General features: G+C 42.7%; 4 protein-coding genes, 1 long non-coding RNA gene and 1 pseudogene across 5 annotated transcripts in view; 5 read left to right on the top strand and 1 right to left on the bottom strand.

The window, feature by feature from the left end:
* The window catches only part of IGF2R (insulin like growth factor 2 receptor), a 79,012-nt gene extending 1,924 nt beyond the window's left edge, over positions 1-77,088 (top strand). Inside the window, exons 2-48 of the mRNA XM_069955435.1 lie at positions 13,676-13,818; positions 15,600-15,715; positions 17,667-17,765; positions 21,062-21,194; positions 24,932-25,052; positions 25,646-25,745; positions 27,615-27,777; positions 30,062-30,230; positions 31,182-31,285; positions 35,442-35,603; positions 36,242-36,382; positions 36,487-36,630; positions 37,077-37,208; positions 38,490-38,637; positions 39,251-39,428; positions 39,989-40,104; positions 42,005-42,167; positions 43,954-44,130; positions 44,888-44,989; positions 45,105-45,206; positions 46,129-46,303; positions 46,702-46,872; positions 46,963-47,106; positions 47,992-48,173; positions 49,021-49,108; positions 49,242-49,451; positions 50,660-50,790; positions 52,271-52,368; positions 52,903-53,033; positions 53,673-53,869; positions 53,999-54,125; positions 54,904-55,026; positions 56,907-57,169; positions 57,870-58,079; positions 60,021-60,176; positions 60,401-60,562; positions 63,688-63,895; positions 64,071-64,217; positions 64,531-64,765; positions 64,852-64,985; positions 66,667-66,781; positions 67,611-67,748; positions 69,319-69,503; positions 71,883-72,069; positions 72,664-72,813; positions 73,403-73,472; positions 75,611-77,088. Coding sequence (XP_069811536.1) covers positions 13,676-13,818; positions 15,600-15,715; positions 17,667-17,765; positions 21,062-21,194; positions 24,932-25,052; positions 25,646-25,745; positions 27,615-27,777; positions 30,062-30,230; positions 31,182-31,285; positions 35,442-35,603; positions 36,242-36,382; positions 36,487-36,630; positions 37,077-37,208; positions 38,490-38,637; positions 39,251-39,428; positions 39,989-40,104; positions 42,005-42,167; positions 43,954-44,130; positions 44,888-44,989; positions 45,105-45,206; positions 46,129-46,303; positions 46,702-46,872; positions 46,963-47,106; positions 47,992-48,173; positions 49,021-49,108; positions 49,242-49,451; positions 50,660-50,790; positions 52,271-52,368; positions 52,903-53,033; positions 53,673-53,869; positions 53,999-54,125; positions 54,904-55,026; positions 56,907-57,169; positions 57,870-58,079; positions 60,021-60,176; positions 60,401-60,562; positions 63,688-63,895; positions 64,071-64,217; positions 64,531-64,765; positions 64,852-64,985; positions 66,667-66,781; positions 67,611-67,748; positions 69,319-69,503; positions 71,883-72,069; positions 72,664-72,813; positions 73,403-73,472; positions 75,611-75,997 — 7,237 coding nt within the window. The 3' untranslated portion in view covers positions 75,998-77,088. The remainder of the gene's footprint in view (positions 1-13,675; positions 13,819-15,599; positions 15,716-17,666; positions 17,766-21,061; positions 21,195-24,931; positions 25,053-25,645; positions 25,746-27,614; positions 27,778-30,061; positions 30,231-31,181; positions 31,286-35,441; positions 35,604-36,241; positions 36,383-36,486; positions 36,631-37,076; positions 37,209-38,489; positions 38,638-39,250; positions 39,429-39,988; positions 40,105-42,004; positions 42,168-43,953; positions 44,131-44,887; positions 44,990-45,104; positions 45,207-46,128; positions 46,304-46,701; positions 46,873-46,962; positions 47,107-47,991; positions 48,174-49,020; positions 49,109-49,241; positions 49,452-50,659; positions 50,791-52,270; positions 52,369-52,902; positions 53,034-53,672; positions 53,870-53,998; positions 54,126-54,903; positions 55,027-56,906; positions 57,170-57,869; positions 58,080-60,020; positions 60,177-60,400; positions 60,563-63,687; positions 63,896-64,070; positions 64,218-64,530; positions 64,766-64,851; positions 64,986-66,666; positions 66,782-67,610; positions 67,749-69,318; positions 69,504-71,882; positions 72,070-72,663; positions 72,814-73,402; positions 73,473-75,610) is intronic.
* Positions 77,089-85,057: 7,969 nt separating this feature from the next.
* On the top strand, positions 85,058-106,275 carry LOC138774247 (solute carrier family 22 member 2-like). Its single transcript, XM_069954957.1, has 12 exons — positions 85,058-85,465; positions 90,004-90,107; positions 91,503-91,657; positions 93,362-93,530; positions 93,977-94,091; positions 95,880-95,986; positions 97,162-97,376; positions 98,490-98,598; positions 102,618-102,730; positions 102,983-103,082; positions 103,947-104,010; positions 106,229-106,275. The coding sequence occupies exons 1-11, from the start codon at positions 85,058-85,060 to the stop codon at positions 104,002-104,004; spliced, it is 1,653 nt and encodes a 550-aa protein (XP_069811058.1). The 3' UTR covers positions 104,005-104,010; positions 106,229-106,275.
* Positions 106,276-107,551: 1,276 nt separating this feature from the next.
* On the bottom strand, positions 107,552-117,142 carry LOC138774224 (uncharacterized). Its single transcript, XR_011360273.1, has 5 exons — positions 116,994-117,142; positions 116,678-116,770; positions 115,970-116,174; positions 111,148-111,274; positions 107,552-108,243 (listed from the first exon to the last, which is right to left on the bottom strand). It is a non-coding gene; the product is annotated as an uncharacterized lncRNA (long non-coding RNA).
* On the top strand, positions 109,758-109,877 carry LOC138774618 (U2 spliceosomal RNA; annotated as a pseudogene).
* Positions 111,428-116,339, top strand: GJE1 (gap junction protein epsilon 1). The gene is made up of 3 exons (XM_069954918.1): positions 111,428-111,466; positions 112,175-112,357; positions 115,944-116,339. Exons 1-3 carry the CDS (start codon positions 111,428-111,430, stop codon positions 116,337-116,339), a joined length of 618 nt encoding a protein of 205 aa, XP_069811019.1.
* An 18,339-nt stretch (positions 117,143-135,481) lies between the features above and the next one.
* VTA1 (vesicle trafficking 1) lies at positions 135,482-250,855 on the top strand. The gene is made up of 8 exons (XM_069954917.1): positions 135,482-135,677; positions 175,405-175,499; positions 203,662-203,789; positions 208,549-208,624; positions 213,100-213,211; positions 225,554-225,718; positions 230,984-231,067; positions 248,595-250,855. Exons 1-8 carry the CDS (start codon positions 135,572-135,574, stop codon positions 248,738-248,740), a joined length of 912 nt encoding a protein of 303 aa, XP_069811018.1. The 5' UTR covers positions 135,482-135,571; the 3' UTR covers positions 248,741-250,855.
* Positions 250,856-271,204: the final 20,349 nt, after the last annotated feature.

Here is a 271,204-nt window from a genome sequence, read left to right as displayed (position 1 = left end):
CTCCCCGATCAGATGACTAGTTGCCGCCCCTCTCCCGGCCACGTGACATCTATACTCTGCTGCTGGGAACCTTATAAGCACAATCATGCTGATTGGTTCCCTTTAAGAGTTGTCTGATTTTAAGAAAACTATTTAAAAGCATCCCTTCTGCCTCTCTGGACGTCCTGCAGTGATGACATCATAGTTGCTGATTGGCTGCAGCATCCTTCCAGTGGTGACATCATCGGTGCATGCAGGAATGGAGGACAGGTTCCCTCCCAGTTTAGGGCAGAGACCATTCCGGCCTCCGTAGTAGTGTTGAGCGGATCTGTCAAACTGTTTAGCAACCTTCTCCGAACCTGAACACTCGGCATTTCATTCCCTGCGGCTGAAGAAGTTGGATGCAGACCTAAGGCTGCCAGAAAAACATGGATGGCGCCATAGGTCATAGGTTGTATCCATGTTTTCCAGGACTCGCTAGGACTGCATCCAACTTCTGCACAGACAATCAAATGACAAACCCCCCAAGTTTGGAGAACGTTGCTAAACAGTTTGACAGATCCGCTCAGCACTACTCCTTAGGCCTTGGGGCCCAGATGCACCTGCAGCCTCTATGGAGGGAATCACCGTTATTTGTGGTGAAGTCTTTCTCTGCAGAAGTCGTTGACTTAGGAAATGCAGCAATTTGGAGTCATTGGAACTTTTTTGCACAATCTCACTCCAGCCCCGACCTGGAAGCGGACTTATAGCTCAGCTATGTATTCTGATACCCTTAGCACTCATGATGTAAGACCGACAGAACAGCGTGAGTGTACACAAGTAGGCTTTCCAGTCATGCGGCTGCTTCACTACAGCTTCCAATCCACATCCGTGTTCCATGCAAATGCGGCCTAACGTACACAGACACACATTACTGACACACTCAGACACTGACACACAGCACTTAAAGGGGTACTCCAGCGGGGGGGCACTTTTGTGCTGGGACTGGGGATGAGGTGGCCAAGGGAAAAGACGTCCACTCACCTCCCCGGTCCCAGCCGCAGGTCCCGCATCGTGGCGCATCGTGGCGTTCCCGGCCGCTTCCGGGTGTCTGACGCGGGCCCGAGACGTGACATCTCAGGTCCGCTCAGCCAGTCAGTGACAGAGGCGGGATCTGAGCGGACTTGAAACGGATCTCGCCTCCTTCACTGAGTGGCTGAGCGGACCTGAGACGTCACGTCTCAGGCCCGCGTCAGACACCCGGAAGCGGCCGGGAACCGGGCACCGGAGCGCCGCGATGCGGGACCCACCACTGAAACCGAGGAGGTGAGTGGACGTCTTTTTCCTCGGCCACCTCTTTAAAGCTCAGACTTCTCCATCTTCCTCGCTGTAAGGCGTTAAGGTTGAGGACCTTCAGGTCATGTGATCAGGTCCTTCACCCTTTTCTCCCTCTGTTCAGGTCCTGCTGCATCTCCATTGTCTTCCAATCTTCAGCGCTCACCCTGCACTACAGTGAGTGGGCTGAAGATTAGAGCACTGGGCCCCTCTCCCTCTCTGGGCTCTAGAAGTGCCGGGGCCCTGGTAAGCCTTGCGCTGACACCGGCTCTGCACATGGCCATCGTAGCTGCTTATGATGGTGGGCGAGGCTCATTTGTAAGGAATCCTCCTGGATTTGAGTTGTTTGTGTGAAGCACAGGCCTCTGGGTATGTTATGGATTGTAACACTGCAGAGTAATGGTGCGTTTACACGGAACGATTATCGTTCGAATTTTCGCAATAACGACGATGGCATTTCAGAGATAATTGGCTTGTGTAAACACAGCGAATGATCAAGCGACCAGCGAAAAATCGTTCATTGTGATCCTTCAACACGTTCTTGAATCGACGTTGGTCGTTCGCTTAAAATTCTCAGATCGCTTCGTGTAAACAGTCAAGGATTCACCCTATGGGTGAGATGGGCTTAAGCGATCTTAAAAACGGTTGCACTAACGATTTTTCTAACTATTTGTTCGTCTAAACACTGATCGTTATAAAAACCAAATTGTTGCATCAAAATCGTTAAATGATCGATTGGGCGAATTATTGCTTCGTGTAAACGGACCATAAAGATGGAGGTGTATGTGTGTGGGAGCTTGTTAGCTGCTCTTCCATCACATGACACATATCTCTTTCTATAGAGCGATGTCAATGATGCCTTACAGCGGGGGGAGGGAACCCTGGCTCTCCAGCTGTTGCAAAACTACAACTCCTATCATGCCTGGACAGCCAAAGCTAAAGCTCCTACTGTCCAGGCATGATGGGAGTTGTAGTTTCGCAACAGCTGGAGGGCCAAGGTTCGCTACCCCTACCTTAGAGTAATGTTACACAGGATTTTGCAATCATTGGAGCGGGTAACGCAGACAGCCGTCGGGGGTCGGTTTCCTTATCTGCTCTCCACATCCGGTAATATGTCACATATCTTCCACCTATATCTCTTCTCACTTCTGGCTGTAACCGCCATGTACCTCTCAGTGCCGTCATCGCCGAATGTGTCTCATGTATTTCTCGTATATTAGTCAGTATAAGAAAAAGATTCTGACTAGTCCCTTGCTGCCCCTGGTATCACCATGGCGGTCTTCATGTTGGATACGGTATCTTCTCTATGGCTGGGTTCACACTACGTTTTTGCAATCAGTTTTTTTTTCATCCGTTTTTTTTTGCAAAAAACGGATGCAAGTGTGTGCATACGTTTTGATCCATTTTTCCATTGACTTCCATTAAAAAAAAGGATCTTTTTTTTTTTTTTTTTTTTTTTTTGCGGACACAAAAACGTGGTCGACCACATTTTTGTGTCCGCTAAAAAAAAGGATCCACACACATGCATCAGTTTTTTTCTATCTGTTTTTCTATCTGTTTCATGAGAAAACGTGGCGTGAACCCAGCCTATATTGTATAATCCAGTATGGTGACTATATGAGGCTCTGCTCCCACTCCCACCATGGCAGTTTCGGACCTATCCAGCGACGGACGCCAACGTTTCTCCATTACTACTAATCTGCTGGTTTCCGGCCTTCTCTGTGGTCACATGTCTGTTACTAAGCGGTAGGTTGTGCAGTATGATGTGGATGTAGTCTGCCCGCCTGTTGCTTCATGCCTGTACTGTCAGTAGTTACTGTGTAATACACGGCCAGCAGGGTCTGTGGTGACACGTCTCTTCCCTTTACGTAATAACAGAAATAGTTACATTCGCTCGCTGTTGTAGTCCTATTCCCCGCTCGGCCATAGTCTCTTTCATCTGTAAATGATGGCGAGTCAACTCCCAAAGATCAAAGCACTTAGAGTGTTTGAAGGGTAAATAAAAAGGGGCCCGGTACCAGCTATAAAGGGAACTTTCCGTCTGATTTATTAATCTGGGGTTTCTCCGCTTTTCATTTCATCTATTTAATATGATTTATTGGGCTGTGTTTTTTTTTTTTATACTGTGCAGTTTGTTCAACAACATTATCCGTACCGAGCGCTCAGGAACTGGTGCGGCATCCAACTTCTGACTGAAACTGCGAGGGTTTGGATATTGTTGCTGAACCTGAACGTATTGACAGCGCTGCCCAGCACTACTCCTCTAACCAATCAGAAGGGTGCCGGCACCCGCTCCAATAAGCTGTTCAGTGTAGCGCTACTGTCCAACATGTATCCTGCACAGGTCAGACACCCAGTCACTTATTCATGTGTACAGTATTTGAAGTTTGAGCTGTAGTTCACAGTGAGAAGAATGGCGTGTAGTTCTGTAGAAAATAATGGGAATTTTGCATTGTACGCGCTTTCTTTTGGACGTATTTTCATGTCTAATAAATGCGGATATATATATGAAGGAAAACTGTGGGATCAAGGCCTTAAAGGAGAAGTCCGGCAACATTTTTTATTGAAGCATTTTATTGCCCCCCCCCTTCCAAAAGTTATAAAAATCTTCAATATACACTTACGGGAAATGCTTATAAAGTACTTTTTTCCCTGCACTTACTACTGCATCAAGGCTTCACTTCCTGGATAACATGGTGATGTCACTTCCTGGATAACATGGTGATGTCACTTCCTGGATAACATGAGGATGTCACTTCCTGGATAACATGGTGATGTCACTTCCTGGATAATATGGTGATGTCACTTCCTGGATAACATGGTGATGTCACTTCCTGGATAACATGGTGATGTCACTTCCTGGATAACATGGTGATGTCACTTCCTGGATAACATGAGGATGTCACTTCCTGGATAACATGGTGATGTCACTTCCTGGATAATATGGTGACGTCACGCCCCGACTTCCAGAGCTGTGCGAGCTGTGGCTGCTGGAGAGGATGATGGCAGGGGGACACTGAGGGACAGAGGGCACTGGAGGGACACTGAGCATCCCTCTGCATCATCCTCTCCAGCAGCCACAGCCCGCACAGCTCTGGGAGTCAGGGCGTGACATCACCATGTTTATCCAGGAAGTGACATCACCATGTTTATCCAGGAAGTGACATCACCATGTTTATCCAGGAAGTGACATCACCATGTTATCCAGGAAGTGACATCACCATGTTATCCAGGAAGTGAAGCCTTGATGCAGTAGTAAGTGCAGGGAATAAAGCACTTTATAAGCATTTCCCATAAGTGTATATTGGGGATTTGTATAACTTTTGGGGAAGCAATACAATACTTTAATAAAAATTTTTGCTGGACTTCTCCTTTAAAGTGTCATGATGGGACAATTGTGGTGAACTTCTGGATTATCAGTGGTTCTTGCGTCCCACCATGACAGCTACATGAGTGAGGCTCCACCTGTGATGCACAGTGGACGTGTATAAAACACGATGCTGCTTTCTTATATTTTCCAGTTGTTACTCGGTATCCGTCATTCTGCGCTCCTGCAGCTGCTGAACTGTTCGGCCCGGTTCACACCTGTTGCTGGAAATTCTCCTAGACGCCTTAATGGGAAACCACAGTTTGTATGTGTGGTTTTTCTCTCAAGCTGTCACCCTCCCACTGGTGAACACGTCATTGTGAATAGCTGCAGTCACCATTATTATTCATGATCAGAAGAAACAGGGTAAAATAATCCTTAAGATTTACAGAAGTCCTGCCGGATTTCCATGTATTTCCTCACTTAGTTATTTAGCGTTAGGGCACCGTCACATGGCAGGATTTATCCACCAGAACCTGGAGCGGGTCCGAAATATACCAGAGATACCAACCTTCCTGTATATCCTCTATGTAGCTTTTACTACTTCTCAATCTGTGTGTGTGTGTGTGTGTGTGTGGGTATATATATATATACACACACACACACACACACTTTGTAAAAATTAATGTGCTGTAGTGGATTAAACAACAAGTAAAAAAACATACTTGCCTAGCTTTATGGCCCTATTCCACGGAACGATTATCGTTCGTTTTCGGACGATATCGACCGCTACGGACGATAATCGTTCCGTGGAATAGAGTGCAACGATCAGCCGACATCGTTCATGTCGGCTGATCGTTGCAGTCGCATGTTTTTCAACATGTTGAAAAACAAGCGACTGATATAGCAGCGATCTGCTGCCGTCGCTCCGTTGAATAGGAGCATCGTCAGCAGACGCTGCTATATCCTATGGGCTGCCCGGACGATCTAGCGATCCCCCGGGCAGCCCCCCCGCAGCTCCCCGCCGCCCCCTCCCGCACTCACCCGCTCGCTGCAGCCGCGTTGAATAGCGGCGGCAGCGAGCGGCGAACGAGGAGCAAACGAGCGCTGACAGCGCTCGTTTGCTCCTCCCAACGACCCGTGGAATAGGCCCATTAGTCCCCTGCTGCTTCTCTGTAGATCCTATCAGTCTGTAATCTTCTCGCCAGTGAATGGCTGAGCCAGCAGGTTCTGCTCCCAAGGGCCAGTCTTAAAAGCAGGAAGACAAGATCAGACAGAGACTGTAATGGATCAGGGCTAGGTAAGTACGAGTTTTCTTGTTCTTCCTTCTTTCGTTTTCCTCCTGTGCTGTGATTATAAGCTTTAGGCCTTTTTCCCTAGTTCCATGCACAGTCAGTAGCGGATTATAATAGGTCCATATCAGGCGGTAGCCCGGGGCCCAGAGCTCCTCCACCCAAAAATGTTTTACTTCCATTGGTGTATTGTCTCCTGGCTACAGTTCTGCCATGATTTACAAAAAATTGCTGCTTTTTTTTTACCAGTAATTTGCACAAATCAGGGCATCATGACATTATCTATTCTGGACTATATACACCATGCTAGTGCTGCCAGTGCTGCAAGGCTTGGTGAACAGCTCGGGGCCTATGGTAAAGTTAGTCCACCCCTGTGCACAAGCTGTAAATATCTTGCATCAGTATGATGCCGGGAGCCCCGGCTGTGTCAGTACGGTACCGCAAAGACTTACAGTAGCTTCACACACACCGGATCTTGTACGTGTGAATGCACCGTTAAACTGTATGGATAATCCGTTGTGTTGCACACCATCTGTATATACGGCCTGTGCACGGAGTATGAGAATAAGGCCTTATCCGGTAGCTTTTTTTGCAGTCTGTTGGACATAATAGTTCATCGCCAGGTATTGCTGCTAAACGTAGCTGCCATTTACTATACAAGATTCTTTCTTAGCTTTGGTATATTCTGAGCATGCTGCTTCTTTCTCATAGTCTCAGTATCTTTTTCCCATGGGTCCTCAGTACAGCGTCTTATGTAATTCATCACTCTTCTTATCTTCTGTTTGGTCTCTTTAAGGCTGAGACAAGGAAATTGTTAGTAAAAAAAAAAACAAAAAAAAAAACGTATGTACTAAAAAGTACTAGTCAGCTCTTTTTATCTCTTCAGAGAAAAGGGATGTAGTTCTCTTCTTTCATAGTGAGATTTCACTGACAACTGGTTCTATTTTAAAGGGGTTATCCAGGAAAAGCATGGCTGCTCTCCTGCAGAAACAGCACCTCTCCTGTCTTCAGTTTGGGTGTGGGTTTTGAAGCTCAGTTACATTGAATTGAATGGAGCTGTAGTGAATGGAAAGTTGCAGTACCACACTCAACCTGGGACAGGGGTGGCGCTGTTTTTGCAAGAAAGAAGCTGTGCTTTTTGTTGCCCCGGATAACCCCTTTAAAGGGGTACTCTGGAAGGGAAAAAAAGGAAGTGGTGTATTCTTTCCAGTGTGACACAGTGCTCTCTGCTGCCACCTCTGTCCATGTCAGGAACTGTCCAGAGCAGGAGAGGTTTTCTATGGGGATTTGCTGCTGCTCTGGACAGTTCCTGAGATGGGCAGAGGTGGCAGCAGAGAGCACTGTGTCAGACTGGAGAGAATACACCACTTCCTGCAGGACATACAGCAACTGATAAGTACTGAAAGACTTGAGATTTTTAAATAGAAGTAAGTTACAAATCTGTATAACTTTCTGAAACCAGTTGATTTAAATAAAAGAATAATATTTTTGGTGGAAACCCCTTTATTCTGAGTGTTATACTCCTCTAACATATAGTAGAGCAAGACATTTTTCTACAATATGGAAGCACAGATGGATAAATTTAAAGGGATTTTTCAGTGATAGTATTCACTCCCTGCAGTTTCCTACATGAACATTGGGGGCAGCAGAGATGCCTGTGTAGCCCCTTACTAATGCCACTCAACAGAAGTGGATACATAAAGAAAAAGTATCAATTGATTTGAATCAAGTTGTATTTAAAAGTAATATTTATTAAGGTAGTGCAGTTAATTTAATAAAGTAATGTAATGTAATTTTTTTTTTTTTAAATTACAATACATAGTGTTTTTTTTTTAATAATTTATTATATTAACCTATTGTGGCCCCTTTGTGAAAATCTTTGCTAATTTTTATAGCTGTTGCTGTGCACTGTCTGTAGCTGTATACGGGCAGCAGCCCAGCTGCATTGTCCGCTGTCTATCATCAGGTACAGCATGTGTTATAGCTCTTTAGGCAGGGGTCTAAGAGACCAGCGAGCTGCCAGTGACTACTGCCTGTATACAGCTGAGACCTCTTACACACATCCGTATTCTGCAGACACATTGTAGTCTATGGGCTGTGGATGCTCGGAGCTGATGTTTATAAATACTGGAAAATTTTAAGTGTCACTGTCATCTTTTTTTTTTCTTTTTTTTTTTCCAGAAATCAATAGTCCCGGCGATTTTAAGAAACTTTGTAATTGGGTTTATTAGGCAAATCTGCCATTATCTACATTCAACAAGACTTTCCCCAGCTCCCCCCCCCCCCTCCTGTCTCTCTCATTCACTGCTTATTATCAGAAAATCTCGACTCTTTTACATCAGTCAGGCTCAGTGTAACCTATGGAGAAGGGAGGAGGAGGGGGGGAGATTAGTAGGCAGCAGAGAAGAAAGGATTACACAGTGGGACCTGTGTGAAAGCCGGTACTCAGAGGTCAGAGAGGTCAGGGCTGATGGTCGAGGAGATAGCCCTGTGATGTAGCTGTAAATTTACTTTGTTGTCCCATTTTGGTGCCTTATCTCCCTCCACCCCTCCCCTCTCCATAGAGAACCATGAAAACAGGGGGGAGAGCTTAAAACTGCTTTTTCATGATAAAAATGCATTTTTTGGCTAATAAACCCAATTACAAAGTTTCTTAAAATCGCCTGTACTATTGATTTCTGCAAAAAAAAAAAAAATATTTGACCGACAGTGACATTGTCAGAAATATGATTATCAAAAGGTTTCCCTCACCTTTAAGTTGGCCCCGATAATGTTGCATATATTACAGCGCATGCGGCAGATGCTCTATAAATTGTGCTTGTATTGTCTTGTATGCCTGTAAGTTTTTATAGCCTTATTCTAGCTGCCGCTTTCCAGGCAGCCGGTGTATTGTTTGCGGTGGGTTGGGTTCTTCATGTGTCAATAACTACTTCCTTCTTGATCCCAGTTATTACGAGAGACTGGAAGGAAAACAAATTTGGTTGCACAGTAAGGCGGGAGAGAAAGTAGACTATATGGCTGAGCCGCAGCAGTAGTAATAGTATGACTGCTATCTGGGTTGTCCGTAGTAAATCCCGCAGATGTATTTTTGAAGAAGTTTACATCGCTGTTCTCTCTAAATTCATCCTTTAGTAGAAAACTATGAAGTAAATTTGTAATGAAAATATTGTGCAAAATAAAGTTCATGCAATAAATTTTAAAGTAAAGAGAATGAAAGGCACTCACCACTGTCATTTATTAATCTTTACCATCTAGGATACATTCCTTACTAGCAGACCACGAGGACGCCATCCACCTTACCTCACCATCCAGTGTCCTCGTGGTCCGCTAGCATGGAATGTATCCTGCCTGGTGAAGATTACTAAATTAAAGTGGTGAGTGCCTTTCAATTTTCTTTACTTCAAGACCTATAATTTCTAGGCCTATTTTTGAGCACGGACACCTTTTAGAAAAATTTTCTGAAGGGTGTCCATGCCCAGTAGGACCGTCCAGATTTCCTGATAAAAAGTCCGGCCAGATTTTCCTGACATGTGACGAGTCCCAGAAACTATCTTGTGTATTGCAAAAAAAAAGTGTTACTGCAGTTATAAAAAAACAAACAAAAAAAACAACTCTTTGAGAGACATACAGACAAAAATAGAAAAATGCAAGTGTCAGGACCGCATATACTCCCTCCAGCGTACATACGATAAAACCGGTTCTAAAAACTGAGGTTCTTAGCAAACCATTCAATCCAATGGAATGTACCTACTCTCCACGTTAAGGCGAACCCTATAAGCCGGACTCTTTCACCGACACAGAGCCGGGAGAGGAACGCGCCATGTGGGGACTTCCCCCACCTTGTTCCGGGTCTGAACACTCATGTCTGTCTAAAATTTCAGTTTTTTCTTTTTTCCTTTTTTATAAAGGCGGTGTTAAGTGTCGGGTTGTTATGTAGCCCCTTTAACACTCTTTGCAGCTTTTCATGCAGATTGCACAGTATAAAGGCAGATGCTACTTGCAGGCATGTTTTCTTGGGTAATACGCAGGTGTGGAGCCAGTAATATATGCGTTCACAGCCGCCGCGGCGGTCTTCCCTGTTGCTGTAATTATTTTCACAATATGCCGATGGTGCTAATTGGAGTCATTAGAGAAATATTGTACTTTTTTTTTTTTTTCTCAAGCTCTTCACCCTGTTTGCTTCTTTGTGTGTGTGTCTCTCCTTACTTGGCTGTAGATATTCGGTGTTAGATAAATTGACATTAGATCTCCTTGGTCAGATTCGTCGGTACACTGACTTGTTTATAATTTATTTTTTAAACTACCAACCTGGTTAATTTTTTTAGGAGAGTTGTGTGGCCCAGGTTTGCTAAAACATCTGTTCTTTTTTTTTTTTTTAACTGTTTTATCACAGGTAACCGTGCTTTCCAGTCTGTATGGCTTTGCAGAGAAGCGTTCATGCCATTGGTCAGTGCTTGTTTGCAGTGCTGTTTAGGCCATATAAAAGGGTCCTCGTCCCTCCCTGTACCTGTGCATTGGTGCAAACTTACTGAAATTTCAGATGCATTTTTCCTTCCCGCGATGGACATGCGACTTTTTTTTTTTTTTTTTTTACCGCACCACCGGTAACTGTGAGTTCAGATTTAGTTGCATTGTCAGTACAATAATAATAATAATTGCACAACCTTATATTAACACACTATAATAATTACACGAGCGCATATGCTACCCCATTTGGTATAATGGGTCTGATGGAAGAGATGACTACCTGGCAACCAGCAATGGGACATATACTTTGCCAGACACCTAGCTACATCCCTGCTAAAAAAAAAACAAACAATGATGAAACATTAACCCCCCCCCCCCCCCCCCCCCCCCCCCCCCCCAAAAAAAAAAAAAATAACTAAATTAGAAAAAATTCTAGAACCCTGTAAGGTAGCCATCACATGGCATAGCAAGTGCAATTCACCTCACAATTTACAGAACTCAAAGGATCTCCTTCTAACATTGTAGTGCCAGACACCACGGCATACCTTCAGACGTCTTGCGGAGCTCATGTCCTGACAGGTTAAAGGGGTTATCCGCTCTTGTCTCCAGTTTGGACGGGGTTTGCAGCTCAGTGCCATTGAAGTGAATGGAGCTTAAAAGGATATTCCAAGATAGGACCAACTTGTCCCCTATCTACAGAAACGTTTTGAAAGATAGTGTATGGTCAGTCTAATTTTAATTCTTGGTGCCGTTTCTGTTAAACCCTTTAAGTGGTCACTGTCATTCCAAGCACCTTAATTTGTTCCAGGCATGATGGGAATTGTAGTTTTACAACAGATGGAGGGCCGCAGGTTTGACACCTGTGCTTTTATAGCGTCAACACTGTTCCTGAAAGGTAAATCAGTGTTTATCTCTTACCACCTATAGACTTGTGTCCTTCCTATGTATACAGGGTTGCATTATCATCAGTGTCAGCATGTAACCCCTTCCTTGCTGTGATACTGCTACAGTTTTTCACTTCAGTTGTAGCAGTTTGCAGACCCAGTTTATAAATAACCTCCCGCTACTTGATATCATAGAGTCCATAGTAATGTAAGGGACCTTTTACACACACAGATTTTATTTTATTAAGCAAAAGAGTTTCCTTCTGTACTCAAAAAGCTGTTTTCAGACCCCCCCCCTCACTTCAGAAGAAGCAGGATTTCTGTGTCCATTATGCTCTATGGAGAGGGGGGGGGGGGGCGAGGGAGAGGAGAAATGAAGAATCTGCAGGAAATGAAACTCTTAGGGATGAGAGATAGATGTGACGTTACCGGCCGCCTATAGGATCCCTGCACTGGTGGCACCTATGGCTGCCGCCCATCTGTATGTGTTCCCATAGAGACCCCTGTAGAGCTGGTACTGGGACCTCCGCTGATCATACTACTCCTAACTGATTATTGTGATTGTGGTTTTTTATGTATTTTGTTATATGTAATTGCATAAAGGGAATGGTGCCAGGAGTCATATGACCGCTCAGACCTCAGACTGCTTTGTATTCCTTGCCTCATTGGCCGCCGCCGCAGCTCGGAGAGACGTGTGACATAGTTATTAAACTTGTTCTGCAACCTTTATGTTCACAGCCGGGTTGGGAGTTTCTTCTTGTAATCTGACTGATTCCTTGTTTCTCTCTGGAGATCCCAGCACATCACGTGCACAATATCTTGATTGCATTTTACATTGCCGGAGTACCCCTTTAAGCACTTGTTCCAAGGGTCCTTTCCTATATACTGTAATAAAACTCAGGTCATCATACTATAGTTGTGATAAAGTTTCCCCAGATCTCATAGACGCTGCCGGTCCTAATGCACTAACCTAGAAGCTTTGTACCCAGTGGTACAGTAGAGGCCCCCTTTATTTACAGTGCATAACAAATCTGTAACTGTTTCGGTCATTACTTGCACAATTACTTCCCTGTTTGCCGTCAGTTCTCAGAAAAGTAATTTGGCACGCCCAGAAATCATGTCTATAGTCTTGTGATGACATTTAATAAAGGGAGCTCCCGCACCATCTTTCAGCAGTATCTCCATTAACTTGTGTTACGCTCTCTGACCCAGCATTATGGGTAAATATGAGAGAACTTGGTGTAAGCTCGGGTCCAAACAAACACAGTCACTCAGCATTTACATCCCGCTACCTGGCGGAGATGAACCCTGGGGCTGCATCCATCTTCTCCAGGCAGTGGGATTCCAATGCAGAGCGCTCAGGTTCTTGCTGTAAGTTCGCTCATCTCTGATTATGTCTGCACATCTTGATGTTCGCTTGGGCTGCATGGCCTCCAAAATTTACCCCTTAGGTACTTCAAAAATTTCAGATTTTTTCCCCGTAATTTTTTACATTTGCATGACTTCATTCTTAACCCCTTAAAGAGACTCTGTCAGCAGGTTTATGGCGTCCTATCTCAGGGTAGCATACACTAGTGACTGAGAAGCTGAACAGGATGGTATATTACTTACATTGTTCTGTGCAGCTGATCCGGAGATCTCCTCCTGAATAACATGGACAATAAGTAGTCTTCTCCATTATGTGCATGAGCCCAGTAGTCCTGGATATTCATGAGAAGCAGAAAACTTTGCCCCCCAGCTGCTGATTGGCAGTTATCTATCCATACTGTGTATAGGCAGTTAACTGTCAATCAGCAGCTGGAGGGCAGGGGGAGGGGTGCGGCAAGAATCCTATTCTCCTGCATATTAGGAGAACGGCTGAACAGAATGATGTAAGAAATACACCGATCTGTTCAGCATTTCTGTCATTAGTTTATGCTGCCCTCATTTAAGACCGCATAAACTTAGTGACAGATTCCCTTTAAAAAAAAATTCAAATCAACTTGTGCCAGAAATTTGTAATTTACTTTTTTATTAAAAAAGCTCAAGTATTCCAGTGCTTATCAGCTGCTGTATGTCCTGCAGGAAGTGGTGTATCCTCTCCAGTCTGACACTGTTCTCTGCTGCCACCTCTGTCCATGTCATGAACTGTCCAGAGCAGCAGCAAATCCCCCTGCTCTCCAGACTAGAAAGGATACCACTTCCTGTAGGACATACAGCAGCTGATAAGTACTGGAAGACTAAAGATTTTTTAATAGAAGTAATTTACACATCTCTAGCACTTTCTGGCACCAATTGATCTGAAATAAGAAACAATTTGCTGAACTACCCCTTTAAGGGGTTAATGCTTAAATTAGGAATAACTGCATCTTCTGTCTTTTTTTTTTTTTTTTTTTTTTAATGCGTAAAATCTTACATTTTAAAGAATGCAAAAAATGTTTTTGTCTTTACAGGCAAACTTGGGAAGCGTTTGATGATGAGAAAAACGTGCACTACAAAATTAATGTCTGTGAAAACTTACAAGCGCAGGAATGTGGTGGAGCAGCGTGCGCCGTTTCTGGTCATGGCGTAAAGGAGAACGTTTATCATGTGTACGGTGAGTGGGAATCCTTGTCATCTCTATAGGGCGACAGTACCACACCTATGGTTTTATGTGCGATTACATTAATAATCTCATAAGATGTTATTCAGAGTCTGCAAATCCACCCGCAGCACCTGGGAGGGGAGATTAACTACAGAGCAGGGAAAAACATCATTATATCCTGCTGCTGCTGTCGCTGGTGGGGTTGGGGCAAGATGTTTTGTGAAAACGTGTCAGAATGGTTGCACAGTCCCTCTCCCTCTGAGTATTGCCTCATTGTGACCTCACAGAAGGGCTGCTGCCCCGGAATCTGGCTGTGGTAGTGTGCAAAAGAGCATGCACTAACTAAGAAGCCTAAGGCTGGGTTCACACACTACGTTTTTGCAATCTGTCTTTTTTTTTTTTTTCATTCGTTTTTTGCAAAATCGGATCAAGTTGTGTGCATACGTTTTTCCATTGACTTCCATTATAAAAAAAAAAACGGATCCGTTTTTTTTTTTTTAAACGGACACAAAAAGGAGGTTGACTACGTTTATGCATTTTTTCTAATGGAAGTCAATGGAAAAATGGATCCATCCGTCCTTTTCATTAATTTTTCATCCGTTTTTTGCAACAAAAAAAACGGATTGCAAAAACGTAGTGTGAACCCAGCCTAATAGACACTGAGGGGCACTGCTAGTGTTCACGATAATGCTGTGATGGTGGATTACTGACAGTATGATCAATACAGGGCTCAAAGAAAAGTCCGGGCAGACCTTTTTTTTTTTTTAAATCTTTTTTTCAACAGTGCCGGGGTGGATAAAAGAAATGACATGCTCTTACCTCCTTGGCTCCAGCACTGGTGACCTCATACCATTGACTTGATCCCTGGGTCCCCGGCCGCTACCCGGGTTGTGACCTGTTAGGTCCGCTCAGCCAGTGACTCTGCCTCAACCACTGACTGGCTGAGTGGACCGGACACATCACAACCCAGGTACCCACTCTAACCTATAACAAAATGCTTTTTCTTTATGTACCTTGATCCTACACAGCATGAGCTGCTATTTCCTTAGATGAATGTTACTGTTACCAGCAGATTATCCTCTCACCAGTAGTTGCTGCTTCATGATAGAGGACACTAAAGATGCCTAAAACATTAAAGGGGTAGTTTAGCAAAAAAAAAAAAAAATTCTTTCATGTCAACTGGTGCCAGAGAAGTGCCACCTCCCTGAGCCTGATTCATACCCCTTCCTGCTTATAGTCACATGACCCCTTATCCTCACAGTTGCACACCCCCTGAGCCCGATTCATGCCCCCTCATCCTCATATTCACACTGCTCTGACCCTGATTCATGCGCCCTCAACCACATAGTCGCACACCCCCTGAGCCCGATTCATGCCCCCTCATCCTCATATTCACACCTCTCTCACCCTGATTCATGCCCCTTTATCCTCATAGTCGCTCCATTCACACCACATCATAGTCAGAGTGGCCCAGATTTGACATATTGTAAATACAGAAAATACCAAGGTCACGGCCCCTCTTTAGGTGCAAAATCAAGTAAAAATGGTCTTCGTAAATTCTTGATAAATTCTTCGGGAAAGTTGTGAACATGTTTGAAATGCTAAAAACACAACAAACCTTTTTTATGAACACTATTTAGACACACTTGGATGGCATTATTATTTTTACTGCCCTGTATTCATCTGCACTCTTACAACTTTCTGCTTGTACTCATTCTACTAGTAGAAGTAATAATATAGTATAATGCTTAAAATGTGTTTTTGTTTTGATTTTTTTTTTTTTTTTTTTCCAGGAACTTCACCAGCTCAGTTTGGTGATAATGTGATTATATTTAATACTACGCAAAGTTGTCCAGGATCTGAGCATAAAATCCAAAGTGTCATCAGCTTGGTGTGCGGAAAGTCATTGGTCAGTGTTACTGTTTTTGCAGTTTTTCACTATGTGTTCAGTATGTTTGTAAGTCATTGATTTGGTTACTAACCGCTTCACTTCTATAGATGTTCCGCTCTGGCCGCCTATACAGTTCCCACACACGGTGTCTCCTATAACACTTGAGCACAGTATACCATGTTGACAAAGGACGTATATGACCGAAACGTCCAGTGATATGGTAGACCAAAACTTGTGGTAAATCCTTGCTACCTGTGTTGGAAATTGTTTAAAAAAATCTTTTAAGTGCATAAAATAAAAAAATAAAATCATAGAAATTGATGGCAATTGGTGTGCAGTTGATATTCCTGTATTCAGGGTGTGCTTAGACTCAAAAAAGCAATGTAGTAGGCAAAAGAAGAAGGCAGTCGGCTCTCACCCATAAGTTTGCTGCAATATGTGGCGTTTATTTCACAACTTTAATAGGGAGGGAGGTGAGGTTACACCTGGCCGGAAGAAGCACACTCAGTACGAAACAGCTGCCCCAGTTGTCAGGTTATCTCTGTAAAGGGGAACTATCAGCAGGATAGGTGAATCTAACCTGCTGATGTGTCCCTATTGCACAGGAGACATTGAGGAGGAAGGTATGTCTCTTACCTTCCACCTCGCCGCCGTTCTGGTGCGGTTAGGCGGTTAGTTAGACTACTAACTGCAGATAAGACACATGCCTTTCTCCTCTGTATCTCCTGTGCAATAGGGACTTATCAGCAGGTTAGACTTGTCTAACCTGCTTATAGTTCCCCTTTAAGTAACATTCTTTAAAATGTTTTTGTTTGGATTTCATAGAATTTTTAACCTATTTTGCTTTTTCTTTATTGAGCTTTATGACTAGTTAAAAAATAAAAAAAAACTAACAAAAACAGAGATCTTATCTATGTTCGCCTAGTGTGACCTGTAGCCTTTCCAAATCGTTTCTTGTGATGTCATTGAATGTTTGGTTTTCTCTTCAGTTGAGGTCAAGTAAGTGAAGGGAACAGTCAGTACTCCTTGCTCTTCGGAGCTCTTCAGGTAGTTATTTCAGACCATTGATGTGAAGCATTGCTACAACCTTCTTTCTTAAAGGAGTACTCAGCATTTTTTGTTAAATCAACTGGTGCCAGAGATTTTTAATTTACTTACTATTACAAAAATCTCCAGTCTTCCAGTACTTATCAGCTACTGTATGTCCTGCAGGAAGTGGTGGATTCTTTCCAGTCTGGAGAGCATAAGAGGTTTTCTATGGGGATTTGCTGCTGCTCTGGACAGTTCCTGACATGAACAGAGAAGGCAGCAAAGAGCACTGTGTCAGACTGGAGAGAATACACCACTTCCTGTGGGACATACAGCAGCTGATACTGGAAGACTTGAGATTATTTCAATAGAAATAAATTGCAATCCTCTGGCACTTCCTGACACCAGTTGATTTGAAAGAAATATTTTTTTGATGGAGTGCCCCTTTAATAAACTATTAGAGATTTACACTGACTGACCCTTTTCCTCGGTGCTACTTAGTACGACTTTGTATTCTATCAGCGTACATTGAAGGGATTTATATATCACTGGGGGTTGGTTAAAAAAAAAAAAAAAACGCAACCTGTACTCACCTCCCCAGGTCCATGCAGGTGGAGTGCCGACGCTCCCAGTCCTCAGTCCTCAACTACTTCCTGATGACAGAAATGTCCTTGCTGAGGACTGGGGGGCGGCAGCTGCAGGGGGAGCAGGAGAGGTGAGTTTTTTGGGATATGTATATAGAATATTTGAACCCATCCTGGGCAACCCAATTGACGGACGTTCCGCTGGGAAGTCAGGACTAAACATAGGGAGGTCTCGTCTTCTCATTTTCCACCAATGGGTATTGTAGGAAGGACAAGTGCACCAGGAAATGAGCCAAATGGCGTTCAGTTCTATGAAATTTACTTTTTAACTACTTTCATATTTTCTCAAACCACAGGGTACCCCGGAATTCATTAAATACGATGAATGTGTGCATTACTTTGAGTGGAGAACATTTACGGCTTGCAAGAAGAATAAATTTAAGCCTATTAAAGAGGTAAAGCGTCCTTTTTATTTATTTATTTTTTTTTTTTTGCTTAATTTCTTTTTTGCCTTTTTAAGTGTCACTGTCATTTAATTTTATTTATTTTTTTGCAGAAATCAATAGTACAGGCCATTTTAAGAAATTTTGTAATTGGGTTTATTAGCCAAAAAATGCATTTTTATCATGAAAAAGCAGTTGAAAGCTCTCCCCCATGTGTTCATGGTTCTCCTATGGAGAGGGGAGGGGTGGAGGGAGATGAGGCACCAAAACAGGACAACAAAGAGTTAATTTACAGCTACATCACCAGGCTATCTCCTCTGAGGTCAGCACTGACCTCTGAATACCGGCTTTCACACAGCTCCCACTGTGTAATCCTTTGTTCTCTGCTCTCTGCTGGCAACTAATCTCCCTCCTCCCCCTTCCCCTCCCCATAGGTTACACAGGTCACAATTGATGTAAACTAGTGGAGATTTCCTGATTATGAGCAGTGACTGAGAGAGAGATGAGGGGGGGGGGGGGACCTGGGGAAAGTCGTTTTGAATGCAGATAATGGCATATTTGCCTAATAAACCCAATTACAAAGTTTCTTAAAATAGCCTGGACTATTGATTTCTGCCAAGAAAACCCCCAAAACAGTGACCCTTTAATTTCTAGAAACTAGAAAGAGAGATTTATATTTTAACGACATCGGGAGAGAGAGACTGGATGAGGTATGAGGGAATAGGGTCACTTGGGAAGGTAGTAGGGCTCAAAGGGGAGAGGGGCTCAGGGACGTCATTCTGTGTTACTAGTTCAGAACCTGAGAGGGAAGAAGAGGAGATGCTGGGGGGGGGGGGTCTATGCTTTATGGGGACAAGGAGATAATTGTCATTGATAGGTGTCTGCACTTTCAGCAATGTCAATGTCACTGAGTTGTTTTGGGTTGTTTGAAAGAGAAAATGTGAAGGACGGAGTGGTGGGCTCTTGGCATGTGATTATAATGGGGGCATGTGCCAATAATACCGCTGTCTGCAGCATCATCCATCCATCCCCTCCCTTAGTTGAACTTCATGAACAGATGATGATTTTTATCAACCTTACAAACTATGAAACTGGGGTGGGGGGGGGGATGAAGTTTTGGGGGTCCTGCTTTGGCCATTACTGTATATTCTCTCATCTCTACATTCTTCCTTCCTTATGTATGTCAGCACAATGTTGGAAACACAAGAGAAAATTATGATTACGTTTTCTCTAATAGAACAGCACATATACATGAGTAATGGTTAATGATGTCTCTATATCATAGGGACCAGTGTACATTTCACCAGAACCTTAATATATTTGTTTGCATTAGGCTGGGTTCACACTAACGTTTTTGTTATTTGCTAACGGATCCGTTTATATTGAATGGATAAGAAAAAAAGCTGATGAGCAAACTGATTGCAAAATGTTCTTTTTTTTTTTTTTCATTTGCCGTTTGCATTTTGGCTTTAAAAAAACAGAAATTTGTCCATCAGTCAGCATCTGTTTTTTTATCAGTTTATTTTTTTGGGTTTCTCTCTTCTGCACATGCTCAGTGAAATAACTGATGAAAACTGTTAACTTGCAAACGGATGTAAATGGAAATACCTTCAGTTTAGATCCGTCCTCACTGACTATAATTTAAAAAAAAAACAAAAAAAAAAACAGAAGTGCACTTTCCGTTCGTGTTCCGTTTTTTCAAACGGAGGAAAAAAAGCTGCACGCAGGATTTTTCTTTCCGTTCACAAAAACTGAACCCTGACGGAATACATGCAAACAGAGCACAATAAAAATACATAGAAATGAATGGGGTGTTACACGGATACGTCAGATTTCATTTATGTTTAACCCCTTAGCGACCCATGACGTATCTGATACGTCATGGTGACGCTCGGGGTGTTCAGAGCGGGGTCCCGCCGGGACCGCGCTCTGAACGGCGCTGATCCCGGCTGACACGTGCAGCCGGGCAGTGCCTCTATTAGCCGGCGCGGGTCCCGTTGCCGCGCCGGCTAATTAAGCCTCTAAGTGCAGCTGTCAAACCTGACAGCTGCACTTAGAGGCTTCAGACCTCACGTCCCTGGTGTCTAGTGGGACCGATCTCCCCCCCCGCGATGCGATCGCGGGGGGGAGATCCGTTCTTCTGCCCGTGCCGGGCCTCAGCGTCGGAATGACGCTGATCCCGGCTCGGCAATAGATTGCTATGGCCTGCAGCAGGCCATAGTAATCTATGACCGATCTAATCGATCTTTGCTGTGTATATACACAGCATTGATCTCTATGAGAGATCAGTGCTGTCTATATACAAGTCCCCCAGGGGGGCTTCTAGTTACAGTAAAAAAAAAAAGTAAAAAAGTGTTTTTATTAATAAAAAAAATCCCCTCCCCTAATAAAAGTCCAAATCACCCCCCTTTTCCCATTTTATAAATATAAATTAATAAATAAATAAACATATTTAGTATCGCCGCGCGCGTAATCGCCCGAACTATTAATTAATCACATTCCTGATCTCGCACGGTAAACGGCGTCAGCACAAAAAAATTCCAAAGTGCAAAATTGCGCATTTTTGGTCGCATCAAATCCAGAAAAAATGTAATAAAAAACGATCAAAAAGTCGTATATGCGCAATCAAGGTACCGATAGAAAGAACACATCATGGCGCAAAAACTGACACCTCACACAGCCCCATAGACCAAAGGATAAAAGCGCTATAAGCCTTGGAATGGAGCGATTTTAAGGAACGTATATTTGTTAACAACGGTTTGAATTTTTTACAGGCCATCAGATACAATATAAGTTATACATGTTATATATCATAGTAATCGTAACGACTTGAGGAACATGCATAACAAGTCAGTTTTACCATAGGACGGACGGCGTAAATGCAAAACTCCCCGAAATCAAAACAAATTATTTTTTTTTTCAATTTGACAGCGCAAATGATTTTTTTCCGGTTTCGCAGCATATGTTATGGAAAAATAATGCCTGTCATTGCAAAGTACAATTGGTTTCGCAAAAAATAAGCGCTCATATACGTCTCTAGGTGAAAAAATGCAAGTGCTATGGACTTTTAAACTTAAAATTGAATAAGCAAAAGCGCAAAAACGAAAATAGGCTTTGACCTTAAGGGGTTAAAAACGGAACAGCTAAACGGAACTGTGGCGGAGAGAAAAACATCAGTGTGAACCCAGCCTTATATATTCTTGTTAACTTATTATCTGGATTGAAGCCCTAAGAGAAGTGCTATAATGTAGTAAGTAATGTATCTCTGTACCATCCCGGATAATACACTCTCTCTGTTCCCTTCTCAGGTGCCGTGTTATGTTTTTGACTCTGATTACAAGAAACATGACTTGAATCCCCTCATAAAGACGGCGGGGGGACACTTAGTCAATGACTGGGATCCCAACTCTGACTTGTACATCAATATTTGCCGAACTATTGGTATGTACTTATATTGTTGTTGTTGTTATTATTATTATTATTATTATTATTATTATTATTATTATTATTATTATTATGCTATTATATATTCCTTCAGCATCTATACACTCAGATGAATCCCTCCTATGCCCAGTCTGCTGCACAGGTAGTTTTCCATGTTTTAGTTGATCACCACCCGGATCCCCACTCAGACCAGGAAGCGGCCCGGGAACTGGAGTGGAGGACAGCGGACCCCAGCGCTACAAAAACATGGCCACTTCCTCAAAGAGACAGCACCGTTCTTGTCTCCAGTTTGGGTGCAGGGTTTAAAACTAAGATCCATTAACTTGAGTGGAACAGAATTTTAAATTGCACCTGAACTGAAGACAAGAGTGGTGCTGTCTCTGGAAGGAAGCGGCCATGTTTTTGTAGCGCTGGAGAACCCCTTTAACAGCTCAGTCAGAACTATCAATCCAATAGTATAGTAGAGTGTATTGCAGAGGTACATGACCCAAAAGTAGCCTCCTAGAGCCCTTGTATTAGGCAGAGAGGTAATTACCAACCTTTGCCCTTTCTTGGGGTAAGACCCTGGGGGAGATTTATCAAACAAGGTGTAAAGGTGGAATCTGATTGGTTGTTAGGGGCAACTGAGCCAGTTTTACTTTACTCCCTGTTTGATAAATCCCCCCCCCCAATGTCTAATCATCACCTCTCTCCCTGAGACATAACACTGGCCCGACTTTTGCTGCAACTTGACATTTCTATCTGAATGCGAGCGTTGTCTTAAGACGTTTGTTAGTCAGTATATTGAACACACACGCAGTCCCAGAGTTCAGTAAGGCTGAGTTCAAACTTTGTTTTTGCAATCCTTTTTTTTTTCTTTTTGCATAAAACGGATGAGAAAAACTGATGTATTTGTGTGCATCCGTTTTGATCATTTTTTCATTGACTTCCATTATAAAAAAAAAAAAAAAAAAAAAAAAAGATACGCTTTGTGTGAACCCAGCCTAACAAAACAGAATATTTTTGAGCATAACTGGCGGACCTGCAGAGAATCCATGCTGTCCTTAGAATAACGCGGCGTGTCCGTGCAGGTGTTACACTGGCTTGTCTACAATCCGGAGCCTCGGCACTGTTTGTAGATGGATAGTAAAGCTAATACACAGGCCCATTGTGCAATACACCCATAAACAACGACTGAACCAACAAATGAATAAGCCCTTAAGCCGCATAGGGATCTGTCATCTGGCCGTGCACCTTACGTAAACTTCAGAATCCTGATCTCGGGATCTGTCGTCTCCTTCAGCATTTGGCCTTGGATAAAAGATCATTTAATTGATACTTCTGCTCCAGTTATAAAACACGACCTTTTGTATCTTGTACAACGGACGAAATAAAATACTCTGATTTATTGGGGGGGGGGGGGGGGGTGTACAAATAATATAATATTTTCTGTCTCGTACATAACCTGCACATGCTGACTGCTCCGCTGTAGGACCTGTTTATAATGCATGATGTTCCTTCTGCTATATCAGGGTCGCCTTTATTACAGCTGATGTCTGGGAAACAGTCTTTCCATTAGTAGATGATATTTCGGTAGCCATAAGCACTAGAGAAGGCTTTTAGCTCAATGGTTTCACTTGGCAGAAAATCCTCTCTATAATGGAAGGAGAGATCATAGCTCCACGGGGGTTAATCAATACAGGGAGGTCGGGCTCCGGCTTATATTTCACTGCACTGATCCAGCACGGTGTGTGCCAGCTGCTAGTCCAGGGCACAGTCATAGGGATAAGAGTTGTATTCCTGCTAAAGAAGTTACAAAAGTCCCTTTATTTTGGGTCACATAATGTATGATAATGCATACAAGTAGTGTAGTACGTACCTATGCACTTATGTATCTACTAGTGTAGTACGTACCTATGCACTTATGTATCTACTAGTGTAATACGTACCTATGCACTTATGTATCTACTAGTGTAATATGTACTTATGCACTTATGCATCTACTAGTGTTGTACCTACCTATACACTTATGTATCTACTAGTGTAGTACGTACTTATGTATCTACTAGTGTAGTATGAACCTATGAACTTATGTATCTGCTAGTGTAGTACGTACTTATGTATCTACTAGTGTAAAACGTAGCAATGCACTTATGTATCTACTAGTGTACGTACCTATGCACTTATGTATCTACTAGTGTAGTATGTACCCATGGTCTTATGTGTCTACTAGTGTAGTACGTACCTATGAACTTATGTATCTGCTTGTGTAGTACGTACCTATGCACTTATGTATCTACTAGTGTTGTACATACATATGCACATTTGCACTTATGTATCTACTAGTGTAGTACGTACCTATGCACTTAAGAATCTACTTTTGTAGTATGTACCTATGTATCTACTAGTGTAATACGTACCTATGGTCTTATGTATCTACTAGTGTAGTACGTACCTATGGTCTTATGTATCTACTAGTGTAGTACGTACTTATGTATCTACTAGTGTAATACGTACCTATGCACTTATGAATCTACTTGTGTAGTACGTACCTATGCACTTATGTATCTAGCAGTGTAGTACATACTTATGCACTTATGTATCTACTAGTGTAATACGTACCTATGCACTTATGTATCTACTAGTGTAGTACGTACCTATGCACTTATGTATCTACTAGTGTAGTACGTACCTATGCACTTATGTATCTACTAGTGTAATACGTACCTATGCACTTATTTATCTACTAGTGTAGTACGTACTTATGCACTTATGTATCTACTAGTGTAGTACGTACCTATGCACTTATGTATCTACTAGTGTAGTACGTACCTATGCACTTATGTATCTACTAGTGTAGTACGTACTTATGCACTTATGTATCTACTAGTGTAGTACGTACTTATGCACTTATGTATCTACTAGTGTAGTACGTACCTATGCACTTATGTATCTACTAGTGTAGTACGTACCTATGCACTTATGTATCTACTAGTGTAGTACGTACCTATGCACTTATGTATCTACTAGTGTAGTACGTACCTATGCACTTATGTATCTACTAGTGTAATACGTACCTATGCACTTATGTATCTACTAGTGTAATACGTACCTATGCACTTATGTATCTACTAGTGTAATACGTACCTATGCACTTATGTATCTACTAGTGTACTTACCTATGCACTTATGTATCTACTAGTGTAGTACGTACCTATGCACTTATGTATCTACTAGTGTAGTACGTACCTATGCACTTATGTATCTACTAGTGTAGTACGTACCTATGCACTTATGTATCTACTAGTGTAGTACGTACCTATGCACTTATGTATCTACTAGTGTAGTACGTACCTATGCACTTATGTATCTACTAGTGTAGTACGTACCTATGCACTTATGTATCTACTAGTGTAGTACGTACCTATGCACTTATGTATCTACTAGTGTAGTACATACCTATGCCCCAAAGGCGACTATAGTGTAACCAGCACTGCAACATTACATCATAAAATTGGGGATGTCAGGAACACTGGGGTAAACAATAGGAGGGCAAATCTTCTGTGATGCCAAGGAACCTCGCAATGTTATTGGAAGGTATAACTAACTAAGTGTCCCTTTAATTTTCTGGCCTGTTTTCTTGTTGTTTTTTTAAACCGGTCTGACTGTCCGTCTCCTGCGAGGCTTCATATAACAGGTGATGGCAGACGTGTTACATGAGTCTGTGTGATCATTGTTATCCTTCTCCTGAACAGGCATCTCTACAGGGGCGACCTCCAGCTGTCCTCCAAGAAGCGCTGCCTGCCTGGTAAAGGATGGGAAGGGTTATGATGTCGGACAACCAAAAAATCCTCTTGCCTCCTATGAGAAAGACAGGTATATATGTTAATTTACTGATTTTTCTCATATAGTTTTGTCCTTGCTATAAAATTGTATCCAATTCCCCAATATAATTTTAATATTTAAAGGGGTAGTTCATCCAAATTTGTTTTCCAAACAAACTGGTGCCAGAAATTAGTAATTTACTTCTAATAAAAAAATCTCCAGTCTTCCAGTACTTATCAGCTGCTGTATGTCCTGCAGGAACTAATGTATTCTTTCCAGTCTGACATGGTGCTCTCTGCTGCCACCTCTGTCCATGTCAGGAACTGTCCAGAGCAGTAGCAAATCCCCATAAAAACTCTCCTGCTCTGGACAATGACAGAGGTGGCAGCAGAGAACAGTGTGTCAGATGGAAAGAATACACCACTTCCTGCAGGACATACAGCAGACATACAACTAGAAGTAAATTATAAATCTATAGTTTCTAAGTTTCTGAAACCAGTTGATTTGAAAGAAAAACATTTTCGCCGGAGTTCCCCTTAAACCTATAGTGGGAAAGTCAAGAGATGAATGTTAGTTTGTAGGCTCAGACAGCGATTACCTGTTTTTTTTTTCCCCTCATAGATTAATATGGCTTTTTTTTCTAGGCTGGTACTTCAGTATGAAACTGACAACAAACCCGACTTCTGTAATGGCCATTCACCCACGGTTAAAATAATCTTTACCTGTCCGTCAGCCGGCACAGAGGTCAGTCGATGCTTATGGAAAAAATTATTATAGAAATGTCACGAATCTTACTTACCATAGCTTTATTGTGCAAATTGTATAGCAGGGATAGGGAACCTTTGGCTCTGCAGCTGCTGCAAAACTACAATTCCCATCATGCTAAAGCTTTGGCTGTCCAGGCATGATGGGAGTTGTAGTTTTGCAACAGCTGGAGGGCCTGTTATAGCACCAGTGACCATTCTTATAGACTTTGTTGACAGTGTAGACGCCGGGTACTGATGATGGGTTGTAAACAAGGGAGGATCTAGGTCAGAGGAGACAGGCGGCAGCAGGAGAAATGGTATTGGCAGGACAAATATTAGTTTATTATGTTTTACTTGGATCTCATAGACAGCTTTAGGGTATGTTCACACTGAGTAAAACAGAATTCAGAATTCTGCCTGTCTCAGTGTTCCATAGCCCGTCTATGGGAGAATGTGCGCTCCTCCGCAGCCGCTGCTGTCCGCTCAAAGAAGTTACATGACACCACTCTGAGCGGCGGCAGCGGAGGAGCGCGCACCCTCTCATTCACTCACAGCGGGACACTGAGCATGGCGGGATTTGCTCAGTGTGAACATACCCTTAGGTCCCGCTCGACACTGCGACATGTCCTATTTTTTCACGGCGCGGATCACGACACTGATGGTATAAATAAGTTCATTGAATTTAATGGACCCTAAAATTGTCCATGGTTGCGGATCCGTGACCTCGGGCAATTTCACGGGACTTGTGAATAAGGCCTTAAAACAGACTATATAAGGAAGGTATATACACCAGTCAGCCATAACGCTAATGTGGATATATTGATTACCTTGTGATAGTGGCGCCTGGCAATGGGGGGGATATATCAGGCATCATCAAGTTGAAAGCAGGAAACACGGGGAAAGGCCCTATTACACGAAACCGTTTCGACCGTTTGGTTTGGTGTAATAGTGCATGTTAAGGCTATGTTCACACAACATACTATTTTTTTAAAAGAACGCCCGTTGTTTACCATTAAAACAACGGACGTTCTTTTTATACTGCAATGATATGCATTGAAGTCGATAGAACAGCCGCCGTTGTTTTGAGTGTTGTTTTAATGGCGTTGTTTTCTAAAATAGTACGTCGTGTGAACATAGCCTAAAAGACCATGAGCAGCCAACATGCACAAGGTCAGCTGATCGTGGATGTTGAAACAGCCCAATCATGTCAGTGATGGTCTGCTGTGCGTTGCTCTGTGTAAGAGGAGCGGCGGTAGCAGAATGCTGCTGACCTCAGTGGGCAGCTCCTTCGCTGCTCGCTGTGTGTGTAATAGCACAGGCAGCGAGCGGGGAAGCGAGCGCTGAGCTGATAGGTCGGCGCTTGCTACCCCCCTTATTAATACGGCGTTAATCTGCATAAATAAGAAACCTCTTATTCCTACCTCATCATGCGTCCTCCACTGAACACTCCCTCAGCCAATCACTGACTGAAATGACACAGCACCACGGCCACTGATTGGCTGAGCGGGCTGTCACTGCAGGGACAAGTCCATCTTGAAAGCGGCAGAGGGAGTGTTTGGTGCTGGAGCCGAATACACCACAGACTTCTGGTAGGGAAGGAATAAGATGTTTATTATGTTTTACAGAAGGGCAGCTTACAGCCGGGACCTCCTTTATGGTTCCTATACCAGGCAGGAAGATGAAACTAACCATACTGGCCATGCAGGTTACGTTGGGAACATGTTTGCTATGTAAAATTCCCCCCTGCATACAATGTATTCTGTGGACTGTGCTGCAGCTACTTTGAATGTCTTTTTCTATTACTTTACTGCCCTGTTTTTACCATAGTAATAAATAGTTCTATGTAATTAATTTCCCTTTCTTGTAGGTTTCTGACCCCAAACTAACAGCAAACAGCAATTGTCGCTATGAGGTGGAATGGGTTACCGAGAACGCCTGTCACACAGAGTACCTGGAAAGTGACAATTGTACCCTCATCAGCAAGGAGAGGGGGATTTCTATTGACTTGTCCCCACTCACCGAAAAACCAGGTCAGAATTCATTGTATTTTTGTCTGTGGGATGTATAGGGGGAAAAAAATAGCATCCAAACTTTGAACGGTTTGTCATGTTCCATAAGCTTTCATTGAGAAATTCTTGCAGTTTGTACTTTGTCTGCATCAGTGTGAGGGTTGGTAATAGATGTCTAAATAACATCAGCCTCCACCCCAGAAGATCAATGTGTGGTCTCAGATGATGCCGGAAGATCGGGTCACCGTGGTAATGTCCTGCATTCTGTGCACATGCCTTTTTAATTATCATAGGGCTTGTGCACAGATCTCTCCAGGAATGAGACACAGATACAGCAACCTGATCTTTCAGCATTGGCTACAACTGCATGCTGATCTGCAGCTAGAACCATCATTGCCCTGTTAAAGGAGAAGCCTGGCAAAAAATTTTATTAAAGTATTGTATTGCCCCCCAAAATCACCAATATACACTTATTACGGGAAAGGCTTATAAAGTGTTTTTTACCCTGCACTAACTACTGCATCAAGGCTTCACTTCCTGGATAACATGGTGATGTCACTTCCTGGATAACACGGTAATGTCACTTCCTGGATAACACGGTGATGTCACTTCCTGGATAACATGGTGATGTCACTTCCTGGATAACACGGTGATGTCACAACCCGACTTCCAGAGCTGTGCAGGCTGTGGCTGCTGGAGAGGATGATAGCAGGGGGACACTAAGGGACACAGCGCACTGGAGGACACTGAGCATCCCCCTGCTATCATCCTCTCCAGCAGCCACAGCCCGCACAGCTCTTGGAGTCGGGTCGTGACATTACCATGTAATCCAGGTAGTGACATCACCATGTAATCCAGGTAGTGACATCACCATGTAATCCAGGTAGTGACATCACCATGTAATCCAGGTAGTGACATCACCATGTAATCCAGGTAGTGACATCACCATGTTATCCAGGTAGTGACATCACCATGTAATCCAGGAAGTGACATCACCATGTAATCCAGGAAGTGAAGCCTTGATGCAGTACTAAGTGCAGGGAAAAAAGCACTTTATGAACATTACCCGTAATAAGTGTATATTGGGAATTTGTATAACTTTTGGGGGGCAATACAATACTTTAATAAAAATTTTCACCGGACTTCTTTAACTTTGCCTTTGCTGCCTTGTGCCTACAGTGCCTATGTGTGTTATCTGCACCCAGCCATCCCCCTGTGGATATGATAGACAAGGTCACCCTCCTCCATTGCTCCATTGTTCAGTTCTGATGCTCACCTGCCCATTGTAGGTGCTTCTGGTAGTGAACAGGGTTCGGCATTTTGACCTGTCTGCATTTAAGCGGTCCCATATGCAGCAAGCATTCAGTGCACTGTGTTCTGACTTCTTTCTGTCATAGCCAGCAGTAACTTTTTCAGTACTGTGTGATACACTATCTCTTCTGTGGCATTGAGCCTGACAGGCCAGCCTTTGCTTCCCTTGCACCTTAGTCAGCCTAGGATGCCCACGTTACTGTGACCAGTCGGTTGTCCTTCACTGGAACTAACCACTACTCACACCTGACCCACAAGATTTTGGAGATTCTCTTGCCAAGTCATCTAGACATGACAATGTAGCCCTTATGTAGTCATAGTTGCTCAGATTCTTAGGGGGCATTCACATGATCCCCGCAATCTGTCTCTCTCATTCACTGCTCATTTTCAGGAAATCTCGACTCTTTTACATCAGTCAAGCCCTGTCTGTTCTATGGAGAGGGGAGGGGAGAGGAGGGAGATTAGTTGGCAGCAGAGACCAGAGAACAAAGGATTACACAGAGGGAGCTGTGTGAAAGCCAGTATTCAGAGGTTAGAAAGGTCAGTGCTGACTTCAGAGGAGATAGCCCGGTGATGTAGCTGTAAATTAGCTCTTTGTTCTGTTTTGGTGCCTCATCTCCCTTCACCCCTCCCCTTTCCATAGAAAACTATGAAGACAGGGGGAAGAGCTTCAAACTGCTTTTCCATGATGAAAATGCATTTTCAGCTAATAAACCCAAATACAAAGTTTCTTAAAATCGCCCGTACTATTGATTTCTGCAAAGTAAAAATTAAACGACAGTGACACTTAAAACATTATGGAAGCTCTCGTCATCATAGTTAATCAGGATGCGTGGAGCTCCAAGATCCACAAGCCCTTCTCCCTTTTATTTTCAGTCACCATTACTAGATTGCAGCTTAAGACATTATTTTTGCCATACACAATTATTTGTATGCCGGGAACAGCTAGACGTTGACTGTCAAATTGTTTTCACATTTGGATTTTTTGTTTTAGGAAGCCCTTACCGTGTGGAAGATCCAAAGGGTGAATATACATATTACATCAATGTGTGCGGCAAAATAACAGAAGGGGGATGCACGGGTGATGCCGTTTCTTCTTGTCAAAACATAAAGGCAAATACACATTCTAAGTCTGCCGGCTCATACCTAAATCAGACCCTCAGGTACGTTACATATTACCTGTTGCTGAGCTTTAATACTTTTGTGTTCGTTCACACTTTCGTGTTTTCGACATGTGGTGGGAACCAACTCCATCAGGGGTTATACGGCTATGCAAAACAATAGCTATGTAGTGTCAAGTATTTAAAAAAAAAAAAACAATAAAGAAGCTATACTTGCCTCTCTGCACTCCCCCAGTGTTCTCTTACGAGTCTCCGATATCCCCCCGAGATGATCCCACCTCCACTTCTGAGACAGACTCGTCTCAGCCAATCACTGTTGCTAAAGCTGCTGATTGGCTGAGCGGGCCTGCTGCATCATATCCCAAAACATGGAAACAGCCACACAGTGGCCACCGGAGCGGCATAGTTCCAGTGTGAGCGCTGGAACCAGAGAGGTAAGTACGTGTTATCTTTTTTACGCATCTCTTTCCCAGGCATACAGCTTAGAGAGGTCTTGCCCGGATAACCTCTTTTAGCTGTCACAATGGCTCGGCCTATGTTCAAAGACTTTTAAAAGTTTTGTAATTGAAAAGCCTTTTGATTACCCTGGATGCTTGCTTTTTTTTCCTACAGCTACAGTGTTTAGTCCCATCGACAGTCACCAGTCTCTTCAGATCAGTCTAGTCTTCTTTGGGATCATTAACCCATAACTTTGGTACATCCTTCTTAAATGAACCCCCATCCTAGCTAGTCCCTTTGGATTCGTCTAACCTGCTGATGGTTCCACTTTAAAATCTTCAGATGAGAACATGGATTTTTACTACTTAAACTCTATTTCTTGTCAGGCTTATTGGAGGACACAGCTTGGTGGTGGCAGCGATACCCAAGGTTATAATATGTATCCCCAGTCTATGTGATGAAAATGAGGAGTTTTTGAATATTTTTTTCTTCTTCTTACAGTATGTCTGCAGCCAGTACTTTATTACAAAGTTTTCCTCTCCTTTTTCTTTATAGGTATTCTGATGGGGACATAACTCTGACATACACCGGGGGAGAGATGTGCAGCTCTGGTTTCCAGCGTATGACTGTTATAAATTTTATATGTAATGAGACTGCAGGTAAGAGGAGCCGCTGTCCTGTTGTCACTCTCATTTCATAAGGTTTTATAAGAACTTCATAAGGACATCATAACTAAATGCCTAGGTAGAAGTCAAGAGTCAACAGTATGCTACGTTGGCTATTTAAGGAGCCTATATACCTTATAGGCACCATCCTGTGGACGATCGTTCTGCCATAAGTTATTGAAGATGTACGGCCACCTTTACAAACATAGACGATTGACCAGCTCTGTCTAGTCTGCACTATATAATATGTCTATTATTTCCTTTATATTTTTGTCACCTCTGCTATCCCCTCCCTCCCACAGCCGCCCAGCTATGTCACCTCTGCTATCCCCTCCCTCCCACAGCTATGTCACCTCTGCTATCCCCTCCCACAGCTATGTCACCTCTGCTATCCCCTCCCTCCCACAGCTATGTCACCTCTGCTATCCCCTCCCTCCCACAGCTATGTCACCTCTGCTATCCTGTCCCTCCCACAGCCGCCCAGCTATGTCACCTCTGCTATCCCCTCCCACAGCTATGTCACCTCTGCTATCCCCTCCCTCCCACAGCTATGTCACCTCTGCTATCCCCTCCCTCCCACAGCTATGTCACCTCTGCTATCCCCTCCCTCCACAGCTATGTCACCTCTGCTATCCCCTCCCACAGCTATGTCACCTCTGCTATCCCCTCCCTCCCACAGCTATGTCACCTCTGCTATCCCCTCCCTCCACAGCTGTCACCTCTGCTATCCCCTCCCTCCCACAGCTATGTCACCTCTGCTATCCCCTCCCTCCCACAGCTATGTCACCTCTGCTATCCCCTCCCTCCACAGCTATGTCACCTCTGCTATCCCCTCCCTCCCACAGCTATGTCACCTCTGCTATCCCCTCCCACAGCTATGTCACCTCTGCTATCCCCTCCCTCCCACAGCTGTCACCTCTGCTATCCCCTCCCTCCCACAGCTATGTCACCTCTGCTATCCCCTCCCTCCCACAGCTGTCACCTCTGCTATCCCCTCCCTCCACAGCTATGTCACCTCTGCTATCCCCTCCTTCCACAGCTATGTCACCTCTGCTATCCCCTCCCTCCACAGCTATGTCACCGCTGCTATCCCCTCCCTCCACAGCTATGTCACCGCTGCTATCCCCTCCCTCCACAGCTATGTCACCTCTGCTATCCCCTCCCTCCACAGCTATGTCACCTCTGCTATCCCCTCCCTCCCACAGCTGTCACCTCTGCTATCCCCTCCCTCCCACAGCCGTCCAGCTATGTCACCTCTGCTATCCCCTCCCACAGCTATGTCACCTCTGCTATCCCCTCCCACAGCTATGTCACCTCTGCTATCCCCTTCCACAGCTATGTCACCTCTGCTATCCCCTCCCTCCCACAGCTATGTCACCTCTGCTATCCCCTCCCTCCACAGCTATGTCACCTCTGCTATCCCCTCCCTCCACAGCTATGTCACCTCTGCTATCCCCTCCCTCCACAGCTATGTCACCTCTGCTATCCCCTCCCTCCACAGCTATGTCACCTCTGCTATCCCCTCCCTCCCACAGCTGTCACCTCTGCTATCCCCTCCCTCCCACAGCTATGTCACCTCTGCTATCCCCTCCCTCCCACAGCTATGTCACCTCTGCTATCCCCTCCCTCCACAGCTATGTCACCGCTGCTATCCCCTCCCTCCACAGCTATGTCACCGCTGCTATCCCCTCCCTCCACAGCTATGTCACCGCTGCTATCCCCTCCCTCCACAGCTATGTCACCTCTGCTATCCCCTCCCTCCCACAGCTGTCACCTCTGCTATCCCCTCCCTCCCACAGCCGTCCAGCTATGTCACCTCTGCTATCCCCTCCCACAGCTATGTCACCTCTGCTATCCCCTCCCACAGCTATGTCACCTCTGCTATCCCCTTCCACAGCTATGTCACCTCTGCTATCCCCTCCCTCCCACAGCTATGTCACCTCTGCTATCCCCTCCCTCCACAGCTATGTCACCTCTGCTATCCCCTCCCTCCACAGCTATGTCACCTCTGCTATCCCCTCCCTCCCACAGCTATGTCACCTCTGCTATCCCCTCCCTCCCACAGCTATGTCACCTCTGCTATCCCCTCCCTCCCACAGCTATGTCACCTCTGCTATCCCCTCCCTCCCACAGCTATGTCACCTCTGCTATCCCCTCCCACAGCTATGTCACCTCTGCTATCCCCTCCCTCCACAGCTATGTCACCTCTGCTATCCCCTCCCTCCACAGCTATGTCACCTCTGCTATCCCCTCCCTCCACAGCTATGTCACCTCTGCTATCCCCTCCCTCCCACAGTTGTCACCTCTGCTATCCCCTCCCTCCACAGCTATGTCACCGCTGCTATCCCCTCCCTCCACAGCTATGTCACCGCTGCTATCCCCTCCCTCCCACAGCTATGTCACCTCTGCTATCCCCTCCCTCCACAGCTGTCACCTCTGCTATCCCCTCCCTCCCACAGCCGTCCAGCTATGTCACCTCTGCTATCCCCTCCCACAGCTATGTCACCTCTGCTATCCCCTCCCTCCACAGCTATGTCACCTCTGCTATCCCCTCCCTCCACAGCTATGTCACCTCTGCTATCCCCTCCCACAGCTATGTCACCTCTGCTATCCCCTCCCTCCACAGCTATGTCACCTCTGCTATCCCCTCCCTCCCACAGCTATGTCACCTCTGCTATCCCCTCCCTCCACAGCTATGTCACCTCTGCTATCCCCTCCCTCCCACAGCTATGTCACCTCTGCTATCCCCTCCCTCCACAGCTATGTCACCTCTGCTATCCCCTCCCTCCCACAGCTATGTCACCTCTGCTATCCCCTCCCACAGCTATGTCACCTCTGCTATCCCCTTCTACAGCTATGTCACCTCTGCTATCCCCTCCCACAGCTATGTCACCTCTGCTATCCCCTCCCTCCACAGCTATGTCACCTCTGCTATCCCCTCCCTCCACAGCTATGTCACCTCTGCTATCCCCTCCCACAGCTATGTCACCTCTGCTATCCCCTCCCTCCACAGCTATGTCACCTCTGCTAACCCCTCCCTCCCACAGCCGCCCAGCTATGTCACCTCTGCTATCCCTTCCCTCCACAGCTATGTCACCTCTGCTATCCCCTCCCTCCCACAGCTATGTCACCTCTGCTATCCCCTCCCTCCACAGCTATGTCACCTCTGCTATCCCCTCCCTCCCACAGCTATGTCACCTCTGCTATCCCCTCCCTCCCACAGCTATGTCACCTCTGCTATCCCCTCCCACAGCTATGTGACCTCTGCTATCCCCTCCCTCCCACAGCTATGTCACCTCTGCTATCCCCTCCCTCCCACAGCCGCCCAACTATGTCACCTCTGCTATCCCCTCCCTCCCACAGCTGTCACCTCTGCTATCCCCTCCCTCCACAGCTGTCACCTCTGCTATCCCCTCCCTCCACAGCTGTCACCTCTGCTATCCCCTCCCTCCCACAGCTGTCACCTCTGCTATCCCCTCCCTCCACAGCTATGTCACCTCTGCTATCCCTTCCCTCCACAGCTATGTCACCTCTGCTATCCCCTCCCTCCCACAGCTATGTCACCTCTGCTATCCCCTCCCACAGCTATGTCACCTCTGCTATCCCCTCCCTCCCACAGCTATGTCACCTCTGCTATCCCCTCCCTCCCACAGCTATGTCACCTCTGCTATCCCCTCCCTCCACAGCTATGTCACCTCTGCTATCCCCTCCCTCCTACAGCTATGTCACCTCTGCTATCCCCTCCCTCCACAGCTATGTCACCTCTGCTATCCCCTCCACAGCTATGTCACCTCTGCTATCCCCTCCCTCCCACAGCTATGTCAGCTCTGCTATCCCCTCCCTCCCACAGCTATGTCACCTCTGCTATCCCCTCCCTCCCGCAGCCGCCCAGCTATGTCACCTCTGCTATCCCCTCCCACAGCTATGTCACCTCTGCTATCCCCTCCCTCCTACAGCTATGTCACCTCTGCTATCCCCTCCTACAGCTATGTCACCTCTGCTATCCTCTCCTACAGCTATGTCACCTCTGCTATCCCCTCCCTCCCCACAGTCCCTTTTTCCAGTGCCTTTTTATATTTGATAAGATATATGTTTGTGGGGAACAATACCTCGGATATAACAATCTAAATTTATTGTGTTTTAATTGAAGTAAATGCTGGAAAGGGAGCGCCCGAATTTCAGAGTGAAGCCGACTGCACCTATTTCTTTTCTTGGCAAACCAAATATGCATGTGTGAAGAAGAAGGAAGACATGTGTTATGTGGAGTCCAAGGAGAAACAGTACAACTTGTTTAGTTTGATTCGCACTCCAGGTAAGAGAACAATTTTGTTTCTACTTTTCTTTATAGTCATCTGTCAAATCTTCTGCTTCTTCTGTTTATGAGATGAACTGCCCTTCAGTAGCACATAGGGTTGTATATGTATATACACATACAAAAACGTGTTTGTGTATGGTGATGTAGCAGAGCTGTGTATATGTATATACATTGCCAGGTTATCAGTATGTTTCTTATAGAAGCACTTCAATAATAATAATAATAATAATAGTAATAATAATAATGTTGTTATTGTTATTATTATTTATCAAGACTGGTGTAAATACACAGTGGATCTGAAATAAAGCACTGCACCCATGTACCCTGTTGGATTTACGCCTTGCCCCCTCCCTGCCTTGTCACGCTCACCTGCTTGCCCGTGTGATGCTATATATGATGCATCGTGGGGGTAATAGCAGACTTGAAAAGCTGAGGATGCAGTTTGAAGTTTCAAAGTCAAGATAATGGCTGATCAGATGTCACATGACTAGAGAATTAGAGGTCACATGATACAATAATGAAATGGATGCAGCAGAGCTGGGATGGAACAGATGACACTGTCAGATGAGTGATGTGAGTGTGTATTATACTGGCAGAAAAAAACACCTTTGTGAATTATTTATTATTTATTTCAGAATCCAGCACCGCTCAAAACTGGGAGGCCGTAAACCTGGACCCATCGGATAAGAGCCGCTTCTTTATCAATGTCTGCCACGATGTCCTGCAGACCGGAGATGCCAGTGTCTGTGATGACCATGCCGCCATTTGCGCAGTGGGTAAGGATACGTAGACGCCGTTACGGCTTTGCCGCTTTTGTCGCCTTGTTGGGGTTTTGTGTGTTTTTTTATTTTCTTGATTTATTTCTTTTTTTGTTTTTCAGGTCCTGGTGGCAAGAAGAACCTGGGAAAGTTTCTGACTCAACCAAAGTTTGTCAATGGGCACATTGTTCTTCAATACACAGATGGGTCAACGTGTGCAGAAAACAGACAGATTAACACCAACATCACGCTCATGTGCAGCCCTGGTAGGTGCCGTGTTGTAGGAACATTTCATGTATGGTTATTGTGTAAAAAGAATCCGAACCTGAACGTTTAGCATTTGATTACCGGTGGCTGAAGAAGTTGTATGCAGCCCTAAGGATTCCTGGAAACAAAGATACCTTCTTAGGAATCCCTAGGGTTGCATCCAGCATCTTCGGCCACTGGCGAGGTTCTCTCTATAGGTGTTTACTAGCTGATCAGTGGGGGCCGGACCCCTGGGACCCTCACCGATCCCCTTGTGTCTCTAATGAATAGAATAGCAGCATGCAAACTCAAGCAAGTGAGGGCCCTGCTTCTACATGTACTCAGGGTCATGGAACTTGTTATCAGTGGGGGGAGCACAGAAAAATAGTTCACAGCATTGTGTAACTACAAATACCTGGTTAGTGTTTGAGTCCACTGACAGTTATAGCATCACTGTTCTATCTAGGTAACCGTGAGAGTCCCCCGGTTCTGAAGAGTGCCGAGGACTGCAACTATGAATTTGAGTGGAATACTGCCGCTGCTTGCGTTGTATCCAGAACAGAAGGAGATGGATGCACAGTTGCCGATCCGGAGGCCGGTGAGTGTTATTTGACTGTTAATCTTGATGTGCATCACCTCTAGATTCCTGCATGTAAAAGCTTCTGGGAAATTAAAGGAGAAGTCCGGTGAAAATTTTTATTAAAGTATTGTATTGCACCTCAATAGTTATACAAATTACCAGGGAAACCTTTTTCCCTGCACTTACTACTGCATCAAGGCTTCACTTCCTGGACAACGTGGTGATCCACTTCCTGGACAACATGGTGATGTCACAACCCGACTCCCAGAGCTGTGCAGGCTGTGGCTGCTGGAGAGGATGATGGCAGGGGGACACTGAGGGACACTGGGGACTGGAGGGACATCCCCATGTTGTCCAGGAAGTGACATCCCCATGTTATCCAGGAAGTGCCATCACCATGTTATCCAGGAAGTGCCATCACCATGTTATCCAGGAAGTGACATCACCATGTTATCCAGGAAGTGACATCATCATGTTATCCAGGAAGTGACATCACCATGTTATCCAGGAAGTGACATCATCATGTTATCCAGGAAGTGACATCACCATGTTATCCAGGAAGTGAAGCCTTGATGCAGCAGTAAGTGCAGGGAAAAAAGCACTTTATCAGCATTTCCCGTAATAAGTGTTTATTGGGGATTTGTATAACTTTTGGGGGGCCAATACGATACAATACTTTCATAAAATTTTTTGCCGGACTTCTCCTTTTAAACAGAGCAGAGCCGAAGGACCTGCAGGTTCTTCAGTGAGGAGTGTGCACTAAGGATAGTGTAAGCAGGGACAATCTGTATTAAAATTTGTTTATGTGCCTGTATGTATGTAGCAGAGGTGTGTGTGTATTGTGATATAGTAGAGGTGTGTGTGTATTGTGATATAGCAGAGGTGTGTGTGTATTGTGATGTAGCAGAGGTGTGTGTGTATTGTGATGTAGCAGAGGTGTGTGTATGTATATTGATAACAGTAAAAAAAAAAGACAAGTCAGGCAGGTTGGACACAGGTTGTCCCCAGTGAACTGGGTGAATCTATGTCCCAAAACACTGGTGAATCTGCAGCAAACATGTTGCACGTCTACCTGGGATTCCATAAGCCATTATTCACATAGAAAAATCTATCCTGTAAACCCTCCTTATGAATGGGTATAAATGGAGGAGCACGGTTAATGAACTACAGCGACCTAAAAAGATGAATCTGGAGGCCGTAAGGGGAAACGCTTCTCTTCTCAGCGGATAGATAGCAGAACCGCCAATATGCTGATCTATAAAGAAATGATGACGTTTCTTTTTTTTTTTTTTTTTGCAGGTTTTTACTTTGATCTTTCACCACTGATAAATAACAGTAGAAGTTATGAGATTGATACCGATTCATACAACTTTTATATCAATGTTTGTGGCAATGTAACCAGTCAGCCATGTGATCCCAGTTCAGGAGCGTGTCAGGTGGCTAAAACGTAAGTAAACTGAAGTCGTTGAAATGGCGTAAATGACGTTCTCCGCAACTATAGCAAGGGATGGCCTGTCCTGTGCACCCCCACTCTCTGTTGGATAGGCACAGCTGTGTACTTGGTGTTGGCTTTGTCTGGGATTACAGGATAGACCATCGGTTTTGTTCTTTAAATGTATTACTGATACTTGTATTGCTTTAATTTAAAGGGGACCTTTCGTTTAAAAGAAACTTCTGACGTCATAGCGATATGTCAGCGGTTTGTATCGGTCAGGGTTCGGGTGATCCGCTGATGGTTAGAATGAAGGGGCTGCCACACGCTCTGCCCCTTCATCTCTGTCTCTTTGCTAAAGTATAACCCAATGGAATTATAATGGAACAATATGGATCTTTCTGTAGTCGATGTATCGGAAGTTCCCCAGGGCTCCATTATAATTCTGTCAGTGGGACGGAGATAGGGAGGCAGAGAGTGTGATGCTGCCTGCGTCTATCGATCAGCGGGGGGGTCTCAGCACCTGGACCCCGACCAATACAAACCTCTGACATGTCGCTGTGACCTCAGAAGTTGGTTTAAATGATGATTACCCTTTAAATACTCTTATTTCTATTGCTTTTCCCAGGAACAAGCAGAACTGGAATCTTGGCGTTGGTAATTCTAAGCTTTCCTACTATGATGGAATGATCCAGCTCAGCTACACTGGCGGGACCCCCTATAATGATGCAAATAAGACCCCTCGCTCAGCATTGATCACTTTCTTGTGTAATAGAAGTGTTGATGTTGGTCAGCCAGAATATCAGGTACGACCTGCCGATAAAAGGGGTGTGTAGTACAGGCCACCTGTACTAAACGTTTGTTAACCCCTTCACGTCGGTCCCGTGTGCTGTGTGATGCTGCCTCCTGGTTGGTGATGGAAGTGCAGTCTAGTTTTTTTCAACTTTTTCTATGGGTATAATGACAGGACGCTGTGATCACACAGATGCCCGCCATTAAGCCCTAAAATGACACTATCTATAGCGATCGCTGCGTTTAACGGAGTCGTTGACAGGAGAAGTTCCTGCCACTGACTGATCGGGACCCCTGCAGCGTGACTGTGGGGGTCATGATCACTTTTCCTGACAGGCAGGAGTATAATACTTACCTTTGTCCTGTTGGATCGGCAATCTTCTCATAGAGTCTGCTGATTATACCGGAAAGAATACACCACTTCCTGCAGGACATACAGCAGCTGATAAGTACTGAAAGACTTGAGATTTTTTTTATAGAAGTAAATTACAAATCTCTGGCTTTTTCAGGCATGAGTTGATTTGAAATAATTTTTTTTTTTTTTCAATACCCAAACTCTCTGTTTTCCTTTCAGAAAGAGGACAACTACACCTATAACTTCAAGTGGTACACTAAACATGCCTGCCCGGCTCTACCAGTGGAGTGCATTGTGGTAGACAAAAAAAATGATGAACAGTATGATCTCTCCAGGTAGGAGAACAAGAGGAATATGCCTGCTAACAGGAGAAGGAGGAATTTTTATTTTTATTATAAGATATATTTTACATGGTTTCTTATATTCACTTGTACTATTGATCTTTGCAAGATTTATAGGAGAGTCCCTGTACCATTTTACCCCTTCTTGGCTATTGACAGGCCCTCCTTACAACCTAATAATTAAAGGAGAAGTCCAGCAAAATGTTTTGTTAAAGTATTGTATTACCCCCCCAAAAGTTATGTGAATCACCAATATACACTTATTACGGGAAATGCACATAAAGTGCTTTTTTTCCCTGCACTTACTACTGCATCAAGGCTTCACTTCCTGGATAACATAGTGATGTCACTTCCTGGATAACATGGTGATTTCACTTCCTGGATAACACTGTGATGTCACTTCCTGGATAACACTGTGATGTCACTTCCTGGATAACATGGTGATGTCACTTCCTGGATAACATAGTGATGTCACTTCCTGGATAACATGGTGATGTCACTTCCTGGATAACATGGTGATGTCACTTCCTGGATAACATGGTGATGTCACTTCCTGGATAACATGGTGATGTCACGACCCGACTTCCAGAGCTGTGCGGGCTGTGGCTGCTGGAGAGGATGATGGCAGAGGGATGCTCAGTGCCCCTCATTGTCCCTCTGCCATCATCCTCTCCAGCAGCCACAGCCCGCACAGCTCTGGAAGTCGGGTTGTGACATCACCATGTTATCCAGGAAGTGAAGTATGATGCAGTAGGAAGTGCAGGGAATAAAAGCACTTTATAAGCATTTCCCGTAATAAGTGTAAATTGGTGATTTGTATAACTTTGGGGGGGGCAATACAATAGTCTAATAAAAAATTTTGACGGACTTCTCCTTTAATAGTAAAGGGATATTAGGCTAAAGGTCCCCATACACTGTCAGTGACTACCAGCTGCTTGTGCTCCACACACACAAGAACTTTCAGCACCGTCCTCTATGGGGAGGGCTAAGCCTCAGCGAGAGTGCTGCAGCTTATCTCTCCTGAAACAAAGGGGTCATCCGTGATTTTTTATTTTTTTTTTTATTGTATTTTTATTAGATATTTTTCATTTTCTACAATACAAACATAAGGAGAAAACTAATAGTCAGAAGGCAGAGGAAACAATACCCGTAATTCAATCCTGCATACAATTAAGTGCATTGTTAACTCGAAGGCACCATAAGATTTTTTTTTTTTTAAAGCAAAACGTGAATACAACCTCAAACATTGTGTGTTTAACGAACAGTAATAACAAAAATAAAATAAAGAAGAAAAGGGTGGGGAGACAAGACAACGGACCGTGGATACATAAGGGAATAGGACAACAGGTCCCACCCACTATGGCTGCCCGGCCCGTGGAACCCTAACACGAGCTGACTCTCTTTCCGCCCAGTATATGTCCCATAGAGACCAGACCTGTTTAAGATAGTCTAATCTGTTGTTGATCATAGCAGTCAGCTGTTCCATATTCCTAACGTCTAGAATACGTGTATACAGGTCATTCCTGGTGGGTACTACTAGTCTCTTCCAAAATCGGGCTACCAAGCATCTTGCTGCAGTGAGGATATGGAGCAGTAATTTCATGGTCTTACGACCTATTTTTACAGGGGGCACATTAAATCCGTGATTTATAATGAAATCTGTTTCACAGGGATATATTCACCAAATCTAAAAGCTTTAGAAAGAGGATAGTTCACCTTGCTGTTGTCGCTCGAGACACGTGTAAGAAGTAGTATCCATCGACGTTCCTGACCACCGCACTGCTATGGCACTTCTGTAGGAGGAAGAACCCAAGCCTCTTGTTTCTATGTAGTATATTGAGGGTTTTGTTATAACTCATTTCTCTTGATCTGTAACTGTTCCCTCGGTTTCTAGTTTATCTAGGGTACAAGGAGAACATTCCACAAACTGGTTCGCCATGGATCAAAGACAAGATCATCACAAGAAATACTATATTAATGTGTGTCGGTCACTGGTGCCAGTGAAGGGATGCGATCCATTTGCTGCTGTGTGCCAGATGGGCTATTCCAAAGTATCTGTAAGTATAGTCAAAGTCCCTCTGTTACTGTTATTGAAATTCCCAAGAATTGGGGAATCCTCAGGGCCCTATTACACGAACGATAATCAGCAGAATTGGCCCTGTCCGGCTGATTATCGCTCCGTGTAATAAACACAACGATCAGCTGATGACAACGATCATTGGCTGATTGTTGATATAGGTTTGGACCTATAATTGTCAGGCACCGACCACGTATCGCTGTGTAATAGCTGTGTGTGGCCGGCGGCTGACGATTTCCGAACTGTATACATTACCTATCCATGCTCCCCGGGTCCTGCACGCTCCAGCCTCAGAGCGGCCTGTCTCAGCTGACAGGCCGCTCAGCTGGGACCGCCGCGGCCAGTGATTGGCTGAGCGACCTGTCAGCTCAGACAGGCCGCTCTGAGGCTGGAGCGTGCAGGACCCCATCTAGCTGATCGGCGCTCGTTTACAGTAATTATCGGGCCCCTTTGGCCGTGTAATAACACCCTTAATTAAGTGGTTATTTTAAAACTAAAAGTAATTCTTTATCCACACAGTAAGGGACTACTTACTCAGAAGGGGTTCACTTAGACCCCTTCTGATCACAACAACAGAGAGAATGGATCGGTAGTATGCGTGCTTGACCACCACCGCTATTTACTCTCTGTGGTATTTCTGACCGTTGCATTGCACGGTACTTGGCAGTGGTCTGCGCTGCTGCTCCACTGAGGAAACAATTGACCACTGATCTTGTGGTTGGTTGGAGTGCCACCAGTCACAATTCCTCTGGTCATCTAGTGATACAGGATAACTTAACAATAGGGTAAGCTCTTTAATAGATGGCTTCCCTATTCCGGTGTTTTCAGTTAAAGAGGGTTTCCGGGCCAAATGTATAAATTTAAAGCAACACTTATTGCCCATAATCCCTTTGCATACCTTTTTTCCCTTATGGGATTCTCTGATACACTCAGTGTTTGGGCCCAGCTCGCAGTGCTCCTAGCGCTGGCATCATTGCCAGTTACAGACCCCCCCGGCAGGCACTGTGTATGCTCGGGACATGTTTGCAGACGTCTTTTCTGAAACTTTTTGTAAAATCAAGAACCTAGAACATGACATCACTGGAACTTGCGAAATCACAGAAAGAACAGAAAGGACAGAAAGACGAAATGCACAGTGCAATTTACAGAAGTGTTTTTGTAAGATGTTTTTGTAAATGATTAAAGAGACTCTGTCAGCTAGTTTATGGTGTGCTATTTAAGAGTAGCATAAACTAGTGACAGAGAAGCTGAACAGGATGATGTATCACTTACATTGTTCTGTGCAGCTGATCCAGAGATCTCCTCCTGAATAACATGGGCAATAATTAGTCCTCTCCATTATGTGCATGAGCCTAGTAGTCCTGGATATTCATGAGAAGCAGAAAACTCCGCCCACCAGCTGCTGATTGGCAGTTATCTTTCCATGATGTGTATAGGCAGTCACCTGTCAGTCAGCAGCTGGAGGCGGGGGGGAGGGGTGCAGCAAAAATCCTATTCTCCTGCATATTAGGAGAACGGCTGAGCAGAATGGTGTAAGTAATACACCGATCTGTTCAGCATTTCTGTCACTAGTTTACGCTGCCCTCATTTGTGACACATTGCCTGTAAGTGTCATATTTTTGTATTTGCACCTGCTTGAGTTAAACTCCATTTAGCCCAGAAAGTCCCTTAAATATCTGACTAACTTTAGGCAACTTGTATCTTTTTTTCCTTGCTTCAAAACATAGCATATTCTCTTCTTAGTCTACTGTGTCCTCTTAATGCAGGAGAAGCTTGATGAAACCGTGGCCATCAACAACCTGGGTGTGGCAAGCAAGAAACCTATTATAGAAAGCAGCGGGAAAATCCTCCTTGAATACACAAATGGGTCAGACTGTAGCGATCAAGGAAATCGGTCTTCATATTCATCACTTTTGCATCTTGTATGTCAGAAGGGAGCTCTGGTAAGTTTTCCAGTTATTACTCAACGTATATGTGTGTATATACAACTTTATATATATTCTCAGTATATTTTGGTGCACCATTTATGCTATTCTCCTGACCAACTTTAGATCAAGTGTGGTAAAGCACAGGTCCCCACTGGAGACATTATAGGTACACTAAAAGAGAACCTCCCATCATGGCAACTAGAGATGAGTGAACTTTTGAAAAGTTTGGTTCGACAGGTTCGCCAAACTTTTACGTAAAGTTTATTTAAGACCAGGTTCAGATGAAGCCGAACAACACTAAAACAGCTAAACTGTTTTAGTGTGGTTCAAAAATTTGCTCATCTATACTTACCTGTCCACACTCCCCCCGTGTCCTCTGCAGCCGCCAAAATGCTGTTCAGCCAATCACTGCCCACAACACTGTCCTATCTCAGCCAATCACTGCCCACAACACTGTCCCATCTCAGCCAATCACTGCCCACAACACTGTCCTATCTCAGCCAATCAGTGATTAGCTAAATAAGCTGGAGGCGGCTGGAGACCAGGGGAGCACAGACAGGTGAGAAAAACTTTTTTACATGTGCGGTAACAAACCACTTTTTGCAACAAATCTCTGCAAGTAGAGATGAGTAAATCAAGCTCCCTGAACAGCCATTTCCTATAGCTTATAGGGGAGCAGAGTAGGACCCTTTTATGCCGCCCATCTGACAGTCCTACACCGATACTTGATCAGCATGGCTACAATATATCTCCTTTGTTGAATATTTTCCAGTTTACCAGCCCTATATTAATTTCTGATGAAAACTGTGTAGCCACCTTCCTGTGGAATACGGAGGCCGCCTGCCCCATCATCAAAATCGTACACGGAAAAGATGTAAGTAAAAAAGCTTTTATTCTTTTTTTTTTTACCTTTTAATCTTGTAGGAAGGGTAAGAATGTGGTGGTAACCTGTAAATCACGCCCGGGTTACGGTATGTTTTTGCCCACAGAACTGCTTAATAGAAAATCCATACACTGGTTTTATATATAACTTTGAATCCTTGAAGAATGAGTCTGGTTACACGGCACAAGGCAACGGCAAGACGTACAAGGTAAGAGGGGCTCCGTACCCACCTACTTTGTTCTTTTCACTATATGACCCGAAACTCTAAGGTAGTTCCATCACATGACCCTAAAGGCCGTATCACACGGGGCGATGACTTGGTGTAAGTGAGCGCTGATCTGCTAGATCTGCTCTATTACAGAACCCACATACGGCCATTGTGGGCTATATGTTTAGTTAGCGATTTCCCTTGTAAAATAGTTATACTCCCCTCTTTGCGCTCCCTGAAGTCTTGCTAGCTTTGACCTGCTTTCCTCAGTGTCTCAAGCCAAACGCTGGCTGCAGCATTGTCCTGGTGATTGGCCGAGCGGCCTGTCACTTCAAACACTGCTGGGAGTGGGTGGAAGCTAGCAGGACATCAGGGAGCGCAGAGAGGTAAGTATAACTTTATTATTATTTTTCTTTTACACATTGGTCACACATCACTCTTACACGTAGTGGTGCACGGTCGGCGGCCGATGATTTTAGGTCAGGACCAATGATTATTGTCATGAGCTGATCGTTGTCTTTATTACACATAGCGATGATCTGCCGAATTGGCCTGACTTGGCTGATTATTGCTTCATGTAATAGGGCCCTAATGTAGTTCTGCACCTGTCACATGACCCTAATGTAGTGCTGCACAGTCATCACTGACACCACTACATGTAGTGCTGTTGTTCCCGTCAAATATGACTGAATCTTCCAATAAGAGTGTATGTAGCTTCTCATGCAGGTGTGAGTACAGCCCAAGATTGAAAATAAAATATTTTATACGCAGTGAGACGACATCCAAAATTTCATGGAAAAATCCACTGCGATTCCTACAACACTGAGGATTACAGCCACACTGGAAATACTTATCGCTTGATGTCGCCTACGGTTGCTCTTTATTTGATGCCTGACTTTTTCCTTCTCTCCCCTCCCAATAGCTGAACATCTGCGGGCCCGTTGGGGCTTGTGGTCTGATTGAAGGCGGCCAAGCTGCTGGTTGCGAAATTGAAAACCAGTTAATATCCAGACCGGTGAAAACAAGCCAGACCCTGGATCTCTCTTCAGAAGGAACCATTACACTCATTTACAGCGGAGCAAAGGATGACAAGACAGGTGAGAGAGACTACTGAGAGGCCGGCTTTCTCTAAAAAGTCTTAACAATGCCATTACAATAGGAGGACAGTCATGTCTGTGGCATACAACCTTTGTCTTCCATCAGTGCTCTCCTGTCTTCCAGTACTTATCCGCTGCTGTATGTCCTGCAGGAAGTGGTGTATTCTCTCCAGTCTGACACCATGCTCTCTGCTGCCACCTCTGTCCATATTAGCAACTGTCCAGAGCAGTAGCAAATCCCCATAGAAAACCTCTCCTGCTCTCCATATTGGAAAGAATATACCACCTTCTGCAGGGTGAACAATCCCTTTAAATTGTCTTTTTTCTTAAAAAGATGTTCTGTGATAGATCAAGGATACGTCACCATTTCTCATTCTTGTTTGATTTCTGCATTGCAGGATCTGGAGACAGCTTCACCATAAACTTTGTATGTAATGATGATCTGTATCCGGGTCAGCTTTCCTTCAAGAGAGAAGAGATCAATTCTGAAATCCATCTATACCACACTTTCTTTGATTTTGAGACGGCCATGGCTTGCTCCCCGGCCCCGGTGGACTGTCAGGTTACAGGTTAGAGGTGATCTGCTCATTGAGCTTTTGGGTGTTTTCTGATTTAAGGGCTTAATGTTCAGGAATTTTTTTTTCCTTCCGATTTTCTAGATTCCCAAGGTAATGAATATGATCTGAGTGACCTTAGTCGGGAGGATGAACCGTGGATTGCTGTGGACACCTCTGACCAAAAAGATAAGCGAACGTTTTATCTCAACGTCTGCAAACCTCTGCCGACTACTCACGGATGCTCAGGCAAGTCTAGGAGTTTTACTCTTTTCTATAACTCTTTAGGTTAAGTTCACACTGCTCTTTTTATCCGTTTTTGCTAAAAACAGATGCATTCGTGTGCATTGATCCGTTTTTTCCATTGACTTCCATTATAAAAAAAAAAGATCAAAATGCATCCGTTTTTTTAAGCGTACACAAAAAAAGGATGGCCGTTCATCTCCATGACCGCTGTGACTGTACTCAGACGATGTACTAGTACAATAGCTCAAAGATTTAAACAGTGATTTTTTTTTTTTAAGGAGTTTTCCCACTCAAACATAACTTTTGATACGTTGCTGCCCATGGTGACATTAACAATTCCTTCCATACTTGTTATTATCTATTCAGTCTCCTTCCCCCAGTTCTTAGCTGCTGCTTTCTGCTGAAGACACCAAAATCTGTGTGTGACCCTTTCCCTCTGTCTCCCCCTCCTCCCTTCTGAGACGGCTGATGTAAACAAGCCCCTGTCAGGCTGTATCTGCAACATTGTAGCTTTTTTTGTAATGCTGTGAGGGATAATCGAGGTGAGCTCGTTAGCAGTTTGACCTCAGAATAACCCTCCCGAAATTACAAATAAGCTACAAAGTTGCAGATAAAGTCTGCCAGGGACTTGTTTACATCAGTCTTCTCAGAAGGAAGGGGGGGGGGTGAGGGGGAGACAGAGAGAAAAGCTCACACACAGATTTTTATGTTTTCAGCAGAAAGCAGCAGCTAAGAACTGGGAGATGATAGATAATAACAATAATAGATAATAAGTATAGAATGAATTGTTAGTCTCACCATGGGCAGCAACATATGATAAGTTTTTTTTATATTGGATTTCCCCTTTAATTAGATTATTATATTTTTTATTTCTCATTTTGTGTATAGGGGGAGCAGTCGGATCCTGCATGAAAACCTCTGAGAATAAAAACCTGAACCTTGGCTACATCCAGATGAGTCCGCAGGCTTCTGATGATGGATCCCTCACTATAGTGTATATGAGTGGGGACAAGTGCTCAGATAAGAAGCATTACTCTACAAGGATTATCTTTCAGTGTGATCACAATGTGGTATGTATTGTTTTTTTTTGTTTTTTTTATTGTGCAATAATCTCAATGGCAGTTTTCCAATATAAGGTCATAGGTGGTGATGTAGACGCTAGATCCACTGTATATGGCACCTGCCAGTGGAGAAGCTCTCTGCTCTATGGGGCCAGGGACCATTTTTTAGTTTGTTTCAATCAGGGACGTGATGATTAGAGATTTGGACCAAGATGTGTTTATCTGCTGATCCAGCCTAGTGATAGCGCTGAAGCCTGAATCAGTGTCCCCTGGTTGCAGGCAGTGGCGGTTTATAATGTGGGTGGTATAGGCGGCAGCCTGAAGCTCTGGGGGGTCCCATTGCCACCCGAACCACCCACATCTGATCTCGCTGCAGCTGCATAACACGCAAATCTGGTGTCAGAAAGTTATACAGATTTGTAATTTACTTCTATTTAAAAATCTCAAGTCTTCCAGTACTTATCAGCTGCTGTATGTCCTACAGGAAGTGGTGTATTCTTTCCTCTCTGCTGCCACCTCTGTCCATGTCAGGAACTGTCCAGAGCAGGAGCAAATCCCCATAGAAAACCTCTGCTGCTCTGGACAGTTCCTGACATGGACAGAGGTGGCAGCAGAGAGCGCTGTGCAGTCAACCGACTGCATACTGCCAGAGTTCTAATGCGTTTTGCACTAAACCAAGCACCACAATGCTCGATAGAGTATCCTAGCTCAACACTAATCTTAATGTGGGGGGCGTTCTGGAAGCCACCCTCACCCCCAATCCAAATCTTGTGCTATTGATTCATCTGGTTGTAATATACAGGCATATAACTGTCGATCTTCTTTTTTTTTTTTTTTTTTTTTCTTTTCTTTACAGGGGTCTCCTATGTTCCAAGAGCAAGAGGGATGTGAATATGTCTTCTTATGGAGAACGTCAGAGGCTTGTCCGGTTGCTAGATCAGAAGGTGGGAAGAATTCATATAAGGGGGTTGGAGCATAATAAAATGTTTCTATATGTTAAATATTTTTTTGTTTGTTTGTTTTAGCTGTTATGTTTCGCTTACTTCCCATGTTATGTGACATTTTACTTCTATACAGGTGACAACTGCCAGGTTAAAGACCCAAAGTATAACTATGTCTATGACCTGCGGCCACTTGGAGAAAAGGTTGTAGAAGTGGCGGATAGTGAATATACATACCAGCTCAAGGTTTGTGGCGAAGTTCCTGGATCTAAATGTTCTGCCCAGGCACCAGCCGGATCAACCGTGTCGTCCTGTCAAGTGAAGGGTAATAACGGAATGTCAGCAGGTATGTTTCCACATATCACACACACTTCTATCAGTTATAAAATGTCACCTTTTAATGGGTAGCTCCATTGTAATTATATTGTTATATATTAAAGAGGTACTCCAACTGGTGCCAGAGAGTGCCACAGATTTTAAATTTAATTCTATTAAAAAATCTTAAATCTTCCAGTACTTTTCAGCTGAGCTGCTGTATGTCCTGCAGGAAGTGTTTTATTCCCTCCAGTCTGACACAGTGCTCTCTGCTGCCACCTCTGTCCATGTCAGGAACTGTCCAGAGCAGGAGAGGTTTTATATGGGGATAAACTGCTGCTCTGGAAAGTTCCTGCCATGGACAGAGGTGGCGGCAGAGAGCACTGGAATGAATATAGACTGGAAAGAATACATCACTTCCTGCAGGACATACAGCAGCTGGAAGACTGGAGATTTTTTTAATAGAAGTAGTTTACAATTATTCTAATTCTTTCTGGCATAAACTTATAATATTATGTGGACGTAGTGGTGACCATGTAAAGTAGAGATGAGCAACTATGAGGCTTAAAAATGTTTTTGTTTTTTATTTGTTCTACGATGGTCCTTGACTTCCAGACATTTGATTATCTGGGACCTGTTAGGTGTCATTGATGCTGGATAAAGGAGAAGTCTGTCTGATAATAAAATCCAGCAGCCATCGGGGGGGAAATTGATTACAAGTACTAACTTACCTCTCCCCGTGCCTGTGGTGTGTGGCGGCTGCGACGCGCATTTTCCCCCAAGTTGTGATGATGTCACGTCTTGGGGGCGGCGGCTGTCCTGGCTGATACACTGGCTGCTCAGCCAATCAGTGACTGGAGCGGCGTCCATCAGCCAGGTTGTGACTTGTCAGCTCCAGGAATCCCACGGCCGGCCGTGCCACTCACCACGGCCATTTACATGTATCGTAAATGGAACATGTTGATATGTTTGCTAGTGGTTCCATAGTTTAGCCTTAGGATATATGCCATAAAGGTCTTTGACCCCCAGATATCAGTAGAATGGCCGTCCTTGGCCCACACACTGAGCGGACTGCTTTATCAAGGCAAATACTGACTGTAGCTTTTCCCATTCGAGTTTATGGAAGTTACAGAAATCACCTCACCTGGCAGATCAGTGGGCCGGCGTCATTGCTCGTCATAAGCTGACATTACCTTTTGCGTCTATTCATTTACAGTGCATTGTTTTCATCATCATTAGGTTTGACCAATCAGAAGCTGGTATATGAAGACGGGATTATTATGATAAATTACACAGGAGGAGCGATCTGCCACAATAAATATCAACGCTCTACTCTTATAATATTCCAATGTGACAAGACGGAAGGAAAGGTTTGTGTGGTTCATCAGGCTTTGCTGTCTAGTGGAGGGACAGATAACGTGTAGACATCGGGATTAGATGCTTTATCTGGAGGCCAAGTCGTCACACTGAACACTTAGTCATGTTCCACAAACCATTGCCATACAGTTTTTGCAGGGTGCATTAACTTGCTATAGGAGGCCACTGACATTAGGGAATACTGTGACTACTTATGCAACAATGCAAGTAGTACATGTCAAAGTTACATCCACATGAATGCAGGTTTCCCAGCAGAACATTGGACAGAGCATCACACTATCTCTTGCTATTTCTTCTCCAGGTTGTGGACAGGCACCTGACCTTCATACTGTGCAAAAGAAAAAAAATAAACTTTCATTTTGATTCATCGGACTAAGCAACCATTCTCCATATAGCTCCGTGGTCCAGTCCAGTGTGTTGTTGCCTATTGTAGGCATGCCTGTGATTTTAAAGAGTCACTGAACCAGTCGTCTCGCCGTCACAATTTGGCCCATGTCTATGTCTCTGATCCTTACATTTGCCCATTTTTCTTGCGCCCATCACCTGACCTTAAGGGGCACTCCAGAGATCCCATAAAAAATAATATAATGCACAAAAAGCATATAGATGCACTCACCGATTCCCCACTGATTGTTTGACACCTTTCCCACCTACGCTGCTTCTAGCCCCAAATTCAAACTTTTACAAATCATCCCAGTTGTACAACAAGGCACCTTGCCAGCAAACTACATCTCCCAGCATGCATTGCATTTCAGAACTAACTGCTGGGTTCCCTCCCCTGTCTTGTAGTATCTGCCCACTGCTGGCTCAATCTGCTTTTGCTTTGCACAGTAAATACAGTATGTATCTATTCATCTGCATAGAGTAGAGATGAAACAACAGTGTCTCCTTTCCCCTATACTTCTCAGGAGAGACTGTTGTTTCCCCGCACCTTGGACAGTTGATCACATTTTGATGTCAGTGGTGGGTGGGGTTACAAATGAGGTGTTACAGCTTGCCTGGCAGCAGAAGAGATGGAGATCATGTGACCTCTGTCTCAGAAGGGAGGGGGAGGACAGAGGAGTGGAGACAGAGTGGAGCAGAAAGTGAGGATTTTCTGCAGCTTCAGGGAGTCAGGATGTGCTTCAGACAAACCGACCAATTCATGTAATAGAAACCTATTACACACAGGCTTAGATTATGGGTGAGGATTGAACAGGGTTGTATCTTTCTTAACCGGAGTTCCCTTTAACATCCTAGTATATCCTATCCCTTCACAGATGCCATTGTGGCGTGGTAGCCCTTGTGACTCATATTACCTGATCCGTGTATTTCCTCATGGTTGTGCCAGTGTAGCAGCAGAGCCCCTATATATCCTATTTGCTGTATTAGCTGGGTTGCAGGTGTAAGGTGTGGCTGCAGCATTCTTCACCACCTGCCGTCTATGGGACCGAAAAGTTCAGTTATCAAAGTTCATTTCTTTTTAAATTGCAGCCTGAATTTCTGAAAGAGACTCCGGACTGCATCTACAAGTTCCAGTGGCGTACACCTCTAGCCTGTCTGCCTTTTACTCCCATTGACTGTGCCTTCAAGTAAGGATATGTTGTTATCAGGGTGAACATGTTATCATGTGATGCTACTAATCGGTTTTAACCCTCCTCTTATATTTGAACTAATTAAATTACGTAGATCTCCCTGTTTAGCTGTTAGTAGTTCACCAACAAAATAATCAGCTGGTGCCAGATATTTGTAATTAGTTCTTATCAGCTGCTGTATGTCCTGCAGGAAGTAGTGTATTCTTTTCAGTCTGACACAGTGCTCTCTGCTGCCACCTCTGTCCATGTCAGGAACTGTCCAGAGCAGCAGCAAATCCCCACAGAAAACCTCTCCTGCTCTGGACAGTTCCTGACATGGACAGAGGTGGCAGCAGAGAGCACAGTGTCGGACTGGAGAGAATACACCACTTCCTGCAGGACATACAGCAGATGATATGAGAAGACAACATTTTTTTTTTATAGAAGTAATTTACAAATCTCTGGCACCAGCTGATTTGAAAGATTTTTTTTTTTGTGACACATTTTTTCATCACATTCCTTTTTGTTAGTGTTAGTGTTTTTTATTTTTAGGGACGCACTTGGAAGGTCATACGATCTGTCACAGCTGTCACATTATGATAAAAACTGGGAAGCCGATTCTTTGACTGATCCAAACATCAAGTACCGCATAAATGTGTGCAGACCTCTAGTGCCAGAAACTGGTAAGACTTCTTATTCTTATTTTTTTTCTCCAAAAAATATTACTGTCTTTTGCAGTAACCCTTGACATGCCCTGAGACACCTCTGAAGTTACTCATCGCACTGGATCTCTCCAACACTCAATGCAATCCTGAGATACAGCCAGGGGGGAGCACGTGGTAGTGTGCTCCACTCCCCGGCTAGCAGAGACATGTCTGAGCTGTACACTCTAATGGTGTGTTTACTTTGAAGCCAAAGCCAGAAATGGATTTGAAAAGTGGAGAAATCTCAGTCTTTCCTTTTTGACCTGTTCCCTGGTTATAGTCTGTTCCTGGCTTTGGCTTCAAAAATCTTTTCGATAAATCTCTCTGTGTAAACGCACCCGAATAAAGCAAACTCTAATGATTGACAACTGGGGAAAGAAATGCACCAAACCCCCCTGGCTGTGTATCAGAATCTCGGTGGGTCTAAGGAGTGAATCTCAGGACATGTCAAAATTTGCTGCAAAAGTGACATTAAAATTATTTGGTTTATATGTTGAATTATCTGTTGCATTTAAACGTTATTTGTAGATGGTTGCTTTTTAATGGTATATATGTATGTATACTTGTCCTGTTAGTTATCAATGTGATATGGCACTTAGTGTGATCTTTTGTTTGAAGGGCCAGCTTCATGCCCCCGAGGCTCTGCTGCCTGTTTGTTGGAAGGTAACAAGGCTACAAATCTGGGAGAACTTGTATCCAGTCCACGATGGGACAGTCCAGTGTCTGTGCTTCACTATGAAAATGGGGATCGTTGCCCTGATGGTATAAGAAATAGGTCAACAACAATAAGATTCATGTGTGACTTGAATAAAGTGGTAAGACAATTGGCGTAAAATAGATTTTAGCAAAATAAAAAATAAAATAATTTTATATATATATATATATATATATATATATATATATATATATATATATATATATACATACACTTTTCCATTATCCAGGTATCAGGACCTCAGTTAATCAGTAACTTACAGAACTGTGACTATAACTTCCTGTGGATCACAGCCTCCGCGTGTCCGCTGACAGTCAGCACGCACGATGAGTGCCGAGTGAAGAATCCAGCTACAGGTAGTGACATGTTCCGTTTGCAGTGTGTTTTTTAGTAATCGCTTAATATTCTAGAACTTTACCATTTTATAGACGGTGGCTACAGAATTTGTTTGTGGTAAATCGTAACTGTCACTTAAATGTCATTTTTCAGAAGCTCTTTAATAGGTTTTATTACGTAAAAGAGTTTCCTTCTGTACTCAAAGCTGTTTTCCTACCTCCCCCCTCACTTCAAAAGAAGCAGGATTTCTGTGTCCATTATGCTCTATGGAGAGGGGAGGGGTCGAGGGGGATGAGAGAGAACCGAGAGGAAAAAAGGCAGCCCTGCACAGCACCTCATCCTGCAGTCTTCTCTCACCAAGTTCCCAGATAAGCACTGATCTTTCTGACAAGTGAATCCAGCTTTTTATCTGCCCAGACAGTCTCCAAACTGCAGGGCTTTTTCTCTGCTCTCCTTGCTCACTCATCCCCATCGGCCCCTCCCCCCTCCATAAGTTATAATGGGAACTTGCTCCTCTGTAATGAAGAGAACTTTGCCTGATAATGTACAGATTAGTAGGAAGTAAGGGGCGGATTGGGAAATAGCTTTTTGAGTACAGAAAGAGGATTTTTGCCTAAAAAAAACTATTACAGAGTTTCTTAAAACCGTTTGTACTATTGTTTTCTGCTAAAAAGATGTATATGACAAATACACTTTAAATATTCACTGTGGTAAGAAATATGTACAATGACTTGTTGAATTACTGACAAAGTTCATACGATGATCAGATAAGTTAATATCATAACTGGACTTTTCCAGGCCATGAATTTGATCTGTTATCGTTGTCAAGCAAGGACGGTTATCTTATCGGGGATCGTGAAAGGTCAATACAATTAAACATCTGCAGTGATATTAAAAACAGTCCATGTGGAGCCGGAGTCGGTAAGTGCAGGTCCAGTTACTGTTACATCCATAGGAAATATGAATCTTCCAATCAGATTGGGCTCTATACAGGAGTCCTACCGCATATGTAAGTGGGCAAAGAGCCGACCATATGGCCCAATCCACAGAACTTGGCCTGTGTGGATGCTGGACGTGACCTCTTCTGGCTGCCAGTCAGCTGTTACAGCAGCCTGTTATAAATGCTCTTAGTTAAAGGGGGAACCTGACATCAGCTTCATAGTATCTGAACCACGAGTCATGGGAACGATCGCTGTGGTTTCTATGCCGGCTGCAAGTATTGAATGACAGATCTCTTCTATACCCAAACAGGGAGAGAACTATCAATCAAGGCTTGTGGTATGCAGGGACCGCCCCAATGACTTGTGGTTCATACAGCATAAGACTGTGTTCACACATTGTATTCTTTTTTGACAAGAATGGCCATTATTGCTGATTATAACAACTTCTTGTTCTTGTAAAAAAAAAAAAAAAATACACTGTGTTGAATCCTATGGGGAACAGCGGCCACTGTGCACACAATGTATTGCACAAAGGCAGCTGTTCCCCTATGGCTGTAGAAATATTTGACATGTCTATTATTTCTGGCCGGCAGACTGTGAACAAAGGCCGTTCACAGTCTGTTCAAACAGTGTATGTCAATGGTTAATTGAATTGCAGGCACACCAAAAGGTGCCCGCAATGCAAATAACCAATCAGTAACGTTCCTGAGGCCGATAGGGCAGTATCATGTGAAAATGCGGTCTGTGTTGCGCTGTAATACAACGGCCGTTTTATTACAGCACACAGCTGCACGCTTCTCCCTGCTGGCTATATCTAGTCATCAGCAAGACCCTAATCTAGCTAAACTCTTCACCTGTCTGTGTGACATGCTTTTTTTTTTTTTTTTCTTTTAATTGACAGTAATGCTGTAAGGAGAACTAGCAGCAGGTTAGAAGAAGCTTTCTTGCTGTTATGTTTAGTTTTCTTACTTTTATCCTCAGTGCCTTTTTCCAGCAATCCTATGTAATATTAAAGGGGTTATTCAGGCTTAAGAAAACATGGCCGCTTCCTACCAGAAACAGCACAGCTCTTGTCTCCTGTTTGGGGGTATTTTTCAGCTCAGTCCCATTGAAGTGAACAGAGCTTAATTGCAAACCGCTCTTGAACTGGAGACAAGAATGATGCTGTTTCTTAAAGAGGACCTGTCACCCCCGGTGACAGGCTCCTGACCCCCCATTAGAGCCCCCTATACTCACGTGATCCTGCCGGGTCCCGCTTCTGGAGATGGTCGGGTCACTAAGATATCAGCCGCTGCAGCCCGGCGCGCTCCTCAGATGAGTCCAACGCTCCAACGCTGATTTCTCCGTGACTCGACCATCTCCAGAAGCGGGATCACGTGAGTATAGGGGGCTCTAACGGGGGGTCCGGGAGCCTGTCACCCCGGCACTTTGGGTGACAGGTTCCCTTTAAAGGAGAAGTCCAGAGAAAATCATATAATTTCCCAGGGGGCAGGAGCAGGGAGGAACATAACAGGCAAGCTCTACTTACCTCTCCCCGTGCCTCCGCTTACCGCTCAGGGACTTCTGGATATCGTTCTAAAGGGACATCATGAACCCGGCTAATGGACAGCCTGCTCAGCCAGTCAGTGACATGGACAGGACACCGCTGCAGTCACTGATTGGCTGAGCGGGCTGTCCATCAGTGGAGTTCTCCTTTAAAGAAAGCGGCCATGTTTTTCTAATTCTTGATAACCCATTTAATGTGCGAATTAGGTGATTTAGTTTGAACCTTTATTTTTGTACTTTTGTCCAATAATAATTATTAGTCTTTAACGGATGACTAGTGAGGTTGTGCTACTAATGGTTTTGTGTGCCGGACAGGTGTGTGTGTATCAGAAGGTGCGAAACATATAAATGCAGGGAAATCGCAGAGGCAGATCACGTACGTGGACCAGGTGCTGCAACTAACGTATGAAGAAGGCGACCAGTGTGGAGCCAACCCCTTGAAGAAACATCGCAGTGTCTTTACCTTTGTATGTGGAGCCAATACAGCGGCCGGCAGTCTCCCCTCATTGATGTCCTTTGCTGAAGACACTTGTACGTGGCAGTTCTCCTGGAATACACCGCTAGTCTGTGAACAAGAGGTGTGTATGGTGATCCAGCTTATAGCGGGGGCGTCACGTATCATCGGGAAAGGGCTTGTCTTTATATAGAGGATTAAGATTTTTCTTTGTATAATTCAAGATTATGTAATTTTCCAAAACTTTTTTTTTATATTCAACTCTTATAGCAGCCTTCATTGTTTCATTCCATTGTTCCATTGGTTTTTCTTTCAAATCAACTGGTGCCAGAGATTTGTAATTTACTTTTATAAAAAAATCTAGTCTTCCAGTACTTATCAGTTGCTGTATGTCCTACAGGTAATGGTGTATTCTTTCCAGTCTGACACAGTGCTCTCTGCTGCCACCTCTGTCCATGTCAGGAACTGTCCAGAGCAGCAGCAAATCCCCATAGAAAAACATGTTAACTTTACTGTTGGCACTAAAGTCAGTGCTTATAGATTTTCTCTTTTGTAATATGTTCTTAAAAAACCTAATAAAAACATTGAACCAGAAAACCTCTCCTGCTCTGGACAGTTCCTGACATGGACAGAGGTGGCAGCAGAGAGCGCTGTGTCAGACTGGAGAGAATACACCACTTCCTGCAGGGCATACAGCAGCTGATAAAAAATAATCAACATGAATTACAAATCTCTGACACTTTATGGCACCAGTTGATTTGAAAGAAACCATTTTATTGGTTAACAACCCCTTTAAACAATTGTTTAATCTGTTTGTGGCACAGATCCAGTGCTCCGTTAGAAATGGCGCCTCCCTTATTGATCTGAGTCCGCTCATCAAGCGCATTGGTTACTATGAAGTCCTGCAAAGCACAGAGAAGGAAGGCTCTTCAGATTTCTACATCAACATTTGCCAGCCGTTAAATGATATAGTAGATGTGAAGTGTCCGCCAGGGGCGTCCTCCTGCAGAGTCTCCGCTGGTGGAGAGCCCATCGTAAGTTCACAATTTAATGGCAACTTGGACGTGGAAAAATTATTATGTATCTTGGAGGTTATCTCGGTTTGCACTAAATTTTGATCTTTGTATATCGTTCAATATGTATATAATGTGCTGTCAGTTTCCAGATCACAAGCAGTGTATACTTACCTTCTGCACTGCCTGTGATCCCGCTCTACCAGCTCTCCCGTCTTGTGTCTCCAGGCCCCGCCTCCTTCGACTGTCATTCTGGAGATATAGCAGCAGACAGAGGATGGGAGAGCCGAATTCTAGATCACATTGATATATATACGATACATGTTAAAGCCTGCTCTAAAGCCAGGATCAGGCTTTTTACAGCTCCTCAGTTCATGGCTGTCACTTTTACGCGGGCCAATTATTGGTCTAAAGAGCGTTTCTGGCAACACGTCTGCACAATCTGTCTGTGTAAAAGGCCCCCTATGTTTTTGGAACTATTTTGAGATATAAAATGTTTTCTAATGTCATGTCGATTCACGTGCAGTTTAGTAGTTTTTTGCCTTTTTTTGTTCATAATTTTTTCCAAGTCCCTAAATACTATGTTTGCAGCACACGTAGCCTAATAATGCACATAACCTAATACCGCAGTGCACATAGCCTGATACTGCAGCACACATAGCCTTATACCGCAGTGCACATAGCCTAATACTGCAGCACACATAGCCTTATACTGCAGTGCACATAGTCTAATACTGCAGCACACACAGCCTTATACTGCAGCACACATAGCCTGATACTGCAGCACACATAGCCTGATACTGCAGCACACATAGCCTGATACTGCAGCACACATAGCCTGATACTGCAGCACACATAGCCTGATACTGCAGCACACATAGCCTAATACCGCAGCACACATAGCCTAATACTGCAGCACACATAGCCTAATACCGCAGCGCACATAGTCTAATACCGCAGCGCACATAGTCTAATACCGCAGCACACATAGCCTAATACCGCAGCGCACCTAGCCTAATACCGCAGCGCACATAGCCTTATACCGCAGTGCACATAGCCTTATACCGCAGTGCACATAGCCTAATACCGCAGCACACATAGCCTAATACTGCAGTGCACCTAGCCTAATACCGCAGCGCACCTAGCCTTATACCGCAGCGCACCTAGCCTTATACCGCAGCGCACCTAACCTTATACCGCAGCGCACATAGCCTTATACCGCAGCGCACATAGCCTAAAACCGCAGCGCACATAGCCTAAAACCGCAGCGCACATAGCCTAAAACTGCAGCACACATAGCCTGATACCGCAGCACACATAGCCTAATACCGCAGCACACATAGCCTAATACCGCAGCACACATAGCCTAATACCGCAGCACACATAGCCTGATACCGCAGCACACATAGCCTGATACCGCAGCACACATAGCCTGATACTGCAGCACACATAGCCTGATACTGCAGCACACATAGCCTGATACTGCAGCACACATAGCCTAATACTGCAGCACACATAGCCTAATACTGCAGCACACATAGCCTAATACCGCAGCGCACATAGTCTAATACCGCAGCGCACATAGCCTTATACCGCAGCGCACATAGCCTTATACCGCAGCGCACATAGCCTAAAACCGCAGCGCACATAGCCTAATACCGCAGCGCACATAGCCTAATACCGCAGCGCACATAGCCTAATACCGCAGCGCACATAGCCTAATACCTCAGCGCACATAGCCTTATACCGCAGTGCACATAGCCTAATACTGCAGTGCGCCGCTGTATCTATACCAGACTCTGCAGAACAGCTAGCCATGTGAAGCAGCAAAGAGGTTGTTTTTGTAAAAGTTGCCTAATTTCTCCATTTTGGAAGCTTGAACATGTCGGCGGCCATTACATAGAAATAATTTTTCCTCTTCATTGGCCTCAATATGTTTTTACCTTTTCATATAAATCACAGGACATTGGCCGCCCATCAGGTGCTCCACAGATCGATCCAACTACACAAACTGTTATAATAAAAATGGAGAGCCGGACGCTGTGTGATACCGCAGACAAGGGGAAGGGAAACTACTCCACCACTATTGTCTTTCATTGCAACAAAGGCACCGACCTGGTAAGTCTGTCCTACGGTTTCTTCAGAAAGGAAGTGATTGGATCCATGTGGCAGAAGAGCAGTAGAAGGATGTATACTATTGCTATAACTAGGCTCATATACATATAGACAGTATGTGGTCCACCTCTAACTTTACCAACTCTGCTGTGTGGGACAAGCCCTTTAAGTTTCATTATTTTGTTCCATGATAAACTAATTTATTTTGATGTACGATTCATCCACAGGGAACACCGAAGTTTGCCCAGCTCTCTGAATGCAACTATTTGTTTGAATGGGACACCCCATTAGTGTGCCGGGATGAGGAGAGCGTCTCGGGGTGTTCACTGACTGATCAGCAACTACAATACACTTTTAACTTCTCCAGCCTCTCCAAAGAAACATACAATGTAAGAAAAAAATGGATGTAATACATGGGGGAGGGGGGGGAGGGGATCCTGCTTTGTATAGCGTTGTGTGTTAGCATTATGATCGCTGTGTTCAGCAGGCTTTTCCAGTGAGATGTGATTACGACCAGCCTAAAATGAAATGTTAAAGGGGTATTCCGCTCAAACATAACTTTTGATATGTTAATGCCCATAGTAAGACCAACAATCCCTTCCGTACTTGTTATTATCTATTCAGTCTCCTTCCCCCAGTTCTCAGCTGCTGTTTTCTGCTGAAGACACAAAAATCTGTGTGTGAGCTTTTCTCTCTGTCTCCCTTCTGAGACGGCTGTTGTAAACAACTCCCTGGCTGGCTGTATCTACAACATTTTTTATAATAATAATAATAATTATTATTATTTATAAAGCACCCTTAATTCCAGAGCAGGATACAATAGATAGGGGTAACAAGCAGGAACAGTACAAGATCAGGACACATTACATGAGGGAAGAGGACCCTGCCCGCGAGGGCTTACAATCCACTTTTCTTTCTAATGCTGGGAAGGATAATCATAGTGAGTTCATTTCAACTTTACTTCAGATTAACCCTCCCAGCATTACAAAGAAGCTACAAAGTTGCCACAGAGACTTGTTTACATCAGCCATCTCAGAAGGGAAGGGGAGGAGGGGGAGACAGAAAAGCTCACACAAAGATTTTTGTGTCTTCAGCAGAAAGCAGCAGCTGAGAACTGACGGAAGGACACTGAATAGATAATAACAAGTATGGAAGGAATTGTTAGTCTCACTATGGGCAGCAACATATGAAAAGTTATGTTTAGGTGGAATACCCCTTAACGACCGCGGGCGTATATTTACGCCCTGCCGTCGTTAAGGACGTTCAGAGCGGGGCCGCACGCTCTGAACCGCGGCGGTCCCGGGTGCCGCTTGTAGCCCGGGACCGCAGGTATTAGCGGGCACGGTCCGATCGTCGTGCCCGCTAATACAGTAATCAGATGCAGCTGTCAAAGTTGACAGCTGCATCCGATTACCGTATGCTGCAGAGATCTCAATGAGAGATCAATGCACTTACACAAAAAAGTGTTGTTATTAATAAAAAGCCCCCTCCCCTAATAAAAGTCAGAATCACCCCCCTTTTCCCAGGTTATAAATAAAAGTAAATAAATAAACATGTTTGCTATCGCCGCGTACGTAATCGCCCAAACTATTAATTAATCACATTCCTGATTTCGCACGGTAAATGGCGTCAGCGCAAAAAAATCCCTAAGTGCAAAATTGTGCATTTTTGGTCGCATCAAATCCAGAAAAATGATAATAAAAAGTGATCAAAAAGTCGTATATGCGCAATCAAGGTACCGATAGAAAGAACACATCATGGCGCAAAAAATGACACCTCACACAGCCCCATAGACCAAAGGATAAAAGCGCTATAAGCCTGGGAATGGAGCGATTTTAAGGAACGTATATTTGTAAACAATGGTTTTAATTTTTTACAGGCCATCAGATACAATATAAGTTATACATGTTATATATCGTTTTAATCGTAACGACTTGTGGAACATATACACTCACCGGCCACTTTATTAGGTACACCTGTCCAACTGCACGTTACCACTTAATTTCTAATCAGCCAATCACATGGCGGCAACTCAGTGCATTTAGGCATGTAGACATGGTCAAGACAATCTCCTGCAGTTCAAACCGAGCATCAGTATGGGGAAGAAAGGTGATTTGAGGGCCTTTGAACGTGGCATGGTTGTTGGTGCCAGAAGGGCTGGTCTGAGTATTTCAGAAACTGCTGATCTACTAGGATTTTCACGCACAACCATCTCTAGGGTTTACAGAGAATGGTCTGAAAAAGAAAAAACATCCAGTGAGCGGCAGTTCTGTGGGCGGAAATGCCTTGTTGATGCCAGAGGTCAGAGGAGAATGGGCAGACTGGTTCGAGCTGATAGAAAGACAACAGTGACTCAAATAGCCAACCGTTACAACCAAGGTAGGCAGAAGAGCCTCTCTGAACGCACAGTATGTCCAACTTTGAGGCAGATGGGCTACAGCAGCAGAAGACCACACCGGGTGCCACTCCGCTCAGCTAAGAACAGGAAACTGAGGCTACAATTTGCACAAGCTCATCGAAATTGGACAGAAGAAGATTGGAAAAACGTTGCCTGGTCTGATGAGTCTCGATTTCTGCTGCGACATTCGGATGGTAGGGTCAGAATTTGGCTTCAACAACATAAAAGCATGGATCCATCCTGCCTTGTATCAACGGTTCAGGCTGGTGGTGGTGGTGTCATGGTGTGGGGAATATTTTCTTGGCACTCTTTGGGCCCCTTGGTACCAATTGAGCATGGTTGCAACGCCACAGCCTACCTGAGTATTGTTGCTGACCATGTCCATCCCTTTATGACCACAATGGACCCAACATCTGATGGCTACTTTCAGCAGGATAATGCGCCATGTCATAAAGCTAGAATCATCTCAGACTGGTTTCTTGAACATGACAATGAGTTCACTGTACTCCAATGGCCTCCACAGTCACCAGATCTCAATCCAATAGAGCATCTTTGGGATGTGGTGGAACGGGAGATTGGCATCATGGATGTGCAGCCGACAAATCTGCGGCAACTGTGTGATGCCATCATGTCAATATGGACCAAAATCTCTGAGGAAGCTTCCAGCACCTTGTTGTATCTAGGCCACCAAGAATTGAGGCAGTTCTGAAGGCAAAAGGGGGTCCAACCCGTTACTAGCATGGTGTACCTAATAAAGTGGCCGGTGAGTGTATGACAAGTCAGTGTTACCCCAGGGCGAACGGCGTAAAAACACATATCCACTAAAAACACAAAATGTGTTGTTTTTTTTTCAATTTCACCACACATTGAATTTTTTCCTGCTTTTGCAGTGTATTTTATGCAAAAATTCAGCCTGTCATTGCAAAGTACAATTAGTGGCGCAAAAAATAAGGGCTCATGTGGGTTTCTAGGTGAAAAAATGCAACTGCTTTGGCCTTTTATGCACAAGGAGGAAAAATCGAAAACGCAAAAATCAAAATTGCCCCGGTCCTTAAGGGGTTAAGTATCTATCTATATGTATCTAAAATATATTATGAAATAAATTATTTTTTTTAGGTTCAGACACCTGGTTCAGAGTCTTTCTACATTGGAGTGTGCTCTCCAGCAGAGAGTGCGGCAGCTGGTAAATGCGGTGGGGCTGTGTGTCTTCAGTCTGGAAACACGCCCGTCTCTTTCGGCAATACAAATGCAATGAAGTTAGAATATCTTCACCAAGATGATATCATCAAACTCCAGTATGTTGGCGGAGACCCTTGCCCTCCAGGTAGGAAACCCCATTGTAATGTTCACTATTCTTGGTAATTTGTTTGTTTTGTTTACTATTCCTGGTAATTTTTATTGTTTTGTTTTTTTGTTGTTGTTGTTGTTTGCTATTCCTGTAATTTTTTGTTGTTGTTTGCTATTCTTGATCAACATTTCCCCCCCTTTTTTCATATTAGTGACTGAAAGTGGTGATCCCTGCCTGTTTCCATTTACCTATAAAGGTAAAACCTATAATGCGTGCACTACAGACGACAGACAGCGCTTGTGGTGCGCAACAGCTGCCGATCCTGAGAGATCTGGAAAATGGGGTTACTGTTCTTCAGGTTAGTTTCGCTTTCTGTTTGTCAGGTGGAACATCTACACTGTTCTACGTAGGGCTGGCATCACGTCATGTCTATGTAATTTATAGCAGGGATGGGAAACCTTCCACCCTCCAGCTGTTGCAAAACTACAATTCCCATCATGCCTGGACAGCCAAAGCTTTAGCTTTGGCTGTCCAGGCATGATGGGAATTGTAGTTTTGCAACAGCTGGAGGGCCAAAGGTTCCCTATCCCTGACAACGTGAAATAATGGAAGATTAAAAAAAAAAAAAAACGCCTTATCATCATTATTCTTGTTCCATTGCTTCCTTTCAGCCACTGACAACAGGCAGTCCACCATCTTGTTTACATGCGATGAAAATGCCGGAAATGGATCTCCTACTTATTTGAGTGACACCAAAGGATGTTCGGCCGCCTTTGAATGGAAAACGCAGCTAGCCTGTCTTCCAAGGAAATTGGACTGCAAGTTTATATTCAACCACCAGACGTATGACCTCAGAATGCTCTCCTCCATATCCGGACACTGGGATATTACAGACAAGGGTGATCGGTACGTGTATGATCGGTTATACATCGCTGCCCTCAGTGGATAGGATCCTAGTGGGCTTTTCTTACTATTGTCTGTGTTATTTATAGGTATTATCTGAACCTTTGCCAAAGAGTCCACAAAGGGCCCAGTGCCTGCTCGGAAACGGCAAGCGTGTGTCGGGAAAGTAATGGACGTGTCCAAGTTTTAGGGCAAGTTCATACACAGACTGTGACATTACAAGGTAACTGATTCATGGGGGACACAACACTGTGATAGTATGATGGACTCTGTGGGCTTCTCCTTCCTAGCAGGAGTAGTCTGTGACCTCTTCTGCTGGGACAGACAGAGCTTCATGTTGTGAATTCACCGCCAAATGTTTTAAAGTGTCACTGTCGTTAAAATTTCTTTTGCAGAAATCAATAGTCCAGGCGATTTTAAGAAACTTTGTAATTGGGTTTATTAGGCAAATATGCCATTATCTGCATTCAAAAAGACTTTCCCCAGGTCCGTCCCCCCCACTCCCTCCTCCTCTCTCATCCACTGCTCATTATCAGGTAATCTCTACTCTTTTTTACATCAGTCGAGCCCTGTGTAACCTATGGAGAGGGGAAGGGGGAGGAGGGAGATTAGTCGGCAGCAGAGAGCAAAGGATTATACAGCAGGGAGCCGCTGAAAGTCGGTATTCAGAGGTCAGAGAGGTCAGTACTGACTGTCAGAGGAGAAAGCCTGTGATGTAGCTGTAAATTAACTTTTTGTTGTCCTGTTTTGGTGCCTCATCTCCTTCTACCCCTCCCCATAGAGAACAATGAAGACAGGGGGGAGAGCTTCAAACTGCTTTTTCATGATAAAAAAGCATTTTTCGGCTAATAAACCCAATTACAAAGTTTCTCAAAATCGCCTGTACTATTGATTTGAAATTTTTTTTTAATGACAGTGACACTTAAAGAGTAGGGAGCCAAACCTTGTTATAAAGTCTGATAGGTCTGCCTTGGGGACCATACAAGTGAGCGATTACCAGATGGGAATGTATTCCCACAGAATCATGGATCTTGAAAAAGTGGACACATGACAGTAGTGTGAACAGAACCCAAATCTGGCAAAATAGCTCAAACATAGTAATTAAAGGTGAAGTCCCACATACGCTAAAATTGGCAGGGACAAGTAAACTAACCCCTCCTCGTAGTGCTGCCGACGGATCCTGTTCACAACAGCTGGGGTCCTGCAGCTTTGATAGCTGTAAAGTCACATCCCCGACTGAGAGATTGCCTGCTCAGTCACTGACTGGCTGAAGAGGTGATCGCTCAGCCGGACCATGACGTTGTTGCTGGAAGAGCCAGGTACGTGATGTTTCCAGCAGAAGATGACAGCTGGCTGCTGCGAATGGGACCCAGGAGCGACGCAGTGGAGGCTGGGAAAGGGTGAGTTTACTTGCCTGCTGATTTTAGTGTTCATGGGAGAAGTCCGGAGTCTGACCTTTTTTTTTTTTTTTTTTTTTTTTTGTGGCTGAACATAACATGCACCTACCTCCCTGGCTTCAGTGCTTGGGTCCGCTGTCCCTCAGGCACTTCCTGTTCTGAGCAGGGACCCCTGGTCGTGACCTGTCCGGCCCACTCAGCCAGTCAGCAGCCGGGGGACCGTGACTGGAGCGGAGGACAGCCAGCGGACCCCAGCGCTGGAGCCAGGGAGGTAGGTGCATGTTATGTTTAGCCAAAAAAAAAAAAAAGTACAACCCCGCACTTCTCCTTTAAGTAACTTTTTCCATGTAAACACATTCAGCTATACAAAATACTGATGTATATCTCTGATTTATACCATTAGCATGATGTGACGTTATATGGGTGGTCTTCAGCACAGGCCCTGTCAGTCAGTGAATGTGATGCTCTCTCATCATAAGCTTTATAACCCTTCTCTGCATCCACCAGATAAAACCATCTCGGTGACCTATACACATGGAGACCTGTGCAAAGATAAAGAGAGATTCTCCACTACTATATATCTGACCTGTAACGATATAACCAGCAAGCCTGTGTTACAGAAGTAAGTGCTACCTGGCAAGATGATTCTTCACATATAGAATTGTTTGACTACTTGTCCGCAGAGCCACTGGACATAGATCTCTCATCCTGCCCTTTATAAGGCCACAACTGGCCGAGCCGCATGTTGCATATTGTGTGTAGGTTGAGAAACCACCTCCTTCCTTTTATTAAAATTCTGACATTCAGCATGGCTGCTCCTCCTTTAAAGGGGTACTCAAGCAAAAATCTTTTTTCTTTCGAATCAACTGGTTTCAGAGTTATATACCTTTTGTAATTTACTTCTGTTTTTAAATCTCCAGTCTTCCAGTACTTATCAGCTGTTGTATGTCCTGCAGGAAGCGGTGTATTCTCTCCAGTCTGACACAGTGCTCTCTTCTGCCATCTCTGTCCTAGTCGGGAACTGTCCAGAGCAGCAGCAAATCCCTATAGAAAACCTCTCCTGCTCTGGACAGTTCCTATCACAGACAGAGAAGGCAGCAGAGAGCTCTGTGTCAGACTATAAAGAGTACAGCACTTCCTGCAGGACATACAGCAGCTGTACTGCTGAAGGAGATTTTTAAACAGAAGTAAATTACAAATCTGTATAACTTTCTCAAACCAGCTGGCTTGAAAGAAAAAGATTTTCGACGGAGTACCCCTTTAATTTCACAACCAGGCAACTGTCATTGTTGACATCTACTGCGTATAAGTAGCTTTATAGACAAGATAAATCATGACAGTATATGTGTGTGTATATGTATATATATATATATATATATATATATATATATATATAATATATATATAAATTATATAATGGCTGTTTACCAGTATCCTGTCTGTCATTTTAGGATTGAGTCTTGTCGCTATTACATTCATTGGGAAACCCGAGCAGCGTGCGCGGTCATTCCAAAGGAAGTCACCATGACTAATGGAATCATCAATCTAGAAAATGGAATAAACATTAACTTAACCAAGATCTACTTCAAGTAAGCGTGGTGTGTGATTACGTGGGCTTCATCCCGTTTACAACCGTCATCTCATGATTGACATCTGTCATTTGTGTCTATGTTTCCGGAGCTGTTATAGGCAACAAAATACAGTGATCTGCTATAGTAGATCTGTAGCTATAACATGTAATGGGGTGTAAAGTTATTGACTGGAGACGTATATACAGTAGATTCCCCATAATCAATATACCTCTACTGTCTCTAGAAACCTGTAGATATTCCTCTGTCTAGTGGGACCCTATATGTAAAATCCCTTTAAAGGGAACAAATCAGTATATAAAACACCTATAAAGCAAAGTAAATGTACTAATAGATCACCCAGCTCCCTAGCATATGCTTATAGCCTCTGTCCCTGCCTGCAATAATCTGCAAACTTACTTTAGTAAACCTCTCTCTCTGCCCATACCGTTTCCAGGCACTCACCTCTACACGTCTGGCCACGGACAGCCAGTCACTATTGCAAATGAGCCCCCTGACTAGTCATCTGGGCGTTGTCGTTCTTCCAAATAGGCACGGTCCCAGGCAGCGTCAGCGCTTTAACGTCCCTCTGAGTGTGACTAGTGACTACTTGGAGGAACAACAACACCCAAATGACTAGTTGGGGGCTCATTTACATACAGCGCGGGTCATTTGCGGATTATTGCAGGCAGGGACTGAACCTATAAGCATATGTTAGGGACGTGTGCTGGGTGATCCGTCAGCACCTAACTTTATATGCATTTTTTTTTTTTACTGATTGGTTCTTTTTAAGATGTTGAGAGCATATAATCGGAAATCATAACTCCGACTGTGATGCACTCATCAAGTCGGCTGCTTCACTTCCTGTCACTCCTCCCAGGATGCCAGGAAAAGCTGTATCCACGCCTGGGAAAATTCTCCCAGTTTCCCGAGATTGGATCCAGCTTTTCCCTGGCACCCGGGGTGGAGCATCTGGGAGCGGAGCAGCACTGACAGCCAGCCGACTTGATGAGCGGAGCAGCACTGACAGCCAGCCGACTTGATGAGCGGAGCAGCACTGACAGCCAGCCGACTTGATGAGCAGAGCGCTGATCCAACCAAGCTCTTTGCTTCGTTTAGATGAGCGACTTGCTTCTCTCTAATGCCAATAAATCTGGCAACTAGGCAAGCCTGGCCATGATCAGATCCCAAACAGAACCTGAATATGGGGCCAGTCCATAGCAGTCATGGTTTTCCCAACACCAATACAAATAAATGCAGCAGCGCCTGTCTGTCAGTCAGACGTGTAATGGTAAGTGCCCCGGCTCCAGCGCTGATGCTTACCGATGCTCCGGCCACCGTCTGGTTCCTGGTTAGCAAGAGGACCTGGGACGTATGCTTCCAGCCCGCTCAGCCAGTCACAGGCCGGGGGACCAGCACTGCAGCCGGGGCAGTAAGTAAATGTTTTTTTCATCCTCCCCAGCACTTTTGATTTTTTTTTTTTTTCAATCTGCCGAAATTGTCCTTTACTGCACATTTAAAAAAAATCGGACCCCATCACATGTAATATAGACGGCCTAAAACACACTTTTTTTTTTCTCCCCTTCCACAGACCATACACGGCGAGTGGTGATATAAGACCCAATGCTGATCAGTACGTCTATGAGATTCAGCTTTCTGGAAGAGAGAACTCGACCTATCAGACATGTAACAAGGCCAGTGTGTGCCAAGTCAAGACTAAAGGCGGCTTCACCAGAGCTGTGGGCTCAGCTGGGAAGGCCAAATACTACCTGGATGGTAAGAAGACGTTTGCTTTTATCTGATAAGTTAGAATCTCTCTGTTATTCTAGGATAGAAGCTGCATGGAGACGGCATGTGCAGCAGCAGCAGTTTTTGTTGTTTCTGTCTCCTTACATGTTCTATACACAGTGCTCTGTATACAGTGGAGAAAGCTGCAGCGCTACTGCCCTCTACTGGTCCTGTCATCATGTGACACCTCCCAAAGTCTAGTGGGACCCTGTACAGCTCTTACAGTATACCTACAAAGGCCCATTTACTTTAATGGAATGAATGTAGTGCACTGCTGACTACAGTCTGTTTTCCAGATGTATACTTCTATATTGCAGGATTGGGAAGCATGATCTGCTGCACTACCTAATCCTGCAGAATAAAAGTATACGATAGGGAAATGAACCTATTGTAGTCACTAGTAGGCTGTGATCAGAGGCGTAGCTTGGATTCAAGGGGCCCCTATGCACAACACATAGCACTGTGCATATATCTATCTATCTAGGCTCGATGATGTAGCCAAAAAATAAAATCTCTTGTGTGCCACAAGAGTGACTGGCAGGGCAGGGAGCCAACGGCTGCTTGCTCTGTCAGATCACTGTATTTATCTGTAATGGCCTATTAGGAGCCCTTATGGTTAAATACAGAGGTGCAGGGGCAGACTACCTTCTGCTTAACCCCTTATATACTGCAGTATGTAATTGACCCAAAGTTCACTTATATGCTGCAGCACAAAAAGGGGTTAAAAAGCAGAGAACAAAGAGCTCTCTGCTTCACTGCTCTTGAACTGATATCCCCTGACCTCTGCCTAATTTAGCAGCTGAGAACAGAGGTCAGGGGTTATCAGTGCAGTGAAGCAGAGATCTACTTGTTTTCTGCTTTTTAACCCTTGTTTGTGTTGCACATGTAAGGGTCACTTACACAATGGAGTACATAAGGGGTCAAGCAGAAGGATACAGTACGGCTTTTACCTCCCCCCCCCGGCCCCCCATAGCATCTGCCTGCCCTGCCTCTATGGTAGTTTCGCCACTGGCTGTGCCGGGGTGACAGGCTCCCGACCCCTCGTTACAGCCCCCTATACTCACCTGATCTTGCCGGGTCCCGCTTTTGGATCCGGTCGGGTCACGGAGATATCAGCTCCCGAAGCCCGGCGCGCTGACAGGAGAGTCCGATGTCCATAGAGAATGACGGAGCATCGGACTCCCCATTCATTCTCTATGAGCGTCGGACTCTCCTGTCAGCGCGCGCGCCGGGCTTCGGGAGCTGATATCTCCGGGACCCGACCGGAACCAAAAGCGGGACCCGGACGGATCAGGTGAGTATATGGGGCTGCAAGGGGGGTCGGGAGCCTGTCACCCCGGCACAGGGGTGACAGGTCCTCTTTAAAGAGGGTATTCTGCTCAAACATAACTTTTCATGTTTTAGCCCACTGTGAGACTAACAATTCCTTCCATTCTTGTTATTATCTATTCAGTCTCCTTCCCCCAGTTCTGAGCTGCTGCTTTCTACTGAAAACACAAATATCTCTGTGTAAGCTTTTCTCTCCACCCTCCCCTCCTCCACCCTCCCTTCTGAGGCGACAACTTTTTAACGCAGGGAGGATTAATCACATGCATTCATTGATTAACCCTCCCGGTATTACAAACAAATTGCAGATAAAGCCAGTCAAGGAGGGGTAGACAGAGAGAAAAGCTCACACAGATTTTTGTGTTTTCAGCAGAAAGCAGCAGCTGAGAACTGGGGGAAGGAGACTGAATAGATAATAACAAGTACAAAAGGAACTGTTAGTCTTACCATGGGCAGCAACGTATCATAAGTTATGTTTGAGTGGAGTACCCCTTTAATGCGCACAACCCTCGTTGAATCCAATGGGGGTCTCGGGCATTATGGCCTCACCGCTGATCCGGCAGCGGGTTGTCATGACACAGTGAAAAGGCTCAATGTGACATATATTAGTATACCTTCTTGACAGTATATACCTTCAGTTTAGGGCCTGAGCATGTTGAGAGCTTGGGAAGTATACTGTACACGTGCTCTATTATCTTCTAAAAGAGAAGACCGGCGTTTTAAAAAAAAAAAATCATCAGCTGGCAGGAGCAGGGGGGAACATAATATACAAACATTGCTTACCTCTCCCTGTGCCTGTGATGCACCACGGGGCAGGCTTCGGAACCTCCACCGGAAGCGATCCAGGGCTGCAAAGGCACAGGGAGAGGTGAGTACTAATTGTTTATTATGTTTTCCCCTGTGCCCTTTTTTTTTTTTTTTTTCTTTTTTTAAATAGCCGGACTTCTCCTTTAACTGCTACAACTAAGCAATCCATGGCTGAATTAGTTTCTGTATTCCTATATACTCTATATACTTTTTTTTTTTTTTTTTTTTTTGCAGATGATGATTTGGATGTAGTTTTCACCTCAAACTCAAGGTGCGGTAAAGACAAAACAAAGAACACCACCTCCTCCATATTGTTACGTTGCAGCCCGTCGCAGGGAGAGGGAGAGCCGGAATTCCTACATGAAACAGCTGACTGTCAGTATTTATTCTCCTGGCACACCTCAGCGGTTTGTCCTCTAGTGTAAGTAACTAGTTCTGCAGCAACTATTATTCGTAAGTGCCTTTGTCTGAAGAGTCTGTCATGTTAAAGGGGTACTCCGGTGAAAATCTATTTCTGTAAAATCAACTGGTTTCATAAAGTTATATAGATTTGTAATTTATTTCTATTTAAAAATCTCCAGTCTTCCAGTACTTATCAGTTGCTGTATGTCCAGCTGTTGCTGTATAGCAACTCCCCATAGAAAATCTTTCCTACTTTGGACAGTTCCTGACATGGACAGAGGTGGCAGCAGAGAGCACTGTGTCAGACTGGAAAGAAAACACCACTTCCTCCAAGACATACAGCAGCTGATAAATACTGGAAGACTGGAGATTTTTAAATAGAAGTAAATTACAGAGCTATATAACTTTTTGACACCAGTTGCTCTAAAAGTAAAAAATTTCCGTCAGAGTTCCCTTTTAATATTGTAGCTTCCCACTTGCTGCCTTCTCACTTTTTAAAAAAATAAAATGTAGATATTAAATGATATTCTACATTCATATATTTTGTACTTGTACAGGCACATTTATAGATTTCTTCTTAGATGACTTGTATATTGCCCTCTGTGTTTTACAGTCCGGAAAGCAGTCATGCTACATCCCACGATGATAGCCAGTATCAGGGCCTGTCCGGCAGGAGCCAAGCTGTGGGCGCCATTCTCAGCATTCTCCTAGTCATTCTTGTAGCCTGTTTAGTTGTACTATTGTTGTACAAGAAAGAGAGAAGGTAAGTTACCTCAATGTGATTGACTGCCAGGTGTAGAAGTGATAGAACTAATTTCTCAATGGCCGTTACTATGGCCGACAGTGATTGCTATTAGATATCGACTTCTTTTCTTGTGACCATTGTTTCAGACCTCTCCTTTGACAGCTCTGACTTCAGGGGCAGATACACTGTGTGTGCAGTCAGGGTAGCTGAATGATGTTTCACATTCATCTCAAGGGGAGAGTCTGTCTATTGTCTATGTCCATGAGTCTTGCTGTAAAGCATGTCACTTAATGCTGTTAAAAAACAGCCCAGGCAATATGGCCGCCCCCATAACAATGTACAAATAATGAAAATTAAAGTCAAAATAGAAACAGATTAGAATAAAAAGATCAAGTTTTAGTATGTGATTCTAATCAGTAAAAGAAGATTTAGGAGACACATTCTCTTTAAATGTATTTTGCTAGGTCTCCCTCCTACATAATGACTGGTAATTGTTAATCTGTCTCTGCTGATTCATGGTCGCTCATGTTTCTAACCGTCCCTGTGATTCAGTTTATAATTTGCTTAAATGATGAGTTTCATGCTGACGGCTTTATGTTTATTTTAGGGATACGGTTATGTACAAGCTAACCAACTGCTGCCGGAGAAGCTCCAGCGTGTCTTACAAGTACACCAAGGTAGTCACCGCTTCCAATGATATCTGGGGATGCAAAAAGTAACATGTCCCATCTGTTTGCCAAATGTTAGCGGACACAGCAAGTCTTCAGCCAGATTTTCCATTTGTTTTTTCAAATTTTATTGAGACAAAAAGAAAAGGTCCCCGATCCTTCAGTACAAGTAATCCAGGACAATATCCAGTATATAAGGAGACAGATTACAAAACTAGTATACTAGAACATAAGCAACCTACCCCAAGTAAGTAGGTGGGGAGGGTAAAAAAAAAAAAAGGTTTAACACAATAGTGAACATCAGAGCAGGAGCAGAGGGGACTATAACAGACTATCCCAACTCACCACTCCATGTGCCTCTTCAGCCCTTAATCGCCGCTCCAGGATCTCCTGCAAAGCCAACGTCACAACCTTGTCAATGGACTGCCCGCTCAGCCAGTCAGTGACTGGGGTGGGACACTGCTGTAACTGATTGGTTGAGCACGCAATCCATCAGCCAGGACGGGCAGTTTCCCCCGAGACACGCAAATGCCTTCTGGCAGGGGTCCCGTGCATCCCGGGCACAGGGAGAGGTAAGTAATGATTGGGTGTTATGTTCTCCCCTGCCTGCAGGACTTCCTTTTTTTTTTCTTAAAGGAGAAGTTATACAAATCACCAATATACACTTATTACATGAAATTCTTATAAAGTGCTTTTTTTCCCTGCACTTACTTCTGCATCAAGGCTTTACTTCCTGGATAACATGGTGATGTCTCTTCCTGGATAACATGGTGATGTCACTTCCTGGATAACATGGTGATGTCACTTCCTGGATAACATGGTGATGTCACTTCCTGGATAACATGGTGATGTCACTTCCTGGATAACATGGTGATGTCTCTTCCTGGATAACATGGTGGTGTCACTTCCTGGATAACATGGTGGTGTCACTTCCTGGATAACATGGTGATGTCACTTCCTGGATAACATGGTGATGTCACTTCCGGGATAACACGGTGATGTCACTTCCGGGATAACACGGTGATGTCACTTCCGGGATAACACGGTGATGTCACTTCCGGGATAACATGGTGATGTCACTTCCGGGATAACATGGCGATGTCACTTCCTGGATAACATGGCGATGTCACTTCCTGGATAACATGGCGATGTCACTTCCTGGATAACATGGTGATGTCACTTCCTGGATAACATGGTGATGTCACTTCCGACTCCCAGAGCTGTGCGGGCTGTGGCTGCTGAAGAGGATGATGGCAGGGGGATGCTCAGTGTCCCTCCAGTGCCCTGTGTTCCTCAGTGTCCCCCTGCCATCATCCTCTCCAGCAGCCACAGCCTGCACAGCTCTGGGAGTCGGAAGTGACATCACCATGTTATCCAGGAAGTGACATCACCATGTTATCCGGGAAGTGACATCACCATGTTATCCAGAAGTGACATCACCATGTTATCCAGGAAGTGACATCACCATGTTATCCAGGAAGTGACATCACCATGTTATCCAGAAGTGACATCACCATGTTATCCAGAAGTGACATCACCATGTTATCCAGAAGTGACATCACCATGTTATCCAGAAGTGACATCACCATGTTATCCAGAAGTGACATCACCATGTTATCCAGGAAGTGACATCACCATGTTATCCAGGAAGTGACATCACCATGTTATCCAGGAAGTGACATCACCAATATTTTAATAAAAATTTTCGCCAGACTTTTCCTTTAAATATAAAGGAATCTTTATTAGACTCACAAAATGTTAAAAACAGCTGTGTACCAATGTGTTGAAAAGAGAAGCACCATGATACATTGTCTCCCTAGCGCCTAGTAAAGACCAAAAAGTATGGCTACCCCTCACATAGATACCCCGTCACATAGACGGTAAATAGCAGTAACATGTGAAATATGTGCCAAAAGCCAAAGCTTAAAGGGGTGTTCTGGCAAAAATCCCCCTCCTCCAAATAAACTGGTCTCCGAAAGCTACACAGTTTCCTTTTAGAGGCCATTCCTGTTCCAGTTTTATTTAGCTTTTATTCCCATTTATTTAGGCGTCTCCATACTTTCTAACCCCGCTGTATCACTACAACCACACAGCCTATGTATTAACCTTTTTCATAGATTTTTAATTTGCCTCTTTACATTGTCCAGATCAATACAGAAGAAGAATTGGACAATGAAACAGAGTGGCTGATGGAAGAAGTGTCTGCAAACCACGGAAAACCACATCACGAAAACGGTCACGTTCGGAGCGTCAAAGCCGGAGCCTTCACGTCGCTGCACGTCGATGATCTGGACAGTGAAGACGAGGTCTTGACTGTCCCCGAAGTCCGAATACACTCTGCAAGAAACAAACAGAGGAATACAAACCGGTCTTTAGGCCACTATGCTACCGGCAGTGACGAGAACTTGATAGGTGTAGCTAACGGAGGACAAGAGCACGCCGGAAAATCCAGATCCGGTCAGCGTAAAAAAGAGGCCGAGTCTACAATAGCGTCTTTTCACGATGACAGCGATGAGGACTTGCTTAACGTCTAGTGCACCTCCGCGCTCTTCATCCCTCCTCCTAATTGTGCCTAAAATGAAATCTTTGAATGGACAACGCTACCGCAACCAAATATGCGTATACTTTTCTCTTTTTTTTTAACCTTTTTATAGGTTGAATTAAAATCAATACATGGGAAGACAGGGAATTTTTGTTTCTTTACCATTTGGTTTACAGAAATGATGGTGGAATGACGTGGAATTTCTGCACTGAAAACTTTGGGGAAGATTTACGTGCAGTATTTTGTTTTAGGAATCCCTGCACTAAATGGTAAATGGAATCGTCGGAACTTCCTTTCTTACTACTACTACGGGAGCTGGCATCTTCTTAGGTAAATTGCTCTTTGCCATCGATAAAAGTCAGAAGATACAAGCGATTTCTGTTCTGTCGGATCCTCTGTCTCTGGCAACACAATCCAAGTTTGATCTCTTATTTATTCACTTGAACTACAACTCAGGTTGACTGAATAAAGCATTAATACTATTCCTGCCGGCAGGGTCTCTCATCGATGAAGGGACAGATCAAGAAAATGCACTCCTCGTCGGTACGATTTGCAGGTACCATGGTGTTGAAGCCAGACTATGATTTCTCGTGTTAATAATCTTTTAGGTTTAAGTGGTAAATTTTGAAGGAGTATTTCTTCTATAAATATATGTACATATTTGCTGCTGTCCTGTGCATGGTGTCCAATGGAAATAATAAAGTATTACAGAGTGTCGAGAGAAAACAATCGTTAAACTTGAAGCAGAAATAGGAGAGCCGGATGCGGCGTGCGATAAGTTGTATTGAGGTAATCTGCTTAGGATTTGTTTTTCATGCCAGTTACTCAATCCCATCATATTTCTAAGCGGATACCCTACAGATGCCTTAGTCTGCATGGACGGACTTTAAAAGTGGTATCCAGTTTGGACATCTTTTTGTTGTGTTCCGTAGTGATCAGAGAATGTTCTGCGGCTGTGTTCCGTAGTGATCAGAGAATGTTCTGCGGCTGTGATCCCCGGTGATCAGAGAATGTTCTGCGGCTGTGATCCCCGGTGATCAGAGAATGTTCTGCGGCTGTGATCCCCGGTGATCAGAGAATGTTCTGCGGCTGTGATCCCCGGTGATCAGAGAATGTTCTGCGGCTGTGATCCCCGGTGATCAGAGAATGTTCTGCGGCTGTGATCCCCGGTGATCAGAGAAATGTTCTGCGGCTGTGATCCCCGGTGATCAGAGAATGTTCTGCGGCTGTGATCCCCGGTGATCAGAGAATGTTCTGCGGCTGTGATCCCCGGTGATCAGAGAATGTTCTGCGGCTGTGATCCCCGGTGATCAGAGAATGTTCTGCGGCTGTGATCCCCGGTGATCAGAGAATGTTCTGCGGCTGTGATCCCCGGTGATCAGAGAATGTTCTGCGGCTGTGATCCCCGGTTATCAGAGAATGTTCTGCGGCTGTGATCCCCGGTGATCAGCTGTATAGGCAATGTTCAGTATCTCTGTAGTGCCAACACAGAGGCAATAAGACATACACAGCGTGCAATGGAATCAATGCAGTTCATCCAGAAAGATGTCTTAAAAAAAAAAAAATTCTCCTTATGGATCAGGGTCCTGACCAGGGAACCAACCCCTCTCCCTAGCAATTCAATTCTCCCTAGGGTATCGGGAATTGGTTTTCTGAACTAAACCACTCCTATTCAGCAAATTGCAAAATGCCAAACCTCTAGATCAGGGATAGGGAACCTTGGCTCTCCAGCTATTGCAAAACTACAGCTCCCATCATGCCTGGACAGCCAAAGCTAAAGCTGGAGAGCCAAGGTTTCCTACCCCTGCTCTAGCTGCCCTTATATAAGTAACAACTGTAAATCCATAATGTTAACAACATCCAGTGTCCTTTTCAAAGACATTTTTCAACATATTGTGTTTTGTTTTTAACCTTTTGCAATTTTTTTTTTTTTTTTTTGCTTCTAGATTTGTGTAGCTTTTGCTCTGTTCAAATCTAAAAAGTAGCGTTCAGGGTATATATCATCATACTGGTACTCATTGGCATACTATGTCTCTGTTCAATCTATTTCCAAGCATATACTGTTGTTTTATAGAACTGCTCTTTGCAAAATAAAAAAATAAATAAAAGATAAAGCTATATGCTCGGTAATGGACCAAATGTAGTCACTATGTTCAGTACATTTACCTGAATAGACCTGGCACACTGCAGTATACGCCAGCCTTTCTCCACTGTTATGCTAATGTATACCTTAAAGAGGCACTGTCATTTATATATATATATATATATATATATATATATATATATATATATATATATATATATATATATTTTAAAAGAAAACAACAGGGGATGTGAATTGAAAGCAGTTTTGCAATATATTCTCGTATATACATATGACCACTAGGTGTCTCCCTTCACTGTGCATGTGTACAGCTGCTGCACTTACACAGTCAGTGGCAGAGAATCCTGGGGGTGCTTGCATTGTATGGTCAGCTCTCCTTTCAAACAGCACCAAAACCTCTGTAACCACACAGTGACATCATACATAACACAGAGCATTGTCTCCTGGTAAGCTGAAAAGCTGATAATAGAATTAGCAAAAGTTAATATTATAATTAACCTAAGGTAATTATTCTCAGCTGATATACAACCTGCATAATGGACGGGTGTCTCTCCTTGTGTGAGCGCACAAAGGACGGAAGCTTCCTGTGTTCGGTCTCTTTTTTGACCAGAGAAAAAACAAGATATCAGCACAAAGGGAGCATGGAGCCAAGTTTGGCCGTATATATAACATTGATTTAAACATAGAAAAAAATACAGTATATTACAAATCTTCTTGCGATCACAACCCCTGTTGTTGTCTTAAAAAAATAAAAAAGTTGCCACAGGTACGCTTTAAATGTACACTACTTTTTACATGTATGCGGATCCAAAGCCATGGAAGTTCATGGAAAATAATAATAATCTGCTGATCTGGCAATACATCTCTTCTTTTCCCCAGCCTTGAGTCATTTCTAATATGTAAAAGACACTGGTTGTATCGATATACATGTATACAAGCTCACCCTTCTGTACTATAAGCCTCAGTTATTTCTACCACCTGTATGATGAAAAGTAATCTTTAATTTAATTTACTATATATTTAATTACTAAAAGGGGTTTTCAGGCCAAAATAGTAAGATGAGCTATCCGCAGCTTTTCTCATCAGTCACTGATCGGAACAGGAGTTGTCTGTCAGCCGTTTGGCGCCCGCACTACACGGTGAACCCGGCCGGATGCAGTGTGTCTTTGTTCACCGAAATAATCACAAATTAGAGGGGGGGTGGGGCACTACAGGTGTATATAAGTGATATGCATAGAGTACAAAAAAGACGCACAGTCTGCTATGAATATGGCAAAAGGTGGTGACAGACTGTTTCACGCGTAACCGCGCTTCTACGGAGGTCTGTAGAATCGCGGTTATGCGCGAAACAGTCTGTCACCGCCTTGTTTGTTTCCTAGCACCTGCCTTGTCCGTGTCTACACTATGTTCAATCTTTTGATATGAAGAAATAAAGTTTATGAAGACTACTTCGGTGAGTGCACTCCATTCTTCTCTTGTTGGAACCGTGTCTTTGTTCACTGTGTAGTAGTGCGGTTGGCATATGGCTGATCGACGTGGATGCTGACACCCTGCCATTCAGTCTATATTGGCCAGAGAACACCTTTAAGTTATAACCATCTCTTCTTACTTCCATTCTCACTGAATGTAATCATTCCTGCTTATATATAGAAGAGGAAGCTCCAGTGCACATTATCCGCAGAAGTTTAAAGGCTCCTATTATACAGAGTGATTATGTGCCGAATCGGACAGATCTCTCCCCGTGTAATAGAGACAGTGATCAGCCAACATGCCAAAAAACATTGTCTGACAGCGACAAATCTCTAAGCAATAGAAGATGCGCAGTCGACTGATTAAAGCAAGGGCTGCATGAACATCACTAATGATGTCTGTGCAGTCCTGCACACATGCTTGTCAAGTCGTGTAATAGGCTCCATAAGTGAGCGCTGGGCTGTCTAATACGGCCTTTACTGTCAACAAGAGCTTCACTATTCACTGACACCAATCGGGTCTTGGAAACTAGGTTTGAAACACAAAGTATATTAGAATATATTGAATGACTTTGCATTGCACACAGTATGGTCTTTATATAAGTGTGACGTGGGCTAAAGAATTATTTATTACTAAGTTTGATCAGGAAAGGTACTGTGCGTAATAACACTGTAAAATGGGGGCAGATGCTGCTTGGAAGTCTAATTATATTCGGCAAAGGGTCAATGAGATAGAGAAAAGCAGCCGTCACCTAATAAGTAACCTGGACGTTACATTGCTGCCATAAGAGCCAACACTCCTTGTCTAACCCCGATTACAGGTACGTCATGTCTGTCTAATCTGCTGCCCACTTTTGTATCTTCTGATTTCTTTGGGTTGATTGGTACAATGGACTTTTTTCCATTTTTGATCCACTTGTAATATAAAAGTATTGAGCAAATGAAATAAACTTAATTTAAAGCAAAAATAATTGTTTTGTCATTTCTTCTGCATGATTCCATATTATATAGTTGTCTACCTGTCAGCTCATCGAAGCGCAGATATACTCTCTTCTAAAGCTATGTACGCACACAGTACTTCTGTCAGTCTTTTTTCAACCAAAACCAGGAGTGGGTTAAAAACAAAGAAACTGCGCAAATCTTTCCATTATAATTTTGCCCTGTCAGTCTTATTCCTGGTTTTGGTTGAAAAAAGACTGACGGAAATACTGTGTGTGAACATAGCCTGAAAGCAAATCTCTGTATCCACAATCTGCAGGTGATGCAGTTATTGTTCTAAAAAAAAAATAACTTTTATACTAGCAGTACCGTGTCAAAGTGGCGTGGCCTAGAGTGTCTGTGCCCAAGGCCTTCATCGGCTCTCTGTTCCTCCTCCCTGTCTTCCTTGTGATGAGGAACGCCTCCCGGCAGGATTCCTCCACCTTTTCCTGTCATTTCTGCGGCTCGATACAGCGCATGTGCGGGAATTAAAAATTTCAAAAGAGGGCGAATACCGCCTGGGGGCGTTCATAATGATAAGGGGCACGGAGGCTGCTAGTTTAAAAGTTGTTTTTTAGGCCAATAACTCCATCACCTGCCTAATGGACCCCAGGACAGATCTTGGATCTTGCAGCTATATGACAAAAGAAAGTCCTGCCTAAACGATATACAGTGCAACAAAACCATGTAGAAAACCGAAAATAATTGCACAATTATTTAGAAGTATAACAAAGTCCTTTATTTACATATACATAATTTACAAAAATTGATAACATTTCATGGGAAAAGACACAGATAACACAAGGCCAGAGGGGGAGAAAGATCTCAGTGTGGTAAATCAATATAAAATTAGAAATTATAAGTGCTGCAATATTATGTGTACCAATTGCAACACTACCATCTGGTGGTCACTGAAATTATAGCAGATGACAAGTATTTAACCTGCAATGCAGTTACAGCATAGATGTAGTATAATATGATATAGTATAATGGAGGAGAGACTGTTTGTAACCCCTCAGCGGCCAGCCAGGTAATGAATAGAGCACCACAAGTAAGGCCCTACAGATTTCAATTCCTATGCGACCACACAAAAGTGAAAAACAAACCAACACTGAGATCTTACCCTTGTCTGGCCCACCAGCCCGACGCATGTTTCGCTCACTTCATCAGGAGCTAATGAGGCTTAAATACTTGTCATCTGCTATAATTTCAGTGACCACCAGATGGTAGTGTTGCAATTGGTACACATAATATTGCAGCACTTATAATTTCTAATTTTATATTGATTTACCACACAGATCTTTCTCCCCCTCTGGCCTTGTGTTATTTGTGTCTTTTCCCATGAAATTCCCTAGTTTTTATCAATTTTTGTAAATTATGTATATGTAAATAAAGGACTTTGTTAAACTTCTAAATAATTGTGCAATTTTTTTCGGTTTTCTTAACGGTTTATAGTCTGTTTCTGGCTTTGGCTTTTAAATCTTTGGCAGATAATCTGTCAGATAATCTTCCTGTGTAAATGGACCCTTACTTTCAGGCCGATAATTGTTTCTTGTAATAGGACCTGTTAAAAGGCCATGATCAGCCGACATGCACGATGGTCAACATGTTGCAAAAACACGATTTGTGCAGTAGCGGTCTGCTCCACTTCACGCTATGTAATATGAGCGGCAGCAGACCGCCACTGACTTCAGTGGGCAGCCTGAGCCATCTAAGGATCATTCAGACTGCCCCACTTGCTCTCCGATCGCGGTCTGTGTAGGGGGAACAAGGGGAAGCGAACACTGACCTCACAGGTCGGCGCTCGCTTTGCCCATAATATTCCGCTGTTTATTACAGCCTTAAGACTGTTATGCTTGTCTTAGGATATATTTTATATTTATTAAAGGGCTATTCTGTTATCAGTATATTGTATTGAAATAAAAAACCAACCACCCCAAGATAAACAACTTCTAATATAATATAATCTCATAGTTTGTACTGGCTTCTGCATGTTTTTCCAGGAAGTTTCCTGCTGTCAGATTTATCAGGAGGTTTACACCTCTCGATAAATCCAGCATGGCGGAGGCTGCTGCACAGCTGGCAAAAAAAAATCGACCCTGGCTCAGAGCTCAGGCAGTTTTTGCGCAAAAAATTTGCACTGATTTCAAGAGTGCACTAGGTGCAAACTGATAAATGTGCCTCTAAGTGTTCTCCAATAGGAAATAACTGCATCTAGCGGGATAGTCTAACAACATCTGATTAATGTGTCCACTGTACAGTGAAGGCTTTACACGCCTGTTACTTCTGTTCCGGTTGGCACATGGGATATATGACGTCTAACATGCAGAAACATTAACTTAGTGAATAAAAGTTGAATGCAAGGATTATTTGCTCGGTTAGTTCTTGCATAATCACATATTTTGTCAGCTCTTTCTAGTTCAGGGAAAGTTGATATTAACTCTTAAATAGACCTGTGTGATACTGTCCTTAGATCGTTCCTCTAATGGTAATATTTAGGATAAGGGGGATACCAACTATATCCTGGAATAGGAGAAAGATTGATAGTCAGCTCATCTGTGGAAGAAGGTGCACAGGAGAATACCCAGATACGTACAATAGACACCGGCACTCACGTCTTGAGCCTGTGTGGCATAATGGCTTATATCACTAAGGGCATCACAGTCTCAGAACATGATGATTTATCATTTTCCATGCCCTAGTTGCATATATACTGTGGCTATATTATTCCTAAAATAAATTATATATATTCCTAGAATAAATCTTTGATTTTATTACAGGATAAATACATACTTTAGCAGAAACAGATTTCTTTATCAGCACATAGCAGCAGGATCAGAACTGGGGTAAGGAGACTGAATAGATAATAATAAGTATGGAATGAATAGTCAAAGAGGTTGTCCAGGGAAAATTAACTTGTCCCCTATCCACCGCATAAGAGAATGCGGGGGTCCGACCTCCGTAACCCCCTGTTGATCTCTGTATCAGGCCCCAACTTCTTTGTTATGACTAGCGACAAGTATGGCATGTCACCCATGGCTCTATTCATTCCTGTGGGGCTGCTGGAGAGAACTGAGTAAGCTCCTTTTCCGGCTTACTCATCTCTCTCCAGCTGCTCCATAGGAATGATAAGAGCCGTCGGTCATATCAAAGAAGCTGGGGACCCAATATGGTAATCGGTGGGGGACAAGTTAATTTTCCCTAGTGAAACCTCTTTATATTTCACTATGGGCAGCAGCATATGGAAAGTTATGTATGAGCAGAATATGCCTTTAAGGGGGACATTTGTATCCAATGTTCCCTCTAAGCTTCAGCCACAGCTGAGCGGAATGGCAAGAGAGCTGAGCAATGGTCAGGCAAGGTTGGGCAAATCAAAAACTTGACACAGGAACATCAGTACTATAGGCTCTCTACACCATATACATTACAGTGCAGTTATATCAAATGACTCACAGGGGGGCGTCTTCTCTGATCGGAGTTCTTCCCTTTTCATCTTCTCCATCTGTCCTGGGCCATTATGAGAACTTCTCCAAGCCACGAATCCACAGAATCTGCCAGAGAAACATATTAGTCGCCTCACTCTGGCACCATCCTCATCTCAAACTGCACATCTGTATTGGCCCCTTTGTGCACTCATTTAGTGGGTAGGCTGACTCTATGTGCCCCCCTTATAGTATATGGCCCCTCTGCCTCCTTATAGGTGGTCCCTCTGTGTGTTCCCTCTTATAGATGCCCCCTCTGTATTCCCTCTTATAGATGTCCCCTTGTATTGTCCCCCTTATAGATGGCCCCCTGTGTATTCTCCCTTATGTTGTCCCTCTTATGTTGTTCCCCTTATAGATGCCCCCCTTGTTTTCCCCCTTATAGATTGCAACCGTTATCCCCCTTATAGTTGCCCCCACCCGTGTTGTCCCTCTTATAAATGCCCCGTTATGTTGTCCCATGTATAGATGCCCCCCTCCCTGTGTTGTCCCCCTTATAGATGCCCCTTGTGTTCCCCCCCCCCCCCCCCCCCCCCGCCTATAGATGGCTGGGGCTGGTACTTCTGCCGGAAGTCCTGGCCGACGCATACTGAGCTTCCTATCTGTATCTGTGTCCAGAAGAGGACATAGATACAGTGTTCTTTGTGAGCCGCTGCCCAGAGACCTCGGGCTGATCGGGCGGCTGGGGGACAGTGAGCGGGCCTCCCTGTCAGCTGAACGGCCGCGTGCCACGCAGCTAAAAGGGAACGTTGTTTGTATCCAGTCCTTTGGCAAAATTCCTGAACTTAGTGACCCATAAATGCTAAAATAGTTTAACTTTGCAAAGTACCTCCTTGCTGGTTTAGCATGTAGTATAAAAAAAAAAAAAAGTGTGTGAAAGGCAAAGCAATAGATATAATAACACGTGTTAATGACAGATTTGCAGATACCAGACATTTTTTTAGAAACTTTTCCTTTAGTTCGCAGCTGGGAAGAGCGAGCTCCTGATCACTTCCAGTCCTCCTGCCATACACTCAAGCATGACGTCCTTCGATGATATTTTAGTGGACATAGGGCAGTTTGGTTTGTTCCAAAAGCAGCTGTTCTTCATCATGTGCTTAATTTCTGTGGTGTTTACCCCGATATATGTAGGAATTGTGTTCCTAGGCTTTGTACCTGATTTTAGGTGTAGTAATCCTGTGGTCGAAGAGCTGAGTGACAAATGTGGTTGGAGCCTTGAGGAGCAGATAAACTATACTGTTCCGTTGCTGGACGACTCCGCTCTGACCAGTCAGTGTATTCAATATGATGTTGACTGGAACAGGACATCTCTGAGCTGCATCGATCCATTAAGGAATCTTACAGAATCTCATTACAGCAACATCACCCTTACCAAATGCACAGATGGTTGGGTTTATGACACCGCTGGGTCATCCATAGTGACAGAGGTAAGTTACTTCTGTATTCTATTGTATCCTTTTAGTCTCAGGCTATGTTCACACAGTGTATTTTTTTAAAACCTGACCGGCAATATTCTAAACAATCCCCCTTCCCGTTTTTTTTTTCTCATTCTTATCCGCTCTGGATGTCTAAAATCCTCTACTCTGGGTTCACTCTGACCATGCTCAGCTCCCTCTTTCCCCCTCCCTTTGTAGTCACAGGACATGTGATGATTAAAGATGAGCGAACCGGGTTTGGGTTCGAGTCGATCCGAACCCGAACGTTCGGCATTTGATTAGCGGGGGCTGCTGAACTTGGATAAAGCTCTAAGGTTGTCTGGAAAACGTGGATGCAGCCGATGACTATATCCATGATTTCCAAAGCCTTAGGGCTTTATCCAACTTCAGCAGCCACCGCTAATCAAATGCCGAAAGTTCGGGTTCGGATCAACTCGAGCATGCTCCAGGTTTGCTCATCTCTAGTGATGATCTCTCTGGGGGCGGGGTTAGCTGTCAATTGACTTGGTAACCCGACCCCCATCATCTCCATGCACCTGTGCTGCTTCCATAGACTTACATGTGTCCCTGAGCCTAGGTTTCTGTAATATGAAAAATTATAGTTCTATCTCTGCTTGCTGTGAGTGAATGCAGGCATATGTACCTGTCTTTGTGTTACAGCTCTGTATAGTGTAGGTGTTATGTATGTTCTCAGAATCTGGATGGAACTAAAATGTTTTTATTCACAGTCAGCACACAGAGATCTAAACCTACAATACACCGGATGCCATTATGCAGCACATAGCTACACCATGCGCGCGTCAGCTCTGCTATAGCATCAGTTAGTATGGAATACATATTGGGGTGATGGGATGCTAAATCTGTGAAAAAACAGTCCTGTGTCTACTGTGCAGTAATAATGACAGCGGTGGGCAGGAAAGAAAGCTAAGGGGGCAAGTACACTAATGGACCAATCAGGGAGATGCATGATGGGGAATGTAGTTTCCTATCGTGCATATAGATTGACTTTTAGAAAAACTTGTAATTCAGGAATGGCAGCAACTAGAAAGACAGGAGACGTCTCAAAATACTCAAATTAAAATGGAGCCCTATGAAACTTCCGGAAGAGCAATTACCGGAAATTCAATAGGGCTCCATTATAATTCCATCGACTGCAACTTAAGCAGTGAGACAAAGATGAAGGGGCAGAGCACCTATGACATGTCAAGTTTGTTTAAATGATAGATCCCCTTTAAGGGAAATAAACTGTCCTTATTAATGACCTCATCATCATGCAATGTATCCATCTGCATAATATTTTCAGCTTCATTAACTTGCACAATCTCTATGAAATCGGAGCTTTGCGCAGCCTCTGATTTATCAGAAACCACCAATAGAAATTTCTATTAAAAAGGAAGATTTCCTAGATAGTTCCTGACTATTGTGGTGTTTGCACCTAGAATAAGAAACTTTTTGGAAGACTTCATTTCCTCAATTGCTGCTATGAATTATAATGGAGCCCTATGGAATTTTTTCGGTAATTGCTGTACCGGAAGTTCCATAGGGCTCCAATATAATTCTATCGGCGGGAGGTCCAATTACCCGGACTCTGACCGATACAAACCTCTGACATGTCACTATGACGTGTCAGAAATTTGTTTAAATGACAGGTACCCTTTAAACGGAACCTTTCATCACTATTTTGCTGCCTGAACCATGAGTCATTCATCAAAGAGATCCTAGGAAACTTTTACCGCCCCACCAGCCTGGATTGATATATCTCGCTTGTTTGGGTATAGGGAGAAATCTGTCAATCAAAGCCAGTGGGGCAGGGAGAAGCCACCAGGGATCCCCAACGATGGCTTGTGATTCGGGCAGTATGGAAGTAATGACAAAAAAAAATATTGAAAAAAAAATATTAGCTTATACCTTTTGCATGTAATTTCATATGATTTATAAAAATCTGCCAGTTCTAACAGCACTAACAGTTCAGAGCTGTGACTTTAGGGCTCTTACTGCTGTTGCTGAACTCCTGAGAGTTCCCTCCATGGTTCACAGCTATTTCTCATTTTCTCCATTCAGATGGCAGCAGGATTAGCACATACTCCTCTATGCTAGGATGTAGTGCTGGGAGAAAGTGCACTGATCAGGGTGACACTGCTGGGCTGATTTATACAGTACACTACTATAGATGGCATTTGGGGGGGGGGGGGTTAGCAGTCACTGATGCACCGGCTATGAAAGAAACAGCAGTAGCACAGCAAGAAAGGGGTTGCTGCTGATAAGTCTGCACACTAAATAAAAGGTGGGGGGGGGGGATTAGATACAGGAGGCAAGTCTGTGCACATACAGCAAAGGGGTTACATCTAGCACTGAAACTGCTGCTGATATGAGAGTGAAGCCTTGAATGGACACAATTGCAGGTACACAGTTTTTCTCTCTCACATACACTCTCCAGCACAAAGCACATGCTAAGCCCCGTCCTGCTTCATGTGCCTTGTCTTGCTTTGTTACAAGAAATAGAATTATTCAAACAGGCAGTGAACAGCAGATTGCAGAGAAGCGAGACACCTAGTAGCCAAGACTTTAGAGCTGTTTTTCTAGGAGTTACTGATGTACAACGTGTTTTGAGACATAAACATACCCCAAAAAATTATTTTTTGAGAGCTATAGTTTTATACAAATAAAAATATAAAAAAATAAACATAACGTAGTGTGCGGAATTGGCCGATTTATATGTCAGTCTGAATACAGCAATATGCAAGTGTACATAGCTTTTCTAATTATTTACTATTTTTTATAAGTAAAAACATTTTTTGCAAATAATTATGCTCTGTTGTGACTTATATTTTTTTTCACCTACAGGACTGTTTGGGGTATCATTTTTTTGTGCTATGATGTAAAAAATTTTTTAATCATATTTTTGAAGATGGAACATTTTGATACATTTTTTTAAAATATATAATGAAACAAAAAAATCAGCAATCCTGTCTTTTTTCTTCCTCTTTTTTTTTGTTTACACTGCTTTGTGGGACCAATATTGTTATATTTAATAGATCAGACAATTGCACATGCTATGATATATATTATGTTTATTTAGTTATTCAATCAATCATTTTTACATGTTTTAGTCTTATAATGGGAAAGGTGGTGATTAGAGATGAGCGAACCTCGAGCATCGAGTTCATCCGAACGTGAACTTTCGGCATTTGATTAGCAGTGGCTGCTGAAGTTGGATAAAGCCCTAAGGCTACTGTATGTAGAAAAAATGGATATAGTCATTGGCTGTATCCATGTTTTCCAGACAACCTTAGAGCTTTATCCAAGTTCAGCAGCCCCAGCTAATCAAATGCCGAACGTTCGGGTGGACTCGAGCATTCGAGACTCGAGGTTCGCTCATCTCTAGTGGTGATGTAAACTTTTATTTGGGGAGTGGCTTTGGCATATTTTTAAAAACATTTCAATTATTTCTTCTTTTTACACATTTTAAGTAATCCCAGGGGACTATTAACAGCAATCATTAGATTGCATATACTGTTCAATGCTATACCATTGCACAGTGGTATTACTCGTCCGGCAGTCAGACAAACCGATTGGGAACCTCGCAGTGTCCCAATCAGTAAGTGACAGGAGCAGCTCCTCTTACACATAAACACAGATATCGCAGTGTTTAGGGGTTAATGACTGCAGCAAGATGACTGCTGCCATAATTGATGGTGAGGTGGTCAGCAGCCGGTCCTCACCTGCTATGAAGCGAGCTCCGCTTCATAGCTCTGTAGCTTTAAATGGCGCACAGGTACGGCATAGGTCATTCAGGCACATGCGTCCATGGTGTACCGGTATGGCATAGGTAGTCTAGGGGTTAAACGGGTACTCTGTTATTATATAGAAAATAATAAAGAAGCTATACTTACTTCTCCATGCTTCCCCCGTGTCCTCCAGCACTCCTAAAGGGAACCTGTCATCCGAAACAGAACCCCCCCCCCGACTCTATCCCAATAGAACCCCAAAACTTTACCCCCTCCCACCGGTTCTGCAGGAGAAATCACCACCAGCTCAATATGCAGATAAAAAGAGAGAAGTCTGATGTCCGTAGGAAATCATTGGAGCAGTGATTTCATATGAACATGGGACTCACCTCTTCTCATTTGCATATTGAGTGGCCAGCGATTTCTCAGTGGCTGGACTGGCGGGGGGTGGGGGTGGGGGATCAGGTGGGTTCTGCCCCGGGTGCCAGGTTCCCTTTAAAGGATTTTTCCAGGATTAGAAAAAAACTGCAGCTTTTTGAGGCCACATTCACACGGAACACGGATGTGAAATGCCTGTAATGGAGTGCCCCCCGCACGGCAGCATCTCTGATGTGAGGCTAGGAGCGGGGGAACTGTATGAACCAGGTCAGCAACAGATGGGTATGTCAGGGACAGAATCTAGGTCCAATATTCAAATGTCAGAGCCGAGGTCTAAAGCCAGGAGGTAGCATCAGATGCCAGCGGAAAATCAGAAGTCAAGAAATGTTGAAATATCTCTTAGGGGCATTTCTTTTCTTCCAGTTCAACCTCGTATGTGAGGATGCCTGGAAGCTTGATCTGTTCCAGTCATTTGTGAACCTTGGATTCTTCCTCGGCTCTGTATTTATCGGATATATGTCTGACAGGTAATGTACTGGTTATTATATGTTCAACTGTGTAACCTCATTTCATTTTGTATTCTTAAGGGTAAATTCACACGGGCGGATCTGCAGCGGATTTAACACTGCAAATTCGCAGCTAAATCCGCAGCGGATCGATCCCCTGTGAATTCCAATGCAATTACATACTCGCAGCAGGATTGTCATCCCGCTGCCAGTATGTAAGTGCCTGCCGCATTAACCCCCGCCCCCCGGGATGATACATTACTGGCACCACAATCCGGCCGCGTCTGAGACTCCCGGCTCCTGGAGGTCCAACGTAGCCAGTCAGTGACTGTGGCGGGAGCCTCAGATGCCGCCAGATCGCGCTGCCGCTAATGTATCATCCCGGGCGGCGGGGGTTAATGCAGCCGGCACTTACATACTGGCAGCGGGATGACAATCCTGCTGCCAGTATGTAATTGCAATAAATAGAAAAGACCAGCAGATGGCAGTATACAAGCACACAGATAAATACGTAGATTTTTAAATTTTTATAATATCTAGGTTAGTGCAAAATATGTTTCAAGGCTCCCTATATATAGGCTAGTATAAATACTCTCACCGTCGTCCACACTGGGACAAATAGTACCGGCTAACTAACCTCACAGTACATTACATTCATGTGATCCTGAGCACTCACCCATTACTGCTGCTGTGTATCTGCCACCATATACCCCTCAACGACGTTTCGCGTTGGTTTGCTTCCTCAGGAGGCACCCTCCTGAGGAAGCAAACCAACGCGAAACGTCGTTGAGGGGTATATGGTGGCAGATACACAGCAGCAGTAATGGGTGAGTGCTCAGGATCACATGAATGTAATGTACTGTGAGGTTAGTTAGCCGGTACTATTTGTCCCAGTGTGGACGACGGTGAGAGTATTTATACTAGCCTATATATAGGGAGCCTTGAAACATATTTTGCACTAACCTAGATATTATAAAAATGTAAAAATCTACGTATTTATCTGTGTGCTTGTATACTGCCATCTGCTGGTCTTTTCTATTTATTGCAAATAGTTTTTTTGTATGTTATATTTTTATAATAAAGTATGTGGTTTTAAACTGTTAAACTAGCCTCAATATGGTTCTTGTTGTATAAAATAAATTATAGAGGTGTAGATGTTATAAGGTAAACTGGATATAACCTGTGTTGAGACAGGAATATTGTGATCATTTCTTTATCATCCAGGTGGAATTAGTGGTATAATTTCAGTATGTAATTGCATTGGAATTTACAGGGGATCGATCCGCTGCAAATTCGAAGCGTAAAATCCGCTGCGGATCCGCCCATGTGAATTTACCCTAAGAGAAAAGTGTACGCATTAATAAAAGGTGACATTGGTTACATTGTTTACTATACAAATATATATATTTTTTGTAGATTTGGTCGCAAACCGTGTCTTTTACTATCACTCTTCATCTCTGCTGTGTTTGGGGTCCTTGTGGCGTTTGCTCCATCATATCCCTGGCTTGTTACCTTTCGCTTCGTTCAGGGGTTAGTTAGCAAAGGTACATGGTTGTCAGCCTATGTTCTAGGTAAGCTGAAGAATTAAAGTCAGCATTAAAGTGTAATGAAAGTCACTGATTTACACACCCTTTGTCTTGTTCCTGTCAACCCCAGCAAAAAAATTAAAATAAATATAGCCACCAAAAAGCTATTTAGCCTAAAGCAACTCTGTACCCAACACCCCCCAAGCCGCTAGTACCATCCATTTGATGAGAGTAAATCCTTAGCAAAAAATGATCTTTCAAATCTGTAGCAGCCAGTCAAACTGGTGTGGCTGTGCCCCAGGTCTACAACACCTCTCCTTTCTTTCTCTTTATCATTAGAAACGCCCCCAGGCAGGATTTCTCATATTCATTACGTCCACAAGTGCAGTGTTTAGACAAACGATGATTAAAAATCCTGCCTGTGGGCATTCCTAATTATAAGGATGGTGGGGAGTAGGAAAGGAGAGGTGTTGTAGACCTGGGGCACAGCCACACCAGTTTGACTTGATGGTAAAGTTTCTTCACTTTCTGTGGGCCCCAGTGTGGACCATGTGCGATCTTAGCAGAGCTCAGTTCTTCTGTCTTCAACTACTGTCCTGTAAAGAAACTAGCCCCTCACACACAGTTACATATGGTTCAATAGGATCTAATTTAGTCTGAATTTTCTTCTCCACAGTTCCCATCAATATATTCTTTTATTTGTACATCATATACTTATTTTAGGAAATGAAAACTAAGCTGTCATTGGCCACGACCACACAATGTCTTTTTTGGCCCTGTGACAGATTTTTTTTTTTATGGCCGTCATTTTGAGGCCAAATAATGGATGTTGATTGGCTGTGAAATGATGGCCGTCCCCAAAAAATGGCTGTCAAATGGCCAAAAAAAATATTGTGTGATCGTGACCACTGGGTGCCATCTGAGACAAAAATCAGACAAATTTGCGTCTACTGTAAGCCTTCAAACCTGTGCTACTAAGACATGTTCACACACACAATCTTTCTGCAATAAAACACCTGTGAAACCGTCATTTTACTGCTCAGATAATGGACTTAAAACTAACTGTTGTTTCTTTTTATTAAGTTTAGTAGAACGGAATAGTAGAACGGCCGCTTGTGCACAAATCTATTAAATGTAAAGCTGTATGGTTTGTATGGTTGTAATATTAGGTTGCCCATTTTTACCTTTAACTCTCTAGTGACTTAGAACGATGGTCACTAAACCACTGCTTTCTTACGGCATCAGTCTGGTGCAGATCTCTCAGATCGTGACCACAGCAGATAAGAGATCTATGAGATACTGACACTCCATCAGCAGGCCAGTGACAAAATCGCTTGGGTGCTGATGGGATTCTGAGGCAGTTGGGGGCCTGCCATGTATGTACTGGAGACATGGCTGTATACATTGCCTACCAGCATAACCACCACAGTAACAATACAGTATGTATTAGAGATCAGAGAATCACTGCCGAAACTTTAATAAATTTACAACCCTCCACCATAAAAATGCCTAAATTCCCTTTAAGTTTATATATAAAGTGGTGCCTTGGATTACGAGCAAAATTCGTTCCGGGACCGTGCTTGTAATCCAAAGCAAATTTTCCGTAGTGTGCACATACCCTAAGAGGGTAAAGCTGAAAGTGTTTGTGTTTTATGTACTGTAACAGTAATTGCCTGTGTTAGTCCAGGGATGCTATTTCACATAATGATTCTATAACTTTAATAATAAATATTTTGTATTTTGTTTTAGTTGCAGAATTTGTTGGTTTGGACCACAGAAGGACAGTAGGGATTGTATACCAAATGGCGTTCACTGTTGGACTTCTAGCACTAGCAGGAGTGGCTTATGGCATTACTAACTGGAGATGGCTGCAACTAGCTGTTACTTTGCCAAACTTTGTGTTTTTAACTTATTACTGGTGAGTTCCTGTACTGATATTCCAGCCCTTTATTATATTTATGCACATTTATTATTCTTTTAATTTATTTTAATTCATGAGCAGATCAGTCAGTTTTCTGATTTGAATATTTGATAGGCCATACAGACCTGTATAAGAATATTTTTGATGATTATTTTCTTCTTAAATCACCTACACAGTAAATTGCATTGCCAGTCATTACTACTCTTGAGGGGTATACAGTCTTTACAAATTGATGGCCTATGCCCAGGATGGACCAATAAAGTGAATGTACCATCAGGTACCATTTTTTAAGGGAGGCTTCACAAGTACCATATTGCAGCGGATTTGATGGTGCGGATCCGCAGCAGATTTGATCTAAATAACTGAACACCGTCAGATCTGCCACAGATCTGCTGCCAATCTTGTTTGTGTGCACCCTAATAAATACATTTCTCCTGTCGTAGGTGTGTTCCAGAATCACCTCGATGGCTTATTTCCCAAAAACGTACGGCTGAAGCTCATGTAATTATCAAGCAAATTGCCAAGAGGAATAAGAAAGCAGTTCCACATGCTCTACAAGTAATTGTCACTGTCTATTCTGCTTATGGGAAGAAGCACAATATTATTGGCTAGCTTCATGTGTTTTTTGTGTAGTGTAACATTTTTATTTTCTTATTGTTGTCACGGCTGTTATCCGTGAATGATACTTACCTGTATTTCTAGTTAGTGCCTGATGCAGTCTGCTTCCATTACAGTAGAGGCTCATATTGCTGATATATATACACACACACACTTTATGCTTAAGACTTTGTTCACACAATTTATCTTTTTGTAAAAGTACAGCTGTTGTTGCAATCTATGGGACCGCGGCCAGAGCGTATACACATAGTATACGCTCCAGCCGTGATCCTTTGGGGCGCCGCAAACAACTGACATGTCAGTTTTCTGCGGCCGCTATTCAGTGAATAGCGGCCGTAAAAAACCATGTCAGTACACACTATGAAGCGAGCGACTGTGGCCGCAAGCTTCATAGTGTGCTGTGGGGAGTTCTGATGCAGGCGCGCACTGATGCGCCCGCGTCAGAACTCTGTGACGTGAAAGATCATCCGGCCGGTACTGCAGTACCGGCCAGGATAATTTTTTCAGAGACCGTACGTTCCTTGACCCGGTCGGTCTCTTACGCCATGTGAACATGGCCTTACACTGCATGATGGCTTGTTCGTTAGGATCTGCTGGCAGCTTGTTAGGCTGCTGGCATTGGAGTCCGTGCCACTCCGCTCCAGGTGCCAGGAAAAGCTGGAACGAGTCCTGGGAAACTGGGAGAGGTTTCACAGGACTGAATCCAGCTTTTACCGGCACTCAGAGGGGCACTGACTACTAAGCCAGCAGTCTGCTGTCCGAGCCTAACAAAGCGTTTCACTTCATTCCTACTATAAATTCACTCATCCCTAAAATAGAATATTACTAGGTCACCGCCACATATATACTAAGGCAATTGAGTTAGTAAAAAGGTAAAATTAGCTTTAAAGTGTACCTGTCATTTCAGGTGATTTTTCAGGATCCACTGTCCTGTGTATGTATATGAGGAACGGGACTATATTTAACCATTCTGTTACTAGTATATAGCATATTTGCTCCTGGTTACTACCCTGCAAACTCCCTTTTGCCAAATAAAATCTATTATAGACTATCTTATATTTGGCCAAAGCCAAAGGTGGTTTCAAATAGGATGGAAAATAGAAAGGGAGGACTTATACTTCTCTTTCCTGTTTGATTCTCTACTGGTTCTTAAAGCGAATGTACCACTGGAACATTGCGTTTTTGTTTTTTACATGAATAGACCGGCGACGGCAACATACTTTTTTGTTTGGGCTGTCCGGTTCCCACGCACAACACCGGTCTGTTACCGGTACCCGGTGAGCCGTACCCACAAACTCCATCCTTGTGTTTTAGCGTCGCTGTAGATTGAGGATCTGCAATGGCCCCCGTCAAAATAGAGTGGGCAGTCATTAAGGGGTTAAAATTGTGATGTAAATAGCCCCCTAAACAAAATTGCTAGCAAAGTACTCGACATAAAAAGTGCCAGCAACCTTCCTCCAATAAACATTAGTGTCAGTGTTTCACATAGACAAAGCCAGGGTGCCCCCAATGAAGAATAACATCAGAAGAGTCCCCCCTTGAGGTGTAGGGCCCCAGAGCAAACGCTAATATACATGTATAATATTTACAGAAGACACATTTAGACAAAAGTAATACAGCCTGTATCAGCCGAGAGAAAAGAGTTATGGCCTGTGCCAGAAAAAACACATACCTTGCATCTTCCCGCTTACAGATACTTTATTTTTGTATAAATTTTATGATGTTCAGAGTCTAATGGAAAAAGAAGAAACAGGTGATAAGAAAGTGCCGTCTTTTGCCGACCTTTTCAGAACTCCTCAGATCAGAAAATACACACTTATTCTTATGTACATCTGGTAAGTCTCCTTGTATTTATATAGTTCATTCATTATATCAGATGCCTAATGTACAGATATAGCAGAGCTCAGTTTGCTGAGGCTTCCGGACGATTTTAGTATTGTACAGAATGCAAACGTAGAAATCCAACATAAATATAAGTACCGTATTTTCCGACTTTTTAACCTTGAAAAATCTTTTCAGAAGTGGGGGGGCTCATAAATGGGTGCATCCCCACCGTTTGGGGGCCACTGTAAAAAAAAAAACAATTAACTCACCTGGGGCCCGTTCCCGGCCTCCGCGCGTCTTCTGTCCCATTCCCGGCGCAAGCAGTGTGACGTACACTTAGCGCGGCGAGCTCTCCCGAGCAGCCGAGCATCTCATCAGAGAAGTATTATATGACGGACGTTGTCTGCACGGACATCAAAATAATGATCGTGTCAATTATTCACGGACGTCTTTTGCAAACACCGGACGTTACTTTTTTAGTTGTTCACACACAGTTCTTCTGTTTTTTTTTTATGTCCTTTCAATGTTTTTACTATTAAAGAGACTCTGTCAGTAGGTTTATGGTGTCCTATCTCAGGGTAGCATAAACTAGTGACTGAGAAGCTGAGCAGGATGATATATCACTTACATTGTTCTGTGCAGCTGATCCAGAGATATCCCCCTGAATAACATGGACAATAAGTAGTCCTCTCCATTATGTGCATGAGCTCAGTAGTCCTGGATATTCATGAGAAGCAAAAAACTCCACCCACCAGCTGCTGATTGGCAGTTATCTATCCAAGCTGTGTATAGGCAGTCACCTGTCAATCAGCAGCTGGAGGGCAGGGGGAGGGGTGTGACAAGAATCCTATTCTCCTGCATATTAGGAGAACGGCAGATCAGAATAATGTAAGTAATACACCGATCTGTTCATCATTTCTGCCACTAGTTTATGCTGCCCTCATTTAAGGTGGCATAAACCTAGTGACAGATTCCCTTTAAATTCAATGAACTTTTTCATTAAAGACACACCCAAAGGGCAATGCACTGACGGTGGCCAAACAGCAAAATGATGGATGTCATTTTTCTTTCTCAAAAACAGACAATAAAAAAAGCTTAGTGTCAATACTAACTAGACTACCGAATAGACACATGCAAAAAAATGGCTAAGCTAGGAAATGTAATCTCTGTTCTTTTCTGTCTTCAGGTTTTCCTGTGCAGTTATTTACCAGGGACTGATAATGCACATGGGAAGTACCAGCAGTAATATTTATTTCGACTTTTTCATCTCTGCTCTGGTTGAATTTCCTTCAGCCCTTATAATAATTTTTACAGTGGAACGTATCGGCCGCAGATACCCATGGGCAGTGGCATGTATGATAACAGGACTGGCGTGTCTAGTTTCTGCTTTTATTCCTAAGGGTAAATTGTTGTCTGTTTAAAGTACAATTCAACTTATTATTACAAGTTATACTAAATATACCCACATCCAGTACTACCATCCTATTTTACAGTCCCTGAAGGAAAGAAAGATGCCGAAAGAAAAGCTTGCTGATTAGTCTCTGTGCAGCAAATAGTGATTGCTCTGTATCGATAGCGATGTGCGGCAGTTCTTGATCATATCAGGGGTTCGAGCTTAGGCAGCCCTGCAGTTCCTGACACAAATGGTGGAGACAGCAAAGGGGCCTATGTAGTAGTTGATTAGAGATGAGCAAACCTTGAGCATGCTTGGGTTTGTTCAAACCTGAGCGTGCAGCATTTGATTACCAGTGGCTGAAGAAGTGGATGCAGCACTAGGGAGTCCTGGAAAACATGGATACAGCCTATGGTCTGTGGCTGTATCCATGTCTCCCAGGCAGCCGTAAAGCGGCATCCAACTTTTTCAGCCACCAGTAATCAAAGGCTGCGCGCTTGAATTTGCTTGTCTCTATAGTGTGCTCAAGGTTCACTCATTTCTGTAGTTAAAATACAAACAAGAAAGTATACATTTATTCTAATAAAGTTCTATTACAAAGGAATATAATAATCAGTAATAATCAAAAGTAAGGATGAGCAAACCTCCAGCTCAGGCCGGATGATCTTCACTGACGCTTAATTTGGAAGCGGCCGCATCCGTGCGCGCCCGCATCCGAATTCCCCACTGCACACAATGGAGCGTGCAGCCAGAGCCGTGTGCTCCATTGTGTGAACTGACAGGGTTTTCTGTGGCCGCTATTCATTGAATAGCGGCCGCAGAAAACTTACATGTCAGTTTCTTGCAGCGCCGCTAGGGATCCTAGAAATTACGGCCTTCGTTACAACGGCCATGATTAGTGAGGTACTGACGTAGTGTGAACATAGTTATAGGTTGTACCTTTTTTTTTTAATTTTTTTTAAGAACTCTCTAGGGCTGCATCCAACTTCTTCAGCCTCAAGTAATCCAATGTCGCACACTCAGATTTAGACAAACCCAAGCGCGCTGGAGGTTTGCTCATCTCTACCATTTTTAACATCTTTAGCTTTGTGTAACATCTACCTTGTTTTTATCCCTTGTAGAATTCCCTGGGCTCCAGATAGCACTGGGATGCGTGAGCAGAATGGGTATCACACTTTCTTACGAGATGATTTGTTTGGTCAATGCTGAGCTGTACCCAACGTTTATCAGGTGTGGACTCATGATTTGAGTATGATGTAAAAATCCTAATAGGATATGAAAGGGGAAATCGGTAATGTAATCTAAAACATTTTAAGAACACTAAGATGTAAATAAAATATACTGTATATCAGGGGTGGGGAACCTCCGGCCCGCGGGCCGCATCCGGCCCCTGACACCTCCGCATGTGGCCCGCGGCTCCCGTGACATGCGCCGCTCTGGAGGAGAAGGAGCCGACACACACGGCATCCTCCTGTGTCTGTGACAGCTGCCAGGAGGATGCTGTGAGTGCCGGCTCCTTCCCCTCAGAGCGGTGCACATCTTCTGTCTCCTGCCCTCCTGTGACGTGCGCCGCGCTGGTGAGGCAGGAGCTGGCACAGACACAGGAAGATGTGTTGTATGCCGGCTCCTGCCTCACCAGCGCGGCGCAGAGCGGCGCACGTCTTCTGACTCCTGCAGGCCGCGCGCGATGAGGTCATTTCATCGCGCGCCGCCTGCAGGAGAAGACCGGCACAGAAGAGAGGAGGGAGAAGAGGACCTGGACAGCGTGGGAGCGGAGGAAAGGTGAGTGGGATGTTTATTTTTTTCATTTGGGGCAGACACTGGGGGTTAACTAGGCTACCAGGGATATGACTGGGGGGTAACTAGGCCACAAGGGACATGACTGGGGGGTTAACTAGGCCACCAGGGACATGACTGGGGGGTTAACTAGGCCACCAGGGACATGACTGGGGGGTTAACTAGGCTACCAGGGACATGACTGGGGGGTTAACTAGGCCACCAGGGACATGACTGGGGGGTTAACTAGGCTACCAGGGACATGACTGAGGGGTTAACTAGGCCACCAGGGACATGACTGAGGAGTTAACTAGGCTACCAGGGACATGACTGGGGGGGTTAACTAGGCCACCAGGGACATGACTGGGGGGTTAACTAGGCTACCAGGGACATGACTGAGGGGTTAACTAGGCCACCAGGGACATGACTGGGGGGTTAACTAGGCCACAAGGGACATGACTGGGGGGTTAACTAGGCCACCAGGGACATGACTGGGGGGTTAACTAGGCTACCAGGGACATGACTGGGGGGGTTAACTAGGCCACCAGGGACATGACTGGGGGGTTAACTAGGCTACCAGGGACATGACTGAGGGGTTAACTAGGCCACCAGGGACATGACTGAGGAGTTAACTAGGCCACCAGGGACATGACTGAGGAGTTAACTAGGCCACCAGGGACATGACTGGGGGGGTTAACTAGGCCACCAGGGACATGACTGGGGGGTTAACTAGGCTACCAGGGACATGACTGGGGGGTTAACTAGGCCACCAGGGACATGACTGAGGAGTTAACAAGGCCACCAGGGACATGACTGAGGAGTTAACTAGGCTACCAGGGACGTGACTGAGGGGTTAACTAGGCTACCAGGGACATGACTGAGGGGTTAACTAGGCCACCAGGGACATGACTGAGGAGTTAACTAGGCTACCAGGGGCATCACTAAGGATTCAAATCAGGTACAAGGGGCATCACAGAGGGTTAACTACAATAGCAGGGGCATAAGGGGAACAATACTTTGCCTTGTTCGGGTGCTGCAAACCCCCGCTACTAACTGCCGCGCACGGTATAACATTGAGTGCGGCCCTCGAATGATTTTATTAAGGCCCGACCGGCCCTCGACATGGAAAAGGTTCCCCACCCCTGCTGTATATTATAAAAAAAAATAGTATGACATTGTATAGTATAAAATACAGAAATGTTGCTGTACTGTGCAGGGCAGTCATTTCAATAATGTGAATCTGTTTTTAATTGGTAGCCGGAATAGGATTCAAAGTGCCTGTTCTCTCCGCTCCCCAGCTCCTCTAACTATACCTTATGGGACGGGCTACCCGCTGCATTTCCATGGCACTCGTCTCCAGCATGAGACCCAGGGCCATAGACTTTACATTATTATCCGTGTCTGTATCTAGTACTATGTGATCTTAACCTATTTAAACTTAGAACATCAACATGGACACTCATTAATTAAAGCGCTACAGGTAAATATACTGCTTAAAGAAGAACTCCAGGCAAAAAAAAAATCCATTTCAGGCGGGGGGGGGGGGGGTAATAAAGAATGTAAACTTACCCCTTCCTGTGCCGCTGCAGCACCACTCTCAATGCCAACTTGCATCATTTTCACGACCTGCGGGGAAGTACCCGGTCAAGCAAATTACTTGCTGCAGTGGTGTCCCGCCTCAGTCACTGATTGGCTGAGCGGTCATTCCTGAGCATAAGTTGTGATGTTTCAGTAGCGGGAGCCAGAGGAGGCTGGTGGCGGTTTGGGAACAGTGAGGCAGCACTGTGGGGGCACAGGGATAGGTAAGTATACATTCTTTATTATGGTCCTGCACTTCAAGTAATTGTTACCATTTATGGTCTAATGTTTATAAGAGCAGGGCAGTATAGGAATGATTACTGCAAGATAAATAAATAGTCCAACATTTTGGCTGTGCAGGGAGAGGGGAGGCAACTAGGTATTTGGGTGGGGAGTGTTATCGCACTAATAGCGATTTCTTCCTCTTTGTGCGGTATCCAAATTATATCAAATAATAGTATGAGCGCTCATACAGATTCACACAGACACCAATAGCAATTGGTATCAATGCAAAAGAATTCTGCTTTATTACACAAACAACAGTTCTTATACTAGTTATGACGTACAGGGAAAGGGTGGTTACATCATTTGGTTAATACTGGCACAATTGGTTATTTGCCTACTCGGGAGGGTCTTATGCTGATGAGTTCCTAAGTTATGTGACACCCCAGACCACTCGTTTCTCCCCTCCCAACTCTTAAGAGAACAAAGACACATTCAAGTATATATATAATGAATACCATATGGCAGTACGAGCTATACCTGAGTATACATATACATATAGATATTTTTCAGACTATATCTCTCACAGGAGTCACCAGTGACTAGCGCGCAGTGCGGGGATGACTGACAGGCAGAGGGACCTGTTAGTGGCCAATCATCCCCGCACTGCGTGCCGACAGGCAGAGAGCGGTGACTAGTCACGGGTGGCTCCCCGCCCAGATGACTTGTTGCCGCCCCTCAGCCTTGCGCAGTAGCATAAAAGTACTTTTTCTCCTTGCTAAAGCTACTGCTGAAACCGCGGATGGTAGCCGCACAGTAGATCTATACTATGATTCTGCAAACCATTTGGGGATTGGTTCCCCTCAACTATGAGAAATATGACATGTACATACACAAGTCTTTTTTTTGAGTTTAACAATTTTTAGAAGTAAAAATGTCACATAACAGTAGATAAATACAAAACTTTGGTATCTACAAGCTACCAGAACTCCTATATACAGGGGTATTCTGATGAAACAAAATAATTTTTTTAAGCAAATGTACCACCCGATACATCGCTTTGCACTTTTTACTTTAAGAGATTGGCACTGGCGCGGTCCTTATTTTTTTTATTTTTTTTTTAAGAACTGCAGCACAGTTCCCATGCACAGAGCTGGTCTATTCCGGAGCACCGGCCTGGGACTGAGAGCACCGGCCTGGGACGGCCACCCGTGTGATAACCTGCCCTCCCCTCTGTGATGCTGCTCCATTGATTGTAATGGAGCAGCATCACAGAGGGGAGGGGGTCAAGTCACAGTGCTCAGGAATAGACAGGCTCCGTGCGTGGGAACCGGGCACCGGTTCATTGAAAAAAGTAGGACCGCCGGTCTTTTAATCACAATCTCCATTGTAGTTCATCAGAAAGGTCTTAAGTGGGGTTGAGGTCAGGGCTTTGTAGGGGCAGACTGCAATATTAGGTGTTCGATTTTAAACATTGCAAATGCAATTGAATAAAATACCTTAATTCAGTGTATTCCAATACTTTTGTCCATAGTGCAGCTAATATGATGCCTTATTAGTTGAATATACAACCCAATAACTGTTAAATGACCATTACTGCTGTTTTCTAAATAGAACAACCTCTTTTTCTTTCTACAACCATTCTCACAATACATCTTATCTGTCATTTTCAGGAATCTTGGAGTAATGGTCTGCTCATCCATGTGTGATCTTGGAGGAACCATAACACCATTCATTGTTTACCGACTGACAAGTATTTGGAAAGAATTACCGCTTATAGTATTTGGTAAGTAAGAAACAGCTGAATGGGGTAATCCAGCGATAATCATCACTTTTAGCATCTTGTATGGGTGCTTGTATAGCCAACCATATAGCCACAGGCTGCAAGTACAATGATAGTCTCGGTTCACACATAGTATTTTGGTCATGGTAATTCCACAGAAAGAAACTATTCAAGAAAGATATTTCTCTTTTCGGCTGGTGTCAGTGGTTTTCCTACCAGAGTTTGTAGATTATCTGATCTTATTTTCATACTTAGCTATTATAGGAATAATTTCCGGGATACTTGTGCTGTTGCTACCTGAAACCAAAGGACGTGCACTTCCAGAAACCATTGAAGAAACAGAGAATTTGCATAGGTGAGTTAAGTGTAACAGTAAGGAGTAGTCATTTTCACTTAAAGCATGTATAAGTATCTTTTATACTTTGCCACAACACCCTTCATTTTACCATAAATTATACCGCGAAACAGGGAAAAAAAAACCTCTGAAATGAAAAAAAAACACAAAAAAGTGCAATTTCACAAATTTGTTGGATTTCATTTTAGGCCATTCACAGTGCAGTAAAAGGGACTTTACCTATATTTCTGAGAGAGAAAAAAATTTCAGTCTACTGAGCTGTATAAGGGCTCATTTTTCATGCCAAAATCTGCATCTTTTTATGTTTAAGGTATTCATCCTGCAGTTTTGATAACATTATAAGCTAATAGGGCGGACATTTCTACACATGCAAAAACCAACACTTTTGTTGTCCCCGTAAGGGACTTTCATACGCAATCACTCAATGGGTCATACAGATGAATGAAGATGTATGATCCAATAGACTGACACTCTATTGGTACTGCTTTGCTGTAGGCAGGCAGTTTCAGTCCCTGAGTCAGGCAGGGACAGGAGTGTAGCAGAAGCGTCAGGCTACAATGGATCATGTCCCCACAATGTGACAATTTGTCCAATCAAAATGGTTAAATATGGTTGACGGTGGCAATGGTTAAATAGCCAGCACGATGATTGCTGGTGTGGGCTACCAGTGGCGCCCCCCGCCAGGTACGATGCGGTTTCACGTCCCTCTCCATACTCCTTAACTAAAAAATGTTGTTGCTATGTTCCCTCCATCTTTCTCTGGAATACCCTTTTCAGGATTAGTCTGAATTGTTTTCTTCATACAGATTATTATTGTATATCCCTGACAATAAATACCCATACTCTTTTTCCTTTCTATTTCAGAAAAGACGAGTTAAAAAAATCAAACATTACATATCTGGAAGTAAAGTCTAAAGAATGATAGATGGTGAAGATGGACTTTTTTTTTTTTTTTTTTTTAACCAAAAATAATAATAAAAAAATAAATCAAAATGACCTTATCTTGGATCATGTAGATTTATTTAATCTTTTACTTTCAGAAAAGGGAAATGCTTTAATGAGCCATCCTAAGAAAGAGACAAGCGTACCGACACTAGTGTAATATCTTCAGCGCATTGGGGGTGTTCGCTTAAAGCAACTCTGTGCCCACAATCTGACCCTCCTAAACTGCTTGTACCTTCAGATAGCTACTTTTTTTTTTTTAACTCGTTTTTATTATGAGTTACATAATAAAATTTACATAAACAGAAGTCCACGCAGCAAATAAAATATATAAACAGAAACATAGAAAAATAAGCGGAGGAGTCCCGTCCATGTTTATAAGTCCAGGACAATGTCCCTTAAGGATAATCATAGAAACTCGTAGTAAACCTTGTATTAAACAATGGATTAACATATATCAGAAATGTAAGGAGTGAAGTGTTTCTCCACACACATAGGAGATATTATGTATTCGTAGGCAATTCGGATTCTGAAATAAGCGTCAGGGGGGAATGACACCAAGAATCCCAGACTTTTCCAAATTTGGTGGGACAACCTCTATGTTTGAAAACTAGACGTTCATATGACACTACCGTATTTACCATAGATATCCACATAGGGATTGTTCAGATAGCTGCTTTAAATCCAAGATCTTTCCTGTGGTCCGTTTAGCAGGTGATGCAGTTATTGTCCTAAAAAAACGAATTTTAAACTTGCGTCCTTGTGCCAAACGGCCATGGCCTACAGTGTCTATGCCCTAGGATTGCGACACCCCTCCGTCCCTCCTCCCTGCCCTCCTCATCAATAGGAATGCCCCTAGAACAATTTCTCCTATTCATCACCTGTGTGAACACTGCACATGAGCTGGATCTTTAAGGCACCTGTGCAGTGATCAGGTGATGAATAGGAAAAATCCTGCCCAGGGGCTTTCCTACTGATGAGCAGGGTGGGGAGGAGGGATGGAGAGGTGTTGCAATCCTAGGGCATAGACACTCTAGGCCACGCCCATTTGACACAGGGCTGCAAGTTTAAAAGTTGTTTTTTATGACAATAACTGCATCACCTGCCAAACAGACCCCAAGACAGTTCTTGGATTAAAAGCAGCTATCCGAAGGTACAAGTGGTTTTGGCGGGGGGGAAGATTGTGGGTACAGAGTCACTTTAAAGACAATTCCAACTAATAGCCCCTCTTGCCAACGCACTCATTTGCTTTAGTTGTGCTCTTGTATGTATAAGGCTATAATCACACAACGTACAAACAACGGCCGTTATTTGGCACTGAAAACAATGGCTGTTGTTTTAAATAAAAATTGCACTGAAGTCTATGGACAACAGTCGGAAATAATTGACATGAATTCATGTTGGACTTTTGTCACTACATCAAGGAGACATTTGCTCTTAAAGTGAACCTTTCATTCGCAATTGAAGTTCCAAACTGTGGTCAATGTTAGATAGCTGTTAGGTCAAGGGGATATATGGTACCTTTTGTATAATCAGTCTGTGCTTCCATAACCAAGAAAAATGCTTTTATTCTCTATTTCTAAGTGCGATAGAGGCTTTCCCAAGCTCCTGAAGTGCTAGGGGTTGGTAACACCTCCTCGCTCCCCTTTTCGTTGATCCCTACTTGGCAGTCAGCTTCTAGTTTCCACATCTTATCCCTTTGCTGATCGTACAAATCGTGTTCAGGTGTGAGATTTGGCATTGAAAGGGATGGGAGTCTAGCAAGTTCTAGAGACACAGACTGATAAATGATTGGGACCATGTTTCTCTTTCCCTGACATTGTCAGCTGTTTGCAATGTGATTTGCAGCTGACAAATTCACTTTAAGAATTTTTTTACAAGTTCAAATAATTTGTGGTATCAGAAAATATCGAGAAATATGATATCACATATCAATACGTATCAGACGTATATCAGACAAAGCAACAGTCTACATTGTGGGTTCTAGTCAGTAATGATCTCTGAAGCTTGTATAGGGCCATAAAATGGGAGGAGGTTGTTATTTATAGGGAACATTCAGCGACCTTTCAGAAACAAACCTGCCTGTTCTAGCAGCAGCTCAATTAGTTCATATGATGCAGAAAGTTGGAGGGGTTACTGTTTGTGCTGCTCTGCAATTCCCTGTGTTGAAGCCTGAAATTCTGTTCTGTGATCGTTTTTTGGAGGTGTGTTAAATATTTAGAGAGGAAACCCTTGGTAGATGATACAAGAGCACCTACTTTTGTTTTATACAACAAGTAAACAGCAGGATAACGACTGACTCTGGGAGATCAAGAGGTTAGTGTGATATTAGGTGATTTCTTATACTTTATTGACCTTTAATATATAAAATTTGCATTGGAATGGACAAAAAAATTATAATGTGTGTACTTTATACTTTACTTTTTGGACATATGTATGGATGATACCTTTGATGTCTAAAGTAAACATTTTTCTATAGTCTGTAAATTGGCTCTTCTATATTTTCCTGGGCTCGTATACTGTAAAAAAACAAAACTTCAGGCCTCCCATTAGCAAGTTTTTGTGTGAATATTTGTAGTACCTTGACCACCATATTTTAACATAGATTTAATATTAAAAATGTATCTAGTATACACACATGTAAAATGTATAACCATGAGCAAAGGCAATTTCTCAAGTCTATACCAAATAGAATATGAATATTTAAAAGCATAACTGTCATGTAAATGTCATTTTTCAAGTATCAATAGTATAAGTGATTTTAATATTAAACTCTGTAATAGGTTTTATTAAGCAAAGGAGTTTCCTTCTGTACTCAAAAAGCTGTTTTCCTACCTCCCCCACCACCACACACTTCAGAAGAAGCAGGATTTCTGTGTTCATTATGCTCTATGGAGAGAGGAGGTGTCGAGGGGGGATGAGTAAGCACAGAGAGGAGAAAAGAGCAAAACACTACATCCTGCAATTTTCTCTTGCCAAACTCCCAGTTAAACACTGACATTTCTGACATAGATATTTGTTGATTTTTCTTTTTCTTTAAATTAACCACTTCATTATTATTTATTCATAGTCATGATGCAGTGTTAGGCTGGGTCCACACTTTGTTTTTAGCATACGTTTAACAAATTAATTTTTTTAAATGGACAAAAAAAATATTTTCAGCAACGTTTTTGTGTCCGTCCAAATAAACGGATCCGTTTTGATCGTTTTTTTTAATAATGGAAGTCAATAGAAAAACAGATCAAAACGGATGCACACAAATGCATCCGTTTTTGCAATCCGTTTTTCATCCGTTTGAAAAAAAAAAACGAATGAAAAGAAAAAAACGGATTGCAAAAACGCCGTGTGAACCCAGCCTAACAAAAGAGGTTCTCACAATTTACATCAATCCCACAGTCAGCCAATATTCTGCACATACAACATACATATTTATTACAATACATTTAAAGGCAATACAGTGGTCAAAAAAACACAGGAATCACTGAACTCAAGGATATCAGAGAAAAAAAGTCTGTGGAGCCTCAGTTGCGAGTCTCAAAACACGGGAATAGCCAGACATCTCTAGCCTTTTGCCTCAGGGTGCCTCCAGATGGGGAGAGCACCACACCACCCTGATAGATAGCCCCTTAAGTCGCACTCCGTTGCCAGTATTTGGACATAAATAGGGAAACACAACAGGCCCTTTTGTTTCAAAGTGTAACTCAAGGTGCGAGTATTGCGACATGACAAAGGCTTGCCAAAGCAGGCATCCATCCACAGACAGCCGTTTCGGGGTATTTGCCCCTCGTCAGTGTTGAGCAGGATTCTGGCTAGTTGGGGCAACTACAAATCAACTAACAAAACACAGTAATCACTTAACTCAAGGGGATCAGTGAAAAAATTCCAATGAAGTACTCAATTCAATCAAGAGTCTCCACTAATGCCCCCAAAATTTAAATATGCAAAAAAAATATACCAATACAGTGATACCTCCGTTCTCAAACTGCTCGAAACTCAAAGAGTTCAGTTCTCAAACAGTATTTTCAAGGAAAGTTTGCTTTGGTTCTCAAACTCTTTCTTAGTTTTCACTTCTCAAGCAGATATACTAGTCCTGTTGCTAGCTTGATACTCTTCTACAACCCTGGCCAGTTCTCCACATGTAACAGCCCATGTCCTGGTACCTGCTCCATGCTCTTGTGATTCCACATATGGATGTGCCACCTTGAAGAAGCTGGACTACCTGTGCAATTTGAATAGCAAAATTATTGTCAATGGCCACCATCTGCAAAACTTTTATTTTCTTGGGGGTTGTCATTTTCATTTGCACCAAGTGGTGAAATTGATTCACAGTCACTTCTTAAAGGGGTTGGTTGTCTATCCAGGGCGCAGAATATGTCCCATCCCGCCCGCATGTTTTCATAACATCCAATGATGCCGTTTCTATAGACTTTAAGCTGGGCAACCATTTCTGGTGGGAGCGGTATGTAATTAGATGTTTTCAAAATGCTGACAGCGGCGCAGAGTGGGTAGCTCGGGAACCGGCAGCGGCGGCAGAGCGGGACAGGTAAGTATACATCACTGTCATGTCCCCTGCAACATCAGAAGCCTGACTAAGTAATAATTTTTCCTGGAAAACCCCTTTAAGACAGCATTTTCTAAAAGCCTGCGGCAGGAGCTGCCAAGGGACCCCAATTGGGCTCTGGGATCTCCAGGGTGTCCACGTCATGACCCAGCTAATGGACTGGCTGCTCAGCCAGTCAGTGACTGGGGCGGGATGCCATGCCAGTCAATGATTGGCTAAGCGGCCAGTCCATCAGCCAGGGGGTCCCGCGGCCGTTCCAGCTGCTCACTGCGGGCACTGGGTGAGGTAAGTGAGTAATTGAAATAAGCTTCCCCCCTACCCCTGCAGGCTGCCGGATTTTAGAAAACACCATACTTCTCCTTAAAGTTTTCTGAGTGTATTAGCTGCTATATTTACACATACTTTATATTGCATGCATTGGTGGTAGCTTTGAAATGGTGGGCATCTATGCCAAAGAATGTGGTATTACTGTTTTTTTCCCCTTATAGTTAAAGGAGAAGTCCAGCGAAAAATTTTTATTAAAGTATTATATTGCCCCCCAAAAGTTATAAAATCCCCAATACACACCTATTACGGGAAATACTTATAAAGGGCTTTTTTCCCTGCACTTACTACTACATCAAGGCTTCACTTCCTGGATAACATGGTGATGTCACTTCCTGGATAACATGGTGATGTCACTTCCTGGATAAAATGATGATGTCATGACCCGACTCCCTGAGCTATGCGGGCTGTGGCTGCTGGAGAGGATGATGGCAGGGGGACACTGAGGGACACAGGGCACTGGAGGGACACTGAGAATCCCTCTACCATCATCCTCTCCAGCAGCCACAGCCCGCACAGCTCTGGGAGTCGGGTTGTGACATCACCATGTTATCCAGGAAGTGACATCACCATGTTATCCAGGAAGTGACATCACCATGTTATCCAGGAAGTGAAGCCTTGATGCAGTAGTAAATGCAGGGAAAAAAGCACTTTATAAGCACTTCCTGACAGTGTTTGTTTTTTTTTTAAACTAGTAATATAATGTGTAAACAAGGAAATGTTACCAATAGACCTAAGGCCCTTACAACCATGACGACTACAACTTGATGGCTAAGGGATGACAAATGGAGCTCCCTCTCTTTGTTTCACTTGGTAGATTCTAGGGTCACTACAGAAGGTTTGTAAGAATCGCTTCTCAGCCTTTTGTCTAAGATTAAGTGTAGTATCTGTTCTTATCAGTTTAATGTTTAATATCCGATCCGATATTAAAGGGGTTATCCAGCGCTACAAAAACATGGCCACTTTTCCCCCTACTGTTTTCTCCAGTTCAGGTGTGGTTGGCAATTAAGCTCCATTTACTTCAATGAAACTGAGTTTCAAAACCCAACCCAAACTGGAGACAACAGTAGGGGAAAGGTGGCCATGTTTTTGTAGCGTTGGATTACCCCTTTAAATGGATTTTTAGAACAGGGAGATGGAAAAATAGCTTTTTCTGTCTTCTCCAGGCATTTCTCTGTCCTCTCCTGGTATTGCAGTGCTTCCAAAAAGAAGAAGATTGGTAAGAATCATCCTAGGGAAAGGCGCTATCCACATCTCCCATGCTTAGTAAAAATATTTTCCACTCAGTTTTACACAAAACTACATCAAAATCCATAGCCTAACAAATATACTGTATACTATTATATATTTTAACTAATATTAAATAATAAGTCTAGACAAATGCAATGGTGGTAAGAATTTGTCAACTGTGTGAACAACATCGTGTAAAGAGCTTTCAGCCCCAGAGTCACATGATGCTTTTCATGACTGTCATCAGACACATTGTACAGTTCACCTTTGTATTGGTGGATCTGCTATAGAGTCCATGGTTCTTTCCTATTCTGTGACTCGGGCATTAGCAGGGCACGACACAGGCAATCAGAGAATCGATCGCTAATGCTGGAATATTATGTGGCTTTTTGATATTATGCTGGTGACAATTATTCAGGCCGTACTGATGACTCTTTTACATGTACAAGTTACGGATTAGTGATGGCGGAGATATGGCTCTCTCTGGCTCTGTTACTCCAGATCGCACTGGGAATTCTAAGCAACAGGATGAAACCAACCCAAAACAGGGAATAAATGGGTCGTCCAAACAACACAACACCTGGACTGAGGTTGGTGAGTAACTTATACTTTACGGCCACTATATTGTTTTACAACTTACTGTTATTTCTTTATGCGTGCTAACTTGACAACATTTTAGATGAATATTTGGAGAAGTTTTATTATTTGGAATATCCACTTTGCAATAAAAAGCAAACTACCAAACAAGGGGTTTCTATGTTCTATACCTGACTACAACTCAAATGATTGTGTGTGTTCCTAATCGCGGCAACTCAACCTGGTATTGAATTACTTAGTCTAAAGTTACACACATCATATGATTTTATAATCTGAAGGTCTGGCTATCTTCTCCGAAAAAAGGCCCCAAATTGTAACTTTGTATTTTTTAAATTTGCTCTCTAGGAATATAGAGGACAGAGAGAAGCTCTGTCATTGTCAGAGATCGGCATATAACTGTTCTCCTCTTACCTTCTAATTGGTTTGAGGTTTCTGCTGACAGAGTTTGCTAGGCATCACAGAGCTGACCACGTGTACTATGCTTTGTTTTGCCCTTTTTTTTTTTTTTTTTGTCCTGAGAGAGTAAATTGATTGGGGCCTAGAGATAAAAGAGAAATGTGCAGTCACAAGAGTTTTGTACAGCAAGGGTCATGAGAGAGCAATAACAGTGAACTTGGTTACGGTGACAGCAAATTGGCAATGAGAGACATGAATAACTTCAGATTTACACCGAGATAACATTGTACAAGAGATGTCTTTAAATTATATCAAGAACTTCTATGAAGGATGTGTGAGTATTCAGTGATAGCATAGCACTCTGATGGAGGTAATAATGAATTTTTTGCGTGCTTTACTTTAGAAGTTGTTGCAGTCAACAGTACAGATGAAACTGCAATTCAACATTTATTTTAATGGTCTTTTTAACTTTACTTTTTAGTATAATTTATGAAATTTAGCCAATGATCTATGAATATTTGTGTCTAAGCCATGTATTGTGGTGAGTGTATGCGATTTGGAATTTTAGGTCTTTAACCAACAAGGTATTCGTTTTGTAGAAGGTAAAGCTTTCTGTGATGTTCCAAAGTCATTGTAACACAGCCTCCAGTTATTTATTTGCTAGGGTGTATCTGGAGATTTCTATCAACTGTATGTTGGACAACAATGGCTAAATCGGCTGCTCTGTTTTCCTACATTGCTGACTCTTCTTTGACATAATACAGTAAGCAATCGAGGCCTCCAGAGCCACGCTGGTTACAGGAGCATATGTGGGCTTTCTTTCTAGCACAATTTCTATGTTGAATCTAGTCTAAGCGTTTTGTATATGTCATTTTTACACAAAAAAAGAAAACCTGAAATAACATGTGATCAGTGAAGAATGTATGTAAGTTGGAATGATTTTTTTATTTATTTATTATTATTATTATTATTATATATTTTTTATTATTATTTCTTCAAGCTTATTTTTCAAAAATCAATAATAATAATATTATTTTTAAAGCTCAGACCTCCAACAGTGATTGGCCAGTTCCACACTCTTTTTTTCGGATCTGTGCGGATGTTTTTCCTTGGTGTCCTGGGTTTTGCCGTGTATGGAAATGAGGCCTTGCATTTCAGCTGCGATCCTGACAAGAGGGAAGTAAATCTTTTCTGCTACAACCAGTTTCGACCGATAACGCCACAGGTGAGGCAAGATGGTTGTTAAGTATGGGAAATAATAGCGATGTCAGTTATATTTTAGTTATATGTGTGTATATTGAATAAAAATTCACCCTTTCCTCTGTATCCTTCTAGCCTCTTTTATATGTCAACTAAAACATTTAGAAACAGCTATATATGATAGTACCTAATGAAATTAAGTAATTTTATGCTGTGTTCACACGGAGCGATAATTTGCCCAATCGAACGATTACCGATTTCGAAGCAACAATGTGTTTTTATAATGATCAGCATTTAGATGGAACAATATATATATTGGAAAATTCGTTATTGTGACCGTTTTAAGATTGCTTAAGCCTATCTCACACAAAGGGTAAATAGTTAAAGACTGTTTACACGAAGCGATCTGCGAATTTTTAGCGAACGACCAACAATGACTTGAGAACATGTTGAAAATTAAATTTCTCGCTTGTCACTGGATCGTTCGCTGTGTTTACACAAGCTGATTATCGCTCAAATGCAATAGTTATCACGAAAATTAGAATGCACCATTACAAATACCATTAACTTATAATATCAGTGATTTACACAGGAACTTTTGGAAGAATGTTTTCTTTACCCAAAAACCTGTATTCTTTTTGGTCCATAATTACATTTAGCAAAGTACTTGTTTCTTTTTGGCACTATTAATCTCCATCAATGTTTCTGTTATATTTGATATTAAGGATGGATTTCTTATCCTCTTGACTTTAAAGACACCAGAGCCCCTATAAAAACCAAAAGCACCCCATTGTAAACCACAATCGGTCATATCTCTGTAATGAACTGAAGCTGTGATACTAGTTTGAACTGTGTTACTAGGAAAAGGAGCACATGGTGGCACATTGCACTCAGAAGTGTTCATTCTCCCTCTGTACCAGTGTGTCAATCATCCTTTACATGTTTATTTCATTATTTTTTTGGCTATGTATTGTAACCATTTATAACGTATGGCACATTGGAATGAATAATAATAATATGGAGTTGTATTAACTTATACATGACCTGTAATTCGCGTTATAGGTGACCATGACCTTATTGGCGTTATAGGTGCTTGAAGCCTGCTCATATTTGGCTTAGTGTTACTTTATGATATATATAAATCCAAGGGTTCTTTAAAAGAGATGAGCGAACCGGGTTCGGGTTCAAGTCGATCCGAACCCGAACGTTCGGTATTTGATTAGCGGGGGCTCCTGAACTTGGATAAAGCTCTAAGGTTGTCTGGAAAACATGGATACAGCCGATGACTATATCCATGTTTTCCACATAGCCTTAGGGCTTTATCCAACTTCAGCAGCCACCGCTATACAAATGCCGAAAGTTCGGGTTCGGATCGACTCAAGCATGCTCCAGGTTCGCTCATCTCTATTCTTTAACATGGTCTGATTAGCGGCAACAAGTGTTTTTAGGAACGCTCATTCAGCCATTAATCGCCCAGTGTAAAAGTGACAGTGATCGGCTAAGCAGGAAAGCACCCGCATTTTTGAAAGGCGGTAAAATTTAACGTCATCGGCTGCATCTCTCTGTGTAGATAGTGGACGTGCAGCAGATAGCAATGAAGGATAATAGTTGAAAGATACAGCCTCCTGATGCAATTAAAAGTGGCTTGTATAGGGGATGCAAATGAGCACTGATGTTGTTGATCGATGGCCGAAGATTGTGTAATGTAAGGGAGCCCATACTTTATTAGTTGATTAAACCTGACAATTTTGTTGGTGCTAGCTGACTAATGTATTCGGGGAGTATCCTGTTGGGAAAAGAATGTTAAATTTTCCTAACAAGAAATATTGTATATTTGTGCACAAATTATGATAATGGTCACTTCTCCAGACATCACATTTCAGAGGTTAAATGCCTGAACTAATTATGGCTCCACCCAGTTACAATATCCCCCCACCAAAAAAACAAAACAAAAAAAAAACGTATAAGAATCTGACAATAAAATGATCACAGTATGATTTCCTACAATAAAAGCACTGTGAGAACAAGTCGCATGAAGTCAATTGAACAACATAGGTTTTTACTCAAGCAGCAGTGATAATTTTAATGCTGCATGCTGGACCTATTGTACATTTGTACTGACCTACATGTATATGGGTTCCGACAATAGTAAACTTTACAAAAGTGAAAAGGCATGAACGAAAATTGATCTGACTGAAGGAGCAGTTTAACACTGTTGTGAGGTGAACGTGGATAGTTCCCTTTTATGCACCCAGACAACTGTGATCTGATGCGGCCTGAACTCTGCAAGACCTCTAAAGGCATCCTGTGGTATCTGGTCACAAGACTAACATCAGATCTGACCCTCCCAATAGGATCCAATGTATTGACCTCAGAAAGCAGCACATATACACTTATCCTCTTTTTAAACCAGTGGTAGTTGTTTTGAGAACCAGTACAACAGTGCCACCATCAGGGCACTACAAGGAGTAACTGTGTGTGAAGCCTGACGCTTGCTGGTAAATAATTTAAAATGACCAGTTTAGCCCGAGTAGCAACATAAATGTCATTTGCCATAAAAAAAAAACTTTGTCCCTTACGACCATAGACAAGTTAAAGTTACATTCCATGTCTTATACCTGCATATTAATATTTCTTAATGGGACATTTATGGTAAGATTATACATGTGGTCATCTAAACTCCTCAATTAAACCAACATATATTAACTTGCATTAAAGCGAATGTACTAGCACATATGCTGGTAGACATTTTTCATACCTTCCACCACGCTGATTTAAGCTCCTGGTGTTTGTCTAGAAATCCACCGTCCCATTCTGTAGTTATAGACAGTTTTTGTTACATGTAGATGAGCATGTTTGGTGCACTGGGGATGGGCCTAACACTCCAAGGGCACTGAATTTTCCTCCCATTGAAGATTCTATCAATGTAAGATGCTTTGTCAATGGGAGAAGAATTTAGTGCGCCAGTGCACCAACCATGCTCATCTACATAACCAAAAATAACCATAACTACATATATAAATGTATACCGTATTTTCCGGCGTATTTCACACAACAAATTGGATCTAGTCTGGATAATGCAGTGTTTTGGGGTCCTCCCCTTTCTCAAGTTCTGAAAGGGGAGGACCCCGAAACGCTGCCTAAGCTGAGTAAGCCCAAAGAGAAAAGGCAGCCCTGCACAGCACATCATCCTGCAATCATCTCTCACCAAGCTCCTAGATAAGCACTGACCTTACTGACCTCTGAATCCAGCATTTTATGTGGCCAGACAGTCTCTAAACTGTACAGCTGCTTGTCTCCTCTCCCTGCTCACTCATCCCCTTGGCCCCTCCCCCTTAATAGGTTATAATGGACTTAGCAAACCCATCTTTACTTTGCTCCTCTGTTATGATGATGACTTTGCCTGATAATTCAGAGATAAGAAGTGAGGGGGAGGCTGGAAAACTGCTTTTTGAGTCCAGAAAAAGGCTTTTTTTTGCCTAATAAAACCTATTGTAGAGCTTCTTAAAATCACATGTATTCTTGATTTTTGCTAAAATAAATAAATGACAACTCTACTTTAAGTATTTACTATGTATGCAAATGTAAAAACTTTTCTTTTTTGTCTTCAGGTATTTTGGGCCCTACAGCTTGTTACCGTGTTAGTTCCAGGAGCAGTTTTCCATCTCTATGCAGCTTGTAAAAGTATCGATCAAGAAGATATTCTCCAGAAGCCTGTTTACACCGTTTTTTATATTATCTCCGTACTGTTAAGGATTACTTTGGAAGTAGTAGCCTTTTGGCTACAAAGTCATCTCTTTGGTTTTCAAGTAAATCCAATTTTCAAATGCGATGCTGGAAGCCTAGATAAAAAATATAATTTAACCAGATGCATGGTACCAGAACACTTTGAGAAAACAATCTTCTTAATTGCTATGTATACATTTACTGTAATTACAATGGTACTGTGTGTAGCTGAAATCTTTGAGATACTTTGTAGGCGTTTGGGATACTTAACCAATGAGTAACCTACAGTATCTGTATCTGACACCTATTGAGTTTTTGATGCTCAGATACGTAATCATGCCTAAAATGCAACAAAGCATGACATATCTGCAATTTTACTGCAGGGTTTTATGTGCGCTATATTATCCATAGCGACATTAACAACTTATATTTGACTGGAAATATATGTACATATTGAGCTAATATATATATATATATATATATATATATATATATATATACACATACATATATACTGTGTATTCATACACATGATGTGGCTGAAAGGGTGAAGGAAAAGTACCAATATTGATTTGCAAGGTTCATTTTTAGTTGATGATAAAGTAGTAGTAATACTTACATGACATGTAGAAAACAGGTTTATTGCTGTGATTGAAAAGAGTTCAATTTTCTTTTATTTATCAATAGGGGAGACTGGAAAAAACTGCTGCATCTTTTTGGAAAAAAAAGTTGCTCACAAAAACTATTCTCAGCAATAAAATGTCCTTTAATACATATTAAACTTGACGAATAAACCAAAGACTGTGCACATAAAGGGAATGTGTCATCAGAAAACGACCTAATGTTTAAATATTTTTATGTTAGAAATTTTTTTTTTCTACTTTTTCTATCTATATTATAAAATAATCCTAAAATCTTGCAGTTTTCATTCTCACCACTGGGGCTAAAACTAAGCTGAGACTTCCTGTTGTGTCTGTGGAGACAATAGCAGCTCCCTGTGGAATGACCTCTTCACAGGTCACAGAGCGCACTCTGTGTCTATTGTCGTCTATGTCCATGAGACTTGCTGTAAAGCATGTTACTAAATGCTGTGAAGAAAGAAAATAATATCAGATAATAATAATAACAACAACAACAATAACAGATTAAAATAAAATAACAAGTTTTAGCATCTGACTCTAATCAGTAAAAGAAAATCTAGGATACACATTCCCTTTAACATGTTTATGTACTTAAATGCACAGTGGACAGAAACAAATCTAGATGTTTTTCTCATTTTCCATTTCCAAGTATTATTTTCTTATCAGTTCAATTATATACTGAAACCCTGTTTAGTGGTACTCTAGCAAAAAAAAAATAATAATTCTTACAGATCAACTGGTGTAAGAAAGATATACAAATTTGTTATTTACTTCTATTTAAAGATCTCAAATCTTCCAGTACTTATCAGTTGCTGTATGTCCTGCAGGAAGTGGTGTATTCTTTCCAATCTGACACAGTGCTCTCCGCTGCCACCTCTGTCCATGTCAGGAACTGTCCAGAGCAGTAGAGGATTTGCTACTACTCTGGACAGTTCCTGACATGGACAGAGGTGGCAACAGAGAGCACTGTGTCAGACTGGAAAGAATAAACAACTTACTGTAGGGCATACAGCAGTTAATACTGGAAGACTGGAGATTTTTAAATAGAAGTAAATTACAAATATATATATAACTTTCTGAAACCAGTTGATTAAAAAAACATAACACCAGAGTACCCCTTTTAAAAGCAATAAGTCAGTGAAGTCAATTACATATTCTCTATAAAATATATGGGATCATAGCCTAAATACACTTCATTTTACCCTAATAAATCTAGCCAGGAATGTCTGAAACCATGATACTGGAATATTCAACATAAAATGCAACTTTTGCAGTGAATTATCATGCTGAATCTTTATGAGAGTCAAAAAGCCAAGCATTGTGATTTTGCAATCATGAATGACTGATCTTTTTTAGTTCAATAAGAATAATATGTTATGTTTTTCTATTTGTAATAGTCAACATTCAAATTGTATTGTTATTGAAATGCTGTGTTACACTTGTTTGTATCCCTGGTGTTTATATCAGCAAATGATTGAAAATGCTAAGCCTAATGCTTACGCTAAAATCACTTGCAGGAGACAACCATGAAAGTTAACGGCAGACATACGCTGAACCAGGCCTTTAATGGCTGCAGATTGCTTTCATAGACTTTAAACCCATAAAAAGTGATAGCAACAAGCAAAAATAAAAACAACAAAAAACAACAGTTTAACTTACCATCCACTAGAGACTTTGTTGAGTGTTGTAGTTACAAAGTCATTCTTGCCAAATGACGGATCTCATCAATAGAATACCGGACCAGAAAACAGATCAATTCAGCGATTTATCGAACATTTGTTATTTTAGCTAATAGTGTTAAGGCCTGTTCACACTACAGAATCTGCGCCACAATTCTGCTCCAAACCCCGCAGACTTGGCCTAAAATCTCGCCTGCTATGACTTTCAATTGGAGGTCTTGCGTGCCTCTCCGCTCAAAGAATTGACATGTTAATTCTTTAAGAGGAAGCATGCGGGGCCTTCCATTGAAAGAGATAGGTGGTATTCGGCACTAAATCCATAGGTGAGGGTTATGAGCGGAATTTCGTCGCCTATTTGGTAGTGTGAATGGGCCCTTAATGTCTAATTTGTATGGCTTCACAGATTAGTCAAACTGCAATCTGAAATCGCTAATTTATAGTCAGCTTTAGGCTTCGACCACACTTTTTTTTTGGGCAGTTTGACGGCTGTTTTGTTGGATGGCTGTCATTTCGCAGCCAGACAACGGTCATTTTAAAACAACGGTTGTCATTTCACCAATTGTTGTTTGTCCGCAAAATGACAGCCGGAAAAAAAAAAGCCAAAAAAAGACATTGGGCGGCCGTGGCCTAAGGAGGTTTTCCAGGATTTACTATTCACAGGTCGGCATGAGAACAGCAGGGGTTATCCGTGCAACAAAATGTGGTGTGCTTTTTTTTTTTTTTTTTTTTGGGCAGACCCAACCAGCAAAAATTCTACATCCTATATTTATCTGTGGAATCGCATTTAAATGCATTGTCATTTATTAATGCTGTGATAACAACAGAATATAACAAAAAGATTTCAACATGTTATTACAAGAACCACCACCAGCTTTCTTATGCCGTTTATGTGGTAGAGGTTAAAAAATGTCATTCCGTTACCAAAATGAACCCGATTGATTAGTTTGAGTTGATCACTTCTCGGCTATATTACTCTTGCCAACCAGCTTTCCGACAGATATCTTGCCTCTATGATTTACTGTTTTATGATGCTTCACATTTTATATGAATAGATTTCAATGTTTCGTTCTGTGACCTTCAGGACTCATCAACTATCCATCCAACTTGTTAAAAAAAAAAAAGAAAAAAGAAAGGGCATCTATTGTTTCAAGCTATTTTTTCTAATCAGCTGTTGTTTTAAGTTGTAACCTCAGGAACCGTCTTTATATGTAAATATTTCTTGTAATGTTAAATTACTTTGTTCTACATTTCTTGGGTATTTTTTTTATTTAAATGTTAAATATTGTATACAAAAATAAAAAACAAATATTTATAATTTTGAATATTTCTTTCGCAATGGAAGTACATCATATGCATTATTTGGGCACACAACATGGCTCAGAAGGGAAGAAGCACCATTTCACACCATTTAGCATAGCTTTTGCTCCATGGGCATTTTCAGTGCTTCTGTAGTATGGACACAATGCACCCCCCCTTCCTTTAAAGAAATCATCTAGGGTTGCAGTTAATCATTTAGACCTCACAGGTGTTTGAGGGAAGAATAAGCACGCCACAATGTGATATGCAGCTCCTCCAGGGTGATAGGGCTAATGCACAAAACTTGTTAGGCATGGGCCATATCCACAGCAAGCGGATCTTTTGATGTCAGCTAAGACTGCAAGCCAATTTGGGAAGGGAATCATTGTGAAATTGTGTGAGGGCTTGTTTTTTGTGGGTCAAGTTGTACATTTATTGATACCGTAAGAGAGGAGGCATTTCAGCTTGCAGAATATGAACAGCTTCGAAAAGCCTTTGTGCCAAAGAATAAAAGAAAATATTCTGGAAGCACATTCACCGACCAATCTACTGTGAAGAACTCATCAGATGGTTAACCCCTTAATGACATCGGGCGTAAGTATACGCCCCCGCAGGGTGGGCTTTAACGCAAACGGGCGTATACTTACGCCCGATCGCTGCTATATGCTGATCAATACAGATCAGCATATAGCAGCTAAATTCAGCTTTCCGGGTCATCGGTGACCCGGAAAGCAATGGCGATTGGTGCTGTCCGAGATAGCACCAATCGCCATTAGTGTCCTGGGAAAAGATGGCGCCGATGCCACCCCCACGATCGCCGTGATAGGCCGGCCAGTACCGGCCGGCCCATCATGGCGATCAAACTGTAAAAAAACAGTTTTGTCGGGTTCTGCACCCCTCAGCTAGGTAGCTGAGGGGTGCAGGACAGGTGTGTGTGGTGCAGGTGTACCATACTCACCTGATCTGGGCGTCCGGAGCGACGATCTGCGGTCCGCGCCGTCCTCGCGTCTTCTTCGGGTCACTTCCGGGTTCGGTCGTCCAGCGTCGGAAACGCTCGGGTCCTCGGGTTCGGCGGGCCTCGGCAATCTCCGGCAGCGTGGCTCTACTGCCCCCTAGCGGCTGATCAGTGAATATCATTCACTGATCAGTTGCTTTGGGTTAAAAAGATTTTTTTATTTTTTTTTCTCCAAATTTTTTTTATTTATTTTTTTTGCGCCCTAACGTCGCTGAGTGCTGATCAGCATCACCCGTAAGTGCTCCGCTGATCATCAACTCCTCCTTTTTGGCGTAGGGGCATTTTTTCCCCCCTATATCCTACCGCCACTGCCTGCTGATGAGTGCCGCACATAAGTGCGGCATTTATCAGCAGCTCCTTTCTTGGCGTAGGGATATTTTTTCTTACTGTCAAAATAACACGTAAAAAACACTACACTACACGGAATAAAGTTTTACACTGCACTACATTACACATTTGCATACCCCATATACCAATCCCCGTATAAAGATGGCCCCAGGGTGTTTTCGGCGTCAGAGGCATACGTTATTATTGCCTCCGACACCGAAGCAGCCAGTGAGGATGAATGGGGGGATCCTTCGTTCCTCCATTCATCCTCATCGTCCTCATCATCCAGTGACGTGTCTGGGGGTAGTGTAGCGTACGCTGCCCCCCAAGACACGTCTTTTCCGCCAGTTCCGTCCCAATAAGAGATCACGGTATGGCGTGAAATTCTACAAACTCTGTGAGAGTACCTCAGGGTAAACTTACAGATTTAGGGTACGTGCACACTGCGGAATGGCAAAGGATAACCCTTTGTGCATTCCGCAGCTGGCACCCACCGGCGGACTGATAGAGGCGCGCGTCTCCGCCCGTGTCATAGATTCCATTCTATGCACGGGCGGATTCCGTTGTCCGTCCAAAGAATGAACACGTTCATTCTTTGGACAGAGGGTTATCCTTCGCCATTCCGCAGTGTGCACGTACCCTTAGAGTGTATGATGGAAGGGACACCCGAATCCAGCCCCCAGATGTCCCCCCCCCCATCCTCGGAGTTAGTGGGAAGATAGTTTGGGAACTGATCTTCCCACTGCTGGATAAAGGTTACCACCCGTACGGGGATAACCTTTATACCAGCACCCCCTCTTCCGGTCCCTCGCTGCCCGAGCTACTGTAGCTTGCGGCACGATCCGAAAATATCAGAAGCAGTAATAGAGCCCTAATATTTAGCAGCCATGGAGCGGACCCAGCGCTTCTGGATATGAAGGACCCTGTATCGCACCAGGACAACATTTTCCAGGTGACGTCCCCCACACTGGAAAACAGGAGACCCCAGAAGAAGTGCAGAGTGTGGCGCAACAGGGGGATCAGGAAGGACACCATTTTCCAGTGTGACGCCTGTCTTGATCGCCCCGGCCTCTGCATACTGGATCGCTCCAAGGCGCACCACACGTCATTGGGGTTCTACATTATCTAAATTCTGTCCCTTATTCCTATTTCAGGGGTCACGTTGATCCAGGGATTATTCTGATTGCCATTATGGAGTGGGGAAGGAATTTTTCCCAGTGATGAGGCTATTGTCGTTTGCCTCACAAGGGTTTTTTTTTTGCCTTCCTCTGGATCAACACAGGTTGAATTTGATGGACACCTGTTATTTTCAACCTTATAAACTAATAATTGGCCTAATACCCCCAAATAAATTAGAATTGTCCCTTTTCCCCAGCTAAATAGGTATGGATGCCATTCCCATTAGAGGATGCCATGATGCAATTACAAAGCCTCTGTGAGGCCAGGACAGTAGAAACCCCCCACAAGTGACCCCATTCTGGAAACTACACCCCTTAAGGAATCTAACGAGGGGGGCAGCGGGGATATGGCCCCCTGGTGATGGGCACATTTGTGGCGTGAAAATGAAAAAATTGTATTTTTTTTATTTTCACGCCACATGTTCCACATATGTGCCCGTCACCAGTGGGGTCCATATCCTCACTGCACCCCTTGTTGGATTCCTTATGGGGTGTAGTTTCCAGAATGGGGTCACTTGTGGGGGGTTTCTACTGTCCTGGCAGCACAGGAGTTTTTTTAATTGCGACATGGCCTCCAGCCTCTAAATGGAGCTCTGTCCCTTTGGTGGCTTGCCCTGTGCCCACATGGCACATTATGCCCACATGTGGGGTATTTTCGTACTCGGGGGAAATTACCGTACACGTTTTGTGTTCACTTTCTTTTTTAACCCCTTGTGGAAAAGGAAAAAAATCAAGGCTAGACTAACATATAGTGTAAAAAATGTTTCATTTTTACACTAAGTCATTGATCTTGTCTTGTCTTTTCACAAGGGGTTAAAAGATAAAAAAAACACTAAATGTGTAGAGCAATTTCCCCTGAGTACGGAAATATCCCACATGTGGACATAAATCGCCATGCGGGTGCAGGGTAAGCCTCCAAAAGGAAGGAGCGCCATTTGGCTTTTTGAGGCTGGATTTGGCTGGAATGAATTTCGAGGGGCCATGTTGCATTTAAAAGGCCCCTGTGTTGCCAAGACAGTTGAACCCCCCACAAGTGACCCCATTATGGAAACTACACCCCTCAGGGAATGTAACAAGGGGTGTAGTGAGCATATGGACCCCACTGGTGACGGGCACAAATGTGGAACAATATGGCGTGAAAATGAAATATTACATTTTTTACACTATAATGTTGGTTTAGCCTTAAATTTTTCATTTTCACAAGGGGTTAAAAGAGAAAAAAACACACAATGTGTAGAGCAATTTCCCCCGAGTCCGTAAATACCCCACATGTGGACATAAAGCGCCATGTGGGCGCAGGGCAAGCCTCCGAAGGGAAAGAGCGCCATTTGGATTTTGGAGGTTGGATTTGGCCAGAATGGATGATGAACGCCATGTCGCATTTACAGAGCCATCGTGCTGCCAAGACAGTGGAAACCCCCCACAAGTGACCCCATTCTGGAAACTACACCCCTCAAGGAATCTAACAAGGAGTGCAATGAGGATATGGACCCCTTGATGACGGGCACATTTGTGCCGTGAAAGTGAAAAAATGAAAATTTTCACTTTCACTACACATTGTTCCACATTTGTGCCCGTCACCAGTGGGGTCCATATGCTCACTGCACCCCTTGTTAGATTCCTTGAGGGGTGTAGTTTCCAGAATGGGGTCACTTGTGGGGGGTTTCCAGTGTCTTGGCAGCACGAGGGGTCTGTAAATGCGACATGACCCTTGAAATCCATTCCAGTAAAATCCAGCTTGCAAAGGTCAATTGGCGCTCCTTCCCTTTGGAGGCTCGTCCTGCACCCGCTTGGCACTTTATGTCCACATGTGGGGTATTTCTGTACTTGGGAGAAACTGCGCTACACGTTTGGTGTTTTTTTTTTTTTCTTTTATCCCCTTGTAAAAATGAAAAATGAAGGCTAGAACAACATTTTAGTGTAAAATTTTTTTCCTTTTTTACACCACATTGTTCTGAAAATCTGTGAAGCACCTGTGGGGTCCAGATGCTCACCGCACCCCTTGTTACATTCCTTGAGGGGTGTAGTTTTCTAAATGGTGTCCCTTTAGGGGTGTTTTTTAGGTTTTGGCACCCCAGAGCCTCTGCCAACCTGAAGTGGTACGGTCAAAAATGACCAAATATAACGGAGGCGTTGAAATTCACTAGGTGCTCCCTTATATCTGAGGCTTGTGGTTGCGTCAAATAGCGCAATAGGGCCACATATGGGGTATTTCTATAAACTGCAGAAACGGGGCAATCAATATTGGGGTGCATTTCTCTGCTAATAGGTTTATCATTATGAAAGATATTGGATTACAATAAAATCTCTGCACAGAAAATAAAAATTTTCAAATTTCTTACACACTTAGCTTTTATTTCTGTGACTCCCCTAAAGGGTTAAAACACTTTCTGGATATGCTTTTGCAGAGTGTGGGGGGTGCAGTTTCTGAAATGGGGTGCTTTGTGGGGCTTTCTAACATACAGGCCCCTCAAATACACTTTAAACCTGAACAGGTCCCTAAAAATATCTGATTTTGAAATTTTACTGAAAATTTGGAAAATTGCTGCTAATGTTTTAAGCTTTCTATTGTCTAAAAAAAATGAAATATAGTTTAAAGGACAACTCCGGCGGGACCCCCCCCCCAAAAAAAAAACACAGACACACACAGACACAATACTCACCATCCCTCCGGTGACGAACTCCACTCCATTCGCCCGCCGTCCGCCTCACCGTCACCTGCGTCCGCCGTCCAGCGATGTCTCCTTCTTCCGGGTCCATGAGAGAGAAAAGGCTGCCAGCGCGCTTGCGCACCGGCAGCCTTTTCATTGGCTGGAGCGCATCACATGGCTTCCAGCAAGCTCAGCCAATCAGGGCTGAGCAAGCTGGAAGCCATGTGATGCGCTCCAGCCAATGAAAAGGCTGCTGGTGCGCATGTGCACCAGCAGCCTTTTCTCTCCCATTCACTCTCAATGAAGACGCCGAGGAGGAAGAAGACCCGGACCGCCCCCAGCTCTGACATCACCCGACACCAGAGAAGAGGACCGTGACGACCGTAATAGGTAATGTATATATTCTTTAACTTCCGGGGTGGGGGGTCGGAAAGTGGGGGAAGGGGGCCAGACCGGGTATTTAACCACATTACAAAGTTATATAACTTTGTAATGTGTGTTAAATAAGCCAAAAAAAAATTTCGCCGGAGTTGTCCTTTAATAAATGCCGCCACCATAAAGTAGACATGTTGCTAATGCTATTTAATATATAATTTATGTGGCATAACCATTTTCTGTATAAGCAGAAAGGTTTCAAAGTTGGAAAAATGCATTTTTTCACAATTTTTCACGTTATTTTGGTGTTTTTTATAAAGATTCGTTATGAGAATCGACTCCATTTTACCAGAAATGTAAAGTACCATATGTCACGAGAAAACAATCTCAGAATCGGCCGGATAGGTAAAAGCATCCCGAAGTTATTAATGAATAAAGTGACACTGGTCATATTCATAAAATTTGTCTCTGTCCTTAAGGCCATTTCAGGCTCTGTCCTTAAGGGGTTAAAGTTCATGAAAACAAGATTTCAACCATAACAAATACTGTCCAGAGCAGGAGAGGGGTTTTTTTGGGGGGGGGGATTTGCTACTGCTCTGGACAGTTCTGACATGGACAGAGCTGGCAGCAGAGAACACTGTGTCAGGCTGGAAAAAATGTATCACTTTCTGCAGAACATACAGCAGCTGATAAGTACTGGAATACTTGAGATTTTTAACCCCTAGACGACCCATGATGTACGAGCGCCTGTGCCTAAACAGCCCATATGGCATTAATTCCTAAAAAAAAATATGAAGTGAGCTCAGGAGTCGAGTTTGCTTCATAGCGAGTAAGGACGGCAGCTGGGCTCTCACATTCAATCTATCTATCGCCTATCTATAATTTATCTATCTCCTATCAGTCTGTCCATCTATGTACAATCTATCTCCTATCTATCTATAATATATCTCCTCTCTCTCATATCTATCTATCTCCTATATATATATAATCTATCTATAATAGATAGATAGCTATTGCAAACAATATAGGCAGCACTGTGGGTGCCTCCGCAGCGCTCCGGTGGTAGTACAAACGAAAAAATGTGGATTTATTCCATATAATGATGGCTTGAGACGTCAAAACGTCGTGTTCCAAATGGGTGTGGTTTTCCAAAGGGAGCATGGCTTTAAAGGGGGCGTGGCATAATTATCGTTCAATTTATTGTTACCGCGGCAATATGTAGGATTAACCGTGATATTAATTTAGGCCATTGTCGCCCAGCCCTACCTCAAAGTCAGGAACGTTTATACACATACCGGCCACTTTATTAGGTACACCATGCTAGTAACGGGTGGTCTTCTGCTACTGTAGCCCATCTGCCTCAAAGTTGGAGGTACTGTGCGTTCAGAGATGCTCTTCTGCCTACCCTGGTTGTAACGGTTGGCTATTTGAGTCACTGTTGCCTTTCTATCAGCTCGAACCAGTCTGCCCATTCTCCTCTGACCTCTGGCATCAACAAGGCATTTCCGCCCACAGAACTGCCGCTCACTGGATGTTTTTTCTTTTTCGGACCATTCTCTGTAAACCCTAGAGATGGTTGTGCGTGAAAATCCCAGTAGATCAGCAGTTTCTGAAATACTCAGACCAGCCCTTCTGGCACCAACAACCATGCCACGTTCAAAGGCCCTCAAATCACCTTTCTTCCCCATACTGATGCTCGGTTTGAACTGCAGGAGATTGTATTGACCATGTCTACATGCCTAAATGCACTGAGTTGCAGCCATGTGATTGGCTGATTAGAAATTAAGTGGTAACGAGCAGTTGGACAGGTGTACCTAATAAAGTGGCCGGTGAGTGTATATGTCCCTGCTGCATGGGGTGTGTGCAGCAGGAATGTATATAGCTGTATGGCTGACGTAAAGGGATTAATCAGTTATTTGCAAAATAATACGTTTTACTGTTAAATAGTAAAACAATAGAAAAGCTACAGTTTCTGACGCCCTCCTAAAATAAGACACTCCAAACTACCCTTCCAACTAGCCTAAAGTAAGGCATCCCCCCACTCTAAACTAGGGCACCCTTCGAAAGTAAGGCCGCCTTATGCCACCCGTGACTCACCTAATTTCCTTGTGGATCTTCACACCGCAGGCAACCTGGTCCATGGCCCCCACATGTCCCGCCGCTGCCGATGCGCTCCTGCAAGGATGTGAGTATTCCGGTGGGGGGGAGGGGAGAAGACATAGGAGAATTATTATAGTGTAAAGTGAAACTGGCTCAGTTGCCCCTAGCAACCAATCAGATTCCACTTTTCATTCCTCACAGATTGTTCGAAAAATGAAAGGTGGAATCTGATTGGTTGCTAGGGGCAACTGGCATATAAGGCACTGTCTTATTTACGCTATATACACATGCATATCATTGTATTCAGACTGATGTATAGAATAAAGATAACCTGTCAGTTTGACTATAAAGTGAAAAAAATTGCTACAGAAATAAATAATATTTTGGGTATTCAGCATTCATTTTATGGTAGATTGAAAGACGCCATTACAAAGTACATGTAACAAGCCCTTACACGGCCCTGTAGATGGAGAAATAAAAGCGCTAGAGCTCTTAGAAGGCGAGGAGGAAAAAACAAAAACGCAAAAATAAAAAATTGCCGCGGTTATTAAATAGAAGTGATTTATAAATCTTCAGAACTTTCTGACACCGGGTGATTTAGTAACTGCGCCATTCGGTGCTGTGAAAGTAATGGAAATGTGCGAAAATAGACCACATGTAGTCACCTGTGGACTATGCTCGCACTCAGTATGCCACGGTATATGTCAGCAACACATTTTGGGATGTATGTGAAAATCTTGAAGGAAACATATACTCAGGAGAACGGCCACGGGATTCAATAAGGGAAGAGAAGAGGAGACGCCGGACCCAGGTGAGTATAAGTGGGTTTGTATTTATGTTATATGGGAGGGGGAGAGCGCACGAGGGCCTATATACTACTGGGGGAGAGCGCACAGGGGGGCTATATACTACAGGGGAGAGCGCACAGGGGGGCTATATACTACTGGGGGTGAGCGCACAGGGGGGCTATATACTACTGGGGGTGAGCGCACAGGGGGGCTATATACTACTGGGGGAGAGCGCAAAGGGGGGCTATATACTACTGGGGGAGAGCACAGGGGGGCTATATACTACAGGGGGAGAGCGCACAGGGGGACTATATACTAGTGGGGGAGAACACAGGGGGGCTATATACTACTGGGGGGGCTATATACTACTGGGGGAGCGCACAGGGGGGCTATATACTACTGGGGGAGAGCGCACAGGGGGGCTATATACTACAGGGGAGAGCGCACAGGGGGGCTATATACTACTGGGGGAGAGCGCACAGGGGGGCTATATACTACTGGGGGAGAGCGCAAAGGGGGGCTATATACTACTGGGGGAGAGCACAGGGGGGCTATATACTACTGGGGGGGCTATATACTACTGGGGGAGAGCGCACAGGGGGGCTATATACTACAGGGGGAGAGTGCACAGGGGGGCTATATACTAGTGGGAGAGAACACAGGGGGGCTATATACTACTGGGGGAGCACACAGGGGGGGCTATATACTACTGGGGGAGCTATATACTACAGGGGGAGATCGCACAGGGGGGGCTATATACTACAGGGGAGAGCGCACAGGGGGGCTATATAATACTGGGGGAGAGTGCACAGGGGCTATATACTACAGGGGGAGAGCGCACAGGGGGGCTATATAATACTGGGGGAGAGCACACAGGGGGGCTATATACTACTGGGGGAGCGCACAGGGGGGCTATATAATACTGGGGGAGAGTGCACAGGGGCTTTATACTACTGGGGGAGTGCACAGGGGGGCTATATAATACTGGGGGAGAGTGCACAGGGGCTATATACTACTGGGGGAGCGCACAGGGGCTATATACTACAGGGGGAGAGCACAGGGGGCTATATACTACTGGGGGAGAGCACAGGGGGGCTATATAATACTGGGGGAGAGTGCACAGGGGCTATATACTACTGGGGGAGCGCACAGGGGCTATATACTACAGGGGGAGAGCGCACAGGGGGGCTATATAATACTGGGGGAGCACACAGGGGCTATATACTACAGGGGGAGAGCACACAGAGGCATCAATTCTGTATGTATGTGAAAAGTTAAAGGGGTTGTCCGGCGAAAAAAAATTATTCACAGAATAACACACATTACAAAGTTATACAACTTTGTAATGTATGTTATGTCTGTGAATGGCCCCCTTCCCCGTGTCCCACCACCCCCACCCGTGTACCCGGAAGTGTGGTGCGCTATACATTACCTGTCGCGTGCCGACCACGGTCTCCGATCGTCAGCAGTGACGTCTTCTTCGGGAGCTTGGCGGATCTTCCCGAGTGCCGGCCGCCCTCTGCAGCGTCATCCGAAGCTCAGCCGCGATTGGCTGAGCATAACTGTGCTCAGCCAATCGCGGCTGAGCAGCTGATGACGTGGCCGCGTCATCAGCCGCGATTGGCTGAGCACAGTTATGCTCAGCCAATCGCGGCTGAGCTTCGGATGACGCTGCAGAGGGCGGCCGGCACTCGGGAAGATCCGCCAAGCTCCCGAAGAAGACGTCACTGCTGACGATCGGAGACCGTGGACGACACGACATGCGGTGAGTATAATGCACCACACTTCCGGGTCTAGCGTGGGTGGGGGGAAACACGGGGAAGGGGGCCATTCACAGACATAACATACATTACAAAGTTGTATAACTTTGTAATGTGTGTTATTCTGTGAATAATTTTTTTTCGCCGGACAACCCCTTTAACCTCTTAAGGACCCATGACGTACCGGCACGTCATGGATCACTGTCACTTAAGGACCCATGACGTGCCGGTACGTCATCCCTTTAAACGGGCGCCGCGGCCGGCCGGGTCCCGATCGGGGGAGATAGCCTGCTATAATACATAGCAGGCCATCTCTCCCTGTCGGCATGGAGGGTTGTTAACCCCCCCCATGCCGACGATCGCCGCTATTGGCTGATAAGCCCATAGCGGCGATCGGAACCTTTCCGGGCCATCGGTGGCCCGATGACCCGGAAAAAAATGGCGGTCGGTGCTGTCCGAGGACGGCACCGACCGCCATTACTGTAAAAAGTAATGGTGGTCACGGTACCACCGTCCCGATCGCCGTGAACGGCCGGCCAGCCGGCCGGCCGTTCACGGCGATCAAAGTCCCCACAAGTAATAAATACCTGCTCCGGACCCCTCAGCTAGGTAGCTGAGGGGTCCGGAGCAGGTATTTGTACATTACTCACCTGTCCCGGGGTCCTGATCGGCGTGTTCCGGGTTCCCGGCGTCCACTTCCTCTTGTCGGGACTTCGGCTTCTTCCGTGAGTCCCGATCGTCTCTTTCCGGCTCCAGCGTCGTCTATTTTCGTATTTTTCCGGCTCCAGCGTCGTCTATTTTCGGATCTTGCGCTCTGCTGCCCCCTAGCGGCTGATAAGTGTAATACACGTATCAGCCACTACAGGGATGTTCAGAATGTAGTAAAAAAAAAAATTTTTTTCCCAATTTTTTTTTTTTCTATTTTCCGCACCCTATCGCCGCTGAGTGTTGATCAGCATCGCACGAAAGTGCGCTGCTAATCAGCAACTCCTCCTTTTTGGCGTAGGGTGTTTTTTTTTTATATCCTACTGCCACGGTCTGCTGATAAGTGCCGAACATAAGTGCGGCATTCATCAGCAACACCATTTTTGGCGTAGGTTTTTTTTTTGTATACTTACTGTAAAAAACACGTAAAAAAACACTACATTACACCACACTACATTGAATAAAGTTTTACACTACACCACTACATACCCCATATACCAATCCCCATATAAAGATGGCCCCCAGGGTGTTTTCGGTGTCGGACGCATACATTATTATTGCCTCCGACACCGAAACAGCCAGTGAGGATGAATTGGGGGGTCCTTTGTTCCTCCATTCATCCTCATCCTCCTCATCATCCAGTGACGTGTCTGGGAGTAGCGTAGCGTACGCTGCCCCCCAGACACGTCTTTTCCGCCAGTACCGTCCCAATAAGAGATGACGGTATGGCGTGAAATTCTACAAACTCTGTGACAGTACCTCAGGGTACACTTACAGATTTAGGGTACGTGCACACTGCGGAATGGCGAAGGATAACCCTTTGTGCATTCCGCAGCTGGCACCCGCCGGCGGACTGATGCAGGGGCGCGTCTCCGCCTGTGTCATAGACTCCATTCTATGCACAGGCGGATTCCATTATCCGTCATTCCATCAACACGTTGGACGCAGAGCGGAATCCGCCCGTGCATAGAATGGAGTCTACGACACGGACGGAGACGTGCGCCTGCATCAGTCCGCCGGCGGGTGCCAACTGCGGAATGCACAAAGGGTTATCCTTCGCGATTCCGCAGTGTGCACGTACCCTTAGAGTGTATGAAGGAAGGGACACTCGAATCCAGCCGCCAGATGCCCCCCCCCCCCATCCTCGGAACAAGTGGGAAGATCGTCCGGGAACTGATCATCCCACTGCTGGATAAAGGTCACCACCTGTACGGGGATAACCTTTATACCAGCACCCCCTCTTCTGGTCCCTCGCTGCCCGAGCTACTGTAGCTTGCGGCACGATCCGAACATATCAGAAGCAGTAATAGAGCCCTAATATTTAGCAGCCATGGAGCGGACCCAGCGCTTCTGGATATGAGGGACCCCGTATCGCACCAGGACAACATTTTCCAGGTGACGTCCCCCACACTGGAGAACAGGAGACCCCAGAAGAAGTGCAGAGTGTGGAGTAACAGGGGGATCAGGAAGGACACCATTTACCAGTGTGACACCTGTCCTGATCACCCCGGCCTCTGCATACTGGATCGCTCCAAGGCGTACCACACGTCATTGGGGTTCTACATTATCTAAATTCTGTCCCTTATTCCTATTTCAGGGGTCACGTTGATCCAGGGATTATTCTGATCGCCAATATGGAGTCGGGAAGGAATTTTTCCCCTGTGATGAGGCTACTGTCGTCTGCCTCACGAGGGGTTTTTGCCTTCCTCTGGATCAACACAGGTTGAATTTGATGGACACCTGTCATTTCCAACCTTATAAACTAATAATTGGCCTAATACCCCCAAAATAAATTAGAATTGTCCCTTTTCCCCAGCTAAATAGGTATGGCCGCCATTCCCATTAGAGGATACCATGATGCAATTACAAAGCCTCTGTGCGGCCAGGACAGTAGAAACCCCCCACAAGTGACCCCATTCTGGAAACTACACCCCATAAGGAATCTAACAAGTGGGGCAGCGGGTATATGGCCCCCTGGTGACGGCCACATTTGGGACGTGAAAATGAAAAAAATGGTATTTTTTATTTTCACGGCACATGTCCTACACATGTGCCCATCACTAGTGGGGTCCATATGCTCACTGCACCCCTTGTTAGATTCCTTATGGGGTGTAGTTTCCAGAATTGGGTCACTTGTCGGGGGTTTCTACTGTTCTGGCAGCACAGGAGCTTTGTAATTGCGACATGGCCTCCATCCCCCATTCCAGCCTCTAAATGGCGCTCTGTCCTTTTGGTGACTTGCCCTGTGCCCATATGACACATTATGCCCACATATGGGGTATTTTCGTACTCAGGGGAAACTACCCTACACGTTTTGTGTTCATTTTCTTTTTTAACCCCTTGTGGAAATGGAAAAAAATCAAGGCTAGACCAACATTTAGTGTAATTTTTTTTAAATTTTTACTCTAAATCATTGATCTTGTCTTGATTTTTTCATTTTCACAAGGGGTTAAAAGATAAAAAAAAACACAATGTGTAGAGCAATTTCCCCTGAGTACGGAAATACCCCACATGTGGACATAAAGCGCCATGCGGGTGCAGGGTAAGCCTCCAAAGGGAAGGTGCGCCATTTGGTTTTTGAAGGCTGGATTTGGATGGAATGGATTTCGAGGGGCCATGTTGCATTCAAAAGGCCCCTGTGTTGCCAAGACAGTTAAACCCCCCACAAGTGACCCTATTAAGGAAACTACACCCCTCAAGGAATGTAACAAGGGGTGTAGTCAGCATATGGACCCCACTGGTGACGGGCACAAATGTGGAACAATGTGGCGTGAAAATGAAATATTAAATTTTTTACACTATAATGTTGGTCTAGCCTTGAATTTATCATTTTCACAAGGGGTTAAAAGAGAAAAAAACACACAAAATGTGTAGAGCAATTTCCCCCGAGTCCGTAAATACCCCACATGTGGACATAAAGCGCCATGTGGGTGCAGGGCAAGCCTCCGAAGGGAAGGAGCGCCATTTGGATTTTAGAGGTTGGATTTGGCTAGAATGGATGATGAACGCCATGTCGCATTTACAGAGCCCTTGTGCTGCCAAAACACTGTAAACCCCCCACAAGTGACCCCATTCTGGAAACTGCACCCCTCAAGGAATCTAACAAGGGGTGCAGTGAGGATATGGACCCCTTGATGACGGGCACATTTGTGCCATGAAAGTGAAAAAATGAAAATTTTCACTTTCACGTCACATTTTTCCACATTTGTGCCCGTCACCAGTGGGGTCCATATGCTCACTGCACCCCTTGTTAGATTCCTTGAGGGGTGTAGTTTCCAGAATGGGGTCACTTGTGGGGGGTTTCCAGTGTCTTGGCAGCACGAGGGCTCTGTAAATGCGACATGGCCCTTGAAATCCATTCCAGTGAAATCCAGCTTCCAAAAGCCAATTGACGCTCCTTCCCTTTGGAGGCTCGTCCTGCGCCCGCTTGGCACTTTATGTCCACATGTGGGGTATTTCCGTACTCGGGAGAAACTGCGCTACATGTTTTGTGTTTTTTTTTTCCTTTTATCCCTTTGTGAAAATGAAAAATTGAAGGCTAGAACAACATTTTAGTGTAAAAAATACTTTAGTCTTTTTTCAAGCCATATTGTTTGGAAAATCTGTGAAGCACCTGTGGGGTCCAGATGCTCACCGCACCCCTTGTTACATTCCTTGAGGGGTGTAGTTTTCTAAATGGTGTCCCTTTAGGGGTGTTTTTTAGGTTTTGGCACCCCAGAGCCTCTGCCAACCTGAAGTGGTACAGTCAAAAATGACCAAAAATAACGGAGCCATTGAAATTCACTAGGCGCTCCCTTATATCTGAGGCTTGTGGTTGCGTCAAATAGCGCAATAGGGCCACATATGGGGTATTTCTATAAACTGCAGAAATGGGGCAATCAATATTGGGGTGCATTTCTCTGGTAATAGGTTTATAATTATGAAAAATATTGGATTACAATAAAATCTCTGCACAGAAAATTAAAATTTTCAAATTTCTTACACACTTAGCTTTTATTTCTGTGACTCCCCTAAAGGGTTAAAAAACTTTCTGGATGTGCTTTTGCAGAGTTTAGGGGGTGCAGTTTCTGAAATGGGGTGCTTCGTGAGGCTTTCTAACACACAGTCCCCTCAAATACACTTTAAACCTGAACAGTTCCCTAAAAATATCTGATTTTGAAATTTTACTGAAAATTTGGAAATTTGCTGCTAATGTTTTAAGCTTCCTATTGTCTAAAAAAAATGAAATATAGTTTAATAAATGCCGCCAACATAAAGTAGACATGTTGCTAATGCTATTTAATATATAATTTATGTGGTATAACCATTTTCTGTATAAGCAGAAAAGTTTTAAAGTTGGAAAAATGCATTTTTTCACAATTTTTCACGCTATTTTGGGTTTTTTCATAAAGATTCGTTATAAGTATCGACTCCAATTTACAAGAAATGTGAAGTACAATATGTCACGAGAAAACAATCTCAGAATCAGCCGGATAGGTAAAAGCATCCCAAAGTTATTAATGAATAAAGTGACACTGGTCAAATTCATAAAATTTGCTCCGGTCCTTAAGGCCATTTCAGGCTCTGTCCTTAAGGGGTTAACAAAACACGTTTACTGCTGCTGTTCATCCGGACCCTCACCAGACAATAAGCCCCGGTAAGTGGACCTTCACTAAAAATTGTTGAGTGCCCCTGGTATAGAATCTGTAGATGGATCACGTTTATACAGACACCAGTGAAAAGAATTGTTGGTGGCATCATATATCACATTCTACAGCGACAAAAACCGGCAGCTGTAAGGAAACAACCGGCAGAGGAGCGGTCCGTTCTCTGAGGTGAAGTCCGTGCCACCACTGCCTCATCGCCTCATGTGACAGACACTACGTGAGAAGCCTGAGCTTTGCCCGCCGCCTATTCCCGCCTCGTCACACAAGCTCCTCCCCCTGACAGGACGGAAGCGGAAGAACAGCTGTGTTATCGCCTCCTGTCACCGGATCAGCCGCCTATAGGTGGGGAGAGATGGCCGCTCCGATGTCCCCCATACCGCCCCAGTTCAAGTCCCTGCAGCATCACCTGAGGACAGCGCAGGAACATGACAAGAGGGACCCGGTGGTGGCTTATTACTGTGAGTTCCCTCATGTGGGGGAGGCTGCTGGGAAGTTGTTGTCACACACACTGGGAACCATTGGCAACATTGTGTGATAACTTTGTGTCTGTGCTGTGTCTGGTATAGTGAATGGGATCTAATCCATACAGAGCCTACAGGTGTAATGTGGGCTACAGGTGGCAGAGCCTACAGGTGTAATGTGGGCTACAGGTGGCAGAGCCTACAGAGGTGGGATACAGGCGGCAGAGCCTACAGAGGTGGGATACAGGCGGCAGAGCCTACAGAGGTGGGATACAGGCGGCAGAGCCTACAGAGGTGGGATACAGGCGGCAGAGCCTACAGAGGTGGGATACAGGCGGCAGAGCCTACAGGCGTGGGATACAGGCGGCAGAGCCTACAGGTGTGGGATACAGGCGGCAGAGCCTACAGAGGTGTGGGATACAGGCGGCAGAGCCTACAGGTGTAATGTGGGATACAAGCGGCGGAGCCTACAGGTGTAATGTGGGCTACAGGTGTCAGAGCCTACAGGTGTAATGTGGGATACAGGCGGCAGAGCCTACAGGTGTAATGTGGGATACAGGTGTCAGAGCCTACAGAGGTGGGATACAGGCGGCAGAGCCTACAGGTGTAATGTGGGATACAGGCGGCGGAGCCTACACAGGTGTAATGTGGGATACAGGCGGCGGAGCCTACACAGGTGTAATGTGGGATACAGGCGGCGGAGCCTACACAGGTGTGGGATACAGGCGGCGGAGCCTACACAGGTGTAGTGTGGGATACAGGCGGCGGAGCCTACACAGGTGTAATGTGGGATACAGGCGGCGGAGCCTACACAGGTGTAATGTGGGATACAGGCGGCGGAGCCTACACAGGTGTGGGATACAGGCGGCAGAGCCTACAGGTGTGCTATGGGTGATACAGGGAGAGCCTACAGGGTAGTGGGACAGAGATATAGGCAGGGTAATATTGCAGCTGTATCATTTCCATCGTTAGATACGGCAGGTAGTACATCAGGGTACAGTATTCACGCCATCTGCGCTGGTTTCATGACATGTAGGGCCTCTCTATGCACTGGAGGTGACTGGCAGAGAGACCCATTAGTGGCCTCTCTGCATGCTAACCATCCCTGCGCTCACAGATGACTAGTTGCCGCCTCTCTCCTGGCCTCGCACGGTGTAATCAAGCACCTTTTTCCCCTTTGTAAAGCTACTGCTTAAAGCAAACCTTTCACCCTGGCTGCCAGGGCAGAGCCCGCCCGGCCCCACAGTGGACCCCCATATACTTACCCCTTCCATGAAGTCCCGCTCCTGAACTCTGTCCCACCGCCAAGAATTTGCAGTCGGAAGCCCTGCGTGCGCCTTATGCTACCAATCGGAGAGAAGTCTGCCGTCCATAGAGAATGACTGCTCCAGTCATTTTTTAAGGACGCCGGACTCGTCTCTGGTAATCACCAGAAGCGAGACTTCATGGAAGGGGTTAGTATTAGAGATGAGCTAACCGGGTTCGAGTTCATCCGAACCTGAACGATCGGCATTTGATTAGCTGCTGAAGTTGAATAAAGCTCTAAGGTTGTCTGGAAAACATGGATACAGCCAATGACTATATCCATGATTTCCACATAGCCTTAGGGATTTATCCAACTTCAGCAGCCACCGCTAATCAAATGCCGAAAGTTCGGGTTCGGATGGACTCGAGCATGCTCCAGGTTCCCTCATCTCTAGTAAGTATATGGGGCTCCACCGGGGGTCGGGCGGGCTCTGCCCCAGCAGCCGGGGTGAAAGTTTCCTTTTAAGCTGTGGCTGGTATTCCCTGAGAGCTTCACAGTAGCTCTATACTGCTGATGGGAACCATATTGGCACAATCATGCTGATTGGTTCCCTTTAATGAAAAAACTTTATTTTTCTCTACAGTAATTTGAAGTCATGGGAGACTTCTGGGATAACTGCACTGATCTTTCATAGAGATTAGTGCAGTACATATGACTGCATTGATCTCTTAGATCAGCGCCAGTATAGAGCGCAGTGACCGCTCTTTACTGCAACACGGCGTGACCCCTCTCTATACCTTCTTACTGGCACCATGATGCAGCTGTACGTCGTGGTGCCGGAAGGTGTTAATGGGAGTTGTGTAAACAGTGTAGCATCACTAGCTGCTAGAGATGAATGAGCCTAAAGTATGCTCAGATTCGCCCAAACCCAGACACCCTGCATTTGAATACCAGTGGCTGAAGAAGTTGTATGCAACCCTAGGGATCACTGTAAAACACAAAAGTACAGCCATAGTAAGTTTTCTTGGCAGCCTTAGGCTGCATTCACATGTCTGCAATTTTGCGGACCTTACGGATGGTGAAGGACTGTCATAGAGAGTTTTAGGGTGTGTTCACACCTACAGGATCCACAGCAGATCTACAGCAGATCCACAGCAGTGCAGATTTGATGCTGTGTTCAGTTATTTAAATGAAATCTGCTGCAGATCCGCAGCAGAAAATCAGCTGCGGATCCTGTAGGTGTGAACGCACCCTAAACTGTTTGAATATCCATGGCTTTGTAATGACAAAGCCGCAGAGATAGAAACATTTTACCCGCTGCAAGCATGTCTAAATTTTACACCCTTTAATAAATCTGAGCCATAGTGTTGTCCACTGTGTCCTGTTCACTTTGAAATCCATTGGAAGCCGCCTGACTGCTCAGTCTCCAATCTCTCCTCTCTTGATATTTTATCTAAGCTATTTTATGACCATATCTAAGCTGACCTTTGTGCTGAAACTATAATGGGTGAAAATTAAACTAAAACCGCCATGTTTTTAAACAGTGTAAACTTAAATAGAAGCCTTAGGGTCCGTTTACACACGCAGATTACCTGACAGATTTTTGCAGCCAAGGCCAGGAATGGACTATAAACAGGGAACAGGTCATAAAGGAAAGACTGAGATTTCCCTTTTTTTCAAATCCATTTCTGGTTTTGGCTGCAAAAATCTTTCAGATATCTGTCACATAATCTGTGTGTGTTAACGAACCCTAAAAGTGACTCTGTACCCACAATCTGCCCCCCCCAAACCACTTGTACCTTCGGATAGCTGCTTTTAATCCAAGATCTGTCCTATGGTCCGTTTGGCAGGTGATGCAGTTATTGTCCTAAAAAAATACTTTTAAACTTTAAGCCCGTGCCAAACGGGAGTATCTGTGCCCTAACTTTGCACCACCCCTCCGTCTCCTCCCCGCCCTCTTCATCATTAGGAATGCCACTGAAACATTTTCTCCATGCTGAACATTACACAGGTCCTTAACGATCCAGCCCATGTGCCGGGCTGACACAGGTGGGGAATAGGAGGCAATCTGCCTGGAGCATTCCTAATAATGAGTAGGATGGGGAGGAGGGACGGAGGGGTGGTGCAAAGTTAGAGCACAGATACTCCCGTTTGGCACGGGGCTTCAAGTTTAAAAGTATTTTTTTAGGACAATAAGTGCATCACCTGCCAAACGGACCCCAGGACAGATCTTGGATTAAAAGCCGCTATCCGAAGGTACAAGTGGTTTGGGGGGGTCAGATTGTGGGTACAGAGTCGCTTTAAAGGGGTTGTTCAGCCAGGGCCTCTTTTTTTCAGAATGCCCTGGGATGGGATGGGTAAAAAAATAACATGCACTTACCTCTTTGTCGTCTTATATTCCGCCACAGGCCCACTTAGCCGTTCAGTGGCAGAGGCGTGGATCCGCTTTCCACCCAAAGAATTGACATGTTAATTCTTTGGGCGGATTCTGCTAGAGAAATCCTATAGAAGTCATTGGGGCTTTGCATTTTCGCATTCCGCTCGAATTCCGTGCTTATTCCGCCAGAGCTGAAGAAGAGGAAATTTCATGCAGGACAAAGAAACATATGGAGAGAACAAGGGGACAGTGCTGAGTTATCATGGCAGTAAGGGGTTATTGGGTAAGGCACTGTTTTCTCTGCTTAGGGAGCATTCACATGTTCTGTGCATGACTCGTAAATACAAATGATGTGCTACAGAACAGAGTTCGGAGCTCCTGGCATTATTTATCATTATGATGCTTGGAGCACTAAAAGAGTAAAAATTTGAGCACTACTTTACGGATACAGCCTCAGACTCAGTACAGTGGCGCAAAAATTTTAAGTGGATCTGTACCCATAGTCTGTCCCCTACAAACCACTTGTACCTTCGGATATCTGCTTTCAATCCAAGATCTGTCCTGGCGTCTGTTCGACAGGTGATGCAGTTTTTGTCCTAAAAAAACAACTTTTAAACTAGCAGCCCTGTGCCAAATTGCCGTGGCCTAGAGTACCCATGCCCTAGGACTGCGACGCCTAATAGTGAACAGGGCGGGGGCCGGAAGGAGAGGCATCGCAGGCCTAGGGCACAGACTCTCTAAGCCACACGAATTTGACACAGGGCTGCAAGTTTAAAAGTTGTTTTTTTAGGACAATAGCTGCATTACCTGCCGAACGGACTCCAGGACAGATCTTGGATTAAAAGCAGCTATCTGATGGTACAAGCGGTTTGGGGGGGAGGGGGGCTGGGACTAAGGGTACAGAGTCGCTTTAAATTGTTGTGGAGCTTTTAGCATCATAATGATACATGATCCTAGGAGCTCTGTGAGTCAGGTCTGTGGCACATCTTCCGTGCACGAACCATAATAACATAACTGGTGAATGCCCCCGTTAGGCTGTATCCCACCGTGTCAGTATGTTACATGGCTGCTAGGGGGCAGACGTGTCTCTGCAAACATTGTATTATCTCTATAAACCTCATTTTGCAACAAAAATTAATTAAAGACACAGTGATGAAGCTGTATAGCGTCGCTGTGCACCTGTATAGCACCGCGGTCACCACTTGAAGCAGTGCTAGGGACTAATACCTTTGTGATGCGGCATGTCATAGAACTAAATGGAGCTATTTATTGGTTTGCCAGATTTTTACCCCATCTGTTCAGAAACAAGGAGAGCAGGGGGGATATTTCAATGCGACCATTTACATCATAGGAGCATGAGGATGTGGTCAGAATATGGTGGTTATACGAATGGTATTTACAGATGTCAGGGGAAAAACTACAGTTGGCGGCTTGTGACCACATATTAGAAGAGAAGTCCGGGCATTTTTTTGTTTGTTTTTTTACATTATATATCAGAAGATAAATAATAAATAGTGGTCCAAACGCCACATGTACATGAATGGGTACCCATGAAAACTAGAGATCTTGGCACGTAAAATAAGACCCCAAGCAGCCCTGTAGGTTGAAAAATAAATGGAAAATAATGGAAATGCAAAAATGAAAATTGGCCTCGTATTATGGCCAAAATCCACTGTGCCCTTAAAGGGTTAAATGAGGGCAGCATAAACTAGTGACAGAAATGCTCAACAGCTCAATGTATGACATCGTTCTTTTCAGCGATTCTCCTGTTATGTAGGTGAATGGGCTTTGTGCCACAGCTATCTGCCTATACATGGTGTGTGTGTGTATATATATATATATATATATATATATATATATATATATATATATATATATATATATATACACACACACACACAAACACAGATAGACAACTCTACATCGCCCAGTGGGCAGAGGGGGTTGGTGCTCATGAATATCCAGGACTACTCAGCAAACACACACAATGGTGACGACTACTTACTGTGCCTGCTTTTTAGGAGGATATCTCCAAATCAGCTGCATAGAACAATATAAATGAAACATCATTCTGTTCAACATTCCTTCCGGCGGGGGGGGGGGGGGGCTCTGTTACAGGCATTCCACGTCCGTGTTCCGTGTGAATTCAGTTTTAGATCAGCCAGTATAGATCTGCTCTTTATGGATCCTTGTATTCTGGCTATCTGCACATAAGGCTCCTTGGGTGTCATACGGCTGCTACCTAATGTACTACCTGACACTCATCGTTCCTGATGCTAAATCAGACAGACGATCGTAAGTAGAGTCAACTTACATTTATTAAAAGCGAATATGCCCCCCCCCTCACCTCAACGAGAATAAGAAGCTGGTTGCCCTGAAGCATTGTGCTTTATAATTGCTTCCATGTTATACGTGTGCGCGTGTGACTTGATTTTATTAAAAAATAAAAAGATGTTTTATTCGGTGGTGGATAGTGTGATAGAGACAAGGGTTAGGGTTCCTTCTTTCTTCTGTAAGCGTGCCACTGCCCACCTCCCTATACACCAGTGCTGTATACTAGCGATGTACATACACAGTTACTGAGGCCTTGGTCTGTAGACTCACCACAATTGCTCTGCATAAATGACAGCACCAGGCTAGTATGGCACCTGTCATTCTGTCGGCATAGACACAGTCGCTGTGGATGCTCCCTTGGTTTGCAGATTCACTAGCGTTATTCACATCCATGACGGCTATGATGAATCCATCTTTGAATGGGTCCCATTATACACTCTCCATGTGCCAGACCCCACTTATGTGTAGTGTGTGCATAGTATATGTCTTTCATTGATTTGAGATATCACCCATACTCTATAATGTTATACAACTCCTGTATCGCTGCTTTGGGCTATCATCCATATCCTCCTGTTCGGCATGTGTTTCCTGTATATATTAGTCACCCGGGCATTATGTTGTGTTTTTCTTGATCCCAGTGGTGTGTAGCTTTGAATATGGTGACAAATAAAGATGTTAGCAGAATTGGTAGGGCAATGCTTTGTTAGTAGGGAGTGTCGTGCATACCACTATTGTTATATTATGGTGACACATGTGTCACAAGGGAGTGAGGTCAGCCGTCAGCCTGTATAGGGAGGCGTCATCATAGAAGCACAGTTTCTGTTGACTTCCCATACCTGTGACTACCTCGTCATATGGTAGTGTGACATACACTCACCGGCCACTTTATTAGGTACACCATGCTAGTAACGGGTGGTCATCTGCTGCTGTAGCCCATCTGCCTCAAAGTTGGACGTACTGTGCGTTCAGAGATGCTCTTCGGCCTACCTTGGTTGTAACGGTTGGCTATTTGAGTCACTGTTGCCTTTCTATCAGCTCGAACCAGTCTGCCCATTCTCCTCTGACCTCTGGCATCAACAAGGCATTTCCGCCCACAGAACTGCCGCTCACTGGATATTTTTTCTTTTTCGGACCATTCTCTGTAAACCCTAGAGATGGTTGTGCGTGAAAATCCCAGTAGATCAGCAGTTTCTGAAATACTCAGACCAGCCCTTCTGGCACCAACAACCATGCCACGTTCAAAGGCCTCACATCACCTTTCTTCCCCATACTGATGCTCGGTTTGAACTGCAGGAGATTGTCTTGACCATGTCTACATGCCTAAATGCACTGAGTTGCCGCCATGTGATTGGCTGATCAGAAATTAAGTGGTAACGTGCAGTTGGACAGGTGTACCTAATAAAGTGGCCGGTGAGTGTAGATCAATCACTTATCCATTGTATCCTGGGGGATCTGTGTATAATCATTATGATATATAGGAGCTCAGGGGCATTCACCACATCTGCAGAAATGGGAAAAGGAGAGCCACATATGTTATCTCTTGTTTGGATGGATTGATGTTTTTCTTTTTAATTCCCTAACAACACCTAATTGTTTCCCTAAAGCTGTTCAGATAGTGATTGTCATAATACATACTGGAAGAGTGCAGTACTATACTAATGGTGCGTTTACACAGGCAGATTTATCTGACAGATTTTTTAAGCCAAAGCCAGGAACAGACCATAAACAGGGGAAAGACTGGGATCTATACTCTTTTTAAATCCATTCCTGGTTTTGGCTTCCAAAATCTGTCAGATAAATCTCTCTGTGTAAACGCACCATTATGGTGCGTTTACACAGAGAGATTATCTGACAAATTATCTGCCAAAGATTTGAAGCCAAAGCCAGGAATGGATTTGAAAAGAGGAGAAATCTCAGGCTTTCCTTTATGACCTGATCTCTGTTTATAGTCTGTTCCTGGTTTTGGCTTCAAATCTTTGGCAGATAATCTTTCTGTGTAAACGCACCATTAGGGTCCTATTACACAGATAGATTTATCTAATAGATCATTGAAGCCAAAGCCAGGAACAGACCATAAACAAAGAAAAGGTCATTATGGAAAGACTCAGATTTCTCCTTTTTTCAAATCCATTCCTGGCATTGGTCTTAAAAATCTGTCGGATAGTCAGTGTGTGTAATAGGGCTTTAAAGGAGAAGTCCGGCACTGCAACATAATAACCACCACTACTCACCTGTCCTTGTGCCTTTCCAGCACCGGATCGCCATTACGGCACCCCTGCTGGGTCATCTTCTCAGCTGATGTCTTGACCCAGCTGATTGACAGCCCGCTCAGCCAGTCATTGACTGGGATGGGATGCTGCTCCAGTCACTGATTGGCTGATAGGGCTTTCCATCAGCGGGGTCAGCCATTTTCCGCCAAGTCATGACATCATCAGAACTTGGGAGGGTATGCTTTCCGGCGAGCGCCTGGGAGCTGGTGTGGCGGCACTTCATGGCCACAGGGAGAGGTAAGTAGCATTTTGTTATTATGTTCCCCCCCTTGCCCTGCCTGACCGTTTGTTAACATCGCCGGACTTTTCCTTTAAAGCAATTGTACCATCAGGTACATTCCCTTTGACATTACCGCTGAATAGAACGGCACTGGTGTGGAAAAAACGTTTTTGAACCGCGGACGTGTTTTTTGTGTATGGCGCCGCTCTATTTACAGGCACAGCGTCTGGGGTGAAGCACTGGAGGGGGGCCGTCCCGCCTCAGTGGGAGGAAACCCCCTCCCCTCTATGATGCGGCTCCATTGTTTCTAATGTAAAGTTAAAGTGAATGTACCTGATGGTACATTTGCTTTAAGGCTTCATTCACACGTTCAGCGATTTTTCAGGTCTCCATAAAGGTCCGCTGTTTTTAGTCCGTGAAATATGGTCTGTTAATGCATCCATAGTGCATCCGCATCCGTTAAAATCTTTAACTGCCAAGAAAAAAATTAAGTTTTTTTACGGATATCAAATATGACATCCTTAGCGTTCACAAAAAACTGGGATGCCCGTAGACTTCTATTGGTAATCTGTACCTCATTTAAAATCTGCACTAGGACATGACCTTTTTATTTTGCAGTGCGGATTGTGGATCTACAATAGAATGGAGTGTGTGAATATCCCAGTAGAAATCAATGGGCAATGAGTTGATCCGTGACTGTTCATCCGCAATCATGAACAACTTTGCGGGAAGTGTGAATAAGGCCTAATGCTTTACAAAATGGATATTTCCATCAGGACCGAAGCAAGCAGTCTGCAAAAAATTATGTCTATTTTGCATCCATAATCTGTATTTTTTTTGCAGATCTGCAAAGAAGGGGAAGGAGATAGTTAAAGAAGAGGGAATGATTTAAAATTATTATGGTACTCGTTTATATTTTTTATGAATTTGCAGACGTTATGGACGCTTCCATCCCATAGACTTCTATGGAAGAATCCGTACTGGTCCGTATTAGGGCATGTCAGTAATTTTTGCAGATTACGGATCCGTAAAACTACGGACAATGTGAAAGCCCAATTGAAATCAATGTACCCTAAATTAATCTGTACTGGTGGATTTAGACAAACGAAACGTGTGACTGTAGCCTTAAAAACAAATGGGGGGATATACAATATGATTATAATAGAACTGTAAGAAATTGGCTTATTCAAATGGGATTTACAAATAAAAAATCCAAGTAAAAGTGTGACATAAACCCAAGGGAATGAGGTTACAGTGGGTAACAGAGAAAGTGATTTTGTGACCAAGAGGATGATGGCCAAGATTTTTGTCTGTGGCTATAAATCATGTAAAGATAAAGCCTGAAGAAAGCTCTCATTTCTCCCACTCATATACAAAAAAAAAGGTTGTGTTGCAGGTGAAGGACCAGGGTTGATAGAATCATTGCCTCAATAGTCAATGCTGAAATGTCAGCTCAGCTGTGTCACTTCAGTAGTGTAGAGCTTTAAAGCGGAACTATCAACGAACCTGCTGATATCCCCCAGCAGCTCTTTATGTCATGTCCCCACTGATGTAAATGGTTTTCAATTTGGTCCCGCGGTTCCCCGAGTTTTTAGATAGAATAAGACATGCAAATTTGCCTCTTATGAGCATTTAGGGCGTTACGAGCACCCCCTTGATCCGCCGCTCCGCCCCACCCACTATGCATATTCATATATGTATAGTAGTGGGTCTTGTAATGGCACATGTGGATCGGGTATTCCTATAAGCATTCTATCCCCAGCCCAGCATGCCTGTCATCTGCCACCTCACCTCCAGGGATCTGTGCTGACGCAGAGGGGTCTGATGAGGCCTGTAATCCCGACCGAACATGGAAGCGTCTCCAGTTGCCATGATGATCGCAGGAGGCGCACGGGGACGCTTGAATGAGACTCTTCCGTGTTTGGTCGGGATTACAGGCCTCATCAGACTCCTGTGGTAGCACAGATCCCGGGAGGTAAGGTGGCAGATGACAGGCACGCTGGGCTGGGGATAGAATGCTTGTAGAGATACCCGATCCACACGCTGTTACAAGACCCACTACTATGCATATATGCATAGTGGGCAGAGCGGGCGGCCCAAGGGGGTGCTCGTAACGCCCTAAATGCTCCTAAGAGGCCAATTTGCATATCTTATTCTATCTAAAAACTTGGGAATCGTGGGACCAAAGGGAAAACCCATTTACAGCAGTGGGGACATGACGTAAAGAGCTGCTGGGGGATATCAGCAGGTTCGTTTACACGAAGCTGCTGATAGTTCCGCTTTAAAGGAGACCTTTCACCCTGACACCCGGGGCAGAGCTCGCCCAACCCCTTGGTTGAGCCCCAGATACTTACCCCCTTCTGCAAGTCCCACTCCAGAAGCCAGTCCCGCAGCGGAGAAATCGTCGCCCAATGGACTGCGTGCGCAATATGTAAATGACCTAAGATGAGTCCAACGTCCATAGAAATTCACTGGAGCAATTTTATAGTTTTAAAGTTAGATCCAGAATTGTTGCTATATAGCATATAATGTTCTATCCTATACCATAACGTTTCTCGGCTTCGCACAATTTTGGGCCTTTTTGGGGAACTCAGTCACCTGGTAAGACACACCGCACTCCTGCCACCGCTTGTAAACAAAGAGAACACGGCTGCCCACAATCAGAGTTCCCATACTGAGTATCACAAGGCTAGACGCTCTCTCCGCTCCGTTTTCAGATTGGTTTCTGTCCATGATATACAGTTAACTTACGGACCATATAGCACTGACTGAACTCGGATTTGTGAATCTGGCTTTACCGTATACCTACAGTGTCTAAGGCCACGCAATCTTCAGCTCCAGAGGGAAGAGGCAGGCCCCACTGGACAGTAACTGGACATTGGCATTTCTCAATTTTTTTTTTTAATGCATTTTATTATAACAAAAAGAAACAATAAAACATCAAGGCACTCAGCAATTCTTGGGTAGCCAAGAAACGCCGACTCAAACACGCAAAACAAACCAGAGATAGGTCAGAGTCCTACAAATCCATGTCGGATCAGTAGCCATGTCAATGAAATCAAGTCCCGTCTCATGCCCTGCAGACATCATGTAATGTGAGGGCACTTTTCTAATGAATGAGACTCATGCGTGGGCAACTGTACCACCCAGCATGGCCTGCGTCTCCCGTCCTGCATCCTTAAAGGGTTTAGGATATAGATATTTTTCAGTTTTATTGCAGTAGCTGTTTGTGCAGAGAGAAAATAGGAAAAAATGTAGTAGTTGTATTTGGCTTAATTTGGTTTTGTCGGTGACCGTCTTATCGACCAAATTGGTGACTACCTCAGTTGCTGCACTTCCTTGGCTCTTCTCTTGGGGGAAAAAAATAATTGTTTCAACTAAACCTAGCTGCTGCTCTTATTTCTGATTTATTATTCAAGTGTCCCCTGCTATACTATGTATGTACAGTAGATGGCAGCAGAGTACCGTGAAATAATCGAGCACTGTCGCTGCCATCTCAGGCTACGTTAGTAGAAATGTTGATGTGGAAAAACCACTGATGGCTATGGACAACCACGCGTTTTCATGCCTACCTGAATAATTCAGTGATCACAATGCTGTGGTTGTGTGTTCTTGACTGTAGCTTATATGAATTCATCTAATCTAATGCCTCGGAGCGTTTGTTTGTGTTTGTAGTATTTCCAGATGTTCAAATATCTATAAAAAGGCTAAAAAATACATTATTAGGAATTATATGTGTAATAATGAATACATCGTTGCAATCACTGTTGGCACTGAAGTACAGAGCAGATCTCTACAAACATGTATTTAAAGCAAATAGTCTGAAATGTGTGACTGATTATTGCTGTGTGCTATGTATAGTCTCCAGATCGATACATAATATACATCTGTCACAGGTTATTTCAGAGCTTTCATAGCACAACATGGACGTCTCTTGTAGTGAACAATTCTCGACTAGCAACCTGTCTTTTCCATTATCTTCTATTGTGGTGGGATGGCTCTATTGTTCGGATGTAATTGTCTGCTTTACGGAGCTCATTTCCATAAACCTAATTAGTACATGTGAATGGAGCTTGTTGTTTTCTCTGTATATAGTGCATTATGCCGTATGTATCTGTAAGGTCTCTGCTTGTCATTATAGAAAGGGAACCAGCATGTTTAAAAGGGTTGTTCACCAAAATGTCTTTTCTTTTCAATCAACTGGTGCCAGAAAGTGCCAGAGATTTTTAATTTACTTCTATTAAAACTATCTAAAATCTTCCAGTACTTTATCAGCTGCTGCATGTCTTGCAGGAAGTGGTGGATTCTTTCCAGTCTGGAAAGCAGGAGAGGTTTTCTATGGGGAGTTGCTGCTGCTCTGGACAGTTCCTGACATGGACAGAGGTGGCAGCAGAGAGCACTGTGTCAGACTGGAGAGAATACACCACTTCCTGCAGGACATACAGCAGCTGATTTTTTATAGAAATAAATTACAAATTTCTGGCACCAGTTGATTGGAAAGAACCCCTTTAAATTCATGATCACACAGGTGCATGGCTAGTTATCCGTCCTTGGACATTTGGTAGGTACTAACCAGTACTTACCAGGAATGCCAAACAAGTCCTGCCTTCTGGAAATGCTTTTACATAGTCCTCTAACAGTGACACATGGCCCTAGTCATAGTTCTCAGACCATATCGCCTTCTTCCAGCACATAAACTTTTATAACTTTTTTTTTTTTTTTGCATCTATGATTAATTTTCACGTCTTTCCCGCAAATTGCACTATTTTCCACATAGAGACCCACATGAACCCTTATTTTTTGCGTCACTAATTGTACTTTGCAATGACAGGCTGAATTTTTGCATAAAGTACACTGCGAAACCAGAAAAAAATTCAAAGTGTGGTGAAATTGAAAAAAAAACAAAACATTTCTTTTTTTTGAGGGGACTGTGTTTTTACGCCATTCGCCCTGGGGTAAAACTGAAGTCGTTACGATTAAAACGATATATAACATGTATAACTTTTCTTGTATCTGATGGCCTGTAAAAAATTCAAACCATTGTTAACAAATATACGTTCCTTAAACTCGCTCCATTCCCAGGCTTATAGCGCTTTTGTCCTTTGGTCTATGGGGCTGTGTGAGGTGTCATTTTTTGCGCCATGATGTGTTCTTTCTATCGGTACCTTGATTGCGTATATGCGACTTTTTGATCGCTTTTTATTACATTTTTTCTGAATTTGATACAACCAAAAATGCGCAATTTTGCACTTTGGGATTTTTTCGCGCTGACGCCGTTTACTGTGCGAGATCAGGAATGTGATTAATTAATAGTTTGGGCGATTACGCACGCGGCGATAGCAAACATGTTTATTTACTTTTATTCAAAACCTGGGAAAAGGGGGGTGATTCAAACTTTTATTAGGGAGGGGGCTTTTTATTAATAATACTTTTTTTTTTTTTTACACACGTATACTAGAAGCCCCCCTGGGGTTAGGTTTATTCCCCCTGGGTTTAGGGTTATCCCCCCTGGGGGACTTCTAGTATATACACTTTGATCTCTCATTGAGATCTTTGCTGTATACTGATACAGCAAAGATCAATGAGATCGGCACTCGTTTGCTTTCGGCTGCTGTAGCCGAAAACAAACGAGTGCCGAGCCGGGGTCGGCGCCTTCTTGGCGGACACCCCGGCCGGCTGCAGACACGGAGATCGCTGATCTCCCCCACTAGACACCAGGGAACGGCTGCCTCCGGTAATCGGAGGCAGCTGTCAACTTTGACAGCTGCCTCCGATTACTTGATTAGCGGGCACGGCGATCAGAGCGTGCCTGCTAATAAGCTGCGTTCCCAGGCTACATGCGGCACCCGGTCACCGCGCGGCCCCGCTCTGAACACCTCCTGGAGACATATGACGTACGGGTACGTCATATGTCCTTAAGAGGTTAAAGTAGAAGTCCAGAGAAAATTTTTATTAAAGTATTGTATTGCCTTCCAAAAGTTATACAAATCCCCAATATACACTTGCTTATAAAGTGCTTTTACTTCCCCCCTGCACTTCCTACTGCATCAAGGCTTCACCACCTGGATAACATGGTGATGTCATGACCCGACTCCCAGAGCTGTGCGGGCTGTGGCTGCTGGAGAGGATGATGGCAGGGGGATGCTCAGTGTCCCTCCAGTGCCCTGTGTCTGTCAGTGTCCCCCTGCCATCATCCTCTCCAGCAGCCACAGCCCACACAGCTCTGGGAGTTGGCATCACCATGTTATCCAGGAAGTGACATCACCATGTTATCCAGGAAGTGACATCACCGTGTTATCCAGGAAGTGAAGCCTTGATGTAGTAGTAAGTGCAGGGAAAAAAGCACTTTATACGCCTTTCCCATAATAAGTGTATATTGGTGATTTGTATAACTTTTGGGGGCAATACAATACTTTAAATTAAAATTTTTGCCGGACTTCTCCTTTAACATTAATCCCCCCTATTTCCAGCCGTCTAAACCAGGAGTGCATCTTATAGTTAGGGTGCGTCCTTATAAATAGTAAAATGTGGTATGTGTGCGTATGGTTGTAATATTCTCTTTGTGGGTTGTGTGATTTAGTTTCTTAATTGTAAGCGCTGAGCTTTGGACAGATTTTCTAAGTATCGGATGACTGGAGGGTTTTATCCTGTTTAGCGTGCTCACTTTCTGTGGACCTGGGGGAAATCTCCTTCGTATATTTAAGGTAGCAATAGCAGCTTTGTCTGCCTTGTAAAGTCTATCTGTTCTGCTGTAAAAGCAATGATTGTGTCATCAAAAGGGAGGACTGTAAAGAACTGTTTGCGCATAGGATTAAGAGATTATATGAAACCCCTGGGGCTTCTGTGTATTATACTGCAAAGCCGACCATTTCTTTTTTTTCTGCTCAGAAAATAATTATGGACACCATTAGCCTTGATGAGTTATAAGCTTCTTTTACATCTTAAAAATACTCAAAAGAACTCCATATGATGAATGGATGAGATTCCTTATGTCTTATAAAATACATTGTAGTATATATTATACGGTGGTGTACTGCCATATATGCTATGGTCCCACTGGGGAGCGGCGGGTCCGTCCCCAGTGCAAAGAGCCAGACCGGTGCACGGCAAAAGAACAGCGCTAAGCTGCGTTTAAAAAAAAAAAACTGCGCCCCTGGGATCCTGGCACTGGCACCGATCTGCTAATGTAAGAAAAAAGGCGATGTAACCGATTGTAAATTTGCTTTAAATAGCTGAACAAGCAATACAGTCATGGTTGTAGCGGTCTGGCCGCACTTTTGTTCTTGCCTTCTAAAGGCATGGGGATGGGCACCAATCTCAGTGGTGCTTATTTGTGTCCCCACACCAGGCGTTAAGGGACTCTAAAGCGACTTTGTACTCACAATCTGTTACCCCCAAACTTCTTGTACCTTCGGATAGCTGCTTTTAATCCAAGATCTGTCCTGGAGTCCGTTCGGCAGGTGATACAGTTATTGTCCTAAAAGACCACTTTTAAACTTGCAGTCCTTTGTCAAATTGGCGTGGCCTAGAGTGTCTGTGCCCTAGGTTTGCAACATCCCTCCTTCCCGCCCTCTTTACCATTAGGAATACCCCAGGCAGGTTTTCTCCTATTCATCACCTGTCTGAACACTGCACATGTGTTGGATCGTTAAGGCATCGGTGCAGTGTTCAGACAAGTGGTGATTAGGAGAAATCCTGCCCAGGGACATTTCTATGATGAACACTGAAACTGTAGGCCACACCAATATGACACAGAGCTGCAAGTTTAAAAGTAATTTTTTTAGGACAATAACTGCGTCACCTGCCGAACGGACCCCAGGACAGATCTTGGATTAAAAGCAGCTATCCGACAGTACAAGTGGTTTGGGGGGGGGGGGGGGATTGTGGGTACAGAGTCAATATAAACAGTTTAGACATAAATTATATCTACAGGAGGTAGGTGTTCTGAACATAAACCCCTTCACGTTACTGTGTCATAAAGTTGCATGTCAGAACAGATCTCTGACATATTTGACTACAGAACCTCCTGGCTCCTCACAGGTCCAGCTGACAGCCGCAAAGTCACGTACCTGGCTGAGCGATTGCCCACTCAGCCAATCAGAGCTTGGGGCGAGACACTACCCCAGTCACTGACTGGCTGAGCAGGCAATTGCTCAGCCCGACCGTGATGTGGCTGGAAGAGCTGGGTATCTGACTACCTGGATTCCAGCTGAAAATAACATCTGGTGGACGGGAGCGGTGCTACGGGGGCATGGGGATGGGTAGGTTTATTTGGTTCCTTCACCCCCTGCATGCCTTACTTTTTTATTTTCATGGGACTTTCCTTTAAACTATGTTCTCATTGATGTGCATGCGCAGGCTTCCACCCCAAGTAAGTACTCTCTCTTTCAAGGGGTTGGCCACGTTATGTTTTGTTTTTTTTCCGCCTGATTTACATACCATAACATACCCTAAGTTTGAAGACTAATGGTGCGTTTATACAGAAAGATTTATCTGACAGATTTTGGAAGGCAAAACCAGGAACAGACTATAAACAGAGATCAGGTCATAAAGGAAGGACTGAGATGTCGCCTCTTTCCAAATCCATTCCCGGCTTTGGCTTCCGAAATCTATCAGATAAATCTTTCTGTGTAAACGCACCATAATGTCCTCATATTAGAAACCTTTTCTGCAGGCCCACTCTACGTGTAACAATATTGATTTACCCCCCCCCCCCCCCCCCCCCCCCATGGCCCCCCTGGTCGCAGTCTGCATCCTGGTGGCATCTTCATGCTTGTAGAAGAGCAGGTGACGTACAAATCACTGCCCCTGCACTTCCTGCTTTAGCCCAGTGTACAGCTATAGAGGAGGCACAGTGATGTTTATGTTACTTGCTTCTCTACAGGCACATTTATTATCTGTTTTGGACACTTCAGACACACTTTTCTGTCTGGTCACTAAAGGGGCATGGCCTTGGTAAAAGGGTGTGGCCTAGGGTGCAAGACTATGTGGCAAAAAATTGTGTGACAACTTTCCTACTTGTCTACACTGCTCCTTAATCTTTTTTGACCGGAGTTGTCCTTTAAAGTGACTCTGTACCCACAATCTGCCCACTTCAAACTGCTTGTACCGTCAGATAGCTGCTTTTAATCCAAGATCTGTCCTGGAGTCCGTTTGGCAGGTCCGGTCCCGCGGCAATGTTCAAATCTTTTGCGCGCTCACGTCAGCCGCTGCTCTGACTGCTCTTCTGTCTCCTGCGATTGAACGTCAGAACAATGCTTTACAATGCATTCTCTGTGGAAGCGCGTGATTTCCGACGTTCAATCAAAGGAGACAGTAGAGGAGTCACAGCAGCGGATGACGTGAGTGGGACACCGATCACCTGCAGTGAGTATACAATAATTAATTTTTTGTGAAAGTTGGAAATTAGCTACAATGTAAAGGGTAGTGGCAATACCAGCATTTCACCACAACTTGATGATTTGTTAGCAAGCTGAACTGCAGTTTATAATCACCAAAGATTTCACCCCGTGCATTGAAAAGGGTAAATTCTGTGTTGAGAATCCACAGCTTTTCTGCACAAGAATGAATAATAATAATATATTTTATAATATTTATTTGTATAGCGCCAACAGATTCTGCAGTGTTTTTTGATTTTTATGCACACATGGTACAGAGGTTTCATTTACAAATTACAAAATTTAAGTAATTAGAATAAATAAAAATACAAAGGGGATACGAGACCTGCTCGCTAGAGCTTACAGACTTCAACTGAGGTCACACAGGAGACACAAGTGCTTTATATGCCCATGGTCGAGCCATTGTACATAGTCAGAAAGTGCTGGATGTACATAGTCAAAAAACCAATCACACACCAATGTCTGAGTACAGGTAAAACGTAAAAAGTGCATGGAACCGTTGGAGATTAGTAGAAGATAGAGTAGAAGGTGATTGGACAGCTGAAGGGGGAGAAGTTTAGCGAATGTTATAAGCCTGAAGAGACGAGTCTTTGGGGCACACTTAAAGGAAGCCTGTCACCCCGGCTTCTGGGGTGGAGCCCCTTATACTTACCCCTTCCTGCTCCAGTCTTTCTCTATGGGCGTTAGACTCGTCTCTGGTGAGTGATGCACGGCTTCCGACGGGGTTTTCTCAGCGGCGGGACCGGGATTTCGAGAGAGGGATACGTATAAGGGGCTTCACCGGGGCAGCCGGGGTAACAGGTCCCCTTTAATACTGTCAGTGATGGGTATGAGTCTAAGGTCTTTAGGTTGGGCATTCCAAAGAACTGGTGCAGCACAAGAGAAGTCTTGGAGGTGGGAGACATGAACCTACTCCTCCACATTTGAAAACCATTGGTATTATACTGTAAAGTGCTTGAGTTGTGTGTTGCTGAGTCTAAACTGCAAATCTGCCCTGTCTGTTTATGGTCTTTGGCTGTAAGTATGAATATTTACAATATACAGTGAAGCTGTAAATGTTGGCACCCTGAATTTTTTCCGGAAAACTAGTTTTGTGATACAAATGTTTACTATTTGAAAAAAATTAAGCCAATAAAAAATCGTTGGACGTCAGAAAAATGCCAGGCAAAAGTTGTGTGTGAACTCTGCCTTCCGGTTGTTGAGCCCAAGACCCAGAAGTGCTGCATCAGGAATCGCCTGACCCTCAGGGGCATGTATAAACATTGTCATTGGTTTTATAGAAAGCCAGATGAATTAACAATGTAAAGAATTAATTTATTTTAGTGGTTTTCTGTAGAATTGGATGAGCAGAAAACATCCTTGAATAAGAATCTTTAAATGGCATCTTTCAGTGTAGAGTGTAAGCCGGCTGCCTGTACGTGCAGGTATCGGTGGAGGAGAGGGACATTTACATCCTAACAATGAGATGTTTGTCTGTGCTCCTTGCATTAACTAGGACAATGACTTCACTGTTCAAAAGTTTTATTATAGTTGCTTTTCAGATTTTTTTTTTTTCTTTTGTTGCTACTTTTAAGAAATGTCCAATATCCACTAGTTCAGCATTTAGGTCTTAAATATATCTTTAGACTTTTTGTGTGGAAAGTGTAAAACTAGCATCCAAAACATTCAGTCATGGAAATATCGCCAACGAACCTTGAAGTTTTCTGCAGCTCTGGACAGAATCCAATCTTCCAATTAAACTGTTTGCACATAATGACGTCCTTGTACTTTCAGTAGGCAGAGTATGCGGGTTGGAATTCTTTGCAGAGGCATTTCTTTCTGCTTCCTGTGCTCCATTTTAGATTGTAATGTCTGTGGAAGAGTGGGATTAACTCTTAAACTTCTCATTATAACTTTTTAGGCCAAGTCAAAATATTCAGGTGCAGTATGGGTTCTTACCATGTCACACTGGTATGAAAGTAGCCGAGGTATAGGGAGTATGCTGACCATCCCTTCACATTTATGCCTTTACAATTTGCTTAAAGGAGTTATCAGCGCTACAAAAACATGGCCACTTTGTTTAAGAAGAGCCCGTGGAGCCTCATTGAAGAGTCTCAAAACACAGGACTAGCCAGATATCCCTCCGGGATCTTCTTTTGCATATTCATGTTTCCCAGGGGGCAATGCACCTAGGACTTCGCTGCATTGAGCGCTTTCACTAGCAGCCGGCAGTGTTGTCGTTTGGCTGGTTTCTCTTATCACTTTTTTTAAGAGACAGCACTGCTCTAGTCTCCAGTTCAGGTGTGGTTTGCAATTACACTGCATTGAAGTGATTCTGTACCCACAATCTGACCCCCCCCCCCCCTCGCAAACAGCTTGTACTGTCAGCTGCTTTTACTCCAAGATCTGTCCTGGGGTCTGTTTGGCAGGTGATGCAGTTATTGTCCTAAAAAAACAACTTTTAAACTTGCAGCCCTGTGTCAGATTGGCATATCTTACAGTACCCATGCCCTAGCCTTGTGAGGCCCCTCCGTCCTTCCTCTCCGCCCTCCTAATCAGTAAGAATGCCCCTGGGAAGGATTTTTCCTATTCATCACCTGTCTGAACACTGCACAGGTGCCTTAACGATCCAGCTCATGTGCAGTGTTCAGGTGATGAATAGGAGAAATTGTTCTAGGGGCATTCGTAATGATGAAGAGGACGGGGAGGAGGGACGGAGGGGCCTCGCAATCCTAGGGCATGGGCACTCTAGGCCACACCAATTTGACACAGGGCTTCATGTTGCAAGGGTGTCAGATATACACTGGTGTAAACTGCCCATAGCAACCAATCACAGCTCCTCTCTCATGTTACCAGAGCTGGTCTATGAGTTTACCCCAGTGTATATTTTACGTCTTTTAATAAATGTCCCCCTTAGTCTTTAGTTACTGGGGGGGAATAAAACATATTTCCCATTTTATTTCATGGTAGTTGAAGTCCCCAATAATAATGACCTGTTTGTTGTTGTTGTTGTTGTTCTATTTGGTGTCCTATACAAAATCTCCCCTATCCATATTTTATTTATTTATATATGTATTTATTTTCCTCTTTATATTTCTACTTTGTATTTTCCTTTCCCGCACATATATCTCCCTGTAGAGTGGGCTTTACAAAAAGGCAAACCACTCCTGAGGGATTTATTCTGACGTTTTGAGCCACAAAGGATTCTTTTCCCTGTAAGATAAGGAATAGTTACTATAGAACTGTGAACTATTCACGTAGGCAAAACATATGGAGACTTGTATAGCTATCAATTGAATTTGAAGGAAAATTTTGCTCTTTTAGTCAAGTTCTAATAGTGGAAAACTTTATTTAACGTATGTAGGTTGTATGTGGGTTATTTTTATTGCTTTATTGATTAATAAACCATTGAATTGAGAGGAGTGATAACATTTCACTGGTAGAAGGTTAAATGTGGCTGCTTGTTTACAATGTTTACAAGCAGGGCTGTGAAGTCAGAGTCGTGGAGTCGGAACTAGTTTTGGCTGGAGTCAGAAAAAATATACCGACTACAGCGTTAAAAAAAAAAAATCTTAGAACAATTAAAAATTGAGTTTTGATATGAATTTTATAAGTTTTGCTCATTAATATATATATATATATATATATATATATATATATATATATATATATATATATAATAATATATATATATATTATGAACAAAATTCTAATAGGACACTGGCCCTCTTAGATAAGGCTGGTCGAGGAAAAGTGGTAGGTCACTATTTGGCAGTTTGTTTCTGAGCTGGAAGAGTCCATTGTGTGGGGGGAGATCTGTGCTGGTCTCTTCCTGGATGCTGGATGACATATGAGCAGCAGTGTAATATGAAGATATCCTGTGTAATATAGAGGAGGAGGAGGAGAAGACATACGTAGTGTAGCAGTAACCTCAGTCCCCAGTGTGGTGTTTTTCTTTAGTGTTCTATGTCTGCAGCAGGCTGTGTGTGTGTGTGCTATGGCTGCAGCAGGCTGTGTGTGTGTGTGCGCACGCTATGGTGTTCCCCCACACCCACAGGGACTCCTCTATATCACTGTGTGTGACTTCTCTATATCACTATGTGTGACCCCTCTATATCACTGTGGCTGACATCCTATATTACAGGTATCTGGCATTGTTAGCAGTGTTTCTGTGTGTATGGTGAATATTTAGTTAGAAACATAGAAGATTGTTAGCAGGAAAAGACCACCTGCTCCATCTAGTCTAGTTGTGAGTAGTTCAGGACATAGAGACTGGAGACTGGCTGCATCCACTGCACACACAGGAGAAGCTGCTTTAATTATTTCCTTATTCCCTCAGAAGTCGCCCCAGGATCATGTAGAACAATAGGAAGAAGCTGCTGAGCCAGTATGATAAATAACTCCCCTGGTATATGACTGGCCATTTATGAAAGAGCAGGAGTCTGAGTCGGTCCTGATAAAATTCAGGAGTCTGAGTCTGAGTTGGAGTCGGAGCTGCGGCTTACCGACTCCACAGCCCTGTTTACAAGTGCACCCGTGCCTAGCAACATCCCTAATCACTCATTGCATTTCAGCATATCCATGTCTTCCCATTTTAATTATTTATGGATGTTCGCTGCTCTTTCTGCTAATAGTTCAATAGCTCAGTACAGAAGGTGCTGTCCATGGAGCCACCTTTACAGTCAGTTCTGTTAAGACTACTTCTCGCATTGTCCCAATTGGTGTGAGTCTCAGCCACTGATCCCCCATCTAGATATATTAAAACAACTCTGTGCCCACAATCTGCCCCTAAACTGCTTGTACAGTCAGAAAGCCGCTTTTAATCTAAAATCTGTCCTGGGGTCCAGGTGATGCAGTTATTGTCCTTAAAAACAGCTTTTAAACTTTTAAGCAGCCTTGTTTCAAATTGGCATGGCCTAGAGTACCTGTGCCCTAGGCTTGCACCGTCCCTCCTCCCCGCCCTCTTCACCATTAGGAATGCCCCAGGCAGGATTTCTCTTGTTCATCACTTGTCTGAAATCCTGCCTGGACTGCACGTTTAAACATTGTTTTTTTTTAGGACAACAACTGCATCACCTGCCGAGCGGACCCCAGGACAGATCTCGGATTAAAAGCAGCTATCTGATGGTATAAGCGGTTTTGGGGGGGGGGGGCAGATTGTGGGTACAGAGTCGCTTTAAGGCAGTTCTTAAACCATTATGTGATATTCACTAAAGAAAGGCTCCAAATGGCGCATATAAACCAACAAATGGGTATTCTGACATACAGAGTTGACTAGACCAAACCAGTATGGCATTGTATACCATGGGGAAGTAGGCCAAACATAGTCACAGTGCTATGTTAAAAAATAAAGAAGCCATACCTACCTGTTCATGCTCCCCCACAGCCCTACGGTGGTGTCCCCCGACTCAGTAATTGCCCGTTCATCCAATCACTGTTCTGTCCCACCACATCCAGTGATCGGTTGAGCGGGCCTGTCTCAAGACCAGGAAGCACCTGTACACCGGGTGACAGGAGAGTTGGAATGCAGACAGCAGTGATGGAGCCAGGATACAGGTAAGTGGATCTTATTGCTTTCGCCCACCCATGAAAAATCTGCATCTCGAGGACATAGTAGTGTTTTTAATGTGACGAATATCGAAGAGATAGGAATTCAGAAATAGATTTTGAGCATTAGCCTGGGTGGATAAAGTTATAATGAATCGGGATAACCTTCGTAACTCACTCCAGTTTACATGTTTATGAAGCAGAGATGTTTCTTAGGGAAGACAGCTCTACCGCACAGCTTGACGAGACAGGTAATGAGACCGTCCCAAAAGCTGGACAGATTTCCTAGTGACTTGAGCTGCCTCCCATTTTCCAGCTCTAATCCCTTAATAACAGCCTACACACTATAAGTATGGCATCTTTGGGATAATTGCACCGACTTGCAGTCCAGACGGCCCTCTCTCTGTAATTATCTGCTACTTGGAGCTTGGAGAGGACGAATGTTATATGACAACTGATGTACAGATGGGAGGTTTCTATCGTTAATATCTTATTTTCCCTAAACAACGCTGGAAAGATTGGAATCAGAGTTTGGGAAGATGCTGCTTTACTGTAATTTGTGGCTGTTGTTTTCTGACATGTCTGCAGCCAGCTTACAGTGTATAAAGATTCCTCCACAGAGAATATCGGAAACCTTCATCTATGTTGCAGAACTTTACAATCTGTTCTGAAGGGTTTCCATTAAAGATGAGCAAATTTACAATAGGAAGCGAATCCCTTTGTTCCTATCTGCATTCTGCTCATCAGGCTGCGGGCTTTAAAGTCTTCTCCGCTGCGTGTTGCTCCTCCCCAGGTGCAGATGGATCCAGTCCAAGGAAACTCCACAACATTTACCAGGACTGGATCCATCTTTTCCCAGCACCCGGAGAGGAGCTGCACGGAGCAGACTTCAAAGCTCGCAGCCTGATGAGCAGAATGCTGTAGGAACAATGCAATTTGATTCATTTTTTTTTTGTTTTTTTTTTTAAGTCAATGTTTTTTTTTGTTGCATAAAACAGATGAAAAAAAAATGGTTTTGCAAAAATGCAGTGTAAACACAGCCTAACATTGCAAATTGAGGAAAATGAAATGATGATCTGTGTCAGTGGCCATGCTTGTAACTTCACTGTGACCACTTCATATTATGACTCTCTTAGGGCCCTTTTACACAGGACAATTATAATGCGAAAAATTGTTATATTGTCCGAATTTAAACAATAATTGTTCTGTGTAATTGCAGGTATCGATTGAAAAATCGTTCATGAGTGGTTGATCGTTGATTTAGATCTGAACCTAAAATCATCGTCAATCGTTCGCTGTAATCCCACATTCGTTCGCTTAAGTTCCGCATTTTTTCACTAATTGTTCAGTGTAATTGCTCATTGTTCATTGTTTTGCTGGGATCAGATGGAGTAAACAATTGTAGTAACGATCGCAATAACGATCTTAGTAACGATCATAACTAACGACCATTGTTCTGTGTAATATGGTGAACGATTTCTGGTTAACAATAAACAATCTCGTTTGCGATCGTTTATCGTTAGTTGATAAAAGTCGCTTTGTGTAATAGGACCCTTAGAAAAGTTGGTTTATGGCTAGAGAGATCCTGTGCTCAGCCTAGAGGACCTTACTCTTTAGATTCTGTGAATGAGCAAATTTTCAACATTTTTTTTTTACATTTGGTGGACTGATAGGAAGGGGATTGATTTGTGTATAGGTTAGGACATGTAACCCGGTAGTTAGCCACCCCCCTAGTCATCTTACTGTAATGTACCCCTCCTGCTTCTGGGATCCCTTGTTATACTATATATATAGAGCGTTTTCAGCGATATCTTGTCGGTTCCTCTTTGGATGAGTATTTTTAGTACATACTATTCCTGTAAGCAGAATTGCTGGCAGACATTGAAACAAGAGTATTGATGAATTTACATGAAACCTACCAATACAGTGGTTTCTTTACCAGAAGGTTCAGTTTTCAGGAAATGTAAAATAAGAAACAAATGGCTATTGTTGTTGGCCTTTGGTTTTCCACAATATATTTAGTTTTTTAACCACAAATACATTGGCCTATGGTTCCATTACATCCTTTGGTGGCAGAAGGGGTTAGCGGCAATTCTCCGCTACAATCTTGCATTATCGGCAGTGGATTGTATTTGTTTTTAGAATTTCGTCTTGCATGTAGTGGTTATGAACCGGGGACTGTCCTTGTTTTCCTCCATAGAGATCCATGAGGACAAAGACAGACCTTAAAGCGTAACTGTCATTTCAGTGTCATTTTTCTGAAAACATTAAATATCAACAGTACAAGCGATTTTAAGAAACTCTGTAATTGGTTTTATGTACTAAAAGAGTTTCCTTCTGTAGTGAAAAAGCAATCTCCCAGCCTCCCCCCTCACATCAAATGAAGCAGGATTTCTGTCTCCATTATGTGGCTATAGAGAGGGGAGGGGCTGTTAGGAGTGAGTGAGCACGGAGCAGTCCTGCAAAGCACAACACCCTGCAATCTTCTCTCAGTAAGTCCATAGATAAGCACTGACCTTTCTGACCCCAGAATCCTGCGGTTTAGGTGCCCACAGAGTCTACCAACAGCTGACCTTCATGTCACCTCTTCCTGCTCCCTCATCTCCCTCAGCCCCTCCCCCCTTCATAGGCTTACAATGGAGAGAGCAGAACCCGTCTTCACTGGCTTCTCTGTAATGAAGACGTGTTTGCCTGATAATGCACAGATAAGAAGTCAGGGGGGGAGGCTGGGAGATTGCTTCTTGAGTACAGAAGGAGGCTTTTTTGGCTGATGAAACCTATTACAGAGTTTCTTAAAATCGCTTATACTACTGATTTCTGCAATAAAAAAACATGACAGTTACTCTTTAAGAAAGGCTTGCTTTGTGCAGCCCCACTGTGGCTCCTTGTGCATACACCCTAAGAGGTCAACTAATCGGCTTAAAGCATAATGAACGTTACTAATAGATGTTATTGGTTCCATTGTAGTGTACCGGCCAGGCTGTAAGTTAAATGCAAGTCTTTATTCTCCTCGGTGCCATACAGGATAGAAGAGAGATTACCAGACTCCAGACACCGTGCTCTATTCCCTCTAAGACTGAATCTTTCATCCTTATCTATGTTTATTGGATTATGCAGCTTAAATAAAATGCCGAAACATATTAATGCAATAATCTGCCTTGTCCCCTGTTGCTGACACAAATTGGCATCTTTCCACATTGTAATGTGATATCTGAACAAGAAGTGCAGTTTGTTTTCTCATGCATTGTTGCCTGAAACGAATAAGACCTTTCCAAGTATCATTATGTGCAAGATGAACACGTGATTGTTGCTGGCCTCATATAAATAAACCTGCGGCACTTTGTCTTTACGTTAATTTGGATTGACTATGTTTGCACATGTCTTTGCAGGCCAGAGAACGGCATCCTGTGAACTCTGTCTTGTGACTATCACTTTTACTTCTCTATTTAAAAGAGAAGTCCGGCAAAAATTTTTAATTAAAGTATTGTATTGCTCCCCAAAAGTTATACAAATTACAATATACACTTATTACGGGAAATGCTTATGAAGAGCTTTTTTTCCCTGCACTTACTACTGCATCAAGGCTTCACTTCCTGGATAACATGGTGATGTCACTTCCTGGATAAAATGGTGGTGTCACTTCCTGGATAACATGGTGATGTCACTTCCTGGATAAAATGGTGATGTCAAGACCAGACTCCCAGAGCTGTGCGGGCTGTGGCTGCTGGAGAGGATGATGGCAGGGGGACACTGAGGGACACAGGGCACTGGAGGGACACTGAGCATCCCCCTGCCATCATCCTCTCCAGCAACCACAGCCCGCACAGCTCTGGGAGTCAGGTCGTGACATCACCATGTTATCCAGGAAGTGACATCACCATGTTATCCAGGAAGTGACATCACCATGTTATCCAGGAACTTTTGGGAGGCAATACAATACTTTAATAGAAATTTTCGCCGGACTTCTTCTTTAAGTTTAGTGGGCTTGAAGTACCCTGCAAGTCCTTGTAGTACTGGCTTTATGGGATCCCTAAATAAATAATATGGATGCTAGCACTAGCTAGCATTGACAATTCAGGACAACTTCTACAGCTTATACAGTAAGGGCATATATATATATTATATACACACACACTGTATATGTATGTATATACACTCACCGGCCACTTTATTAGGTACACCATGCTAGTAACGGGTTGGACCCCCTTTTGCCTTCAGAACTGCCTCAATTCTTCGTGGCATAGATACAACAAGGTGCTGGAAGCTTCCTCAGAGATTTTGGTCCATATTGACATGATGGCATCACATAGTTGCCGCAGATTTGTCGGCTACATATCCATGATGCCAATCTCCCGTTCCACCACATCCCAAAGATGCTCTATTGGATTGAGATCTGGTGACTGTGGAGGCCATTTGAGTACAGTGAACTCATTGTCATGTTCAAGAAACCAGTCTGAGATGATTCTAGCTTTATGACATGGCGCATTATCCTGCTGAAAGTAGCCATCAGATGTTGGGTACATTGTGGTCATAAAGGGATGGACATGCCAAAAATAAAAGAAGGTTCCAACAGCACCTCGGAGATACTCCAAATTTGATCGCAGGTAGAAGAATAGGATGCACGCAGGAGGGCTCACAATCCTTGGTGTGAGCACTAGACTGTAGTAAGAAAGGATACCCACAGCATCCGATGCAAAATAAAGTGTGTTTATTCACACATCAGGGTACAGAAGTGCAACGTTTCGGCCAGTCCGGCCTTGTCATGCTTGACAAAGGCCGGATTGGCCGAAACGTTGCACTTCTGTACCCTGATGTGTGAATAAACACACTTTATTTTGCATCGGATGCTGTGGGTATCCTTTCTTACTAAAGGGATGGACATGGTCAGCAACAATACTCAGGTAGGCTGTGGCGTTGCAACGATGCTCAATTGGTACCAAGGGGCCCAAAGAGTGCCAAGAAAATATTCCCCACACCATGACACCACCACCACCAGCCTGAACCGTTGATACAAGGCTGGATGGATCCATGCTTTCATGTTGTTGACGCCAAATTCTGACCCTACCATCCGAATGTCGCAGCAGAAATCGAGACTCATCAGACCAGGCAACGTTTTTCCAATCATCTACTGTCCAATTTCGATGAGCTTGTGCAAATTGTAGCCTCAGTTTCCTGTTCTTAGCTGAAAGGAGTGGCACCCGGTGTGGTCTTCTGCTGCTGTAGCCCATCTGCCTCAAAGTTCGACGTACTGTGCGTTCAGAGATGCTCTTCTGCCTACCTTGGTTGTAACGGTTGGCTATTTGAGTCACTGTTGCCTTTCTATCAGCTCGAACCAGTCTGCCCATTCTCCTCTGACCTCTGGCATCAACAAGGCATTTCCGCCCACAGAACTGCCGCTCACTGGATGTTTTTCCTTTTTCGGACCATTCTCTGTAAACCCTAGAGATGGTTGTGCGTGAAAATCCCAGTAGATCAGCAGTTTCTGAAATACTCAGACCAGCCCGTCTGGCACCAACAACCATGCCACGTTCAAAGGCACTCAAATACCCTTTCTTCCCCATACTGATGCTCGGTTTCAACTGCAGGAGATTGTCTTGACCATGTCTACATGCCTAAATGCACTGAGTTGCCGCCATGTGATTGGCTGATTAGAAATTAAGTGGTAACGTGCAGTTGGACAGGTGTTACCTAAAAAAGTGGCCGGTGAGTGTATATATATATGTGTGTATGTATGTATGTATGTGTATATGTATATATATATATATATATATATATATATATATATATATATATATATATATGCAAAAAAGGGGTCCGTGGAGCCTCAGTTACGAGTCTCAAAACACGGGAATAGCCAGATATCCCTCTCTCCAGAGAAGGAAGCCCATTGCCAAGGGGTGCCTCCTAGTGGGGAGAGCACCAAACCACCCTGATACGTAGTCCCTCAGGTCCTCACTCTGTTGCGAGCTTTAGGACCTAAATAGGGAAACACCAGGGTGGCCCCTGTGAGTCAAAGTCTAACTCTGTGGCGAGTATAACGACATAAGACAAGGGTTACCAAGGCTAGGCATCCATCCACAGACTGCAGTTTCGGGGTATTTGCCCCTCGTCGGTGTGGAGCAGGATTCTGGCTACTGGGGCAATGATAAATAGACCAACAAAACACAACAATCACTGAACTCAGGGAGAACAGTGAAAAATTCCAATGGAGTACTCATTTACAAGTCTCCATTGATTGTCCCATACAAAATTTAAATATGCAAAAAAGGGGTCCGTGGAGCCTCAGTTACGAGTCTCAAAACACGGGAATAGCCAGATATCCCTCTCTCCAGAGAAGGAAGCCCATTGCCAAGGGGTGCCTCCTAGTGGGGAGAGCACCAAACCACCCTGATACGTAGTCCCTCAGGTCCTCACTCTGTTGCGAGCTTTAGGACCTAAATAGGGAAACACCAGGGTGGCCCCTGTGAGTCAAAGTCTAACTCTGTGGCGAGTATAACGACATAAGACAAGGGTTACCAAGGCTAGGCATCCATCCACAGACTGCAGTTTCGGGGTATTTGCCCCTCGTCAGTGTGGAGCAGGATTCTGGCTACTGGGGCAATGATAAATAGACCAACAAAACACAACAATCACTGAACTCAGGGAGCACAAGAAGAATTTTTCACTGTTCTCCCTGAGTTCAGTGATTGTTGTGAGTCTTAAATAAGCTTTAATATACCTAAATATTGCATTGGATAGGTAGGGAAAGATGTAGTGGTTAGGAAAGAGAAGGAAGGAAAAACGTCCCTAAACAGAGTTTTTTTGTTTTTTTTTTTTGCCTGGAGCTAAACTCATAGACTGACAGCTAGCTATGAAAGTTTATTGGAACTGAACCAAGTTTTGGCTTCTTGCTATGAAGAGTTGTCTTGTTTCATCTTTTTTATTACTATTCTGTTTCACCTTTCCCCAGATATAGTCTTAAAATATGCTGCTGTAATGCTGTCCGTGCTTGTAAAAGCCACTGTGGGAAATGGGTTTTATTGTCGGCTATTAAGAATCCTGATGTACTCCATGTGTGTTACTCACTGCTGGATGTGTAAGTTTACTCTGGTTACCAAGTGAGGTCATTGTTACTGACACCTTTGCTAATAGGTAACACTTTGTCTCATATGTACCCAGCAAAGGCTTCTCCGCTCCAACATTTTCCATCATAGATAATTAATGTGCATCATTGTAAGCGAAGGTTCAAAACATGTAAGGTTATATTCACACGCCTCAGATCTGTGCATCTATAGGGGGTCGTTTCTGCAGTGTAAACATGGATTCCTGCCGGCCTTGTTCAGATGAATGGAACAGTCGTAGAAGTTGTGGCTACACATCTGCTATGTGTGAATATGTCCTGAGAGAATCGGTCACTACAAGAAACCTGGCAGATATTAGGCCGACTCTTGGAACAGAGCTGTAGTAATAGGAGAAAATATGCAGATAATAGAAAAAGCTAAAAAAAAAATCCCACATTTTGAAAATTTAACTTTTATTAATATACAGTGATCCCTCAACTTACATTTAGTCAGATCCTCCACTCCAAACCCTGGGTATATTCAGGCGCAGATCCAAGATAGGCAAGATAAAAGTAGATAAGTAGACAAAAAGACTTTTTGTCTGTAATTAGAGACCATCTGTGCCATAGCTCCTCCTGAGCATGTGCACTCCTTTTTATGGACCTTAGAATATAGTTTGTGTAAGACACTTGAGAAAGAAGTCCGCACGACTTCGAAACGCGTTGTGTCGTTGTTTTAATAAATTTTTATAGTTCTATCTACTTTTATCTTGCCTTATCTTGCCTATCTTGGATCTGCGCCTGAATATACCCAGGGTTTGGAGTGGAGGATCTGACTATTTGTTTACCGGTTTGGTCTCTGGGAGTGGCTGCGGTCCACACACATGCGTTACTGAGTGTTGTGCCTTCCATATGCACAACCATTACAGGTGAGAGTCTCCAATTACTCGCCTGTTTTTTTTGCACATTTGCCATCAGACTTCACACTATGGAGCGCTGTCCACACTTCTCTTCTCAACTTACAATGACCTGAAGATACAATATTTTCAACATACAATGGTCCTTTCTGGACCATCGTAACTTGGGACCAAACTCAACATACAACATACAATGCTACAGACAGTCAGGTTCTGCAGGACATGTAAATAACTAGATGACCAACCAATAAAAGTGGCCATTTTACTGGTAAAACCCCAGTATTAGTGAGGTGCCTGCACTGGTTGGCTGTCTAGTAGGGATTCTCTCAGTACAGTGTGATACTACATGTCCTGTGCTGCTCCTTACCTGGGCCAGTTTTCCATAGAATTTTGGTCTCAACTTACAATAATTTCAACATGGCAGACGAACAACATATATAGACAAAGAGGGGCGCTAATATAGTGTAGCATAAACAATAACAGTGGGAATATTACTTGTAAGATGACCAAACTAACCTGGTGGTGTTGTGCAAATCATAGGCACAACATTAGTAGGCAGGCGTTTTTGTTGGGTTAGTCCTCTGCCTGGCCTCTGGTTCTCTGCTCCCGACACCCGTCCTGATGCCAAAGCACGAAAATGCAGTTTGGAATAGACCATTGGACCATACATACAGCCACGGCGCAGGACTCACTAAATAACTGCAAGAACCTCACAGGTGTCCATCTTGGCGTTTAGCATTGAGGAGGAGCTTGATAAAGGTGTCAGTCCAACACCGAAACGCGTCGCTCATTTTTAAGCCTAGTGTGAATAAACGCCCAAGATGGACACCTGTGAGGTCCTTGCAGTTATTTTGTGAGTCCTGCGCTGTGGCTGTATGTATGGTCCAATGGTCTATTCCAAAATAATTTCAACATACAATGGTCATCTTGGAACCAATTAATATCGATCACTGTATGTTAAAAATCCAACTTGGATATATGTAGAAAAATTGCGCTATACCCAACAGACAACAAAAAGTCCTATCCAGACACAATAGGTTCCTAAGGATGTTGGGAAAGTGCATGGCAAATTGTAGGATGAGGAGGCATTTGATAATATAAATCAAAGCATTTAACACCCCCAACACGTAACTCGAAACGTCAGTGATTCATTGCAAATCAGAAGAGTAGTAGGAAAGGTCCTTTTACACATACAGACAAATCGCTTAATCACTTGTTTATTGAAAGACAAGTGATGATCGTTAAAGGGGTAGTGCGGTGGTAAACAATTATTCACAGAATAACACACATTACAAAGTTATACAACTTTGTACTGTATGTTATGTCTGTGAATGGCCCCCTTCCCCGTGTCCCACCACCCCCACCCGTGTACCCGGAAGTTTGGTGCGCTATACATACCTGTCACGTGCCGACCCGTCTCCGATCTTCAGTCTGCGATGTCGTCTTCGGCCGAATCCCTCCATCCATCCTAACTGTGCTCAGCCAATCGCGGCTGAGCATCTGATGACGCTGAAGAGGGGGGCCGGCACTCAGGACGCTCGGAGGGATTCGGCCGGCCGTCCGAAGACGACATCGCTGACTAAAGATCGGAGACGAGTCGGCACGTGACAGGTATGTATAGCGCACCACACTTCCGGGTACACGGGTGGGGGTGGTTGGACACGGGGAAGGGGGCCATTCACAGACATCTTATACATTACAAAGTTGTATAACTTTGTAATGTGTGTTATTCTGTGAATAATTGTTTACCGCCGCACTACCCCTTTAATGCGATCGTAATTGGGTTTGTATATATTCTGTGAATATACATAATTACGTTCATTACGTTCATATCTATATACTGTGAAGGAGGAGCGTTTGCTGTGAAAGCCTTGAGAGCGATTAACAAGGATTTTGAGGTCCGCTTAAAAGATGCGATCGACAACATTTTACCAATTTTTGTTCGTAGTTTGATTGTTGCCACATTTACACCAGAAGATTATTACTTACATTTGAATCATTTAATGATTTTTTTTTACACAATAATCTGCCTGTGTAAAAGGCCCTCAATTCAGATAGTCAGCTCCAACAGTCACTTTGTCCATGCCACATTTCAGTCCTTAGTATCGGGCAGAAAACTCTGGATCAAAAGTTTCCCTTTGTCTTCTTCCCTCAGTCTCACCTTGATGGAGCACTTGCCCTAACCTCCTATACATCCATTTGGGCTGCTAACTTTGCTTATGGTCCTTTTACACAGAACAATTTATCGTTCGAATTTGCACGATAGCGATCAAATTTGAACGATAATCGTACGTGTAAACGCCGCAAACGATGAGCGAGAAATCGTTCATTTTAATCTTTCAACATGTTCTCAAATCATCGTTGATCGTTCGCAAAAAATTTGCAGATCTTGAGTGTAAACGATTTCCCCTATGTGTGAGATAGGCTTAAGCGATCGCAAAACGATTTTTCCGTACGATGTATTGTTCCGTCTAAACGCTGATCGTTATAAAAAAAAACATTGTTCATTCAAAATCGTTAATCGTGCGATCGGGCGAATTGTCGCTCCATGTAAAAGTACCATTAGTTCCCTGTTTGATACACTAATCACATTTGGGTTGGTAAATTAGGTGCTTAATATCGGACAGGTTTGCAGGGTTTTAGGGCAGGTTGTCTGCTTAGGGTGAGAATGAGGGAAGAGCTCATAGGGAAAGCTTTTGATCAAGAGTTTCCTGCCTGATATTGGGGATTAGAATGGGATATGGACAAAGTGATTGGTGGAGCTGATGACCTGAATTATGCTTCCTGCAACCCTATTGGTCTGCACTGAACCACTGATGATATGCGCTACGGTAAAGGCTTTGGTTTTTTATTATCAAACACCACCTCATCCTAAAATTTTGTCTCACACTTTACATGGCAAATCTAATATCGGGAACATATTGGGTCTGGACTCTTTTTTTCTTGTCTCTTGGGTATATTGCAATTTTATCTACAAATATATTTAAATTCGATTTTTAACGTATGTTGAAAGGTGGGACTTTTTTGGCTTTGCATATCTGATGCTGCCCCCCCCCCCCCTTCTTGAGTTGTACTTGTCAAGTTTTTTTTTTGCTTTATCAGGTAATTGAAACACAAATAAAAAGCCAAATGTTTGGAGCTTCTGTGGCTCTTATTGTGGCTTGCACAAGGTTGTAATATGTCCCGACGATATACCACCACTGTTGCCGGTGCGGTTCAAGGAGCATGGAAGGGACAAACAGCAATAGAGAAGAACAGGAAAGCCATTCTAAGGGCCCTATAACACAGGACGATTATGGTGCGAAAAATTGTTAATCGTTCAAATTTAAACGATAATCTTTCTGTGTAATTGCAGGCAACGATCGAAAAATTGTTAAGTTTGTCGTTGATCGTTAATTTAGATCTGAACCTAAAATAATCGTTAATCGTCCAAACGATAGTGTGTAACGACCATCGTTCTGTGTAATGTGGTGAACGATTTTAGGTTAACGATAAACAATCTCGTTTTCGGTCGTTAATCGTTAAAGATCGCTCTGTGTAATAGAACCCTAAGGGTGCGTTTACACAGAGAGATTTATCTGACAGATTTTGGTAGCCAAAGCCAGGAATGGATTTGAAAAGAGGAGGAATCTCAGTCTTTACTTTATGACCTGCTCCCTGTTTGTAGTTTGTTCCTGGCTTTGGCTTCAAAGATCTGTCAGATAAATCTGTCTGTAAACGCACCATTAGACACCACAATGTATTTAATGTGGATGGTTTGCCCTTTAAAACTACCAACATTAAAATTATGGGATGGAGGCAAACACCAATACGAATGTTATTGTGTCTTGGTTTTGCCCATGTACGAATCACTTCCTGTTATGGAAGGGCTGCCACAGTTTATTAATTTCCTACGTAGTTTATTTTATAAGGTTACAATTGATGCCTATTTTCAATTTTATAAACTAGGGATTAAAGTAACCTATTCTGGCAATGTTCTGGCACCAGCTATAGTGTTGTCTAGGTGCTATGAGTGCCCTCGGGCAAAATTCCACACATTATGAATCAAGCATCTTATGTACACTTCAAGATATAAATTATCGTCACAAACTAATTGTTTTCTCTGTGCCTGTCTAGTGCAGCTGGTAAGGTTCAAATTTCCCGAATTGTACGTTTCCTCATAGTTTTGGAAACATAGGGGGACATTATATTATTCATAGTGCTTTAGAATTTTCGCTTGAAGGGGTTTTCTGGGTAGGGAAAACAGATTCCATATCATTAAAAGTATGCATAAAACAATAAAGAAGCCATGCTTACCTCTTTACGTCCCTTCAGCGTCTTCCTACGGGTCTCTGGTTTCCTCCGGAGACTATCCCACCTCCATTTCTGACTCCTCTCGGCGGTGACAGCCCGCTCAGCCAATCACTGTCCATGGCGGGACATCGTTCCAAATTTCTTTTGGAACAAAATGTAAGAAACAGGCAAATTGTCTTAACTCTAGCAAGATGTTTAAAGGCAATCTCTCAAATGGTAACATAGTAACAGCTATAGGTAAGGAATAAGATCCACTTCACAGGTAAACCTTTATATATTTGCCCACAGGGAAGGGCCAGTCGTCTCAAAGTGCTTAGCATTTCCTTTCCTTTTGGGGAAGGGGGTTGTCGTCAGATTGTGGGTACATGACTTAGTATGTCTGGAATAGGGCTGATTTAGTAATTTAAAATTGGTTTGTATGTTTGTCTTCAAAGTGATTCTCAAGACTGCTTACTTTGGACATTAGATTAGCTGAAGATTTGTAGATGACATAGGGATTTATTCAATTTAACACTTATATTCAAGAAAACCTGTGAGGTACCAGAATGAGTTTTGCGTTTGCTTTCATCTAATACTCAACATATTTCCTGTACTTTATTGTGCAGTTATCCTTGCCTTTGGTAATGTACTGAGTAGTGGCTCTAGTTGTACAATAGTCTTCTTCCATTTATTACTGTGTAGACATCTGACAGCTTTGTAGGTTTAAAGTGTCACTGTTATAAATTTAGATGTAGATGTGATATATAATGTGACATATTTGCAATTTGCATTCATTTTTTTTTTATCATGTAAAACATGGCTCTTTATGTGATTTATTTAATTTAAACACAAAGTCCAGTGTTTCCCAGGTCATCAGCGTTCACAGAGAAGGCAGTCATGTCATCGATAGACACAAAGCCGTAACTCTCTGTACTGGCTGGGACTTCATGTGTTTAGTCTTTTTTTCAACCAGCACAAGACTTAAAACCTTCAGGAGACTGGACCTTGATACAGTAAGTATAGCTGTTATATAGCTGCCTTCAGGAGACTGGACCTTGATACAGTAAGTATAGCTGTTATATAGCTGCCTTCAGGAGACTGGACCTGGATACAGTAAGTATAGCTGTTATATAGTTGCCTTCAGGAGACTGGACCTGGATACAGTAAGTATAGCTGTTATATAGCTGCCTTCAGGAGACTGGACCTGGATACAGTAAGTATAGCTGTTATATAGCTGCCAATTTGTATAGGAAAGGAGTATCACTCAGTAGTGTGTAGAGGTGGAAAAGAGGTAAATCTAGTATAGATAATAATCCACCGGTTCCAAATGATGGAAATAAGGACAATATAGTCTTGAGTAATTAATTGCAAGTGCTTTTGTGCATCTTTTATTGCGTAACATTGATGAAAACAGACATATCCCGACGTTTCGGTGAATGCACCTTTCTCAAGGAGTCTGGAAGTGGATATCAACAGGGAGTGGAAGGAAGATGGGGCTGGTGAGGCAAGGCTGCGCCTGCATGAAGGAGCGGTTCCGGGCAGAATGTAGGCTTCCACACTCGTGTGTGATGAGGCACCGGACAGTCCAGCTGGGCGTAGATCTGCCGAAGGGCTGGTGATGTTGCGAGGCTATGTCGCGGGCTGATCAGCCCGCGACATAGCCTCGCAACATCACCAGCCCTTCGGCAGATCTACGCCCAGCTGGACTGTCCGGTGCCTCATCACACACGAGTGTGGAAGCCTACATTCTGCCCGGAACCGCTCCTTCATGCAGGCGCAGCCTTGCCTCACCAGCCCCATCTTCCTTCCACTCCCTGTTGATATCCACTTCCAGACTCCTTGAGAAAGGTGCATTCACCGAAACGTCGGGATATGTCTGTTTTCATCAATGTTACGCAATAAAAGATGCACAAAAGCACTTGCAATTAATTACTCAAGACTATATTGTCCTTATTTCCATCATTTGGAACCGGTGGATTATTATCTATACTTGTTATATAGCTGCCTTCAGGAGACTGGACCTGGATACAGTAAGCATAGCTGTTATATAGCTGCCTTCAGGAGACTGGACCTGGATACAGTAAGTATAGCTGTTATATAGCTGCCTTCAGGAAACTGGAAATGGATGCAGTAAATATAGCTGTTATATAGCTGCCTTCAGGAGACTGGACCTGGATACAGTAAGTATAGTTGTTATATAGCTGCCTTCAGGAGACTGGACCTGGATGCAGTAAATATAGCTGTTATATAGCTGCCTTCAGGAGACTGGACTTAGATATAGTAAGTATAGCTGCTATATAGCAGCCTTCTTGAGACTGGACCTGGATACAGTAAGTATAGCTGATATATAGCAGCCTTTAGGAGACTGGACCTGGATACAGTAAGTATAGCTGTTATATAGCAGCCTTCAGGAGACTGGACCTGGATACAGTAAATATAGCTGGTGTATAGCAGCCTTCAGACCTGGATACAGTAAGTATAGCTGTTTGTATAGCAGCCTTCAGGAGACTGGACCTGGATATAGTAAGTATAGCTGTTTGTATAGCAGCCTTCAGGAGACTGGACCTGGATATAGTAAGTATAGCTGTTATATAGCTGCCTTCAGGAGACTGGACCTGGATATAGTAAGTATAGCTGTTATATAGCAGCCTTCATGAGACTGGACATGGATATCTGGTAAGTATAGTTTTGTTTTACTACATGATAAGAAAAAAAAAAATGAATGTACATTCCAAACTTTAGATTTTGAAAGTTATAAAGACACTTTAAAATGGACAAAATGTACCATAACCAATGTCAGATTTCCTTTTTCTGTCTAGTAACTATGGGGAGGCCGGCTGACCTGATTATTTTGATTATGCGTCTTGCAGGGAAAGTGACTGTTTTCCTGCTGTTACTGTTGTTTTTGCTCTTTACCTTCCAGGTTATGACTAACGTTACCTCACTTTGACTTATTTATGAAGCTGCTTCCTCTCTGCTTCCTGACCGTTGCTTCTCTTTCATCTATATTATTTCCACAGTTGGTTTGGTTTCAGGGATCACATATGACTTATGGCCGTTTCCATTTACCCTAGCATTGAATTTTTTTTCAGATTCAAATTTATTTTTCTTTAATATTTTTGTCCAGTAATTTAAATTGTATTGAACATTTTATCGTCGTTTACACACGCACAAAGCAAATTGTTTCTGTGCATTGGAAGAAATCAGCATATCTGTTCATCCAGGTGTGTTTGGAACCATTTAACATGAAAGTATAGTTCACTTGTAGTTTCAAAAAGCTCTGCAATATAAGCATGACAACTGACTGCCGTGATATATCGAGTCTCTGCTGGTAGAATCACATCCTAAACACAGGTGATAAGTATCACCTGTGTTTAGGATGTGATTCTACCAGCTGAGCCTCGATATACAATATGTGTCTACACGCACAGACAGTGAGTGGGGAGCAGTGGGAGGGGCGATCCCTACTTATTTCGGGCTGTCCCATTGAAGTCAACAGCGGTCTTATGCTGCCCCTCCTGTTGACGTTTTTTTTTTACGTTTTTGGTGACGTTTTTCTGTCTATATTACAAAATAATCCTGATATCTTGCAGTCATCATTCTCACCACTGAGGCTAAATCTAAGCTGTGACTTCCTGTTGTGTCTGTGGTGATAAGAGGAGGCTGCTGTAAAGTGATCTGTATAGCATTGCAGTGTCATGTGACACCAGTAGATAGAGGAGACAATAGCAGCTCCCTGTGGAATGACCTCTTCACAGGTCACAGAGCGCGCTCAGAAATGTTTTACATTCATCTAAAGGGCACAGAGTCTATCTATTGAGGTCTGTGTCCATGAGTCTTGCTGTAAAGCATGTCACTTAATGCTGTTAAGAACAGCCCAGGCAAGATGGCCTCCCCCATAACCATGTACAAATGGTGAAATAAAAAAAAATTGTCAGAAACTTGGAGCATAACATATTATCATGCTTTAAGGAGCCATCAGTTGACTCCTAATGGCTTCTGAACAACTCCCTGTTGGGATACATGAGAGAAGAGGGGGCACCAAGTGAAGCACTCTGAAATGATCAGGTGAAAGAGAGATGAAACAATATATTAACAAATGGTTTCTTATCTTTCTGTTTGTAGGCCGGTTATATGCTATGCAAACTGGAATGAAAATTGACAGCAAGAGTCCAGAATGCCGTAAATTCCTGTCAAAACTTATGGATCAGTTAGAAACTGTAAGTAATATTATTTTGTTACTTGTATGCTTTACACTGATCTAGATATCATTATGTTTCACTGTTTCTTATGTTGTCTGGCATGAACTATGTTAATATTCATAACTATGTTAATTGTTTGCTGTGCCTTTTACATGGCACAAGCTATCGAGTCCTGGGCACTCGATAGCTTCACTGCACAGATATGTATAAATTGTAGTCTGGAAATGTGTATATTTCTGTGCTGGCAGTTTCCAGATCAGAAGCAGGAGTCTAGACTTGTCGCACAGTCCTCCGCCTGCTGGCAGTATCTTCAGGCCCCGCCTCTTCCAGGTATCAATCATTTCAGAGGAGGTGGCGGCCTAAAGATGCGAGCAGAGGACTGGAGAAGCAAGATGCCAGATCACAAACGGCACGGTAAGTATAGACTGCTTGTGATCTGGAAACTGACAGCACATATCCCAGACCCCGATAAATACATATCTGTGCTGTCAGTTTCCCCTTTATCGTTATCTGTCGCACAAACCCTGTTTATTCAGGAAGATGTGCGGCCGATAAAGAAAATTTTTTTTAAAGCAGGTTCCAAACAGGCAATCAGCCTATTTTTTGGGATTTCCCCTCATTCTCAGCTGATCGCTGTCACTTTTACAAGGGCCGATTATCAGCCACATAAGCAATTCTGGCAACGTTCCTGGCTGAATTGACTTGTGCAAAAGGTCCTTAAGAGCTGTTCACTCCAGGCCAGGAGGTTAATCACTGTAAGATCACAACTTGACACGTGCCACATTCAAACTAGAATGACTTTACATAGAAACACTATAAAAAAAATTTGTGTACTCCCCTGTAGGCCAACATTTTTCAGGACCGGACCATAGAATGCCTGATATAAAGGTGATGGATCTCAAAGGTCACTTCCAGAGTGAGAGAGAGGAAAGTGTGGAAATTTAAATTGATAAAAACATTCAACTCCGGGCAGGGGGATTTTTTTTTTTTTTTTTTAAAGTGTCGGGAGGGTCGCTTTAAGAAATACCCTGGTGTTACCTCCCTGTCTCCATCACTGGTGGTTGCATACCACTAATCCGGTCCCTGCCTTTTTCCTTAGGGTCCTATTCCAGAGAGCGATATTCGGCTGATTATCACTCTGTGAAATAGAGACAAAGATCGTAGGTTCAAACCTAAAATCATTAGGCACCGACAGCGTATCGCTGCGTGGAATATCGCTGCGTGGTGGGAAACCGACGATTTCACAAGCACCATGCTTTACCTAAGCATGTTGCAGGGCTTCTCCTGCGCTCCTCCTTCCTCCCGGTCCCGTGCGCAACAGCAGCTTTGGAGTTGCCTGTTTTAGCTGACAGACCGCTGAGCCAATCACTGGCCAGGACCGCTGAGCCAATCACTGGCCAGGACCGCCGCGGACAGTGATTGGCTGAGCGGTCTATCAGCTCAGACAGGCTGCACCGAAGCTGCTGCTGCGTGCGGGACCGGGAGGCAGAAGGAGCGCAGGAGAAGACCTGCAACATGCTAGGTAATGTATGGTGTTTAAACAAGGGCTGCAAGGACATCAGCAACAATGTCCCTGTAGCCCTCTCTAAACGAATATTGGGCCGTGGAATAGGCCCATTAGAGAGGGGCCCCAGGTTGTGACGCGTCAGGGCCGCTCATCCAGTCAGCGGCTGAGGTGGGACCTTCTGCCTGGAGTTGTCCTTTTAACACATGGACTAAACCTGGCAACTAGATTTATGACCCACTACGTGTATACACTCGGCAAACTGACCAGGAATCTTGGACTTTTATTGAGCTGGCATATGTATGTGATGTATTTACCCTCAACCCCCCACATTTAATCCCCCCCCCCCCCCCCCCCTTGTTTGTTGAATGTTGTGCTGTTTCTGTAAGACGTTGATTTGTAAACTTATCTGACAAAGGGATCTTTTGAATCCTGAAAGCTCACAATTAAAAAAAAAATATATTGGTCAACAAAGGTATCACCCATAAAAAGTATTTACCAACTTATCAGTATTATAAAAAAAAAACTTTTTTTAGTGTGCAAACGTGGTGATTATCCAAATAGCATGCGAACAGATCTACGTGCTTCACCTCCTATAACCCTTGTTCCTGTCTTACTACATATTGCTGTCTTGTCACCTGGTAATACCTTGTATTCAGGCCTAAGCGACACATGTATCGGTTACAGCTCATGGCTTCAGTATTTAGTTGTTACACCTCTCTGCAGGTCTCATTTCATGTCCATTGTTGAAACACTTCATATACCGAGATGCGTTGAAAAGGGCTCCTGTCATCAGGACATCAAAAGCAGGAGCGCTTGTTTTGTCTGTACTGAAAAGTGGTTTTAGCACTGTCCATCTGTACGTGTATCACGCTGCCAATAGATTATTCATAACATCATTCCATTGACTATTAAGCTCTATTTTAGGCTACATGACTGTTTTTCATGGTTATTGGGCAATGCAACGCAGTGAAATATGTTCATGGAATTTTTTTTATTTATTTATTTTTGTGATTTATTAAAATAATTTATAAAACTTTTCCTTTTGATATGCACTGTAAGTCAAAATTTAAGAGACCGCTCCAGGCTTTCCAGAAGATTCTTAGACATCGAGTCCAGATTTATCACAGTGGCTCATAATGCAATATACATTATTTATTTTTTCTTAACTTTTTCTTTACTAAATCTGTGTTTTAAAAACTTTTCCGGCAAAACTGTTCCATATGTCTAACGTTGATATAAAGAGGTATTCCACCGAAAATGTTTCTCTTTCAAATAAAGTGGTGTCAGAAAGTGCCAGAGATTTGTAATATACTTCTATAAAATCTCCAGTTTTCCCATACTTATCAGCTGCTGTATGTCCTGCAGGAAGTTATGTAGTGTTTCCAGTCTGGCACAGTGCTCTCTGCTGCCACCTCTGTCCATGTTAGGAACTGTCCAGAGCAGCAGCAAATCCCCATAGAAAACCTTTCCGACTCTCCTGACTGAAAAGAATACACCACTTCCTGCAGGACAAACAGCCGCTGATAAGCACTGGAAGACTGGAGATTTAAAAAAAAAAAAACTTACAAGTCTCCGGCACTATTTTTATGCTTGAAAAACAAAAAAATAAAGAGAGTATACTGCAATACGGCTTGTGATCCCAACCTCTGCTTACTCCTTAAGACACTACCTCTTTAACCCCTTAACGACATCTGGCGTATATTTACGCCCTGATGCCGGTAAGGACGTTCTGAACCGCGGCGGTCCCGGGTGCCGCTTGTAGCCCGGGACCGTAGGTATTAGCGGGCACGGTCCGATCGCCGTGCCCGCTAATACAGTAATCAGATGCAGCTGTCAAACATGACAGCTGCATCCGATTACCGGATTCAGCTGTTCCCTGGTGTCTAGTGGCGGAGATCGCTCCTCCGGGATGTTATCCCGGAGGAGCGATCTCCGTTTCTGAAGCTGGCCGGGGACCGCTCCAAGATGGCGCCGTTCCCGGCTCGGCACTCGTTTACTTCCGGCTGCAGAGAGATCAAAGCACTTATACTAGAAGTCCCCTAGGGGGAATAACCCTAACCCCAGGGGGAATAACCCTAACCCCAGGGGGGCTTCTAGTATAAGTGTAAAAGTAAAAAAAAAAGTGTTGTTATTAGTAAAAAGCCCCCTCCCCTAATAAAAGTCTGAATCACCCCCCTTTTCCCAGGTTATAAATAAAAGTAAATAAATAAATAAACATGTTTGCTATCGCCGCGTGCGTAATCGCCCGAACTATTAATTAATCACATTCCTGATCTCGCACGGTAAATGGCGTCAGCGCAAATAAATCCCAAAGTGCAAAATTGCGAATTTTTGGTCGCATCAAATCCAGAAAAATTGTAATAAAAAGCGATCAAAAAGTCGTATATTCACAATCAAGGTACCGATAGAAAGATCATATCATGGCGCAAAAAATGACACCTGACACAGCCCCATAGACCAAAGGATAAAAGCGCTATAAGCCTGGGAATGGAGCGATTTTAAGGAACGTATATTTGTTAACAATGGTTTAAATTTTTTACAGGCCATCAGATACAAAATAAGTTATACATGTTACATATCGTTTTAATCGTAACGACTTGAGGAACATATATAACAAGTCAGTTTTACCCCAGGGCGAATGGCGTAAAAACACATTTCCCTCAAATAAACAAAATGCGTTTTTTTTTTTCAATTTCACCACACTTTTAATTTTTTTCTGGTTTCGCAGTGTACTTTATGCAAAAATTCAGCCTGTCATTGCAAAGTACAATTATTGACACAAAAAATAAGGGCTCATGTGGGTTTCTAGGTGGAAAAATGCAAGTGCTATGGCCTTTTAAGCACAAGGAGGAAAAAACTAAAACGCAAAAATCTAAATTGGCTCTGTCCTTAAGGGGTTTAGCTGAAATTGTGTGCCAGAATGTTGTCCCACTGAGTCATATTTTGCGCCATCCCCCCTTTTCAGGTCATGTGTGTGGTCAACGTGTCATCATCGCTGCAGAATCCTGGTCCCGAAACACAGCTGCTGTATATGATATGTATGTAATGTGTGACAGAGCTCCAAGTGTTCCCTTTAATCATCCAGATGTAACTTGGGACATGCCCTCTTCTGTATAAACCACGCCCCTTTAGTTAGTATCTGGTTCAAAAATGGCGGAATAGTGCCACTCTTTCATCCAGACTTCTAGCGGAGACACATCAGTAAATCTGAGCCAATGTGCACATTTTTCTGTTCTGATAAGTGTTGTTTCCGTTATTACAGTGCTTGGCTCATTACATTCTGCATTATCCAATACATTTGTCGTCACCTAATGTGCCATGTAATTTAATAGATATTCCCTCATTTTTGGCTTTTGTAATTCCCTCAAGTTGATTTCAGGCTGGGTTCTTCTTGTGCCTTACAACCAGTGTAAGATTGCGTATTTTTGTTCCTTCGTGTTTTTCACAATGAGGTCAATGTCCTTTTCAGTGTTGTAGCCTATGTACGCAGACCCACCTATATTAATCCTGGTAGATGATTCTGCAGAGACAGGGTGGACGTAAAGTCCGTTAACAAGTATTGTAAAGGAGCCAGAAATTCATCACTCCTATTGATCGAGAGTTTCTCTTATTGGACGGGTTTCACGCACAGCTTTTTGAGGCAGTTTTTTAAATTTCATTTTAATTCAAAAGCCACAGGCTGTATCCATGTTTTCCAGGACTCCCTAGCGTGGCACCCAACTTTTTCAGACACATGTAATAAAATGGCAAGAGTTTGTAGAACTTGCAAAAGAGTTCTGTAGTCTCACTGCTCTTACAGTTAATGGTGTTCTCCACTTAAAGGACAAGTGCCATGAAAAACTTTTATTCAGTAATAAAAGCACATTGCAAAGTTATATAACTCTGCAATGTACTTCTATTACCGATTTGCAAGCATTACAGTTTTTTCATACACACTCACCCCCACCAGGAAGTATAAAGCCTTTGTAATTGCGTCTGTGGCGTCGTCACCATCTAGTCCGGGATCCGCCTTTTGGTGACGACGACGTCACCGTGCCGAATCCACCCCCTGTGCTGTCCTTCACCTCCTGTGGCCGGCCCCTTGCTCCACGTCACCCGATGACGTCACAGGCGCATTCCGATTTGCTGTTACAGAGAATGACCATGTGATCCCTTTTGTCCAATGGAAACTGCCCAGGCGAGCATGCTCAGAAGCATCAGATAGTTTTCTATGAACAGAGTACGTTCACTGCTTCTGCGCTTGCACAAATAGCGCAGAAGCAGCCAACCGGCGCGCACCTTTATTCTTGTAATTAGGGGGGGAGGAATACTTAATTTAAGTGTGCTTGAGGTTGACTCGTCTCTATAATGCTGTGATTGAACAAACTTTTTAATAATCTTTTAAGGAAATAAAGGTGTAATTCAACCACAGCTGACTTTTAGTTACTAGAAAAAAACATCAAGGATGATGTAAAAGTATAATAATAATTGCTGTCAATTTCAGACAAACACCAGAAATTGCAAGTTTTATTATTACTGCTGCTGTTTTTGCCCCTTTTTTTCCATTGGTTTTATTGCCGGCTTTGATAGATATGTTATCCCTTCTGGCAGGCTTGTTTGATTTTCCGCTTATGATGTTCGTGTGGTACAGCTCCTTGTATCCTCCTAATTCTCAAATAGCCTGCTGAGGTGTATCTGCCCTGCTGGGTTTTTATTTTTACATTTGCCGATCTCACGGTATCAGTGGAAAACATTTGGAGCCTGTTAAAAGCTTTATCTTTAGTGCTATCAAATAACAAGCCATCATGTCTACTGAGGAAGTGATGGGATACAGCACTTTCCCTACTCTGCAAGATTTTAGAGTATTGTCAAAAAAAAGTGTTTTATTGCTACCAAGTTATATTTGAAAATTTTGCTGACGCTATGGGATAATGCACACTTAGGAAAATAAAAATATAGAGCAAAGGACAAGGGAAAGATAAGTGTCTATGACTATTGTAAAGACGTGTACTCGTAAAATAAATGTCTAATAAGTAAAAAATTCCAGGAATTGAAATACTGTAGTAATTTGTTTTGAGTTCTATTGGCATTCATAGCTCACTAAACGCTAGTTTTATACCTTATGTTCATTAAAGGGGTACTGTGATATCAGAGACAGAAATAAAAATGCACATAAGTGTATAGCATTGCTTACCTGTCTGCCCCAATTCTGAATCAACCATAAATCTGTTTATTTTGTTTGTCTGTAGTCCTCTCCCCTACCATGCGGAGACAACACCATACTATAATAAAAGGACTACACGACTTCTTTTCAGGGGTATTTTAAGCAAATACTCACCGAAGCCAGTACAGCTTGCAATAACATTATATCAGTAATTTACGTGCCTTGGGGTTAGGTTGTGTGCCTTGGCCTTAATGTTTTTGTGTGTATAAAGAAAATGAAGTGATTACAGTATTTACTATGTATTTTTATATATTTTATTTTTATTTTATTTTTTTCATTTTTTTTTTTTTTTTAAGTCGTGGACTTGAATCGGCAATCTTTTGATTGCTCATTTAGATCAATACAGTATTTATGTACTGCACTGAACCATTCGGTAGGCCCACTAGGCAGGCTGTATCTATAGCCAAGTAAAGGTAGCCATGGAGGCCTAGTTAACAGATTGTGTTTGACATTGTACTTTTCCTGTCATCTCTTTAAATATATTTGTTATTTTGGTTTTGTTGTTGTCCCGATATAACTCAGTAGTTTCTAACGTGGTGTTCTTTCTTTTGAGATCTGATAATAAAAGCAGTGCTGTAATTATACATTTAACAATAGTGATGTGTTGCTTTCTCGTATCCTTTTATGTGACGTGCCCATTGGCAAGGCATTCAGCAGCTGTGGGTTATTTACTGGGCAACTAGGGAAGACCTTCTTCTTTTAATTATTAGGCATTTGCAAACATAGGCAAAGCCAGGTGTCTGTTGTACAGGTTTGGGACTCATGCCACGTGATTGTCATCTATAGCTGGTAAGTGTTCTATCGCAGACACTATGCTGAACCCATGCTGGGCTGCTTTGTTTCTGCTTTTATGAAGGTTTCAAAGTCTGTTTAACAGTTTGAAAGACAAATAACGACTAAGGATATGTTGTGGGTTTTCATATGCAGGAACTGGGGAGGAAAAAAGTAGAATATACTTGCCTTACTGATAATGCACAGTTTTTGTTTAACTGATCACAGCGTATCCTACCTGTTAACATTTGGCTATAATGATGTGAATAGGGATATGTGTACAAGCAGTATTTGAGTGTTTTTTGAGACCTAAAACTGCCCAAAAACAACTGCTTTAAATCTATTTTTAACTATTGTTTGAGCTGTAGGCACTTTTTTTTTTAAATGAAAATGGCTGAAATGAAGACTAATGCACTTAAAGGGAAATTCTGGTTAAAAAGATTTATCTCTGTTTAAACCCCACCCCTAATCTAAGCTTGTGTGTAATAGGTGTCTATTACATGAATTTGTCCATTTGTCTGCAGCACATACTGACTCACACCCTAAAGCTGTTGGAAAACCTCACTGCCTGCTCCACTCTGTCTCCACTCCTCTGTCTGCTCCCCCCTTCTGAGACGGAGGTCACATGATCTGTCTCTTCTACTGCAAGGCAAGCTGTAACTCCTTATCTGTAACCCCGCCCACAACTGACATTACACAGTGAGCACCTGGCCAAGGGAGGGGAAACAACAGATGCTCCTGAGTAGTATAAGGGAAAGGAAACACTGTTGTTTCAAATCTCTCTCTCTCTCTCTCTCTCTCTCTCTCTCTCTCTCTCTCTCTCTTTCTCTCTCTCTCTCATCTATCTATGTAGAAAACGGATGAAAAAAACAGATGCATTTGTGTGCATCCGTTTTGATCTGCTTTTTCATTGACTTCCATGATAAAAAAAAAAAAACGGATCAGTTTTTTTAACAAACACAAAAGTAGTGTCAACACTGTGTCCGTTAAAAAATACAAATCCGTTTCGATCTGTTTTTTTTTTTATAATGGAAGTCAATGGAAAAACGGATCAAAAAGGATGCACACAAATGCATCCGTTTTTCACTCGTTTTTTTTAAAAAATGGATTGCAAAAAACGCAGTGTGAACCTAGCCTAAGGTATCGGGGTAAATGGAAGCCATCAATGCTTGCAGATTACTGTTGGACAGTTATCAGAGACAATCCCATGTATGAATACAAAAGACGTGTAAATGCACCGAGGAGCCATTGAATAAGGACCTACATTCCAGAGTTTAATAAACATAATTAATTTGTAAAAATTCTTGGATCTGCCTGTAAATTGTAGTTGATTTCAGATAGAACTAAGTTTCCTATGAATATATTTCAAAAGTTTATGAACAGTAACCTTGCTTCCTTATGGTTGAAGAAGTAATAAATATGTCGGCTATTATATTGTATTCTATACAATTCACAAAACAGTAACATGAGAACTCTTCCATATCATAGAAACTAGAGACAATTCACATTTTTCCTTGTGATATTTGAATTCAGCACATAAAAATCATTAAGAAATGACTAATTTTATTTCTGAACCAAACAACTTTTGAAAATTTGTTGGCCAGTGTTATCTGACAGATTATCTGCCAAAGATTTGAAGCCAAAGACAGGAATGGATTTGAAACTAGGAGAAATCTCAGGCTTTCCTTTATGATCTGATCTCTGTTTATAGTCTGTTTCTGGCTTTGGCTTCAAATCTTTGGCAGATAATCTGTCAGTTAATCTTTCTGTGTAATATGTATATAACTTTCTGAAACCAGTTGATTTGAAAAAAAAAATAATAATAATAGTTTTTGCTAGATAACCCTATTAACTATTTTTTTTTTTTAGTTATCATGCTATAAAGCAAAGCTTATGATTTATATAGCATTTTTTTGCAGTCTGTTTTATGTAACGCACAAGCCCTACACCACAACTCCTCTGACTCTTCATTACAGTAGAGGAAATGTTATTGTGCCGCCTCCACAGACACGTTGGGCAAAGGTAACCTGCTAACTAGTGTACTGCTACTGCCTCAGGTCGGGTCCGGGTACTGACGGATTCCCTTTAAATCCTTAGAAGACCTTAGGCCTCTATAGACCTTTTGATAAACAGAGCAACTTCACAAGGAGCAAAAAAAAAAAAAAAAAAAAAAAGAAAATCCCAGACTCTCTGAGAGGTCAGCGTTCAGCAAATGAGGAAGTGTTAAGAATATGGCTCCAGCATTTATTCTCTGCAATTATTCTGCCATGAAGTAAACTCATTGAACCACAGTCTCGGAGCAGCTACTCATAAATAGTGAATTGTTTGCGTTTAGTTTCCTCCAGGGTTTAGTGACATATAGAGAAATGTGTAATCATTGTTGGAAACATAGCACGACCATTGATTTTTTTTTTTTTTTTATATATATACAAGTGGTGGATTTTTATCTCTGAGAAACTTGTTTCCTTTTCAGCATTTTCTTTTTGTGCGTCTGAAAGATCCAGACGATTTGTTTGCTATATGTTCTATGTAGTAAGTGCAATAAAAATTCCCCTTCCCTGTATGTTTCCCAGAAGATATTATGGATCTCTATAATCATTTTGCATCTTTACAACCTAGTCTCTTACATTCAGTTTTATATAGTTTAATCTTCTGTTCTGATACTACGTATGTGACTGAACAGTAAGTGTTAAAATTATTTTGTCAGTAAGTTGAAGACCGATTTATAATGGTCCGATAATAATAATAATGATGATTATGATGAAAAAGGAGTTGTCTGGGGAAATTTAAAAATCCAGGCAGGGACGTCCGGCACATAGGCCCCACCCCCTCAATGCCAATTGGTATGGGCGACCTAGAGGGGGTGGGGCCTAGACCTTTAGGTCAGCCAGTTGCAATGGTCAGCGAGGCCTATGGGTCTATTACGTCATGGAGGGGCGGGACCAATGGTGGTGATGTGGGCGGGCCTAAGTGGCACTGTTGCCATGAAGCCCCGCCCACTTAGCACTATCTGCAGTTGATAAAAGACAGCTTTTTACTTGAAAAAAAACACCATGAAGTATGACGTAAAATAAGGTATGAAAACTGCTAAACTTACCCTTTTACACCTGTGTAGAGAAGTCAGAATGCAAAAAGGGGGTGAAATAAACTAGATCCAGGACATGCTGCCAGGAAAAAGAGGAATTTCCAAACAGAAGTTACAGGTTTCAAATATAAATTGATATTTCTCTCAGGAGTAATAATGCAAGATAGATACAGATCTGTATTTATCCTCCAGAGGGGTCAAGGATCAAGAATTAGGGCCATATTACACAGACAGATAGCTGACAGATTGTTGAAGCCAAAGCCAGGAATGGATTTGAGAAGAGGAGACATTTCAGTCTTTCCTTTATGCCATGTTCTTTGTTTTATAGTCTGTTCCTGGCTTTGGCTTTAATAATCTATCAAATAATCTGTGTGTGTAAAAGGACCCCAACACATTGCCTCTTTAAGTGTGTTACCCTCTACCTCCTCGGATGGTAGCGTTGTTTAGTTACATATGTAAATATGGATCTGTATTCGCTTTGTGTTTACCGGACCTGAGGAAGTGAACAATCGATTCTTGTAAAACGTCCAATAAAGAAACCTGTACACTTCTGTTTGAAAGTGTCACTTGTTTGCCCTGGCAGCCTCTCCCGGACCTATTAACTTTATTTACACTTTCGGCAGAGAGGAAATATCTGCATCCAGACACCTCTGTCTTATTGTTTCTGATATATATGGCCTCCTTAATGAGGCTGGGTTCACACCACATTTTTGCAATTGTGCGCATCCGTTTTGATCCATTGTTCCATTGACTTCCATTGTAAAAAAAAGGATCCGTTTTGTTTTTTTTTTAAAAAAGGACACAAAAATGAGGTCAACCACGTTTTTGTGTACGCTAACAAAAAAAACGGATCCTTTTTTTATGATGGAAGTCAATGGAAAAATGGATCATAACGGATGCACACAGTTGCATCCGTTTTTTTCATAAGTTTTCCATCCGTTTTTTGCAACAAAAAAAAAAAACCGTAGTGTGAACCCAGCCTAACCCAACATGCCAAGCTGAACATTGTATGGAAAGGACAGAGAGAGTTCCCTTTAATGACTGAAAGCTGAGGCTCTAATAGCAATTCCCTAATATACTACTTGTATGAGGGAAGTGATTGGATTATAGAACTGTAAATTACATTTCCTTCTTGAGCTTCTGTTGCTTTACTGGTGGAAATTAGATTTTCTTTGCGCTGCTTTCTTATCAGACCTTGGAGTAGTAATGTAAGCAGTTCTGCCGATACTATTAAATTGCTCTAAATGCTATTCCCTAAAACCAATACATAACCAACACTTTTCATAATTTTTTTTCTCCAAATATTTTAAGCCTAAAGGGTACTCCAGGCAAATAATAATCTTTGAAAAATTCTATAGAGTTCTATAGATTTGTAATTTACTTGTATATGAAAGTCTTGAAACTTCCAGTACTTATCAGCTGCTGTATGTCCTGCAGGAAGTGGTGTATTCTTTCCAGTCTGGCACAGTGCTCTCTGCTGCCGCATTTGTCCATGTCAGGAACTGTCCAGAGCAGCAGCAAATCCCCATAGAAAACCTTTCCTGCTCTGGACAGTTCCGGACATGGACAGAGGTGGCAGCAGAGAGCACTGTGTTAGACTGGAAAGAATACACCACTTCCTGCAGGACATACAGCAGCTGATAAGGTATATAGGAAAACTTGAGATTTTTAAATAGAAGTAATTTACAAACCTGTATAACTTTCTGGAACCAGCTGATTTAGAAGAAAAAGATTTTTGCTGGAGTACCCCTTTAATTCTATTTAAAAGTTTCATTCTTGTAGTACTTATCAGCTGCTATGATGTCCTGCAGTTCGTGACATGGACAGAGGTGAGAGCAGAGAGCACTGTGTCAGCCTAGACAGAATACACCACTTACTGCAGGACATACAGCAGCTGATAAGTACTGGAAGACTGGAGAGTTTTAAATAGAAGTAAATTACAAATCTATATATAACTTTCTTAAACCAGTTGATTTGAAAGAAAAAGATTTTTTTACTAATTTTAAAGTAAATCAAATCAAAAAATAAAACTAATCTATATAACTTCCTGACACCAGTTGATTTTAAAGTTCTCCTTTAAGCTTAAACTAATTTTAAATATACTTTTGACCTTTTGTTCAGCACAGAAATGAATATTGGATTCGTTTTAATGTGCTAGAACCCAAAATATATTGCTAAATTTAAGGCTTAAATAATTTTGAAACGTAAGAACATTGGGGTCTATAAAGGGTTCTTCTCCTTCTAAGTAGATCTTTGTGCAGGAGCGCTGCTGTGAAGGAAAGAGGCTCTGTTAATAGCTGCTGGGCGTTCGACAAGGTTGCCTATATTTATTTATTTATTCTAGCTCCAAAGGTGATTTCTCGCTTCTGGATTTATTTTAGATCAAATTAATGGTTTAGAGAGCCAAAAAAACGGCCAGAGAAACTGAGATTGATGATTTTTCTTTGAGCACACAGACAGCATGGGATGTTATGACTCTGTAATGTATAAGGAACAGGTACATGCTCATACTTTTACCTTCTGTTAGAAGTGTTAAAATGCAAAGGAAAAAAAAAAATATTAACTTTAACACACATTCATTCAACCCCCCCCCCAAAAAAAAATAAATAAATAAATAAATAATAAATATATACACACATATCCTTATATATACATACCCTCATACACATACCACAATGTATGGTATTTGAGATAATTTATATAGTTTTAGGATGATATAGTTTTAAAGGAGAACTCTGGACCCCATCTAAAAATGTGGTGCATGCAGGGGCCGAGGGGAACGTAGTCTATACTTGCCTGTCCCAGTGCCCTCATAGCGCCGCATCTGCAGTAGAGCCGCCGGTATTCATTTTCTCACAGCTTCCTGCATTGTCATATCCTGAAGGGAAGTACCCACTCAGCCAGTCATTGACTACAGCAGTGTTCCACCCCAGTCACTAGCTAAGTGGGCATTTCTCTGCCAGGATGTTGCAGAAGACCGGTGGGGGTCCTGGAGTGGTGATGCGGTGCTACGAGGGCACAAGGTTTGGTAAGTACAGATTCTTTATTACGTTCCTCCCATCCCCTGCTGCACCTCATTTTTAGATGGGGACAGAGTTTTCCTTTTAATTCTGATTTACATGATTTTTAAAGCATTCATGAACTGAAAGGTTTGACATAAGCAAGTAGAAAAAATATATATTATGTTATTCATTCTTTTATTGCATTCACAGTTTTTTGAGGCTTTATTATTTTTTACAGAGATTTATCAATTGTGTCTGGTTATATTTCGGACATACAGCAACCAATCACAGCTCGGCTTTCATTTCTAAAATCGCTCTGGTCAGACACATTTTTGTCTCGGGCAGATTGATAAATCATTGCCGGTGTGTGCTCAGAACTTGCACTGGTGATTTTCATGTCTTATCTTTACCCTAAACATTGTATTCTTTTTTTTGGTGTAAGCCATCAAACTGGATTATAGGATCTTCTCTAAACTGCTACAATATGCCATTGGCATGCCTGTGATCCATATCCAGTTATAGGGCCCTTACACACTGAGCAAAAGAGGTGGATTTTCAAGCGGATTCCACGCAAAATTCTGCCCGTTTAAATTAAGCAATTTTTTTAATTTTCAATTAGTTTTCAATGGGCTTTACTAAGCAAGTTCACACTAAGCAAGAACGTCGGAATTCCATGGTGGAGTGCTCTTCAGCGGAATCCCGCCTTGCTCAGTGTCCCACTGTGAGTGAAATAGAGGGCGCGTGCTCCTCCGCAGCCGCCACTCAAAGAAGTGGCATGTCATTTCTTTAAGCTGAGAGCGCGCCGCCGCGGAATTCTGACGTTGTTGCTAAGTGTGAACAGGGCCTTTGGGTGGATTCCACTAGAGGAATCCAATAGAAGTCAATGGGGCTTAAATTCTGCTTAAAATTCTGCTTGAATTCCGCTTGAATTCCACTCGAATTCTGCTTAAAGGGAACCAATCACACACAAATTGGCCATAAAGATAAGGAAACTTCCTAACCATCCCCCTGTCCCCTCCGTCCCATGAACATTCAGCCCGCAAAGTTAGTTTAATAGTGTCCCGCGCTGTATGCAAATTACCATCTAAGTAGTCAAGGTGGGCGGGCGGCTGGTCAAGTAGTCACGGTGGGCGGGGGCTTCGTCATGTAGTCACAGGCTCCTGGGCCGCCTCCGGTGCTGTAATCACGCCCCTCCGGGCGTGTTGTAAAGCGGCTCCTGGTGACGTCACTCGGGGGGGCCGGCATTGCACGTCGGCCACGCAGACGTCTTTACTAAGCTGCGCATGCGCAGTGCAGCCTGGGAAGACGCTGCTGTACTGCGCTTGCGCGGCGTAGTACAGCAGCGGCTTCACCCACTGTACTGCGCATGCGCAGCTTAGTAAAGACGTCGGCGTGGCCGATGTGCAATGCCGCCCCCCCCGAGTGACGTCACCAGGAGCCGCTTTACAACACGCCCGGAGGGGCGTGATTACAGCACCGGAGGCGGCCCAGGAGCCTGTGACTACATGACGAAGCCCCCGCCCATCGTGACTACTTGACCAGCCGCCCGCCCACCTTGACTACTTAGATGGTAATTTGCATACAGCGCGGGACACTATTAAGCTAACTTTGCGGGCTGAATGTTCATGGGACGGAGGGGACAGGGGGATGGTTAGGAAGCGTGCTGGCTGATGTACCAGCACGTTTCCTTATCTTTATGGGCAATTTGTGTGTAATTGGTTCCCTTTAAACTCAGCTCATATTCTGATCCTATTCTGCCAGAGCAGAATAGAAGAGGAATTTCAAGCAGAAATCTTTGCTCTACAATTCCTCGTCTATTGCTCAGTGTGCATGAGCCCATTATCAGAGGTACAATTTAAAATCATGTACACAGACACACGTTTTTCTTGTCATCTAAGAGCCATAACCTTTCCATTTTTTACCTAGATGAGGGCTTGTCTTTTGCGGGCCAAGTTGTACTTTCTATTGGCACCATCTTTAGGTACATATGGCCATAATGAGATATTATAGTTCAGGTCGTTACAGATGTGGTGATACCAAATATGTGTTTTTATTTTATTAGTGGAAGTTGTCCAGTTGTATCTTTTTGGGATGGGTGTGGGGATTTTTTTAATACTTAATATAATAAAATTATGTTTTCCAAAACTTTAATTCTTACTTTTAAGTCCCACAAAGGGAACGAGAAATTGAATCTTCCAATCTAATTTATTACATTGTACTACTATTATATTGCAGTGTATTATCCTGTCAACATAACGTTGATAGTTGACCTAACCGCCTTGCTGGAGGCAAAACAGAGTAGACACAAATATATGGCCTACAGTACCTGGAAGCTTGTATTAGGCTGCCTGCTGCTATATAAACTCATCTGCATCATAGAGATTGCATCACCCCGGTGCTGATGGGGGTGACAAAAGTCCAGAAACCACTTACAAGCCATAATCAGCATCTAAGGGGTAAACTACAAGGATCAGAGGTTTCTCTGCTAGTTAGAGCAGGGGCTCTGCTGTCATGCAACATGCAAGTTCCTGTAATATACTACACAATAGACCAGTGCCAGGCTATTTCTTTCCTCGCCGAAAAAAGACGTATTGTGGTCTTTAAAAGGGTAGTTCAGCAGGAAAAAATGTTTTTGTATTTTTCTTTTTTTGTAATTTATTTCTATTAAAAAAAAAACCTCAAGTCTTCTAGTACTTATCTGCTGTATGTACTGCAGGAAGTGGTGTATTCTCTCCAGTTTGAGACACTGCTCTCTGCTGCCACCTCTGTCAATGTCAGGGACTGGAAAGAATACACCACTTCCTGCAGGACATACAGCAGCTGGTAGGTGCTGAAAGACTTGAGATTTTTTTATTAGAACTAAATTACAAATCTCTGGCACTTTCTGGCACCAGTTGATTTGACAGGTTTTTTTTTTTGTTTGTTTGTTTTTGCTGGAATACGCCTTTAAAAGTTACAATATAGTTCTATTAGTTCTATTAGTATATCTTATTACTGAAACACACCTGAGCTAAATGAAGTGTACGTTTTCTTTTCCAAATCATTCTACCATATACTGGAGTATTAAAGCGAGGATCGGACATTGCAGCTGAGATGTGGCTAAGGTGCGACTCATACTCTGCATTTTTAAACCCAGTTTTGCAGCTAGTGTCTTAACTTTTTTGTTTTTTTCTGATAGAAGTTTTATTGTTCCTCCACCCGTGTGTTAGCAGTGCTTTTTAATTACAGGCCTCTCCATATTGGATGAGTGATCGGAGCAGAATGCATTCATTATGAAGATCATAAAAAGAATGTTAGAGTAACGTGTTTGGGAGCCAGATGTATGAAAATGTAACAGAAAAATGAGACCATGAGCTGTTTGCAGAATACGGCATTTTCCATTCCATGCACAGACTGCCGGTATTTTGTAAGCTGTTATTACTGCAATAAATCAGTTTCTTGGTTAAATTACTGTGTGACATCTGTGAGACCTAATGACACTTCAGTATATTACACAATGAAGCTGGTAACTGTTGGGGCGATAAACTATTTGCTGGACCATAAATAACTATAAATGAATTATGGAAGCCCCCAGAGCAGACCGCCTTTACTTTCCACCTGGATATTATTAATGACGATCCAAGCTTTTCCTCTCTTCTTCGTGTTGTCGCTGGAATCTTGATATGGAAAAATGACCCTATCCGCCGTTCTTTTAGTCATTGCCGTAAAATTGTCAAAACAGACTGTGCGTATCCGTCCACGCTGCCGCTTTTCATCGTCCTCTGTTAATTACGAGGCAATTCCATTCAGACCCCACAGGTTGAAAATGACATGAGTGTTCTGTCTATGCCGTAAAAAGAGAGAAGACCTTAAAACTGACAGGGCCGATTTATATGACCTTTTAAAATAATTAAGACAGTTAAAATTTCCACGAGACTATTTCTGTCTTTTTCTATTTGAGGTTCCTTTTAGGTCTGCCAGTATTTTAGGTGCAAATGCAGGTAAGCGATAGTGTTTTACGTTTTTTTTTTTTTTAAACTCCGCCCAATTCCTTTGCTTGTCACCGTTTTTTTGTTGTACATCGGCCCTGCTTTATGCACTGGAGCTCGACCACCGAGCTAAGCGAAACAATTTACTTTGCTACTACTGTAATTTTTCTCATCCCTAATCTTGCTGATTGATGCTCCTTTCTGCCCATAGACAGACGCATATCGGCCCATCTAGAAGAAGTATGTAGGGTGCATGATCACTTACTGTATGAAATCTCAACTAACCAAAGAGCATCCAGCTGTCTATATGACACAATAGTAATAACTATGTAAAGAATACATAACTTTTTGTCCAATTTCAAGAGACGAAATGCAAAGCATAATTTATGACTACTCACTGATGGACACCTGGGACACATGAAGTATAGGAATCACTTAGAATATGGCAGAAAGATCATGTATATAATTCTAGAAAGGTTGGTTTGGAATTCATCTAAATGAAAGCCAAGCCTCTTGAAATTAAAGTTTACCTCTTACAAAAAGCTTTTTGGGTGTCGTGGAAACACCATAGAGACATGTCAAAAGTTTTGATTGGTCCGGGTCTAAGTGTTCATACCTGTACTGATCGGGACGATGAGCCGGCAGAAGACACGCTGCAGCACGGTCCCCTCTCAGCACTGAGTTAATTTAAAAAAAAAAAAGTCAGACTTCCGCCTGGTTCTATGAACACTCAGACCTGGGCGTATCAAACCTTTTGACATGTCTCGATATCAAAAGTTTTTTTTGTGACGACGGGTACACTTTATGGTAAGAACCTATGCACTACGCACTACTGGTTATTTATTGGTATATTTTTCCAGATTTATACCTGATATCCTTATGTACATGATCTTTTTCCTTACATCTTTATTAGCCTGACCCGGCTAATTAAGAGCAAATAATCTACTATTTATGTTGTGTCTCTGCTTTTATTTGCTTGACTGTGTGTCACAGACATTGCTGTGTGTGCAGGTTGCGTAATATATGCACGTCCGAGGTGTTAAAGTCAACTGTCCGTTTTGGCTGTGTGTCAGCAGCCGTAAAGTATCGGTGTGTCTTGGGTAGAGCGCACGTCTTGCACCATGCTAACGGACAAGAGTGCCAAGTTAGTCAATAACTGATCATAGAAACAGTCCTTCCAAAATCTAGACAGGCTGAATTAATAAATCAAGGAATGGTTAAAATAAAATGCACATGGTCATAAACTATGTTCTCACATCACGCTACAGACTGAATTTATTTTTTTGTATTGCTGTTTTTATATTTGCTAGTAGTGTGGTGTGTAGACTATGCAAACACTTGTGTAAGCTTGCCAGTGCTTAAATATTAATCTGTATTGGAAAATAGAACCAAGGCTTTGATCATATTTACATTTAAAGCTAGGTTACCAATTCCATCCAATGGAAAGAACATTGGGGGGATTTATCATTATATGCCTTGGTGTACACCAGGGAAAAAGCACAGACTCTAGTGTGGTGTCCCACCACTGGTGTTTTTCCTCTTCTCTTGTGTACCTGTCAAAAAGCTTTTTTCTCTCAGGTTAAGTGGTAGATGAGGCATTAAGTTTCCTCACTAGGTGTCAGTGTTTTCTATCTATATGTATTGCACAGCTGAAGTAGGTCTTGGGTTAATGTTTTATATTGTACCATGTGTTTTGTGCTGAGCAATAGAAGGTGCCCTTTTCTTCTCTACCTATCATCTCACACAATAGGCCCCTGTACCTTCTCTACCTATCATCTCGCAGACAACAGGCCCCTGTAAGAGAAGTTAGTTAGCTCTGTGTGAGAGGAAGTACGCAGCTCAGTGGAGTCTAGCCACGAGTGTGAACAGATGCAACTAGAGATCAAAAGTTCTTTCAGTCAAACAACTATATCTATTATGTTTAACAAACAACAGGGAGAGTAGTCACCAAGAAACACCCTGACCCACGCCATCTAAACAGATCAGGGCAGTATACTGAACAAAATAATAACTAGCCTCAGTAGGACAAAGCAACTGGTACTGTATGTAAAGGTCTACGTATCCTGATGCACAGGTAACCAGGAAGACTTTGACACCTAGCTACACCCAGATAACCACAGCTGGGGCTTATACTACCCTACTTAGATAGGTTCTACGCTACGAGAGGGCAGAAGGAGGTCAGACAGTGTCTAAACGTGAGTACGAGTATCACTTCACTCTAGGTTCTGGCAGTACACAGCTACACTGGGTTTGGGCTCATCTGGAAAACTCCTCTCCTCTACTCTTCACTCTACAAGCACTGCAACAACTACCTCTCTTACTTCTCTCAAGCACCTCCTTCAAGCATTCAAGTGTGTCAAGCTTGTTTACGTGTGAAACCATGTACTATAACCTGCCAAGTTCTACAGTAAAGCTTTTATATTTTTATACTAACTGCACCTTGTTGTTCTCTGTCTGCACCTGCACCCATACACACACAACTGCACACCTTAGATTATTTCCCCCCTCTGTGAGTGGTGGTACCGACAGTCCGAGTGGGTCAGTTGCCACTCAGGACTGCCGTGACAAGAGCTCAAGGGACCCGCAACAACACGGCAGGTCACTGACCATTTGGGGGACACAGCCAGCCATACTACAAAAAGCAGGTACCAACATCACACCTGTGTGCTGGACACGCGTACACGTCTAGAGAATGTTCTACTGTTTATAACAGCCTCTTATTCAGAATAAAGTGTAGACCAGGATGCGTTTTTCAGCAAATAAAAAGAAAGTATATGTGATTGAAAACTTAATTCAAGGAAGCTTGGAAAGTATTTTGTAATTTTCAGTATTATAAAACAATTAGGAGGCAGTGTAATACCGTAGGATTACACAGTGTTCTAGCATCTTACATATCAAGTCATGTGCAGTCTATGGGGCTGATGTGGACAATTTGTATAATTAGCTTATTAACCATAACTGTAATTACATGTTACATTCTACATATCACAGTATCGTTAACCTAAAACCCCAATATAAACACCTCCAAGATACATGGTAACTAATGCACTTGTTACATATGCCACATTCTTCACTGTGATAAATTATTCACTAGGAGTATATCAGTACAAGGAGTATATCAGTGCGATCAGGAGTTTCCCTATAAATCCTACGTTGCCGTATATCTCTGTCCATAAATCAGTGTCACATTTTACCAGCTGTTTTTACTATATAATGTGTAATGGCAATCAAGAGGACGTTAACCTCAGTAGCATTTAGTATTATTAAGTTGTAATTTTTTTTTACTCCAGCATGTACACAGTTTTGTTTTTGTTTTGTCTTTTAGCTGTACTTGGTGTAAATCTTTTTGATATTCTATCTTCTGAGCTGAGGACTTTTTTTTTATGTAAAAAAAAATAAAAATGGGAACTTAGGGTGATTAGAAATTTTTATTAAAGCGACTCTGTACCCACAATCTGACCCCCCCAAACCACTTGTACCTTCGGATAGCTCCTTTTACTCCAAGATCTGTCCTGCGGTCCGTTCGGCAGGTGATGCAGTTATTGTCCTAAAAAAAAAAATACTTTTAAACTTGAAGCCCGTGCCAAACGGGAGTATCTGTGCCCTAAATTTGCACCACCCCTCTGTCCCTCCTCCCCACCCTCTTCATCATTAGGAATGCTCCAGGCAGATTGTCTCCTATTCCCCACCTGTTTAGCCCGGCACATGGGCTGGATCATTAAGGACTAGAGATGAGCGAACCGGGTTCGAGTCCATCCGAACCCGAACGTTCGGTATTTGATTAGCTGGGGCTGCTGAACTTAAATAAAGCTCTAAGGTTGTCTGGAAAACATGGATACAGCCAATGACTATATCCATGTGGTCCACATAGCCTTAGGGCTTTATCCAACTTCAGCAGCCACTGCTAATCAAATGCCGAAAGTTCGGGTTCGGATCGACTCGAGCATGCTCGAGGTTTGCTCATCTCTATTAAGGACCTGCGTAACGTTCAGCATGGAGAAAATGTTTCAGTGGCATTCCTAATGATGAAGAGGGTGGGGAGGAGGGACGGAGGGGGTGGTGCAAAGTTAGGGCACAGATACTCCTGTTTGGCACGGGCTTCAAGTTTAAGGCTGGGTTCACACTACGTATATTTCAGTCAGTATTGTGGTCCTCATATTGCAACCAAAACCAGGAGTGGATTAAACACAGAAAGGATCTGTTCACACAATATTGAAATTGAGTGGATGGCCGCCATATAACAGTAAATAACGGCCATTATTTCAATATAACAGCTGTTGTTTTAAAATAACAGCAAATATTTGCCATTAAATGGCGGCCATCCACTCAATTTCAACATTGTGTGAACAGATCCTTTCTGTGTTTTTAATCCACTCCTGGTTTTGGTTGCAATATGAGGACCACAATACTGACTGAAATATACGTAGTGTGAACCCAGCCTATAACTGCTAATCGGTGATTGGAATAACACTGGTGCCAATGGTGCCTACTGAAGGGGGATCTATCAAACATAACTATATAACCGTGATCGGTGATTGAAATAACACTGGTGCCAATGGCGCCTACCAGAGGAGGGGGATATATCAAACAGAACTGACTGAAATATACGTAGTGTGAACCCAGCCTACAAGTAGTTTTTTAGCACAATAACTGCATCACCTGGCGAACCGACCCCAGGACAGATCTTGGATTAAAAGCAGCTATCCGAAGGTACAAGTGGTTTGGAGGGTCAGATTGTGGGTACAGAGTCACTTTAAAGATTTTGAAAATATGTATATTTTTACATATTTCACTTTTTTTTAAAGCTTTTTTAGGGTACTTTTGTAAACAATCTTATGGATACATGGCAATGAACTGTCAAAGCAGTGATTTATTATTCTATCCTGCCCGTGGTAGACTATAATAGTATATCTGACATAGCAGCCATGGAGGCCTTCAGAAGCAGGGCTCCAGGTGGTAAATAACATCATGGCAACAAGTTAACATCATGGCTTGGTAAAGTTAAAAAGCAAAAAGAATCTTCCTTCCCTACACACTATTCTCTACTCGATCTTGTGTTCCGATCTCAACATTTAAGGCACGTATTCTAACAGACATACCCAGTGTGCCGTAGATCTCATAGAATACATAGAGTACAAAATAAGATTGAGCCTCTGTGTCCTACCACTAATATGTGTTTATAATTAAATATGTATGTACGCGTGTGTGTGTGTGTGTATGTGTGTATGTATGTATATATATATATATATATATATATATTGCTGTTTTGTTATAAAACCTAAACATCATATGCTTACCTCTCTGCGCGCCCCTGGTGTCCTCCTGCAGTGACCATAACTGCTGCCCTTTCAGAAAAACTTGGCTCACTCAGCCAATCACTGGCCGCACTGCTGTCACAACTCAGTCAGTGATTGGTTGAGCCGGTCACCAGAGCCGAGATGAGGTTTTTTTTTCAGAAGGTGCTGCAGTCATTGAGGGACATCGGGGGAATGCAGAGGGGGAATGCAGAGAGGTAAGAGTAAGTGTTTTGTTAAGTTTTTTAAACGGACAACAACCTATTAAAAAACTTACACAAAATAATAGAAATTCATCATTCTAAAGATCATTTGTAAAAATAATTTTGGGGTATTTTTTAGAATGTTTGTGTTTTTTTGTTTTTTTTCTCCCCCACTGAATGTAATTGAAAAAATGCTGTTTTTGAAATCCAAACATCCCCAATGCTGATGAGCAGTAAGTCGGCGGGTTTTGATGGCTGCCTAATTCATGGCAGGAAATTCAAGGCTTCAGTTCATTCAGATTGAAATAGCTGAAAACAGCAATAAAGTGACATGATTTATGAGCTGCCTCGTAAATAACGTTCCTGACACCAGAGGGTAATTTGGGACAGGAATTTAAAAATTACGTCATGTAAGTAAACCAAGTTGCAGACACATCATTCTATTTATTAAGGGAATTTGCACTTTTTACTATAAATTTCACCTCATTGTTTTTGTCGTAATTAACTTCTTCTGGAACAGCGATCTTGTTGTGATCCCAACAGAGCCTGTGCATGCAGATCCCTTGGCTATGTCCCTCTTCCTTTGTTACATCCTACTGAATAAGCCTTTACATGTTTGAAACATTTAACCATCTTGTTTTCTTTTATATTAGATGTATTATAATTTTGACATTTTATGAATATATTATTAAGCTAAGGGTATATTCGTAAGAGTAAATGGACAATCTCTGTTCCTTGATGGATTCTTGTCAAATCTTTGTCCAGGCTTTGGGCTATGAGTCTTAAAGGGATACTCCGGGCTACAGTATGTGTATTTTCTGTGTACGGCCAGGGAAGGGATGGATATAGAAGCCGCCAGTCACTTACCTCCCCGGTTCCAGCGTTTGGTCCTGGATTGTGCCCCCCTGCTCTGCCGTCCCGCTGCCATTTTCTGGTTTGAGCTCAGACCAGCAATCGGCAGGCGGATGGGAGGACGGGACAGCGCGATCTGGAACCGGGGAGGTAAGTGACCGGCGGCTTCTATATCTACCCGCTCCCTGTCCGTACACAGAAAATACACAGAGCCCGGAGTACCCTTTAAAGGGAACCAATCAGTACAATTGTGCTGATATAGTTTCCAGCAGCAGAGTATAGATCTACTGTGCGGCTCGTGGAGCATATACCAGCCGTGGCTGCAGCAGTAGCTTCACATCAGGGAACAAGGTAATTTGTTCTGCCATGCAAGACTGGGAGAGGGGGTGTAGTTAGTCGTCTGGGCAAGCAGCTGCCCATGACTAGTCGCCACTCTCTGCCTGTCAGTGCGAAGTGCAGGGATAATTGGCGGGCAGAGGCCACGCTGACCGCCAGACAGCGATAACTAGTCACTCTTTTTTATGTGGCATTTTATCTTCGTTGCACTATATAGTTAAAGTTTATTTGAAAATTCATAAAACCAGTAAGGCAGCTATTACCCCCCCCCCCCCCCCCCCCATACTGGTGTGAAAACAGGCAGGATTGTAGTGTACCGGCAAAGACATGCACCCACATAATAAATGTGTTCGAAATGCTGGTGAAATGGTGTGGTGTGTAGGGCTGGGCGATTAATAAAATTTAATTTGATTAATTTGCCCAGAATGTTAGAATCAATTAGATTTTTTTGTCAAAATCGTAAATTTGATTTCCACAAAAAATCATTGCAGGTGGAGCGGACGGCGCGGTACAGTGGTGGGCGGGCAGTCCGGAGAGGGGCGTGTAGGTCCGGCGTGGCGGGCGGCCAAGCAGTCTGGAGAGGGGCGCTGTGGTGCAGGGTGGGCAGGCAGTCTGTAGAGATGCAGCTCGGGCAGCATCCAGAAGCTGCTGACCTGCCCCCGCCTTTTATACACAGCCTCTTGCTCCTCTCCCGGCCACACACACAGGTCCTCGGTCACTGGAGGAAACAGCAGGGACTGCAGGGTGATAGTGTTGCTGTGGGTCCTGGAGCTGTACAGCGTGATTGGATCCCGTTGTACAGCTCCAGTAATCACCCTATCCTTCAGTCCCTGCTGCCTCCTCCAAAGACCGGGGACCTCTGTGTGTGGCCGCGAGGGGAACTTGTGTGCTGGGGTGAGAGGAGGAGGTCTATGTGCACTCCTGCCCCAGTCACCCATAGTCTGCCCCAGTCAGCCCCAGCCCCCCCCCCCCCCCTCAGTCACCCCCAGCTTCCCCAGTCACCCACAGCTGCCCCAGTTACCTCAGTCACCCCCAGCTGCCCCGGTCCTCCTCAATCACCCCCAGTCCCCCTCAGTCACCTACCTGCTTCCCCAGTACCCCTCAGTCACCCCCAGGTCCCCTTCAGTCATCCCCAGTCTGCCTTAGTCAAAGGGGAGCACTGTTAAACTGGGAAGCAATACACTTGTTGTCTCAAATGTCATTAAAATAGTATCTGACGCAGCGAGAAAAATGTTCTGTTTATTTAGCAAAAAAAATGTAAAAATGGATATTTAAATCGAGAATCGTCCAATTAAAAAAAAAAAAAGATTTTATTTTTTGGCCATATCGCCCAGCCCTAGCTGTGTGACTTAAACCCCATCACTGGTGAATTTGCTAGTATTGGTAAATTCCCCCGAGTGGGCACACATAAAGAGGCGGTGCTGTGTGGAGATCTCTCTCCGCTGTACTGAGTAGTCATCAGGTGTTTACCTCGAAGTGAAAATCTCCAGCAGGCGGATTTGGCCGTTCTTCTGTGTGCGTTATTGAAAGAGGTGCCAAGGATTTTTATATAGTAAATGTCTAGTCTGCAAGATGAATTTTTGCTCATGTAAACTCACTAGAAAAACACAAGCCGTCCATTACTGAAAGCCCCCTGTTCACGTCTCTTGGCAGTGTAAAAACCGAAGGCCGGTGTGATGTGTTGATAATCCTGTTTTTTGTTTTCTGCGGAATAAGTCGAGATTTCCTCTGTGTTGAACAGTGAGCCCATTTAGGAGCTCTAAGTCCACCTGTTGTGACTGGGCTGCTGTTATTTGCTCTTTTTTTATTTTATTTTATTAGGGAATCCGAGGCCTCTTGTATACTGAGACCGCGTCTTTTAAGAGAAGTCTTTCAATTACTGAAACAGTAGTCTGTTTAATCTCTGGGTTACTAAACCAGTCAGGGCGGTTCACCCATTTTCATTACAAAGGACATAGGGAATAAGCTTCAGTTTAAGATTGTTATAACATTATTACTTACTAAAATGTGAATTTGATACAGTACTTGTTAGTCATCTAAACTAATTGGAGACAAATGAAAGGGCTATATATAGTGGTGGAGGGTTTCTGGGAAAAAAATTCAAGGGGTACTTCAGCAATTTTCTTTTCTTACAACTGATGTCAGAAAGTGCAGATTTGTAATTTACTTCTGTTAAAAAAAAAAATAATCTCCAGTCTTCCAGTACTTATCAGCTGCTGTATGTCATGCAGGAAGTGGTGTATTCTCTATAGTCTGACACAGTGCTCTCTGCTGCCACCTCTGTCCATGTCAGGAATTGTTTGGAGCAGCAGGAAATCCCCATAGAAAACCTCTTCAGTTCCTGACATGGACAGAGGTGGCAGCAGAGAGCACTGTCAGACAGACTGGAAAGAATACACCTCTTTCTGCAGGTCATACAGCAGTTGATAAGTACCGGAAGACAGAAAATTATTTTTTTTTAACAGAAGTAAAAGAAGTACAGTGTAGATAGGACAGAATCTTCTCAATAGCTAATGCTTAGAGCTCAGCCCCCAACTCATTGACAAACCCCTAGGTCACAGATCATGTCTAGAAACCTCTCCCATAGTAGCTTATTAGGTCTGCTTGAGGCAATTGTTCCATTTGTCCATGGGGTTTGCTGTAAAGCTTATGTCTAAATGTTGGCAAAAACATCTCATAATAATATACTAAAAAAAATTTGAGTCAGAAATTCAAAGCGATTAGAATAAAAATGTTTCAATATATAGTTCTAATCTGTAAAAAAAAAAAGAAAAAAATCTAGGGGACAAATTCACTCTATATAAAGGATACATATGTGTTGTTTGATATCCACTAAAGACAATTCACCCCAGCAGCCACTCCCTCAGTGTAAGCTGTCGTACAGAATGTTTCTTTTCCGCTTAGGTCATTTGGAATACTAACACGTCTTTATTTTTGAACATTTATTGAACATTTTGTATTTATTTTTAAATTAGGTTTTTATTAAAGGTTTTTTATCAATAGCACGTGAAAAAATATGGTACTCACAAATCTTATATGTATAAGACACGGATGACACGTGACTTAGGTCGACTTCTCTGTGATTGACATCAAGTTTTCTGAACATGTCGAAGGGTCCTATTACACGGAGTGATTTCTAACGATTAACCAATAACTATAAACGATCGCAAACAAGATTGTTTATCGTTAACCAGAAATCGTTCACCATATTACACAGAACGATGGTCGTTAGTTACGATCGTTGCTATGATCGGTGATCCCAGCAAAACAATGGACAATGTGCAATAACACTGAATGATTAGTGAACAAATGCGGAACTTGAGCGAACGAATGTGGAATTACAGCGAACGATTAACCATAATTTTAGGTTCAGATCTAAATCAACGACATATAAACAATTTTTCAATTATTGCCTGCAATGACACAGAACGATTATCGTTTAAATTCGAACGATTTTTCGCACGATAATCATCCCTTGTAATAGGGCCCCAAGAAACTGCCACAAAGACATAATAAACATAGAACAATAGGGAAAGGGAGAAGGGCGTAAACCACTATGCGTTGTCTTGTAATAGTTTATAGCCGTCCTTATGAGCAAGAGAAAAACTTCTAACGAGATCAGTTGTCAGATCTAAATGGCGACTAGGAGAATGACAACTGAAAGGAAGGGAACCTGTGTTTATTTACATGGACAGTTATATACATATATATTTAAATCATAGGATTATATTTATCTAACTTTTAGGCTATGTTCCCACTTTAGGAACATAGCAGGGAATGTCGGCCATCTCGATATAATCACAATCCTGGTCATTATTTGCGGCTGTGATTATAATAAGACGGACGCCTTTCCCCGCATTATTATGTATTGCTGTATGTTGCCTTTCTCTTTTTGTTTTGTTACGTAGTACCGTTAGGATGCTACCATTAAAACCATTTTGTTTCGTAATTTCCCACAGCAAAAGAAGCAGCTCGGCGACTGTGACTCCATTACTCAGGAGATTGTTGGCAGTGCCCATGTGGAGAATTATGCACTGAAAATGTTCCTTTACGCAGACAATGAGGACAGGGCAGGGAAATTCCACAAGTAAGTAACTTCTCACAATATATTTATTATTCCATGTTGTAAAACACCTGGAGGGTATGTTCACACCATTTTTTTTTTTTTTTTTTTTTTTTTTAAAGTAATGCAGCTGATGAAAACAGAGGCCATTCTTTTCAGCCTAAGCGGCATTGCATTGAAATCAATGCAATGCCGCCTGTCCCTTGCATACCCTGCACAGACAACGGTGGCCATGCAAAATAATGATCATGTCAATTTTTAACGGCAGCTGTTCCACGTTATTTATCTTCCATACACACACATTGCTGTGTCTGTTCATCCATGGTGTGTATGGAAACCAATGCTTAATGGATTCCAGACACACCCTGAATGGGCCATTTGGAAATAAATGTTCCTGCGGCTGTCAGAGCTCTTATGGCTGCAGAAACTTACAAACGCCGTCCAGTATAACAACTGTCGTTATACAGTGTGTGAACATAGCCTTATTGCGGTAGCATCCTCTTTACTATTTTACTAATGAAACCTAAGTACTAGTGTTGAGTGCTCGACTTCAGTAACAGACCCAAATGAATGGGAGATTGGAGCATTTAACCAAGTGCCCCCTGCTAGGCAGAGTGTGGGTGCTTGGTTCAACTATTGATTTTTTTTTTATTGATTTTTTTTTTTTTTCCATTCTAATTTTTGAAGAATTTGTCCCTTGAAGGGATATGTAAACAATATAAAAATTTGAACTTAAAAATGTAAGACACATTAGAACTCCAGCAGTATGCAGTCAATTGCCGGCAAATATCACTGGAGCTCTAATGTATCTTGCAGTAACCTATTGTATTTAAATTTTTGTGTAATCTGCCCGTTGAAGGGATGTGTAAACAAAATCTAACAAAGAATTGTTAATCTTGGAGTCTGTGTCATTAGAAAGAAAAAAAAAATCTGGGTCTGTATGAATGCAGCACTACCTAATGTATTTTTATGGTATGGAAAACGGCAATGGTTTTTTTGTGTTCATTTGATGTCATGGGACCAAAGGTTTTTTTTTTCTCCCACTAGAAGTCTTAAAGTGATACCCCTCCTTACGCTATGTGTGGTTCTCCGCACCATCCTCAAGCTTAGATGCTGCACATTACATATATACCTGTATATTACTTACCTGTGTCTCCTTAATGCTCTAAAATCACTTCATTTCATCGTGGACAATGTCACCTAGGTGGGGCTTCACAGGAATTGGTCCTCCTCTCCCCAGCAGGGAGGCGGGGCTTCACAGGGATTGGTCCTCCTCTCCCCAGCAGGGAGGTGGGGCTTAACTGCTGTGAAGCCCCGCCTAGGGGACACTGTGCACTATTGAAATAAAGCCAGAGTAAGGGCCCTATTCCACCGGACGATTATCGTTCGCATAATCGTTAACGATTAACTATCTCAAGCGACCGCTATTGCGAAAGACCTGAAAACGTTCACTCATTTCCATGGAACGATAATCGTTACTTATGATCGTATTTGCGATAGTTTTTTCTTCGCTATTTCTTCGCTATTGCGTTCGTATCTACTGCAAACGACCGAACGACGTCTTATTCAATGCGAACGTTTTGCGAACAAGCAACAATAAAAATAGGTCCAGGTCTTATAAAGCGATCAACGATTTCTCGTTCGGTCGTTAATCGTTAACTGCATTTCAACCGATTATCGTTTGGTTTCGAATGATTTAACGATAATCTGAACGTTAATCGTCTGGTGGAATAGGGCCCTAAGAGGGGGGTTCCAGTATTACTTTATCACATGGCTGGGAATGTCTGCCAAGCCAGAGATCTTTCCAGAAGAAGAGATTACCCATAGTTAGGCAGCTGTTTCAAAGAAAATGGTAGGCCTTTTGATAGCCAGCTACCACCCTGCTCTGTACTGTAACCCCACAATAACTGCAGGCTGACAGGAGAGGTATAAGGGAGACATGGGGGTATATCGAGGCTGGCATCTCCCAAGACGGTCCTAAAAAATTACCCCGCTGGCACACAGATACAGAGAATGTATATATAGCACATGTTACATATGACTGATGTAGGAATTTTCTTTCCTACTGAGGTCTTTAAGATTAGTGTTTGATGCCCTATTATTATTATTATTATTATTATTATTATTATTATTAATAATAATAATAAAAATAATAATAATAATGTAATATATCATATATGCATATTTTTTGAAGATATATATACACACACCTAGTAACACTTCCGTGTAAGATGACCTCCCACACAAAGCTTCTTTCTGTTACCCTTTATTACTCCCTTGAGCTTTAGCTATTTTGTGTCGTGGTTTGTGGTCTCGCATGGCATAATAATGTCTCCGCTTGTGAGCACCACTCTCTTTCATAAGATCATGTTTACAGGTCACACATCTGGAGCTGCTGATTGAAGTAGGAAAGGAAATGGTATAAAAAGCCAATTCTGTATAAATAGCCACCTATTAGCACCAATGCGGTCTCTTATTCGTTCTTGATGTTCTCCGTTTCTCATAAATTTAGATAGATAACGTTCAAATATGAAAAGAACTTCAAAGAAATCCAACTGCCCAAGTCTTTGGTCTCCCTACCCATCCACCCCGTTTCCCTGTCTTTTCACACGCTTTCCTGCATATGTAGGCCAACAACTGATCACCTATTCAAGGTCGAAAGTCGGTACAGATGCATTTTCTACATTTTCTATCCATCATCCGCCTCCATTTAAAGGGAACCAATCAAGCCGAAAACAGCCCTAACGCTAAGGAAACATGCTGGTACATCACCCAGCACGCTTCTCAAACATACCCTAGTAGCCTGCACCCCATGTGTATATAAACCGCAATCTTACTTTTATAATCTCCTGCGCTGCATGTAAATTACGGGCAAGTAGTCATCTGGGCATGTGACTCCTCCATGTAGTCATGGTCCTGGGCAGGCTTCAGCTCTGTAACCATGCCCCACCAAGTGTAATTGAAGGCTCTGTTCTCCTGTGATGTCACCCGGGGGCAAGCATTGCATTTCCGCTGCGCTCCGACCTCTTTCCTGGGCAGTACAGCAGCGTCTTCTCCCACCGTAGTGCGCAGCGTGCCGCCGACGTACTATTACGAATACGTTCAGTGCTCAGATGTTGCACTTGTCTCTCTCATTTGTCCAGCTCATCAGTCGCTATGCTCTGAAAAGTTAGAAAAGATCTGTTTTTAGCTTGGCTGGTAAAGGTCACTCCCAGAATCGGTTTTGTTCTTTTGACACAAGGCGGCCATATACATTGGATAAAAGTAGGTTACCGGTTGGATAAAGAATCCTCTGATAAATGGTCATTTCATAGACACATTTTATTCTATATTGGCCGTCGTTCGTACTGTCCATACATGAAACATGAAATATTCTGAGAGTATATAAGTGGTGGAAGTAAAGCATGGCAGATCCAGGTAGCTAATATGTCTCTTTAGCACTGTCCCTGTTAACGAATTTGTTCTTAAAGGGCCAGTACCACAATGACTTTTAAAGTGATACTGTCACCCCCTTTACACTCACTTTGTTTAATCACTAACAGTGGCAATTGGACCCCATCTCCTGGGGTTGCTGTGAAGCCCCTCCTAGATGACAGCAATTTTAGAGCAGAAAAAAAAGAGTCACAGACAAATGTTAAACAGGTATATATCAAATTTGCCGCATCTAAGCTTGTAGATGGTGCAGAGAACCACACACAGAGTAAGGGGAGTGACAGTATCACTTTAAAGTGAAAGTACTGAATTAGCTCTAAGGCTAGATACACACAGGACAGATCCACAGCTGATTTCACGTTGCTAGTTCGCAGCAAAATCCGCAGGGGATCCCAAACTGTCATTTGCAATGAGATTACATACGTAAATGCCCCGTAACCCGCTGCCGCCCGAAGCATACTTTACCTTCTGAGGCTCCCGTAGGTCCCACACAGCCAATCAGTCAAAGAGTACTCAATTTGCTCTTAAAGGACAGGGTTAAAGTTTCTTTGTGGTGCTCTGGAAGTCACTATTAAAGGGGCACTCTTTTTAAGCACCATGTATATTCTCCCGGAAATGGCCACCTAGTTTTTATTATTTTCCTTCCCACAGATTTATATGGGAGTTTTTATTGCCTGCTGTTCTTATTTATAGTGTAACAGTCAGGACCTTGATAACGGAGCTGTGGTTGTACCCTGCCTATGATGCTCACTAGCCTGATGAAAGGCATGCATTGGTTCAAGTTTTCTCCTTTTTTGACATTGATAAATATGACACCTTTTTTTGCTTTCAGAAGATCCATTAAGCAGAAGGTCGTTGAATAACATATTTGTAGTAAAATACTGAGCGTTGTTTTAAGATAAATAACGTTCTGTTTTTATTCTGACCCTCCTTTCTGGGTCAAGCTCAGGTAAATTCAGTGCAGCTACAGCAACAGAAAGCTGTATAAAGCATGTGTCACCATTACATTTACTGGAAGATTCATGTGGTCTTTTTTTTTTTTTTTTTTTTTTTTTTTTTACTAACAGCGGAAGTGGACCACTTATTTCCGCTCGTTCTCCTAATCGAGACTGATCAAAACTTTTTACATGTTTCTGATATTTCAAAAGTTTTTACAAATGACAAGTACACTTTAAGAGAGGAGCAAACCAGATTCATTCTGCTTCGTATAATGAAGAAAATCTGGTTCGCTCATCTCTAGTCACTATGTAATGTTATATCATGATGTGACTGTTTGGTTTCTCAGGTGTGTGAAGACTAAAAACTTTGATCTCACTTTCCAACACCACTGTTTACAATTCTTCTCTTTTAGGAATATGATCAAGTCTTTCTACACGGCTAGTCTTCTGCTTGATACATTAAGTGTTTTCGGTGAACTCACTGAAGAGGTAAGCCTTTTGGGGGGGTTGCATCAGTAACATTTTGCTATATGCTATAAATGACACAGTAACTTTATTCTGCAGGGTGATAACATAGTTTTTCATGGTTTATTGCAATTGTACAATAAATATTATTTCAATAAAATGTTAATTGCCTCACCATATTCTGAGAGTCATGAGACTTTTTTTTATGTTGAAAGTATTCAGAGAGGGCTTGTTTTTTGCCGGTTTGAGGGCTGTAAGGGCTTGTTTTTTGTAGGTTTCATTTTAATTACCATTTTGCAGTACATAAGACAAAACAGCAATTCTGGGATTGTATATTACGCAAAATATTTTACACTGTGTAAGAAAAAATAACATGATAATATTGGTTATGTGTACTAGGCATACCAAGATAGCAGACCTTTTTAGGCCTCTAATTGCCATAGAACATGTGTATAACCTTTTTAATGCAATTGCCATTTAACTTTGTTGTCCAAGAAGTTAAACTAGTGGGATGTGAATACCTACTACCTGCTGGGGGAAATAATTCTTTACAACATTAAGGACCCTATTACATAGGATGATTATTGTCCGAACCGCCAGTTATCACTTGTAATGGGGTTGACGATCAGACAGCGAACAAGGAATAGACAACGATGGCTGGTTGCCTAAAGGGGAGGCTGGACTGATCCAGCCTTGAAAAGGCTCTGAGATCGACTCTTGTCTATAGACTGTCTTCGACCATCAGATAGAACAGTTATGCACTTTTTCCCCGCTGTCCTTCCCCGCTGTGGTCTATATAGTTTCTGCTCCGTTTTTTTCTCTGTTGCTCTACGAAGATCTTTCTTCTCAGTCACTGCATCCTGCTTGGTGACATCTGAGAGAAATGCAGGCATAAGATCAGTCACTAGAGTGAAATGTTTGCGTTAGGGAGCCTAAAGGCCGTATTACATGACCCGGTGAGCAGAGGAAGCGAGTGCTGATCTGCTAGATCCGTGCTCATTTACTGAGCCTATTACATGGCTCTATAATTGTGCAGTAAGGGCAGTGTAGATAGATAGCAATGTCTGTGCAGCCCTTGCTTTTACATAAAAAAGAGTAAAGTTTATACATACCCTTGCTTCCCCGGTGTCCTGTGCCTTTTCTCTGCGTTTCCTGCTCCTTACAGCCACCTCTGACACTTCTGCCACTATCAACCCCCATTGATTTTAATGGAGATGCGTCATAGAGAGGAGGGGGTTTTGTCACACTGAGGGGCGGCGTGCCTGCCCCCAGTGCTCCAGGGCAGACCGATGCTAAGGAAAAGACCGTTGCCGAGTGCAGGAACCGGGTGGCTTCTAAAAAAAAAGGAATCTGCCACCGGCATCCTGTGTCGGCACTAAGGTAGTAAAAGAGCAGTGGTTTACCTGATGGTAAATTCGCTTTAAGGATTTATTTTTTTTTTTTATATGTCTGTATTAGAAAGCAACAAGTACAAGTGCAGTCTTGTTGGTATTTGACAAAGTAAATACCAGCGCAGCAGCTCTTTTCCAGCACCATTACTAACCCTCTCCTATTGGTCTGTGAACGGCCATCATCTTAATTTATATAAAATGTTAAGTCTAGTTCAGATGAACACGCCGTGTAGAGTATGATCTATTTCTGTAAACAGAACTGACATTTTCTGAGACTGAGCAATACGACATGTCTGAGTACAGTGACCCTAGATGACTTATTTTTCCCTCTTGTACCTTATTACAACCGCTGGCCACAGATTTTAATGCCAGGTAATATTTTGCGGCCGTCCTAATGTTATATTTTGGAGATGTAAATACTTAGTGACCACATCAATAAAATGGATTTTTTTTTCCTTTCAGTCCATGGGAAGTCAGAAATGAAAGCAGTATGGATAAAGTGATTTCTATGAATGATAGTATATCCTGCTGATAACACTTTTTTTTTGTGCTTCGCTAATATTTTCGATTCTATATTCACCATCTTATTCAATCACTTGTTGTCAGCCCATCATCCTAAAGCGAATTTGTACCCTTTGAACCCCCCCCCCCAAATTGATGGTACCGATAATGATGATCGCATTAAAACATGTCCAGTCCAAGGTACTGCCTGTCTCCCGGTATTCGGTGTACAATCAACTTTGATTCCGATGGCGCAATGAGTCAGGGTGTCAATGAGGCGGAGCCTAGAGCATCCGTCTCCTAGAAAGTTAGTGTAATGCATTATGTCAAATAAACATATGGTATTCTAGAGATCCCCCATGTGCCCGCATTGTTTTAATAACCTGCTGCCTATGGTTACAACCCACTAAGGTGGGCCAGGCATTGCAGTCTCCAGGAAGTACTGGCAGTTAGTCTCCACTGAACCTGCAAGCAAGGAGGATTGTGGGAGTGTGTGTTATCTTGAAGGAAACCTTGAAGATATTAGACCCATTAGACAAATTCAGAACAGGGATGTAAGTTACTCTACTGAAGACAGTACATTTTTGCTCCTATGCCTTATGCTATTTCTTCTTAAATTCCTTTAAGTATTTTAGCCAAAAGTTCATTGAGTAACTGAAAGATATTATTACGCTGCATTATGGATTACTTGAAGAGTTTTTGATGCATCAAGTTTTCTGCTTTTAAGCCAGCAATGATCTGTGTCACTGCAGGACAATGGTCCATTTAGTTTGCTGTATCCCCAGAAGGGCATTTATGGGAACGGCAAGTTGGCTGTATGGGCAGCGTTACATGTGAGTCTAATTACAAGAGATTTACTCACACTATAAACCGAGGCCTAACAAAGAACCTTTAGACATCAGCTGGGATTGAATTACGCTTTTTTAGGGCTCTGTCAGGACAGTGAGAAGTTTTTTGTTGGAAACCCAATATATGTTCACATTTGAATGCAATGTAACTGTTAAGATCTAAAAGCAGCCAAACCATTCTCTAAAATATTGTCATATTAGTATGTAAATACAATATCAGGTTATTAGTAGATTATCGTTAGACTATAACTACCTCCAAGCCCTGTGACCCTATTAAAAAAAATTAAAATAAAATGAGTATATCAGAAAAAATTAGATGCTTTGTAACTTACTTTCTAAAAACCCATGTCAGACGGTCACTTTTGAAACATGGTCTCTCTGCCAAGCACTTTTCCTCGCTTATTTTAGCTATTGGTGGGGTCTCTGCACATGCATACACAGCTTTGCTATATCCACATAAACAGACAACTCTGCTGCATACCTACACACACACACACACACACACACATTTTATTACAGAAAAGTCTCTATTACAACAAGTAAAGGTCCTACGTGCAAACTTACCTAGAATGGGAGCTGTAGGACCATGATGTCAGATTCATGTGACTGACCACTGATAACTCTGACATCGTTGCAGATCCTGCATGACTTTCATTTCCTGTCCTAAGGTCTCATTCACACGATCTGTGCGCTCCTATCATCTCTGCTGCCGGGGAGGGGAGAGGATCTGTGCCACAATCTGCGTTAGGACATGTCCTACTTTTTGGAGGTGCGAACCATGGTACGGGGTCGCAGCACGGATCATTTAATTTGCTTTGTAGGAGGAGGGAAAGGACTGTGCAGCAATAAATGGCTGCACAGTTCTCTCAGTGGTCAGGTACTTGTTCACTCGTTGCACTCTGGGTGTTTTGACACTATGGGGCGCTCTGACTGCAGACCATAAAATGCAGCCACTTTTCTGAAAGATATTTTCTTGCTAAAAAGTGTTCCTTATCGTGCGATAAATAAGGTAAATCCACTTACATAAAATTAAGAGCAAATCTACAGTAATTAAAAGTGTCATTGTCGTTACAAAAACTTTGCACATGTCAAAGAGACACGTCTAAAGTTTTGATTGGTCCGGAATGAGTGGGGAGAGGACCATGCTGCAGCACGTCTGCTCCCAGCTCTGAGTTACAAAAAAGAGTCAGGCTTATAATGGAGCTCTATAGACTTTTTTTCTAACTCAGAGGGGAGAGGATGCGGAGCAGACCCAGACCGATCAAAGCTTTTGATATGTCTCTGAAACATGTCAAAAGATTTTTGTAATAACAGGGACAATTTAAGTATAACTGATGTAATAAATAGGAGTAAGATCAACTACTAAAATATACTTTAAAAAAAAAAAAACACAAAAACCCCACATAAATATTGAAATGTAAACATATTAAATCATTAAATTACGTACAGTACTTTTGCATGGACGTTCTGTAATCCTCTCTGAAAGTTGGTTAATACAAAAATCTGTCCATGATTTTTTAGTGTCGGTGTTTCATGTTGCCCAAACTAGTGAGCAGTTGGTCCCTGGTCACTAGACGTTATTTATATCACACGTGAAACACTGTAAAAACAACATATAATACAGTATATTGATCAGAGATGTTTGTATGTACCCCAAGAACTTCAACAAAAAAATAAGTACCAGCTTGTGGTTTAAACATAAAAAAAATTGAGGTTTGTACTGAAAAACTAATTTGTTCAAATTTCCTTTTTTTATTAGAATATTCAGCACAGAAAATATGCCAGATGGAAGGCCACATACATTCACAATTGTCTAAAGAATGGGATGACTCCTGAGTCTGGACCTGTTGGATTCGAGGGTGAAGAATACAGTAAGTTAGCGTTAATATTAATGATAACTAACTCATTTATTTAGAAGCCGGCACAGGATAAGTTGGTGTCTTATTGGCAATAGAGATGAGCGAAATGTTTTTTTTCGATTGGATTCGATTTGAATAGCTCCCGGTATTCGACTATTCAAACGAATATCGAATCCCATTATAGTCTATGGGAGAAAAATCCTTGGGACTTGGAAATCAAGATTTGACCACTAGGAGGTCACCAAGTGCCCAATGAAACCTCAGGAAATGATGCCAACACCTCTGAAATGCATATGGGACAGCAGGGGAAGCATGCCTGGGTACACGAACGTAAAGTACAAGTGTACCTTTTGGTCTAGCGGTACTTGCCTACGTATTAGGGGGTATCTAATATTACCATATGTTTGTTTCTTGTTTATTCAGTACACTTGTGAAATACAATTGTTTGCAGTGTTGTATATTGCCCAGCCAGTAATTTGAATTGCACACATGAATATATTGCATATATATATCCTTTTTCAGTATTACGCTACTATCACAGATAGATCAACTGTAGACTCTAAACACAATATAACCGCTTTGTATAATGGTAAAAATACTCGGACAACTTATTTCATATACAGCCTTATACTGGATATAGAATTGTTTTTACAACAATAGAAATAAAGGGCTGGTCAGCACTTTTACTGGACGCAGACTGCGCAAATTTGTGGTAGCAAGATAAAAGGTATTATCCCACAATTCTAGTATACAGCTGTATACACTATCAGTGGGTATACAGACTGCCTGTCTCACAACAGCTTATACAGTGTGTGTATACACTACCTATCTCACAACTGCTTATACAGTGTAGACACACTGCCTGTGTCACAATGTAAATTGTAAATGTCTGTTTTTATATAGTTTCAGCCCTAACATGAGCTTTTGGGGGTCACTCCCTACCTAACTTCGCCTAAAACCTTCCTCTACCTGCTTTACAGACTGTCCCTCTCTAGTTCCAACCAGCAAGTGACACGAATATCAAATAACTATTCTTTTATTCAGGAGGTCACATGGTTTTGCCAGCTAATCACAGTTAAGAGTTTTTTTTTTTTTTAAAGTCCTGCCTACTCTTAGTGCTTGTCCCTCCCCCTGCATGTTTATTGGCTGGAAAAAAGTGCCAGGCGATGTAGGAGGGCGACTAGAATTTTTACTGCATCTTAGCACAAATATTCGGCCGCGGTCAAATACCTTGAATAGCGTACTACTCGATCGAATAGCTGTTCGCTCAAATAGTATTTGCTCGTCTCTAATTGGCAAATATAGCGGGACTTGGCCAGATTTGTCTATATGGCGCCCGCAAAAAATGCTGCTACTCTGTCCGACTAATAAATAATATATTGATTTTCTTCACATTTGCAGTTGAAAATTTATTGTACAGGTCTGATGGTGGTCGTTTAACCCCTTATATACCATGGCCATTAACGACCACCGCATACAGATGGTTGTTTGACAGGTGCTTGTTCTGTCAGGAATCCAGTCAGCACCAATTTGACACAATCACTTGATGCTGATTGGTTCAACCCGAAAACAATTTTTAACGATTAACAACTGATGATAAACGAACGCAAACAAGATTGTTTATCGTTAACCTGAAATCGTTCACCATATTACAGAGCGATAGTCGTTTGTTACGATAGTTACTACGATCTATTACTCCATCTGATCCCAGCAAAACAACGAACAATGTGCAATTACACTGAACGATTAGTGAACAAATGCGGAACTTGGAATTACAGCGAACGATTAACGATAATTTTAGGGTCAGATCTAAATCAAAGGCATACGAACGATTCTTTAATCGTTGCCTGCAATTACACAGGACGCACTTTAACGCATTTTTGACTAGAACATCCTAGTGGATAATGTTCATAAAAGCCTTAGAAGCCAAGAATCATTGTGCCCTTCTGTTATCTGTAAGATATTAGACTATCACTGTTATACAGTACCTGCTGTGAGCGATGCATTTACATTTATGGAAACCGTATCGCTATAGGTGAACTGAGATCTGGAGAGAATTTTACAGCCTGCTGGATGTAATAAGGCTAAATAAATATGTTGACATAGAAACAATACAATGAACAAAATATGTCGTCCGCGTTTAACGTCAAGTCCCGCAGTCAGATGTTCTGCAGAGTATCTTTCCTTTCCAATGAGTCTCCGCACCCCTGAGAGGTCGTATCACGTTAACGTATACGGTGTGGCACATTTAGGCACAGTATGTGTCGGGTACCTTAGGTTTATGTTGAAACAGTGTTGTTATTGTATTACGTTCACCCCCAATCTGCAAGCCGTTTCCGTACATAAGCAAAGGATGAAAATAAGCAAAGCGGGGGAGAAGCCGTGAAGAGCCGATGTGTAAATAGACTAAACTTACTGCTCTCTTTCTTACCATCAAAACTACTATTTCCCATGTGCTTCTTGAAACCGCACTCCTGCTCCGGCCAATGTTTTCATAGCTACAAAGGTGTTCTGTGTGTGAGCGCGGTCCTGCCCTGAGCTTAGAGGGGAGGCTCGTGTTGTCAGCGGACCACTAATCCATGGAAAACCAAACAGAATGGCACAGCCTAATCTTTCACAGAGGTCAGCCTCAGGTGGACCTCGGTCAGTTCTCCAGAAGCCCAGAGTACTTGGGGTAAAATGACCCAAACAACATCTATTTTTTATGGCACGAGAACACATTGTGCTTACTGACCTTTTTTTAAAATTTTTTTATTTATACATTTTTCCGAATGTACCACGAAGAATTGAAGCTGTTTAATGAAAGAGAGCACAAAAACACCCTTTTCATTGGATTCATTGACTCTGACATCAAAAGTCTGCTCCAGTCTTGGTTAAATAAACTTTTTTTTTTGTATTTTTTTTTTTTTGTACTATCTTAATATAAACCATTGTTGATGTTCTCAAACATCTGCCAGGTGGTTATGAACTGGCTGCTTTGCTAAAAAGAAATTGAAGATTAATAGTTTTTTCCATCTTCACTTGGAATAACTGGTAATATGGGGCAGACGTTTTTTTTTTTGCTGGATTGAATGTGGCTCGCTACTCCTCATCAGTTGTATTAATGATTTTTGTCGCCAGGCCCTTAAGGGTGTGTTCGCACACGTGGGAGTTTCATTGCGTTTGCCAAATGCGATGAAGGGCAGCAATTAAACGATGAATTACTGCAATAATTAGATTATTGAATGTGTGGCCATTAAGGGGTTATCCAGCACTTCAAAAACATGGCCACTTTTGCCCCACTCTTGTCTCCAGTTCAGGAGTGGTTTTTATTTAAAGGGAACCTGTCACCCCCGTGCCGGGGTGACAGGCTCCCGACCCCCCGTTAGAACACCCTATACTCACCTAATCCCGCCCGGTCCCGCTTCTGGATCCGGTCGGGTGATGGAGATATCAGCCGCTGCAGCCCGGCGCGCGCTGAGAGATGAGTCCAACACCCATAGAGAATGACAGGAGAGTCCAGCGCTCCGTCATTCTCTATGAGTGTTGGACTCATCTGAGGAGCGCGCGTGCCGGGCTGCAGCGGCTGAGATCTCCGTCACCCGACCGGATACAGAAGCGGGACCCGGCGGGATTAGGTGAGTATAGGGTGCTCTAACGGGGGGTCGGGAGCCTGTCACCCCCGCACGGGGGTGACAGGTTCCCTTTAAGCTCCATTTACTTCAATGGAGTTTCAAACCCCACCCAATCTGGAGACAAGAGTGGTGCAAAAGTGGCCATGTTTTTGTAGCACTGGATAACCCATTTAACTGTAAGAAGTGATGAAACTTTTTATATAGTAAATTAAATCTACATTTTTTTTCCTTCATTGCTCCATAAAGCATGTACTAGTCATGTACCTTTTGGGTTGCAGGACTCCGTTCCTCTGGGGAGCTGAACTGTTAATAAACATAGAGTAAAAATTGGCTCATGGGTCATCGGAGGGTGGCAGTGCCTAGCAAACATAATGGCCACCGTTTTTAGGTGTATACCACTGTCGTCGTACCATTCATTTAAAATGAGCTATTAGTACTGGAATGGAACTGATTTCCAATGGAGGCTTTTATTGGGTCAGTCAGTTACTATGTGCAGGATTCTGTGTGAAGGTCAGGGATCATCAGTGCATGGGCAATGAAGCATCAGTCTACTGTTTAAAGAAGAAGTCCAGGCAGGGTGATTTTCTGTAAAAATTCTGGGGAGGGGGAGACTGAAAGAAATAACATCCTCTCACCTCCCCCACTCTAGCGGAGAGCGAGCATTTTAGTCTGTATTTTTCTCTATAGTGTTTTATCTCTTTATTCCTTTCCAGTGTTAAAAGGGTAGTTCACCACGGCTGTGTCACAGAACGTCCGCCGTCTGACATTCTCAACCCGACCGATACTGCAGTGGCTTTAACTTAATTGGAATGAGGGCATATTAGGGTCTTCTTGCACTCCAATTAGCCATAGCACACAATGTAAAGTATGGCCCGGAGCCATACTTTACATTGTGTGCACAGTATGTTGTGCGGCTGCTGTTCACTGAATAACGGCTGCACAAAATAAACATGGCAGTTTTCTGTTCGGCTGCATGGAATCCCAACCGTAGTGTATACAATGTGTATACACTCCAGCTCGGGTTCCATAGGGGTTAATTCAATCGGCCACTGTGATTAAACAAGGGCCGTTGTTGCATATCTGCAACAACGGCCGTAGTTTACTAAAAAAAAGAAAAAATATAGTGTGAACTTGGCCTAAAACAGATGATGTTGTTGGTTTTCTACACTTTCAGATGTTTATTCATAATAGGGAAAACTATGACTTCTAACTCTGTCTTGTTGTCATATTGGACCCCCGACCTCGACTAGTAGGAGTTGTGTTTGACTTCTAACTCTGAGACAGCAGACCACTACAGTTCTTCCCCAGCAGAAGAGAAGGAAATATTTTCCATTATTGATCTGATATTTAAAGGGGTTGTCCAGCAAAAATCTTTCTCTTTCAAATCAACTATCAGAAAGTTACATAGATTTGTAATTTACTTCTATTAAAAAATCTCAAGTTTTCCTATACTTATTAGCTGCTGTATATCCTGCAGGAAGTGGTTTATTTTCAGTCTGACACAGTGCTCTCTGCTGACATCTCTGGCCAAGACTGGAACTGTCCAGAGCAGGAGAGGTTTTCTATAGAGATTCCAATAGAAAACCTCTCCTCCTCAGGACAGTAGGGAGGATACATTACCTGCACCATGATCCGGCAGCATCTGAGGCTCCTGATCCCCGTAGGTCCCACTTAGCCAATTAGTGACTGTCCCGGGGCCATGCACTGATTGCCTGCGCGGGACCTCAGGGAGCCTCAGATGCTGCCGGATCATGGTGCAGGTAATGTATCCTTCCTTGCGGCGGGGGTTAATGGGGCCGGGATTTACGCACTGGCAGCGGAATGACAATCCCGCTGCGAGTATGTAATAACATTGGAAGTCACAGGGGAGGTACTCTCAGCGGCAAATGCACAGCGTTAAATCCGCTGCTGATTCGCCCGTGTGAATTTACCCTAATACTTTTATTTCAGACTCCCACAATTGGTTAATGCCTTTTAAAGGGGGCCTGTCACCCTGGCTGACGGGGTGAAGCCGCCTGACCCCCCCAGTGGAGCCCCTTATACTTATTCCCCTCTTGAAGTCCCAGTCCCCGCCCCGCCGCCAAGAAATCCCCATCGGAAGCTGTGCGTGCGCTCACCAGAGAGGAGTACGAACACCTATGGGCATCGGACTCCTCTCTGGTGAGTGCGCTTTTGACTGTGATTTCTCGTGGCGCAGGACGGCGACCGGGAATTCGAGGAAGGGGTAAGTATAAGGGGCTCCACCGGGGGTCGGGCAGCTTCACCCCAGCAGCCAGAATGACAGGTCCCCTTTGAAAAAAAAAAAAAAAAAAAAAAGATCTTATATGTTTATAGGTAACAAAAACATATATTAGTAAAATACCTGTAAAAGAAAAGAGACCAGACCAGAGGCTATTGCTTTATGTAACTATATATCTAGTATGTAGTAACTTAATCTAACTTTATTTTGGCATTCACTTATAGACTAATCCTTTAAATCTAATCTTTGTGTGTCTTCACAAGCATGGCCTTTCATTCATGCAGTCATATATCACCGTAGGTAAATGTGTTTCCAATAAGAGGAAACCTAATTGGATCCTTGCGGAATGATTACATTTGTCGTTCTCCTTTGAAGCCCTGCTTCCTCTTCTGAAGGGTTTAGGTTAAATGTAGATGATGAAGTCATTTTCAGCCGGGTAGAATCGGGATAGTTCAGAAAGACATGGACCCTGAGTAATAGCATGCACATACATGTTTATGGACAGCACAATTTACATTTATTCTTTTGTGCTAAAATTACATTTGGGAATCATTAGAATGTCCCAGATGGCTAGAGATGATGATTTAGGCCTAATTCACTTCTGGATTGAATTACTATTCAGACATAAGTATGTCCGAGCTTGCTCAAACATATGGGAGTTTGAAAGCTCCTTCTGACTATGGCGGTCTAGCTGACAGACATGTGTGTTTTTAGGACGCAAAACACTGACAGAAATGGGAAATAAATAATTCACATACATAATACTCGTTGACAAAAAAAAAAAAAAAATAATAAATGTCCAACGAGGATTTGTTGGAATTGAACAGAACTTTTTATGTGTGAATGGAATGATTATAAATGTAAATGATTACAGTTTAAGTGTCCTATCACACAAAGCGATTTTAAACGATTAACGACTATTGATAAACGATCGCAAACGAGATTGTTTATTGTTAACCTGAAATCGTTTACCATATTACATAGAACGATGGTCGTTACTACGATCGTTATTGCGATCGTTACTATGATCGTTTATTCCTTCTGATCCCAGGAAAACAATGGACAATGTGCAATTACTCTGAATGATTAGTGAAAAAATGCGGAACTTGATCGAACGAATGTGGAAATACAGCGAACGATTAACGATTATTTTAGGTTCAGATCTAAATCAACGATCAACGACATACAAACAATTTTTTTCAATCGTTGCCTGCAATTACACGGAACTGTTATTGTTAAAATTCAAACGATTTAACAATTTTTTGCACGATAATCGTCCCATGTAATAGGGCCCTTAGGCTATGTTCCCACTACGTACTGATAAGCTCAGACAATGGCCGTTATCAATTAATTCAGATCATGACCATTAATTCCGGCCATTTCACAGTGGCCGTTGTCTGAGCTTATCAGTACGTTGTGAAAGAATAGACTTTAGAGTGAAAATATAAAGTTATTGGGGAAAAAACCTTTTTGGGGGCTCTATAACCCTGTTGGGTCTTCTGTAGCTTGGATGTAAGATGAGATACGTTTGGACATGGATGCATACAGGTTCTGTATGGAAGCCTGCGTCATATTTGTCCACAGATTTTGCAGCTGGGTGTTTAGCTTCTGCAGACTCGTAGGTTGCCAAAGCTGGTTCACCATAAATGCTTGATCGGTGATAAATCCAGCAACCCAGGCCAAGGAAGTGTTGCACTCATGAAGTGAAAGAGGTTATTAAGCATTTTGTTAAATTATCCTTTAATAATATATCCTTAAAACTAAAAAGAAGCCGTCATGGTGTCCTGAGTCCTTGTTTCTCGTTTTAACCTGTTACACCATACTGTTTACAGTACAGTACTATACACAGACCAGCATCACCCCCTACAGTACAGTTACATCCAGTGACCTTTGTCCACCTTTGTTTTCCTTTTCTTCCAGCCCAGATGGCCAGGGCAATTTTTTTTGCTTTTTGTGATTTTGTTTTAACAAAATCCACAAGGCAAACATTTTAGGCTCTGCACTTTTCCAGCTCCTTACACCCGTACAAACTTCCACATGGTAGTTTTGCCCAAAATAATGCTCTACACAGCATTTACCCCCCAGTAGTGTCCCCTCACAGTAGTTAGCACCCCTAATAAAGCTCCTACATGGTGGATGTAGCACCTACACATAATAGTTACAATCTACTGCCACTGTATACTTATGTATGCACAAAGGCACATAATGCATGCACACATCATATATACACATTACATATACACACATGGGTCCTTCAATATCTTCCTACCTGTCATATAGTTTCTGTATCTGTACAGTGAACAGGAGGGACTCTTCCCGTTCCCTGTAGGTAAAACAAACCATTTGTTTAGCATTTGGAAGGATAAAGATGTATATACAGTGAGGGACGTAATTATTATATCTGAGGGACTCGTTTTGGGCTGCCATCATCTACCCAGGTCCTTCAATACTATGAACGGCCTAGTTATTGCTCTTCTTTTGCTAGAAATTTTGCACACATTGAAAAATTATTCTTTTGACACTTTTTAATAGATACCGCAGACCGATATGATGCTCTCTGATATCTACAAATCCCCCCCTAGTGTTTCAGAAGATGTCCGCTACTATCTTCAATCATTGGGTGGCCCAACTTACTTCCCTAGATTTAAGATCTAAATTACTTACTAGTCTCCAGATTGTGCACTCTCTGTTATTACTAATGAAATTTGGAGAGAGGTGCACATTCGTCTTTTACGTCTTTAATATTATCTGTATAGATGCCCCCTCTCATTACCTCCCTTCGTCCGAAATGTGATTTTCCAAAAGCGGATCTACTACATTGCATGCGGAGCCGCCCAGTGGTACAACCCCGTGGCATTACGTTTTCTCTTGGATTAAGAATGTTTGGGGTCGCAAGAGTCTTTCGATGCCTCTAAATTGCCTATTCCACCATGTCTTGCAGTCTGCAATTTTGACATGTCAAATCTTTGAGCGGAGGCACATGAGCCCTCCCATAGACAGACTGTATGACACTGAAGCAGGTGGAATTCCGTGGTGGAACTTTATACCGCGGGATTTCACCTGCCTCAGTGTCATACAGTCTGTCTATCGGAGGGCTCTTGAGCTCTCTGCTCAAAGGAATTTGTCGCTTTTAGTCCGTGTGACCTGGCCTTAAAGTACGGCTCCCGGACGTTATTTGGTCAATGGTCAGTTGGTTTGCCGGCACACTAGAATGTGCCCGCATTCCAACTTTAAATAAAATGATGTTCATCCGTCGAATACTGCAATATCGGCTGGGTGAACATGGAAGACAGCAGTTTTTTTACACTGTGTGAACCTAGCCTAAAGCTGAGCCTAAGTCAGTTTGTTTCAAATTCCCATTAAAATTCTAAGAGTTTGAAGAAGAACAAAGAGAAATAGAAAAGCGGGGTTGTAGATGAAAGGACACAGGCAGATTCAAGCCATGTTTAATGTACACGTAGAAAATTCCCTTAAAACAATGTTATTTTTGTGATGATGTATTATATCACTGACTAACAGATGCGTTTCTGCTAAACGGCGTCCTGTAGGCACTTGGCCTCTCTGTTCCGGATCATGGATAGTTTTCTCTATAAATATTACGATCTGGGGAGTCGTTGTTTCACATTAAAACACTGGCCTATTTTTCCATTTACTGCCATTAAGGAAAACACAAGCACATTAAACATTAGAGAAAAATGTTAAATCCCAGCTGTGACTACTCAAATTACAGGTATCCACTACATTCCAGCTCCTCATACAGCAAAAACTTCTCTCAAGGGATTTCTAGGCATGTCCACAATGCTGTATTTTCTGCAATTTTTTGAGGGATTCTGCAGCTCGAATCTATCGATCTATTATACAGTACATCAAAAAATTCTTCAGACTTCCTTTGTTACATTGCTGTTTGTAAAAAAAAAAAAAAAAAAACAACCCCCCAACCTTCAATCTGCACTTAGTAGCCCGTAAAGAGAGAACAGAATTTTAAAAAAAATCTGCAAATTTGTAAAAGAAAGAGAGAAATAAAGAAAATTTTGCAAGGTCATAAGTATGAGATGTTTTTTCATTTTGCCATTTTGAACTGCTGAGTGCAGAATCATGGAGCCAATAGAAAGAGCCGAGTGAGTCGGAAAGTGCTTACTGGGCTCTTACCGGCGTCTCCATATGAATGAATAGAGGTGCGCGCCCCGTGTCGTACCTGCAGCTGTATTCATAACAAAAAAGCTGGGGGCCCAATATGGATATCGGACCCCCCACAATCTCTTACTTGTCCCCTATCATGTGGATAGGTGACAAGTTAAATTTCCCTGGCCAAACCTCTTTAACATCTGTAGATACTTAACAATTGTAGATACTTTCGCCGGAGGACATCCATAACCAACCCTTATGCTCAAGATGAACTGTGTTCTGATTCTTATCTATCTTAGCTTGCATTCATTTCTTTAGCAATTTGCCTTAAAGGGAACCTGTCACCAAGACAATGCTATCTACTCTATCACCATCATCTTATAAAGCAGGAAGAGCTGAGCAGATTGATATATATCTTTGTGGGAAAAGATTTAGTATAACTTGTTACATGGGGATGAAAATCCCTGCTCATTCTATGTTAAGGAGTCCAGTGGGTGGTGTCACTCAATGGACTGGACTCTTTAGCATGGAAACAGAGATTTCAAGTTATAGTGAATCTTTTCCCATAAAGATATATATCTATCCGCTCAGCTTCTCCTGCTCTATAACATGATGCCAATAGCTTAGGTAGCATTTTGATGGTGACTGTTCCCTTTAAAGCTCCTCTGTCTTGTCCCAACCTCCTGATGGTGCCTGTACATTGTGAAAAGATGTTATGCCTACAGATATGAAGTGATTCCAGTTTTGATCACTCACAATTTTCAAGATCTTTGCTGTTGGTGGACAAATACATTCTGGGTCCCAGTGTTTTTGGAATTATAAACCTGCCATACATATTGTAAAGCGCACCAGCTTGTGAGGGTAATTGTAGTAATATTATGCTGAAGAGTAGCAATTAAAATTTTTACCCCTACAAGACAGAGCCCTTTGATGCACAAGAGTCTGGGTCAAATTAATGCAATGTTCCTCCCCGCCTTCTAAGAGCCATAGCGATTTTATTTTTCCACCTACAGGGCTAGTTGGGTTGTCATTTTTTTGGTGTATATTGGTGTAACTGATTTTGATCGCTTTTTTTTTCTTTTTCCCCCCTGATATATAATTTATTAAAATCAGCAATCCTGGTGTGTTCCCCCCCCCCCCCTTCCCGTTTACGCCGTTTACCGTGCGGGAACAATAATCTTATATTTTAATAGATCAGACGATTCCGCATGCTACGATATGTAATATGTTTCTTTTTTTATATATTTTTTTTATAATGGGCAAGGTGGTATTTTAAACTTTTATTGGGAGGGGGTTTATAAAGGTTTTTTAATGCTTTTCAAAACTTTTTATTACACTTTTTTTTTTTTTTTTTTTACATTTTATCACTGTAAAATATGCAATCATTAGATTGCATGTACTGATCTATGCTATGCCATAGCATAGAATAGATCAGTGTTATCGGGGACCTATGTATAGAGCCTGCCTGAGAGAAGACTGTATACATGGATCGCCGATCCTACAGGACGGAGGTAAGTGACTTACCCCCGCCCGTCTGTACAAGCGACCGGGACCCCTGCAGCATGGCTGCAGGGGTCCTGATCACTCAGTGACAGAAGCTTGTTCTGCGACTCAGTACGCCGCAATCTCTATAGGTCACGGCGTTTAAGGGGGTCAATGAGATGCAGCTGTGGGATTGCTCTCACTGCAGCGCTCCCGCACACATTAGAAGCCCCTGAGGTCAGGAACGTATATATACATTCCTACTGCATGGGGTATGTGCAGATTACTGACGGGAAGGGGTTAAACAAGTTGTTGTTCAGCCCCATTCACATCACATGTAGGGTCTCTGTTGAATACTAAATAAAAAAATAAAAAAAAAGCTGTTCAATCATATATCATGATATACACACAATATCTTATGCTGCCACAAGTTTTATAAGGGATAGAAAAGTATTGACTATGAGACTTTTCTTTCACCTAAAGGAGTACTACAGTGACATTTTTTTCTCTTTCAAATCAACTGGTATATAGATTTGTAATTTACTTCTATTTATAAATTTCAAGTCTTTTCATACTTATCAGCTGCTGTATGTCCTGCAGGAAGTGGTGTATTTTTTTCCTGTCTGGACCTGGACAGTTCCTGACATGGACCGAGGTGGCAGCAAAGAGTCACAGTAGTAAATTACAAATCTATATAACTTTCTAACACCGGATGATTTGACAGAATTTTTTATACTGTTAGCATAGATATGATATATTAGCTGATATTTTTTTCCAGTTTGAAATCTGTGTCAAAATTTAGTTGTAGCAGCCATTTCCTGCATATAAAAGTCTTTAATATTTTAATTTCCTTTCTGTATTGATCACTAACTAGATCTGTGTATCCTTCTACAGATGAAGATGATGAAAGCACATTTACTGCAGGCAACCTAGCCCCCGAAAGATCACCCTCCACCTACCAACCAGGAAACATGCCAACCTCTAACTACACTGGAATCCAGATCCCCCCAGGGGCACATGCTCCAGCCAACACACCAGCAGAGGTTCCTCACAGTACTGGTAAGACCAACAGGTTATAGACTGGTTGTGCTGTCCATTTGTAGCTAAAATTTACAGATGGTGCGCCAAGATACTCTAAAACAAGTGACCTATTTGTAGCCAGTCATTGCTGTAGCTAATAGATGAGATGGCCCCAAACAGGGTGTTCCTGTGTTAATTCAGAATTCCCTAATGTTGCAGCATAAAAGTCAGGGGTCTTTTAAATCAGACTCCCCATTAAGTGTTTGATATTAGTATGTAAGTTTTGTAGTAACAGTACAGTTCCGCTTCCTGGAGCTCATTAAAGGAGAAGTCCAGTAAAAAAATGTATTAAAGTATTGTTTTTCCCCTCAAAACTTATACAAATCCCCAATATACACTTATTACAGGAAATGCTTATAAAATGCTTTTTTCCCTGCACTTACTACTGCATCAAGGCTTCACTTCCTGGGTAACAGGGTGATGTTATTTCCTGGATAACATGGTGATGTCTCTTCCTGGATAACATGGTGATGTCACTTCCTGGATAACATGGTGATGTCACTTCCTGGATAACATGGTGATGTCACTTCCTGGATAACATGGTGATGTCACAACCCGACTCCCAGAGCTGTGTGGGCTGTGGCTGCTAGAGAGGATGATGGCAGAGGGATGCTCAGTGTCCCCCTGCCATCATCCTCTCCAGCAGCCACAGCCCGCACAGCTCTGGGAGTCGGGTCATGACATCACCATGTTATCCAGGAAGTGACATCACCATGTTATCCAGGAAGTGACATCACCACGTTATCCAGGAAGTGACATCACCATGTTATCCAGGAAGTGACATCACCGTGTTATCCAGGAAGTGAAGCCTTGATGCAGTAGTAAGTGCAGGCACTTGATAAGCATTTCTGTAATAGGTTTATATTGGTAATTGTATAACTTTTGGGGGGGGGGCAATACAATACTTTAATAAAAATTTTCGTCGGACTTCGACTTTAAGATAAATCTGGGCCATATATTTATGTGATCCTCCGTCAGAGCTAATGGTGAGCCCATATCTATGTGATCCTGTATCCTTTACATTTCACTAATATTTATCAGCCTTTTCCTTTACTGAAAACATCTCTTACCTTATGTCAGTATTCTTCTAGGCGTAGGAGAGGAAGGCCAGCTTGTCGAAAGATTTACTGTTTTGTCAACTGCTGGTATATCTCTGGAATTTCATTTCTTTAAAAACAAAATTTGTGTGTGTGTGTATATATATATGTATAGATTTCTATGTACAATTGTGGCCAAGAGTTTTTATAGCGACAGTTTGCATTAACCCTAGATTTTTATGAAGAGCGATCAGATGAATTGCAATAAATTACAGTGTCATTTCTTCCCATCAAAATCAAAAAGTGCTTTACAGTCAAGGACGTTTCTGCTTATAAGATTGAGACTAAATCAAGCGTTAATTAACCAAATAATTAAGCAATAAGTGTGTGTGCGTGTGTAATATATACTGCATATATATATATATATATATATATATATATATATATATATATATATATATATATATATATATATATTAGAGAGAGAGAGAAGGTAAACCACTGTGGCACTCCAGATGAAATCAAACAAACAGGTTTATTCCTCCCACTGGTGCAACGTTTCACTCATACAATCAGAGCTTTCCCAAGCAGACAGATTGACATAAACCTGTTTGATTTCTTCTGGAGTGCGTTGGTGGTTTACCTTGTCTACATAGCTGTGCACACTGCTGGCACCCCCCACAAGAACTTATCTGCATGAGTGCTGCTCCCACTATACATACATATATAATATTTTGCAGGGAAATGTTAGAATCAGGGATTTGATCAGATGCCGGGACATGATGAAATGACCGCGCCGTTCCATCGTTTTCCTAAAGAAAGTCAGGGATTTGATCAAATCGTTGATCCCTTTCAGGAAAATGATGAAATATATCAATCAGGAGTCGCCTTGCTTTATGTTTATTTATCAATTAATACAACAATGATCGTTGAAACGCAAATTATTTATTCGAAACTAATTAACAAAGGTAATAGGTAGTTAAGCTGATATATTTACAGAATGCAATTAAAGGACAACTCCGGCTAAAAGTTTTTTTTATATGTTATTACTTATGGAGAGTTAGACAAATTCCTAATGTTCATAATTATGGGAAATGCTCATACAGGGCTATTTCCCTTAATTTAGTAGATCATGGAGTATTTAAACTCTCTCAAAATTCATGACGTCTTGAATCAGGGTGTAATTCCTATGGAGTCTTCATCAGGGAGCGCACTATATATAGAATTCAATGAGTACCATTGACCTCCGCTGCTGTAATTAAGGCCCCGATCTCAGGGAGGATGTAGGCCGTGGGGGGAATAGTGATCCAAAGCTCCGGAATGCTGCTCCAGGATCAGGTGAACTACAATGCAGGGGCGGCATTGATGATGGGGATAGCAATGGTACTAATTCCCCATCATCTGCTCATACTATGAGCAGATGATGGGGGAGTAGTACAGAGCATATGTGGTGGCAGCAGGGGGTCCGGATTGGTGATGGGGATTTCCCTGGTACTACTCCCCCATCATCTGCTCATACTATACAGTGTATATGTGTGCAGACAGACTTTTTACATACACAGCCATAGATTCCATAGAGTGTCCAGCAGGGGCGCACTATATATAGAAGTCAATGGTACTCATTGACATATATATATATATATATATATATATATATATATATATATATATATATATATATATATATATATATATAGTGCGCCCCTGCTGGACACTCCATAGGAATTACACCATAATTCGGGACGTCACGAATTTTGAGAGAATTTGAAGACTCCATGATCTACTAAATTAAGGGAAATAGCAGTAGATGTGCATTCCCCATAATTAATGTAAATTAGGAATTTGTCTAACTTGCCATAAGTAGTAATATATTAAAAAATACTTTTTCCTGTTTTTTTTTTATTATTATTTTTATTTTTTTTAAATTAAAACACGTTGTTTGTTTGTGGCATATCGAGTTGCAGAGTACCTTATCTTGCAGTACTACCTTTTTTTTTTCTTTATTATTATTTTTTTTTTACATTGCACTTCTTTCAATCCGTGACCTCCAGATAAGGAGAATTTTCCTGCAATCTCAGGCAGACCTAGCTCAGTCTGGGGAACTGTAAATGTTGTAGTAGTCAAGCATATATTTTTCAGACCAAGCCTAAGGCTGCACTCACACGTTCCGTGTTCCTCACGGAACACGGACGTGGAATGCCTGTCACTGTTTAGTGTCTCCAGCAGTTCTTCACATATCATATGACCTGTCAGTTACCGTGTGGTCTAATAGCCATCGCCTTCGTATAACCCGCAGCTATCTTAGATGAACAGGCTAGGTTTGCATTAACTTGGGGAGGCAATGTTTTTTTTTTTATTTTAATGATCCTTTTTATTTTGCTTATAAATGAGCAAGGTGTTTCCTTTCCGTATCCCGTGTTTACACGTTAAATCACTTGCACACATTGATATGATCCCTACTACAATACTCCATGTCTTTATCTGAGGGAAATCCTTCTGATATCTACAAAGAATACTTCATGTACTAGTTCAGGTCATATTTACTTCACTTCTATTGTTAATGAGGGGTGCCACCCGAGGGCGTCTTTTATCGGGCACACTTTTTTATAGGCTCCATAACATAGACAAATATGTAAGAGTTCATTTAGGTATAATTGAAGAGAGACAAGATTGGACATGTTTAACCCATCTTTAGCATTAAGACCTTGTTAAAATGACACATATCAATGTTGTTACCCGTCAACCTCTTTAATCATGGGAGCCACACTGTACCCTTAGGCCATGTTCATATGCAACAGAAAATTTCCATTTGCAAGTGGCCTTTTAATACACAAACCATGGAAAAATCTTCTTTTCGTAAAATGGACAGTTTACAGGTGAAAAAGGACCAAAGTAGTCCGCAAAAAGCCCCTTCTTATGTATTCAAGTTCAATTAAAGTGTCACTGTTGTTTAATTATTTTAATTTTTTTTGCAGAAATCAATAGTACAGGCAATTTGAAGAAACTTTGTGCATTTTTATCATGAAAAAGCAGTTTGAAGCTCTCCCCCCTGTCTTCATGGTTCTCTATAGAGAGGGGAGAGGTGGGGGAGATGAGGCACCAAAACAGGACAACAAAGAGTTAATTTACAGCTACATCACCGGGCTATCTCCTCTGAAGTCAGCTGACCTCTCTGACCTCTGAATACCGGCTTTCACGCAGCTCCCGCTGTGTAATCCTTTGTTCTCTGCTGCAGACTAATCTCCCCCTCCCCTTTCCATAGGTTACACAGGGCTCGACTGTGTAAAACAGTTGAGATTTCCTGATAATGACCAGTGGATGAGAGAGAGGAGGGGGGGGGCCTGGGGAAAGGCTTTTTGAATGCAGATAATGGCATATTTGCCTAATAAACCCAATTACAAAGTTTCTTAAAATCACCTGTACTATTGATTTCTGCAAGAAAAAAAAAAAGACAGTGATTCTTTAAGTTTATATCTGCTATTTTTTGCCTATTTTTCTTCATCTGTTATGATTTCTTAGTTTGGGATGACATTTTGGGGACATTGGAACTAATTACAAATTTTCCATAGCGTTATGGTCCTCCTGGAACTAACTAACTAACATTGTGGGGGACCACTGTACAAGGTAAAACTCTGCATAGTATGTTGCCATGTGACTCAAACCTGTCTCAAAAATTAATTTTGACACATCGTTGGACGCGTCAGAAGTTATTGATCAGAGTGGCTCTCACTGCTGACACCCGCTCTGATCAGAGGATATAGGCGGGAACAGTGCGATCCTTTCCGGCCAGCTGCTCAGTCTGGTAATAATTTCCCATAGACTTCCATTATGAGTATTGATGATCAATATGTTTTGACTTGTCTGATGACATGTCAAAAGTTAATTTTAGTGAGAGGTTTGCTTGGCCTGTCTTTCTGTGTTCACCTGTTACCCTAAAAATTGACATACACAGGACTCAGATGGACCATGGTGACAAATTATAAGAAGAGAGAGGTTGTGATATTGTGCTGCCGTGTATAAATACCTTAAAATGCAGCCAGCATGCTATGCTATAAACTGGTGGCCATGCTTCTCTAAGTGATGTCTTATGCTTTAATGCTTTCCCTAAATTGATAGTCTGCTTTACATTTAATATGGATTCAATGCGAAATGTCTTTCTTCAGATTTGGTTCTGATCAGTGTATTATTTCCTTACTGTGTTTTTTAGGTGTACCAAGTAATACCGTTGCTCACCCATCTCCGCAAAATGTACCTTCTGTAGACCCCTCATTGTACAATGCACAGCCTCAAGGTATGTAGCAAAACTGCAAAGTTGTTTTTGTTTTGTTTTTATTTCAGAAAATGATTTTATTTCTATTTTTTATTTATTTTTTTCACATTTCCATATTGTACATTCAAAATAATTTTACATATCATTGTACATAATGGCAAAAAAGAACTAAAAAAAAAAAAAGTGATAGTTCTATAAGCCCCTATTACACGGGGCGATTCAAAGAAGCAAATGAGCGCCGACCTGCCTATTACTCAGAACGACGGCAGCATATTGCTGCTATGCTCCTTGTTAAAAGACATAAAAAAAGACAACGATCAGTGGATATCCTGCATGTCGGCTGATCGTTGTCTTCTATTACACAAAATGATTATTGTCCGTAATGGTCGGTATTGGCCAAATCCAGCCGATAATCGCTTCATGTAATACAGCCTTTAGTCAGTGGTAGGATATTTAGAAAGGTCAGATAGGGATAAAGTAGTAATAAATAACAACAAGACTGTATATTTGTTTCTATAAAGCAAAAAAATTGTGCACCTGGCAGGAGTTTATGTCGATAAACTATAAGAAGTTTTGCTGTTTATAAAAGTTTGACCTGAAGAATCTTTTGCACCTTGTTTGTCTGCTTCAGTTGAGCAAAAAAAAAAAGGAAATTATAGTGTGTTAGACCTGGTGATGAACAAATGGGGCAGTTTGATAAATTCTATTTCATGTTACCGGTTGGAGGGCGAGAAGTACAAACTTATGAAAGTTCCTTTTACTGCTGTAGGCCCTTTTACATTACCGGTTATCTGAAAGGAACGTCCCTGGAAACGCCCTTTTGGCCAATAATCACCTATGTAAAAGTGTCAGCGATCGACCAAGGAGAGGAAAAGGCTCGCTAATCAGCTGGTCACATCTTTTGTGCGGGCAATAAAATTTATACAAAAAGTGCAACAGATCTTACCGTATATACTCCCTCCGGGGTACACATGACAAAAACCTGCCCTCTAGATATTAAAAATGAGTATCTTAGCAAACTATTTGGTCAAACAGAGTGTACCATTTCCCCACGTTAAGGTGTCCTCAGAGACATGGTCCCTACTCTAGCATTTTCACAGTAGCAATGGCCTCTCCTGGGCTGAACAAGCCTATAACTGGGCAGATAGGAGCCAAATGATCTCTTATAGCACCCTTGGGACATGAGTGGAGTGCAAGTCAAAAGGAGGTAACCACACCCCCATTCAACAGAAAAAAAAGAAAGCGTGCAGGCAGTGTGCAACCTGCAGTGTGAACAAAGGCATAGAGGTGCTGCCAATTTTATTTTATTTTTTTCTGTAGGCTTGTTCAGCCCAGGAGAGGCCATTGCTAAGGTGAGAATGCTGGAGTAGGGACCATGTCTCTGAGGACACCTCAACGTGGTGACATGGTACACTGTTTGATCAAATAGTTTGCTAAGATCCTCATTTTTTAATATCTACAGAGCAGGTTTTTACCGTGTGTACACTGGGGGAGTATGTACAGTAAGATCTTACACCTGTGGGTTGCTGTTGCACTTTTTGTATTTTGTCTGTACTTAAGCCACAAGCAGCGTGCAATCTGCAGTGTGAACAGAGGCATAGAGGTGCTGCCAGTTTTTTTCTTTTTTTTTTTCGGCTCTAAAATTTATAGCTATCGGCCGCACATCTCCCTTTGTAAACATGTTTAAATGGCCACACGAACGATGAAGTGATGATTGGTGCAGCTCGATTAGCTCGCTTGTGTCCCTGCACGGTCTCATATCAGGCAGTGTAAAAGACAGAATCCAGTTACACTGTTATAATCCAGTATGGTGCCTAATATAAGCTAAACTACAGAAAAGTGAAAACTATAGACATAAAGGAAGGGGAGAGCTGAATAGGCAGTCAGTGGTGGGCTCTATGATGGAGAGATGTATTTCCACTGGAGTGCCTATAAGCATATTTGGGGGGGGGGGGGTGTTAAATTTAATTAAAAAAAAATGTTCCTCGACTTTGATAAATTTGATGCATTTTAGGACCTCTCTTATTCCCACCTATTTTCTAGAGGAAGGTGCAAAAACTTTTAAACACTTAAGGCCAGATTTATCAATCGGACACATTTTTGTCCCATACAGATAGCAACCAATCCCCCACCCCCTCTCCCGAAAAGTACAACTACAACATACACATATTTGGTATCGCCACATCTGTAACGACCTGAGCAATAATAATATCTCCTTATTTATCCCATGCGGAGATCTCTATATGGAGATCTGCAGGGGGTATAGAGGTCAGACCCACTGCGATTCCTTATTTTTATCCTACACATAGGGGAAAAGTAATTTTTTCCCCAGATAACCTCTTTTAAGATGGTGCCAATAGAAAGTATAACTTCTCATGAGACAACAAACAAGCCCTTATGTAGGTATGCTGACTATAAAATGAAAGGGGGGGGGGGGTGCTAGTCACAGACTTCAAAGCAAGCAGCCCGACAACCTGCCGGCCAATCCTAACGAAGCGATTCACTTCCATCCTGCTTAAATTGGCTCATCCTTACTAATATATGATATAATAATGATAATATATAATATAATAATCTATTGTTACATGTTACTGCTAGTTATTACGTAATATCTGCCAGGATTTTCACTTGTGCCTGTGGTGTGTGAGATAACCCACTACAACTTCACATTTCCTTTCACTGAATATCACTTTGGCAAGCCTGACCTAAATAAATTTTAGTGGAAGTTAGCCGAATTCTTTAAGATTAAGATGTTAGAAAGAAATACTGTGTGGAAGAAAAGGAGTGCGTTCTCTAACCGTGAAACACGTAGAGTGATCCGGCAGCGGCTTTTCCCCTGACTATTCAACCTTGTGTGATGTTTTCCAGCTATGCCTACAGGGTCTTATAAGCAATGTGGATGCATGACCTCACACTCTTGGCTCTCAGATCTTGGATTTATGCCATTTCTAATAGGAAGTAATCTGTTTTCTCTGAACTAGCCCTAGATTATGTCATGAGATCGTGAAGTTTTTGCTAAAAGATTTACACATGCTATCGTATATAGATAATGTATTGCTGCAGAAAACATGCAGCATCTCTTCTCCTCTGTGTGACATTTGGTTTAATACATGCGATCACCTATGATCTCTTCTCTGCATGTTGAGTATACATGTTTTATCTTGAACTTTTTTAGGTATGGATTCTTTATTATGGCTCATTCTCCTTCATGGGATGCTTTGTATCTCATAGCAATCATTGATCGGTTAGTCCTGATCAACTGCATTACAAACTCTTAGCAATCAGTGAAGTTGTTAGTGCAAGACTTTCTGGAAGAATGTTTAACAGACCGGTCTTAATACTGGTACTTATTTTTATTTTTTTTAACACTTTGCTCATACCCTTGTTCTGTAGTGTACAGTCATTGCAAAAAGTTTTGAAACTGACACAAATTTTGCAGAAAACAGGAGGGGCACTCACTAATGTATAGCGTGACTTCTTGCATTTAATTGTTTACATAAATACATCAAGACAACAACAAGAAACAGTTGTGTAGTACTTTGGTGAGTGCCCCTCCATTATTCTTTGGGGATTGTACGTTTGAACTGTGGATTGGGGAGAGCAAGCAGCTCTGAAATGGCGCTGTTAGATCTGTACTTAGAAGACCTGAGGAGTACTGTCAGTGGCTTTCTCCTTTAATAGACTGATACAAATTTGTTTTTTCTACAAGATGAGTTGCAGTTAGAGATGACGTTTAGGTTCACACAAACCCAAATGATCAGCATTTAAATCCCGCTGCCTGGAGAAGTTGGGTGGAGCTCTAGGACTGCTAAGAAAACCTGGATACAGCCTATGACTGTATCCATGTTTTCCAGGACTTCCTAGGACAGCATTCAACTTCGGGTGTCAAACGCAGAGTGCTCTGATATGGAGAACATTGTCGAACTGCCCCTCAGTGACCTCATCGGTGCATAGGCCCTTCCCCTTTGATGGCCATTGGAACGGGCTGGCCCAAAAGTCTAGGTGGGGGCTATGGGAGGAGGACATTAGTGAGGGGTGGAGCCTACAGTGACTATGTGGGTGTGGCTAAGTGGTGCTGCGCCCACGAAGCCCCGCCCAGGTAGCACAATCAGCAGATGATAAAAAAAAAAAATCACTTTTTAATGGAACAAGCACCATGACGTATGATATAAAATAAGATGTATAAAAACTGCAAAATTTAGCTTTTACACCTGTGTAGAGAAGTCATAATGCAAAAGGGGGGGGGGGGGGCAGTGTCACTTTAAGTTCAGTTTTCATTAACAAAACATCAGTGACCTTCCTGAAATATCATCTGGTTGTAGCTGGTATAGCTGGTATTTATTCATCCTTACGCCAAGATACCAACTGTCCAGGTAAAAACAATCTATAAATACTAGAAGGAGATAGAAGCTGTTTCCTTGTTGGCTGTAAATGATGCCGTGCTCATTGATGTATCCCAGACACTAGAAATCCAAAATTTTGGAATTAAAGTGAAACTGTTATATTGTTTTGTTTGTTTGTTTTAGAACACCCCCCCCCCATTCCAAGAACTGTACATATGATATTTTTTTTTACATAGCTTTCTTTTCCGATAGAGTTGCTGGTACGTATACAGTTGGACTTTTTTTTTTTTTTTTTTTAATTCTCAATTTTATTAAGATTTTCAAATTTTATAAAAACAACAGTGCACGCACACTCAGAAAGAAAAACGGTACATCCATAAAAGCGCTCATGAAAGAACATAAGGAAACAAACGACCACAACAACAGGTGATTGTGATACAGATATCCAGTGCATTACACAACCCCCAACGGGAGGCAACCTTAAAAGGGTTATGAAAAAGTAAAAAAGTGGGCTACCTCTCAGACCGTGACCGAGGGGTAGTTTCTGAATGGTATATATAATAAAAAAGAAAAACCTGGGTAAGAGAGAGGGGGAGCGAGGACGGGAAAAGCAGAGGGGAGGGGGAGAAAAAAAGAGGGAGGAGAGAAAAGGAAGAAGATGTCTGAGGACAGAGCGCCGGTAGGACTTCAGAGAGATGTCGGAAATATGCAGGAGGAAGAGCGATGTAGAGAAGGGGAGCGGGTGATCAGTAAAGGTAGAGGAGATTCGCCACACTTCTTTCCAGAAGGCTACCAGTTTGGGACAGCCCCAAAAATTGTGTACAAGGGTGCCCTCTTGACCGCAATTTCTCCCAACATAATGGCGAGACCTCCGGAAAGATCTGATGGAGTCGGGTGGGGACTCGGTACCAGCATGTGAAAAGTCTGTCTACCTGAGCCGCAGAGAAGGAAACACCTAGATCTCCCTCCCAGGCAGCAAGAAATGGGGGAGGTGGGTCTTCCGGCGGGGAGCCCAGCATGGTGTAAAGAAGGGAGAGAGAGTGGCGAATGGGGCCAGAGCCTAGGCAGAGAATTTCAAATGGTGTGCGGGGACGGGCAAAACAGAGGGGTTCGGTAGGGAGTGGAGAAAGTGATGGAGTTGTTGCGCCCTCCATATTCCTATAGGGGCTGGGTCCGCGAGGTCAGCGAGGTCCAGCCACGTCGAGCCGCGGAGAAAAACGGTGGCTCGGAAGGAACCAGCCCGGGACCAGGCCTGGAAAATCGGGTCCTCCCTGCCGGCCGGAAAAGCAGGATTATCCAGAATCGGGAATAGAGGGGAGGGGTGAGGGGCCAGGAAGCCAGTGGGTATACAGTTGACTTAATAACCTAATATGACACTTCAAGTCATTGCAGTTAAATACCTATATGATAATTAGAATTTTAAATCCCTTTTTGTTAGGGTTTTATAAGTTTTTATCTTTAGTAAAGAGTTTATCTGCCCAAAGGGGGGGGGGGGGGGGGGGGGAATAAGCGGACTACCAATAGAAAAAATAACTCATGGGGGAGAATCGTGCATACATCACAGATTATTTGGGATTTAATTTTTATTTTATTTAGACATTAAAGGGGTATTCCAGTGGAAAAAATTTTTTCAGGTAAACTGGTGTCTGAAAGTTTTGTAGAGATTTGTAAATTGCTTCTATTTAAAAATCTTCAGTTTTTCAGTAGTTATCAGCTGCTGCATGCCCTGCAGGAAGTGGTGTATTTTTTCCAGTCTGACACAGTGTTCTCTGCTGCCACCTCTGTCCATGTTAGAAACTGTCCAGAGCAGGAGAAGTTTTTTTTTATGAGAACTTACAGCACCCGGAGACTTGAGATTTTTAAATCGAAGTAGTTTACTGTATAACTTTCTGACAGTAAAAAAAAAAAAAAAAAAAAAAATATATATATATATATATATATATATATATATATATATATATATATATATTTTTGCTACTAGTCAGGTCACTATACTTAGTATTTTCCTTTCTTGCTGCTTAATGAATTGTTACCAGCACTACTAAACATACCGGAATTTACCAATTCTTAGAAATTATTATGTTTCTTATATAGAGTCATAAAAACTAACATATAGATTAAGCTAGCCTGTTTGTATGAAGAAAAAAAAAGCCATCCACAATGAAGTGTTAGCAGCTTAGAGGATACTGGTGGACTGCTTTTTACTCCTTAACTTTACAGTAAAGTTGGAAGTTACATTGTTTATAATAGAGAATTAAATGAAAAATAACTACTATAAGGCCATGTTCACATGGTGTAAGACACCGGCCGTTTTGTTACCCTGCCCTTTCACAGAAAAACTGTATCGGCCAGATGATCTTCACTTCTGATGAATTCAGATGCGGGTGTATCAGTGTTCACCCGCATCTGAGTTCCCCACTGCACACAATGGATCGTGTGGCCGGAGCCGCGCGCTCCATTGTGTGAACATGGCAGGTTCTATACTATGTGTATGGAAAGAAAAATGATGACTGAACGGCACTGTGCTGACTTTAAGTCAATAGGCCTCCAGCCGGTGGGTGTACGTCCTTGGTAGTCTACCCCCAACTCCACAGGATAAGAAATCAAGGCAAGTAGACGGCACTCCAATCAAGTGAATACGTGCAAGTTTATTCACCCTTGTACGTACAGCGACGTTTCGACTCAAGCATGAATCTTTTTCAAGCCTTGAAAAAGACTCGTGCTTGAGTCGAAACGTCGCTGTACGTACAAGGGTGAATAAACTTGCACGTATTCACTTGATTGGAGTGCCGTCTACTTGCCTTGATTTCTTATAATATGTGTATGTATATATGTACTATGTGTATACACTCCGGCCGGGATTCCCTTTAGCTGCAACACAATGTAAGTTAAGTATCAATCACGGCCGTTGTTGGCGGTTTGCAACACGGCCGTGATTAATACTTAACTTACATTGTGTGAACATAGCCTAATTCTGTTATCGAAACAATTATTACAATACAGAGTAAACACTGTAGGGTACATACTATAGTCATAGCCAGGTTAATGCAAAGACTCAATCTGCTAGATCTTAGCCTATTACACTGCTCGATAATCGATCAAGAAGGAATATATATATATATAATACATATAGCGATGTCCGTGCAGCCCTTGCTTTAAAAGTGTAAAATAATAAGCCTTATACATAACACTCCACGATCCCCGGTGTTCTCTCTTCTGCCTGCTATCCGCAGCCGCTGCTGGAGCTTCAGACTCTAAAGTGGCAGCCCTCTAAGCTGATCACTGCGGTGGTGCTGTAGCCGCAGTCCTTGGTTGATGGCAGCCAGGAGCGGTCCAGTGCAGAGAGGGCTCACATTGTAAGCCCTCTCTGTACTCTCCTAATGGCGCTATGACGGATGTACCTGTCATCCATTGTTAAGGGGTTGAAGCGAATGTACCGTCAGGGGCGCGGGGAAGCTGGTGCTGCGGCCCTTTTTTCTAAACCGCGGACCGGTCTGTTGCAGAACACCGGCCTGGGCTGAAGCACTTGAGGCGGGCTGACCCACCCCCAGTGTGAGGAAACCCTCGCCCCTCTATAACGCAGCTTTATTGATTCTAATGGAGCCAGGACCTGATGATACATCCTCTTTAAGTAACTCCATTAGGCTGTAAACACATATTTTATCGATGTGATAATGCCCTTAAACATTGTATGACTACCTTGTATGCTATGAATTGTATTGTAACAGGATTTACATTATATTCTTATACATTTTGTAACAACTTCTAAAACTAGATATATTTTGCACTCCATGCTGCTCCTAGAGAGTGAGCTGTTTACAGACACTTGCACATTTGCACATCTAAGCATCTATAACAGGCGACCTGTGTACTCCTCTACCTGCTGGGAGCTCAACAGCAAAGACGGCAGAAAAACAGATTCTTTGAAAAATAAGACGACTCCATTCCAACTCTTACTGGAAGCAAGTAATCTTATTTTTACAGAACCAGTGCTGAATTGCTGTTTTGTTTTTCATGCCTCTCTTTCTAGTTAGCTGTCACTCATCCAGACTCTCGAGAAACTTTGTTTTGAAGAGTCTCCTAATGTGTATGAGCACAGGACTGGACGTGTGTTAAGCTAAAAACGTGTTTGCCGCATAGTGTTCCCTATCACTCGCTCAATTTGCACACATTTACTTATATTATTGTTGAAGGGGTTATCTAGGATTAGAAAAACATGTCCACTTTCTTCACGAAACAGCATGACTCTTGTCTCCAGTTTGGGTGCGGTTTTGCAATTAGGCTTATTTACTTTAATAGAACAGAGTTGCAAAACCTGCACCCAAGCTGGAGACAAGTCATGTGGTTTCTGGAGAAAGTTCTGGACATGTTTTTCTAACATTGGATAACCCCTTTAACTAGAAAATAATACTCTGCGCTGTACAAATATAAAGTTCTAAGGGCCGTATTCTCAGCCCCTTTTACTTTAAGCGAGCGCCGATCTGCCACTTACCAAGCCTATTACACAGATGATTGTGCAGCAAAGAAAGCGATAAACATTCTGGTGTCACTTTGAGATATTGCAGCATAGACTGTCTATTGCTTGTGCTGAACTTGGTGTGAGGAAATAGCGGTCCTGGGCATACTTAGTACAAAGCCTCATTGTTCGGCTCCTGTCAAAACGTAATGCCAGTGTTCCAGCAGAGGCTCCATACCAAATAGAGGAACCTATGAACCAATTTAGTAATCCAACCAAAGTAGGGACCTTTAAAACTTAGTGTCACTGTTGTTTAATTTATTTTTGCAGAAATTAACAGTACTGGCGATTTTAAGAAACTTTGTAATTGGGTTTATTAGCAAAAAAAAAAAAAAAAAAAGCATTTTTATCATGAAAAAGCAGTTTGAATCTCTCCCCCCATCTTCATTGTTCTCTATGGAGAGGGGAGGGGTGGAGGGAGATGAGGCACCAAACAGGACAACAAGGAGTTAATTTACAGCTACATCACCGGGCTATCTCCTCTGAAGTCAGCACTGACCTCTCTGACCTCTGAATACCGGTTTTAACACAGGTCCCGCTGTGTAATCCTTTGTTCTCTGTTCTCTGCTGGTGACTAATCTCCTCCTCCCCGCTCCCTTCTCCATAAAACAGACAGGGCCCGACAGATGTAAAAGCGTCCTGATTTCCTGATAATGAGCAGTAAATGAGAGAGAGGAGGGAGGGGGGGGGACCTGGGGAAAGGCTTTTTGAATGCAGATAATGGCATAATTGCCTAATAAACCAAATTACAAAGTTTCTTAAAATCGCCTGGACTATTGATTTCTGCGACAGTGACACTTCAACCTTTATTGAATATGGCTGTAATTGTACGTTGTTGTCACATTGACATGAAGAATGAGCAAGCCAGTAACCAATCATAGTTGCCCAGACCCAAACCGACCCACTGACTGACACCGGGTCCTTTTGCCGTCTACCTTTGCTACCCTTAGTTACCATTAGAAGGGTATTTTCTACCTTCATTCTCAGTGCCGTTTTTTTGCACTTCTGTTTTATTTCTTAATGGTAAAACAAAGTTACAGGAAAGCCGCCACTGTTAGACTCCGATCAATGCTTAGTCCTTCTGGGTAGGATTCACCTCATCCAATGATGCAAAGAACCATAAAGGAGAATCCATAGCACTTACCGAATCTTGTGACATATATTTATTGCAGGTTGGCAGACGCAGAGGACAACGTCCATTTCACAATTCACAAAATTCTTAAAACCATCATAGCCTAGAGATAACTATAAATTGTGAAATGGACGTTGGCCTGTGCATCTGCCAACCTGTAATAAATATCTCACAAGATTTGGTAAGTGCTGCGGATTCTTCTTTATGGTTTTTTGTGGTGCATTACTTTATTAGTCAGGTGGTTTGGTGCACTGGGAGATGGTACTTCAGCCCCCAATGCTACAGACCACTACAGATGGTACTACAGCCCCCAATGCTACAGACCACTACAGATGGTACTACAGCCCCCAATGCTACAGACCACTACAGATGGTACTACAGCCCCCAATGCTACAGACCACTACAGATGGTACTATAGCCCCCAATGCTACAGACCACTACAGATGGTACTACAGCCCCCAATGCTACAGACCACTACAGATGGTACTACAGCCCCCAATGCTACAGACCACTACAGATGGTACTACAGCCCCCAATGCTACAGACCACTACAGATGGTACTACAGCCCCCAATGCTACAGACCACTACAGATGGTACTACAGCCCCCAATGCTACAGACCACTACACATGGTACTACAGCCCCCAATGCTACAGACCACTACAGATGGTACTACAGCCCCCAATGCTACAGACCACTACACATGGTACTACAGCCCCCAATGCTACAGACCACTACAGATGGTACTACAGCCCCCAATGCTACAGACCACTACACATGGTACTACAGCCCCCAATGCTACAGACCACTACACATAGTACTACAGCCCCCAATGCTACAGACCACTACAGATGGTATTACAGACCACTACAGATGGTACTACAGCCCCCAGTGCACTGATCCGACCACCTGCTGCCTTCCTAATAAATATTGTATTGGTGCTCTGTGACGTTACTCTGGCCGGGCAGTGGGTCATCTAGGACTGTAATATCACCCCCAGTGCATGTAGGATTGTAATATCACCCCCAGTGCATGTAGGATTGTAATATCACCCCCAGTGCATCTAGGACTGTAATATCGCCCCAGTACATGTAGGACTGTAATATCGCCCCAGTGCATGTAGGACTGTAATATCGCCCCAGTGCATGTAGGACTGTAATATCACCCCAGTGCATGTAGGACTGTAATATCACCCCAGTGCATGTAGGACTGTAATATCGCCCCAGTGCATGTAGGACTGTAATATCGCCCCAGTGCATGTAGGACTGTAATATCGCCCCAGTGCATGTAGGACTGTAATATCGCCCCAGTGCATGTAGGACTGTAATATCGCCCCAGTGCATGTAGGACTGTAATATCGCCCCAGTGCATGTAGGACTGTAATATCGCCCCAGTGCATGTAGGACTGTAATATCGCCCCAGTGCATGAAGGACTGTAATATCACTCCAGTGCATGTAGGACTGTAATATCGCCCCAGTGCATGTAGGACTGTAATATCGCCCCAGTGCATGTAGGACTGTAATATCGCCCCAGTGCATGTAGGACTGTAATATCGCCCCAGTGCATGTAGGACTGTAATATCGCTCCAGTGCATGTAGGACTGTAATATCACCCCAGTGCATGTAGGACTGTAATATCACCCCAGTGCATGTAGGACTGTAATATCACCCCAGTGCATGTAGGACTGTAATATCACCCCAGTGCATGTAGGACTGTAATATCACCCCAGTGCATGTAGGACTGTAATATCACCCCAGTGCATGTAGGACTGTAATATCACCCCAGTGCATGTAGGACTGTAATATCACCCCAGTGCATGTAGGACTGTAATATCAGTGCTGGGGATGTAGGTAAGAAAACTGCCTCCTTCAGCGTCTTCTGCTCTTACAGCAGCGTATATTCTTCTATCCTGCATTTAGTTTCCCTTTAGGATCAGTTTCCCCTGCACATACAGTGAGGCGTTTGCAGTTTTTCTTCGATCTGACCACCGGTCTGCAGATACCCGTCACTTCAGGTCATCGAACCTGCGGCCAGTCCGAATATGTCCGTAATACCCCTGTGTGAAACAGTCCTGTTTCCTTGGTGGCCTGAGTAATTCTTCTAACATGTATTAGAAATAAGTGGACAATAAACTTTCCAAGCGACAATTTACCAGGCAGCCCAGACAATGGTGTGTTAACAATACTGTAAAAACAGGAAGGATAAGCCCAGAGTTTTTTTCCATAGGCGCACAAAGGCCTCTTCATTATAGAGATTCTAGGCAGTCAATCGCATGCATGGGCATAGATTATTTGTATAGTTTATATCCTACGTTACATTGGATTTGTTCACATTTCTTTATAAATATAGACCCAGACGGAAGATGCATGGGAAAACAGCATAATGTCTTGAGCACATGGCTCCCTGCACTCTGTGGGGGTTATTACATCTACTAGAGAATAAAAGCTTCCTTCATCTGCCACACCTGAAGGACAAGCCTTTCTCAAAGGTATTGGCTTTCTCATTTTAAAAGAAAAGTAGACAATATAAGCATCTATGTTTTAAAAGTCATTCTGTAACTGGATAATGGCCCAGAGACACAGTCCTCTCGCCTAGGTGATGATAACAAAGATCACATACCTACATTGAAGGGAGTGATATCTATTGCACTTTATCAGTACCCAACCATGTTAACCTTTCGTGCTCAGCTGGTGCTTTACCATACAGTGACCTTCTAGCTTGACTGTACATCTGTGGTAGAAATAGAGCAATGGCAGATGTCTGATAGGCTGAGCGCATTACATGACATCTAATAAATGTCAGCACAAACTTTGAACTGAATTAGCAAACTAATTGCAATCATCCTAGTAATGGAGAACATACGGCTATGGGAAATGGGTGATAATCTTCTGAAATGTTGATGGAAAGCAAAGATCAAATGGTTGCACAGAAACATGTACGGCTAAACTGTTCTGCCAGTCATCATGGCTGAAGTGGGCAGGTTGCTTGATCGTAGGTCGTTTAGAGCTTAGCAGCAATTTACATCTGACATAATGGGAGGAAAACGAGTGATCATTATGTTTTTAGGAGATTGAAGATCTTGCTATCTCTTTACCATGCAGCTTCCCTTGCACTACTGTGATTAGTAACATAGTTAAAGAAGAAGTCTGGTGAAAATTTTTATTACAGTATTATATTGCCCCCTCAAAAGTTATACAAATCACCAATATACACTTATTACGGGAAATGCTTATAAAGTGCTTTTTTCCCTACACTTACTACTGCATCAAGGCTTCACATCCTGGATAACATGGTGATGTCACATCCTGGATAACATGGTGATGTCACTTCCTGGATAACATGGTGATGTCACTTCCTGGATAACATGGTGATGTCACATCCTGGATAACATGGTGATGTCACGACCCGACTCCCAGAGCTGTGCTGGCTGTGGCTGCTGGAGAGGATGATGGCAGAGGGGACACTGAGGGACACTGGGCACTGGAGGGACACTGAGCATCCCTCTGCCATCATCCTCTCCAGCAGCTACAGCCCGCACAGCTCTGGGAGTCAGGTTGTGACATCACCATGTTATCCAGGAAGTGACATCACCATGATATCTAGGAAGTGACATCACCATGTTATCCAGGAAGTGACATCACCATGTTATCCAGAAAGTGACATCACCATGTTATCCAGGAAGTGACATCGCCATGTTATCCAGGAAGTGACATCGCCATGATATCCAGGAAGTGACATCGCCATGATATCTAGGAAGTGACATCACCATGATATCTAGGAAGTGACATCACCATGTTATCCAGGAAGTGACATCACCATGATATCTAGGAAGTGACATCACCATGTTATCCAGGAAGTGACATCACTATGTTATCCAGGAAGTGAAGCCTTGATGCAGTAGTAAGTACAGGGACAAAAGCACCCTACTGCTTTGATCCAGAGGAAGGCAAAACCCAGAACGAGGCAGATGCCAACTGCCGGCCCCCGGCTCCAAAACAGAAACCAGAATAATCACTGGATCAACGTATCACTAGAAATCTATTGGCCTTAACATGTCATATTATATTTTTCAAGAAAAGCATCCAGGCCTCCCTTGTATTTATTTAATGAATTGGCCATGACCGCATCATGTGGCAGAGAGCTCTATAGTCTTGCCGCTCGTACAGTAAAGAATCCGCATCGATGCTGATGGTGAAATCTTCTTTCCTCTAGACATAGAGGATGCCCCTTTGTCATGGTTTCAGACCTAGGAGTAAAAGACCACTATAAAGATCTCTGTACTGTCCATTCATATATTTGTACATTGTAATCAGGTCGCCCCTAAGACGTCTTCTCTCTAAACTAAATTACCCCAAGCTTGATAACCTGTCTTGGTGCTGTAAGGGTCCTATTACACGAGCCCATGATCGATGCCCTATCAATATTGTAAACAAGCACACATCTGCTAGATCAGCATTTGTTTTCTGGGCCTATTACACAGCCTGATTATCATTCAGCAAGTGCTGCACGGACATCGTTGGTGTTGTCCATGCAGCCCTTGCCCAGACAGTTTACATTACCTGTCTATGTTCCTGGTGCACTCTGCTTCCACTCCGGTCCTGCGGCTGCAGCTTCGATCACTGGCCGCGGTGGTCTCAATGATTGGCTGGGAGGCTCATACAGGCAGCCGCAGGACCGGGGAGGAAGCAAAGTGCAGGAGAAGATCGGGAACATGGACAGGTAATGTAAACTAATTGTTCAATGATTTTAGGTCTGGACCTAAAGATACGATCAGCCAATGACCATTTCATCCTCTGATCATTGTCTCTATTACACTGAGCGATAATTGTCTGAATCGGGCCAATTATGCCTCCATGTAATAGGGCCCTAACACACCCATTCCCCTAATGACCTTGGTCGCCCCCCTGCACCCAATCCAGTTCGCCTCTGTCCTTCTTATATAGCGTTTGAACTGTTCTATTTAGTTTTACGATGGGAATGAGTTCTATTAGCTGCTGGCTCTGGCATCTATTGTACAGTGTGTCTACTTCAGAGTGGCCGTCCATGTAGAAGTTTTTGTAGCACGGCTAGGAACTTTGTGGCAAAAACCGAATATAGTTTTATTGTGTACTACGTACGGTTATGCAATGTGGTCGTCCTCTGAGAAGTTTGGCCAACAGAGACATTCAAATACCTATCCAAACTGCGCAACCGGAAAACTACACAAGCACCAATGAGTTCATGAGTATTTTAGCAGCCTACCCCAGAAAGTAATAAATCAAGCCTAGGATTGCTAGAAGAGTTACACAGGCTATGTAAGGGCCCTATTACATGGGACGATTATCGTGTGAAAAATCGTTATATCGCTCAAATTTAAACGATAATCGTTCTGTGTAATTGCAGGCAACAATCAAAAAATCGTTCGTATGTCGTTGATCATTGGTTTAGATCTGAACCTAAAATTATCGTTAATCGTTCACTGTAATTCCACATTTGTTCGCTCAAGTTCCGCATTTGTTGACTAATCGTTCAGTGTAATTGCACATTGTTCATTCTTTTACTGGGATCAGAAGGAATAAACGATCATAGTAACGATCACAATAACGATCATAGTAACGATGGTAACTAGCGACCATTGTTCTGTGTAATATGTTGAACGATTTCAGGTTAACGATAAACAATCTCGTTTGCGATCGTTAATCGTTAAAAATCGCTCTGTGTAAAAGGACTTTAAGGCTGGGTTCACACTACGTTTTTGCAATCCGTTTTTTTTCATCCATTTAATGCGAAAAATGGATGCGTGTGTGCATCCGTTTTGATCCATCTTTCCATTGAATTCTATTAAAAAAAAGGATCCGTTTTTTTAACGAACGCAAAAATGTTGTCGACCTTATCTTTGTGTCTGTAAAAAGAAAACTGATCCGTTTTGATTGTGGTTTTTTTATAATGGAATTTAATGGGAAAACGAATCAAACTGGATGCACACACATGCATCCGTTTTTTTCCATTACATAGTAAACAAGGTTGAAAGAAGACAAGAGTCCATCAGGTTCAACCTAGGGAAACCCCTCCCCCCCTCCCCGAATCCAATGGCAACCAGAACAACCCCTGGATCAACGTATCACAGAAAATCTAATGCCCATAACTTGTAATATTATATTGTTCAAGAAAAGCATCCAGGCCTCCCTTGAACTTATTTAATGAATCGGCCATGACAACATCATGTGGCAGAGAGTTCCACAGTCTTACCGCCCGTACAGTAAAGAACCCGCGTCGATGCTGATGATAAAATCTTCTTTCCTCTAGACGTAGAGGATGCCCCCTTGTCATTGTTACAGACCTAGGAGTAAAAAGACCACTACAAAGATCTCTGTACTGTCCATTCATATATTTGTACATTGTGATCAGATCGCCCCTAAGACGTCTTTTTTCTAGCGTAAATAACCCCAAGCTTGATAACCTGTCCTGGTACTGTAACCCACCCATTCCCTTAATGACCTTTGTTGCCCTCTTCTGCACCCACTCTAGGTCAGCTGTGTCCTTCTTATATACCGGTGCCCAAAACTGTACACAGTATTCCATGTGTGGTCTGACCAGTGATTTATAAAGAGGCAAAACTATGTTCTCATCTTTAGCATCTATACCTCTTTTGATGCACCCCATTATTTTATTAGCCTTGGCAGCTGCTGCCTGGCACTGATCACTATAGATGAGGTTACTGTCCACCAATACCCCCAGGTCCTCTTCAGAAGTAGTTTTACCCAGTGTTTTATTATTTAGCACATAACTGTACTTATTATTTCTATGGCCCAAGTGCATAACCTTACATTTATCCACATTAAACTTCATTTGCCATTTCACCGCCCAAGCCTCTAGCTTCTCCAAATCCCTCTGTAATATGATATTATCCTCCTCTGTACTGATTACTTTACCCAGTTTAGTATCATCTGCAAAAATGGAGATTCTACTCTGTAGCCCCTCTACAAGATCATTAATAAACATATTAAAAAGAAGTGGACCCAACACTGACCCCTGTGGTACCCCACTAGTAACTAAAACCCAATCTGAATATGTTCCATCAATGACCACCCTCTGTTTTCTATCACACAACCAGTTACTTACCCATTTGCATACGTTTTCCCCGAGTCCCAGCATCCTCATTTTGTAGACCAACCTTTCATGCGGCACAGTATCAAATGCCTTTGAAAAGTCCAGATACACAACATCCACAGCCTCCCCCAGGTCCAGTCTATAACTTACCTCTTCATAGAAGCCGATCAGATTATTCTGACAGGACCGATCCCTCATAAATCCATGCTGATGCTGCGTCACAAGATTATTTTCATTAAGATACTCCAGTATAGCATCTCTTACAAACCCCTCAAATACTTTACCTACATTACCTAAATTAAAATTTTTAATCCATTTTTTCCAAAAATGGATGAAAAAAATGGATTGCAAAAACGTAGTGTGAACCCAGCCTAATATGTTTCATTACCTGTCCGTAACTCCTAGGTAATATTTTACATTTCAAGTAAAATGTTTGTATTAATGGATATTCTGTCTTTTTTTTTCAAGGTGGGACCCGATTGACTCCTGAAGACTTTGCCAAGGCCCAAAAATACTGCAAATATGCTGGTAGCGCCTTACAGTATGAAGATGTGAACACTGCGGTAGAGAACCTCCAAAAAGCCTTGCGGCTGCTTACTGCCGGCAGGGAATGAGGGTACCATGTTCTTTCTAGGCTTCAGGAGCACAGCTCTATCCATTGATTCCACATGTGCTGTGATACCCCTGGTCTTGTGAGAAACACACCAATGATGATGTCATCCTTAAAGGGGTTATCCAGCGCTACAAAAACATGGCCACTCTTGTCTCCAGTTCAGGTGTGGTTTGCGATTAAGCTCCATTCACTTCAATGGGACTGAATTACAAAACCTGCACCCAAGCTGGAGACAAGTGTGGGGCTGTCTCTGTAGCAAAGTGGCCATGTTTTTGTAGCGCTGGAGAACCCCTTTATTCTTCTGAGAGTGTTATTTAAACATGGTGGGGCTGTTTTATGGTAAGGTTCTCCTTGTTGCCCATCGCAGCCAATCAGAGCTCGGCTTTTATTTCTCATATTGCTCTAGTGAAAAGAAATAAAATAAAGCTGAGCTGTAATTGGTCGCTATAAGCAGGAAAAAGAATCTTGCTATATGACGGCTTTATAAATCCCCCCCCCTTTATTTTTATAAAGTTGGAATTAACAAGATGTCGCTGATACATTAAAATTGTTTACAAAATTGGTTGATAGTTCTCGAAAGACTTAGTGAGGTAGAATCCCCTTACAATTCTGAGAGTGATGAATTCATTGTCTACAAGCACTCCATTGCACAATGTCTACACAACCATGGTGTTCAACAGACTTAGGCTATGTTCACACTACGTATATGTCCGGCCGCATATTTTCGCAGCCGGACATATACGCCGTAAACTCCGGCCGGAGATTTACGCTACTTGCGGCCGGCTACGTACGGACCGCGAACTTACGCCCGAAGTCTGCTTACGCTTCCCGAGCGCCCTACGTAGCGATCTGACAGCGGTCTTTTACTTTGAAAGCTTCGCCTAGCCCCGGACACCCCACAGAACCTTTTGGATCGGCACAAAAAGCTGCAAAAATCACCACTACGTACGGGACCGCATGTTACGCTACGTGCGTAAGTTACGGCATTTCCGTCCAGAAACAATGGTCTGGTTCATTTTATACGCCACCGCCTACGATCCAGGCGTAAGTTCGTACGTAGTGTGAACTGTGCGGCCGTACTTCGTATACTTTCCATTATATGCAAACTACGTAAGTCTCCGGCCGCTTATTCATGGAACGTGCTACGGCCGGAAACTTACGTAGTGTGAACATAGCCTAAAGCTGTATATAAGGGCAACAAGAAATGTCCGTCTCTTCCACCCAAGCACATTTCTATCTGTATTCCATTAAAGTGAGATACCCAAGATGTCTGAAACTAAGTAAGGGGGTCCTCCAAATTCTTGTAAAGATATTATCTATGTATTATCTTTAATATATATTTGGAAGAAAACCATTTTCACCAGAGTACCCCTTTAAAGTGAATCTGTCAAGCAGCAATTCACATTCCAAACTACTCTAAAATACACTGTTAAAATCTAACTGTTGGGTTAGAGATACACATAGTACCTTTCATATATCTGTCTGTGTTTTCATAATGGATTTGGTGCAAAATGCCAAGTAGCTTCTATGTGATTCGAGCTGACTTGAAAATCAAGCAAAGGTGAGGATGGGCAGGGGGGCAAGGAGGCGCTCCCGCTCCCAGCACTTCAGAAACATCGAAAAGTTTTATTGACATTTTGCACCAGACAAGTATTTTTTTTTTTCTACAACAGATATACGCAAGGTACCATGTGTCTCCTGGGCCTAACAGCATCTAATAGTGTCAGCAGTTTGGAACAGGAATTGTAGCTGACAGGTTCCCTTTTATCATGCCCCATGTTTCCCAACATTGTTTAGTGCTCTGGGCAGGCGGGTGAGCTGACCTACAGATAGTTGCCAGGGTGGACGGTCGTCTTTCTCCTTACAGGACACTATTACCCTATAACACCCTTATATAATGGGACGTGTGATTGGTTCTTTTGCTCTATTTCAGCTGAATCTTTTTGTATTTGAGGCCTTCACTGACTTTTTCCAATCCCTCTTAGTGGCGGAGGTTCTATTATACCATTGTTATCTTTCTGAAACAAATGGTTTCTGACAATGGCAATTACAAGTGCATGGCTTTATATGCATGTATCTGATAGACAGGATTTAGAATAAATAGTTCTGAAATAAAGATTTGGTTCCAGTGTTTTTATTTATCCATACTATTCATAGGGGCAATCCATCATCCTAACAAGTAGCCATATGAGCACAGCGGATTCCTGCACACCTTTCTTTTAATCTTGCTTGTAAACTTCTGTGAATTAGCACATATTATTTACCATGAACTGGTTTTCTGCGAGTATCATGTCATATATCCTAAAATATACAAATCAGCATCAGTATACCTGTGCCATGAATTTAAAGTGTCACTGTTGTGTTGTGTTTTGTTTTTAAGAAATCAATAGTACAGAAACTTTGTAATTAAGCTCATTAGATAAATATGCCATTATCTGCATTCAAAAAGACTTTCTCCATGCCCCCCCCCTCCTCCTTTCTCTCTCATCCACTGCTCATTATCAGGAATTCTCAACTCTTTTAAATCAGTCGGGCCTTGTGTAATCTATGGAGAGGGGAGGGGGGAGGAGTCCTGTTTTGGTGCCTCATCTCCCTCCACCCCTCCCCATAGAGAACAATGAAGACTGGGGGAGAGCTTCAAACTTTCTTAAAGTTTCTTAAAATCGCCTATACTATTGATTTCTGCAAAAAAATGTAAATGGCAGGTACACTTTAACTCACAGCCGATTGAGACTAGTCCTCTCTGTTAGCGCTATTACTGTAATCTCAGGACTTTGCCAATCATATCATCTACACGGCCATTTTGAAGGGAGTATTGTGCCATGTGGTGTAATCCAAGCCAGGGTCCATTTGTTTATCGTTACACCCAGTCGCTGACTAGAGTGCATCCCGGCCAGCTGCGGCGATCTCCCTGGAGTTGTCCCTCCCTGGCGATCCTTGTTACAGGTCATTTGATGCTACTGACCAATCACAATGTCTTTTGTAGGCAGGGGGGCAAAAATAACTACCACTCCTGCTCTCTTAACCACAGATTGTTTAACTTAGGTAACACACTAGAGCCGCATGTAGGATAGTTCTACAAAGTACTGAAAAAGTACCTGCAGTGTTACTAGAAAACTTTTTCCCAAAAAATTGACTTTGAATCTGTATCTCTGTTTTGCATTAATTCTTGTTGAACACCTAATAAGTAACAAAGTTTAGACATACCATGCAGAATACTTTGATAGGTGCTGTTTCTAAAATAAGGTAATTTACGGAGTTTTCCATTATATAGGCACTTCACTTCAAATATTATAAGCCTCATAACATCCTACTTAAATTAAAGAATGTTAAAAAAAAAAAAGCCGACATAGTGTAGAGATTCATACAGTATAAAGTATTTTCAACAGAAGAATGAAGATGCTGCCTGAAGTTCTATTCCTCTATTGGGGACAAAGAGGTCATCTCCATGTCAGGTCTCCCATCTGCCGCAGGTGGGAAAGAAAAATCATCTCTAGATGAGAGAGAGAAGATCACTTTGAGCAGTGTCGGACTGGCCCACCGAAGGATCGGAGAATCGTCCGCTGGGCCCCCAGCTTTAGAACCTGCACTAACATTGACCGACATGTCGTTTCTTACTGGTGCTTCATTGGTGGGCCCCCAGGATCATTTCCTCTGGTGGGCCCCAGATACCCCAGTCCGACACTGACTGAGTCTGAGGACGCAGGGACACATGTCTCTTTATACCATTCCAATCAAGCTTCAAGTTGGGACCCTCGGTGCTAAAATGGTTATATATTTTTCTGGTCCTTTTGCTACAAGTACAGGGCATTTTTGGATTACCCCGGGTCGGACTACTGTCAGTACTGGCAGGACAAATTGTAAGAGTCAGCTCCCCCAACCAGAGTCCATGGAAATCCATCTGAAGAATCCACAGCTCCATAAAATTTGGAGACTTTATTTCAGCAAATAAAAAATCTTTACACTTAGATTAAAAACATGCTGATTCGGGAGAACCCCTTAATCATGTCATCATGAAGAGGTTCAACCGAAATGTGCCGGCGTGTTTTTAACCTGTGTCAAGATTTTTTATATGCTGAAATAAAGTCTCCAAGTATTATGGAGCTGTGGATTCCTGACACTGATTTCCAAGTATTGGCAGGACACCTCTCATTGGGGAACTTTCTGTTTTTAGGTTTGCCTTAGGCTCGTCTACACCCAGGAATTACCACTCAGGCTGCTGTCACACCTTGCAGTATTTTGGGGAAAAACACCACTGTAGGTTTTGAGCCTAACATGGATCCAGTAGGAAGGAGAAGTAGATCCTTACTTTACATCTCAAATTCCTTTTAAATCCACTTTTTGGCTCAAAAACAGTGGCGGGTAAAATAAAAAAAGCAGTATGTGATGGCAGCCTTATACCTAAAAAGGCAGCAGAGATGTACGGCACATTATGCCTAATATTAGGATTTTCCATTACATCTTAGGGCCGTATTACACAGAATCAGCCGATTATCGCTCCGTGTGATAGAGACAACAATCAGCTGATGAAATGATCATTGGCTGATTGTTGGTTTAGGTTTGGACCTAAAATCATTTTCTTTTTCCATGCCGCAGTTAACAACGGCCATAGTGCTCGCTGTGCAAGAACACTGCGGCCATTGTTGCATTGAAATCTATGTTCACTGCAGCGTCGGTAAACTACTTGTTTTAAATAAAATGTGTGAATAAGCCCATAACTGTAAGGGCCCTATTACACGGGACAATTATCGTGTGAAAAATCGTTATATTGTTAGAATTTCAACGACAATCGTTCTGTGTAATTGCAGGCGGCGATCGAAAAATCGTTCGTATGTCATTGATCGTTGATTTAGATCTGAACCTAAAATCATCGCTAATCGTTCGCTGTAATTCCACGTTCGTTCACTCAAGTTCTGAATTTGTTAATAAACGATCACAGTAACGATCGCAATAATGGTCGTAGTAACGATCGTAACTAACAACCATCGTTCTGTGTAATATGGTGAACGATTTCAGGTTAACGGTAAACAATCTCGTTTGCGATTGTTTATCGTTAGTTGTTAAAAGTCGCTCCGTGTAATAGAATCCTAAGGGTCCATTTACACAGAAGGATTATCTCACAGATTATCTGCCAAAGATTTGAAGCCAAAGCCAGAAATAGACTATAAACAGATCAGGTCATACAGGAGAGCCTGAGATTTCTCCTCTTTTCAAATCCATTCCTGGCTTTGGCTTCAAATCTTTGATAATCTGTCAGATAATAATCTGTCAGATAATCTTTCTGTGTAAATGGACCCTAAGGAAGATGTATTATCTGAAACTATACAATGAGATTCATCATCTCAGCTATTTGCTGTGGTCGCATGGATCTGTATGTTAGAGACGCAGAAACCTTGTGTACACAGGCTGTGGCTGATGTTTCTGTGATCTGAAAGATTACATTGTGTACACAGAGAGAGAAATATGTTAATCCCAAACATGCGTATAACCACTCCCTGTATAAGCCTCCATTTTTTTATCTATTATTGTGATTTTCTGTTCTCATTGTCACGGTTGCATATTGTCTATGTACAGCAGGTGATTGGTTTGACATCTATGGGGGAGGGAAAAGTCAGCATTAAAAATGTTGAATTGTGAATGCTTTGCATGGGAATACTAACCTGGTCTGATGCAATACTTGCAAAGTGATCTCTATGAGCGGTTCCCCGCACCATCCATAGGCTTAGATGCTGCACAATCTATATATACCTTTATAAAACTTGTCTGTGTCTTCTTTATGCCCTAAAATCTCTTTAGTTTATTGGTGGACAGTGTCACCTAGGTGGAGCTTAGCGTCTGTTAAACCCCCTTGTCTCTGCCCCCTCCCTGGAGAGGCAGATTTATGGACACTAAGTCCCACCTTAGTGACACTGTCCATCAATGATAAAAGAACACAGGGAAACTGGGGTGACAGTGTTTTAAAGTGAATCTGTCATCCTGTGACCACTTACCAAGTTGCACCACCGCTGGATAGATATCAAAGAAAACATTCAGAACATACCTGTGTTGTCTGTGCTTTTATTTAAAAACAAAACACAACTTTATTTTAGTGTCAAAGAGGCGGGGCCTATCATACTCCAGGCCCTAGCACTGCTGCTCCTCTCTGTGCTGTATACACAGTGCACATCCCTAAGTTTGCAGGGGTCAGGTATACAGCACAATTAGGCATAGCGGTGTTAGGGTCAAGGGAACATTAGACCCCGCCTTTTTGACACTATTCGCAGTTGAATTAAAGGTGTTTTTTTTTTTTTTTTTTTTAATGAAAGTAATACAGACAACATGGATATGTTCTGAATACATATATTGATATCTATCCAGCAGCCCTAGCTTTGAGACCATGTTCACACACAGTATTTTTGCTCAGTATTTTGGTCAGTCTTTTTTTTTCAACCAAAACCAGGAATGGATGTAAAACACAAAAAGGCTCTGTTCACATACTGTTGAAATTGAGTGGATGGCTGTCATTTAATGACAAATAATTGTAGTTATTTTAAAACAACGGACGTTATTGGCCAATAAATGACGGCCATCTCAATTTCAACAGTGTGGGAACATAGCCTTTCTGTGTTTTCCATCCACTCCTGGTTTTTGTTGAAAAAAAAGACTGAGCAAAAATACTGTGTGTGAACATGGTCTCAAAGTGAGTGCTGCTGGATAGATATCAATATATGTATTCAGAACATAACCCTGTTGTGTGTGTCAGAGTTATTTTCATTAAAAAACACCTTTATTCCGGCTGTGAATAGTGTCAAAAAGGCGGGGCCTAATGTTCCCTTGACCCTAGCACTACTATGCTTCATTGTGCTGTATACCTGTCTCCTTGCAAACTTAGCGATGTACACTGTACATGCAACACAGTGAGCTGCAGCAGTGCTAGGGCCTGGGGTATGATAGGCCCCGCCTCTTTGACACTATAATAAGTTTTTTGTTGTTCTTTTTAATAAAAACACAGACACAGAAAATAGAGCGAAAATACTGTGTGGGAACTTGGCCTAAAACAAAATTCAGAGATTTTTGCCAATATTTTATACTAAGAAACTGGAAAACTAAATAGGCATGTAGATAGGTAAAGGTTGTCCAGTACAGTGTACTTCCCCATTTGCCGGCCGCCCACTGCGGATGTTACATGTAGAAGATCTGTGAGTTTGGTGAGTGAAATACACTGTAGAATAATATAAGAATAATATTTGCAGAGATTCCTTGTATCTGACTTTTCCTCTTAGCTCAGTTCTTCTCTATATGTACATTGTTATGAGACAAGATGTTTCTAGTTTAACAAGTCCGGTGGAGGCTCTGGACTGACGTGCGGCTTATTGACACAGCGATTATGAAGGCTACACAACCCTCCAATGTTATTTGTGCACAGAGAAGATTATTGCGCTCCAGAGCTTACGCAATTGATGAAGTTATCAGGTTAGCATATGAAATCATAGTACACTGAAACAAACTAATAAACTATAATATAATGTCCTCAGCTTTATCCCATTGTAGGTATAAAAAGATTTTCTGGCCGATCAAAATTAAATTCAATATTCCCAAAAATCTGTGAAATGTTGGCACTACTTGCCTGTACTTGCTCTATTATTCTATGATGGTTCTCGGCATTCCAATGATAAGCTAAGACGTAAAGGCTCCATCATTTCAGTCCCATCAAAGAAGACAAAGTAAAAAAAACTGCCCTTACCCCATAAATATCTTAAAGCCATGGTCACAGATAGAGCTTAAAGGCGTTATCCAGTGTTAGAAAAACATGGCCACTCTCTTCCACGACTCTTGTCTCCACTTTGGGTGCAGGCTTTGCAACTCAGTTCCATTAAAGTGAATGGAGCTATAGCATTGCATAGATCGGTGAGATAGAGATCACATAACACAACATATCACATAATAACACAACATATTACATAACAATACAACATATCACATAATAATACAACATATTACATAACAATACAACATATCACATAATAATACAACATATTACATAACAATACAACATATCACATAATAATACAACATATTACATAACAATATAACGTATCACATAATAACATAAAATATCACATAATAACACAACGTATCACATAATAACACAAAATATCACATAATAACACAAAGAATCACATAACACAACGTATCACTTAATGACCCAACATATCACATAATAACACAAAATATCACATAATAACACAACGTATGACTTAATGACACAACGTATCACATAATAACACAAAATATCACATAATAACACAACGTATGACTTAATGACACAACGTATGACACAACGTATCACATAATACAATGTATCACAAAAGGTGCTTGTTAGGCAATTACTTTTTCTTAGTAGTGCTTGATTCTAATTTGTGCCTGAACTTTTCATTCATCAATAGTTTTTTTGTATCTATTTTAAGAATTACATTTTATCTTTTTTTTTAAAAAAAAAATCTTTTTGTTCCTGGGAAACTGAGAACTCCTAACTCTGCATTTCTGCATCGAAAGATTATCCTCTGGTGAGCAAAAAGCGAATCTGTACAGTGGAAAAAAGATTATCACATCCAAATTTATTGTGAAAATATGCTAGAATCCTGACCACTGTGATTCCCAAGGAGGATTTTTTGTAGAGCAGAATGTTCTCTTATCTTGAGGGAACAGTTGTGATGCTGTGTACGACTCTTATGTTTTGCTTGGCTAAGGACTTGTCATTCTTTTTCTTGGAAATTCACTACACTTCCTTCTTAGATCTTTCACCAATCACATTATACGTGATATACCCTTTGTGTTTTACTATGTATCCACTTTTCTTTTGCTTTCCTTTTTTTAGCATTACCTTGTTAATTCATGTTCATTTCAAACTTTTTATTTTTTTATTACATAACCAGCAAAAATACACATTGGGCAATACATAAGGTGAACATATAGAGATATTGGAAACAGTACATAGGTACAGTATTAGGAGTTTACACAGTTATATAACAGTTATATCAACAGTAGAAACAATTTTAAGAAACTATGTAACAGGTTTTATTAGGCAAAAGAGTTCTTCCTTCTGTTTTCCAGCCTTGTTTGAAGACTGGTGTGCTGTGTCCATTACAAACTATGGATGAGTGACCGGGAAGAGGAGGGAACCAGCACGAGCAGTTTGTAGTATAGGAGCCAGCACAGCACAACATCCTGCAATCTTACCTCCCTAAGTTCCCAGACCAGCACTGAGCAGTCCGACCTGTGAATCCAGCGTTTTCTGTGCCCACACAGTCTGCAGACTGCAGGGCTGGTCCTCTCCTCTTCCTGCTCACTCATCCCCCTCAGCCCCTCCCCCCATAGGTTATAATGCAAATAACAGCAAATTCATCTTTACTTTGCTTCTCTGTAATGTAGACAACTTTTCCTTGATAATGAGCAGATCTATATTGTGGGGCGGGCTGGTAAGGTACAGAAGGAAGCTCTTTTGCCTAATAAAACCGCTTGTACTGCAAAGTTGTTTTAAATGACAGGGCACTATATTAGGGCCTTTGGACACCTATATACCCCATAAGTCCATCACTTTTTTTGTTTGTTTTATTGTTTGCTACCAGGATACTAACCTGGGAACGATCTCTGGTTGGCAGTCCAGTCAGTCTCTTACTTCTCTTTTTAAATATGGTGCCTGATTATTCCTCTGATCATACTGCGCATGCGTGGCTCGTCCAATCAAGTAACATAGATGATCCGCAATTATAGACACATTTAGGGCACCTTGATTTTTATTGGTCTATTCACACTGTCCATATTTTTATGGACCTGCAATCCGTACCGCAAAAAAATAGGACATCTCTTAGTATAGACCGTAAATTGCCCGGATTTACCCATAGAAGTCTATTGAAACGTCCGTAATTGTTGTGCATAATTTTAAAAGAAAATGGAAAAAGCATTCATAACGTCCGCAACCCCCCCCCCCCCTCCATATTGTTTATTATGCCTTGCTATGTAATCTATATAAAATACAGTCTGATGTACATGGCTTTTATGGGCCATTCTTCTATGATATGGCAGGTAAACATGTTTCTCCTCAGCTATTAGATTTCTATCTCAATATTAGATGGGTCTTCTCTGGTCTCGGCAGCTTCAGGATTTGTTGCGGCTCAGGTATCCAGCTACAGAGGCCGCTTTGTAAACAGCGCAATGGAGACATAACATCACTTGTTATTTCTCTCAGGGAACTCATTATATTCACAGCAGCAAATCTGAAATAACATATTGCTCCAACAATTTCATCAATGTATCTAGGGGCTCCAGGTTATTTATTTGCACTCCAGAAATTCCACTTTATGTACATACGCCTTATGTTGTTACAGGCTAAAATTTGGATTTAAAAAAAAAAATATTTTCATTTGTTTGGTTTATTACTGGCTGTAAAAGAAGTAAAAGTAGGAAGTCATTGTGTTTTATTTTAGTATGAAACTCTGACTGTACATAATATCCATATTTTTTACACTTCTAGATGCATTGTCTGTAATAATAATAAATACTATTATTATTACTACAACAGAAATAATAATATTTATTATTATTATTACTATTATAGCAACTGATCCATCCGTCCCTCATGCCGGCCCCCCTCTGCCGCGTCATAACTGTGCTCAGCCGCGATTGGCTGAGCACAGTTATGCTCAGCCAATCGCGACTGAACTGCTGATGACGCGGCATTAGGGACGGATGGAGCGGTTCGGCTGGCCTCCCGAAGATTACATCATTGTCCCAAGATGGCTGTTAGTTTCCCTTTTAGTGTTAGGCCTCATTCACACGTCAGTATTTTTCATCAGTATTTGCCGCCTATTAATTTCTATGGTGCTATTTATAAATCCTGTAAATTTGCAGATCCGCAAAAAAAATAGGACAGGTTGTAATGCAGTCTGCAATTGCTGTACAGACACTCCAATAGAAGTCTATGGGAGAGAATAAAATTTGCAGAGAGCACATTGCAATCCGCAAAACCATCCGCAATTGCGGATCCCCATTTTTATAACATCACCAGGCTCAGTTTTGCCTTTCCTTTTTTATTTTTAGAACTACACCTTTAATTTGCAAATCTGCAAAATACGGCGCACACTACGGTAGATTTTTTGCAGATTCTGGCTAATAATTTGCAGATCACAAATTTCATCCTTGAAAATATACTGACGTGTGAATGTGGTCATAGTATTTTCGTGTGTCTATCGGTCAGTATTCTTTCAACCAAAACCAGGAGTGGCTTTAAAACACAGAAACTGTGCAAATCTTTGCATTATAATTTTTTCCTGTCAATTTGACTACAAATACTGACCAAAATTTAATGTGTGAACACAGCCTTACACCTACATAAATCTTAATGCTATCCACTGCATATGCATTTTATATAGAATGACTGTTTTGTCTAAATTAAATAAAATCACTTTGCAAGACGTTTGAATACGCCTGGCAGAAGGTTATCAAGGTTTATTTTTATAGATTATTTAGCAGGGTTTATTTTTTATTAGATTTTCTATTATACATATCAGAAATGATAATAATACTATTGTTCTTTTTATCAACAAATGTGAAATCATGCAAGAAATTTAATTTAGAGAAGTGTCTGTTATCTGCTAATAAATATGATGTACTATGGTCTAGTTAGAGTAATTGCTTTGCTGCATGGTTTTGATATATTGAATGACTGCAGCTGTTTGGTTACTGGAGCTGCAACAGATAACAGCTGTGATAATGTGACAGTTGTGATAATATGATAGTTGTGATAATGTGACAGTTGTGATAGTGTGACCGTTGTGATAATGTGACAGTTGTGATAATATGATAGTGTGACAGTTGTGATAATGTGACAGTTGTGATAATGTGACAGTTGTGATAGTGTGACAGTTGTGATAGTGTGACAGTTGTGATAGTGTGACCGTAGTAATAATGTGTCAGTTGTCACACAGACACTTGCTGGGTATAGTTAGAATCAATAGCTGCTTCCTCTGTTGTACAAAAAGAACTGTAGATAAAATTATTAACAACCTACGGGACCATAGCGGCAGTACACGGCATCATCACTGGAGCCAGGGAGGTGAGAGAACGTTATTTTGTTCAGCCTCCCCCGCCCCCCTTTTTACAAAAATGTCTTTTAATAGCCACTATAGAAAAAAATTAGAAAACTAGTATTAAAGCAAATGTACCACTATAACTACTCAATTACGATTCCCATATCACCTGATCGCCACTGAACGGTGCCGTCTGTTTCTCCCCTCACTGCCCGGTTTCTAAAATCTCCTCTGGTTTGTACTTATGCAAATGTCTGGTTTGGTGCCCTGGAGGCGGGCCCACACCCCCACTGCACTGATAGCTCCTCCCCTCAGTGATGGGCCGCCTTCAGAATCAAGTCTGTCCCTGGCCTGATGCATCACTGAGGGGAGGACGCTGCAGTTACTAGAGTGTCCTTATAATTTCATTATTTTTCTCATTACGAAGATTTGCTACATGTTTATCCTGTAAGTGAGCACCACCACTCATTTTTTGTGCGTTATCTAAACATTAATATTGCAAATTGGATATAATAGTAGTGCCGATTGTTACGGTAAGTACAAACCAGAGGAGATGGGGCAGCGATGGGACTAACAGGCGTCACTGGTACAATGTGTGTGGAAGCAGCGTTAGGGGATATGGAAATCCTAATTGAGTAGTTATAGTGGTAGATGCGCTTTCATATCCCTTAGTGCTTGCTTCCCAAGGATTGCATTTTGTATCTTCATTTACACTTACCTAGCACTATACTGTATTTCACCTTGCTTTCACTGACTGTATTCAAGGCCATATTAACAACTAGGCACCCATGGTCCTGTGCCTAAGGCGGCACCTTGCAGGAAGCGGCATCTAAACAGTAAAGAAATTAAATTAAAAATAATAATAATAATAATAATAATAATAATAATAATAATAATAATAATAATAAAAAAAAATATATATAAGATTTTTTTTTCACTTTTGTTTACAATTGGGGTGGGGGTGGGGGGAGTCAGGAGAGACAGTGAGCAGCCATGCATATAGTGAGAATGGATGTTTCAACCGTAGGTAGGATATAGCCCCAAAAGAGGTGGGGAAGGACACAAACAGTGAGCCCTAATCTGGTCCCACTAGCTGACCCTGCCTACTTGCCTCAACAGTCCTAGGCTACTGCGGACAACCATGGAGAAGGTCCCTTCTTGCGATAAGGTGAGGACACAGAACAAGGCCAAGACAAACAAACATACAAGGGAAGGTCAACAGGCAGGGGTCAAAACCAAACAGGCAGCAAGGTACAAATTCAGGATCCAAGAGAATAGTCAGGAATAGCTGACAGAGAGCAGTACACAAGAAATGCTAGCATGCTTTACAAGAAAGACTAATAGCTGGCAAAGGGTTAACAGACTGAAAAAAATAAAAAAAAATAATATATATATATATATATATATATATATATATATATATATATATATATATATATATATATATATATATTAAGAGGTTAGGGGTCCGGTCCAGAACGTGACTGGAACAGAGGTCCAGAATCCAACAAGAGTAAGTGGAAAAAAACAAAAGCTAACTGAAGCGGACAGAAGGAACTAAGCAGGTTTATAAAGGACGGAGCTCAGACTAATGCAAAAATATATAATTCAAACACGAAACATGACTAAAGGGGGGACTTAAGGACAAGGACCCAGAACATGTGAATAAATAAATAAAATTATGTTTAAAAATAGGAAATATTTGTGTTTTGAATTGACAAAGTCCTGACCTTACAATGAAGGTGTTTTGAAGTGACACATCAAATTTTAGGGAAGAAGAATAGGGATCCAACAAATTACAACCGGTATTACGAAGTTTCCTCGGATATCCATGACCAGTATAAATAGATGAATAAGTAAAGGAGGCCATACACCTTCAGTAACTGTCACCTGAATGTTCTTTCTCCTGTCCTCATAAGGTCATTGTGTTTGCTATGATAAGTAGAGGAGTAGACGAAAGCCAGACACCCCTGGCAGTGGCTAATCTCTTTGAGAACAAAGGGGTTGGGGAACTGGAATTCCATCAGGCCCGACCCTATCTCCACTTATTTGTGATTGGTGGGTTTGGCTGATGTAAGCATAAAGTGGAGAAAATATAACTATAAGGCTTAAATAGACGAGGAATGGGGAATATGGGTCATAGTCATATTAATACTAGGCACCTGTGGGCTCATGCCAAGGACAGCAAAATAGGGCAGAAAAATGTCTTTTTTAAAAATAATATTTCTTTTGGTATTGTGATTCAGAGGACACCTGCAGAAATACCAGAGAGGGGATGGGGCAGCCATGGACGAGGAGCGTTTTTTTTTTCCGCCTGACCCAGCAGCATCTTATATTTTTACAAGAGGCTGGATTACCCCTTTGGGTTTGAATGGTATAGACACTGATACAAGATGGGGGTTAGGAATGTATTCTAAGTAGCTTAAAGTGTTGTTTTATCGCATTTGCGCAATTTGATGCAAAATAGAAAATCTACAAAATTATGGCAAATACTCAACAGAAATGTAATTTTTGAACACAGCCTCAGGTATCAGGTATGACCAGGGCTTATATGTGTTCTCAGCTTTAGCCAAGATCAGTAAATTATGATACTATGTGGACTGAGCGGCTGTAGCTTGCAGTTTATTTTTTAAAAAAAAGTCTATATTTTTTAGTTGCTACGTTTAAACTACCAGTGCCTTAAACCTGTCCATGCTTTGTAGGTGACTTTTTAGAGGTTAAGGTGTTTTTGTTATTTTTGCTTGTGGTTTAGAAGCCGGGAAACAGTTTGCAGTATGTACTTCTCAGTCTGAGAAAATCAGCTGCTTTCACAAATGGCCGCCCCACACCATATAAATATCTAGATAAATATGTGAAGAAAGTCTTTGACCAAGATATTAAGTATATATTTTCTTGCTACACTTTCCAATGCATACAGCCCATAATATTTCATGTTTTTTTCTTGGTAGATTTTGCACTGTTTGCTTTAAGAAATAAAGAGGGGAATAGTGCTTTGCGTCTGTTTTTAGGTGAATAATTGGATTTTTTGCCCATTTATGAACTGAGTTTTATTTATGAACCAGTATTCGATGGGTGGATATTTTTTAGATGGAATTTTTTCTTAAAGGGAACTTGTCAGCCTTGGAGCAGTCATTTTCTATGGGCTTCGGACTCATAAGCTCGTGCACGGCTTCCGGCGGGGATTTCTCGGCAACACGACGGGATCCCGGACCGAGACTTCGAGGAAGGGGTAAGTATAAGGGTCTCCACCGGGGGGTCGGGCGGGCTTTACCCCGGTGACAGGTCTCCTTTAATCTGCTGGTTTTGAGTATCCACCTAAAGATTTATATAATCTGGGATTAGCGCCCAGGCCGGGGACAGACTTGATTCTGACATGGCGTATTAGTGAGGGGAGGGGATATCAGTGGGCCCGCCTCCAGTGCAGTAAACTAGCACATTTACAGATATATGAACTGGAGGTGATCTTGGAAACTGTGCAGCAGTATGAGGAAGGGATGGCACCATGATAATGTGAGCGACACCGCTGCTGGTCAGGTACTATAAAAATCTTTATTCTTCCATAGTAAAATCTTGTCTTTATCAAGCTATAGTGTACTCCACAAACCTAACCTATATACATGTATAAAATCACAGTGAATTAACACACCTATTGCAGAAAGCATAGATCCAATGCGGGATCCTCAATGGCGCTATGCACTTACCAGTCGGGAGGCTAGTGCTGCACATACATACACTAGACCATTACATGACTCTATTGCCTCTATGTGATGACCAGCGGACACATAACCGCGACTCAATCACTGGAGGCCGCGTTATTAGTGTACCGGTGTTGGAATAGGCTACAGTGGGACCACAGTCTATACTAATTGGTGAAGAAGGCGAAGAGCACTCAGTTTCAAAGGGACTTTATTTTCTTTTCAGACTATGCAAAAATCCATCAGTTACACACAAACCGGACGAGATGCCAGATGACTGCTGTTTCACGCATGCATGCACTGCATCAGACCTTTCACTCACATCAGAGGTTAAATACTCCTTGCTATAAGGTAAGTAGATAGGTGTTACAAGCAAATAAAAATAGAGACATTCCAAAACATGCATATTACTAATCCTATGCATTACAGAAAGATGCTTAAAGCGATTCTACATCCACCGTCCCACCAAACCGCTAGTACCATCTGTTTGAGGAGAGTAAATCTTTACCACTCGTGTCTTTTAAAATGTGCCCGATGCCTTGGTTGGAGCAAAAAACTATTTTTTAAACTTGCTGCACTGTGTCATACTGGTGTGGCCTTGAGTGCCTTTGCCCCAGGTCTGCGACGCCTCTCCTTTCCTCCTCCCCACCATCCTCATCATTAGGAACACCCCCAGGCAGGATTTCTATTCATCACCTGTCTAAACAGTACACCTGGGTTGATATGTTTGTTAACATGTATCCTGTTGCCTATTAAAAACCTTGACAGATTCACTGGAGTAACGCAGCCTCATGATTTGTACTAACAAGCCACCACTGGCCATATACACAAATAAGTGGTGTGACCCCATAATACACGATTATTCAAATAATAGATAGAAATAGAAAAATAGATCCAAAAATATAGGTGCCCAATTTTTATTTCTTAATTAACTTCAAACAAAGCCCTGAATGCCACAGTCCAAGCCAGCAAGTCACTTTATGGTCTGTTCCAGCTTCATTACAGATGTAGTTTCCCATCTGCAAAAGTAGACAAACATATACAGTGGTACCTTAACAGTGGTACCTTGGTTTAAGAGTAACTTGGATTGAGAGCATTTTGCAAGAAGAGCTAACAGTTTTTCAAAATTGTAACTTGGTTCAAGAGCATTGCTTTGTTTTAAGAGCTCCCTGTACTGGGTGGGTGGGGGAGGGGCATGGTCTGTATAGCATGGTCTACAGCACTGTAATCTGACCCAGGAAATCTCCCTTACCTTACCTAAAATCATTGCAGGTCCACTTCAGGCTGGGGCTTGCATCAGGGGACAGGACTGTGGAGGTAATCTTGCCATAGCTGTAACCCTTCTCTCCCTGGACAGAGAGTGCTGCTATACTGTGCCCACCCTATAACCTGCACATTCATTCATGCAGTCTCTGTCATCCCTTGTGTTTCCCATCCTCTCCATTCCTGCTATAATGTGCCTGCACTTACACTCAGCTATACACTCAGCTATACACAATGCTACTATAATGTGCCTGCACTTACACTCAGCTATACACACTGCTACTATAATGTGCCTGCACTTACACTCAGCCCTTTACACTGCTGTATAGAAAAGTTTCTGTCACTGTCCTCCTGCACAGCTCTGTGATTCTCACTTCCTGATTGGTCCATTCTGAACACACACCTCTTCCCCATTGCTGTCATGTGACCACACAGACCTCTGACAGCAGCCCTGCTTCTCTATTCTAGCCTATTGTACCACACTACTGCATGGGGATCTGCTGCACCATTCTTTATCTACAAACTGCTGCTGTGTTATCAGGGTTATGCAGTTACTATACATTAACTCCATATGCTGATTGCTACACTGTACAGTAACTTATATATCACATATCCAGCTGCTGTGTTATCAGGGTTATACAGTTACTATACATTATATACCACATGCTGATTGCTATACTGTACAGTAACTTATATATCACATATCCAGCTGCTGCTGTGTTATCAGGGTTATACAGTTACTATACATTATACACCACATGCTGATTGCTATACTGTACAGTAACTTATATATCATATATCCAGCTGCTGTGTTATCAGGGTTATACAGTTACTATACATTATATACCACATGCTGATTGCTACACTGTACAGTAACTTATATATCACATATCCAGCTGCTGTTTTATCAGGGTTATACAGTTACTATACAATATACACCACATGCTGATTGCTATACTGTACAGTAACTTATATATCACATATCCAGCTGCTGTGTTATCAGGGTTATACAGTTACTATACATTATACACCACATGCTGCTATACTGTACAGTAACTTATATATCAGATATCCAGCTGCTGTATTATCAGGGTTATACAGTTACTATACAATATACACCACATGCTGATTGCTATACTGTACAGTAACTTATATATCACATATCCAGCTGCTGTGTTATCGGGGTTATACAGTTACTATACAATATACACCACATGCTGATTGCTATACTGTACAGTAACTTATATATCACATATCAAGCTGCTGCTGTGTTATCAGGGTTATACAGTTACTATACATTATATACCACATGCTGATTGCTATACTGTACAGTAACTTATATATCACATATCCAGCTGCTGTGTTATCGGGGTTATACAGTTACTATACAATATACACCACATGCTGATTGCTATACTGTACAGTAACTTATATATCACATATCAAGCTGCTGTGTTATCAGGGTTATACTCCATATGCTGATTGCTATACTGTGCAGTAACTTATATCACATATTCAGATGTTTCTCATTCTTTGTTTCATTTGTTTTACATGTTATTCAGAATAAGAAAAATCATTATTTTTGGGGTGTGGAATCATTGGTCTTCATCTCATTGATTCCTTATGGGAAAATTTGCTTTGGTTTAAGAGTTATTTGGATTACAAGCGCAGTCCCGGAACAAATTATGCTCCTAATCCAAGGCACCACTGTAAAATCATGAAGACCCAAAGCATAGTGCTGCTGTATTTCTTGGAACTGTCCAGAGCAGCAGAAAATCCCCATAGAAAACCTCTCCTGCTCTAGACAGTTCCTGACACGGACAGAGGGGGCAGCAGAGAGCACTGTGGAAAGAATACACCCCTTCCTGCAGGACATACAGCAGCTGATGAGTAGTGGAAACCTGGAGTTTTTAAATATAAGTAAATTACAAATCTATATAACTTTCTGACTTATATATATCTATATAACTTTCTTGAAAAATTTCCCTGGGGGATTGCCCCTTCAAGCTTTAGAGATTAATATACCAAAAGCGTTCTGTTAACATGTGGTGCCCATCTGCATTGTTTGATTTCTTAGGCTTTTATGTTCTGTAAATATCACTCAGTTGATTGTACAAACCATTACCGTCACCTTTTCAGGTAATATAGAAATTATATAAACCACTGAAGTGTAAATTACAATACAAGTAAACAGGGAAATATACATAAAAGTTATAGAGTACACAAACAGTTGATTGCAATGATGTAAAGTACAGCTTACTATAGTGTAAGACAGTGTTTCCCAACCGGGGTGCCGGGAGAACCCGCCAGGAGTGTCGCAGGATTCCGGTGGGAAATGTGCACTGTCACTTTAAGCATCCCGAGAAGCTGCGGCCGCGCAGCTTCTCGGGATGCACAGATCACTTTGATGTTCCGCCCGCACTGTGAGCATAATGTAGGAGCAGGAAGTGTCAGCATCCTGCTCCTACATTCACTCCCATAGGCTGCCGGCACTTCATACCAGCAGCCTATGGGAGGCTGGGACGTGACCTCTCCGGCAGGCATGATGATGTGACGTCATCACGCTTGCCGGACGTCCCGTCCCCGCGGCTTGCAAGATGGAGCCAGAAGAGGAGGAGGAGAGCTTCTGCCTGCAGCCACAGCGCGGGTTAGGTGAGTAGGATATTTGTTTCTTTTAGAGGCAGAGCAGGGGGCATTATTAGTTCATGGGGGCATTATTAGTTCATGGGGGGCACCTCTGGGGGCATTATTAGTTCATAGGGGGCACCTCTGGGGGCATTATTAGTTCATAGGGGGCACCTCTGGGGGCATTATTAGTTCATGGGGGAACCTCTGGGGGCATTATTAGTTCATGGGGGAACCTCTGGGGGCATTATTAGCTCATGGGGGCACCTCTGGGGGAATTATTAGTATATGGGGGCACCTCTGGGGGCATTATGAGTATATGGGGGGCACCTCTGGGGGCATTATTAGTTCATGGGGGCACCTCTGGGAGGATTATTACTTCATGGGAGAACCTCTGGGGGCATTATTAGTTCATGGGGGCACCTCTGGGGGCATTATTAGTTCATGGGGGCACCTCTGAGGGCATTATTAGCTCTTGGGGGCCACCTCTGGGGGCACTATAGCTCATGGGGGCACAGCAGGGGATCCTACATACAGGGGACATCCCACATTCCTACTTACTGCACATAACACCAAACAGCACAGTTACTTTGGGAGCCGAAAAGAGGGAGAAAGGAAGTTGCTAGAAATGGGCGGAGCCTAAATTGTTTGTCTCGCAGGTTCTGAAAAGATGAAACGTATCTGAAAGGAATCATCCTGGAGGTCTGGGCCGGATGGAGAGGAAAAGGGAAAGTGACGCCTCAGATCAAAGAAGACGTCACCTGTGAGTCCCTGTATGACGGTTTACTTATTTTGTAGAACATTATTTAGTAGGGGTGCCCCAAGAAAAAATATTTTTTCCAAGGGGTGCCCCGAGGTGGAAAAGGTTGGTAAGCACTGGTGTAAGGTATATTACACTGATATAATGACATAGCAAAAGACAAAGTAGCTACACAAAATCCTAGACAATAAATAAGCATTTTTTTTTATACTTGCAGTAACAACAATGAATTACACAATGGGAGTGCAAATGTAGTATTCTGCTGCCTGATTGGTGATTTCTATAGTCAGACACTTACAGTACTTTCCTCAATACACACAAGTTCCTTATACTTGTGGGTACTTATGTAGTAATCTGGACTAAATTTTACTTCCTTATATCTACAGTATATGGCCATGTTCACACGCTGTAAAATAACAGCCGCCATTTGAATTTAACATGACAATTTCCATTGAAGTTTATGGAAACAGCCGCTGTGGGTTCACACAATGTATAAAATAATCAAAAATCAAATTAATGTTTGTGTCATTAATCTGCGGCCATTATTTTACGTTGTTCACACGTTGATTCTTTTTCACACAAGTGTGAGATCGTGTGCTGTTGTGTTTTCCTCACTAGGTGTCACTACTGTTCAATTTATGCACAACTGAAGGAGCAGAAGGGTTAACTGTTTTGTATCACATGTTATATGTCACAGGTGTGTGTTTTCCTCTGTCCTATCCTGTCTTCTCTCTCACACACACACACACACACACACACACACACACACACACACTTAGCCCCACTACTCACAGGAGGGTTAATACAGCCCTTGTAGGAGGAGTCAGTTCTTGGTGGTAGGAAGTTAGTTTTAGTTTAGTGGCTGAAGGTCCAAGTGAGTGGATGTGTGAGGATCAGCTAAATTACAAAGTTCTCCTACTGAACACTAAGACAACTATGCAGTGCTAAGCTCTACTAAGGGGAGAGAAGCCAAACAGGAAACACCTTGCCCATGCCAGGAACATCTCAAAAAGTGCAGGGTAGTTACCTAAAGCAATATGGACTGATCCCAGTGGGACAAAGCTACCATAAGAAAAATCTACGTATCCTACTGCGCAGTTCAGGATGACTGGGAAATCTCTGGAGTCTGCTACACCCAGAAAACTGATGACTGGGGTTCGTGTTACCCATTTAGGCCCAGTTCACGGCCAGTAGAGGCATCTGTGCGTACGGGTATTCTCTTTAACCTACTTCTACACCTGTTCTGGCAGAGCACACTTACTACATTGGGCAGGGCTCCTCTAGCAACTCCTCTCCCCTCTCTCTCTCTCTAATACAAAACACCTACTACTACAAGCACTGGTCCTACCTCAACTATCAGCACCTAAGTTCTTTGTAAAGATTCGCACTGTTGAATTTCGTGTAGTATTTGCACTACCCAGTAAAGTATTCTATTTTTACCAAAACGCATGGGACTCTGGCCTACTCTTTAAGCACCTGCACCTACACATCTATGTAAACTTGGGCTATCCCTTCTTTTGTGTGTGTGGCGGTACCAACAGTTTGGGGCAGGTCTAATACCACTCCAAGCTACTGTGGCAAGTGCCCAAGTGACCCTAAACAACCCTGCGACGGAATATGATCTGGGGGGTATGGGAGAACCTGTAGTGTAGTCTATTAGAGATGACCCCACCACCTCCATCACCGCCTGACTCCCTCTAGCTGCAGGGCCCCCATTGAAGAAAGCAAACCATCAGCTCACCTGCCATCCATTCCCAGTAGATCCTCTCTCCCAGCAGCCACACGTCTCTGACAGAGGCAGCGGGGACTTCCACTGCCTTCCCTGGGAAGTTGACGGAGGAGGGGGGGGGGGGTGTTGCAGGGATCAACACTAATAGTGGTCGCTGGAGATGTTGACGTGGCTATTTTTGAGCTCCTCCACCATAGGCGGCGAAGATATTCACCGTATAAGACAACCCCCGACTTTTGAGCTGATTTTTCAGGGTTAAAAAGTCACCTTATACGCCGGAAAATGCGTTAATATGGCCTATAGGCTTCAGCAATATTAATTTCCA

Source organism: Dendropsophus ebraccatus, chromosome 15 (assembly GCF_027789765.1).
Source record: "Dendropsophus ebraccatus isolate aDenEbr1 chromosome 15, aDenEbr1.pat, whole genome shotgun sequence".
Lineage (NCBI taxonomy): Eukaryota > Metazoa > Chordata > Amphibia > Anura > Hylidae > Dendropsophus > Dendropsophus ebraccatus.
This window is presented reverse-complemented; position numbering and strand designations above follow the sequence as displayed.

Coding starts and splice junctions, on each gene's coding strand:
- LOC138774247 (XM_069954957.1), top strand. CDS start 85,058: ATGACGTCCTTCGATGATATTTTAGTGGACATAGGGCAGTTTGGTTTG. Junction 90,108..91,502: donor ATCGGATATATGTCTGACAG/GTAATGTACTGG, acceptor TATTTTTTGTAG/ATTTGGTCGCAAACCGTGTC. Junction 94,092..95,879: donor CAGTTCCACATGCTCTACAA/GTAATTGTCACT, acceptor TATGATGTTCAG/AGTCTAATGGAAAAAGAAGA.
- GJE1 (XM_069954918.1), top strand. CDS start 111,428: ATGTCTTTAAATTATATCAAGAACTTCTATGAAGGATGT. Junction 111,467..112,174: donor AGAACTTCTATGAAGGATGT/GTGAGTATTCAG, acceptor TTATTTTTAAAG/CTCAGACCTCCAACAGTGAT. Junction 112,358..115,943: donor TTCGACCGATAACGCCACAG/GTGAGGCAAGAT, acceptor TTTTGTCTTCAG/GTATTTTGGGCCCTACAGCT.
- VTA1 (XM_069954917.1), top strand. CDS start 135,572: ATGGCCGCTCCGATGTCCCCCATACCGCCCCAGTTCAAGTCCCTGCAG. Junction 203,790..208,548: donor AGGGCAGGGAAATTCCACAA/GTAAGTAACTTC, acceptor CTTCTCTTTTAG/GAATATGATCAAGTCTTTCT. Junction 213,212..225,553: donor ATTCGAGGGTGAAGAATACA/GTAAGTTAGCGT, acceptor ATCCTTCTACAG/ATGAAGATGATGAAAGCACA.